This window comes from Thermobia domestica, chromosome 13 (assembly GCF_964235325.1).
Source record: "Thermobia domestica chromosome 13, izTheDome1.hap1.1, whole genome shotgun sequence".
NCBI lineage: Eukaryota > Metazoa > Arthropoda > Insecta > Zygentoma > Lepismatidae > Thermobia > Thermobia domestica.
In genome coordinates, this window is record NC_137466.1 from 205415456 (window position 1) to 205703813 (window position 288358).

At 36.1% G+C, this 288358-nt stretch overlaps 5 protein-coding genes and 1 pseudogene across 8 annotated transcripts; 4 read left to right on the top strand and 2 right to left on the bottom strand.

The window, feature by feature from the left end:
- Positions 1-24237: 24237 nt before the first annotated feature.
- LOC145668967 (venom serine carboxypeptidase-like) lies at positions 24238-211705 on the bottom strand. Of its 3 annotated transcripts, none has more exons than XM_081737264.1 (10): positions 211415-211705; positions 65001-65199; positions 64232-64375; positions 63638-63712; positions 56729-56895; positions 37420-37618; positions 37112-37255; positions 35605-35679; positions 34947-35113; positions 24238-24864 (listed from the first exon to the last, which is right to left on the bottom strand). In XM_081737264.1, exons 2-10 carry the CDS (start codon positions 65029-65031, stop codon positions 24337-24339), a joined length of 1530 nt encoding a protein of 509 aa, XP_081593390.1. In that variant the 5' UTR covers positions 65032-65199; positions 211415-211705; the 3' UTR covers positions 24238-24336. The 3 variants fall into 3 exon arrangements, with proteins under 3 accessions (XP_081593390.1, XP_081593391.1, XP_081593389.1); XM_081737265.1 differs by lacking the exon at positions 211415-211705 and adding an exon at positions 155850-155987; XM_081737263.1 differs by lacking the exons at positions 24238-24864; positions 211415-211705 and adding exons at positions 29005-30520; positions 74437-74769.
- Positions 79728-92188, top strand: LOC145667945 (venom serine carboxypeptidase-like). The gene is made up of 4 exons (XM_081735371.1): positions 79728-80042; positions 81504-81687; positions 91276-91419; positions 91866-92188. Exons 1-4 carry the CDS (start codon positions 79728-79730, stop codon positions 92186-92188), a joined length of 966 nt encoding a protein of 321 aa, XP_081591497.1.
- Positions 102104-117743, top strand: LOC145667946 (venom serine carboxypeptidase pseudogene; annotated as a pseudogene). The gene is made up of 3 exons (XR_014127928.1): positions 102104-102251; positions 114693-114859; positions 117171-117743. The product of XR_014127928.1 is annotated as a venom serine carboxypeptidase pseudogene (transcript).
- LOC145668969 (venom serine carboxypeptidase-like) lies at positions 146827-168546 on the top strand. The gene is made up of 6 exons (XM_081737266.1): positions 146827-147201; positions 155897-156080; positions 160581-160724; positions 161999-162073; positions 165538-165704; positions 167922-168546. Exons 1-6 carry the CDS (start codon positions 146887-146889, stop codon positions 168489-168491), a joined length of 1455 nt encoding a protein of 484 aa, XP_081593392.1. The 5' UTR covers positions 146827-146886; the 3' UTR covers positions 168492-168546.
- Positions 211706-213502: 1797 nt separating the features above from the next.
- On the bottom strand, positions 213503-214879 carry LOC145667948 (uncharacterized). The gene has a single exon (XM_081735372.1). It carries the CDS (start codon positions 214877-214879, stop codon positions 213503-213505), a length of 1377 nt encoding a protein of 458 aa, XP_081591498.1.
- Positions 214880-231364: 16485 nt separating this feature from the next.
- LOC145667949 (uncharacterized) lies at positions 231365-231943 on the top strand. The gene has a single exon (XM_081735373.1). The coding sequence runs from the start codon at positions 231365-231367 to the stop codon at positions 231941-231943; it is 579 nt and encodes a 192-aa protein (XP_081591499.1).
- Positions 231944-288358: the final 56415 nt, after the last annotated feature.

The window sequence follows — 288358 nt, forward strand, 5'->3', positions numbered from 1 at the left end:
GTGAGGCTATACTAAATCATGCAACCAAAGCCGCCTTCGATATATTTCAGCTCCACATGGCAGCTACATATTCCGGCCTCTCAACCTACTTCCATTTTCATACAGACACCCATCATGAATAGTACAGGTCAGAGAAGGACGACTATTACATTACTATTCTGCAATATTCGTTCGCTACCTACCAACCGAGTTCTCCTAGAAACTTTAGCAACTCAGCACAATGCAGATAGCATCCTTCTTAATGAAACCTTTCTAAAACGATCTGACCGCTTCTATCTTCCACGTTATCATCTCATACGCTCTGATCTGCCACAAAACATCGCACGTGGTGGTGCAGCAATAGCCGTTAAGCATTCTATTCCACGGCGCCATATCATACCACCTTCTCCCGGGCAATATCCCGAACACGTCATACAGACGCTCTATTTTCCAGCTACTACTATTACCATCGCCACCACCTATGTTCGATCTACACAGCCACTTCCGTATCGTTTTCTGACATACTTAGATCTCAACTTTAAAACATACATCTTCTTAGCAGACATCAACTACCATTCTCGTACAGCAGCTCAGAAACAACGCTTTCATGATTTCCTCCAAACTACCCATAGTTCTTTACTGCAGCTGCCGCATCCTACTCGTCCGGAAAGCGACACTAGTCCCGACGTGGCAATCATTTCCAATAATCTGTTACCACTTACTACTATAGATGTCCTTGGTTCCATAGGTAGTGATCATCTCCCAATACTTCTCTCTATAACTCCACGTCTGACATCCACTGCATCTGCATCACCACGCACACCCAGATATAACTTTAGCAAAGCTCGGTGGGATCAGTACAGCACTTATATTACCGAAAATCTGCCGGCTACTGCACCTACTCTCACAACAGTTGCATCTATTGAAACACTCTCACATACTCTGACTGACATAGTCTCTCACGCTACGGATTACGCAGTTCCTAAATGTACCACCAAATCATCTAGACCTCGTTTACCAGCACGCGCCCTCGATCTGCTCCGGCGCTCACACGAGTATTTAACAGAGTTTCGTCGCACACATGACCGCCGATTTCTTCTTCTCCATCGTCAATTCCAACGAACGGTCCAGAGCTACATAGTAGCCCGCAAACGACTAGACTGGCATGCCTCCTGTAATGCTTTGCGCCAAGAAACAAATCCTACTAAATTCTGGAATACCTTTAAACGTCTAACATTTCAGAAACAGGGCCCACAATACCCCATCATATGTGCTGACCAAGTACCAACGACGGATGAAGAAAAGGCAACTGCTTTCGCTACATATCTTGAGGGAGTCTTCACTCCACACACTACACCGTTGTTCACTTGTCCTACAGATACCCATATCTCACACGCTGGTTCTCTAGTGCAGCCATCATTTCACCCTGATTTCAACTACCACCTTGATCCCACAAATCAGCTCACTGCTCCAATAACATCAGATGATATTACAGCAGTTCTTAAATGCCGTCGCAACACAGCTCCGGGGGCAGACTCAATTACGTATCGTCAACTGCTTAAGGCACCTGTGGCGTTTCTAGTCTTACTTGCTTCTTTGTATACAACTATTTTATCTACAGGCTATTTTACAACTACATGGAAACTTGCTAAAATTGTGGTCTTTCTAAAACCTCGCAAAGATCCAACTGCTGTGTCATCTTACAGACCCATTAGCCTTACTAACGTGTTTAGCAAGACCCTAGAACGTCTTCTGGTAAAACGGCTACATCACTATCTACAAATCACGAACAAACTACCAACTATTCAAGCTGGTTTCCGTCCACTCTATAGCACTGCTGATCAATTATTCAAACTTTCTACACTACTTGTCAACCATTTTAATAAGCGTTTACCATCTGTTTTGATCTCCTTTGATATTGAAAGAGCGTTTGATACTGTTTGGCATGAGGGGTTAATTTACAAACTCAAACGTCTGCTTCCTCACAGCTATGTCCGATTAATAGCCAATTTTCTACATCAGCGCCAGGCTTTCGTTCAGATCAACAGTGCAAAGTCACGCATCTTTCAACTCCGCGCCGGTGTGCCCCAAGGATCTGTTTTATCTCCTCTATTATATATTCTTTATGTAGCCGACATGCCTCAACCTCAGCCCCCACTATATGCCTTGCAATTTGCTGATGATACCGCTTATGTCGCATTGGGATCTTCAGTGGATCGCATTAATCAACTCCTACAACCAGCTTTGGACAAACTAGTTACATGGTGCCTGAAATGGAAGCTAAAGCTGAATTCCACTAAGACTCAAATGACTCTCTTTGGGCTCAAACGCAATAAATACTGTAACAGTCGCAATCCGGAACGTCTACATTTAACCCTTTTTGACTCTCCAATCCCACTTCAAAACAGTCTCAAATATCTGGGAGTAATATTTGACAAACATCTTACTTGGAAGCCTCATCTAAAACAATTGGAAGCTAATATCCGGCGCCGTTTGAACCTTTTACGAAACCTTAAAGGCACCACGTGGGGTCTTAATACAAAACTTCTACTGCTAACATATAAAGTCTTCGTACGCCCAGCTCTCACGTATGGACATCTTGCCTGGTTATCAGCAGCGCCAACTTACTATGAACGTCTGAAAGTTCTCGAAAGACATGCCTTACGTCTGGCCTACTCTCTCGCTTTCGATACTCCCACTGCTGAAATATATCGTCGTGCGCAATTTCCAACTATTTTGCCACACCTCTACCATCTACGCCAACGCTACATAGCGACACGAATCCAATTGGCACATCCCATTGTCCATGAGCTGTTAGACCAAGTTCCTGCTGTACCACGCTATGCCTACCCACCACTGGATCATCTGTTAGCAATATACGAATACACCGAAGCCATAGATCAGTATAATCCTGACCGCCGTATCTACCAACGAAATCCACATATATATTGCTCATAACCTCTGCACATGTACCCAAGAAACGTTTTTACACAATAGCCACCTCTTACAGATCCTCGTCAACTTGATTTGCTATTAGTTCCTTACTTCAATCCACATTATTCTATAGCCTGAAATCATTCTCCATGTCATCTACTTCAAAAAGTTCAAAATATCTCTGGCCACAGAGAAGGTGTTGCCTTCTACGGCCCGCCCATCCATTGGATGGGAATGAAACTCTTGTTAAAAAAAAAATCATAGCGACAAAATCACATCTCGTTTTTATAATTTCCCATTGAATAAATATAATTTTATTTAATTTCTTAATATTAAAAGATGTTAATTAGTAATATGGTATATCTTTATTTATCTACACCGACAGGGTTGTCAATATAGATCATATTGTGTGTAAGATGCCAGGAGTAGTTGTTAGGCGTAAGGGCTACTTCTTTGTCATTGTTGATGAAGGATGTTCTGAAAGGTCCATTTTCCGTGAACAATCCGTGAAAAGAGACGAAGATCCTGGACCTCCTTGCAGACAGATAACAACAGGGGCATCTTCAGGATCTGTCTGAAATTACAACATTTACTCCAATAGTAACATGTTACCTACCATAGGAAATAATGCTGTGAAGATATGTGTATTTGGACACATAATGAAGCATTTTATTTCGGACTTTGGGACATTTTATTTTAAAATTCTATGCAGTAAAACGCATTTAGATTTTTCTAAGTTAATTTACTTTTCTTACAACGAAGTTTTCTTGCTGTTTGTTAATTCCTTCAACACATGTAATTTCTTAATCAATACAAGCGACAGATTGTTTCCCTGTCAGCATTCCTATCATCACCTCACCTTTCGTTAATCTATGAGCATGCACTTTTCATCGAGACTGAAGAAATAGTCAACGACCCAGGATATTAACCCGGAAGGGACATCGAACAAAACCATTGAGAGACTTTTGGGAAGCGGTAGTCCGGATCATATCAGAGACGAATCAACATGTAGGAGCACGAGCTACGATTCCTAGTTTACGAGAAGTTTACCTTGCTCTAGTCTAGAAAGCACTTTGGATTAGCTAACGTTATAGCTATCAGCTACGATGGATAATTCGATAAAGAGCAATTTCGATTTTGATTAAATTTGCTGTCTTCGCAACGTTGGCTTTCCTGCCCGGGTTTCGTAGACCTTTAATTCATGACCATCTGGACGCCCAACTGACCAGAGAGAAGGATGGACGGACATCAATCCACAGGAAGAATCGTAGAGGAGGAAACACCGAGATTTGCAAGTAAGTGCAAGTAGATTAACCAGTCCCAAAATTTATTTCCTTCTCACACTTTTCAACCCCATCGACATCACAATCTGTTCCACTTATATATATATATACTTGATTTTGTTTGCACGCAACCCAGGTCAGATCCTGTATTTTATGCTTTACCAAATTCAATGTTTACAAAAGCTTGAGCGCAACTTGTCAGTTCTGACATCCCCAATTACACCATTAATTAGCGCCTTATCTGAGCTTTCAGATTGAAAAGGGGCGACTGCATAATGCTATCTTTAACTAAACTATACTACAACAGTTTTTCGTACGTGGGCACATGCAGAAAGGAGTACTTTTAAAGCAACTGGGCCGCACGGAGGTACTATTCTTAACAAATTGTAAATGCAAATGTTTCCAAGTTGCAACCATTGTAATTTTTCGCCTCACTAACCAGGCAACAATAGAACATTGTGTATCAATAACAGAAGTTATGTTTTGCAATCATTTTACATATTGAGTATTGATACAAAAATCGCCCTGGGAGGTTCGGAAATTTTTGTCGCAGACTCATCAATAAATAAAAAAAAAAAGTCTTAATAAACGTTTCGAGTTGCATTGCGTTGCAAATTTGAGAAGATAGGGGAGACCAGAGCTATTTGAGGATAGTAAAAAAAATTATCAATTTTTCTGGAAATTGTTGGATTCAGGCAATTAAACTTACGTATTACGTCAAAGCATTAACATATTATCATAGTATAATATGTCAAAGAATTAATTTCCTACTATAAAATCCATAATCAGAAAAAAATAAAGTGAAAAAGGCGGGAAATAAATAATGCCCAAAAGACGCTGCTATTTATGTGTTTGAACAGGCTATTTCTGTCATTACTTTAATGTACTTTTATTTTATACATTAAAAAAAAAAGCTGCGCATCTACGAGTCTCATTTTAGGTGCTACAGGGTGATCCGGAAGTGGGCGTACTCCTCCTTTAATTTCAACAGTATAGTGCTAGTTGTGGTAGAATCTCTGTACACAGTTACCTTGAAGTCTTAAAAGTCTTCAGAGTCATAAACCCATCGGTATGATCACCATCCATGTCGTAACACAGCTAAATTCTGCGCCAGGCTCTCGCAGATGTTTTGCGGACATACTTCGGAGTCACGAGGGTGAAGGCGTCCTCCACAGCTGCTCGTAATTCCTGCGTTATGTGATATCAAATGGTTTCGTACTTGTTGCTTTATGAAATCCCAGAGAGCATTGTCTAGTGTTGTCAGATCGGGACTTCTTGGAGGCCAGGCAAAGGGATCTGGTGAAGATACAGAACCACTAACAATCCAGTGACCAACTTCACTTCAAATAACTGTTACCAAACAGAAAACAGCAGAAACAGAGAGAGAGAAAAAAAAAATCAGATATGCATACATCTTAAAGTATTCTTCATTTAATTTGAGATAAAATGGTATATTTTAAGCGTAGGCTTGGTAAAGTTTAGATTCTTCAGGAATTTGTTTTACCAAACACTAAACCAAATTCTTTCACGTGGTATACATTTCATCCTGGGAACTTTTATTTATTTCATTCACATACTACCAAGCTAAAGGATATAATATCCTTATTAAGATTTGGACCTCAAACTCAGCACATCAAAGACTAACGTGTTAAAACTATGCATATTTCAAAGCCAAAAATGTTATTTATACAGAGTGTTTCAAAACAACACCGACAACGTTTGGAAGGTGACTAATGACACCAAGATAAGACAAAAAGTATAGACCAACTTAGGTGCACAAATGCTTCCTTTCGGAGTTACAGGTTGCCGAAAACATGAAGAAATGAACTTTAAAGGTCATAGCTCCAATACTATGGGAACTAACGTAGTCGTTTCAAGACTTCACTTTGGAACTAGTATGTGCCCTATCCAAATATCCAAGTTTCAGAATCGTAAGATACTTCCGCAACAATTTTTATAGAAGTAGTGAGTACTTCAAATTATATGCCCGTAGTCAAATTCCCTCTATAAAAATTGTTGCGTGAGTACCACAGGATTCTGAAACTTAAATTTTCGGATACCTCACAGATTAGTTCCTTAGTGAAGTCTTGACCCGATTACGGTAGGTCCTATAGTTTTGGAGCTAAGGACCTTTAAAGTTTATTTTTTCATGTTTTCGGCAGCCTATAACACCGAAAGAAAGCATTTATGCACCCAGGTTGGTCTATATTTTTGTCTTATCTTAGTGTCAGGACTAACTTCTCAAACGTTGTCGGTGTTTTTGGAAACGCCCTGTATATTACTTTACTTTATCATATGCCTCCAGAATCTAACATTTATTTTCTTAATTAATTAACAAGCCTCTACATATTCCTGTCGACAGGAATCCATATTGCAACCAGTAACAGACAGTAATTGCACAACAATCTCAAAACAAATCAACAAGGTTCTATATTTAAAGGCCAAACTTCAGTCAGAATGACCACCCATAAGATTCAAACTTGCCATGATGTCAGAAAGAAAACTAGCAAACAAGTTAACCAAATGTTGTTTCCATAAACTTACCTTGGCTGGGAAGTACCAGAAAAAAAAGTTTCCGTTATGTTCAGGATTAACGGTGAAAAATCCTGAATAACTGGGAATTCCTTCAATTCCGATGACACCAACCAGAGATAAATTCTGAGCTTCGTCAATGTTTCCTGCTTCAATCAGTGGCGTTAGAACAAGGGGGTCACCAACATCTTCCTCCAGAAGCAGAGACTTCACGAATTTTGCATGAATATTGTCTTGCTGCTTCCAGTGAAATTCCTGATTCCAGAACCGAGCACTTTGTGTGCTTACAATTAAGCACGAAATAGCAAAGAGTTTCAGAAGAATTGCCATGTTAGATTTTTAATTTCTAGTAGACAATAACGACTTGTAGATTATCAATTTATAAGAATTATAGCTGTTATCTATCTAAATCTCAAGATGTAAAGATTCTAGAAACACCAAATACATCCATGTGTTCAGTTATCTTAGTGAAATGCTTTTATTTGGTTATATTTAGATTACAAATTGAATCCTTCTGACGAATCAAGTACTTTTCTTTACGTAATACATTCTGAAGATTAGAAGAAGAAAACAATCTTTATACTTATAAGTAGTGGCGTATTTACGATTTTGTTTAGGGAGGAGCTTTACTAACTTTCGGGGGGAGGGCTTTGCCTGAAAATGTGAAAATTCTGCAAGATATTTTATATACTTTACTACAGTAAGCAAGGGCGTCCATCAAGGGGGCAAGATGGGGCGCTTGCCCGCCCCCCTTAGAGGAAATTGTACTTCTGAACCCAATAGCATTTTTACATTAGTTACAGCAAAATTTGAAACTATATTTAAAACGTCGCTTATACTTGCCCCCCTTGGAAACCACAACATGGGCGGCCTTGATAGTAAGATTTCGGGGGGCTTAAGCCCGGAATCCTCCCTAAATACGCCACTGCTTTTAAGTTATTTATGTTCTGGTAAGATTTATAATTTCTATGAGGATTAATGGAGATATTGTTAAGTGCTTTATTTTTCAATTTGAATACTTCTAAGGCTATGAATCTACTTTGATCTTCTAATAGATATAATGAATTTGTGACGCTCTTATCGTCGTCATTTTTTACAAATTGTTCATGTCCACAATCACAGAGTATTACTCATCTAATTGGAATAAGGTAAAGTCCGTAAACTTGATGTTTGCTTGTTCCTTGAATTTTTGTGTTCCTTTTTCACCTTCGAGATTATAGTACGAGGATTGATCAGAAAGTAAGGTTACAAAGCCTGCAGTGAAACGTGAATATATTATTTCATACAACCTATACAGCCAACAGATAATACATACATTAGGTTATTTTTCGACATAATCTCCATATCGGTTGACCAAAGTAAATCACTTAATAAATAGGAGGATTGATCAGAAAGTAAGGTTACAAAGCCTGCAGTGAAACATGTATATATTATTTCATACAACCAATACAGCCAACAGATAGTACATACATTAGGTTATTTTTCGACATAATCTCCATATCGGTTGACCAAAGTAAATCACTTAATAAATAGGAGGATTGATCAGAAAGTAAGGTTACAAAGCCTGCAGTGAAACATGTATATATTATTTCATACAACCAATACAGCCAACAGATAGTACATACATTAGGTTATTTTTCGACATAATCTCCATATCGGTTGACCAAAGTAAATCACTTAATAAATACGAGGATTGATCAGAAAGTAAGGTTACAAAGCCTGCAGTGAAACATGTATATATTATTTCATACAACCAATACAGCCAACAGATAGTACATACATTAGGTTATTTTTCTACATAATCTCCATATCGGTTGACCAAAGTAAATCACTTAATAAATAGGAGGATTGATCAGAAAGTAAGGTTACAAAGCCTGCAGTGAAACATGTATATATTATTTCATACAACCTATACAGCCAACAGATAATACATACATTAGGTTATTTTTCGACATAATCTCCATATCGGTTGACCAAAGTAAATCACTTAATAAATAGGAGGATTGATCAGAAAGTAAGGTTACAAAGCCTGCAGTGAAACATGTATATATTATTTCATACAACCAATACAGCCAACAGATAGTACATACATTAGGTTATTTTTCTACATAATCTCCATATCGGTTGACCAAAGTAAATCACTTAATAAATAGGAGGATTGATCAGAAAGTAAGGTTACAAAGCCTGCAGTGAAACATGTATATATTATTTCATACAATTAATACAGCCAACAGATAGTACATACATTAGGTTATTTTTCGACATAATCTCCATATCGGTTGAGCAAAGTAAATCACTTAATAAATAGGAGGATTGATCAGAAAGTAAGGTTACAAAGCCTGCAGTGAAACATGTATATATTATTTCATACAACCAATACAGCCAACAGATAGTACATACATTAGGTTATTTTTCGACATAATCTCCATATCGGTTGACCAAAGTAAATCACTTAATAAATAGGAGGATTGATCAGAAAGTAAGGTTACAAAGCCTGCAGTGAAACATGTATATATAATTTCATACAACCTATACAGCCAACAGATAATACATACATTAGGTTATTTTTGACATAATCTCCATATCGGTTGACCAAAGTAAATCACTTAATAAATAGGAGGATTGATCAGAAAGTAAGGTTACAAAGCCTGCAGTGAAACGTGAATATATTATTTCATACAACCTATACAGCCAACAGATACATTAGGTTATTATTTTCGACATAGTCTCCATATTGGTTGAGGCACTTGTTGCATCGTGGGATGAGTTTGAAGGCTCCCTCCTGGTAAAAATCCTGTTCTTGCATATTCAGCCACTAAGTGTTTCACCTCCTCGTCTGAAACAAAGCGACGACCTCCTAAATTCTCTTTCAAGTGCGGAAACAGGTGAAACTCGCTTGAAGCGAGGTCCAGGCTGTAAGGAAGGTGGTCGATGTGTTCAAATTTGTTGATGCCGTACTGGATCAGCCACTGCGCTCCTCCGCGGTGTCCTTTTCTCTACCAGTCGCAAAACTTTCGACACCATTCTGCGACATGCTGACGAGACATTACTGTAATCCTCTGTAATCCTCTACCAGCTGCCGGGGAATTTCAGCCGCGGTTACATGTTTCGCACACACAAATCGAATAACTCAACGGACTTCTTCAAGAGATCAGTTTTCCAAACGAGTCACTTCACTTCACTACTGTTGCGTCAAATATGACGCAGATATGTTCCCACCGTCTTGAATAAGACCAATCGGCAATTTACAGAAGTAACAACAAAAAAGTATGATAGGTCAAATAGGGTAGAGAATAAACTCTTTGAAATTCAAGAGATAAGCAACTGACCAAAGAGAGCACTATGAACTACAGGGAAACATGAGATTTGTAGAGAGATAAAAGAGAAAAAAATTGAGAAGAGAAATCGGCGCCGTGAATAGAATAGAATCCAAGTCGAAAGGTCCCAAACCAAAAGTTGCATATAAGAGAGAGTAGAACTGGGAACGATAGAGAGAGTAAAGAGGACATGAAAAGACCAAATGATTACCTGTACCAAGGTCCACTCCACAGTCACAGTGGGGAGAGGGACGTTGACGGAGGCGATAGAGGCGAACGGGAGTAGGTGCGACATGAAGACGGAGTTGGAGTAAGATACGAATTTGAAAGGTGGAGAGGGAGGTGGAAAGAAACCAAGAAGGGAGGGGAGAGGGGAAGGGTTTCCAAACGAGTCGCCATTTGTGTTTACCAAGGATCTTATAAAATAGAGGATCTGCCCTTACAACAAAATCCTGAAGCCATACGTCACAGTTTCGCCACCCTTCTCTGCCCACTCCGCCCAATAGGATCGCAATGTTTTGAGCCAACAATCATGGCGGAAACGAAAGTAGCCAATCAGACGATGGTAGAAACGAGAGTAGCCAATCAGACGTGCCGATGCTCGGTTGCTTTTTGGCTTCACCGATTTAATTGGATGAAGATGCATATGGGCAGATCCTCTATTTATAACATCCTTGGTGTTTACCTACAACTAGCACCATAGGTAGTGGCTCACTGAAACTCTACACAGTTGCCAATTCCTTCTATTAAAATTACCGCATACTCCTCATTTCTCTATTACAGACAAAACTCCAGAAATATCGGCCTTATTACCTTTGTTTCCAATCCTCTCTTGTAAGAAGATACATGTTGATACTTGACGTGGTCACCATACAGGAACAACTTATATGGTATTCTAGGTTATCTTTATCCGTAACGACATAATGCGCGTACAGCAAATAAGCATACAACTAGACTACAGAATTATTTATCCTCGGCATGTAACAAAAACCAGAAATTCGTAATAGATTATTTGTAAATGCTCGAATCCTACAATAGCATAAAAATATATCCTATCATGTTTCGTAATAAATATCACATTGGTAAAATCTTAAAACGCGTCATAAACATCCAACTAGTTTTCAACTATTTTCTACTCACCATATTTGACAGTTTTGCTTGTCTGTTTCTCTCCTTTTCCTAGGAATATATCTGTAGGATTTCATGCTTCATAAATATGTTTTTCATCGCTCTATCCCCTACTTGTTTGTTGATATTTCTCGTCAGGAGTATTTCGCTTTCTTGAAACTTCTTCACCGGAGCTATTCTGGATATGATATTTTGTTTGCATCTATTATGGACTTTATTTTACACCCTAAGAAGCAGAATTCTTACATCTGTTCCATCAGGGTATCACGTATTTTGATCTACATTTCTATTGTTTTTTAATGAATCTCATAACTTTTAATTTTTTATGTTAATTTCATGTTAAATTTTTTGTTAGGTATTCTTCTATTCCACTTAGATCGCTATTTTTCCTATTTCGCGAACAGCAAAATATTATACGCAAATCTAAATATTGTATTTTTGTGCAGAAATTTATTTCTATGCCCTAGGTAGCCTTGATTTCTATTATTGTCCCTTCAAGTAGAGTTTAAACAGTGAACACTGTTACTTGACCCTTTTGTGACTTGTTTCTGTTCTCTCTATTTCTACTTCACTTAGGGCCTTTTCTTCTACAAGTTATATGTTCTTCTTCACTGTTTATAGTGTTTTCCTGATTCTTTCAGAATTTTCAACATTTTGTTCCATCCCATCCATCATTATCAAACGCTTTCTTCAAATCCATAAATGCTACTTAAGTTTAATTTTCCAGGTCGAATTCTTTCATCTATCAATTATCTTCAGTTCAGTACTCAAGTGTTTCTCATGTCTTGTCTCGTTGTAGAAGATGGTGGACGTAATTATGATACGGAACTGCAAGGGACGAAGTTCATGTGGAACAATATGACCAATGTTTAGAGAAGCTCGTCAAGTTGTGGCATTCTGTATAATTCCCTCTGACGATTCAGCCTTCTCACAGATCCTATGTGTGTGTGCAGTGATTGCCAGATGTATCTATAGAACTTGGTTGCGTGCTGTTGTTATAGATCCTTGAGCAACGTTAGTTCCAAATCTTTGCGGATCTGTGCGATGGATGTGTCCTGTGAATTGTATGTGGTTCCATGTGGTGCTATAATATTTTCTGTTTGGTGTATCATCAGTAGAGCATGACTGTGTACTGAAAACCTGAGTAGCATACATCAGAATTGATCTGATGCACATCTGATATAGTTGACGGAGTATTTTCATGTTCGAATTTTGCACTCAGCGGAATGGGTAAACCTGATAGTCGTTTCGTGATGGTGTCTGCTGTATGCAATGCAAAAGTTAATCGTGTCCAGCAGCACACCTAAGTACGTATCTTGGGATTGCAGTTGGAAGATGAAGCCGTGAGGAATAATTTTGAGGACTACTTTGTTCTACTCAGTGAAATCCAACAAAATTATCTTGATTGCGTTGATTTTAATGATGCAAACTTAAGTCCATTATTCCACCATGATGATATGTGAGCACAAGTACAGTGTTACATATCGGTGAGTGCAGTGATTTTTAAAAATCGCCTTATCACTACACCTACCGCGAAGAATTACATTGATAATATTGTGCGTTGTTATAAAATCACATGTATACGACATAAGGTAGAAATAAGGGAGGCTCTATGCGTGCATAACTTCTGCTGGATATACCTGGTTTTTTTTAGAACGATGATGGGCAAACCACGGTCCACGGACTACATGTGAACACCTGAAAGGATCTATCTAGCCGTCGACATGATTCCTAGTCTGACAAATAAAGACAACGAAATTTGCTTGGAAAGAGTTGTGTTAGAAACTGACAAATGAAAATTTAACTTCAGTTCTGAGAATCAGTTCATCCCAGTCAGAACAAGATAATTAGAAACATCAGTCATTAATTGAGCATAGTATTACAGAATTTTCTAAAAGTACCATTGCTGTTTTTAATAAGTAATATTGGCCCTACTAAACTTTTTTCTCTGTTCCTTTCAAAATAGATTGTCTTGACTGTGTTAGGGTATTAGCGTGGTAAGCTTCAAATGTTCTATTGGCCAGCTACGGGAAGATGGACTGTACTTAGTATTGAGCGAAGTTCGCTCTTATCATCTTATGTAGAAGATAAACGTGTTGAACATTGTCAAATATTTTTAGCAACATCTAGGAACATTTTCAATGTGGTGTTCACCTGTTTTAAACTGATAAGGGATTAGTCCCATCACTATTAGTTGAAGTGTTGTCATGTGTTCCTTGGAATCTAGACTTATGTGTAAGGAGGATCTTGATATCTCGTAGATGTTGAAGGATACAGTGCTGAAGGAAGTGTTCTATGGCAATAATAAGGTAAGTGATCAGGCTGATCGACCAATAGTTGGAGGCTCGGTGCCCACAGAATAATGATTATATGACCTTCCTTTAAGCCGATGGGAAATGTTTCTGGAGAAGCATCCCAATTATTAGACAACACAGAACAACAATCTTCCAAGCAATGATTTAACAGTTCTAAAGAAAGGAGACGTTCTGAAACTGCTGCTCGATGCTATGAAAGTTAATCGACACTTCCCCGCATAACATTGTAAGAGCTTATTGTTTCTGAAACAGACAAAAAATGTAGATAAATTTGCTAGGTGGCTCAGCTTTATTGAGCAATATAACTTTACTTTGACACATGTATCCGGGTTGTCTTCTAACGATATCTTTGTATTTTCAGTATAATTCTAAATATCTTTTATTATACTTCTGGGCAATATGTAATTTTAAATATGCACTAACTAGTTAGAAGAAGAACAAGAAAATACGAAAAGAGAAATAGAATCAAAATTGATTCTAATATGTTAATTTGATGAGTTTTTGTCTGTAAGTTGTCATAGCAACGTTATATAAATAAATGAAATAATAGTTCACGAAGCATTATATAAAGTATGTATGTATAATTAAACGGTATATTTTATTTCAATAATTGTGTGTCACTATAAAAATAAGAAGTTTAAATGCAACATAAACTGTTTTGAGGGAATTTAGTGATATAATATAGCCAAAAATATAACTGAAGACCTGTATATAACAAGTTATGCTGCTATAGTCTAACGTAGAGGCTGATGCTTTTTCACGTCTTTGTCATGTCCCCAGGGACATTTCTGACGAGCAACAGAATGAGGAAGATCCTCGAGTATTTTCTTCCACTGATATTGAGTGTAATTATATGTTAAGTGACGAGCCTTCTCTTAGAGATGAACAAATGAAGGATCCGTTTTATAAGGATATTTTTGATTGGTTAGAAAACAAGGAAAAGAAAAACCCGAAATTAGAAAGACAAGCTTTTTATTTCACGGTTAAAGAACTAATTTTGTATAGAAAACAAAATACATCTAGTGGTATGAAATTTTTAGTTGCTGTACCTGTTTCATTGCGCTATAAAGTTTTTGATGAGGCTCATACTTCTGCCTTTGATTCAAGGCACGAAGGTTTTTCTAAGACCTTTTAGTGAAATCTGTGTATTTCCCTAATATGAAACAATACAGCTATCAGATATGCAAGGAATGTTTAATTTGTCAGACAAGCAAAAACATATTATGGTACATTGCAAACGTATCCTCAAGTGCCGCCCTTCTATCGCCTTTTCATAGATATCGGAGGGGTATATTCCCCGAGTAATATTTTGAGACACAAATATTTGATTGTCGTTGTTGATGCTGCTACCCGTTATACTATTTGTGGTTCACTAGTATAACCAGATACCAGATATAACAGCGTCTTCTGTAAGTAGTTTTATTTATGAAATTGTAATTTTGAAATACGGTATTTTTAGAGAAATGTCACAGACAAAGGTCCATGCTTTACTAGTAACTTATTCAAGGAGTTGTGTGCAATAATTGAAGCTAATATTCAATTTGTACAGAATAAGCTTATTCCTTCGTACATTGTTAAGGGATGTAGGGAAGTTCTGAAGATACCTCTATGTCACATCTATAATCTCATATTAAAAACTTCTCTGTATCCTGATGTTTGGAAAATTAGCAAACTCCGTCCTATATTAAAGAAGGGAAATCCTACAACAATAGAAAATTATAGACTAACCTCATTAATTTCTACAATAGCTAAAGCTTTTGAACACATCCTTTATAATATAATAAGATTTTTAATCATGTTAAACCATATATATCAATTTATCAACATGGTTTTTATCCCAGGAGATCAACAGTTACAAATCTTGTTACTTTCGTTCAGTATATATCAGATTCCCTCAATAATAATAATTCAGCTGATACAATTTATACAGATTTTTCAAAAGCTTTCGACAAATTGGATCACGATATATTAATTATGAAGTTATCTAGTTTTGGATTTTCAGAACAATTACTTCTATTGATTTCATCTTACCTAAAAGACAGAAAACAATATGTGGTGTTCAATAATCAAAGATCTACTTTATTTGATGTTTACTCTGTTCTCAAAAATTCAAATTGCTTATTGTACGCCGATGATATGAAACTGTATAGACAAATAAGAGAACCTAATGATCTTTGGAAGCCTCAAGATGATTTAAATAGCTGTTACAACTGGAGTCTTAAAAATAAACTGCCATTTCAATATCAATAAATGTACTGCAATAACCTTTCCAAGAAAAAATAATTCCACTTATTTTGATTATAAGATTAATAACTTAAATATCAAAAGATGCCAAGAGGTAAATGATTTGGGGATTATCATCAATAATAGGATGTATTTTAATGTACACTCATGTCCAAAATTATTGTCGCATATCTATAATTGTTTTCTTGTAAGAATATAATTTGATGATGATTTTGCAGGGTACTTTTAATACTGATACTATGTGTATAATCAGGAAATGTATATGTGTGGTAAATTTCATAGGAAAAGAATTATAAATACGAAAATTAGAATGAGTAAAAGAAAATGTTGCTAAATGGACAAGAAAGTTTTATTTTCGTTTTATTGTTCTTATATACTGCTCTTTTGACATGAAATTTGCCACATACACGTCCTTGCCGATTATACACATACTAACATTATAAGAAATACCGAGCGAATTCGTTATCAAATTATATTCCTACCATAACATATTTATAGACATGCGACAATAATTTTGGACATGAGTGTACATATTGAGAAAGTGTAATGAGACCTTTAAAGCTTTTAGGATTTGTAATGAGGAACACCAGACACTTCCACAATGTTCATGCTTTAATAACTGAATTTAATACCCTTGTTAGAGGTAGACTTGATTATGCTTCTATAGTCTGGGCTCCTTATTATAAAAACTATATTAACAAGGTTGAACGTATCCAAAATAAATTTTTGAGATATCCGTATTATGAGATTTTTAATATTAATTCTTATGAAGCAAAGGTATCGTACAAAACTCTTCAGAGTACTTTTGGTTCTAGTGCATTGGCAACTAGACACGAGCGCTCTCAGCTAATTTTCCTCCACAAATTAGTGAACAGAATTGTCGATAGTTCAGAGTGTCTAAAGTTATTGAATTTTAATATAAAATCCAAAAAATTAAGAAATCGATTACCTTTTATCTGCAACAGGTCTCAAACTATGGCACATTTAAACTCACCTATTACGAGAGTTTGTTGATTATACAACAAGCTTGTACAGGAGAATGTCGACTTAGATTTTGCTATGCCTTATTCAGTCTATGTAAAAGCTCTTAAATATAGTTTTTGATTATAAGAGACTTTCAATTCGAACCTGACATTGATTATTGTATTTTGAAATTAAAAGGGTATTTCTATTAAATGAAAACATTTCTGCTTTTTGACAGAAATTTTATTTCAACATTTATATTTTGGATATTTATATTTTTGTTATGTTCTATTTGTTTTTCTTTAATTTTTTTCACGAAGGGTTTGGTTTGTAGCCTTTACTAGGTTCTGTTTGTATATTTGCATTTCTTATTGGAGGAATTAATACAAATATATCTCTTACTTGTGTTTTCTCATATTCGTGTTGTTAATTGCATGTTTATTTTATTTTTTTCTTTTTGTTGTGTGTTTCAATATTTATAAAGCTTGTAATTATGTAAGCCTATTGTAAATGGAAATATTCTTTTCCTGTAATAGGTGTCCAATAAATAAATAAATATCTCTTGGCGTGCAGAGATCATCTTCAGGGAAGAAAGCTTCCCAACGTAGAGTTTATAAGTATCAGTGCATTGCTGCCTGCATATTCACGGCTAGAGGTGTCCTTTTCTCGAACGATTTATCATAGATGGTCCCTGAAGAAGTTAACGTTTGCACATTGTTCCAGTGATGTTGAATATTTTAGTTTCCCTTCTTGTTTCGGATCTGTGGTTGCATCTTTCCTTAGTCTGTAGAAGTCTTGACATGGCGCTTCCGGCTGAGAATGAATTTCACAAAACATTTTGCCGTCTCTTATGGGACCATCATTTGATGCGAATGAGGGCTATGGTACGGGAAAATTATAGATATGTTAGCTAGTGTTGTGAAAGTGCTTGAGATGTTGTCAAATTTAGTGTCATTTCTATGGATTCAAATATGAATCTAGAGCAGTGTCTATTTCATTTAATGCTCCACTGATAGTAGTGGTTCAACTAGGACTTCCAGTGTCTGACGATAGGCATTCCAGGCCATGTAATGGTGTCAGATCACATGCTTTGTTAGGACATGGTGATATAGTCGTAGAGCCAGAGTGAAGGTGATGGAATATGATCCGACTGCAAGGCGCGTGGAGGCATTCAAACAATGAATGTGTTCCTAAGGATTGATTTACTACTCGTTGCATGTATGTGAGTCTTTAAAAACTAAACTCTACTGAAAAACCCTGGGGAACCATATCTTACACATATTCAATGAGTGATATCTCAAGCGACAGTGCAGGCAATGAAAGTAGCTGTATTCCTCGTTCCTCGAAGAATTCTCAATTCTGAGATGCATATGTGGATGAAATATGGGTCCTTCGTTGTCTGAAAAAAGGGACATTAGTCGCTAGTGCATAATGCGTAATTGCCGAAAATGGATGTTATACCAAATGATCACGTTTGATAATATATGCTAGATAAGACGATTAGGCTCATGAAGGTGGAGTTCAATGCATATGTGATCATCATTATATGATAGGTTTAAGCAAAACTTCTTTGAAAATCCTTCTGTTCCCCGTTCGGTGGACGCTGTTGTTCTTTTGTGGTGTTGTAAATTTTCGCAAATATTTCATAGAAAGGTATATCCAAAAGGGTATGACTCTGGTGTAAAACACTATTTACCCGTGCATGAAATGTAGTGTCATCTAGGGAGGACAATATATCAGTTTCAACTGTCTAGCTGCGTCCGTTCGTTGGGGTCAATCATTAGAATCTGTCGCCTTGTGTTAAGTTCCTGCATGACAATTCTTCAATTCACACTGCTGTTGTTACCAAAGATAGAATGAAAGACAATTCATCCGAGGAGTTTCAGGATCCAAACTACAGCCAAATTTTAGCACTGAAGTCTTGTGTACCTTAGAACATTGTAAAGCAGTATGCGATCTAAATGAACAGCGACTTGTACAAAGGAACGAACTGATGCTAGAGATTTAAAACTGATGCATTATTTCTTCCGTATATGGTACTATATGTCATTAATGCTTTATTATATCTGGCATGATACATTACTGTGAAGCCGGAAACATTTTAAAATTCCCTCGTAGGTTGTATATTATATTCGACAGACCAACTACCTCGGCCTGATTCTCTCTCGTGGTTCGGAGTCCACATTAACAATAAGGACTACTGTGCATAAGTTCGATGTTGCATTACGACGCAGAATAAATATTCAGTTTTAACCCTTTAAATCATTTTTAAACATTTGGATACATAGTTTTCGTAGGCTTCTATTATTTTAACAAAACATTTGATTGACGTTCTCGCACATTGTGTCGATCAAACATCAGCAGGAAATGTGTCCAAATGGACACGATGTGCAAGAACGTCAATCAAATGTTTCGTTAAAGTATTAGAAGCCTACGAAAATTAAGTATCCAAATGGTTACAAATGATTTAAAGGGTTAAATATTGTCAAATTTCTTGGGTAGAGCAATAAAATGTACTCGGGATTTGGACTTTCCCTTCACTTTTTTATTATAAAAAGTCTTCTTATATACACAAATTATAAAGTAATTCCTCTAATATCTACTTAGGTAAGATTAAGATAGGAGCCCGGTGACCAAGCGTCGTGGGCTTTGAGGTGAGGTATTCTCGGTGACCAAGCGTCGTGAGAGGGGTGTAGATTAGGTATCTCTCTCTCGGTGACCAGGCGTCGTGAGAAAGAGGAAAGGAACCCGGTGACCAAGCGTCGTGGGTATAAGGATGGGTACCTTTCGGTGACCAAGCGTCGTGAGAGGGGTTTTAGGTGTTTCGATCAATCTGGGAAGATTAATGTTGGTCGAGGCGTGCAGTTCCCTTTTATCCTGTAGTGTCGGCTTCCTTCGGTGATCCTCATCCTTCCGACTGTTGGCGATGGTGAGCGACTCCTCTTCGGGACCGTCGTCTGTTTATTTTTATTTACTATTAACACATGTAGTTCACACGTGGTTATTGCATGACGTGTAGACATACGGAACCTTACAATATTAAATATCTTAGTTTTGCATAATTTTGTTAATATTTCTAATGCTATTGTTTGATTGTCTTAGATTCTTGTTTTTCTTTAAGTCATTCATTATTAGGGCAACCCAAAAGCATAAAAAGTATAATAGCAATTGAGACATATGGTTGGTACCTTGAACATAGTTGTGGTTGTCTAAGGGTCCAGAAGAAACTAATTTTAAAAGCATAATAAAGCTTAATATTAGAAAATAAAGTATAATTTAAAATATGTAGCACAATCTTTGGAAAATTCTGTTTAACTACAAGTTTAACATACTGTATTAATATTTTTTAAAACCAATATTCACAATGCAAAATCATCGTTGAGAACATAACAATGCAACAATGGAAAGCTTATTTTTATTTTTGTAAACATTTCGATGCAATACTTTGATGTGGAGAAAAGAAAAAGGAAAAAGAAGAAGAAAACTTTCCGCCAATAATGAATAGTATACTAGAACTCCACACTATATTGTTATGTTTACCTCTTGAACTTTTCTGTACTTTTTGGTGGCATCTTTTACTTTCTCTTTCTGTATATATGCACCTCTAAGGTACACACAAGTGATATTGAAAACTAACTCGAGTAAAGTATATCTCTCTACAGTGCATTAAGTAGAAACTTCATTAAATGTGAAAGAAACTGGTTGCATAAAATATTAATAACTAGTTCAAAATATTTAGAATATTTAATGTATAGTAAATATTATGCATTATACACGATTAATGGAAAACAATGATTGAAATTAACAATAAAGCATAATTTAGAAAAAATAAAGCATAATTGCACAAAAAAATAAAGCATAATGTGGTTTGCTCTATTCATTATGAAGTAGCTATTACTCGGGTCTCCTTTCCGAACTTCTATTTCATTAAGACCTTTCAACAACCTCGTGGAATATAATTGACTAGATATATTATGTAAAATATCGATTTATTTTATTTTATTGAAATAGATGAAGAAAATAGCTGGATACTGAAGTATTATTTTACGCGGTACATTGTAAGTGAAAAAATGTGAAATGAAAAAAAAACCTGAAAGCTTGAGTGTTGACAAACCTAACCCCAGTTTCCCGCATTTTAGAAAGTCTTCCGTCAATGTTTTAAGAAATGCTTAAGTGATGAGATGGATATTGAAAATTCTTTTGTTAACATTTTTAATTAAATATACTGGATAAAGAAGGCAACTGTGAGTAAGCAGAGATCGAAATTTTCGTTCTAACCATTCCAGCATCCAGAGTTTTTTCTTGGTGGATCACTCTTTTGCACTACAGAAGCGCAAAATAATAATTCAAATTTTGAATTAATTTACGGCATCATATTTTTTATTTCTGAGAATGAATATATATATATATATATATATATATATATATATATTCATTCTCATTACATGGAAGAGAGTTAGAAAATATGATGCTGCAAGTAACTAAGTGATAGAGAAATCACCGTCAAAGGATATACCCCAGTTCAATTCTCTGCCAGTTGGAAGACAAGATTTTTGTTTGTAACACATTTATATTTTCCAACAACAAATCTGTAAATTTTCTTACTCTTATTAAAGAACTACAATCAGAAGTATTTCCAGGTAGAAACGATTATCGAACTCTAAAATATGAGTTTTCTTTTTTGTATATTTTATTCTTAAACTGAACTAAGTTATTAAATACGTCCTTTAAAAAATTTACATAATATTTTAATATCAACATACAATTAATACGAGGGGTGTCCAAATAGTAACGGCCTTTTTGAAATAAAAAAAAATACAGAATGAATAAACGAAATTGTATTATATACATTTGAAACGTATACTCTTAAGCTATTTTTCCACATAATCGTCATGCAAATTAAGGCACTTATCATACCGTGGCACAAGGTTTTCAATACCGTTGAGGGTAGAAATACGCTGCCTGCGATTTCAACCACTGGCTCAAACCTGCATGCAGTTCGGCGTCAGTATCAAAGTGTTGTGTAGCGAGTCATGTCTTCATCGCTGGGAAAAGATGGTAGTCGCTCGACACCAAATCCGGGCTGTAATGTGGGTGAATCGAACAACTGCCATCCAAGAGCTCTCGGGTACGCTTGGTCGAGTGTGGGCGTGCGTTGTCCTGAAAAACAACTCCTTGTGGCTAAGTTTTCCCCAGCGTTTTTTTCTAAACCGTGCACCTTAATTTTCTAAGTATTTCACAATACATCTCTGATCACAGAACGCACCTCAGAAGAGACGGGATTTTCTATTGGAGTGCACATTGTAACACGTCACAGAAAGCACAGTAGAGCGTCATAGTCCTCACGCTACCATAGCTGGATGCGTACTGAGTGTGGCAACGTTCTGACACCAAGATGGCGACTATAGCCACGCCCACTGCCGCGACAGGCCAAAACGTCTGGTACTTTCTGGACGGTCCTAGTAATAATAATAAAATTCTACTTTAAAGTTATAGTCTGCTCTGTGCGGTTGAATAACTCTTGATATTAATATTGGCTGATACATTAACGAAAAATTTATTACTCACTTCCGATTACTATCAGAAAATTAAAACGATTTTAAATAGTATTTATTTGGACATTGTTATTTATCCTCAATTAGTACATAAAAGTGTCTCCGTCAATTTCCTGTGCACAATTTGTTGCGCCGGTACCGGAGGGTTGTGAAACATGAATATTTAGGAAGAGTGCATATTAGTTCCTGTGCACTTCCTCGAACTCCTTACAATAGGTCTCGTACTTCTAAAGTTTATTTTTTTAACTTTGTAATTCTGAAAAGAGACGTTTTTCGACTTATTTTTATTAAAACGTGTTTTCTTTCATTTGATATCAGTAACTACTTCTCAGAAGTTTATAGCTTACCCCAACTGCAAAATATCTGGAGAAATAAACATCGGGCGAAACAATCTTCGAAATTAAAATATTGTTTTGGAGGGAGAAATTCACCTGTGAAAAAATTAGCCCCTCTCGCCTCCCCACGGATTGGGTGGGGACAGATTTTGAATACTTAAATTTCAATCCCCCACTTTCAACGAACTTCAAAAGTTAGTGACTGAATTACCTATGTTTGTCTGTCTCTCTGTCTCTCTCTCTCTCTCTCTCTCTCTCTCTGTGTGTGTGTGTGTGTGTCTTTTATTTGCATTTTTTTTTAATTTTGACCCCTCCATTTGATAGAGCATCAAAAACTATCGAGATATTGGCCAAAAAAGTTCCGATTTCAGGAGATTGAAGGAACCATATCTCGGGAACGGTAAGTCAGAGAGATGCTAAAAGGATGGTGAATATTTTGGTACCAAATAGTAACCGGTGGCCATAACCAACTGGCCACTGTTCCTCAGATATTAAAAAAGTTCGGATTTCGCGAGATTTAAGGACCTATATGATGGAAACCGTAACCTCTAGAAGCTAATAAGAAAAAATAATTCTTTTCAAGTTTGTTCTAGAAATTCTCTTGGAGCATTCTCAGCTGCTTTATTGTAGACTGAGATTCTACGGAGAAAATAACTATATCTTACTCAAAAACTTTTTTTTCCATTAGCGATAGATGGCAATGTAATTAGCGAAAAAATAGATTCACTAAGGTTTTTCTTCAATTATGAGCTCCCATGTTTCATTCCGGAATAATTCTGCGATAAACAATACAAATCTTTTGTATTAAAAGTTTTCTTGACTCTTGCAAGATGAGATGAAAGATGTTTACATTCAGCGTGAATTCAGACCATTCAAACCTGGCAATATAACAGTTGCTTCATGTCAGATTTTACCATGGAGGATAACACTATTCACTGACAAAATATTTGCATTTTTTGTTAGTGTGGAACGATACTAGAAAATGCGTCGAAATGACTCTGTATCACAGCTAATAGTAACTGGACTTCTTATTGAAATTCAGTAGTTTATGCAGTATAGCTACACCCAACAATGCCAACACTTTTTGGGGTTTTCTGAACACGGAGTTTGGTGATCTAGGAATTTCCAATCGCTATCCTCACTGACACAATACAGGATATATATATTTTGTCATTTGTGAGTCCTGATCTAAATCCCTTTGTGTGAGCTATTTAAAGCATATATTTTACTGGTTAAATTCCCAAAATGTTTTGCAAATTCGGGCTCGAATAGTACAGTTATGTGGAGAGGTACATGAATCCATGTGTCGCAGAGTTGTAAAAAATATGTGCAGCCGCCTTTGAAAGGTTATTCAGTGTTAAGGTGCTCACATTGAACAAGAGATACATTGAGGCAATTTTCCAGGAATATAGTAACCAGTAAGTCCGAATGTAATCATTTTTATTCCATTAACAAAGGTACCATTTAAAATTTAAATATATCAACTACTAGTGCGCCACCCAGTAATAGACGTACCACATTTTAATTATCTGAATTCACTTCAAGTACAGAGCAATCTTTCACGCCACCTTTTACGAGTCAATAATCTTTTTTATAGTTTAAGCAAAATACTTGTAAAGGAGTAATTCTATAAAATAAAACAAATATTTGATAATCTCAAAATTATGTATTAATGAACTATGTAAATTACAATAGAACATTTTATTCCATAAAATTCAAACTTGTTAATACATACTTCTTGTTACTTAATTTTATTTGGAACCAAGAGGTTCGTTTCTCGTGAATTTTGTGATAAGATCCAAGGCCCAAGCTGGTTGATCCTTCGGAACCATGTGACCAGAAGCACGGACCAAAACCTCCGTAAAATTCCCTGCTGTTTTCACGTATCCAGCCAAATCATCACCGACATACCAAATTGATCGTTTGGCGTTTTTGTATTCCTCAGCAGCGCTGAAGTTCAAAGATTGAAAGAATATTTCGGAAAATGGGTAAGCAACCCTAATGTCCAGTTGACCAGTATAATACATAACACGGTAATTGTCTGCTAGTTCTTCTACCCACGGTTTTACAGATTTCATTATGTCCTCTTGAAGATAATAACCACCATACCCACCACCGTAAGTTAGGTTGCCAACATGAATCGCTTTGCGAACTTGGGGTAGGTAAAGAAATGCAGAGTACATATAAATTGCTGGGTCTTCCTTGCTTCCTACATAATTGTAAATATCAATTTGGTCACCTGCCGCAGAGGCAACTTCACCCATAGCTTCATTATTTGCCTGTAATGAAAGAATAATAAATTCAGAAACAGATTGAGGGTTGTTGTTTTTACTTGAAATGAAATAAAATGAAATTTTGAGTTTTACGTCCCACAGTTATGCCGGTTAGGCTAAAGGAGACGGTGATTATGAGTAAGGAATGAAATGGTGGAATGAAGAAAGTGGGAGGAAACGGGAGAGCCCCGAGGAAACCCACGCACACGGTGTTTGTCCACCACAAAGTTCACTTTTGTTTTTACTTATGAGCTCTAGGTACCCACCATTTAAAGCTTAGTTTTCAGTAGGATATTTTAGTGTAATGGAATATAAATCGAGTTACACTTTCTTACTCAATATTTACTAACGAGTAGGAATGGGCACGAGTCGAGTCAAAGATAATTTTCTCTAGTCGAGTTCCGAGCCGAGTTACTGTTGTTGAGGTCGAATTTCGAATCGAGTCGAGTTAGTTAACAAATTTAAACTTTCTGTTTGTTACATGAGAAAAATCACCTGATCTTAAAGGAACTTTTTGCGCTGAATTCGAATATGCACTCGGTTTCTCTCCATCACGTACAGTTTTCCCGTAACAGAGGGATTTTCGGGAAATTCCCTCAAAAATTTCCCTTTTTCAGATATTTTATTCCCCTAGCTCATGTCCCCTTACATATAGTAACATAGAAATTATACCTAAGTATACCTTGATTTATATTTAATAAACCCTAAAAGTTTCGTAAAAATCGCTTTGTTCTTTCTAGAGAAATAAATATATTTGTATGTATACTGTGTGCACTGTTTATTGCACCTGATAGTAATGCTTTCAGATCTCCTGAGTTGGGGTAAAAACGATTTGCTTTATTACTACAAACACAGACATAAAAATGAATATTTACAATAGTCAACAACACCCTTGTATTGCTCTCTGTAAATTAGAAACGTGTATAAAAATAGAATGTACTTCCAACGTATATTTTTTTAAACGTACAGTATATGTATATCTTAATACATATATATACAATTCTCCAAGTTTTTTCGTTTTGTTCATGAAATGGTTATCAATATTTGTTATCAAATGTAACAGAATGCAAAAGAACTTCCACTTCCCGAGCCCCCTACCAACTGGGAAGAGATATGGCCAAAAGACTCTGATGATGATCATGACCTTGATAAACCATCGACATCAACATGTACATCCAAGGATCCAACGTTCATCCCTGACTGTGTTCGCGAGCCACATTTCATCCGGCAATGTGAACTTAATGACCTAGTCCGTGATTTGCACCTGACAAAACAAGAGGCGGAACTTCTGGGATCAAGGCTCCAGCAGTGGAACTTATTGGACGCAGAAACGAACATATCAGTGTACAGGAAAAGGCATGTTCAATTTTCAAGCTATTTCTCAATGCAAGATAATGTGTGCGTATGTACGGATATAAATGGGTTGATGGCGGAGCTAGGAATTCCTTACGTTTCAGAAGAATGGAGGTTGTTTATCGAAGCGTCAAAGGTCAGCCTTAAAGCTGTCCTTTTACATAATGGAAATAAAAAACCTTCTATACCACTTGCGCACTCAGTGAAGATTAAGGAATCCTATGACACCATGTCAACTTTGTTAAATCTTATAAATTACAAGGACCATTGTTGGCAAATATGTTGTGATCTCAAGGTAGTTGGTATTTTATTAGGACTGCAGTGCGGTTACACGAAGTACCAATGTTTTTTATGTTTATGGGATAGCCGAGCTGATGACAAACATTATGAAGTGAAGGAATGGGAACCTAGAGTGAATTACGTACCTGGAGAATGCAACGTCAAATACGCTCCTTTGGTAGATCCTAATAAGATATTACTACCGCCACTTCATATCAAGTTAGGACTTATGAAAAACTTTGTTAAAGCCATGAACACATCTGGTGAAGGTTTCAAGTATTTGCGAGATAAGTTCCCTAACCTGAGTGATGCTAAGATTTCAGCGGGAGTGTTTATTGGTCCCCAAATTAGGAAATTAATGCTTGATGATAGCTTTGACAGCAAGTTAAACAGTGCTGAGCTAGCTACCTGGACAGCATTTAAGTGTGTTGTGCGCAACTTTCTGGGCAATAACAAAGCTGAGAGTTACACAGAAATCGTACAGGACATGATACAGAAATACAAAGAGTTGGGTTGTAGGATGTCTTTAAAAATCCACTTTTTGCACTCCCACCTCAGCTTCTTTCCTGCTAACCTAGGTGCTCTCAGCGACGAACAGGGGGAAAGATTCCACCAAGATATAATGGCAATGGAGAAAAGGTACCAGGGACGATGGGATCCTTCAATGATTGGGGTCTTGTTAGAGAATGCAACATTTCTTACAAAAGAAGGAAGTAGTGTACGTTTTTGTAACCCAATGGAAGTTTCATATATTGTGATAGTTTTGATTGTCTTTTCATGACCTTTTGGTACATTTGTATTATTTTTTATTGTAAATTGTCACACTTGTAAATTATATTGTATTATATTTTATATATGTGTTTGTGGTAATAAAGCAAAACGTTTTACCTCAACTTAAGAGATCTGAAAGCATTACTATAAGGTGCAATAAACAGTACACACAGTATACATACAAACATATTTATTTCTCTAGAAAGAATAAAGCGATTATTACGAAACTTGGAGGGTTTGTTAAATATGAATCGAAGTATACTTAGGTATAATTTCTATGTTAGTATATGCAAGGGGACAAGATCTTGGGGTGTAAAATAAACGAAAAGGGAAATTTTTGAGGGATTTTCCCGAAAATCCCTCTGTTGCGGGAAAATCGTACGTGATGGAGAAAAACCGAGTGCATATTCGAATTCAGCGCAAAAAGTTCCTTTAAGAACAGGTATTTCCTTTTATGTAACAAAACCTTTGTTAACTATGACTCGCTCGTTCAGCTCGTTCTAATTCGTTTTGAAATCAAGGCCTGATTAGGCTGGAAAGCGATAGCCTTGAAAAATGTAAGCAATAATGTGGAATACTTTTAGTATTGCTCACGAGAGGGAACACTGCTCACATCTCGTCTAGTCTCGATAACGAAACAACAATAATTTTTTATAACATGACAGTCTCAAATGTCGTGAGTACCAGTACAAGTATATACTGCAGTTCTTACCGTCAAGGCTGAGACCCGTACGGTCGATTTTTTTTAGCACAACCCGGGTAGTGGTGCCAACAGCCTCTCCTCGGTACAACTGAACGATCAGTTTAAGCCGGCTCGGTTGTGACGAGCTACCGACTCGGTTCAGGGAGCCATGGGTTCGAGCCGGCTCGTTGTAATCAGTCCATCGGCTCAATTCGGCTCGGCTTAACTGAGTGAATGGCTCTTGCCGGATCGATTGGGGTGAGTCATCAGCTTGGTTCAGTTCGGGTCAGGTGAACCGTCGGCTCCAGCCGGTTCAGTTCGGTAGACTGTTGGCTTGGCTCACTTCTCGGTTCGGCTCCATAGAAAATGAGTTGGGAGCCAAAACTCTCGAGCTGTTGATAACCCTACACCCGGAACGTGCAGTTTTGAACAGTTTTGATAATAATTACATTGCCTTTGTAGGATAGTTGAAGGGAGTACTTGAAACTACAAAGGATTTGGCTTGTTTCGGCTCAACTCGATTCGAAACTCGACCAATTCGATTCGAGTTTCGAGTCGAGTTGGAGAGTTCTCGAGTCGAGCTCAAAGATGTCTGTTTCAAGTCGAGTCGAGTTTTAAAGAAAACTCGCTCGAATTCCCTCGTGCCCATACCCTGTAGTGGATACTCGTAACACTTTCAATTCCCGATTTTCACTCTCGTTATTTACCAAAAGAATTATAATCTAATCATCACCAGTGACAAGGTAAATATAAAGAAAAGCAATTGTTTAAGAACATTGGCATTGTTTAAGTTCTGATATGCAGTAAAACTTGTTAACATAGTGTGTAGTCTATATTCTTCTGGATCACTCAGAATCATAAATGATATGCATTAGCTACGATTATAGGACATACACAGATTCTATGTGCTCTTTCTTTTAGGATCTCATCTCTTAAAAACAACTTAATCGTTAATTGTAACTATTCCTATAATCCTAAAGCTAAACTTACTTCCATGTAATAGATTTATAACATTAGATATTGGCTCTATTCGATGAACATCATTCAATCGCGCAGAATGTTTCACTTCATAACACTGAAAGAACAGCCAAAAGTCGTAATATGCAGTTGCTTTAACTCATTTTAACCATACTGTAATTAGCGATAATATAGATATTCATAAATTATACAGGATTGTACATCAATGGCCGACATCAAGTTATAGTAGACACAAGCAGGTGATATTAGACATGAATTAAAGCAAAAAATGTCTGATGAGCACAGGTCGAAAGAAGCAACCTTTTACCAATAGCAACGTTTACAAAGTGGCGAAGGTGCTGATATAATAGCAAATATCTCACGGACGTGGAAGATATCAGAAAGGAGCTACACCCCACACCACCAACACTTTCTTGGACTTCCTGAACACAGAGTTCGGTGATCTAGGAATTTCCAATCGCTATCCTCACCGACTCAATACAAGTTACTTTTTGCCATTTGTGAGTTCTGATCTAAATCCGTGTGACTCTTTTGTGTGAGCTATTTAAAGGATATACTTTACTGGTTAAGTTGCCAAAATGTTTTGGAAATTGGAGCTCGCATAGTGCAGCTATGTAGTGAGATACATAAAGGCATGTGTCGCAGAGTTGCAAGAAATATGTGAAAGGTTATTCGGTGTGACGATGCTCACATTGAAGATGTGCTGCATTGATGCAATATTGCAGGAATGTAGTAACCAGTAAGTACTACTGTAATCTTTTTATTCCATTAACAAAGATACCATTTAAAATTTAAATATATCAACTATTCTTGCGCCACCAAGTAATTAAAGTACCACGTTTTAATTATCTGAATTCATTTCAAGTACAGAGCAATCTTTCACGCAACCTTTCACGAGTCAATAATCTTGTTTACAATTTAAGCAAAATAATTGTAAAGGAGTAATTCTATAAAATGAAACAGGTGTTTAATAATCTCGAAATTCAGTATTAATAAACTGAGTAAATTACAATAGAGCATTTTATTCCATAAAATTAAAAATCCATAATATATATTTCCTATTCCATGATTTTATTTGGAAGCAAGCGGTTCATTCCTCGTGAATCTTGTGATAAGATCCAAAGCCCAAGCTGGTTGATCCATTGGAACCATGTGACCAGAAGCACGGACCAAAACCTCCGTGAAATTCCCTGCTGTTTTCACGTATCCAGCCAAATCATCACCGACATACCAAATTGATCGTTTGGCGTTTTTGTATTCCTCAGCAGCACTGAAGTTCAAAGATTGAAAAAATATTTCTGAATATGGGTATGCAACCATAATGTCCAATTGACCAGTATAGTACATAACACGGTAATTGTCTGCTAGTTCTTCAACCCAAGGTTTCACAGATTGCATCATGTCCTCTTGAAGATAGTAACCAGCATATCCACCGCCGTAAGTTAGGTTGCCAACATGAATCGCTTTGCGAACTTGGGGTAGCTCAAGAAACTCAGAGTACATATAAATTGCTTCGTCCTCCTTACTTCCTACATAATTGTAGAAATCAATTTGGTTGCCTGCCGCAGAAGCAACCTCACCTAAAACTGCATCATTTGCCTGTAATGAAAGAATACAGACTGAGTGCAGACAGATTGCAAGTTGAGAACAGGTTGAGTGTTTGTTTTTTTTTTAATTAAATTGTAGTCAACGTTACTATCGATACCCCCCATTTAAAGCAAGGGTGTTATAAAATAGAGAATCTGTCCATGTCTATATCTTTATGCTATGAACTCAGTGAAGCCCAAAAAACAACCGAGCATTGGAACGTCTGATTGGCTACTCTCGTTTCCGCCATGAATGTTTGCTCAAAACATTGCGATCTTACTAGGTTGAGTGGACATGACGAAATTGTGACGTATGGCTTTACGATTTTGTTGTATAGAAAGATCCTCTATTTTATAACATTCTTGATTTAAAGCTAGTTTTCAGTAGAACATTTTAGTATAATGAAATATAAATCGAGTTATATTTTCTTACTCCATAGTTACGAATGAGCGTAGTGGATACTCGTAATACTTTCAATGTCCGATTTTCTCTCTCGTTATTTCAATGCCCGATTCTCTCTTCCCATATTCTTTCACCGGTGATAAGGTAAATATAAAGAAAGGCAATTGTTTAGAAGCAGATGCATTGTTTAAGTCCTGATATGCAAAATTTGTTAACTTGGCGAGTAGTCTGTATCTTTCTGGAATCTTCAGATCCATAGAAGATATACATTGGTTATGATTGTAGGACATACCCAGATTTTATGTGTTCATCGTTTTTGAATTTCATTTTTTATAGACAACTTACGAGCCTGCCATACTTAAAATAATACAAAATTTACCATTTTGTTTTGCATGTTTATTCATAAGTGAAAGCAGATAATAAAATTAAACTTACCTCCATTATAGATAATGTTATTCTACAACAAAAAATATGAACCTGAAGAATTTTCAGTGTTGCCATCCATAGAATTTACAGTGTTGTGAGGATAACACTTCCCCCCAAAATCTAAGACAAGGCAGCGACTAGAGGAACGAACTCAACTGCATTTGATAACGTATCATTTTGTTTTGGTAGTGTGAACTACTTTTTAAATAACATTATTATTTAATTTTAATAACTGTGTGTTTAAACTATTTTGTTTATTACAAACTAAATACAACTATTAGTTAAAAAAGTAGTTTATAGGATACCAAAACAACATGATACGTAATCAAATGCTGTTGAGTTCGTTCGTCTAATCGTTGCCTTAACTTAGATTTTAGTTATTGCCAATACTGTTATTTCTCTGGATGGCAACACTGAAAATTCTTGAGATTCATATTCTAGGTTGTAGAGTAACATTATATATTATTGTGATAAGTTGCATTTCATTATCTCCTTTCACTTATGAATAAGCATGCAAAAGAAAAATGGTAAGTTTTATATTATTTCTAACACCAGTATGTCAAGCTCTTAATTGTAACTATTTCCATAATCTTAATGCTAAACTAATTCCGTGTATTACATTGTAGATTTATAACATTGGATTTGGATCTGTATTAGAGAAACAACATTCAATCGCACAGAGTTTTTCAGTTCATAACACTGAAACAACAGCCAAAATTCGTAATCTGCAGTTGTCTTAATTCATTTTAGGCACAAGACATACTGTAATTATCGGTAGTACGCAGATTCATAAATTATACAGGGTGGTACATTAATGACCGACACAAGAAGATGATATAGATATACCACACTGACTTGACACCTGGTCTTCCGTACCAAACACTGCTATCGGCTGAACGAATTCCAATCTCTTTGGCTAAGACTTTCTTGCTTAGCAACAGCAGAACCCTTATTGGCTCAACGCGTGGTGTGTCGAGGGTGTGGGCTATAGTTTGCATTTTTGCCACGGCTCAAGACATTTTGGCAGCACTATAGTAAGTTAAGTGAAGCAAGAAATGTCTGATAAACTAGGATTGAAAGCAGCACCGTTTTACCGTTCGTAGCATTTACAAAGTGGCGAAGGTGTTGATGTAACAGCGAATATATCACGGACGCGGAAGATATGGATGTCGGGTAAAGAGATCATACAGAAAGTCGCTGTTCAATAAGGGTTCTTACAGACAGATGGAGAATCCATACATGCATTTCTCATCTGTAGAGATTTCAGTATCTCAGCGAGCGGTCCGCTTGCATCTGTATGTCATTCCGTTTATTGGATTCGACTTTCTGTGTAATCTTTTGACGAGATAGTGATAGGCCTGTATCACGTTCGTGAGTTACTCGGTATTATGTCACTGCATTCCCAGCTTTTTGTCGCATCCGGTTTTAGTAGAGAGATTTGAGTAGAGATGGAATATATTGTTTGGACATTCGTTACAAAAAAATAAAAATAATAAAAAAAAAAACCTTTTCGATATTTATTACAATTTCCATTCTATGGCGATCAACGTTAAAGCTGAAAGTGGTTGATCTCTGTCGCTTCTGGCAGGCCCGAAACCAGCCATGGAATTTGAGGGGGTTATGAATAAGTTAGGAGGGGCCAAGTCATCAATAATTCTCTTACAAATATCCAAATTGTGTTTTTTTTTGTAATGAAGTCTGGAGGGGCCACGAAAAGTTTAGGGGGGCTAGGACCCCCTAACTACCTTCTAGTTGCGGGTCTGGCTTCTGGTTTGAATACGGAGCTAAGAAAGAAGATGGCACCTATTCTTAGAATGCTAAATCAATTGCAAAAAGCGTCTGTTCGCTGTCATTTCTGTTCTATGTAAATTAATATTAAAACCGGAAGTAACACTTGATTTCTACCAGTTCCTGTTTAATAGAGAGTTGAGGATGGGGATAAAATGTCTTTTGGGGGCTTTTAAAACTTTTTACTCCTTTGGCGTTATTCTGACGTAATATATATTAGCATCGTTTCATAGTCTACAATTGTTGTGCATTTCATTCAAACTTTTTTTCTACTCTGCTGTGTAGAACGATAACGGAGATAAGCGTCAAGTTGGCCGGGACACTTTCAAAATTTCACAATCTGATTATGTGGATAGTTCCTGCTGAAAACTGCTAGAATTTGAATATTATTGCTAGGTAAATAACGCCGTTATTAACGTTTCAAATGTCCCGGCCAACTTGACGTCAAGTTGGCCGGGACATAATCTTAAACTTTTGAAATTTCATAATCTGGCTACGTCAATCGTTCCCGCTACGTTCCTGCTGAAAAATACCCGAACATGAACGTTACTGCTAAAGTATAACGCCATTATTAACCTTTCAAACGTACCGAGCAACTTGACGTCAAATTGGCTAGAACATAAATTTGAACTTTTAAAATTTCATAATCTGACTACGCGAATCCTTTCTGTTACGTTCCTGCTAAAAACTCTTCTAATTTGAACAATACTACTAGGTAAATAACGATGTTATTAACGTTTTAAATGTCCCGGGCAAGTTGACGTCAAGTTGGCCGGGACATTTGAAACCTTAATAACGTCGTTATTTACCTAAGAGTATTGTTGAAATTTGAGCAGTTTTCAGCAGAAACGTAGCAGGAACGATTGACGTAGTCAGTTTATGAAATTTCAAAAGTTTAAGATTATGTCCCGGCCAACTTGATGTCATTTAAAACGTTAATAACAGTGTTATTTAGTTAGCAGTAATATTCAAATTTGAGCAGTTTTCAGCAGGAACGTAGCTGGAACGATTCACGTAGTGAGATTGTGAAATTCTGAAAGTGTCCCGGTCAACTTGACGCTTATATAATGGAGGAAAGAAAATGAGTCATAATTCAGCTTGTAGCGGCGCCGTCCAAGCAATGACGTCAAGCTTAAAAGCCAAACGATTTTAAAAGGGATCAAAGTGTTTGTACTACAAACTGTTATTGTTCAGAACTCTTTACGATAAAAAGGGAAATGGAAGGGGGAGAGGATTGTGCCAAGGGCTCACAAATACAAACTCAGAGCCAGAAAGAATGAACATTTTAGCCCTAATTCCCACCACTCTCACCCCGTTTTATGAATTTTGTAAATTTTCGTGGGGAGAATTTTTTTTTTTCTACACAGTGATAAAGAGGCCATTCTTAGTGAATGGTGATTTTGTGCTTGCCTAGAGAGTGTTTGTTGGTAGAATAGAGATTTGTCTGACAAAGGAAGTAACTTTTAGTTCTTTGATTGCAGAAAACCGTTTGTCACTTTCTTCCGTTGTTTTTACTATATGATGATCAACATTAAAACCGGAAGTAGTTCATTGTTGCCACTTCCGTTCTTAGTAGAGATGGAATATTATTGGGATTTGTAATTGGTTACGGAAAACTACATTCCGGCTTCTAATATGATTTTTATTCTGTGGTAATCAACGTTCCAGTGGAGCTGAAAATTGTTACGCTCTGTTAAATTAATTCATCAGCAAACAAATTATAGTTTTGTACTACTATCATCTTATTTTAAGTTTTAAAAAAATCTAATTTAATATTCCAAAATATTTGAATGGTAATAAAATATCATAATTTTGAACTTACCGCTAGAGCATCAAACCATTTTTCGTTTGCAATTGCATCCCTTCCTTGCTGTTCGTAAGTCTGAATTACATCTCTGGTTTTTGCATCTACTAATCCCAGTTGATACACATATTCACCAACGTTGAAAATTGTAACAGGATCACTTAGTGGATTGCCAATCGCTAAACCTGGAAACAAGAAAACAACAGAGATTAGCCGAAGTTCTCTCTGCGAGTTTGGAGAGCAATCTAGGCCTCCTTTCTCGTATGAAATAAAGCGTACTCTTTAGCGAAACGGGATTGTCTAGTATACAGGAGTAAATTTTCAGAACAACAAAATTTCAGATTATATTTTTAAGATTTTTAAAACGGAAGAATCGGCGGAAAGCTATCCATAATTTGTGAAAATCTTATAAGGGTTCTTAGTTATTGTATCCAGAATGGTTCAACAGTAGTAACTCAGTAAGATAAGTTCAATTCTTGTTGCACTGAGAGACTTTAATTTATGATAATGTGAACGAATTTAATAAGAACTGAACAAGCGTAGGTTAGTTTTTAGCGTTCTTTATTCGCAACTTAAAATATTTGGGGATTGAATTCGATGTCAGGTTAATATCCTCAATACACATCGTTACAGTATGTTGCAAGTGTAGTCTATTAAAAGAAAAAAAAAAACTTACCTTGAAAGTTTATTTTTAAATCTGCTGTTGGATTATTTTGGTGAATTGTGTAGGAAATAGCTGGGGCATATTTCCCTGGAAAATAAAAAAAAATTAAGTCTTAATTTTAAGCCATTAACAAGTTTCCGTGTATTTATTTTTCATTCAACTGTTACAGCCTTTAAATTAATTCAGTTTCTTAATTTTTAAATATGCGTTTAGAGCCTAGTAAAGAAAACAAATAATTAAAATCTTTCTTGATTTTCACAACGCGCGAAAGGAGAAAGATAATAAATCGAATAGGATGTTTAAAGAAGAATTAGTGGGATAAGAAACTCGTAGAGGTCCAGGAAAAATTACAATTTTTAGTTTAAGAACAAATTATTATATTCCAAATGTGAGGGAGACAGACTTGATGATAATGAAGATATGATGGAATGAAATACTATGACTAAACGATAAAATCCAAAGAAAAAATTACGAACATGGTGTTTGTCCCGCACTGCTTACTTAGCATGAACTGCGATCGAACCGTGGACTTCAGGCACCAGCATTAAGCGCTCTAAAACTTGGCAACCACTGCCTCATAGGCACCAATCCCACTAAAAATAATTTGATTTATAATCAGGGAATCTTCCACCAGAATCGGGTACTCTAAATCCCACAGTATCCTAAATACCGCGGTGATTTTAAAGAACTACTATATGAGAATGTACGAAGGAACGCGGAAATAGGATCGGTGTTCTTTCGATATATAGTCCTATTCTGAGCTATTAGTAGCACCCAGGTCGCACGGTGTATGCAACCAATTCAGGCACTCATATTGATAACTATTATTCGTCAGTCACCAGCTAAACATTTCTATTTCCTAAGAAAAATTATTTACTAAAGGGTATTACAATACTCAAAATCTTGTGCATCAAGCAGATGCATTGATACTGTGATATTTTTGCGTGTACATTACCTCATAGCTATGTGACAAGCGTCTATGTAACTGAAATTAAGTGCTTGTTTTTATTTTTAGTTGTGAGAAAAACTTTGCGTGTTATGTTTGAGATTTGTGCCAAGTAAAGAGCAACGTATTACATTTTCCGTAATTTTTCACAAATAGCTTTGTACGCGTATGAATTTTCCGTTAAAATTTATAATTACCTTCTCTTTTTATGTCCTTACAGTCGTGCTTGGGGTATTTAAACCCATAAGTATATTTGAAAGGGGTTTACCTATGGTGATTCAGTGCTAGAGCGTTCACTTCTGGTGCATGAGGTCTGGTTCGATCCCAGCTCGCACCAAGTGGACTTTGTGCTTGACAAATACAGGGTGCGTGTGTTTTCCCGGGGTTCTCCCGTTTCCTTCCACTTTCTTCATTCCACCATTTCACTCATCTCTCATCATCACCGTCTCCTTTAGCCTAACCGGCATAACCGTGGGACGTAAAACTTAAAGATTTCATTTCATTTTACTACGAGTATTGAATTTTACAAGAAAACACAGAACTAATGAAATTATCTTATGAATTATGACTGACCTGCGTATGATTCTCCACTTACGAAGAAGTCGTTGTCCTGAAGCTCTGGAAACAGCGTGAAGAATTGAAGTAGGCCAGCGTATAAGTCTCTACCCACTTCTACTTCATTTGTCACATAACCACCATCATCAGTGAAACTGAAACCTACAAAAGAAATTCCACTAGTGTTATTCATTTAATTGATAGTCAATCATAGCGACAAAAATCACATGTCTTTTTTTTATCATTTCCCATTGAATAAATATAATTTTATTTAATTTCTTAATATTAAAAGATGTTAATAATGTAATAACTTAATCTTTATTTACCTACACCGACAGGGTTGTCAATATAGATCATATTGTGTGTAAGATGCCAGGAGTAGTTATTAGGTGTAAGGGCTACTTCGCCGTCGTTGTTGATAAAAGAGGTTCTGAATGGTCCATTTTCTGTGAACAGTCCATACAGGGACGATGATCCTGGGCCTCCTTGCAACCACAGAACAACAGGGGCATCCTCAGGATTCGTCTGAAATTACAAAATATACTGTAAGAATAATATCGTTACGTTCCATAGGAAGCAGTGAACTATTTAAGTATACTAAATAATGGTACAGCTCTTTGTACACACTTGACTGAGATATTTTTTTTTCCTGCTTCTAACCGAAGTAAATTCAGAAAGTAGGGAATAGCTTTTAATGTGCAAATTAATAAAAGGCTTGTGCTGTCCTCTACTCTACCTCTGAGCAGGGCCGTGCCGTGGGGGGAGGGCGAGCGGGGCGTCGGCCCCGGGCGCCGAAGTAAGGGGGCGAAAATTCGGGAGAAAAAAGGAAAAAAGATAGGAAAAATTGCTTGGAATATATGTATGGGGGCGCCGTCGTATACTCTCGCCCCGGGCGCTGATTTTCCACGGCAAGGCCCTGCCTCTGAGCCACCGTATGAATCAGTTGAAATGATGATCTAAATAGCATCTTTCAGTGGTTCAGTGAAAATAGCTTGAAAACAAACCCAAACGACGTGAAAACGATTATTATTGGTTCGCGATCAGAACTAAGTAGCATTAATGAAGCGTTATTATCAATTTTAGTCTTAGATGGCACCGTAATTAAATTCTGTAAGATGGTTTGCAATATGGGAATTGTTGTTAACAAAAACCTTAGCTGATCAGATTATATAAGAAAAATATACAGAAAGATTTATTCGACATTACATTCGTTACAGAGGCATGTCCATGAACCTGGCCCCACCCACACCCGCACTAATTTTTAAACATGTGCCAAAAATTACTGCCGAAGATGTACAATGTTAAAAAAAAATGTGCTGCTACACAAACGTCAAAAAAACATTCTGGGTGAGACTCGCTTCACGCTGCCTCATCTACTAAACCGATTGAGATGAAAGCCATACATAAAGTTAGTGCTGACGATACCGCATAAAAATTGTGATTAGAGAATATTTTTTGAATATATTGTGGCCTCCTGTTAATAGCACTAATTTCCTTTCTATGTGATTTCGTCAGCAGTATTTTAACACTAACTTTTTGATGGGTTTCATCTCAATTGGTTGAGTGGGTGGGGCTAACGTGAACTTAGCTCTTCCCAGAATCTTTTTTGTTTTTTGACGTTTTAGTAACAGCACTTTTTTTTTTTTTTTTTTGACATAGTAGGTCGTCGGCACTAATTGAGCACGAACTTTTAGCATATGTAAAATTAATGCGGATGTAGGTGGGATTAGATTCACAGACATTACACAGGCTTAGAAAACGTTCTTTTTTAATATATAAAAATTACACAAATCCAGTCACTAGTGTTGTGTCATCTTTACTACTAGGATACTGTGCATCAATATCTAACCGAAAAACTTTCCACTCAGTTTCAGAGAATACAAAACTGCTTGACAAGATTCATATTTAACTTCAAGCCATATAATCCTCATATAATTCCTTATGGAAAATAATTACAGTGACTAAAACTGGCAATTTTTCGTTTCTATTGTAGTTTACTTTTGTTATACAAAGTTCTGAAGTTTGGTCAACTTGAGCACTTGTATAGTCAATTTCAATTCAAGAAACTTTTCATTAAACACAGAATACTCCCGTGAGTCTTTAACTTTAACCAGTTGAGAATGCTCTAAGAGCGTTGGCAGAACAAACTGAAAAAGAATGGAGAGATTAACCTGGAAGGATAACTGTTATTGTTCCTACATGTAAAAGTAAATCTCTTTATCCACACCTTCTTCTCTTTCTCGCAAAACTACATAAAATATCATGTCTCTATGACTTTTAGATCCTGAGATATGGCTCCTTAAATCTCCTGAAATTCCAACTTTTTTTTGGCCAATATCTGAGGAACGGTGGTCAGTTGGCCAGTGGCCACTAGTTACTATCTCGTACCATAATGTCCAGCATCCTCTTAGGTATTGATCAACACCAATATCATCTTTCTATAACTTACTGTTGGCGAGATATGGTTCCTTATATCTCGGGAAATCGGCCATTTTGTGGCCAATATCTCGAGAACGGTAAGAGTGACTCTAAAACTTCCATCACTTTGCCAGATAGTTTTTGATGCTTTATCGAATGGAGGACCCAAAATTGAAAAAAAAATGCAAATAACAGAGAGACAAACAGGCAGACACACACACACACACACAGAGAGAGAGAGAGAGAGAGACAGAGAGAGAATTCAATAACGAACTTTTTAAGTTCGTTGAAAATTTCACCTCATAAAACAATTTTTACTTCGAAATCTTTTACAGTAGTCACTATACGTCTATTGAATTCAATCCCTGATACAATTAAAAATTCACCAACTATTTTTCTATTTAAAATAAATTAAAACAGTATTTTCTTGAGACAGATTACCAGTAATCTGTACTACTTAAGTTACTCCCCTGCATATTCCTTCTCCATTTTTAAGATATATCTTTATTTTATTTTCTTTATTTGGGCTATAATGCTATTTCTATGTATTTTGTATATGTTAATATATATTTACTTTTCTCTCATGAATTATTACTAGAGACCGGATGTTTAGGCACTAAAAACCTAGAAAATAGGCAGGCAAATAGGCACTAAAAATTTAAAAAATAGGCAGTAAAATAGGCACTAAAATGTAGCTCGAAATAATGAAGATAAATACTCAATACCATTAAAAAATAGATTCAAGTCATAAATAATGCTCAAAGAATATAGAAACATACTTCTTTGTCAATATCTTCTTTTATTGCATATATAAAAACGAAGCTTGCTATGCATTCCATATATACTGGGTGAGCCTGGAAGATGTGCACATACTCCGGGAGGTGATTCCTGATATCAAAAGAATACAAAATCCTCTTGCATGTTGTGGAATTCCGCGTCGTATACGAGTGACAGGGGGGCCAACTTGAAATCGAAAATCGAATCCTGACAATTGGAGCGAGACATAAAAGTGTGTACATACTTTGGGAGGTGATTCGTGACATTCAAGAGGACTTTTTGTCTTCGTTTCATGTCACGAATCACCTCCTAACGTATGTGCACATCTATCTGTTCCAGTCCAATTGTCAATATTCGATTTTCGATTCCAAGTTGGCATCATTATCACTCGCACACGACACGGAATTCGACAAACTACAAGAGAACTTTTTGTCTTCTTTTGATATCATTCATCAGCTCGGAAGTATGTGCACATCTTTGAAGTTCACCCTTTGTATACATTGTAACGTACCACGTGCTTGTGTTTACAAACACCTAATATACGTATATATGTATGTATTATTTATGTTATATAAATTATATATTTTTCCAATGAAGGCTTATTTTGAAGAAAATGCATAGAATAGGCAACATTAGGCACTAAAGCAATTATTTAGGCAGTATAGGTCGAAATAGGCAAAATAGGCAAAATAAAATTGGCTTAAATCGAAACTATAACCCCCTATATAAACTTTAAAACGTTATTTTTGATCATATCTTTAATATTAAAGAATAGGCATTTTGCCTAACATCCGGTCTCTAATTATTACATTGTTATATGTAAGACAAGGCAAAGGGCCTTAACCCTCGCACTACCAACGGGAGAGGGTACTTTGTGCCCATCACAATGTTTTTTTTTTTTTTTTTTTTTTTTTTTTTTTTTTTTTTTTTTGTAATTACTCTTTGAATCGTTTCTTTAAAATTGTAAAAACTATATCTTCTTGCTCAACATGTTTAACTAAACCATATACCTTACAGTGGTGCAAAGTGAACGATAATGTGTCTCAAAAAATTTGCTATTTCGAGTTGGTGAGCACAAAGTATACCCCCCTTCCGGTTGGTAGGAAATGTGACTAACATTTAGAAGTATCACTCCTAGATGGCACTATAATAAAGAGCTGTAGGTCTTATTTCGTGGACTGTTCACTTTAGTCACTGTTTCTAATTTGTTTATTTTGGTAGATATATTTAATCTTAACAGGTGGGCACAAAAGGACCCCTTCTTGATAGTACAAGGGGTAACTTTGACATTGAAAATGAGAGTTGATAAATAATAATAATAAAAAATAACACAACAATTTGAATGGATGTCAGTCAGGGATATATTTGAAAGTATTGTGCCAATATTTGCCTGGTGAAAATAAGAGAGAAAATAATCCGGCAAAATTTCAGAGAGAATCGCTTACAAGATTCGGACACGGTATGGTCTGGAAAACAAATTTACGAAACAAGCTCGCCAAATTTCCTTACCTTGGCTGGAAAGTACCAGAAAAATAAGTTTCCATTATGTTCAGGATTAACGGTGAAAAATCCTGAATAACTGGGAATTCCTTCAATTCCTATGTCACCAACCAAAGACAAATTCTGAGCTTCTTCAATGTTTCCGGATTCAATCAGTAGCGTTAGGATAAGGGGGTCACCAACATCTTCCTCCACAAGCAGTGATTTCACGAAATTTGCATGGATATTTTCTGGCCGCCTCTGATGAAATTGTTGATCCCAGAACCGAGCACTCTGTGTGCTTGCAATTAAACATGAAACAGCAAACAACTTCAGAAGAATTGCCATATTAGACATTTCTTTTCTACTAGGGAATAACGGTTAATAGTCTGTCCATTTATAAGATATTCAGCCATTATCTTTACGCTTTCAAAGAATTCAAGGCTATAGAGAGAACAATACGTCCATCTCTTCAGTTATCTGAGTGAAATACATTTTTTATTATTATTTATCAGTTATAAATTGAAAACCTTCTCAAAAAGAAAAACAAAAAAATCTTCATATTTCGTCAAGTTCAAAGGTCCTTTTTAAACATGAGAGTAATTTATACTGTAAAGATTTATTATTTCTGTGAGTATTAATAAAGTTATGCTTGACTGATTTCTTTATCATTTCGAATACTTTGAAAGCGATGAATGTAGTTACTTTGATTTCTTAACAGTTTTACTAACATTAATGATCCTAGCAAATCACAATCAAAGAGTGTTTCTTCCCGCCCCCCCCCCCCGGCAAACCAGTATTTCTTCCAGACATGTTTTTTTGGGGGAAGAAAAACAGGAAAGAAGAGCTTGGTGTGGTGAGAGTAGGGGCGCCGAATTCTACTTCGCTCCGGGCTCCGAAATCTCTAGCTACGGCTCTGTATATATATATATATATATATATATTCCACTCCCCCTCCCTTTTGTTGTGCCGACAAAGTGAAATTATAAAAGACATTCTAGGCTGGAACCTCATCTATGTTAAAAATTTGATTGAGATCGGTAGGATGGCTCAAGAGGTATAATGTAACAAACATAGTCATTTAAATTTTATATATATAGATCTCCAAAGCATGCATTAGAATTTTTCTTGTCATTATTTTAATGTAATTATGTGTTATTGCTAAATATATACATATAGTAATATATAGAACATTCTACATTGAAGAAATCGTCGTCAAAAGGTTTTATCCTGACGACATTTCTTCCCAGGCGACACCAAGTCTCGCTTAATTTAGACTAGGCGTGATTCTTTGTCGCGAGATCATTACAATGAAGTTTTGGTCAGGCGAGATTTTTGTATGGCGATATTTTGGGGCGCGAGGTTTTGGAAGACGAGGTTTTGGTAAGGCGAGGTTTTGCCCGGCGAGATTTTGGCCCGCGAGGTTTTGGGAGGCGAGGTTTTGGTCTGCGAGGTTGTCGCCGCGACGTTCTGGCCGCGAGGTTTTGTACCCAAACCACTAGGTGGCACTACGTGATGGAAATAGAAAGTAAGAATAGAAAGGTTGTCAGCGCGAGGAATGAAGTGTTATTAAGATGGAGGGAATACGTTGAGGACGTATATGAAAGTATGGACAGTAGAAAGTGTAGTACGAGAGAATGATTAAGAACTTCGGTATGAGTTTGAAATAACTAATTACGAGATGAGGAACGAAAAGGCAACTGGAATAGATAGAAGCAATCAAATTCATTAAGAACATAAAAGAACATGAGCAAGAAATCTATAATGAAATATATTTAAATTGGACAAGTATCCAAAAGATTGTAACGCTGTCGTTGGCTAAGAAATCGAACCCAGAAAAAATGAGGACTACAGAAATGTTAGAGTCATATCGTATGCAACAAAAATTGTGCTTCTAATACTGAACAGAAAGTTGTGTAAAAGAACAAGTGAAGAAATGAAGAAGGAAGGATTCAGGATTAGGACGGGCAAGGGCACAACGGATTCTAGAATATCAAGAATAATCTGAGAAGTTTATATAAGGGGATTAGGTGTATGTTATGTTCGTTGATCTAGAAAAGGCTTTTGACAAGGCAAAATAGGAAAAGTAGATGGAAGAATGAGTTGGAATAGAAGGATCGTAGTCTCACACACTTATATATGAATGAAGAAGTAAGCATTATAATATGTAGCAATACCTGGAAATCGATCCCCGAAAAAAAACAGTCAGAGGGAAAAACAAAAGAACAAGAAAAGAAATTAAAAAATCACTTAAGGTTTAATTTGTAAATATGTTACCTGAGTAGACAAAGAAAATACGTAGAGCTCATCAGTTTTTTTGTACTAAATGTGCTTTCCTTGGAACCTTAGTCTGCATTCGTACAGATCGAAGTAACGAAAGTGTTACAAAAGTTAAAATCCAAATTACTAACAAAACTCTTGCGCCGTTTGGTTATTCATTCAGAAACTCACGTCTCGATCAACTAGCTACTCCTAGTATTCAATCCAACTCGCCGTTCTCTTCTCTTTGTCCAAAGCAGTCTGTGTGACGTAACATACTCTTTCCATTCAGACGTAGAAAACAGGAAGCATGTTTACAAGCTTTATTGCTCTAAAAACGTCTCTTTGACCCGTTCTTTTTTCTGAAATGCCTTTTTAGAGCCTGAGTTTAAAAAATGTCATAAAATGTTCCCGTAGCTTCATAAATGCCCTTATTTGCATTTTTTCCTTCTTCAAAGACTGCATATCACATCAAGCTAGGTAGATGCTCTTTGTGAAAACTATGGAAATTGTCAATCACAGCAGTAGGTTTGGTGCTTCCCAATTAGTCTGTAATGCATAGCTCTAAAAACTATTGACAGAAATGAGTGTTATTCAATGATTAATTTCATTTTGTTTCCCAGTAATGGTAAGCAAATGTTTCAGGGGCGTCTTTTGGACAGGACAGGAGGGTGTAATTCCCCCCTTCGTTGAATTTCAAAAACATATACTGTTTGATCAAATGTATAGTAATACATTGATATAAAAAGTGAAACTCTTATGTCGGCGGAGAATCATCCCCTGGAAAAAAATAAAATAACGCTGCTTTTAGCAACAAACCTATAAAGTTACGATAGCACATTACTATAGTGGCCGCGACAACTCGTGAAGCCTGGGCTCTAAACAAATCACAGAACTGCTTTCTGTCACGTGTGGTGCATCGGATAAGTTCGGTACGATTCGTAGAGCTGCCTTCCGAACGCACGCTTGAAAAAAAGTGAAGCAACAGAAGCATATCAACAACGTTGCCAAACTTAAGAGGACATGGGAAAGGAGCAAAAGAAACAGCACTTTTAAAAACTATAAAACGAACATTAATAACATTACTCGAATTAAACGGAATAATAATAATAGCAAAAATGTAAAATTAATAGCAAAAATAACAACAACAAAACGAAACTTAGCAGCAGTCCGACAATACTGCACCGTCAGGAGATGCTCTCCGTACAGCACGAAAGATGACACTGGCAAAATTTCATGGGTGGGTTTCACAACCGGGACACACCCTCGTGTTCTATTGGGTGGTGAAATTGGTAAATCTAGGTCAAGCATCACGAGTTCTCGCGAGTACTATAGAGCACTTACATTTGGGTTCTAAAGTCAAAGATTTGATCCCAAGTCATACAAAAAAAAAAAAAAGAAAAAAAAAGAAAAAAAAAAGAAAAAAGAAAAGAAAAGAAAAGAAAGAAAGCAAGCAAAAGGAAGAAACAACTCATCTTAATAGCTCAACAATCGTTTGTACCTGGAAATATTTGAGATTGTAGTTCCTTAACAAGAATAAGAAAATTTACAGATTTGTCGTTAGAAAATACAAATGTGTTACAAACAAAACTCTTGACGTTGAACTGGTAAAGAATTGAACCAAGGTCACTCCTTTGACACTGATTTCTCTATCACTTAGATACTTGCAGCATCATATTTTCTAACTCTGTTCCATTTCATGAGGATGAATGTATATTCATTCCCAGAGTTAGAAAATATGATGCCACAAGTTAATTCGAAATATGATGACGATTATAATTTGTAGTATTATTTTCCACTTCTGGAGCGCAAAAGAGTGACCCAACAAGAAAACTCCATAGATACTGGAATGGTTTGGACGAGAATTTCGATCTCCAAAAATTTTAATTTAAAATGTTCTCAAAATAGTTTTAAGAATCCATCTCGTCACTTAACTTTTGATTGAAAAATTAATGAAAGACTCTCTAAAATTCGGGAGACTGAGATTAGGTTTCTCAACACTCAAGCTTTTAGTTTTATTCCGTTCCACATTGTCGAACGTGCAGTAAAATGAGTAAAACGGTACTTCAGTATTCAGGTATTTTCTCAATCTACACAGTATGTCGGAAAAGTAACGGATTTTTTTTTCTTTACAGATAACTACTAGCTCCATCTATTGAAACAACATATCATCGAAAAGCTTGATATTTGCTCAACAAAACGAGGGCACAATCACGAGAACTGATTAATGGAGTATCAAGTTATTGAAAGAAAAGTGAATGTACCTGGTTTCACCTCGTCGCAAAAACAGGATGGAGCAAAGAGTTAATATTAAATTTTTTGTCAAGCTAGGTAAAACATTTACACAAACATTGGAAATAATGAAACAAGTGTATGCTGATGAGTGCTTATCTGGAACATGTGTGTTTGGTTGGTATACACGATTCCGGGACGGTCATGAGTCCTTGGAAAACGACCCAAAGCGAGGCAGACCGAAAAAAAATAGCTTTGAGTTGGTGGAACAAGCGCGTGAAATGATCGGCTGCGATGCGAATTCGACTGTGAGATAGATGCTGGAGGAATTAAATACGACGAAAGAATTAAATTCGCGAAATTTCGACAAAGAAGTTAAACAAACGGAAAGTCTGTGCTTGATTTGTTCCGCACACCTTGCTGATTACCAAAAACTTACTCACGTTGAACATTGTAAGAGTCTGATTAAAACAGGCAAACGGAACAGAATATTCGTAGGTCGATTGTAACTGATGACAAGACTTAGTGCTTGAAGTACGAACCCCCCCTCCCCCCCGCAAAAAAAACGTCAAAATGCTACGTAGAAGTCCTCAGGTTCTCGGAAAGCGAAAAGATTTCGTTTTTAAAAGTCAGGTCAGAAGACAATGTTGATTTGCTTTTACGATTCGACAAGCATTATACATCAGAAATTCGTTCCACAGGGTGAAACTGTTAATGGTGAATATTATCTGGATGTTATGTAGCGTTTGTGGAAGCGAATCATTTGCGTAAGGCCCGAGTATCGGTCGCCAGGCAGTTGGTCATTATTGCATAACAATGCACCATGTCACAGAACCGTCGCAGTTCGTGAGTTTTTCGTTTAAAAAAAAAAAAAACGTTGCATGTGCTTCCACATCCTCCGTATTCACCTGATTTATCGCAGTATGACTATTTCCTATTCCCAAAATTAAAATTGGCCATGAGAAAAACATTTTATGACAATGTTACACACGTCCACTCTGCCGCGACGAGGGTCATTGAAGCGATTCCGGACATTAAACACTCCGTGCTCGCATTACAGGGCGGCAATTTGAAGCGATCGCAACGCGTTTTTATTGCTCATGCGTACGCTTGGAATAAGCTGACCATGTATTTAAATGTGGATGGCTAATCACAAACGCGAAAGCAATAAAAAACGCGGAGAAAACGTCAGCTCAAGCGTATGTGGTGCGTTTCGGCAGCAGACCCCCTGCTGTTTAAAAGATGTCAAAAGGAAGGAAAAAAAGCAAAAACGTTTTGCCAGGCAAGGGGTGTGCAGAGTACTGGAACTCTGCTATTACAGACCTGGACTTGGCAAGAAAGACCTGGAAACCCTGGCTGGTTCACAGTATAACTCTGGCAAAAGTAAAGTTACCAAATAGCCAGCTTGGTCGCGTTCGCTCTAGGGGATAACGCTTCGAAAACGCATTCTCAAATAGCCACAGACTTAGTTGAACGTGCCTAATGGTGTGTTGATGCGGAAGGGATTATTTTGAATAAAAAGAACTTCAGTTGGTAAAACGCCTAATTCGTTTTGTTTAATTTACAAAGTTCCGTTATTTTTCCGACATATTGTGTATTTAAATAAAATAATTTGAATTTTTACGTAATATATATCTAGTCAATTATATTCCATGAGGTTACTGAAAGGTGTTAATGAAATGGATGTTCTAACCGTAGGTATCGAGCAAGAGTACAACTTCCTGGTAAATGAGTTAAACGAAGAACGGAAGAATGTAAAAAAAAATCAATCAATAATATTATAAATGATAAAATTATCCAAAACTTAGAAATTTAGTATTTAAAATTGAGTTTTGTTCTGTTTCCTCATGCAACGTCGTGCTTATGAAGGGTGATACTTATCCTTATCATGGACTCCGAACCACGAGAAAGGCTTCACTTTGGGCGTACTTGGTGGATGCACAAACCATCATGGAAATATCAATTCTCACAATATAGTCCATTTTTCTCAACACACTATCTTGTCCCCGAATTACAGGGCCACGCTACCCTTCCCAGATACATTCAGTATTGTCTCATAGTCTCGCCAGTAACTCTTATTTTAAGAAGTAAAGTGATAACTAACTAAATGTAAACGTTATTATTATTATTATTATTATTATTATTATTATTATTATTATTATTATTATTATTATTATTATTATTATTATTATTATTATTATTATTATTATTATTATTTGCTAAACATTTCTCACTGATTCTTTATTATTAACAAGTTGAATAGCTCTGTATTGGTTTGAAAAAGGAATATGAAGTAGTAAGAATGTTAAGTCTATAAGTCATTATCATAGGTATTCTGCATTTATTGGCAGGTCACTTGCTAAAACTGAGAAATTTCCATACTCGACAGCAGGCCTGTAGCCAGCCCAAAAATGTACGGGGATCCGACCCAACCATATTATAGTTCATTTGCAAGCCTACCGCGAAAATTTTAGGGGGCCAGTGAAAATTTACGTGGGGGAGCAGGCCCACCCTAGCCACCCCGTGGATACGGGCTTGCTTGACGGTTTTCCGCTAACCTCTTCGTCACCATGTATGATTTTTCTGTTTTGATATCGTCTATTAATTGTGGTCTCCTTCGCCTTCCCCTCTATTTCCTGTCACCATACCTTCTAGTACGTCCCTCATGATATAGTTCCTTCTTAGCCAATGTCCCAACCAGTTTCTCTTCTTCTTTTTAATAATATTTAAAATTGTTCTTTTCTCCCCCACCATTTCTAACACTCTCTCATACTCTCTCATACCAGTTGGACCCAACTAATTCTCACCATTCTTCTCCACACCCACATTTCGAAATCTTCCAGTCGTTTCGCATCATTTTTGCGTAATGTCCATGTTTCTGACCTATATAGAACAATACTTCACACGAACCACTTTATGAATCTTTTTCTCAACTCTTTGTTCAAGGTCCCACAAAATAGAGAGCCTATTAACCCCGATGACCATATAAGAACAACTCTTCTATGTTTTCTAATACACGTCTACAAATAAAGAAATAAATATATAAATACATAAATACATAAAATAAAAGTGGAGGGCAAAGCCGCCAACTAAGCAGGCTGTTCCCTTGCTCCTAATCATATCAACTATACAGCATTATTGGTAAACGGATCGGAGGTGTTGGTTCCCTCACATAACAATGTGCACGTCCCTCCTTTTAAACTTTTGCGTAACTTTGCATTCCGTTCGAAAACCCTATTGAACTGGAAACGTCGCTTCTTTCATTCATTATTGGGCGCCTTACCAATGGGAAGTCCAAGTTGCTGAAACCAGTATAGATTGAAAATTACTTATTTGCAAAACAACTTTCCTCTCTTACCACTTTCGTACGAGGGCAATTCGAAAAAAAAAATCCTCCGTTTGCGCATGTTTGAGAGATGTCCAGGAAGAGCGACTTCTGTCCTCGTGTAGTAGTTCAGTAGACAGTCAGCAGTGGAAGTAGACGTCCACTCGTCTGCTATATCAATTGAAAATGAATGTTCCAATTGAAAAATACGTCAAATGTGAAGTGCTTGTGGTAATACAATTCCTAAGTGCGAAGAAACTTTCGGCAGCTGCGATTTATCGCGAACTGTGTGGAGTTTACGGACACAACGTAATGAGTGAAGGTGTCGGACATGAATGGTGTCGCATGTTTAAAGATGGACAAACTAACGTGCACGATGCGGCAAGAATTCCCACTAGGATGTTTTTGATCATCCTTCCTATATCCCAGATATTTCGCCAAGTGACTACCACTTCTTCAGGCACTGTGAAATAGTGGCTTGCGTCGCATTGTTTCGACAATGACAATGTGCTTCACAATGTTGTTAGGGGGTGCCTTCATTCCCAGACGGGAATTTTTTTACAGAAAGAATTTCAAACCTTGTAAAACTTTACGACAAGTGCCTCAATTGCAATGGCGATTTTGTTGAAAAGTAATGAAACGTTGTACTTTTCTACTGTGTATGATAAAAGTTTTACCTCTGCGAGTGTATGCCATTACTAACCAAACCGCTTTTTTTTTCGGAATTGCTCTGGTATCTAAACTCATAACAGTTAAGCTATGTAAATATGTTCAATGGAAAATTAAAATATGTATACCATATTTTATTTCTTTATTTTATTTTGTTATTTTACAATTTATTATTCTGTCAGTATTGTAATTAACAAGCTTGGTTAATGTGGAACTTAGATTGCCTATTATTTTATTACTTTTATGTTAACATTTATCACAGGCACTAAAACATTCCACAAAATGTTAAGGTACATATTGTCTTAACTTGGTAAATAATGCAATCTTATAACTCTGAAAGAAGGTGTTTTTCGACCTGTTTATTAGAATATTTTTTTCTTTCATTTGATATAAGGAATCACTTTCCAGAGTTTGGTCATAGAATTTTCTCCTACAAGATGAATATTTTAATTTGAGAATGCAAAATATCTGGAGAACAAACATCGGACGAATAAATGTTCGAAATTTAAAAAAAAAATCTTTTTGAGCTCGCTTCCAAGTGGATCGGGGGAAGCATATTATGAAAATTTAAATTAGGATCCATATTCGCATTCTACGGGGAACAAATAAGTAAATTTTATTCAAAATACTTTTTTAAAACTCGTGATACATTGCGCTGTAATCAGTAAAACGTAGTTTCACTAAGGTCCTTTTTTTTTTTTTTTTTTTTTCAATTGTGAGCTCCCATGTTTCATTTCAGAATAAGTCTGCGATAAACAGGACCAGTACAAATCTTTTGTGTTTCCTCGACTCTTCGAGGGTGAAGTGCAATATGACTCTGCTTTCGGAGTGAATTCATATCATTCAAATGTAGCATTACAACAGTAGCGTCATTTAAATTTTACCAAGGGAGGGAAACGCTGTCCGCCAACGTAACATATTTGGGGTTTTTATTATATTAGTATCTTTATATTTAAATGTTAAGTATATAAGTTTGTGGTCAAGAAAAGTTAATATGTTTATGGCCAATCCTTTCGACAGTGAGTTCTCAGGAACCATAGGCTCTAGAAAGATGATGTTTTGAATGATCGATTGCAAATTTTGTGTAGATTGTTCAGTTCTAATTGGATATTAAAAAAAAACATGGGCGTTATTTCTTTTTACGTTTTATGGGGTACACTGGAAGTATTGAATTTTTTAAAAAATCAAACCATCGTATCCTACGAGTTATACATTCCAACATAACATATTTGTATACAGGGGTTGTGTATCTCTCAGGATTTGTTTCATGATCAAATGATAACGAAATACGAAGGATAACCAGCTATCCACTTTAAGATGAATCTTTATTGTTTTGAGTATTTTGTCTAACGAACACCACATATATCTGACATTATAATTAATTGTGTGTGTAATGTATTTGCTTATTACATACTGCATGCAAGAAGAAAGAAAACAGTGATCATACATGAATTAGAAACTCCAACCGGAAGAAGGATCAAATCATGCAAATGGTGCGAGGTATTGAAAAAATAATCGAAAAAATCTCCCCTTTATGGTACTCATTGCCGATATTTATCAAGACGTCTTCCACTTGTGTCTGTAAAGGGACATGTATAGATGTGAGGAGTAGCAAGGAGATTCATGGTCATATGTGAATGATGAGCAGTGTAGAGAGCGCACGCAGGTTCAGCTAGTACAATTTATTAAAATGCATGTTTTTCTCAAACTCGAGAGGGTGACGGAATTCCCTCTCTATCTGCCTTTCTCATATTACGCCCTTCACTACAATCGCATTCAGTTTGTGGTCGTAATTGCAGTTGGATACCAAGCATTTTTATCGGCTGCATCGTAACAAATGAATACAGTTTAAACTAATGAAGCAATTAAATAAATGTACTAAAAATATTCAATTGAATGTAGTATCAGTAGTGCATGGCAGATCCAGAACGGACTTCTGGGGGGGCGGTGGGTTGTAATACTGCTACTTAGAGCTGCTTTTAAGAGCTCCAAACTCTGGAATGGGTTTTATTATATTAAAATATAAGAAAGTTTCCTCTTCTGTGGAGCGGGCTGAATCCGCCCCTGAAGTAGTGTCTAGAATGAGAAATAAAATACAAAATACAGAAAACAAACGAACAAAACTAACAAACTTGATTAACAATTAGACAGGTATCTTCCTCAATTATGAATTTGAATATCAAATATTTAAAAAAAATGGATAGCCTATACGATACGGTATGCGTGGACCAAGGAGAGATGCAGTCGTTAAAAGTTTGCTAGCCAAGTACGATTCCCACCACACATGGTACCTAATTGTATGGACACATTTGAATTTTCTGAATTCACACCGAATGCAGACCAATCTTCTACATTACGTACTAGGAGATCAAAATCTTGTTTATACTTCAAGCAAGATAGTTTTAAAATCAGTAAATCCATAAAATAAAACAAACGTTTTATAGTCTCGAAATTAGGTGTTAATGAACTGTGTAAATTACAATAGAACATTTTATACCATAAAATTCAAACTTGTTAATACATACTTCTTGTTACTTAATTTTATTTGGAACCAAGAGGTTCGTTTCTAGTGAATTTTGTGATAAGATCCAAAGCCCAAACTGGCTGATCCTTTGGAACCATGTGACCAGCAGCACGGACCAAAACCTCCGTGAAATTCCCTGCTGTTTTCACGTATCCAGCCAAATCATCACCTACTCTCAAAATAGATCGTTTAGCGTTTTTGTATTCCTCAGCAGCGCTGAAGTTCAAAGATTGAAAAAATATTTCGGAAAATGGGTAAGCAACCTTAATGTCCAGTTGACCAGTATAATACATAACACGGTAATTGTCTGCTAGTTCTTCAACCCAAGGTTTTACAGATTTCATTATGTCCTCTTGAAGATGATCAAAAACTGGGCGACTGGTGTCGTTGTAAGTCACGTTGCCTACATGAATCGCTTTGCGAACTTGGGGTAATTCAAGAAATTTCCAGTACATACCAAGTGCTAGGTCGTCTTCACTTCCTACATAATTGTAAAAATCAATTAAGTAGCCTGTCGCAAAACCAGCCGCTCCCAGAATTGCATAATTTGCCTGTAATGAAAGAATATTAAATTCAGAAACGGATTCAGGATGGTTTTTGATTAAAGGCCAGTCAACATAATGTGATTTTACCTTGCACTTCATCACTAGTTCTTTTTTCCTTATAAAAGCAATATAGTTCTATCATGTTTCCTGATAATACAAGTAGCAATACTTAACAATTAAGATGCGAAAAAGTATATGTAAAGGAAGGAAAGTGAACTAGATCAGATAGTTAGTGTAACACTGACAGTACATCTCAGGAAATCAAGCAAGTGGAAACACATTGTATGGCACAGTGTGTAGAAATACAAGAAACAATACGTATACAGAGAAAAAATGATACGACTGTTGCAAAATGATACGACCACTGTACTTAAAACCCTATGTATGAACCATTGTTCACTGCTAGTTGAAACACACGGTGAAATATGGTATTCACTAGGTTCTGTAACGTCGAAATGTCAAGTGCATCTCATGCAGCAATAATAGCATCTTTCAAAGACTCGGTACTATCGTATTGTCGGCCTCCAACGTACACTTGCCAACACAACACGCCCCAAACATTTTCCGTTGGATTCAAGTTCGGGGAAATTGCAGGCCAATCCATTACGCGCACCTTTTTGTAGTCAAGCCATTCTTTTGTGGAATTGGCCACATGTCTAAGGGCATTACCATGTTTGAAGGCCCATGAAGGTTCACCAATCACACTAGCGAAGGGAAGCAGATTATCTTCGATCACAGTTTGATAATCAGTGGCCTTCATACAGCAAGAAAGGAAAGCGAGATTGGTTTTACCAGAAGCATCAAACCCACCCCATACCATTATAGACTTGCCATCTTCCTACCGATTGGAAAAAATCTGTTCTTTCCTCAAAACATGTTAATAATATGCTCACCCATCTGGTCCGTCTAAATTAAATTTATTTTCCCACTTCCATTCTTCTGTCCAGTGCACATGCTCTTTTGCCCATCGTAATCTTTTGCGCTTCTGATCGGCGGTAAGTCGAGGTTGAATATTCTTTTTCTTGTATTGCAACACATTGCCCTGTTCCACAGCGCGACACAAGGTTGATTTGTGAACGTTTATGGTAGGATCACTGGATAGGTTGCCTAGACTTGTATTGCCACCACTAAGCTTACGCAATAAATTTCTTATTTGTCTCGGTGTTATTTTCCGTGGTATTCCGGTCGGCTTCTTTACACTATACTTTGCTCCGAGTTTCAAATAATTATTCTCCATACACGTAGTGCGCCCAATTTTCCTACCTATAGCTCTGAAAGACATTCCTTCAGCTTTATAAGCGGCTTTGACCCTTTTCACACTCAGAGAGAGCGCTCCTTCGGTCCATTTTCCTACTCTTCCGTCATACACATTACGAGTTCGTTCCAAACACGATACTGTGTCTTCTTCAATCACATGAAATCCAGTTTCCTGCTTGAAAACACTTCGAGCGCCAACAATCTTCACCAATCTACAGTAACGCCCTCTATCACATAGTGATCGTATTATTTTTTGCAACAGCTGATATCCATTTTTTGGTTTGTTTGTTTCCAGGCTGCTCGTTATCAGAACAAACACCTGAGTTCTCTTATGTCTTTTTCTAGTGCATATTAACAGCTATTACTCTACGTTCTGTTTGGTTGCATTTTCTCTTGAGTCTTGAGTTATGTTGAATAGATCTGGTGGTCATATCATTTTGCAACGCACCTTACTTATCGTCTTTAAGGGTGTAGAAAAACATAACAGGTAGAGTGTGTTGTGGTGGCGTTGTGTATTGTGGACCGCCCAAACTTTGGACCACTCCCAACAATAATTTATGTGTGCAAGCTTCATATGTTACATATTGTTAAAATGCTTAATCCACTCCCGAAAGCTGCTTCTCGCTACCCGCGATATTATTTCTGTTCTGTATAAGTCAACCGGAAGTTGGTTTCTATTTCTTCCGTTTTTAAAAGAGTGAAGACTAGAGATGAAATACATTTCGGGACGCTTAATTGATATCCGGAAACTGATCTTTGCTTTTTCTCACCAGTTTTTCATTTATGACGATGAACGTGATTTCAACGAGGTGTAATGGATTTCTGCTGCTTACGGTTTTGATAGAGTGTTAACGATGAACTGTTGCAGACAAACTTAGAGATATCTTGCCCCAACCACTACTTATTCCCCCCCCCACACACACACACACAACTTTCGGCTAATCTTAGCCAGCACGTCCGCTGTCCTTCTCTTCAATGTTACCGTTCAAGCGAAAATGCACAGTGAAGTTTCAGTTTGCTCCCTGAAACTGAACAAAATTCAGTATTTTTTAAAGAAGCAACGAATGGAAGGTAAAAGAAAGGAAGAACGGAAGGATATGGAACCGTTCATTTTTAGGTGCCGGTAACAGGAGTCATAAATCTCTAACAAATGTCGCCAAGAAGAGCAGAGAGAGTTTTGAGGACTTTCCAGATTCCGCGAAAAACAAAGTATCTCTACCCATCTCTGCTAGTATAGATCAAATGTATTCATGGTACGCTTTATCGGTAGCAGGAACATGCCCGCTTGCTGCTTCTGCTTTTTTTTTATCTGTTCTTCTCAGGTGATCAATATAAAAACCGGAAATGGCTGATATCAAACACTTCCGGTTTCAACGAACTTGGTTTCTAACTTTGAGGCTGTATATCCTAACCTAATAATTTGGTGGTGTTCATCAAGTAATTCCTAAGATTTTTTTTATTGCAGACTGACAGATAGGGTAAACATAACTAACTAACTCTATGGGCTACGAAATCCGGAGGATGAAAGTCACATTCACAAAAGCTCTCCATTAACTTCTGTCCTTAGCCAACTGAATACAGTTTCGATTTTGTATTCCTATTTCTGCGAGATTTATCTTAATATTTATCCTCCCATCTGTGGCTTGATCTTCCTAATGGACGCTTTCCGATTGGATTTCCAGTCAAAACGTTGAAAGCGTTTCCACTTTCGTCCATTCTAGCTACATGACTTTCCCACGTGATCACTCTAGACTTGATAACCCTAATAATATTTGAAAAATCGCATAAATTATGCAGTTCCAGGCCATTTTCCATTCCCGTTCCTCTTTGGTCCGAATATTCGTCTCAAGATCTCGTTCTCACATGCTTTCGTTCTGCATTCTTCCCTAAGGGTAAATATTTAAAGGAGGTAAACCCATCTACTTAGAAAGACCCTATTAATAGCAGATTCTATCGATTGCTTTCATCTTCTTCTAACAGCGACACCCTAATAGTTATTACGAACGCCTCTGAAATATCACTACATTATCTCGCTCGTATAATATAACAAGTAGAAGAAAGGGTAGTTTTTATTCTATATTTTATTCTCATTAAAAAAAACAAATTTAAACGAACATGAATATTTCAAAAATATATAATTTTCTACTTACGTGGAGAGCATCCATCCATTTTTCGTTTGCAATTGCTTCTTTTCCTTGTTGTTCGTAAACTTGAAGTTCAGCTCTGGTTTTAGCATCCACTAATCCTATTTGATACATATATTCACCTACGTTGAACGTTGTAACAGGATCACTTAGTGGATTGCCAATCGCTAAGCCTGAAAAGAATAAACCAACAAATATTAGCCGTACTTCCCTCATTGAGTTCGAGGGCCAAGCTAGACATCCTTTTGTTGTATGAAATAAGGTGCACTCTTTAGCAAAATTGCATTGTCTAGCATAAACACAGGGATTAATTTTCAGAACACATAGTAAAATTTCAGATTATTTTAAAGTTTTTTGAAACAAAAAATTCAACCGAAAAGTGTCAATAAAATGATGTGAACAGATTTTGAAGAAGATGGCTGAAATTCAGCTCAATTGTAGAAGAGACAAAATAAATTCTATATTCCAAAAGTAAATTGTTCTAAAATAGATGGAACATAGTCAAAAAGCATGAAAGGTTAACATGACTCAATGGAAAATCAATGAAAGACAAATAATTCCTCCATTTATCTCAAAAACCAAACGAGGGAGATGATTGAAATTCAGATATGTCAATGGAAAATCAATGAAAGACAAGTATTTCCTCCACTTATCTCAAAAACCAAAGGAGAGAGATGGTTGAAATTCAGATATGTCATTGGAAAATCAATGAAAGACAAGTATTTCCTCCATTTATCTCAAAAACCAAAGGAGGGGATGGTTGAAATTCAGATATGTTATTAGAAAATCAATGAAAGACAAATATTTCCTCCACTTATCTCAAAAACCAAAGGAGGGGATGGTTGAAATTTAGATATGTTATTGGAAAATCAATGAAAGACAAATAATTCCTCCACTTATCTCAAAAACCAAACGAGGGAGATGATTGAAATTCAGATATGTCAATGGAAAATCGATGAAAGACAAGTATTTCCTCCACTTATCTCAAAAACCAAAGGAGAGAGATGGTTGAAATTCAGATATGTTATTGGAAAATCAATGAAAGACAAATATTTCCTCCACTTATCTCAAAAACCAAAGGAGGGAGATGGTTGAAATTCAGATATGTCAATGGAAAATCAATGAAAGACAAGTATTTCCTCCACTTATTTCAAAAACCAAAGGAAGGACAAGGTTGAAATTCAGATATGTCAATGGAAAATCAATGAAAGACAAATATTTCCTCCACTTATCTCAAAAACCAAAGGAGGGGATGGTTGAAATTTAGATATGTTATTGGAAAATCAATGAAAGACAAATAATTCCTCCACTTATCTCAAAAACCAAACGAGGGAGATGATTGAAATTCAGATATGTCAATGGAAAATCGATGAAAGACAAGTATTTCCTCCACTTATCTCAAAAACCAAAGGAGAGAGATGGTTGAAATTCAGATATGTCATTGGAAAATCAATGAAAGACAAGTATTTCCTCCACTTATCTCAAAAACCAAAGGAGGGAGATGGTTGAAATTCAGATATGTTATTGGAAAATCAATGAAAGACAAATATTTCCTCCACTTATCTCAAAAACCAAAGGAGGGAGATGGTTGAAATTCAGATATGTCAATGGAAAATCAATGAAAGACAAATATTTCCTCCACTTATCTCAAAAACCAAAGGAGGGACATGGTTAATTGAAAGCTTATTGCAAGGACATAATGAAAAGCTTAAAAACGATATGCAGAACGTAAGGTAAATATCAATAGAACATTGTCAAAAGTCAAGTTGTTTGAGTAAAATCAATAATAATGACAAAAAGTATATGCATCGTCTGCGAATTTCGCAGGGCGCCCCACGCGAAGGTTACGTGCTTGAAATATCTCAGATCTTGATTTGGAATCTCCAATTTTTTTTAGCACGCAACTTGACTTTTGACCTAATCACGTGACACAGTCTGGTCCTCTTTGCAAAGCGGATGGCTGCTTAGAAAACGAACACAATAAGGGCTATTAATTATTGTAGAATAAACCAACAGCAGTAACAGAGAAAGATAAATTCAATATACTACAGCAGCGTTTCCCAACCGGTGTGCCGCGGCACAGTAGTGTGCCGCGAATGGGTCGCTGGTGTGCCGCAAGGAAATCGAAGCAAAATTATTAATTATATAGCAATCAAATTGCAAGACATAGAGAAAAAGAAATATTTGTATTTCACATTACTACTATGAATCTAAAATTTAAAGTTTCATACTGTGTTACTTTTCTGTAGAACATTTTTCTGTGCATTTCTAATTTTGAAAAAAAAAATTGTTATATTTGTTATTGTTATGACCATTATTACTTCTTTATTGTTGCAGACTATTTCGTAACTTGAAATTTTAAAATATTATTCAATCCTTCCGGCAAAGTAAACATGCATACGAATTACCTACATTTGTGATTTAAAAGTAAAAGAGATTTGTTTGTTCGTTCGTTGTTTAGTGATCCTCCTTCTTAATGAAAGGTTGGATACAGTTTTCGAAAAAGAAAGTGTATTTTAACAACTTGAGTCCTATATCTGATTGAAATTGTTTTCTATTTTTAAATTAAAATGAAAAATAAGCATAATGATTTACCACGGGGAAAAAACAGTGATGGAGCTTTCTTCTCTGTGAGAAGGATGTCAGTAAGCAGAAAAAAAATACTACAGTATTTTATATTTTCAAATAATAATAATAATAATAATAATAATAATAATAATAATAATATTTGGTCTAGGAATTAATTCGTGCGGGTGGACAAGAGATGGCGCAACGAACGGAGCGTCCCACAGTTCCGTGTATCCACACATGTTTTGCAAACCCCTGTCATCGCGTATCGTTCGTAGTATAGGGCAGTGGATTAAAGCGTCAACACCAGTTTGTAGTTAAGTGAACATGGCGCAATTTGTGCCTGATAAAGTGTTTTTGCGGGGTGTCCTGCTGCATTACTTTAACATGCAGAAAAGTGCGACTGAAAGTCATCGTATTTTGGTGGAAGTGTATGGTGACCATGCTCTAGCTGAGCGAACGTGTCAGAAGTGGTTTGCACGGTTTAGAAGTGGTGATTTCGGCTTGGCAGACCAAGAGCGAGCTGGACAGCCAAAAGGGGCGCGGTGGCTCAGTGGTAGAGCGTTCACCTCTGGTGCTTGGGGTCCCGGGTTCGATCCCAGCCCCCGCCAAGTGAACTTTGTGGTGGACAAACACCGTGCTCGTGGGTTTTCTCGGGGTTCTCCCGTTTCCTCCCACTTTCTTCATTCCACCATTTCACTCATCTCTCATTATCACCGTCTCCTTTAGCCTAACCGGCATAACCGTGGGACGTAAAACTTAAAGATTTCATTTCATTTCATTTTTTGGACAGCCAAAAAAATTTCAAGACGAAGAATTGACAGCATTGCTCGAGCAGGATTCGTGTCAAACGCAGGAACAACTTGCAGCAGCATTAGGCGTTGATCAAACAACAGTCTCCAAACGCTTGAAAGCCATGGGAATGATTCAAAAGATGTCACATTGGGTTCCACATGAATTGAAAGACAGAGACGTTGAAAGCCGAAAAACCATTTGCGAATTGCTGCTTCAACGACAGAGCAGAAAGGGGTTTCTGCATCGAATTATTACGGGTGATGAGAAGTGGATCCAAATCGAGAACCCTAAACGAAAAAAGGCCTGGGTGAAACCAGGTGAACCAGGTCCATCACAACCAAAACGAGATATTCACTGTGCAAAGGTTATGCTGTGCATATGGTGGGATATGAAAGGTGTGGTGTACTATGAGCTGCTGCAACCGGGTGAAACTATGAATGGAGAACGTTATCGACGACAATTAATGCGTTTGAAGCAAGCTCTGGCCAGAACACGACCAGAATGGGAGAACAGACATGATAAACTTATTGTTCAACATGATAACGCTCGCCCACATGTCGCAAAACCGGTCAAAACCTATTTAGAAAATGTCGGATGGGAAGTTTTACCCCACCCGCCGTATTCACCAGACGTTGCTCCTTCGGACTACTACTTGTTCGATTGCATGAACAACGATTTGATTGGACAGCGGTTTACTTCTTCAGAAGATATCGAAACATGGGTCTCTGACTGGATCGCTTCCAAGGATGAGGACTTCTTTCGCCACGGAATCCGTACATTGCCTGACAGATGGGCGAAAGTGGTGGCTAGCGATGAACAATATTTTTCTTAAGGTATTTATGTATTTTGTGTTTGTACTACAGCTTCAATGTGTGCGTACCAACCGCACGAATTAATTCCTAGACCAAATAATAATAATAATAATAATAATAATAATAGTAATCATAATAATAATAATAATAATAATAATAATAATAATAATAATAATAATAATAATAATAATAATAATAATAATAGGTGTGCCGCGAGAATTCAAGTTACCCTGTAGTGTGCCGCAAGTTGAAAAAGGTTGGGAAACGCTGTACTACACTGAGAAAAAATGTAGGTGGCGTACTTAAAAAGATAGGTTGCATGCGCAATACCTGTAGTTTTTTTAACAACGTACAGCAGACGTATAACTGAAAACGCATGTTTTATAATACTTTCTGTATAAGTGTTCCATCTATACATACTTTCCGTATGAAACAATGTAGGCGGTCAGGATCTTACATACAAATAGACGTATATAACATATAGCTGACGAAGGTAACATAAGTATATGCATGTGATATACGGAAAACTGTTAGATGTCAGACATCCTGCAACGGCATGATGTAACATCTAAAGGCAGTGCCTATGTAGCATACGGATAACGTATGCTCCTTACTGATTTCTATAGTAAGCAAGAGGATACCGTATACTTGTACAATATACCGCTGTCCGGAGAACGGATTTTTCTCTATGTATTTGTTATACTGAAACGATGATTTCGCAGGATTTTTAACAGGACTGGACAAACGTAGGCTAGTGGATAGCGTTTCTGCTATTATATAAATTCTAGATCCTAGGTCACTAACCCGATGTTCCTTAGTAACCCCATGCTACTTCTATAATTATCTGATTTTCCCATAGAATTCTTTACTAGGTAGGTCTCACCTGATTCATCTGCTCTTTCTCCTGTGGTCCATTTGAAGTTGATTCGTCTTTATAACCCAACGTGTCAGGCCGAGTTGCATCGAATATGGCCATTTGAGTTTCGGTCTCCTTAAAGAACGATTTGGATTCTTTAACTTCATCTGCTTCTGCATTCCTTCTTTTCTGACCTTTAACCTCATTTTCCCTTCTAGAATATTAATTAAGGTTTCGCTACCGTACTATACAAATTTTTGCATTTAAAATTGGATTTTCTACTCCCAAGGGCGCCGATCCGGGGGGGTCGAGGGGCCCCGGGCCCCCACAAAGCTCATGTGGTCCCCCTATTCTATTTATGAGTATACAATATTTGGCATAATTTGAGTGCAATTTGTCTTAAAATCTTCATATATATACCTTCTGCATCTGAATAGCCCCGCTTCAAATTTACAGAGAAATCGGCGCCCTTGCCTACTCCCAGTAACTTCGGTCCTCAAATTTTATAAACGTTAACAACCACAAAACATGTAACAACGCACTTTCTTCTCTGTATATTCTAACTCTTTAAACTATAGTGAAGTTGTTCGATGTTTAAAGTGATGGTTTAATGATAGTTTCACAAACTAATGGTGATGGTTTCACAAACTTTTTTCCTTTTGATTACACCAAAGTACGTTTCAAACTTTTGCGACATCGATGCATGTGATTGTTTCCGTAGATGAAAAAAAAACGTACAATACATTTTTTTTATTATGGAACGACTATGAAATACATATCTCACAAGCGAGCTCCTCCGTGGCTAAGCGGTTAGCGTACGCGCCTTTCGCTTGGGAGACCCGGGTTCGATTCCCGGCGGGAGCTCATGTGGTTCGGATTCCACGTTAATCAGTAGGTCCACGTCTTATATAGCCTCGCTGCTTAAAGGGACGCTAAACTCAAATCAACTCAACTCAAATCTCACAAGCAAAATCTTCACCAAAAAGTCCATTTTTTTGCGGCGGACGACATTCTTTGATCCTTCATTAGAGCTGCAGTCAAACTTTTAAATAAGCGCAATAATTAAATTAAGAACGATCGTATAAATTTGCAAATTAATCTATTTTTAAAGATTCAGAATTACGCAAAAAACGTGCTGTTTGCGGGCGTGTTAATTGTTTAAAATTTGTATAATTCTTGTGAATTTAATCGGGAAGAATATACCAAGAATCGTGTTATCGAAATTACTTTTCTGTGTTCAGTGTCTTTCCAAAGAAAAATGAACCACGTTAAAAGTAAACTTTCCAGCTTTTAACTTGGAAGACAAGTGTGAAATCAAGTCGATTGGGGACAAATTTTTATTGTCTTCTGAGGATAATTTCTTTGCGGAAGATCTTAAAAGACATTAAAAACTCGCGACACACCTGAAATATATTCGCGATACAGCGATTGAGAAACGCTGCATTAGCCTACAAAACGTTTTTTCATACCGTACTATAACTAGCTTACAGAATCAAATAATTCAACAGCAAAGCAAAATGTTGACATAAATATAAGTGTACCATGTTTCAGTCACCTACCACTCGCTCTGAGTATTACACTGAAAAAACAAGTGATCTATCATTTGTTTTAATTTTTTTACGTAAGTTTGCCAAATATAGTTTAGTTTCGCAGTTGAAGAGACGAAAATTGAAGTTGCATCCCAGTTTTAAAAAAGAAAATTTTGAAGTCCACTGCCTCACTGTCTTCCCTCCCAAACATCTTTGCTTTCTTTCACATGTGATTGTATCTTTCTGAATTCCTCAATAAAACAGGTTAGTAACATAATTATAGTACTTATCTTTTTGTACACTTATGCACGTTTTTAATACCTGACGCAAAACTGTTGACGCTTAATCAACTTACCTTTCAAGTTAATCTTCAAATCTGCTGCTGGATTATTTTGATGAATTGTGTAGCCAATTGCTGGCGCATATTTCCCTGGAAAATAGAAATTAAATCTTATTTCCACTTCACTAAGAAATTCGCTGTGTATTTATTCTTCATTGAATTATTAGAGCCTACACACTTTACATTAATCCAGTTTTTTTTTTTTTTTTTTAAGTTTAGAGTCTAGAGTCTAGACACATAAGTCTAGAGGAGTGGTCACCAAATCGTCGATCGCGAGCTACTAGTAGCTGGAGGGAGACATTTTCGGTAGATTGCGTTAACGCTCCGTTTGGCTAACCTTGATTCCTCCACTGAGCTACGCTACCGACAGGGGGCGCTGACGACAACAGAAACACAAAGTCATTTTGTTCAACTAAAACGGCCGTGTTTTACTGTGTAGTAAAACAGTGACAAGATCCTACGCATAGGATATTATTTTGTCTTGAGATTTTTGAGATATCCATATATAGTTAAAAACAACATGGCAATTTTAACTAATACTTTGTTACCAGTATTGAATTTTACAAGAAAGTACAGAAGTACTGAAATCATTGAGATAAACTGACTGACCTGCGTATGATTCTCCACTTACGAAGAAGTCGTTGTCCTGAAGTTCTGGGAACATTCTGAAGAATTGAAGTAGGCCAGCGTATAAATCTCTTCCAACTTCTACTTCATTATTCACGTAACCACCATCATCAGTGAAACTGAAACCTACGAAAGAAATCCCACTAGTGTTATAATTTAATTATAACTATTCATTGCGACAAAAAACACGTCTCTTTATTATCATTTCCCATTGAATAAATAAAGTTTAGTTAAATTGTTTATATTAATTAGTTGTGAGTACATAAACCGGCTTTTCGGTTCCCGGTTTTGTAGAAAAACCAAAGCTTGTTTTTAATTTTTTTTAAAAAAAATCGGTTCGGTTCGGTTTTTCACCGGATTCGGTTCGATTTTCTTCAAAACCGGTTCCGGTTTTCTCCAAAACCGATTTAAGTTTCTCGAAAACTCATTGTATTTCTTACCAGAATAGTGCTTCGTTGTTCTCCGCAAACCGATTCTGTTTGCATAGAAATAGTGTTTTCCAAAACAGTTTTCATCGAAACCAGCTTCGGTGAAAACACGAACCGGTTTTGGAGAAAATCCAAACAGGTTTTGGTGAAAACCCGAATAAGTGTTTGGAGAAAACTGATTCCGGTTTCGGTGAATAAACCGAACCGGTTTTGGAGAACCGAAATGTCGGTTTTTCCGGACTTCGGTTTTTCTAGAAACCGGTTTTTGTTTTTCATAAAAACCGGTTTTGCTCATCCCTAATGTTAATACAGCTTTTAATTACCTGCACCGACAGGGTTGTCAATATAAATCATATTGTGTGTAAGGTGCCAGGAAAAGTTTCTAGGCGTAAGGCCTACTTCGTTGTCATCATTGATGAAGGACGTTTTGAAAGGCCCATTTTCCGTAAACAGTCCGTAAACAGATGATGATCCTGGTCCCCCTTGCAACCAGAGAACAACAGGGGCGTCCTCAGAATTCGTCTGAAATTACAGAATATACTGTTAGAATAAAATCTTTACGTTCCATAAGAAACACTGTAATTTTTAACTATATTAAATGATGCTACAGCTCTTCGTACACACATACTTGACAGAGATTTTTTTTCTGCTAGAAATACAACAAAGTTAAAACTGACCGAAATAAATTTGTAAAGTACAGAAATTAATATAAAGTAACGCTTTACGTCTGTTACCGAGATTTCTAATCACAATACTGGAAGTATTTTAATGCAATATCATAATTAATTGGATGAATTGAATGAACTAAGGTGGATCACTAGGTGTTCTCGGTCCTATGCTAAACGCTGCTTAAATAGTGCGGCATTGCCAGTTAGTGTCGAGTGTTTACTGATACCAGATAATAAAGGGAGTAATCATGGAATTCTGCATAGATACTTACTGGAGAAATTATTTTTCTACCCTTAGCGCGATTCCTCTTCTCGAACTGCAACGCTAGAATCCAGGAATTTTCTTATTGTGACTACTACAGTAAACGTATAAATTTGGCAACAACGCATTATGGCGTTCTACGCAAGTTTCGTCTCAAAATCTATTTCCTTAAATGTAAATTAATATTTAAATAAAATATGAAACATAACACGAAAAACGGTCAAACAATATATCTATTTCGTGATAAGATTGTTACTTTAAAATACTTTACACATACTAATAAACATTTCATAAAACGGAGCACTTCTAGTAAGATCTAACAGCAAATGCCATCTTGTGTGCTCATTGTAAAACGAATCTAATATTTTCTTTTATTTGTTACATTTTTCGATATCAGGAGATACAATCAAATGAATCAGTATCTGTAGCTGAAACAGTATCTTATAGTACACTATTTATAATGAGTAACGTTTCATTGCGCAGTAGTTAAGGGAATCAGATAAAATATGTACTGACTTCCGGGTGGTGATCCACCTTAATAAGTTCCAAATCTTGTTTGCTCTTTTTCAAGCATTCTATTTAGTTTTAAATGGTTTTGGTAATAGTACAAATAGTACTTAATTTTTGTATTTTTTCGTAGATTAAACAATATATGAAGCTCTGCAATATACGAAGTGAATCTTTAATATCAGTAAAATAGTATTTGAAGAAATTAACTTTGCTCTCTTGTATAAAAAATATAGTATTATCATAAGTCGTGTTTTACTGTAGATAGGTAACTTGATTATGTAACTTGTACTCACGCGTTAACTGAATTTAATAATTAATAAAGTTTACTGTTCTTAAATTTCATTTTAACAGCTAATAATTTCGTGTGAAAGTAGAAATTGATACAAATATTTTACATATCTGTCCGTTTTACCATTCCGAATTCATGCATTTGTCGATACATTTGACGAAAGTTCTGGTAATAATTGTAGCTATTTGAAAAGAAACCATTCATTTACAATAAGCCACTACTCTGCATAATGCACTGTTAAAAATGGGCATCTAAATCCAATGCAATGTGTCTGTTCACCAGACACTTGACTAGTTCTGCTTCAACTTCAGAGCAAAAGTGTCAAAATGGTAGTCGGGAAATTAACTACCTGACATGATGAGGAGCCATTTTAGTAAATAATTCGTATTATTTTGTATACAGTTACCAAACTACTACTTTTACAAAAATATTTTCTTTCTTACTAAACGGGGCATGACTAATATGAGGGGTGATACAGTGCGGCATAAATTATCGCTTACGATGAACAGAATGTAGTCGGCGACGAAAAGGAACATACTGAATAAACAAACAACAGATGGCAGGACTTTCACTCCTGTAAATGAAGTCAGAAAATGCATACGCTCACAAAACTATTTTTAGGAAAGAGTACAGAAAACATAATACGTTGTTCGTTACTTGATACATATATATATATATATATATATATATATATATATATATATATATATAGTGTTGTGACCTCATTCTGTTCAGTTACCAGATAGATATGATACATTTGAAAATCAATGTATACGCTTAAAGTTACAGTATAAGTGTATGTATGCATTGCAGAGAAATATGAGACAGCTGTGGTACCTTTCCTAACATATTGTTCTTAACAAATGAAAGATTTCGCTGACCACTAATGAATGATACAGTTTAATATTAGTATCCAATGATGCCAAGTTGAAAAATAAAATCCCGTCTGTAGAAGCAAAAAGTCTCATTTTGTTTTTGAATTTCCCACGTTATACTACATGTAATAATAATAATAATAATAATAATAATAATAATAATAATAATAATAATAATAATAATAATAATAATAATAATAATAATATGTGAAATTAAACTATTTAATATTCCACGTACGTAGCTTGTGATTAAGTATTCCTTAATCCAAAATAAGTATTTTTTGCAGTCAGAAATGCAGTGTAAACATCACGACTTTGTGCTATCACCTCATGTTGAGACTAATGATATTACAAAATCTTCGTTTTGAAGCATAATGAAAAAAAAAAAGTCAAACGAGATTGTGATTATCAGAGTTGGAAACATTGAACATTGCTATGAATAGTTAATGTGCTGCCATCTATAAACTTACGTTTGATAAATTGACCTATCGAACCTTGTAGTTTTGCAAGGTAATGTGTATCGTCAACATGTTATAATTTTGAGAGTGAAATTGTTTCGAAATTGTGTCGGGAAGATGAGAAGTTAAAAGTGTATAGTGCATTGTGGTTTGTATAAGGAAACGGGAGCATTGCGAGTGTGTGGTTAATATTCCCTGATTCTAAATTTATAATCTTTTTTTTTTTTATTTTCCATTTTCGATCAAACGACCAGGTGAGTATTGGTCACCCACTTAGGAATGGCCCCGATTCCTATTAGATCATCTGTGTATGTACTTATTAATAATGGTTTGGTAATTGATTTCTACTTTCGATTTTGAGACTAAATGAAAACTTCAAATTTAAATCAAATTATTATAAATTAAATGAGTTGTGGAAGAATAGCTAAATTTTCGCCTTCCGACATTAAGCCGTGATTGCGAGGCAATTTCACCCCGGAATCGGTTTGTTCGTTGTTATTATATTTATATGTTTTTCTTTAAATTATTTGTTATAATAAATTATGTCTCAATTGAAACTGATTCCTTCTAATTTAAAAACTGTTTAATAACCCTTTCACCAAGTCTTGTTTTCCGTAACCACTCGGAAAATGCAGTGTACCTGTCGTTTCTTTGACTTGATTGCTGCATAAGTAATTTAGTTACCTTGCAAAACTACCGGAAATATTAAGACTTTGGTTAGAAAGAAAGGGATTTATATTATTTTGGAATTGAACCTGAGTACGAAAATTACGAATGAAAGACCAGACATTAATTGAAAGTGTAATAATAAGTGAAAATAGCGAGAAGGAATTTAGGCGTAATATTAGAAATTATAGTTTTAGGATTTAAACCTGGGAAAAAAAAATGTCACAGAACCTTCTTGAGTGTTTTTCAACGGGTGAGAATGGCCAGGGGAATTCTCTCCTAGTTGACCTTGGCGAGGGGGAAAGAGCGAATGCCTGCGGACACGAGCGAGTAAACGATGACGATTCCTCGCTTGATTTCGCAGGTGTGGTTCTTCCTCCACATCGCGTGTTAAAGCCAGCTGTTAGACCAGCTATAAGATGTAATTTTAATAAGCTTTTGGGTGATAACATGTATAAAGCTATAGAAAAGCAGGTTAGTCAGTTACCTGAAATAGATGGAAGTAATGGCTTTGAAGTATGTAAATTTCTATTAAAATTTGACTTGTTACAAGCCCAACTTGAAAATTGTGTAGAAGCTTTGTTAGTGGCTTCTCTGAGTAAATGTACAGGCCCAGCATTCGAGGAAATGCAAAGGTTATTGAATATCACCACTGACTGGGAAAGAATTATAACAGCATTTTTAGAAAGATTTGTTACTCCGCTAGTAAAAATGGAATTCTTGAAAATAACGTTGTATAGAATAATGCAAGTAGAGGAATCTCTGGTAGATTTTATTAAGGAAAAATTAAGTGTATTATTCATTTTTGATATGAAAATGTCGGAGGATGAATTAACTAAAACTATTGCTAACCTTGTACCTCCTGAAATAAGAGATTTAATGATAATTACTCAAGTTCCCCATACTGAGAAGGAATTAGTTGCATTTGCAGAAAGTTACGAAATGAATCGGCGTTACCGGTTGGATTATCTACTAGTGGAAACTGCTAGTGGGACTTGATTTCCTACAAAAATATAACGTTAATATAAACATTCGAAATCGTGAGTTGAACTTTACGGAACTAAATTTAACGGTAAAATTAACTGAATGGAATCAAACTCGTTGTGAATCCAGTGATCTGTGCCCACAAATTTCTCGTTTTAGGTCTGGTCCTGAGAACTCTGTGTCGCCGTACGACCTTGACGCAGGGGGAGCGGGGAAACCCAGACCTAGTCAGCGAACGATACAGCCGTCAACCACTTGTCAACCTCGATCAGCTGATTCCAGGAACAGCGGCCAGACAGCCCAGCAGTGTTTCCATACACAACGCAAATGAGCCAAGCGGAATTTTTGTAGGGAGGAGTCCAGAGTTCGGCAACCGAAACCAGGGACCAGCCAGCGATCTTCCACAGTACTTCAGGATCATGATGTTAGGGGAGGTGAACAATATCAAGATATTCCAGCTGGAGTACCAATTTCCAATCCTACCATCCATGATATTTATCCGGAGGAAGAAAATACAGGTACAGTAAACCTTCATGAAAATATTTTTTCTGACGATTTAATACCATATGTTGAGAACGTTTTAGACAAATATAAGGACGTTATAAATGAAGAATTAGGAACAGTTAAAGATTTTGTTTATGAAATTAAAATGAATGATTTAAGTCCGAGTATAGCTCAACCATATCCTATGCCACGTCATAAGTTGCGTGAATTAGATGAATACTTGGATGAATTAATTAAGAAAAGGGTTATTGAAGAAGTTTCCAGTTCTGCCTACATTTCTCCGTGCTTCCTAGTTAATAATCGCGATGGAACCAAGCGGCTAGTGGTAAATTATTTTAATATTAATTCAAAAGTGCTTGTAACTGGATTTCCAGCTCCTAATGCTGAAGCTACTATTGCTAATATAGGTAAACATAAGATTTACAGCGTTCTTGACGCCAAGGGAGCTTTCCACCAATTACTGTTAGATGAAAACTCGAGGCAATATACTACTTTTGCTACTCCAACTAGGTTGTTAAGATATTTGAAAATGCCGATGGGTTTCATAAACTCACCATTTATTCTCTCTAGTATCATGAATAAAATCTTTAGGGATCTCTTAGGAGATTATTTAGATATATTTTGTGACGATATTATTATTCATACTGATACTATTGAAAAGCATAAAGAAATATTAGAGCTAGTTTTACAGAGATTACGAAAATGGGGTATTACTATTTCTAAAAGAAAAACTAAACTATGTAAAAATAAAATAAAATTTTTAGGTTATATATTTTCAGGTGGATATATGATGATCGATGATGACCGAGTCCAGGTAATAAAAAATCTACCTCGTCCTAAGAATCGTAGAGCGTTGAGTAAGATGATTGGTTTCTTGTCATATTATTTAAAATTTGTGAAAGATTATGGTGAACTAATGGGTCCTTTACATGCTTTAAAATCAAATAAAATACCATTTCGTTGGGGAAAAGAAGAAGATGAGATACTAGATCAAATAAAAGAGGCCATTATAAATCATATTGTATTGAAAGTCCCGGACTTCTCTAGTCCTTTTGTAATCCACATAGATAGTAGTAGTAGGGCTTATAGCGCGATCTTAAGTCAATATGGTGATGAAGGACGTCTTCGTCCTGTATATTTCTTTTCGAAAATGATTCCATCTAGTGATTGGTCTAAAAGTATATTCGATCTTGAAATGAAAAGTTTAGTCTATGCTTTAGATAAGTTCGATATTTACTTGCAAAAGAAATTTACTATTTATACTGACAATGCTAGTTTATCTTGGATATTAAGAAATCATAAAAGGCAAAAGAAGTATGGTTCTTTAATAGAGAAAATAAGTAAGTACTCTTTCGATATAATTCACCTGCGCTCTTTCAAAAACCATCTCGCAGATTACATCAGTCGTATGTATAATTATGTAGACTTTACTCCACCCAACAGTGATATAGAAGAGATTAATACTATTAATGAACAGAAGGTCCATCTTTCTTTTGTAAATTTCTGGAGTCATTCCATCTTTAATAAACCACTGGCTGAACATCAAAGAGAAGATCCTCAGTTGAAAGAGATAATTTTAGCTTTAGAGAGAAAGGAAAATAAGGATCCGTACATATTGAAAGAAGGTGTGCTATTAAAAAGAACTAATGGTAGAAAATATGGTGGTTTACGTGCAGTAATTCCCCATTCTTTGGGCTATTCTGTTATAAAGTATTGGCACGAAGAATTAGTGGGGGGATGTCATGGTGGGATCCAGAAAACTATCTCTAAGGTTGCATCTAGGTTTACTTGGGATAAAATGTATGCTGAAATTAGTGATTTCGTGAGACGATGTAAAATTTGTCAAGAGAGCCAAGAACTTAATAGGAAACCGTATGGTACTTATTATTCTAAGGAGCCTCGATACCCAAATAATGTCCTACACTTAGATTGTATGGGAGCTTTGCCTACTAGTAATGGATTTAAATACATTATGGTTTTGACAGATAGTTATAGTCGTTTTGTTATAATAGAACCTTTAAGATCTTTGAATTCTAAATTAATTTGTTCTAAATTAACTAAGATCTTTCTAACTTACGGGTATCCATTTTCTATTTTGCATGATAATGCGTCATACCTCAGTAGTGAGTACTTCAAACAGTATTTGTTTAGCCTAGGAATTAAAAACATCTGTACTTCACCTTATTCTATGTCCTCGAACAGAACAGAGCGTATGAATAAAACGATTAAAGGGATACTCAGATCTTATATTAATAAGAATCATACCAAATGGGCTAACTATCTTTATCAAATCCAATATACTTTGAATATAACTGAAAATTGTGAAACTCAGAAAAGTCCAAGTGAGTTGTATCTTGGGCGTAAAATGTTCAATCCATTAGATGTTAACTGGATTTTAGATTTGGGTATAATAGAGAAATCACAAAATAAAGAAGAGATTAATGATATTATAGTTGATAACATCGAGAAAGCTTGGAAAAGGAGACAACAAGCTTATAATAAAAAACATGTACCTAGTAATTTGTCTGTAGGAGAATTAGTACTTGTAAAGAAAATGTTAAAATCATCCTTGGATAAGAAATATTATGCCAAGTTTGATACTAAATATTCCGGTCCATTCAAACTTTTGAATTATGTAACACCCAATACTGTGTGGGTTGAGTTAATTAGTAATCCTGATGTAAAGTTAAAACGTCATGTTCAATTTATAAAGAAGTACTTGCCACCAAGAAATATAAACAGTGTTGCACATATTAATAATAATAATGACTAAACTAAGAAAAAAAAAGAAATTGTTCATTTCCAAGATAATGTAAATTATATATATATATATATATATATATATATATATATATATATATATATATATATATATATATATATATATATATATATATATATATATATTTGTGTGTAGTTTATGCAATGTTTCTGTAAGAAATGTACTGTTGTGTATTTTTACAATTCTGCAGGTTCAGAATTATGTGAATCCACTATGTTTGTGTTTGCGTCTGAGACAACTGATTACCTTGAATCTACTGCTTGGTCGAGGAAAGGCGATTTTGTCAACCCGAAGGCTAGATATGTTTCCCACTCTTTTCATCTCATTGGTGCTTCCAGTCAATCTGTGGTAGATAAGGAGGAAGATCTCATCTTGTTGTGAACATCTACTTCTGGGACTTAAGATAGGACGTCCGGACATTGGTAATCGTGTAATATCTGGAAGTTGTTGGACTACTCTTGGTGAGTCGAACTATCCTTATTTCTGCATGCAGTGATTTGACTTCAACAGTGAATTATATTTTTTTTCTTTTTCATTTCGATAACCATTGTAAAGAAGCAAAACTTCCCAGAGGGGAGGAACTTAATATGAAGCATAATGAAAAAAAAAAGTCAAACGAGATTGTGATTATCAGAGTTGGAAACATTGAACATTGCTATGAATAGTTAATGTGCTGCCATCTATAAACTTACGTTTGATAAATTGACCTATCGAACCTTGTAGTTTTGCAAGGTAATGTGTATCGTCAACATGTTATAATTTTGAGAGTGAAATTGTTTCGAAATTGTGTCGGGAAGATGAGAAGTTAAAAGTGTATAGTGCATTGTGGTTTGTATAAGGAAACGGGAGCATTGCGAGTGTGTGGTTAATATTCCCTGATTCTAAATTTATAATCTTTTTTTTTTTTTATTTTCCATTTTCGATCAAACGACCAGGTGAGTATTGGTCACCCACTTAGGAATGGCCCCGATTCCTATTAGATCATCTGTGTATGTACTTATTAATAATGGTTTGGTAATTGATTTCTACTTTCGATTTTGAGACTAAATGAAAACTTCAAATTTAAATCAAATTATTATAAATTAAATGAGTTGTGGAAGAATAGCTAAATTTTCGCCTTCCGACATTAAGCCGTGATTGCGAGGCAATTTCACCCCGGAATCGGTTTGTTCGTTGTTATTATATTTATATGTTTTTCTTTAAATTATTTGTTATAATAAATTATGTCTCAATTGAAACTGATTCCTTCTAATTTAAAAACTGTTTAATAACCCTTTCACCAAGTCTTGTTTTCCGTAACCACTCGGAAAATGCAGTGTACCTGTCGTTTCTTTGACTTGATTGCTGCAGTTTCCCACACAAAATGAGTAAAAAATTTTGGAAATTGATTGTTTCTTGTTTCATATTTTATTTTATTTTTCATCGATTTCTCGATTAATATTTCTTTCATTCTTTCTTTCGTTCACTATTTTATTCAACCAGTGCACAGTTTTCGTTTTTTTTGAAGGTTGATTTTTGTCCATCACACATTCCATAAACTAGTTCCTCGGGAGCATAAACTTTCGAGATACAAAAGGTTCTGGTTAAAATTTCAGAATTAACACTAATGTTACATTCCATACCAGTATTTGCATGGTGAAAGAGAAAAAATAATCTGGCAAAATTTCACGACAATGGCCTGCCACGAGATTCGAAATAAGGCTTGATATCGAAAAGAAGTCTGCAAAATAAGCTCGCCAAATTTTCTTTCCGTAAACTTACCTTGGCTGGAAAGTACCAGAAAAATAAGTTTCCATTGTGTTCAGGATTAACGGTGAAAAATCCTGAGTAACTAGGTATTCCTTCAATTCCTATGTCACCAACCAAAGACAAATTCTGAGCTTCTTCAATGTTTCCGGATTCAATCAGTGGCGTTAGGATAAGGGGGTCACCAACATCTTCCTCCGCAAGCAGTGACTTCACGAAATTTACATGGATATTTTCTGGCTGCTTTCGATGAAAGTGTTGATCCCAGAACCGAGCACTCTGTGTGCTTGAAATCAAACACGAAATAGCAAATAACTTCAGAAGAATTGCCATATTAGGTATTACTTTTCTACTAGGAAATAACGGTTAATAGTCTGTCCATTTATACGAAGTACAGCCACTATTTTTACGCTTTAAAAAAATTCAAGGATATAACTTAGAGAGAATAATAACTCTATCTCTTCAGTTATCTAAATGAAATATCTTTTTTTAATATTAATTATCAATTATAAATTGAAAACCTTTCCAGAAAGAAAAATCTTAATATTTTGTCAAGTGTGAAGGTCTTTTTTTTTTAAACCTATGAGTCTTATGTTGTAAAGATTTATTATTTCTGCGAGTATTCATAAAGATATCGTTGACAGATTTATTTTTCAATTCGAATACCTCTAAAGCTATGAAAGTTTCTTTATGGTTTTACTGACATTAATGATCCTACCAATCAAAGTCAAAGAATATTGCTCACCTAACTGGTATAATGTAGTACCCATGATCTTGACGTCAATTAATTGTCACCTAAAAATGTCTTTCTTAAAATACGAGGGGAAGTCAAATGAAAACCATAATTATTTTTTAAACTATTCTTTATTGGTCACAGGGTACAGAAGTAAATCACTTTTCAACATAGTTTCCTCCTCGTTCAATGCAAGTCCGCCAGCGCTTCGGAAGAGCCTGAATACCTGCAGAAAAAAAGTCTTTTGGGCGATGGCGCAACCACTCGTGCACCGCGTTATGATGTGCCGATCCATGACTCATGTGTACACATGCTGCAATTTCGTCTATTGTCACACGGCGGTTTTCCAAAATGATGGCTTCAACGGCTGCAATGGTCTCTGGAGTCACTACGCGCCGAGCCTGGCCGGGGCGTGGAGCATCGGCCACAGACGAAACACCATTTGCAAATTTCCGGCACCATTCATAGATTTGTGGCTGTGACAAACACGCATCTCCATACTGAACCATCATTCGCCTAAAAATGTCAATCGGTTTCACACCTTCACTTCGCAAAAACCGAATCACAGAACGCTGCTCCTCGCTGGTGCATGTGGCTAGTGGGGCTGCCATTTTGGAACTGTTGTTGCGCCGGTGTTTGAGCATCTGCCGGCTGCTGCCACCTAGGAGACATCCGGCATACTATCGTAAACAGGCATGCCAACTTACAGATCACTGGCGCCATATGCGGATTTTTATTTCTACTTTTATGGTTTTCAGTTGACTTCCTCGTAGATTACTTCCTTGAGAAGGGTGCATGATTCAGCAAATAGTACGTCAATGCAACCTTCTCTTCTTTTGTTTCATCCATCTGGACAAAATTGTCTGAAAGAAAGCCGCCTTCCGGCTCTAATAGAGGGATAAGGGCGAAGATGGTACCTATTGTTAAGATACTAAACCCATGTTTTAAAATTCTCTGCTACTTACTGTTCCTGGTTTATGAGCAACGATATTGACATCTAAAATATAACATTTGTACCACTTTCGGTTTGAATAGAGGGTTATAGATGAAAATCTAATCAATTCCTGGAACGTTAAATTTATATCAAATTATCGTTTCGCATTGCCTGTTACCGTTTCTGCTCTGTAGCGATCAATATGAAAACGAAGAGTTTTGTATTTGTTCCATTTCAGATTTGAATGCAAAGATAGGACAGGAGATGCTGAAAGTATTTGAGAATAGAATCCTGATTAAGAGACGAATATTCGAACCCAAGAAGAACGGGAATGAGGAACATCAGAAACTTCATAATGAGAAACTGCATAATTTACACCATTTCCCAGATATTGTTAAGATCATCAAGTCTAAGAGCCTCAGGTAGGCAGGTCATGTAGCCAGAATGAAAGAAAGTAGGAACGCTTTCAAAGTTTTAACTGGAAATCCAAATGTTTAACTGGAAGACCTAGGCGCAGATGGGAGGACAATATTAAGATGGATCTCATAGAAATAGGAATACAAAGTAGAAACTGGGTCCAAGTGGTTAAGGACAGAGGTCAATGTTGAGTTTTTGTGTACGCGGCAACGAACCTTTAGGTTCCATAGGCCGTAGAATAAATATGTAAGTTAGTTAGTTAGTTATATAGAATACATTATTAAGACGCTTAATGCATCTCAAAAACCGTTTCTCACTTTCTCAGGATATTTTTGCTATACGAAATTCCAACACTGAGTCCGGAAATAATTAAGTGGACTACTTGTACAGGAGGGCCTGTTTGGCTACCTAGAGTCGTAGAGTCACTTTCCTTTTATATGGGAAGTTTAGTCAGTTTTCCTTAACCAACTTTTTTTTCTACTTATTGTAATTGTAATTTTGCTGTTAATACTGCATACATATAGATATGTAGAAACTAATATTTCTTCGATTCGTGTTAAGAATGATATAATATGTAACCAATTCAAAATGATTTTTAATGATTTATTAAAATCAATAGCTCTTCGCAACTTATTTTAATAGATTCTGTTATCAATAATAACGTTATATTAGTGACCGGTGAGATTGGTAACCGAATTACTTTGTTATTGTTCTTTTGTTTGACTTTTGCTACCTAGAGAAGATATGATGCCTGTCTTAATTATCAGTTTAAAAATTGTAACAGGATACTCGAAATATATTCTTTCTTTTATTGAGTACCGATAAAGGGACTTGATATTATGAATAACGTTATAGCCTTCTAACGAAAATTTGTTGTACCTCGCAGCCAGTGTTTCTTCCACTTGCAATTTCCTGGGGCCTTTGCCCTTCCTGCACACTTCCTGGATAAGAAAATTAAATTGTTATTACTAATATGCTCAAGTAATGTTCCAGTGCAATCCCTTTGTATTTTTATTTTATTTACCAGGCCAAATTTTCTTAGAGAAAGCCTGCTGGCAATTGCTATCGAAATAAATTAACAAATCTCGTTACAAGAAGAAACTATATTTTTGTTTTCGTTATGTTAAACTATCAACATCAATACCTTGAGACGAATAATCGGACTCAAGAGCAACGGAAATGGGGAGTGATGTAAATTTCATAACAAATAATTACATAATTTATATCGTTTACCAAACATTTTGTTAGAGTAATCAACTCTAGGAGGCTCAAATGGGCAGGTCATGTAGCCAGAATGCAAGAAAGTAGGAAGACTTTCCAAGTTTAAATTGGAGGTCTAATCAGAAAACGATCATCAGGAAAACCTAGGCGCAGATGGAAGAACAATATTAACATGATTCTCGCAGAAATAGGAATACAAAGTAAAAGCTGGATCCAGTTGGCGAAGGATAGAAGTCAAGGAGGGATAGAAGGATAGGAGAGCTTTCGTGAACGTGGCATTGAACCTCCAAAGTTCCATATGCCACAGAGTTAGTTAGTTAATTTTGTTATGTTAAGCTACGACACCTGGATATATCCTGAGCTCCTTTACAAAATCCGTTGTGCAGGTACCATAGAACTCTGAAACCTTGATCTCATACTAATTCCTCAGGAAGGTCATTTTCTGGTAGATCACCAAGTTTCGAATGTCTGTAGCTTTAAAACTTATTTTCCTTTATATTAACAGCGACGTAACTAAGAGGGAGCAAACGGGGCTTATGCCTCAGGACGCCGGATTGGGGACGCAAATGTTTACTTTCACTATAAGGCAAGGGTAAAAGTTTTAGCAATCTAAAGATCATAAAAAAAATTATCTGAGAAACTTAAGAGAACAACAATGACTCATCAACCTTAGGATCATATCTATAGAGCATAAGCTAGCTTCAAAGCTGTGTTTTAAGGACGTTATAAAAACCTTTGCATCCAAAAGAGCCCACAAAGTTAGATTTTAGTTCCAGCATTTTGTGATTTAATTTAATTTACACCGATTTAAGAGATCTGCAAAATGTCCGAGGTATAATACTCGAGACAACAACTTGACTGTTTGTCACAATCAAATATTCTATTCTAAAGCAACAGACCGTTCGAAACAGACCGAACGATTCGTTCTACACATGTGCATATTTCGACATAATTCCAAAAAACATTGTGACTTGCAGTTATTATGATAAAGACTATAAGAATATGTCAAGCGTGCTATTATCATATTTGGTAATCAAATACTAATTAGTTTGGTGTTTTATCTTGTACTAAAAATTAAATTATGTACTGCAATTTTGAAATCAAACTTTACCACTTGAAGACAAAATGGAATAGGAGAATTACTTTGTGATACCAATATCAAGTCTAATTGGGGGATTTGTCTGGAGCATATGTTACGCACTTCTCTGTGAAGGCCCTCTGAGTCAAGGCATAACTGCTGGTATTAACGTACCCTTGTAACAATGAATATACGCTGTCGCAACGTATATTCAGCAGCTGCTCAGAAACTATAACAAAGCAAAAACAATTTATGAGAATTCCGATAAGGTAGCGTAACTTTTTGAACACGTTGTCGTTACAGACCATAAATGAGAAAATTGAAGTTGATATACATTTTCGTGGAAAATTTTGCTAATTGAAGCATGAAGCAAGCATCGGAGGAAAATACATGCAATATATGTATTAATTGTTACTTCCAGATTAAAACAATATGTACTTCTAATAAATTGATTGCACATTGCAAGTATTCGATTGCAGAAATTTCCTACAAAAGAAACATACTATGAATGAATAACTTATAAATTCTTAAGACCGATTTATATGGAAAAAAACAAACAACAGTATGGACTGAACTATTAAGAATATGTATATTAACTTTAATATTGTAAATACCAGGAGGAAGATTGGGATAAGTATCTTGATACAAATCTTCAAATGTAAAAAAATAAAATAAAAAAATATTCTATTCAGCTTTTGAAAGAAATTTACGACTTTTTAAAATCTCAATACTCAATACTTGTCACAATAACATCACAAATGACAGATAAGGTCGTACAAGTGCGGTAAAATTGTCATCCTTAAGGTTTTCTTTTTTTTAAAAAAATGGGTAAATAATAGAAATGCAGTAAGTTGCAACAAACATATATAAATAGTAGAAATTCAAGATGCTTGTAGTAGTAACAAAAAGGCATATGCAACATCATGTTGACCAAGACCTTAGTTTTTTTGTTCCTTGTGTTTGCCAGTTCTAAATGTGCCACCCAACACAGCAAACATTTCAATCGAAGACCATTGAGAGATGTTTATCCAAGATGGGAACCGAAACCAGTACAAGGGGATGTAGGCGAAGCCCTCATCCTGACACCACTGATCGAAGCCGGAAATCTTGAAGAGGCCCGCAACTTGTCCGTAGTCGGTGATCTGGGCATCGAAGGAATTCCCAGTTACTCAGGGTATCTGACTGTGAATCCTAAAACTAACGGAAACTTATTTTTCTGGTATTTTCCCGCGCAGGAGGTAAGCAAATATACAATATGTGTTATTACTTATTAGGTTGAAAACACAAATAATTTTTCAACATAAAACATTGATCGTCAATAATACGCTATCACTTTTATCATTTATAGAGCCTCAGAAAATAAAATAATCATCCCAGCTTGAGAGATTTAATAACTAATGTAATTATTAATAAGTACAGCAAACTAGACTCATTTCACACTGAAATAACAACACTTTTAACAAATAAAATTAATTAAGAGCCATAAATTAAATAAAAAATTTAAATAATAATGAAAAAGGCAAAATGGCTCCAGTAATTTTACAATGTTTTGGAAACCACGATGCCTTATACTCAAAATACGAAATTCAAAGATATAAAATAATAAAAACTTAAAAAAGAAAATGCAAATATCTTGGCGCAATGTGAAAACGGCTTTTGACGAAAATAAATTTGAGTATTGAATATGACTTTTCTGAAATCGTAGAGATTTCTTAGTGAAACTACTATTTCAGCAAAAATATATATTAACATTCATACGTACTATTTTAGAATCCATACAAGCCACTTATAGCAATTGTTTTGTAATATCTGGTTTTCTGCTATTGCATCTCTTCAAACTGTACAAATCTCTCTACAAAGTACTAATAAATTCATTTGCAAATAATAGTCAATGAATCATACCACCAACAATAAAAGGAAAAATCTTTTGGAGTATGTTACTGTATGGATATAACCACATATCAAAATGGAGGCTTTACAGATTTTTGACATCGAAAATAATTCATTTTTATTTTGGAAACAGGACAATTTGAAACTAGATATCTTTGATAATAGTAAAGAAACTTTGAGCTAGTTGAATTCTTTTATCCAACTAAAGTTCATTCAACGAACCTTCTGATCCTGATGTAAACATTGCAGAATTGTATTACTCCGCCAGTCATCGGATGATTGGCTATCGGTCAGCGCTCCTGTCGATGTTTTACTTATTTCCCGCATGTGACGATATTGTTAACTGTGATTCGCGCTAAAGTTGGGTCAAAACCAATTTCAATGCACGCGTATTCTCTTTTATTGCATTAATTCAATTTAGTTCTTAGATAAAGTGTTGTTTCTGTTGTCTACTTCTAAGGAATTCTGGTAATGAGCCTTATAAGCAAGGACTATTTTCTTCTGGCGTATGGGTGTTCTAAGGCTCTCTAACCAATAAAATCAAACAACCACCACGTGTATTTGTTTACATGAGGTACCGAACGTTCCTTGAATAAACTTTAGACAATTGATTGTTGAAAACTACACCTTCACCCGTATAAAGACTTAAGAATCGAAGTTCATATCGTCTTAAGAGTAAAGTTGGAGAAATAACTAAAAATGTATACCAACATTGAGTTTCTTGATCTTACTCTTTTAGTAAAATTTACCTATTCAATTTGAAAATCGTTTATTCGTCGCTTTGGTCGTATATTTTATCGTCTTCGCAGGTAAACCCTGAAGACGCTCCAGTTCTTTTGTGGCTTCAAGGAGGTCCTGGTTCATCTTCGCTGTATGCCTTGTTTTGGGAGAATGGCCCTTTCAAAATTACTGCTGACATGACTCTTGTGCCCAACAACTATTCTTGGCATCTTCAACATAATATGATATACATCGACAACCCGGTGGGAACAGGTAAATGTTTAAAACTTATGAAGAAATTAATAATATTCTTTAATTATAAAAAAATGCAGTTGAAGGTGTTGACACGAGTAAGACTTTTGATATGAATATGTGGTTCGTGTCACATTGAAACTTTGTTAGACATGTAGCTACATTTAACGTTTTCGAAAATGAAGTTAAACTTGAATTAACAAAGAAAAAGCACAGAACAAATTTAGTTTTCAAAGTATATTTATTTTTTGTCTGTAAGATTGATAATTCAAGGGTGTTAAAGTCAGATAAGTTTGATAGAAGAATATACGCACTTTGTGAGCTGGAAAAATAATTGAACAACAGCTATCAAGAGTATTTGCTTGTAGCAAATAAGTCATGTTCGACTTCTTGGTAAGACTATTACGTACTTAAATAGATTTTTTTCTTTTGAGTATATTTATCGTTGTATTAATTATATTATTTCATCAATATACATTTGTATACTTATGTTACAATTTGCCTTTGGAACAGGGGGCCTAGGAAGATATCGTTTTATTCAAAACGTGTTAATTTTTTTCCATACTTAACTTTAAAACGAAATTAAAATGTTTCACGTTGTGCAAAGCTGGTAATGAAGATAAAGCCAGGAAAGAAGGTTTATGATTAGAGCATTTGCTTGTAACCTTTCCAGCGACGGTGAAGTTCTGACTAGGAACAAGAGTTTCAAATTTTGGTAGTAGAAAAATTTTCAAAGAGTATTACTAACACTAGTTAAATAACTTACTTAACACTACGAAAATTTTAACGGTTACGGTGAAATCGCAATTAAGATTACCAATGGCGAGTTATTTAAAACTTATGTTTTAATAACGTAGGTTTAACTTTTAATCGCAGTGGGCCTTATACAGAGTCGTTTTGACATATGATTAGCGTCATACTAAAGGCCTGACTACTGCAGGATACATTAGTCGAAAGTCTTTAGTATTTCATTAATCACACGTCAGAACGACTCTGCATAAGGCCCAGTAAGATCAATCAAGTTGTTTTGAACCCTGATCCTGGGTTAAAAAGTTCCTTCACCATAGCGACAAAAAAAAAAAAAGTCTGGTGCTTAGTTACTTTACAGTGCAAACATGTAGAACTTTGCATCAAACTAGATTTCTATTATTAAGGCGCATGGCTTTCAGAACTGATACGTAAGTGAAAGGAAAACTTTTCGAGTACTACCAGAGCTACTACAACCAATTTTTTTCGCCCTGTATGTAAGACAAAAAGCAATTTCGTTGGATATTTCATAAAATCATCTTGGTTATAATTCTTTTAGTTTGGTTTGAGAAACCAATATTCAAAATCTCCTCAGAACGAACATTCAAGTTGAGAACAACGCTTTATTCATTCGTTCAGCTAACCCAATGTTATTTATAATCATTAGCATCAGTTATCGGTGCAGCTGTGCTTTAGACATACAGGCAACGTATCTAGATACAGTAATTTCATCTAACTAAATTTATTTCAATGCAAGATTTCGTATGTTACGCCTAGATGATATTTATTAGTTTTTTTTCATTAATTCAGTTTGCAACCAAACTTTTCTTGTGGAAACTTAGCTGCGATCAAAGTCTCAAGAACCAGTTCTTTATAATATGTAGAGTGCACTTTGCATCCTAAAGTTATCGAGCTAACTACACATGGGAAAGAATAAAATTTATTCTACTTTAAGAATACCATAGAAATTAGCGCCGGAAACGTCTATGTTTTATTGCACAGAGTAATACACTTTGACACTCGTAACACGTAGCACCATTTTAATAATCAGCAACGATCTCTGGATCAGTAACTATAAATGTCTACTAATAGTTTAATTAGTGTTCATATTTTTAAGTGATTCTTTTCTTAAGTAATAACATGCAGGAATAAACAAAAGAGGACCACTGCAATACCCTGTAGAAAAGTACAAATAACAGTTCATTCAAACTAACACTTCCCTCATATTGGAGAAGAGCATTGTGAGAAATCGTGATATACGCAGAGGGGCTTTTATTCCTTTATAGTCTACAGAAAGTGATATAGTCAATATTCCATTTAGAGTATTTAAATAGTTACTAAATAAATTGTTGTTGTGTATGTTTATCGCATATTTTGTTTACTGTGATAAAAGAGTAATAATAAATATACCAACCAAACCAAACTAGCCTAATTTGCGTAACGGCCCATTTGTGAGCCTAAGCCTGCTCCAGCGCCATCCACTAGAGACCAGTTGATCTACGTCAAACCTAACGGAGAGCACATTGTCAGTGCGTTGCAACATTCTGTCCCTAACAGGTGCTTTCTAGATCTAGTAGCCGTTACGTCTTGTTTTCACTTGACTCCCCCGTTTGCGTCATGACGCTGAGTGGATGCCGAAAATTGGAATGTACCAGCGGGGAATCGAACCCGGGACCATACGGACATAAGTCCAACGTTCTAATAACAAGATTACGGTGTTCCCCAATAAATATACGTACCAACACTCAGGAATTCTCTTATTGAAGTAAAATGGTAGATGTTATTACAAATACTGGCATGTTACCTACATCTGTGCAGGGCCGACATTTTACTAAATATCCTCTCACCTGTGCAAAGAGAATCATAGAACAAACCTGTTCTTGAGATATTAGATATACATTTTTTCATGAATTATATCTAATTTCTAACGATCCTTCACGTTAAAGAGTTATTATTGGCTTCCTAACATAATTAATCTAGTATTGCATTGTGCCGCAAGGATTGAACCACATAAGTCAAAACTGCAACAGAAGGGCACCCATGAAGCCAATTTCTAGCAAATAATCCTGCTGGATCCAGACACTCAGGTACCAGCAATGAACTGTTGACACTCTCGAGCAGTGTACCTCTGTAGTCTATTAGAGTGCTCACAAAGAGACTTATGGAAGTGTCACTCACCGATCTGAATGAAACTCGTAGAACATCAAAAAATAATCGACACTTTTTTTTTTTTTTTTTTTTTGCAATGGTGAGGATTTAAGGATTGAAACCACCCTTTGAATGTTAGGAGTGTTCTCCAAGCATAGACAAAAAACGATCATTTAATATAGAAGAAAACATACTGCCAAGGGGGTTTTAGACAGCTCATTCAGAACCTGACATAAAAAAATTACAAAACTCAAAATGGTGGATCCAATATAATGATTACAATTACAAAATGTCTTCTGGTTTCATATTCTCTGTAGTTAGCCAAGAACAATTATAGTTGGCAGATATTACTGCGAGGAGGTTGCAGACCAATTTGAAATCCCTTTTCTGTACTTATTTTAATGCGATGCTTGATTAAAGTGAGTCTCTGCACCTCTCACTACAGCGTTTACAGGGACATAAACAGTAGAAAGTGTGGCACAGCCAATAAATCTATGACTCATAGCTACACCATACAGCCTTTAATGTCTGAAAATAGTGTTGTTATCACCATTGTTAATTATTTTTTTAGGAAAAGAATGAAACATTTGACATTATGGTTCAAAACAACCTCTTATAATCCGAAAATGTCCTTGTGAAAGCATCAAATTCGGGAAAATTAACATCAGGTCTTGTGAGATCATGGTTTCAAGAGGCTTTTCTGACAATGCCTAATGTGAAGTCCATTATGTTATTAGATTAGTGGAGTGGTCACAATTCATCCTATTTTCAACCTATTTTACGAACAGAAAAGTACCTCAAGATAGAAACCATTCTGCTCTAACAACTGGTAGGATTCAGTATTTTGATATGTTCGTCTTTAGGCCGTGGAAAAATTTCTTGAGACATTTTACTGATATTGTCCTCTATAACTAACATAAATTTACATCTCCGTAATAATATAATTTAGATTCAAATTACTGACTCATAGTCAGTTTTCTTCTCCCAGATTTGCAAATCTTATTAGATATGCGTGATACAAAAACAGTTATTTGGAAGAAGATTGTGCTGCATTTTGCGATTTGTCACAGTTATTGTTGTAAGAAGGTGAGTACAATGTTTATGCATCACACACCTTTTTACGAAATCTCATTACTGTGAAGCGTTTTCTCAATAAATTCATAATTATAACAATTGAGGATATATGAAGTTCTGACATAGTGAGAGGCGAGGGGACTCATTATACATAAGCACCCCGAAAGAGAGAGGTCCAAAGGAATTTCAAATCGGTCTGCAACCTTCTCGTAGTAACCCCTGCCAACTATAATTGTTCTTGGCTAACTCCAGAGAATTTCTAACTAGAAGATATTTTGTAATTGTAATCAATATATTAGATCCGCCATTTTGAATTTTGAGATTTTGACGTCAGATTCTGAATCAGCTGTTCTGAAACTCCCTGGCAGTATCTTTTCTTTTATATTAAATGATTGTTTTCTGTCTATGCTTAGAGACCACACCTAACGTTTAAAGGGTGGTTTCTACCCTTAAATCTTCACCAATGCCGAAACAAAAAAAATAAGTGTCGATTATATTTTGATGTTCTACAAGTGTGCAAAGTTTAATTCAGATCGGTGAGAGACTTCCGTAAGTCTCCTTGTCAGTTGAATAAGTACCAAATTTCACAATAGTAAATCCCCACGTTAAGCGGGTTTGCATATCCAGGCTCCTAACTATGAAAGCATTTACGATCACTCCAACTCCAATCATTTCACAGATTCAACCTGTTGCATATAAGTTATTAGGACGTAAAATTGAATGTAGTTTATACGAAAAAGACCTGTATGCATTGCAAGACCTGTAACCCCCAAATATTCACCACAAACTAATAGCGGTATCGCCATAAACAAAAAAAAAAAAAAAAAAAAAAAAGTGTAGAGCAGGAAACTACTTTACACAAAAGTCTAAAGAAAATCAATGAAGACGTACGAATTGATCGAGCGGTTTGGGTCAATAGTCTATCAATCATAAGTTTATGTGTTCAAACCCTGTAGGAAGTATTGGTTTCGTTTTTTTCTTAAAAGTGTGTTCCTTATTTTCATCAGAGGACTGAAAACATTTCTTTGAATAAATCTTTGGCAACTACTTTTCTCTCAAATTCGATTAGAAAGGAACATTATATGAATTGCAAATCTAAAATCCAAAACTAAAAAAAAAAATATTAAGTATGTTCAATATTCCATTATTATCCTTTGATTTGTAATGAAAAACTAATTATAAGCATTGATGATTTCAGAAGATTATCCCGGGTAATGGTCAATATATGCATGAGAGGAAATTGATAGATCATTATTAGCCCACTTTGAGCATGATCGAAGATATGGTCACGAATTTATGTCGACAGGGTCTCAAATTCTCACACAGGTCATGCCCTGAAATCATCACTGTTTCAAAGGTTTCCTTAACAAATACCTAGGTAGAATATTACATTTATTTCTCGTTCTACGTTTCGAAATGACAAAATCTAAATTTTAAAGATAATTATAATACGATAAGCATAAAGGTTTATAAAGCTAATGAAGTAAATAGTATTGTATAAGTTTCTAATCGGATTAAAACTAGAATATTCGCTTGCATCGCACTTTAAAGTAAATCCTCTCTATATATAATTTTTACTGGAAAGCATGTTTAACTCCAATTATTTAATCAATATTTTTAATAATATATTTTTATTGTAATATTTTTACTATTCAATGTCGTATACACTTCATTTCTCAAAGCAAAACCTCGCAAATGTATAGTGGGCTAGCGAATATTATTGAATAAATTATCATTTAGTTTACGTAAATACTGCATCGCCTGATTTGAAACTTCGTACTTTAACTAATAATAATAATAATAATAATAATAATAATAATAATAATAATAATGTCTGGTATTGATATTTATTCAAAGCAAGTCTTTAGCATACCCTCCTAGTACAGTATTATTTTTTAAACGGTCATTATAAAATTGTCAAGCTAAATTTTAAAGAGTCATTATAAGTGGTGCTTTATTTATTTATTTCACAAATCATTTCTGCCAGTAGTTTTCGCCCCCTTACTCCCTCTTCATGCTTAACCAGGAGGAAGCTGCACGTCCTTAGGTTGGGAAGCACTGCTTCCGTTTGACAGCCTGTAGAAATTTGCATTGTGATTCGTATTAGCAATGACAGTGAGGTGGATTTTTCTGTTTCTACTGTGCATCATCGGCATCATTATATCAGAAGTATTCCGCCAGTACCAGTGGGTCACTCACCGCGACTGAGAAACTGCCATGCTCCACGATCTTCTATTAACCTTCCCATCTTCACATACGATTTTTCTGTTTTGATATCGCCAATAGCCTAATTAGTCTAATTAATCCCCTCCCTCTCTTTCCTGCCATCATACCCTCTAGTACATCCCTCATGATACAGTTCCTTCTTAACCAATATCCCAACCAATTTTTCTTCCTCTTCTTAATAATATTTTTTTCCTTCCATTTATATCACGCTCTCATTCGTTTCCCCCTCGAACCAGCTATTTCTCTCCATTCTTTTCCACGCACATATTTCGAGAGTCTTCAATTGTTTCTCATCATTTTTGCATAATGTCCATGATTCTGCCTTATAAATACAGTAAAATACAGTACACGAAGCATTTTTTGAGTATTTTTAAAACTCTATTCAAGGTCCCACAAAATAACATTTTCTTCATCCTAAAGGCTTCTTTCGCCATTTCTATCCTTGCTTTTATTTCACGTTCGCATATCATATCATCACTAATAATACTACTCAGATATCGAAAACTAGTTATTTGTTCTTTTCTCCCGCTCCTACTTCTATATATGACACCGATCCCTTCGTTTCAATCACCATGGATTTTGTCTTTATAACATTTATTTTCATCCCATATTCTTCAGAAGCCTTTCTCAAGTTTACTACATCTTATTAATTTTCTTTTTAGATTCTGCAACAACAACTATATCAACCCCAAACCGTATACACCTCATCATTTCATCTCCTACCGAAATTCCATCTTCATTAGGTAGACTCGTTTTTGCTATCTCTTCGATATTACTATTAAATAATGTCAGAGAAATACATAATCTCTGTTGAACTCACCTTCCAATTACACTGTCCGTCTACTGTGCATGCACGAGCGAATTTCCATGAAAGATCATGAATAATTCTGATAATTTATATAGTATTTATGGACGAATACGTTATAGAACCTATATAAATAACATATATCGTTCCTCAAAGTAACGATACGGCAAACATAAAAACATCAATAGACATATTACATCAGGGCGAAATAGGCATAAATTTCAGACACTTCAAAACAGATTTCGTTCGTTCTTACCGCTAGTCCAGTGGCTAGTACGTGTGCCTTTGGTGCACGGGGTCTCCGGGTAGATTCCCGGTGGGGGAATTTTAATTGACTAAATGTTTTTGCATTCATGTTCCTGTCGTTCAAGCTTAAAGGAAATGATTGTAAAACGTGTATAACCAAGTAGAACATAAAGACAACTTATTCAGATACGTTCTGTGAATCAGTTAACTTAATGACAAGAAACCAAGTGTCTAAGGCATTTGTAACTTGAAAGGAACTCTTAAAGGTTAGTTCCAGTCCCACCAAAGTAACATTTTTCTTTTACCTGTTCTCGAAGTTTCTCTTTGTATTTCTATCGGATTCGAATAAATAGAACTTCGAATAGAGACCACGTTGAATTCATTTATTTAATAATCCTGAAATTCTTATATGGCTATGGCTATGATTTTTATTATTATTATTATTATTATTATTATTATTATTATTATTATTATTATTATTATTATTATTATTATTTAAAGTACGAAGTTTCAAATCAGGTGATGCAGTATTTACGTAAACTAAATGATAATTTATTTGATAATATTGACTAGCCCACTATACATTTGCGAGGTTTTGCTTTGAGAAATGAAGTGTATACGACATTGGATAGTAAAAATATTACAATAAAAATATATTATTAAAAGTATTGATTAAGTAATTGGAGTTAAACATGCTTTCCAGTAAAAATTATATAGAGAGAGGATTTACTTTAAAGTGCGATGCAAGCGAATATTCTAGTTTTAATCCGATTAGAAACTTATACAATACTATTTACTTCATTAGTTCTATAAACCTTTATGATATCGTATTATAATTATCTTTAAAATTTAGATTTTGTCATTTCGAAACGTAGAACGAGAAATAAATGTAATATTCTACCTAGGTATTTGTTAAGGAAACCTTTGAAACAGTGATGATTTCAGGGCATGACCTGTGTGAGAATTTGAGACCCTGTCGACATAAATTCGTGACCATATCTTCGATCATGCTCAAAGTGGGCTAATAATGATCTATCAATTTCCTCTCATTCATATATTGACCATTACCCGGGATAATCTTCTGAAATCATCAATGCTTATAATTAGTTTTTCATTACAAATCAAAGGATAATAATGGAATATTGAACATTATATATATATATATATATATATATATTTAGTTTTGAATTTTAGATTTGCAATTCATATAATGTTCCTTTCTAACCGAATTTGAGAGAAAGTAGTTGCCAAAGATTTATTCAAAGAAATGTTTTCAGTCCTCTGATGAAAATAAGGAACACACTTTTAAGAAATAAACGAAACCAATACTTCCTACAGGGTTTGAACACATAAACTTATGATTGATAGACTATTGACCCAAACCGCTCGATCAATTCGTACGTCTTCATTGATTTTCTTTAGACTTTTGTGTAAAGTAGTTTCCTGCTCTACACTTTTTTTTTTTTATTGCGATACCGCTATTAGTTTGTGGTGAATATTTGGGGGTTACAGATCTTGCAATGCATACAGGTCTTTTTCGTATAAACTACATTCAATTTTACGTCTTAATAACTTATATGCAACAGGTTGAATCTGTGAAATGATTGGAGTTGAAGTGATCGTAAATGTTTTCATAGTTAGTAGCCTGGATATGCAAACCCGCTTAACGTGGGGATTTACTATTGTGAAATTTGGTACCTGTACAAATGAATCAGTAATTTTGAAAAAGTCATGAGTTAGAAAAGTGAGTTATGATAAAATAAAACAAAAAAATGTTTAGTTGTTGAAAATCCTGCTAGACATGAAATGATCGATCTTTGAAAAAGTAGCGTTTTCTTGTCATTATACGAAATGAACAACTTGTGTAGAGCAATTGGCAGCAACAAAACGTGTACTCATGGCTTGCTATCTTCTGACGCATGACCTTTCAAAAATGACTGATTCAAATGTAAATTGTCTCTTGAGGAAGAAGAATATTTGTATTAATCAAGCAGAAATGTTATACTGTTTTCTACTTGTGTAATAATCTTCAATGTTTAAATATCAAAAAACGTACGCAGCTGAGGTACCGGTATGTTGAAACTTGTATTTATAAAGTTTATAGCAATATTTAATTTAATTTAACTAAATTATGTGAACTAATTAGCTTGTGAGTTAATTACTTTGTTGCTATATAAATCCAAAACATTATGTAAAGTTTTATGACGGGAAGTAACGTACTACTCAAACGTCAGTCACTTCAACATATTGTATTCATAAGCTACTTTCAAAAATGATTCCATGCAGTCAAAATCAACTGTAATCAACTTAAAGTAAAATTCAAACTTTAAGTTCATGTTGTAAATACTTTTTTTGGTTTACAGGATTCAGTTTTACCGATCCAGATGGTTATGTGACCAATCAAGTGGAGGTTGGAAGAGATTTGTATGCTGCTCTTATCCAATTCTTTACGCTATTCCCTGAACTTCAGGATAACGATTTCTTTGTCACCGGAGAATCATTTGCAGGTATACGTGACAAAATTAATAGTGTTCTTATTTTAAACATGGTTCTCCTAAAGGTGTCTTGTTTGTAAATTATCAATAAACACCATAGTGCTCTAAAAAATGCAATATGAAGCATAGATAAGTATAGTAGTATATTTGTATCTCCGAGAAAGTCCACAAGGTAACTAATAATTTCTGTGAGTAAATGTTCAATTCTAAATATAAGAATATTTCATAACTAAAAGATTTAACTTAACAATGAAAAGTGCCAATATTAGTACAACTTAATTTGACAGCTAACATCTTGATACAAGATTGAAGAGTTGAAGAGTTGAAATGAATATTGCTATATAAATATAAATTTATAATTATTAGTTGGAATATAATAAGATCTCTGCTGCCGATGCTAAGCGTCTCAAAGAAAAGCATCCCTTCCTCTCTTTCTGTCTTTTTTTTTTCACTTTCAGCTATTCTTGTAAATCTGTGGCAACCCAGACGTCCGGCGTTTTCACCCAAACAGATCTTGTTCCCGATCAAGGTCCAGAAATTCAGACCCCAGTCGCATCGACTGACGAATGCCCTCAAAACCCCACGTGTTTCTGTTAGTGGTGCCGAAACTGACCTTGTTTCCGACAAAAGTTCAGAAATTCAGATCCCAGTTTCATCTACTAGCGAACCCCCAAAACCCACGTGTTTCTTTCAGTTGTGGTTTTCGGCGAACCTCAGCTCATCGCCACTTATCTTATATGGCCGGCCTATAATTTATCCAGCATATACGCCAGCTCAATGATACTGTTCTTGCCCCGAAAAAAGCATAATCCCCACATGTTCCTAAGTCACCTGCAGTTACTTTGAAATCTGATGGGTAGTGAGTGGAGGGTAGTCGGACCACGTGGAAAGGTTCGCCTTAACGGTTATTTCTGCCTTTTTATTGTTTGTTTCTTTATTGTTAAATATTTTCTCTCTTGTTACTATTAACTAACTAACTAACTAACTCTATGGCCTATGGAACCCGGAGGTTCAATGCCGCGTTCACAAAAGCTCTCCACTGACTTCTATCCTTAGCTAATTGGATCCAGTTTCTACTTTGTATTCCCATCTCTGCGAGATCCATCTTTATATTGTCCTCCCATCTGCGACTAGGTCTTCCTAATAGTCGTTTTCCGATTGGTCTTCCAGTCAAGACTTTGAAAGCGTTTCTACTTTCTTCCATTCTGGCTACGTGATCTGCCCACCTGCGTCTTCTAGACTTGACCCTAAATATGGTTGGAAAACGGTAGATATTGTGCACTTCTTCGTTATGAAGTTTTCGCCATTCCACATTCCGGTTCCTCTTGGGTCCGAATATTCTTCTCAGGATCTTCTTCTCAAGTACTTTCAGACTTCAAATACTTTCCCAAATACTTTCTTCCCTCAGAGTAAGCGACCATGTTTCGCAACCATACAGAACAACAGGCATGATTATAGTTTTATATATTTTAAGCTTCAAATTCTTCGACAGAATTCGCGACGGCTAGAAATTTTGAACCGAATAGTAACACGAATTCCCTGCTTTTAGTCGACATTTAATTTCTTCTTATGAATATGATTTTCATCTGTTAATATTGATCCTAAATATTTGAAAGCAGTGTGCGAATTAGATAACTTATATTGGAGGGGATAAAATTAGGCCAACGGGACGTAGAATCTGAAGGTATAATAATTCAAAATGAGACAATATTGCCTTACACATAAATATGATATGACATCTGTAAAAAATAAGGGATTTATTAATTCAATAACAATAACTATGTATACGCATATTTTTGACATGCACACATCACACATAACCTTTCTGAATGTGTACTCACTTTTGTGCTCGTAGCTCTCTAAGGTTTCTTTACTTAACAATTCGGCAGATTGATAGCCCTGGTCAGAAACATATGTTAATTTTTCCGCTCGTATTGAAATCTTCCACTTTGCGTTATTACACACAGCCTTGAGAAAGAAAACCTATAGAGTGAGACATAAGTCGGTTAACACCCTTGTAGCACACGAATGGCTTGATGTTCACCTTGGTTCATGGTATATGTTGTTCGGGTGGGTAATGGACCATACCCACGGTTGTCATGGACATGGTTGCCATGGCGGACATCTTGGAAGCCGCCATCATGGATCCAACTTGGGATTTTTAAATGTGAAGGGGTATGTAGGGTATCATTTGACACGAGCTCGATCTCAGGCAGCTATGTACTGTCCTTCTTGAAGAAGACACACTGCATGGCGCCTCTGCCGATCCGCATGGACTCGCAACAGCATGTCAGGGTCGACGGTTTCAAAACATTGCAGAATTCGTTGCATGAGATGGTGGATATCACAGATGGGTTCTTGATAAAACAGGTTCTTCAGATGGCCCCAGAGGAAGAAGTCGAGCGGCGGAAAATCTGGGATTGTGGTGGCCACTCTATTGGTCCCCATCGCCTTTCCCAATGTCCCGGAAATTGTCTATCGAGCCATTGGCGTGAACATAACGCATAATGAGGTGGAGCCCCGCCTTCCTGGAAAAGGGATGGGAAATTACCGTCCTCATTCAAAAGAGCAGGTAACACATCATCCTCGACCAGATCAGGATATATCTCACCAGTGAGGGTGCCGTGGATGAAGTACGGTCCAATAATGCGCGTCCCCCAGATACCACACCACACTATCACATTTTCCCAACCCACCTCTTTGCTTACTTGGCGCCAACCTGGGTTTGTGTCACTCCAGTATATGCGATTTTGTTTATTGGCCTCTCCGTGGACGAAAAATAATGCCTTGTCACTAAAGTGAACACGTGGGAACATGGGGTGCTCCTCACACCTTTCTGTGGCCCATTCATCAAACTGCACTCTCCTGTCTGGATCATCCTCTGTTAACCGCTGCTGGAGTTGCAGCTTGTATTTGTGCCACTTGTTCACATGCAGCACCTGTACCACTGATAACTGACTGATTCCTGTTATGGATGCCACAAGACGAGAACTGCGTTTAGGGCTTTTCACAACAGTAACCAACACTTCTGTAGCCTTGTCATCGGCAGTAGCGGTCCGTGAGCGTCCAGATCAATCGTTGTCCTCCACCAAGCCCATCTCGTGAAACTTCTTCAACAACTTACACATTCAACGTGTGAGTGTTTCTCTCTCTCTCTCTCTCTCTCTGGGTGGGATGCATTATACTCAGCCGCAATCACCCTGGTAGATCGTCCACCACTTTTCACCACGATCTCGATTCGTTCTGGGATTGTTAGCGACATCTTACATCACGTAGAACAGAGAAAACATGCTGTAGTGCCAAATTTTCACCCTTTGTGACGCAATAACTTCTTAGCGGCAGGTGTTAATGAACTGCACCGCTATTTTTCTGAGATTGAGCTCGTCTCAAATGATACCTCACATATCCCTTCACATTTAAAAACCCAAAGTTGGATCTAAGATGGCCGCCATGGCAACCGCTCGTCAATGTGGTCCATTACCCACCCGAACAACATATACCATGAACCGAATGTGAATGCCAAGCCGTTCATGTGCACAGGGGGGTTAACAGACTTAAGCCTCACCCTGTATTTTAGTATTATGAAAACCACTAAAATTATCAGTTAAACTGGACTTACTTTTCTAAAAAATCTACGAGAAATGGATTGTTGCTGGTTCCAATTTCTGACATCAAAGTCAAATCGAAGGCCAAATATTTTAAAACTCTAAATTCAAATTTCGAGTTCATACTTCTACTCCTCCCCAATGCTGCACACTCCACGATTTCTTTTTCAAATATCGATTCCGTGACGGAACTCAGGAAGTCAACACTTACAATTACTTTACTGTTTGACTACAGCTGAGTTGATTCACTATGTGCTACGTTATCAAGCGAAGTATAAACATTACACTGAAGTTCTCCAGACAGCATTATTGGCGTGGACAGCAAACTGTACAGCGAAAAGAAGGATGGTAAACTGAAGGGTTAACTTTAAAAGCTCGCTCCACTTGAAGTGTTTATACAGAGACGGACAATAAGTCGTATTAGTAAATGCTGAAACAAATCTTCAATTATGCGCTTACCTTCACAAACGTGTCTGCTCACTACGGACGCATTCCCAGCATGTATGTTAACATTAGCCAAAAGATAATATATAACTCAGATTTTGAGTGCAGTTTCCAAAGTTCATTTCTGTAAACTGAAAAAGACAGTGATGTCCAGGCAATAATAGTTCGCTTAAGTTCTATTAAGTCTGCTTGTTCTATTTATTGAATATTATGAGTATTTTGCAAACTTGCAAACTAAAATGAAATATAACAAAAATTAAAACAAGATTATAATCGATACAAATGTGGAGGATGAATATGACACGCCTGACCTTCGCAAAGTATGATGGAAAAACCTACTTGTTTAGTTTTTCTTCGCCAACCACTAAGAGCATTTATAATCCATATGTGATTTTATTGTGCGCAATTAGAACATTAAAATTCACGAACAACGACGAACTCAACGATACGAGGATACGGTTGCAAGTAACAACTGTAGTCATAATAATATAATTCAACTAAGCAATGGCGAAAATAATGGAGAAATTAGAAATGACCAAAACTGAATGGCTTATATGGCTCATTTCGAAATACGCCTAGCAGATTAAACTTACAAGAAATGACAAAAATCAGTGAACTTTGGCATTGTACTAAGCATGGTTTGGGGGGGAAAGCGAGCATCCCCGATGGGGATACTTCAGTTGATTACTTTGGGGGAAACAAAATGTGATTGAGGGGGGAAATGCCCCTCATCCCACCCGGTAATTCGCACCCTGTTGGAAAGTATCCACTTTATCAAAAGTATTATTTAATATTTTAACGCAACCACAATTTGCCGTATTACATTCCCGACACACTTCCATGTATTTAGTTTTCTCTGCATTTACTTCAAAACCCATGTCCCTGCAAGCCTTTAATAAGATCTCTGCATTTCTTTCTATTGTTCTCCTATCATCCCCTATTAAATTTACATCATCAGCATATGCCATAACCTGATGAATACCGCTCAACTATAGGCCCTGGTTGCTATGTTTGATTTTCCTTATGGCGTATTCCAGCACAAAGTTAAATAATAATGGCGACAACGCATCTCCTTGTTTCAGGCCATTTTCGACGTGAAAACTCGTGGACAAAAATTTTCCTACCCGGACTTTACTTTGGGATTCATTTACACATATCTTAATTAATCTAATTAGCTTTCTCGGTATTCCAAGTTCTGTAAGAACGTTGTATGTTTCTCTCCTAACCGAGTCGTACGCTTTTCTAAAATCAATAAATAATTGATGTACCGGGATATTATATTCCCACTTTTTTTCGAGTATTTGGCGAATGGTAAATATTTGGTCGATAGTTGATCGATATCGTCTAAATCCGCACTGATAATCTCCAATAATTTCATGTGCGTATGAGGTCAATCTTGCTAATAGAATATTTGAAAGGAGTTATAGGATGTTGACAGAAGAGAAATGACTCGATAATTATTACAGTCAGTTTTGACGCCTTTCTTGTGAATTGGAACAATGATTGATTCTTTCCACTCTTGTGGCAATTCTTCCTTGTTCCATATAAGGAGAGTGAGATTGTGTATCTGATTCCACAATTTTTCGCCTCCAGCTAAAATTAACTCAGCCGGAATTTCATTTACACCCGGAGATTTGTGTTTCTTTAATTTCGTTATATCGGTTTCTACTTCTATTCGGTTGGGTTCTGGAATATATGGTTCTGTGGTGTGTATCTCCTTTTCTCCACGCACATTAGTTTTTAGCTGCGTGTTCAGCAAATCGTCAAAGAAATCTTTCCATCCATTTAAGAGGCTATCCGTGTCAGTGAGAACTGGTCCGTCAGCTTTCTTTAATATATAAACACGAGGTTGATAGCCTTTCTTAAATTCGCTGATCCCAGTATACATGCCCCGAATATTGTTTTACTATTATCTTCGAGTTCCTTAATTTTAGCTTTCAAAAAATCGCGTTTCTTTGTTCTAAAAGTTTTGGAAGTTTCCCGCCTGATATCTGCGAAATTTTGTGTAGTTATTTCATTCGGATTTTGTAGCCAGCGTAATTTTGCCTGTTTTCTTTTCTCTGCTAGATTAAGGCATTCCTGGTCGAGACATGGTTTGTTCCTACGTATTTCCGTGTCCCAATTTATCTATTGCTGAACTTTTAATGCTATCTCTAATTTCAATCCAAGTATCCTCAACACTAGTGCACTCCGAGTCTTCTAAAACCAAGAACCTATTCGAAACTTCAATCTGATATTCCTCTCTTACCTGGCTCTCTTCTAATTTCTTTAAATTAAATCTCTCCGTTTTCGGACATTGAATATTACCTTTATTGAACGAATCTGTCTCGTATTATCGCTACTACCAGGTAGTGATCAGTATCGCAATCAGCCCCTCTAAACAACCGGACATCAATTATGTTAGATTGTCTTCTTCTATCTACTAAAACGTGATCAATTTGATTATGTGTTTTCCCGTCTGGTGATGTCCAAGTGTATTTATGAACGTCGTGATTTGGGAATTTTGTACGCTTCACGATAAGGTTTTTGGATGTTACAAAGTTCACGAGTCTAACACCGTTGTCATTACTTTCCTTATGCAGACTTTCGTTCCCTATAATCGGTTTGAAAATATCCTCTCGTCCTACCTTCGCATTGAAATCCCCTAAGAGAATCTCCATATGGTATTGCGGGAGTTGGTCTAAATATCCGTTTCACATCTTTTATATCATCTCCCTTATCTTCAGTTGGAGCATGTACATTTAAAACAATAATATTGTAACATAGCTTGTTTGTTACAGACAAGTTATAATAGGCTCAATGTAAATTTTGATTTATATTCTTCATATTGTTTATTATTATTATTGTACTGCGACAGTTCAATTCAAAGTTTTTCTATGGCTACTACTCTTTCGCAACCATTGCGTTTGCGTTCCTATTGATTTTAATTATGTCATCAAGAGATAAACATAATATGTCATTCTTGTCCGTTTCGAGGATTCATATCATAATGCATTACACTTGGAACCAAAAAAGAATAAATCGATTAGAATTGTCTTTAGTAAGTTTTCCTTGTGGATGCTACGTTTTGGACTGTCTTTGCCTCTCAAATTTCTTCTTATTATTATTATTTCTTCTTCTCTTTGAGTTGGACAGAGTAGGAGAATATACAGGCATAAGGGAAGTACGGAATGAGGACAGTCTCTAACGTTGAATTAGATTTCAAATCAATGTTGTAGTATTATTTCTTTTTCTATATTTTATTCATTAATGTTCTGTATTCCTTATCAAATATCTTCATTTCATTCGACCAAGCGCTAGTAAAGATTGCACCGAAATTTCCGTCAGAGAGAATGAGAGAGAAGCGACACGGTGAGATGACTGTTTTTATATATACTGTGTACTTCACCTACACCGGATTGAACTTGTTGCTTGTGCGTTTCTTTTCCCAGTGAAAGGAAATTAGTTATTTTGAAGTATTAAGACTTATTCTGCCATTCTGTTATATTGACGTTGATCCTTGAAAGAATCATGTTCTTGAAATTAATGTAATTAGCCCATTGTTATTGGTGGGAAGTGGATAATACTAACATTAATTAAGTGAGACCAGCTGACTACATGGTAATCTCTTTGTACTTCGGATTCATGCAGCGATAATGGCAATATTTTCTCTTGTAGCTGCATTCCAGGTAATGTGATAAACTTTAAGTTTATCTACTGTGATTGATCTTCACCGGAAAACATCGAAGTGAAGTGAATTTAAATTCCTTTATTGGAAATATAGAATCTTGAAGCCAGAACTCGTGGGAAGTTAACCGACGTATTTAGTTCAGCCAAATTATTGAGGAACAAGTTTGTGTTGAATGAAACCGTTTATTCCGTCGTGATAAGTATAGTGGTTTAGCAGAGTTGAGATAAATAGAAATATAGTATTCTTGTTCTCCGTATGTATGTATATGTATTTTTTGAGTTCTAAAATGTATAATTTACAACCGTATTCTATACATTGCACGATGTCCGAGTAAAGAGTTCCTATGGGAAGAACCTTCTCCCAGGGTGCCTAGCCTGTGCACGGCCCCGAACAGTTCTAGTTAGTCCTCTCATTATGTAAGTCACATGTTGCGTTGATCTCTCTCTCTCTCTCTGCTGTGATGCATATTCAGTCTGGTGTTGAACCGAGCTATCAGTTTATTAGTTTAATTATGTGCTGTTAAAAGCTCCAGGTTAAAATTTTCGTATTTTATAGATTGATGGTATTTACCAATGCTCATCGCTGTTTGTAATATATTCATATGGTTAGATTAGTAAGGTTGCCAAGTTATGAATGTTTTGAATAGAGTATGCACGTTACCCGGAAGTTTTGTCCGCCTTTGGGTTAGTTTGCATTAAGAGTAAATAGGGTTAACGTAATTTCTCTCATTGAGTTTAAAGACATTACATATATATCATCGTGTCTATTGTCTACCAAGTTCAGATTGTCCACCCACTATCTACTGTCTATACTGTCCGTCCAACTTGTCCGCCCGGAAGAGGACATTATTATCAAATTTTCAAGTCACTAGTTGCTGTGTCAGCCCGTTTGAATATTCGGCTGTACACGTTATCATCTAAGCTTTTACGGCGTAGCGAACTGTGTGAAGTGTGTGAACAGGAGTTCGATCATGCTGAAGTGGTGATCGAGATTTCAGGTGTATAATATTTGACTTCGTTATAATTATGACATTAAAGTTAATAGTAATAATGTGCGCCCATGATTGGAGCTGCTAAGCGGAGACGTTCAGTAAATATTTCCTCCATTCCTTCGTTTGTGGTGGATTTCGGCACCTGAACTGAGCCAGGAAGCGGTAGCACTTCTTTCAGCTGGCGCTCGCTCAGGCGAAAACTACTCTGTTCTAATTATTGCGCTGTACATATGATGTTATAATGTGAAGTTCTTAATGTTTACTCAACTAGTATGTGACTAAATTACAAGTGTTCCTCTTAAGTGACGCGACGAAGTTTCAAGTACTGTTTTAAACATTTAAGGTATGATCTATTCCAAACTATTGATTGGAGGACAGTCCTGTTATGAAAAATGGACGACGGAAATCTGATAATGGTCTGTATTGTAAGACGGAATTGATGTGAAACTAACAGACAGAATCTTAGTTGTGTTCTTTTGATTTTTTTTCTGCTTTCCATATGTTATCTTATATGTCAAGGCACCTTACCTTGGTTGTAGTATTTGGGTTTAACTAGAGTGATGGAGTAGTAAAGAAATTGTTAATAAATTATATCTAGAAAATAATTCTTTCTTTTCGAAGTACTGAAGATGATTCAAATTAAATATATATATATATATATATATATATATATATATATATATATACCTTTAAAGTAAAGTTTTATAGAAGGGGTTAAGTAACTGGAGCTATTACTCTTTTCTCTAAGCTGCATCCGCCGGAGGTAAGTTTCTGGTTCTTCATTTTCTTTTTCCGTTGCGCAAAGAATTCCCTTCTTGGTTCCTTTCGAGGTTGCCAGGACGTCGAATCAGGGATCAAGAAGGTGAGTTCAAGGGAGGTGGTCGTTACGTATTGGCAAAATAGCTGAGCCTGCCTTGGACTAGGTCATAGATTGTAGTAGTGGTTACAATATCACACCACCGTCCCTTAAGAGTAATAAAAGAAAGTATGTCAGTAACAAATTCAACCCGTTTAATTGCTGGTAATATTCGTTTGTGATCGAAAAACCCTGTTCCTAACTGGTGATTTTTGTTTCCTTCCCCGTAAAAGAACGTAAAATTTCCGGAATTCACAGATCCATTTCCTTCCCACCTAACTTCCTGAACTCCTACTAGGTCCATCCTGTATTTCTCTAACTCCCTCGTTACGGATTTTAACGCGCCTGCCCTATAAAGACTTCTAATATTCCATGTTCCATTTTCTTTTGCTGAGGTCGTGCCAAGTTATCAGTCCTTGTCGGAGGCTTTTGTGAATATTTCTGAACAAGTGATTTTTTTTTACAGGATGAGGTTGTTAGCCTTATCCAAACCCCCAACCTGAAGGACCACTCCTAGTCGTCTGTCTGCGACTGCTTATTCAGTATATTCGCAGCTAACCTCTATATCTAGAGGCCTTCTCCTCGATCCGCAACCTGAGGACGCGCCATGGTGTGGTGACAGGAACCCACGTTACACGGCTCTTGTTACTATTATAAATATTTATTCTTATTATCATATATTTACTATTTATTGTTGTTATTATTTATTTGCTGTTCTCATATATTTATTATTTTCTCTTTTTTGGTTAATATATATATACATTGTAGCTGTGTTTTATATTTGAATATACTCGTTTAAAAATTTTATTTAGGGTAGTCCGTGTTTTTAAACAGTTGTGTTGACCGTGATGGGGACACATAGTCCCGACGCTGACGTCCCCATTAAAAGTCAACCAATTAATCAAGTCATCCCTCATACGTGACAGGCTGAAGGCCATAGATAACGCTAATAAGCAGAAATATGTATAAATAAATAAATAAAGATGAGAACTATAATTCTCGAAGGCTTTTTCTTGCACTTATATAGTACATAATTAAAGAGAAGCTGTAGCTGATTAAATAAGTCTCCAGATATGTTGAATCCAAAATCATGGGGTAGTACTGCTTTAGGTATTATTTCCTGTAAAAAAAAAATTATCATTCGGATGTAAATATTGTTTAATAAATGTAAATGTTATTAATTATTTTAAAATTTGTTTACAGGAAAATATATACCTGCCATTGGATACACTATTCACCAAAATAATCCAACTGCTGACTTGAAAATCAACCTTAAAGGTAAATTCTTAGATATACATTGTAGCGTGTATAGTCAATTAACTTAATTCAGAACAATTATTAATTCAAATATATATTTGCAGATCCTAAGACAAATACGTAAAAGAGCACTCCACTTCTGGTTGAGATTTGCATGTATCTCACATATAGGTCTTGTAATGGTCCTAATGCAACGAGCACGTTCGGGGAAATCCATGTTAAGTGGCCCAATCACCTTACTCGATATATTTCTAAAGTGTATTATTTTCTGCGCAGGTACTTTACCACGATGTTAATTCAACACAATCATTAGTTTAATTGTAGTAACTGTTCGTTTCGAGTGGCAGCCATATTTCTTTTCGAAGATGTACCATTTTGTAGTATTGGAAGGGGTTAAAGAATCTAAAGGTTATCAGGATTTAATTATCCGATCGATGTGGAATAAAAGACAAAATGTTCAGAAAATTATAAACTACAAGACTGTATCTTAGCCATTGTCATTGCAAAAACAAGAAATTGTAAAAGTAAGGTTTGAAAAAGCAAGTCATTGACGACTGTTTTAGCAAATGATTTTGGCAAGAAGGAAATGGTTAGGCAGCTGAGATTTTTTAAATTAACTTCTCTGACACAGATGTGCTTATGCAAGGCCGGATTTATGGGGTGCACCGGTGCACGTGCACCCTCCTTCGTTGTAGATATACACTATCTAAAATGAGAAGCTAGCAAAACTTTGATACGATACAATTATCCATCATTTTCCAAGTGTACACGATTAAATAAATTCCTGATTTAGAGCAGCAAGCTAACTATATACTGAACATTATACCCAGTGGTGTATTTACAATTTTGTTTCGGGAGGGGCTTTGCTAACTTTCGGGGGGGCCTTTGCCTGAAAATGTTAAAATTCTGCAAGATATTTAATATACTTCACTATAGTAAGTAAGAATTCGGGGGGGCTTAAGCCCGGAAGCCCCCCTAAATACGCCACTGATTATACCGATACAAAGTGGCCAGGATTCAGTTGGTAAACCATTGGCTTTGCATTCGAAAAGTCACGGGTTCCACTTCCGAGACCAGGCACCATTTCCAGGCATTTCCTCATTCATACTAGAGATGAGTAAAGGAATTTTTAAAACATAAATTTAATTCAAATGTACTGGTAGTTATTGCTGCTCTCCATCAAAAAATTCTGGGCCTATGCCCTGTGCTTTTGCATTAAGTTGTAGCCATTTTACTTATCTTCTTTGTTTTGTGGAATTTTGTGAAAATTCAAGAAAAATAAAATAAAATAAAAACCTCATATTTCGCATGTAAATATTTCTGGTGGGGGGACCTGATAAAAATGTATAATTCATCGTCATAACAGCTCTGTATGAAAATGGTAAGTTCTGGAAACTATGAGTTACAGGATTTACTATAAATGCGGGGTGGCGCACGAAAAACCGGCCCGGCACCCCACGAGCATATACAAAAATACCTACAAAGCGCAAAGGTTTGGTTAGTGAAATGCACTGACTTTACTTACTGTATTTACTGAAGTGATCTTGTCTTGTCTTTTACAGTAGATGGTGAAAATGACCGCCTTGTGTTTCAATGCATTATTGTGCGCGCAGTAACATGTTAGACCCTATTATACACTTTGCGCAACTCTGCCGCATCAATTGCTAAAATCTCATTACGCATGTTGTCCTTCAAGTTTTCTAATGTTTTTGGATTATTTGCGTACACTTTTTCCCTTTAGATTACCCCACGTATAAAAGTAACAAGTGGTCAGGTCCAGTGAAAGCGGCGACCACAATCCTTTGCTGATACTTCTTTCTTCTGTGAATCTTTCATGAATTCGTGATAGTGACTCACGTGAACTGTGACAGGTCGCCCCATCCTATTGAAAGAAGGTATAAGAACGTTCATGGAGCGTCAACTGCACGTAAAATTCCTGAAATATTCGCATATTCACATCACTGTTTACTGTTGTTTCAAAAAATATGGGATCCTAAATCCATATTGCTGACACAGCACCAGACTCCTATTTTCTGACCGTTAAGAGATTCCTCATGAAACTTATGGGGATTGGTTGTTGACTAGTATCTGCTGTTTTGGATGTTTACATATCTTGTCAGATGGGACCAGGCTTCATCACTCATAAAGTACAGCATTGGATGCAACATTCCATTATGAACAATTTCAAGTAACCACGTGCACTAATTCACATGTTTTTGCTTATCTACCTCCTTAGGTTCTTGGACATATGTCACTTTGTACGTCTTCATTCATAAATCTCTTAAGACACATTGAGAAGACCTACGCGAAATATTCACTTGCTGCGACAATTTCCGTGTCTACTTCTTTAAACTCTGGATCATTTGTGCTTGAATATTCACGATTATAGCAGGTGTACGAACAGACAGAGCTCAATTCTTTTTTGGTTCCACACTGCATCTGTAGTACCCCACGTCTTCACCAAATCCTGTATATTGCTCTTTGCCAGTGCGGAAACACCAGGAAACATCCTTGCAAAAATGTTCTCCGCTTTCTTAAATGAACAGCTAGACACGTACACCTCCAGTGTTGCCTACACCTTCTTTCTTGTAGAGAATACATCTCGCTGAGATTTACTTCATCCGTTTTTACAAAGTCTTCATGGCTTTCGTACTGAAAACTGACAACATACTACACAAATGGTCTGTGGCGAACCGGTTTTTCGTGCAGCACCCGGTACTTTTATTATGATCACATAATTACATTGTACAGTTAATACGTGCGGAAGTATGGTTAAACCAAATGTTACTGTATATACTTTAGAAATCAATTAACAATAGGTGAATGATTCTCAAAATAATAAATAAATAAATATGAACACGATTTATCCTTTCTATATTCTACAAAATTCCCACGAAGATGCTTTAATATAATAACACTCTTGATACTCCATCCATGTTAACGGCACTTTTTAATCAATGACCTGCTACTTCAAACTTCACTTTTACCATTTGTTATTTTTTGGATGACAATGGGCTAAAGTACAGTCTTTCTGAACATTTTGGTTTTTATTTCACATTGATCGGATAATTAGAGCCTAAGAAACTTTAGGTTCAGTAACTCTTTCTAATACCACAAAATGGCACATCTTCGAAAACAAATATGTCTGCCACTTGAAACCTACAACTACTACAATTAAACTAAGGGCGGATTTTCATCGCGTTGCGTTCGCTGCTTGCGATTTGGTTCTGTTAGATGTAGAAAACTTTCTCAATTGGCTATTCAGCAACATCGCAAGCAGAGAACACAACAGACGCTTGCATGAAAATCTGCATTAAGGGCCTTCACTACAGCGAAATTAAACTACCGCTAATTTTAGTGTGTTTCTGTAATATCTTCAAAACAAATAAAAAAAATACTCGAAAAAACAGAAACGTAGTGAACTAGATAATACGATTTTGCATGTGATACCGTTATCACAATTCATGTATCTGCTTTCGATTTGCAACTGTAGAAAGATTTAGCTTTTTTTTTTTTTTTTTTTTTTTTTTTTTTTTTTTTTTTTTTGCGGTTTCTCTAAATAGCGGGATACCAAAAGCGGATAGGTGAATTGTGGTAAAGGTATCACATGCAACATCGTATTGTCTAGTTCACAACGTTTCTGATTTTCGAATATTTTTATTTGTTTTGAAGATATTACAGAAAAACTCTAAAATTACCGGTAGTTTAATTTCGCTGTAATGAAGATCCTTAGTGATTGATTGAAGTGCTAACTCGGTAAGGTATCTGCACATTTAAAAAATAAAATTGTCGAGCAATGTGGTTGGAGCACTTGATATGGATTTATGAGTTCTATTTCTTCCCTTCCACAGATCAAGTAAGATTTGCTTCTCTAATAAAATGAAAAAAGTACTTTCATGAGTTACTAAAAATATAATAATTTTACAAAAATGATAAAGTAAACTGACTTACGTTTCACACGAGAACATATGGAAATAGTAACACAGTGATCCAGCGGTCACCTCTGATGTGAGGGATTCCCAGGGTGGTTTGAGGTGTCTGCGGTGCTTCGATCTCAGACAACCTGATGATGTTGCGGACAACATTGTGTCTGTGGGTTTTCCCCGTTTCCTCCTATATTTTCATTCCACCAATCTTTTCACTATCTTTCACTTTCATTAATACGTACGCTCCTTTAAACTAAAAAGCACAGTAGGCTAAAACAACCAAGGAATTTACGAATGTTAACTCTTTGAAAACGCTTTACTATTCTTACGGAAGATCCAAACTTGAATATGGCTCACTTATTTGGAACACTTCCGTGAAAACCCGTAGTCAAAAACTTGAGCAGATACAAAGCAAATTCATACGTTTTCTCATATACAAAAGGATAGGATTTTATCCAAAATATGAATCATATGATAATCTACGTGGAAACTTTACACTTCAGACACTTTAACAAAGACGGACGTTGAACGACCTCATTTTCTTCCACAGACTTTTGCACAAGAAAATAGACTGTACAGATATAATTACAAACATAATGATACAGGTTCCAACTCTCAAAACACGCAAGGGAAATAGTGGCCTCTTCTGCTGCAGGAAGGCACGTACAAATGCACTGCATATGTCAAATACATGGAGAATTTGTGCTACATACAATAAAATCAGAAAGGATTATAAAGATGTAGATATATCTAATAGTTCTGAAAAGTTGTACAAAAGAGTAATACTGCTTTTTTTTGTAAAAAAAATAAATAAATAAAATAAAATAAAATAAAAAATAAATAAATAAATAAATAAAAATCAATTAAACTGTATTATTTTAATTCAAGATTTTGTGTTAAATTATGTAATTATGTATTAATCAACTTTAATTGTATCAATTTTAAAATTATGTATTATAGGTAGACACTGTACTTGGGCAGTAATGCCTGTTGTGTCGATAAATAAATAAATTAATTAATTAATTAAAGATTTCATTCCATTTCTCTGCACGTGAAAATTGAATGTCTTCATGTAAACAAACAGAAATAAATTTTGCATAACAAAATCCATAATGTAAGAAAGGAATTGTCTGATAGAAAAGGGTTCAAAGCTACACCTCCCAGATAGCACGAATACAGTGAAACCTGTCAACTTGGCCACCTCTCTAAGTTGGCCACCTGCTTATCTTGGCCTAGTTTGTCTTGAACCTGCATTTTCCCATAAGACATTCGTTACTTACTACTCTATAAGTTGGCCACCTGTCTATCTTGGAAGTTGGCCACACTGCAGCAATGTTTACCCTATGATGATAATGATAACTTTACCTGCGTATCTTGGCCACGAAAAATACAGTTTTGTTATTTTTCTTAACTCTTTCGAATTCCCATATGAGAGGCAGATGTTCTGTATTTGTGACTAGACACAGAGAAGCATAGATTCGCACGATTTGTTCTTGGAGGTCAATGGCCAGAACACTACCCTCATAAAAGGGTGGTGAAGGAAGATGTGAATAAGAAAAAGCACGTACAGGAATTCAGGAAATGGTTGTACGTATTTGTTTACTCTGTCTGTTTTGGTAAAACCATTAGCTATATCGGCTCCTTTCATCAGTGGGAAGCTTTAGTAATTCCGGAAAATTCTCAAGGTTAAACTCAATTGTCATTTATTGGCACCTGACTGCATGTCAAAAGGTAGCGGAGGTTTTGAGATATGAATTCCATCAAGATTTTCTCAAAACATCTTTTGCTCCAAGGGAAACAAGAGGTAGTTAACTACAATATTAGAATGTGCATATCTGCCAAAAAGAATAAAGCAAATATGTCTAGAATGAACCACCATTCAGTAACAACTGAAAAGAAGTCATAAATTGCATATGAATTTCTCAATTTATAACTTAGCTTTTCTTGTTTTCAATCTCAATCACTCAGTGTGCTATAATATCAATTTCAATAAACTGCGTACATACACTTCTATTTCATGGTTGTTTGTGTAATTGTGTTTTTAATCCGAATAATCCAATGCACTAGACTAGATTTCAGGAAGAGAAAGGTATGTATATATATTAAACATACTATCAAGAGCGTCGATCCTGGGGGGACCAAGGGGGCCCGGGCCCCCGAAAGCTCATGTGGCCCCTACTTTATTTATGAGTATACAATATTTGGTATAATTTGAGTGCAATTTGTCTTAAAATCTTCATATATATATATACCTTCTGCATCTGAATGGGCCCCCCAAATTTACAGAGAAATCGGCGCTCTTGCATACTATAGTAATATTTTCTAGTACTGTATATTTTTATGATTACTCTATATACATTATTTATAAGTAGCTGTCGTGCCACTACTTATTAAAACTTTACAATCAAGTAATACTAGAAATCCTACACAAATCACACTTATTTTCTGTAAGTTGGCCACCTGTCTAAGTTGGCCACTTTTCGATGGAACCGATGGTGGCCAACATAGACAGGTTTCACTGTACTTGCGGCAAATTTTTGCTTCGTTTAGTGGAGCAAACAATCTGAAAGTTTGCGAAGGCAAAATTTCTTAATATTTATTTAAAGCTTTCAATATGATCTGCAAATTTTCGCTGATTTGTAAAAATAAATTCACCACTGCAATTAACTTGCATCTTTTTTGAAAATATATCGTTGAAAGTCTGCCGTCGCAAACAGTTTGCAACTCTGTAAAAAAAAAAAAAAAAAAAAAACTTGTTTCGAAAACCTTGTTGAAAGCAAATATGTGATGATATTACCGAGTGCGCGCGCATTGTACCCAGAATTCACTGCGCTACATCAACTGTGACAAAAGCGGGAAATGAGAATCGAGAAAAACCAATACACCAGAGGACTCCAGAATAAACTCACTGGTCTCTTATCAGATGTTTTTATTGACCCAGGCAGCCTGACGTTATTTTGTGAATGTGTATGAGAGTAAGTACAGGGATATGATCGTTGAGTAAGTAGATAAATTGCGATATCCTTTGTCTGTGCGTTTATCGTTCATACGTTTCTTATCTTTGGCAAGTAGCTAAAGATGTTTAATGCTTGCCACTAAGAAAAGACGGATCCACATTATAAAAATTTTGATGTTTCATAAAGTTAGGTTTCACTTTATAAATTTGCAGCAAATATTACCTTATACATTTGCAGCAAACATTACCTGATACATTTGCAGCAAACATGATCTTGGGATCGTGAAAACACTTTCTGCAATGTTGATGCAAACCTTTTAATATTTTCACCAAATTTATCAGCTCATTTTCGGAAATTTTGTCAAAGAAAATTTGCACAAAATATTTGCAGCAAAGTCCTGGCAAACTTTCTTGCTGTGCAGTCGCAAACATTTCGTTTGTATTGGCAGATGTTTTCATTTTCTGAGGCAACTTTGCTGCAAACTCAGCCTGCGTCAACTTCGTTATTTGCATTGAACTTTCGGCAAATTTTCTCATTTGAAAAGGCAAGTTTTTTGCAAACTCTTCAGTTTGCCTTTGCAAATTTTTAAACATTTGTAAAAAATTTTCTGTGGTATCTGGGCTTAATCGTGCATTCCGTTATACTTCATTAGAGTATTTTATTATGATAATGCTAGTGGGTCTTATAACATTGTGATAGGGGTCTATTATTACAATCATGATAGTGGGCTTTACAAGATTATAATGTTATTAGGATTACGCTAGTGGGCCTTATACGATTGTAGTGTTATTAGGATTACCCTAGTAGACTATATAAGATTTTAATGATATTCATATCACACTAGTGGGCCTTATAAGATTGTAACGTTATTAGGATAACGCTAGTCAGCCTTATAAGATTGTAACATTATTAGAATCATGCTAGTGGGCTTTACAGGATTATAATGTTATTAGGATTACGCTAGTGGGCCTTATACGATTGTAGTGTTATTAGGATCACCCTAGTAGACTATATAAGATTTTAATGATATTCATATCACACTAGTGGGCCTTATTGTAACTAAGATTGTAACGTTATTAGGATAACGGTAGTTAGCCTTATAAGATTGTAATGTTATTAGAATCACGCTAGTAGGCTTTATAAGATTGTAATGTTATTATGATAACGCTGATAAGCCTTATAAAATTGTAATGTTATTAGAGTCACACTAGTGGGCTTTATAAGATTGCAACGTTAGCACGTCCGTTACTCCATACAATAACTCTTGTACGAAAACGATTTTGTTTTACTTCGGTTGTTCTCCAACAGATAACTACAACAATTATTTCAGGTGAGTTTGTTAACATCTTCATGGGCATCGGTGACATTAAAGGAGGCTATCCATATCCCGTTTCTTCCTATTGAAACAAAGATGTAATATCTAATTGTATAAGTTACATATCGTGTCATTAGATGGCAGAAAACATCTTTCAACGTATGACATCTACCGGACAAAATTGAAACTTTCAGCCATGATCTTTTCTATTCTCTTTAGCAGATTTTATTTAATCATAGTTTATTTCTCAGAGATTTTAACATATTTCTGTTGCATTCTTCCCAGAATAAGGTTCTACTCTTATACCATTGTGCTCTGAGGCTCTGGAATGACATGATTACTGTATAAGCATTTAGGAAACAAAGAAACGTTTGAAAAGAGGTCTTTGAAAATTCTCCTCTCTTCCAAGATTTTAGAATAACATGTAAAGTAGCTTCATGGTTGTTTGATACTAAGAACGTCCTATGAAATAAAATAACCACATTCTTCTGAGACATTGTTCATTGTCGTGTTGAATGAAGGCTTGACTGATATGAGTGCATGAGAACTTTGATGACGATTAGAAATCTGTGGTTTATCCTGCCATCAAGTTTCTAAGATTTTGGTTAATTTATTGACATTTGGTTGGGTTTGCAGCTTTCCAGCAGCAAATCTATATCAGACTCGCACCAACAATTTGGTGTAAAATCCGAACAGTGTTGGGAAGTAACGTAACGCAAGTAACGCGTTACTTTTTAAGTAACGTTTCCTAGTAACGCGTTACATTTTTTCCAAAGTAACTGTAACAGTAACGCGTTACAAATTTTTAAGTAACGTACCTAGTTTGCGTTACTTTTTTCGCGTTACATTTCGGATGAATAACTACAATATATGTATATTATTTTGCGGAAACAAACGTTCCTTTCCTGTAAGTGAATTTCTCGGAATGGAGCAATGGATCATGAACGATGTCACTGACCAACAGTCAGTCACCGGCACTCAAAGAATCAGATAAGATCATAGTACCACTTGCTGTTTTTGGAAGATGAGGACAACCTCAGGGAAATCACGTGTACTGATTGCAAGCACCTGAAAAGTTTTGTCATAGATTTTGACAGCTCCAATCCATTCAGTGAATGAACTACGAGTGCAATTGTACCGATAGTCTATTTTACTTTGATTGGTGTTGTTTTTATAAAGATGGAGAACGAAAATATTTTACCGTTCGAACATTTGAAAGATATTTCTTCTTAAAAGCTCGAGATGATGGTGGACAGAATTTAAAAGTAAAGTGGTGCCCCGGCAGGAAATTTTGTCAACAACTAGGGTGCCATGATTTAACGATATAGAGTAAGGGGTTAATATGAATAAACTGTGTTCTGATGAGCAGGCTTACTTTATTACTAGAAAATAGTTTGTTGATGGTTTGTAATATTGGAGTTCTTTCAGATCAGTTTGCAGATCCTAGAGTCCCGTGGATTATAGAGTTTGGAACAACTAGCTTTAAAAAGCATTATCGATTTTAGAATTACTGGCAAGTTTTGATTCACCTTCAGTTAATGTGTTTTCATTTTATTAGTTGTAGTGTAATGTTTCTCAATATTCTGTATTTTCAACATTACATAACAACATTGTTATTATTATATAATTAGTTTAGCAAAAGAATAATAAGCAATCATTTTTTCTAACGCATATTGATGGGCAAGAGTCGAGCTAAAACTCGACTCAGATTCAAGTCCAATTTTGAGTTGAGTCGAAGGTAATATTGTCTAGTCTAGTTCCGAGCCGACTCACCGTTTTTGGCGTCTAGTTTCGAGTCGAGTTGAGTTTGATAAATGGTTCGCTCGTTTTAACTCGTTTTGAAATCATGGCCTGATTACACTGGAAAGCGAAAGCCATGAGAAATGTAAGCTAAGCAGTAATGTGGAATACTTTTAGTGTTGCTCACGAGGGGGGGGACACTGCTCGCATCTCTTCTCGTCTCAATATCAAGACTACAAGAAATTATTTTACAACAAGCTCAGCTTGGCTCGGCTCGGATGGCTCGAGCCGGCTTGCTTCTGGTGAACCATCGGCTCGAGCTGGCTTGGTTGGGATGAGTCATTTACTGGTTCGGCTCATCCTGACCGAAGGCTCTAGCCGACTCGGTTGGGTGAGCTGTTGACTCGGCTCACTTCTCGGTTCGGGTCGATAGTGAATGAGCTGTGAACCGAGCTGCTCACGTCGTTGACAATTCTAAACCTGGGCCGAGCACTTTTGAAGATATTTGGCCAGTGCCCTATAACTTTTAACAATGTTTGGCTTGAGTCCGAATACTCAATTTAGATCCTCAAACCAAATTCAGAAGCTCGTGAACAATGTCCTTGACTCCTAGACTTCACGACTACCGAGGTTGGCAATCAAATAGCTTTTTAGTATTCAAATACAAACCGCCTACCTTTCATGTTTAAACACAGTGTTGTTATAATTAATAATAATAATAATAATAATAATAATAATAATAATAATAATAAAAGTTGTAGTAGTAGTAGTATCATTGATAACTATATTGTCTATGCAAGATACTTGAAGAGAGTACTCGAAACTACACACCAGATTTGGCTCGATTCCACTTGAAACTCGACCCGAATTCGAGTCGAGTTGGAGGAAATTCTTCGAGACGAGTTCTCGAGTCGAGCTCAAAGGTGTCTGTTTCTACTCGAATCGAGTTTCAAAGAAAACTCGCCCATCCTAGAGTGACCAGATTCTAACAAACGAAAAGTAGAACACAAGTATAATAGTATATGCTAGTTTACTGCGTCGGCAATACGCATATCCTTATTTCATTTAATGTTAACCTTAAGTTAATCAACATTTTATTAAAAAGAAGAAGCACTGAACTAAAGTATTCCAGGAATTCAACACAACTCTACATGCTTTGACGAATGACAAAATGGTTTATTTTTATGAACATACAGTGAAACTTCGTGTTGGGCTTTTAAAAAAATCGAAGTGTGGTATTATTTTAAGAAATGAGAGAAAATTTAGACCGGCACAAGGGAACTTCTACAGGTACTTAACTTGATCATCACTAACATAAGTTGAAAAGTAAACGTTTCCTACCTTACCGATATCTCAACAAGCCCTTCTCAGTAAAAGCAATGTATTGTTAAAAAAAATGGTTTGTTGATTGTTCACCATCCCTAGTCTTTTGAGGAGTGTTAAAAATCACAGCGGTTCATCATTCAGGAAAAGAGTGCATTTGATTCAAAATGTTGTGAATAAAGAATGAAACATTAAGATATTGCAAATAAATTAACTTTGGACATTTTGCAGAACATTTAAAAGAATAATATTTCTCGATTTTCTGGGCGTCTTCGCAACACGCAGGACAGCTCTTTGAAAAACAGTACTGTACTGCGAAAATCAGTACGTCTGATCACCGTAGCCCATCCCTATGAGTAACGCAGTATGGCATTTTAGTCAATGTTACATTGTATGAAAATATTCATATAGCTGTCAAGTAAAAATTTACATAAAGCAATTCAGAACGTGCAATAATAATAATAATAATAATAATAATAATAATAATAATAATAATAATAATAATAATAATAAATAGCGGTAGTAATAGTAGTACGGAAAATTGAAGTAATAAGATTTTTTCACATATTCAAAGTTTCGGACCTAAAAGTAACGCGTTACTTTCGAAGTAAAGTAACAGTTACTTTTTTGGGGCAAGTAACGCGTTACTAACGCGTTACATTTTATGGGAAAGTAAAGTAACTTGTAACGCGGTACATTTTTACAAGTAACTTACGCAACACTGAATCCGAACCATCCTAATGTGTTCAAATTTCTAGAATCATCTCCAGAAATCTCAAGTTTCTTACAGACCAAATCAGTGATGATTTCCGATTTCCTCTGGCAAGAAATTTCAACGCACAGGAAGTAAAAGTAATGCTGCGAATTTATTGGTAATTATTGAACAATGACCAGAAAAATATTTCCCTGGGCCACCCCTGTATTAATTACTACGCAGTCTAAGACTTTTTCTGGGCGTGGGACTGAAAACGTCTGTCACGGATTGGTTCTTATCATTATGAATTATTTTATTTTAATTATTTAGTTAAGACATACAAATATATTGGATTCCACCATATTGATACGTTAGTAGGACGTTAGTTATTTTATGGGATGTTAGTTATTTTTATGGGTGTGAACAATGTCTGTTCAGGAATAGGAAAGACAAATTTTAAGTGATTTTTTTTTATCATTTACTAATTGGGTGTTCTGTCGTTTCCAGGTTTGGCACTTGGGAATGCAATAAGTGATCCTGTTCACATTCTTAACTACAGTGAATTTCTGTACCAAATAGGCCTTGTGGATTCTAATACAAGGGACAGAATGAAAGAGATTGAACAAGGCGGACGAGATGCCATAGCTAGAGAAGATTGGTATAATGCCTGGGTGGTGAGTTACATACTTGTTACTATATAACCGTCATCAGGTTATATAAATACTTTTTGTGGGTGCTCTGTATATTTTGGAAAGACAAAAATCATTTTTCAATTTATACTTTATATTTGCGACGCAAATAATTTCTTTCTTTGATGAGAGCTGCGCATAACTGATTTCTTTCCCAAAAATAGAATAGGTATGAGGGGAGATCGTGTACTAGTATACAAACTTTTCCCCACACCCATTCCTTCTATCATTACAAAACTTGGTATACATATTTCTTATCCCCTAATACTATTTTTTGAGATACACTTGGATTGTATGCTTTTACCCGGGGCCACTTCAGAGGGATCCAAAATTCATTTGAGGGATTTCTGGAGGGAATTTTCCCAACATTCTCCCAGTTTTCCTGTTCAAGTAAAAAAAAATTAGGGGCCCCAATACATAGCATCTCTGGAAAGCTTGTTTCATGCTGAAGAGAATGAACTATAAACAATGAGTTTACAATGATCAGTGTTGATGCAATAGCTATTTCACTGCGAGTCTACAATTTTCTTTATACTAGCGGGGTTAATGGGCCCCAAGGACTTACACCGTTGTCCATGATACCTAATTTTTGTACATGAACATATCTTTGTTATGTTCATCGAATGGACTAGGTTTGATTAGGAAGTCCCATTAACAGGTTTATGTCTTTTCCTTGTGAGTATTTATTTTTTTTAAAAAAATGTTATAATCATTGTACAAACGCTGGATAAAAAAGTAATGACAACAGTGTTACAGGTTTTATTTTACCTGGCTTTATGTGGAGAACATCTGTTATATTCCTTCAATGTAATCGGCTTTCATATCTATTATCTTCTGCCACACCCGTGGAAGGCATCGTAAAATGCCAGCGCGTCAAGTTTTGTCGATGTTCCGCAGAGACCACTCGTATGGCTTGGATGATGTCTACTCTTGTATCGTAGTCCTTCTCAAAAAGTTTTACTTCACTTTGGCGAATAGGTCATCACGAAGTCCCTGGAAACTTTGTTGTGCACTGCGCCTACGTACCACTTTAATCTTGATCCATGCATGTTGTTCGTCTTTCTAAAATATATTACAATATTCCCTCATATTAACAAAAACACCATGTGCTTCGGTATACGCACCAGCAAGTAACCGACGGATGTCTTCTCCGAGGGAACACGAACAGATACGAAGAGAAATCCTTCAACCCTTCCACATGCTCCGCCTTTAACACTGGCTACAAAATCGGACACCTTGAGGCAGAAGACATTATTTATTAACTGGTTATCCCCTACCTGTCTTTCCAAGCTGCAAGGGGCGGGAGAGACTCATCTACCCCTCCAAAGACTCTATATCCTAAGACTAGTCATATAAACGGACGCCTCGAGGCAGAAGACATCAGTTATCAACTGGTCATATCCTACCCTATCTCTGCAAGCTGAACTGGGTGGGAGAGACTCCTCTACGCTTATCTCTGTGCTGCATTGGGCAAGAGTTATCCTCATCTATCTCTGCGCTGCATCAGACAGCAGATATTACCCTACCTCTGAGATGCAATGAATAGGTAATAGGTTCGTTCAGACCCAGCTGCATCGGGCAGGGTCGTTCCTAATCAACAAAGCATAAGCTTCAAAGCTGCTATGGATAGGAGGCTATGAAGGAAAGAACTATTCAAAAATTACTTATTTGTAATCTAGTGCATAAACTGTATAGAAACTTTTATAATAAAAATGGTGAGGGTAAACCCGTGTAGCATTATTCTACCGAATATTACAATAGTGTTAAGCAGCTTCCATTTTTCTCGTCTGCTTTTAACTGAATAGTATACAGTCACTACTATCCGCCACACTTCATCGCGTTACATTCCCTTATCAGCTACGGAATTCTTTTAGTGCTGAGACACACCCCTTACTTAAGAGGATTGTTTTCATTACTGTTTATCCAATCTATGTATAAGTGTTGAGACGGTATCTTTCAATCTAGGCCTTAGTCAAATTCTTCTAAAACTTCTTCGTTACAATATCAACTGTTTAAATGAGCAACTATAAACATACCACATTGACTTGACACCCAGTCTTCCGTTCCAGGCGATGCTGTCGGCTGAAGGAATTCCACTCTCTTTCGCTAAGGCTCTCTCGCTTAGCAGCTACTGAACCCTTATTGGCTCAACGCGTGGGTGTGTCGGGGTGTGAGCTTTAGTTCACATTTTTGCCACGGTTCAAGACATTTTGGCAACACAATAGGTAATTAACACAGGCATATGAATCTTGAATAATAAATTAATAAATAACATTTTGTATTCATTTTATTATAGGCATGGAATTTTGACTTACGTGTGTTTCAAGCGACTTCCGGCTTCAGTAACGATTACAACTTCCTGTACTTCAAGCGTCCACCAGAAGAAGATAATTACGTACACTTTGTTCAACAAGAAAACGTCCGACGAGCGATCCACGTTGGTGATCAAACTTACTCTGATGGTGGTGGCAAGGTCTACCAGTATTTAATAATTGACTTCATGCAGTCAGTGAAACCCTGGGTGGAAGAATTAGTAGAAAACTACCGTGTAATGTATTACAATGGACAACTGGACATTATTGTTGCCTACCCACTGTCAGAGGTTTACTATCAAACGTTGAACTTCAGCGTCGCTGACGAATACAAGAATGCTGATCGTAAGATTTGGAAAGTGGGAGATGATTTGGCTGGATACGTGAAATCAGCTGGAAATTTCACTGAGGTTTTGATCCGTAATGGTGGTCACATGGTTCCTGCAGATCAACCTGTCTGGACGCTGGAGCTTATCACTAAATTCGTCGCCAATGAACCTCTTGTATCTAAAAATGCCCCAAAAGTAACATCAAAAGATTTTTATAGATTATTTTAAATACCGTACCATACACATTATAAATAGTATTAGACAAATAAACTGAACTTTAATTAAAGTATTTTTAACGTTTAATTGCTTTCTCTTTACTACCTATTCAGCGTCTAAACTAATCTATGCATACGTGTATTGGTAATATCAACACACGTAGATTAATGAGTGGAAGAACAGTACAAGTCCAAAATATGCCACTATTGTGAACGTCCAAAATGATTATTAAATACATAGAACAAGACATTCATATAGATTGGTATAATAATTTCCAAGTTATTAGTTATTATAAAAATAAACTTGTTGTGTAGTACAACATAGTATAATTTTCTTATTGAAATACTCAGGAGGAGTGGTTTTGGACTTATGCTGTTCTTTTACTTGCCGTTTCAATTACATTGTCAAGTGCTGTAATCCTGTAAATTGATTATAGAAGACGACTGTACCGGAGCGTACGAGATATTTGGTCTTTGCAGGGTATCTTGCATGATAGTGCGTGGACATGCAATCTCCAGCATATTGCACGGTTGGATCAACTCTTTTCCATAATCTTGCACGTCTACAGGGTGTTTCAAAACAACATCGACAACGTTTAAGAGATTATTCCAGACAGCAAGATAAGACAAAAAGTATTGACCAACCTGGGTACACAAATGCTTCATTTCGAAGTTATATACTGCCGAGAACATGAAAAAATGAACTTTAAAGGTCCATAGCTCAAAACTATGGGGCCTACCGTAGTCGGGTCAAGAATTCACTTAGGAACTAGTATGCGCCCAATTCAAATATCCATGTTTCAGAATCCTGCGGTACTTCCGCAACAATTTTTATACAGGTAGTTGGTGAGTAATTCAAATTATATGCCCGTAGCCAAACTCCCTCTATAAAAATTCTTGCGTGAGTACCTTAGAATTCTGAAACATGAATTTTTGGATAGGGCACATATTAGTTCCTAAGTGATGTCTTCACCTGACTACGGTAGGTCCCATAGTTTTGCATGTATGGACCTTTAAAGTTCAATTTTTTATGTTTTTGGCAGCCTAAGAAGTAAATACATAATTTATACATTTTACCAAACATTGTTGGAGTCATCAAATCTAGGAGCCTCAGATGTACAGGTCGTGTAGGAAGTATGGAAGAAAGGTTAACATTTTCAAAGTTTTTACTGGACATTCAATCACAAAACGTCTATTAGGAAGACATGGGCGCAGATGAGATGACAATATTAAGATGAATCTCGCAGAAATAGGAATACTAAGTACAAGCTGGATCCAGTTAGCGAAGGCTAGAAGTCAATGGAGACCTTTTGAACTTGGCATTGAACCTCCGGGTTCCATAGGCTGTGGAGTTAATTATGTTAAGCTATCTATACTTGACTACATCCTAACTTCCTTTACAGAATTCGTTATGCAGCTACCACAGAATTATGAATCCTTGATCTCATACTAATTCCTAGGAAATTCTCTGACTAGCTTCTGGTAGATCACAAAGTCTTGAACGTCTGTAACTTTAAAACTTATTTTCCGTTATGTTAACCAGCTTAAAATTTCGACATGACATTTTCTGTCCTACGTTAATTACACAACCCTGCAAGATGCCTATCTTTGCGGTTCCTATCTATCGTATTCAATGATTGGTACTACAAAGTAATCAGATTAAGTAGGTCAGGAACATCTGTTTTAGAAGAACTTGTTCAAATGGATTAACTCTTTATGAACTGTATTGATGAAATTTTTTGTTTGAATGCAGATATTGGTATGAACTAGGTGTCCCTGAAGATACACTGTTACACTTAGCAGCTTTAAGTGTTATATATTCACCTATTAACTAATAAAACATTTGCTAAGAATTAAATTGGATTAACCGAAGTTTCATAACAAATGCCTAAATTTTCGATTAGCATTAGGATTAAAAATTGTTTTTATGGGCTTTCGGCATCTATGGCCATGTTAGCCCGTCACTAGGATTAGGATTAAGAATTATATTTGAAGGCTTTCGGCATCTATGGCCATGTTAGCCCGACACTAGGATTAGGATTAGGAATTAGATTTCTGGGCTTTTGGCATCTATGGCCATGTTAGCCCGTCACTAGGATTAGGATTAGGAATTAGATTTCTGGGCTTTTGGCATCTATGGCCATGTTAGCCCGTCACTAGGATTAGGATTAGGAATTAGATTTCTGGGCTTTTGGCATCTATGGCCATGTTAGCCCGTCACTAGGATTAGGATTAGGAATTAGATTTCTGGGCTTTTGGCATCTATGGCCATGTTAGCCCGTCACCTATGAGGGATGGCGTCCCTCGGCGATCTCACTATCCGAGGAAAGGGAAGGAAGGAAGCAGCCTGGGACATATGTGTTAGGTACCATCACGGCATTTGCATAATGTAAATGAAGAAAACCTCATTCAGGATGGCTGACCTGGAAAAGCTTTTTACCCTTTTTCGACCGAGAGTTCCAATCGGAAATCAAACCCTCGGCCGTTCGCACCAAAGACCAGAGCTTTAGCAACTATAGACTAGAGCCACGTGTGAAAGTTTCGAAAATGCATGTGTTCTCTTACTTTTATTTGGTCTAGGAATTAATTCGTGCGGTTGGTACGCACACATTGAAGCTGTAGTACAAACACAAAATACATAAATACCTTAAGAAAAATATTGTCCATCGCTAGCCATCACTTTCGCCCATCTGTCAGGCAATGTACGGATTCCGTGGCGAAAGAAGTCCTCATCCTTGGAAGCGATCCAGTCAGAGACCCATGTTTCGATATCTTCTGAAGAAGTAAACCGCTGTCCAATCAAATCGTTGTTCATGCAATCGAACAAGTAGTAGTCCGAAGGAGCAACGTCTGGTGAATACGGCGGGTGGGGTAAAACTTCCCATCCGACATTTTCTAAATAGGTTTTGACCGGTTTTGCGACATGTGGGCGAGCGTTATCATGTTGAACAATAAGTTTATCATGTCTGTTCTCCCATTCTGGTCGTGTTCTGGCCAGAGCTTGCTTCAAACGCATTAATTGTCGTCGATAACGTTCTCCATTTATAGTTTCACCCGGTTGCAGCAGCTCATAGTACACCACACCTTTCATATCCCACCATATGCACAGCATAACCTTTGCACAGTGAATATCACGTTTTGGTTGTGATGGACCTGGTTCACCTGGTTTCACCCCGGCCTTTTTTCGTTTAGGGTTCTCGTAATGGATCCACTTCTCATCACCCGTAATAATTCGATGCAGAAACCCCTTTCTGCTTTGTCGTTGAAGCAGCAATTCGCAAATGGTTTTTCGTCTTTCAACGTCTCTGTCTTTCAATTCATGTGGAACCCAATGTGACATCTTTTGAATCATTCCCATGGCTTTCAAGCGTTTGGAGACTGTTGTTTGATCAATGCCTAACGCTGCTGCAAGTTGTTCCTGCGTTTGACACGAATCCTGCTCGAGCAATGCTGTCAATTCTTCGTCTTGAAATTTTTTTGGCTGTCCAGCTCCCTCTTGGACTGCCAAGCCGAAATCACCACTTCTAAACCGTGCAAACCACTTCTGACACGTTCGCTCAGCTAGAGCATGGTCACCATACACTTCCACCAAAGTACGATGACTTTCAGTCGCACTTTTCTGCATGTTAAAGTAATGCAGCAGGACACCCCGCAAAAACACTTTATCAGGCACAAATTGCGCCATGTTCACTTAACTACAAACTGGTGTTGTTGACGCTTTAATCCACTGCCCTATACTACGAACGATACGCGATGACAGGGGTTTGCAACACATGTGTGGATACACGGAACTGTGGGACGCTCCGTTCGTTGCGCCATCTCTTGTCCAACCGCACGAATTAATTCCTAGACCAAATAATTACGAGTTTATATAACAAATGTGACACCTCCAACTTAAGTGATTTCCTACATAAGCATTTTCTGAATATATTCTGGGAAATCTTACTATTATGGAAATTGCTTCCTTATAGAAGTGGAAATTTCGTCGACTATAATATGTATTCGTTTATTTTATTTAAGAGTTTATATACCGATATTCATAACTTCAACTTAAACGAATACTGGCATTGAGCTCTTTCACAGTAAAGGAAATGAAACTTGAATATTATAGAAATAGCCCCCTTTTCTAGCTTAAAAACGGGATTTTTGAAAACTGAGGCACATACCTCATTATATTTCGCTCAAAACTTTATATACCACTTTTTACATCTTTATCTTACGCCAATTCTCACATTCGGCACATTGTGAATAAATAAAGGGAAGTTTCAATATTATAGAAATTACCCCCTTTGCCCCCTTATAAGCACGGAATTTTCGGACACGCTGATATACGTGTTCCCTTATTTTTCCGTAAGGGTTTATATACCGAATTTCACACCTCGAACTTCAGCAAACCCCTTGATTTGACCTACGAAACTTTCTGAATACATAACTACACAAATAAAAATTTCAATATTATAAAACTTGTCCTGTTTTCCCTTTTTGGAGCGGAGTTTTGAAAACACCCGTTTCATTTTCTTGTTCTTAGAAGTCTATGTACCGAATTTTAGATCTACAGCAAATTCACACATTCGGAATTTTTTGAATGTTAAACAAAAGGAAATTTTAATATTTTAGAAAGTTCCTTTTTTATTCCCTTAGTGAGTGAAATTTTTGGAAACGCTTAAACAGGTTTCCCCGTATTTTTTTATGAAGAGTTTATGTATGGAATTTTAGCTCTCGAACTTCAGGGATTTGTGAAATACCCTATTCTTGGCAAAAATTTACATATTACGCATTTACTAATCATGTTTTTTAACAAATAAATGCACTGCACTGAATCAGGGACGTATCCAGCGTGAGGGCCTGAGGGCTGTACCCCCCCCCCCGAAACTCAGGCACTTTTTAATGAACTTGCTTTTACCCTTTTGAGGTTCTTTTATATCAGTTTATTTGGAGTCAGTGTCCAAACTTTGGGCAATGTGCTGTTGTCTTGTTATAATTCTAAGAACATACCATAATGCCATTGATACCAGGTGGAATTAAAGAACAGTTTTAAATAGGATTAACATTTCGTTTCCCTTCTGTTTTTAACTTTAATATATTAGAACGATACACTCAATGTCTTCTTGCTATTTTTGAAACCAAGAACAGTTTTAAATAGGATTAACATTTCGTTTCCGTTCTGTTTTTAACTTTAATATATTAGAATAATACACTCAATGTCTTCTTGCTATTTTTGTTATGTGATATACGTAGCAGACAATTTTCTTTAGTTACATTTCTCTCGAAAATATGTTTCATTTTGTTTGTGCTACAATGCAGTTTCCAAAGTAAATCGGTTTATAAATGAAAAGTAGGAAAACGTTTAAGAGAAATACAGAAATGTTGCATTATTATTATTATTATTATTATTATTATTATTATTATTATTATTATTATTATTATTTATACTTTTAAAACATTAGAATTACGTGCTTACGAGGATTCGAGTTGCGCTCACTCCGAATAGAAAACCTGGATATGTGTCTGCACTGAATGATAGATATATGAGTCAAGGTGTAGACGGCCGCGCTAGGCGATAGACTCCAGAGCATGAAAAATAGATAAAGACCACAACTTGCAGTTCTTCTTGCCGGTTGGTGCTATCTGCAATGATATGTCGGATCATACGGTATGTGGAAAAAAGGAAGGCCCGATAAGCAGACCATGGTGTATTGGTGTTTCACGCACGTAAACCTGTAAAATGTTTGTATAAACAACTATCGTTCACTCCCTAGCTAAATTTGTGGGTATGATGACACACCTTGTCTTATAAAGTGTTGTCTTATAAAGAAAACATATTTTTTTTAGCTAAAAACTAAAGAGAAGCCAACTTCAATAATTTACTTTTTTTAATAATGGCAAACTAGTCCATTTCGTCACGATAAATCACGTTTGGTACTAAGATGTATTTTTCTGTGCGCATATATCATTCACACTGTTGGAGACAAAATTGTTCTTTTCCCAAGGAAACAGGATGAGAGAAGCTATACAAAAGCATGAATTGAAAACAATAGCTATTATAAATAGTACTCTAATACTGGATAAATACGTCATTACAGCAAAATATCAATAAGTTATGTCATTATATTGCTTCGGTTCTTATTAACATGAAAAGTATAATGTTTGTAAAAAAAGAATGAGATGGGATGGGATTCGATCTAGTGTCAAAATAGTGTAAGAACTACTAATCCAACACGCTACCCACCTAACCACAGAAACTAATTTTTGATTGTTCCCTTTTTCTTAACAAATAAATGCTAATATTCATAGCGCATGCCACTTCCAACCTCAAGATACGAGATTTCCTCTTTGTTTCTATATTTCCGTACGACATCTTCGTTACAGAAGCTAATTTGTATTTGGCAGACAATCTACACACTAGGTTTTAACCAATAAATGCAACATTTTACTGCACTATCCAGTTCCTTGATCCAACTCCTCGACTCCTCTACTGAATTCCCTCCGCAATCGTGCTCTGCTACTGAAAAAATCTCTGGAAATCATGATTGCCAGTATACACAAAACCGAGCATAATTTTGTTTTTTGTTTATATTTTTATTATTTTATATTTTTTGGAAATATCTCCTTAGATGGATTGCTTTCTATTATATCCATATACTAATAACTGAATTTTGCCCATAAACATAAGGAAAATAGAATAAATGCGAAAAATCGTGAGTTACAGTATACGCGCAATTTTTTTGAGCATGGGAGTACAGGGGTGCGTTCTCTTTCATAGGAGATGGTTACTCTTACATTTTCGGATTCGGAAACTTGTGAATTGTTAAAAAGCAATAATTGCTAAATGTTCTCTAGGAACCTTATATATACCACTGCCAGTTTGGGTGATCCATCTCGTTCCTTTCGTGTACGAAATTGCCAACGTTCAGAGCTCTTTGACCTAATTTATCCCTTTTATTATCTTGCGTATTATAATTCTTTATACCTTTATTATAATTCTTCCAGAGAACACCTCTCTGGTTTAACGTAGTTTTTCGTTATAAATTAGTGAACATATTTTCAATTAGAAACAATTATATCTTTCTGGTATGAATTTAAAGGAAAGGAATTGCTAAAAAGTTATTCAAAGAAATGTCCTTCAAAATGTCAAATAACTCTTGGTTCAGTGTTTCGATTTTCACAAGACTAAATATTTTTAAAAAGAAAATTACTTAAACCAAGAAATACAGTAATTCTAAATTTAACTATAGTTTATAAAATGTATAAAATTCATTAATAAATATTAGCTTTATTAATGTGAAAAGATTGTTTTACCCATAAGGGTAGAAACAAACAAGGTTGTTAGGATTCGTAATCACATCCTTCAGTTCACTCTAGTGCGTCCACTTCGAGTACAAACAATTTTATCTATACCTTAATTCAAGGGCAAAACGGGTAACGTAAAAATAATCGAAAACAATATATCAAATCTGAAGGTATCGGAGTCTGCTAATTAGTGTGAGTTCGGTGGAATACACAACAGAGAAAAAACATGAGTGTGTGGGTCGGAGGTGTCAGTCATAGTGTCATATGAAGACAGGCTTATATGTCATTATTGAGACAGCTTCGTTACCTAGCAACGAGGTTATTGCTTAATAATCCGTTAACAAACGGACGAGCAGATTAATTGCTAGGGAACAAAATTGTTAAACAATAACACTTAGTGTAACCACCGAAATTATTAAACAATAAAACTGGTTGCTAACCAACGAAACCGTCTCAATAATGACACATAACATATAACAGTGTGACTGACACGTCCGACCCACACACACTCATGCTTTTCCTCTGTCCTATACTGGAACTTACACGTCGAACACCCGAGTTGCGGTTTCGTATGCGTGTTCCCCTTAACTGGCCTATAAAAATTAATCTTTATTTAGTCGGACATATATGAGTCATATATATTAGATATATATTCCACCGAACTGACACTAATTAGAAGACTCCGATAACTTCGGACTTGACATAATTGTTTTCGATTATTTCTACGTTACCCGTTTTCCACTTGAATTCGGGTATAGATAAGATTGTTTGTGCTCGATTTTGACGCACTAGAGTGAATTGAAGAATGTGATTACGAGTTCTAAAGATCTTCTAGTTTGTTTCTACTCTTTATGTGTAAAACAATCTTGTCACATTAATAAAGCTAATATTTATTAATGAATTTTATACATTTTATAAACTATAGGTAAATTTAGAATTAAAGTAATTCTTGGTTTCAGTAGAAGTTTAAGGTAACCCTCCGAAAATTTAAGAGTAACCATGTTCTATGAAAGGGAACGGACTCTTGCACAGTCACAAACATTAATAAATGGAGGCTGAAGCAATTATTTCTTATGGCTCCAACCTCCATTTATTAATGTTCGTGACTGTACATACCCATATAAACCCTAAAAGGTATTTGACTTATCAAAGTGAATAAAATAGGTCAAGAAAATCCGAAATTTGAATTTTTGTTAATTTTTTACTCATGAAAGGGAACGAGATGAACTCTCCAAAACTCACAAATGTACTCCCATGTGCAAAAAATATTGCGCGTATAATGTAACTCACGATTTTTAGCAATTATTTTATTTTCCAAATGTTTATGGGTAAACTTCAGTTATTAGTAAGTGGAGATAATAGAAAGCAATCCATTTAAGGAGATATTTCCAAAAATAGAATAAAATAATAAAAAATATAAGCAAAAAACAAATTATGTTCGGTTTTGTGTATACTGGCAATAATGTTTTCGAGGGATTTTTTTGCAGTAGCACAGCACGATTGCAGAGGGAATAACAGGATTGGTAGGGGGAGAGTTGAATCAAGGAACTGGAAAATGGTGTAAAATATTGCATTTATTGGCTTAAATCTAAGGTGTAAATTGTCTGCCAAATATAAATTAGCTTTTGTAACCAAGATGTGGTACGGAAATATAGAAACAGAGAAAAACTGTTGTCTTAAGTTTGGAAGTGACATGCTCTATAGCCATGAGCATTTATTTGTTAAGAAAAAGACAAGCAATCAAAGACAGTCTGTGTGTTCAAGTGTGTAGAATGGCGGACTAATAATTCTTATACTGTTTTGACCCCAGATCGAATCTCATCCGATTCCGTTGAATTTTTTTTTTTACAAAACATTATAGAAGGTATAATTTTTATGTTAATAAGAATTGAAACAATATAATAAGGAAATAACTTTTTGTTTCCTCTGATGACGTATTTATTTAGAATTAGTGTACTATTAGTAATAGCGATTGTTTTCAGTTTATGCTGTTGTATAGCTTCTTTTATCATCCTCTTTTCTTAAAAAAATCAAATTTGTCTCCAATAAAGTATGAAAAATATATATAGACAGAAACAGACATCTTAGTATCAAACGTGATTTATCGTGATGAAATAAACAAGTTTCCCGTTATTAAAAAAGAAAACTAGAAAATTATTGAATTTGGTCTTTAGATTTTTAGCATGCTATATATATTCTTTATAAGACTATACTTTATAAGGCAAGATTTGCGATCATACCCACAAATTTAGCTAGTGAGTAAAAGATGTTTTCGGCACAAATATTTTACAGGTTTAGGTGCATGAAACACCAATACGCCATGGTCTCGACCTTCGTTTATTCCACATTATTATCCGACATATCATAGCAGGTAAGCAGCAGCATCAATCGGCAAGAAGAACTGCAAGTTGTGGTCTTAGTCTGTTTTTGATGCTCCGGACTCGATCGCCTAACACGCCCGTCTATACCTTGACTCATACGTTTATCATTCAGTGCAGGCACGTATCCAGCTTTTCTTTTCGGAGGGGGCCCAACACGAATCCTCGTAAGCACGTAATTCTAATGTTTCAAAAATATAAATAATAATAATAATAATAGTAATAGTAATAATAATAATAATAGTAATAATAATAATAATAATAATAATAATAATAATAATAATAATAATAATAATAATAATAATAATAATAATAATAATGCAACAGTTCTGTATTTCTCTTAAATTTTCCTTACTTTTCATTTATGAACCGGTCAAACTGCATTCTAGCACAAACGAAATCAAAAAATATTTTCTAGACACATGTAAGGAAAACTTCTGCTACGTATATCACATAACAAAAATAACAAATGGCAATGAGTGTCTCGTTCTAATACATTAATGCTATAACAGAACGGAAACGAAATTGTAATCCCATTAAAAGTGTTCTTTAATTCCACCTGGTATCAAGTGCATTACGGTATATTCTTACAAGTAACACTTCCCAAGTGTAACACTCCGATTTTGATAAAATTTGACAGGTAGATACTACACATAAAATAAACAAATAAGTTTTTATTTTCTGCGGTAAACCGGTTTTAGGGGGCAAAAGCCCTCACCCAAAATTTTGAAAGTTGACGCCCGAAAGGCAAAAACAAGTGCACCAAAGTGAACGAAATTGTGCACAGATATGACAGATGTAAAATGAAGGAATAATTGCTTTGTATTTTCCTGGAAAAAAACGGTTAGGTGAGGCACAGACCCCTCCAAACCTTTGATCATGAAATATCAAAAGTGCTAGTAACAATATGTCTGATGTGTGTAAAGGACGAAGAATTGCAATGACACTTTGTGTATGGACAATACGCAAAAAATAAACGAATACCTGTTGTTTATTTTCTGCGGAAAATTGTTTTAGGGGGCAGAATTCCCCATCCAAAATTTTGAAAGCACTTACTGGTATTTGTTTATTTTATCTGTAGTATCTACCTGCCAAATTTTATCAAAATCGGAGTGTAACACCTGGGAAGTGTTACTTGTTAGAATTATAACAACAACGCATTGTCCACAGTTTTGACACTGACTGAAAGTAATCTGATAAAAGAACCTCAAAAGGGAAAAAGTAAGTTTATTAAAAAGTGCTTGACGTTTGGTAAGGGACAGCTTCCAGGACCTCACGCTGAATACGTCCCTGAGTCAATGCATTACATTTGTTTCTTGCAAAACATGATTATTAGATGCGTAATCTGTAAAATTATACCATAGTTTAATAGGTCCTTCCTTAACACATCCATATTATCCGGCGTTCTGCCTGCCTGTTTTCTGCCGGATGAGCGAAACTCTACTGTATTTCCAAAGATAGCATGCATATACACAGGGGCTAGAGGTCTGCACGGGCCGGAATATTTAGAACGGACCCGGCCCGTCCCCTTTAATTTATAATCTATAGGCATTAGCGGATTAAGTGCGGAGACAATGGAGCCCAGGATTCGGGGCCCAAAGCTCAGGAGGCCCTTTAAAATCCCTCTGTTTAATACTAAAATATAATAATCAACTTATTATATTATAGGCTTCAGACCGATGCTATTTTTTTCCGCTCGTTACGCTCGCGGTATCGCTAGATTTAAGTCTTTCCATCAGCAGCATTTAACTGTTAATAATGAATGCAATTATTTAATTGTTAATAATGAATTTAACTAAACTAATTATTGTAAACTTGTAGCACATTCAAGTTCTCAGTAGTTCCATAAGCCTATAAGGCTGTGGAAGGCAGCAAAGAAAATTTATGCACTGGAACTATTCTTAACATAGGGCCCCCTTAAAATAGTCGGCTCTAAGTCCCTAAAAGCCTTAATCCGCACCTGTCTATAAGCAATATTTCACGAAAAGCTGGTATCTTTTAAGTTTTCATAAAGTAGTCCCTTTCTCATTTAAGTAATTTCAGAGCCCACGGTGTTTCAGTGGTAGAGCGTTCACCTCTGATGCATGGAGTCCTTGGTTCGATCTATGCTCCCGCCAAGTGAACCTTGTGCTGGACAAATACTGTGTGCGTGGGTTTTCTCGAGGTTCTCCCGTTTTATCCCACTTTCTTCATTCGACCATTTCAATCATTTCTTATTATCACTGTCTCCTTTAGCCTATCCAGCATATACGTGGGACGTAAAACTTAAAGATTTAATTTCAAATCATTTCAATCAAAAAACAGTTGCAGGAAGTATGTAATTTTGAATAAAACAAACTACTATATGCAATTCTGAGTATATTATTATTTTATGAAATTCTCGCGAACCTTATTTCTAAATCGAAGGGTGAGAAAACTAAATTCACTCTCTTATTATTATAGATCCATTTCAATGGAAAGAGTTGGAATAGTTGGAAAAAAATTAAAAAGCCATACCCTATATTCCAGTGTGCCACAATCGGTATAACACGGCACACTGGTGTGTCCAGCAAAGTGAAGAGTGTGACGGAAACTTTTTCCTATTATTTACAAAATATTTGTCGAGTTTCTGATATTTATTATTATTATTATTATTATTATTATTATTATTATTATTATTATTATTATTATTATTATTATTATTATCGACGATTCTACCATGGATCAGCTGTCTGTATACGGTTAAGCAACCACAAGTATAACATTGAGGGAATGAGTATAATTATTTACTTTAATAGTAATACAAAAGTCTATTTGCTTGTATTTTCTACCGAGAATAACTGCATCCGTCTAGAAAGCTAGGACTAACAACAAGGGGAACCGATGTTCTGACCACACACCGCCCCAAATCGTTAGTGCCACAAGTTCTCTTCTACGCCTTAGCACAATAAGGGCTGTTGCGTTCAGGGAGAGAGAGAAACAACTTAATTCCATTGCAATTATATGCTTATTAAATGTTAACTTATGTTTATAAATTATGTAAGTGATCATATCGTTTTCTGTTTAATAATAATAATAATAATAATAATAATAATAATAATAATAATAATAATAATAATAATAATAATAATTCTTACTATTATACATTTCTTAATACGTTGATTGCCATGTGTATGTAATTCCATACACACGGCTCTCCTGTGCAGCAGAGCGTGATGATTTTCCATACGCAAACAATGTAGATATTCCAAGTTTGTTGTGTTCGTTCTATAGGTGTGTATGTAATTAGATACATATGGCGTAGAAATCAAAATTTAATGTCCATGCCACGTATATGCAAAACCATATATAAAGAAATTTTTGAACAAAGACATTGAGTTTGAGTTTAATATCTCGTTCAGCAACGAAGTTATATGAGACGTCGGCCTACTGATTAACGTGGAATCCGAACCACATGAGCTCCCGCTGGACGAAAACAAAGAATTACTGACGGATTGCTGTCCGTAATGCACAGGTGATAACGGTCAACAGTTTTAAATTTAAACAAATATAGTTTTAATTAAGCACCAATTTAACTTACAGTGTACAGTGCGGAAGGCTCAGGAGTTCGCTAGGATCGTTACAATATCAAAACCCGTCAAATACACCACTGCAAATCTGTCAGCAAGTCCCTATCAATATTAAACAGATATTGTGTACTAATGTTCATTTTAATGCAAACCTATGTAAGCCTACGGACTTCAATATTTGCCCTCAAACGAAGGTGCAGACTATCCATGATTTGCAGTATTAAACTCTCTCTCACCCTCGGTATTCTCCTTACATGTCTCCCAGCGATTACATCATTTTTTGGTATCTCAATGACTTCTTATGTTAATAGGATAGCTTTATCTAAAGGCCACTGATTAACCTGGTATTGGATGTTTCACTTTCTTACCTTTGGAGTTGAAAGTCATCGGTTGGACATTTCACATGCAAATATCTAATATTAACAAAGTTTCTTCTATAATTTCGTAATATTGTATATTTCTTTGTATTATTCATTAGCTTGGTTAGGCTGGTTTAAACATTTTTCTCTTTGCACCTACTTATTACCTATAGCTTAACGTTGGATAAAAATACACTAGCTCTCACCGGGAATCAAATCCAGAACCAATGCACTTGAACCATTTGACCAAAACAAGGCACATTGAAAAGAAGTTTCGATTTTGTACGGAAAATTGTGATTAGGTGTAACATTTAAAAATATATTTAAGAAAGGGTACGGAGCAAACGCACTGTACTTTCTCGCTCGAATTTTTTACACTGACTTATGTTAGGCTGCAACTATTATTGAAACATTTATTTGGGAAATTGCGAATAAAATAATGTTTTGGAAAACTTTGCTAGAAGAAACTTTAGGCCCAAATGTAAAGTACCCATTGGTCATATTTCCGTTAGAAATAACTTGATCCATATATTAGAATTATTAAGGATATAATTGAATGTGAACTATAAGCAAAAGCGTCTGAGTAATTTCTGAGAAAATCATGAAAAAAGTCACCCCCATGAATAAATTATCCCTTGTGGATCTTTCCAGGACAAACGAGCTATGCTATATTGTTAGTGTTTTCATAAAACATTTATTTATGAAATACGAACACAATCGCCTGAGTCGTTCTTGAGAAAATCGCATTATAAAACTTACTGTCAAAAGTAATATACCACTTCTAGATTTTCCGGATGAGGGAATTATACCATATAGCTAGGTTATTTATGTAACATGTATTTATAAAATATGAACAACAAACGTCTCCTGAGTCGTTTTTAGGAAGGTCATCGGGAAAAGCTTACCCGCAAAGGTAAACTCTTCTATCTGTAATTTTGACAGTATATCGAGTAATTTTTAAGCAAATCGTCGGGAAAAATTTCACTGTCAAAGTAAACTCTCTCTTTTGGATTCTTCTTTCCGGAACAAGCGAGTTATACCATATTGTAAGATTATTACAGAAAATATTTTTACTGAAATTAGAACAAATTTGTCAGTTATTACTGAGAAAATTGTCAAAAAAAATTCAACCCTTGAGAAAACCACTTCTTCTGTGTGTTATCGGAATAAACGATTTATGCTGTATGTTAGTTTATTAATGAAACATTTCTTTACAAAATATGAACAAAATTGCCTGAGGCGTTAATGGAAAAACCATCGGGGGAATGCTCACCCTAAGAATAAACTACTCCTTCGAACGAGTTGTCATATTGTTAGGTTATTAATGATACCTTTATTTATGAAATGTGGTTGAGAAAATTGTGCAAAAAGAACGCATACCATACAGTAAATTACACCATATATATTTTTTCAGAAAAAAACATTCATATACGGTGGAGATTTGTTAATAAAATATATATTTATAAAAAGTAAACAAAATCGTCACAATTTTTTATCTTGAGAAAATTGAATTATTTTAAATTTTAATCCTTCAGTAAATTACCCTTACTTTTAGGTGTCGAAGGACATAAAATTCGAAAGATAATATGTTATTAAAACGTATGTCTAGAATTCGGTCTAGATACGTTGAACAGTATGGCCTCTATTTGAGTGCGTGTAAAAGCGTGACAAACCGAGAGACGAATAGGTGGACAGACATCGAAAAATCATTGTTTCGATATGTAGGAGCCATGTAACTTGAATTCATTGAAATCTGGTATTCGGTTTTTATAACTAGCACCACACTTTCTTCTTTCGTCGCTCGAATGTGAAGACGAATAGGCCTACACCGACACGTAATGTAATAATTTGTAATCCCAAAAATTTAATTTGTTATGTTTAATGTTGTCACCCTAGAAAAAAAGCTTATGCATGTCACATCATTTTATTATCAGTTTTTCACGCTACTGTATAATTCGGTATGATTATAGTTAATATCCATGGGCTCTTTTGGAAGCATTTGTGTTCCTCACAAATAGAGCTGTAAAATTTAGTTTTGTTTAAAGAAAGCATCCTTTATTTCTTACACAGACTTGCATTTGTTGCACTTGTGGATATGAAACAAAAGGAGAGAGAGAGAAAGTCAATACTCTAAAAAGAAACACACACAGAGAAACAATAGAACAGTAATTTAACATCAGCTTTTTTTCTTCGTGACAACGAGCTATCGCTGTGACTGTGTTCGTCACGCTGTGTAAGGCTGCAAGTCGCGCATGTTTTGTTTTTTACTGTTCCTGACTCGCAGTGAGTTGAAGTTACTTCTGCTGTGTAAAAACGGAAGGCAATGATTGAGTATACCATACCATAAACTGAAAACAATAGCTATTAGTAATAATAAGCTAATTCTGAATAAATACGTCATCATAAAAACAAAAAGTTATTTCATTATTATATTGTTTCGGTTCTTATTAATATAAAAATTATACACTTTCTGCAATGTTTTGTAAAGAAAAAAATTGAACGGGATCGGATGGGATTCGATCTGATGTAAAAACAGTATAAGAGTTACTAGTCCGCCACTCTACCCAATTGACCACACAGACAATCTTTTGTTGCCTGTCTTTTTCTTAAGAAATAAATCCTCATGGCTATAGAGCATGTCACTTCCAAACTTAAGACAACAGTTCTTCTTTATGTTTCTATATTTTCGTACAACATCTTGGTTACAGAAGCTAATTTATATTTGGCAGACAATTTACACCTTAGATTTAAGCCAATAAATGCAATATTTTACTTCACTTTCCAGTTCCTTGATTCAACTTCCCCCTACCAATCTCGTTATTCCCTCTGCAATCGTGCTGTGCTACTGCAAAAAATCCCTCGAAAACATTATTGCCAGTATACACAAAACCGAACATAATTTGTTTTTTGCTTATATTTTTATTATTTTATTATATTTTTTGGAAATATCTCCTTAGATGAATTGCTTTCTATTATCTCCACATACTAATAACTGAATTTTACCCATAAACATAAGGAAAATGGAATAATTGCTAAAAATCGTGAGTTACAGTATACGCGCAATATTTTTTACGCATGATGGTACAACGTATTGTTTACGATTATATTTTGGCAATTTTTTACCCAGAAAAGGGAACGAGGTGGACCACCCAAATTTGTAGTGATATATATATTAGGGTCCTATACTATAATACCAAATGTTTAAATTGGGCAATTTCCAAAATTTAAGGGGTGGGCCAAAATACCCCTCCCAAAAATTTAAAGGGGTGCATTAATATGCCCATGCCTTATGAAAGGGAATGGACCCCTGTATACGCTCATATAACTACATAGGGTAATTAAACCTAATCCAAGGGGATAAATTAGGTCAAAAAACCCCGAAATTTAACTTTTTGGCAATTTTTTCCCATGAAAAGGAACGATGTTTACCCCAATGCTGATAAGATACATACCATGGTTCTGAGCTACCACACCCAATTTTTAGATTTGGCAATTTCCAAAATTTAAGGGAGTGGTCCTAGGTACAACTGCCAAAATTTAGGGGGTGGGCCAAGGTATCCCTTCCAAAATCTAGAGGGAGTGGTCCTAAGTACCCCTAGGTCATTGACCCTCGGCCAACGGCATTGACCTTTGACCTATGACGTCACTAAAATTTTGTTGACTCGGCTCAATATACGGGGGGGGCCACTGCTACTTATATATATATATATATATATATATATATATATATATATATATATATATATATATATATATATATATATATATATATATAAACAATCTCCTCGCGTCGTGCCTATAGATTTCGGGTATGAATGCTTTGTGACGCAAAGAAGTTGCTTCTACCCATTATCTGAAATGAGTACGTTTGAGTAAATCTAGTTACTAGCGAGAGGATCATTCAGTAAATTAAAGAAACACTCCAATTCATCTAGAATTTCATGTATTTAAATCGATGAAAGGTGTAATCGTGTAATTGTGTTGTATTAGCGGATATGACTTAATGAATTTAGATCACAGTACTCAGATGTCTGGAGATTTGACCACAAGTAACACTTATAATTGAGGTACACATACCTTAAGATGTTCTGGCTGCTTGGTGCGACGAATGTTCCACTCCTGGATTCCTCTCTGGACTACGTTGGCAGATCTTGGGACAATCGAAGGTCTTTAGTCCTAAATGATGACCATGGAAGATATTGTTCTCACGTTGATCGAGTATGTAAGCTACTGAGACTTGAATTGGCAGCTCGGCTTTGTCACAACTAGCCGACTAGAAGCCAACCATCATAAGATGGTAGTTCGTAATACTCGTATCCGTTGAATCTTAAGACTGCAAGTTCTCGTAACAACTCTGATCTCTCCGAACCTTCTGATCTCCGACTTCTGATCCTGATCCAATCTAGATCTGTTTTTTTTTATTCTCTTCTCCAGACGATGGAATTCGTCGTTTCATGGCTCGACGTTGATTACCTAAACTATGGTCAAACTTTCGTTGCAGATCTTGTCACATCGTGACCGAATTCCGAGACTGTCAATCTCTGCGAATCTGAATATTATGCCATATCCAAATTGTGTCTGTGTTAACAAAAATGGTTTCATTCTGAAATTCAGGCTTACATTAACTTTTCTCAATTTCTATTTACACCATACTGCGAGCTAGCGTCTCGACAGTATTTCATGAACATCAAAACACAACCATGCATAACTGATTACATAAACAAACAATAACAAACAATAACAATAACACATGCCATTCCAAAATATCACAATTTCACATCTTTCTAGTTTCTTAACTCAGACTTGACTTTATTTAAATTATAATTATTCCAATCACCAATAAATAACCTATAATCATTTAATCTTATTTTTCATGTATCTACGATATATATATATATGTATATATATATATATATATATATATATATATATAAGTTTTCAGCGAATTGAAATGCCGATTATGGGAAAATATTGGTCAAACTCCAGGGAATATTTGAAGATATTCAGCGACAAAATAGGCCGAAATTTAAAAAAAAAATGATTAGTGGGAATGTAAGCTTAAAGCTGTGAAAAAGGTGGCTTTTATCTGAAGAAAACTGATGTTTGCATACATTGTCGCTGGCCGATTTTTTTTTTTTTTTTTTTTTTTTTTTTTTTTTTTTTTTTTTACGCATTTGTCCGATTATCGGAAAATATTTCCTGAAGTTTGGTTACTATTTTCCAAAAATCGCTACTAAAATCTGTTGACAAATTATTTTAAAAAATTGCTAGCGATGAGATATTGCAACACCGTCTTCCAAAGAGCCCGATTGAGTTCGGAGTCTCGTTCACGCTAGTTCCGCGGCCAATCGTTTCGGAGAAATGTCATTGTTCAGTTTGAAGGTGGCCACACACAAAAGTGCCATTTTAATGACAATACAGTCGAATAGGGGTGGCAAATACATTTTATCAGTCTATCGATCCAATCTGCCAAACAGAAGGCAATTTGCAAGTTGTAAAACACCATTTCCCTTCACCTCCTACATAATAAGTGTCCTTATCTCGCCAAATACGTACGTTTTAACCTCAGCACTGTGCTGCGCAACTAAGGAAACACCCCCGATACAAAAAATTAAGCAAATATCTCAAACAATAATTAGTTCAACCTTTTTGCAAAATCTGATCAATTTTGAAATTTAAATGTTCCTAATTCGAACACACTTCCGATCGAGGAATTCTCCGTTTGCGCAATTGTTATATATAAAAAAACGGATCGATTGAGCCTAGTATCAATATGAAGTCAGAGTAACACCTCGCGACCTTCCCTAGTTAGTAAAAATCCCATTCAAATACAAGAAATTTATAGGTATATTTAGTAGCGGTTTGTGGTTTAGTTTTCAATAACGGTATAAGAATTATACGATTTATCTACATTTTTTGAGTTGCGTTTATGTGCCTAAGAGCTTGCGAAGACAGGGACGGGATGTGTCCCTTAGTGACGTGTGATATGATTTGAGTTTAGCGTCCCTTTTAGCAGCGAGTCTATATGAGACGTGGAATTACAGCTTAACGCGAGATCAAACCACTTTAGTCCCTGCCGGAACTCCCACGCTAGAATGTGCCCCTTAGTGTTATTATTATTATTAAGATTATATAATCTAAATTGAAGGGGTTTTACAATTTAAGAACTTTATATAGAAATATATACACACCATGGGGTAGAACTTCGGAATTTGCTTTATAAATCTCTAGTAAAGCTTTTCACATCATTTTTTTTCTTTTGATTCATTCATGCTTGGAAGCATCAAAGAACACGTTTCATGGGCATTTTGAAGTCACAGATGCGATGCCTAGAGACAGTGACGTCAAAAACTTTGACTAAAGAAAAAAAGAGAGCAAATTTTAGTTTTATTCAAAAAATTCCTGACAGATACTTATTTATCCTAGGATCATGGTTCCACCCTCATTTTGTTTGGAATGAAGCAATGTTTCCAACTGTACTACTCACGTGTCTCTATTATGTACCTGAGCAGGGAAAACCTCGCCCAAAGTGTGGAAAAATGGATTATTTCAGGAAACTATTCACTTTTTCGGAAATTTCTCTCCTCAGGTACATGATAGGAACATACGAGTGCTACTGTTAGAAAGGATTCTTCATTCCAAAGAGAACGAGGTACGATTCATGGTCCTACGATGAATAGTCCTGATGCTAAAGCTGATTGAATAAAAATTGACACAAAATATATTATCCAAACATGGTTAGGGAAAAATTGGTAAATCGGGTAGAGCATCAGGACTATTGCTCCATTCTTCATATTTTATTCTCTTCACAATAAAGCAAACTTTTTTGGTGCAATTCGCATGTTTGTGTCATGTACCTGAAGAGGGAAATTCGCGACAAACTGGGATTTTATTTTTTAATTCCCATTTTCTCAATTGGGGCAGGAATTTCCCGCCTCCGGTACAGAATAGAGAGAACTGAGTTGTACAGTTGGAAACACTGCTTCATTCGGAACAAAATGACGGTCAAACTAAGATTTTAGAGTAAATAGCCTTGATAGAAAGCTGATTGAGTGAAAGTTTACAAATTACCTCAAAAAACCCATGTCCTAAAAGGGTTAAAGTTTCTTATAACGTAATTTGACAATTCAAACTGAGTTTATAATTAAAAAAAAAAAGTTAGAATTATTATACAAGGGCTTCATAAAAAGTAGTGACAACATAGTTATAATTCGTATCTGGTTTTATGCATAGAAGAACACCTGTTACATTCCTCCAATGTATTCGCCTCCTATCTCTATTACCAGTGGCGTAACTAAAGGTTTGGGGGCCTCCCCGCAGACAGCGTGGAGTGGAGCCCCTTCTCCACGTCCAACTTCAAGATTTGGGGCCCCCGATAGCTTGAAGCCATCCCCGCAATGCGGGGTCTGCGGGGCCCTTATTTACGCCCCTGTCTATTACCTTCTACCCCACGTGTAGAAGGCTTCGTACACCGTCAGTGCGTCAATCTTTGTTAATGTACTGAGGGGCCGTTCATATGGGTTGGATGATGCCTATTCTTGTGTAGCAGTGCTTCCCGCGAAGTAGTTCCTTCATTTAAGCGGAAAGATCGTGATGAAGTCCCTTTAAACATTGTTGGACACTGAATCTACATGCAACTTCAATCTTGATCCAAGAGATTTGTTCATCTTTCCTAAACATATTGTCATGGTTCTTGCATTTATCTCTTCTACTTTACGGCATTGCTACTTTTGGCTGAATAACACACAGTCGTTATCACTTGCCATACCTCATCGCGCCACATTCTCTTATCAGCTACGGAAATCTTGTAGTGCTGAAAGAGAGAGCAATGACATAAGAACAGTGTTGTCATTACTTTTTACGCAATTTATGTATAAGTGTTGAAATGGTATCTTTCAGTCTAGGCCTTAGTGGAATTTCTTCTAAAACTTCTTCCTTCGTTGCAATATCAACTGTTTCCAGCGTAAAATGATTTTGCACAGGCATATGGAACTTTAATAAATAATAAATAACTAACATTTTGTATTCATTTTATTATAGGAATGGGGTTATGGGTTAGATGTGTTTTAAACGGCTTCTGGCTTCAGTAACGTTTACAACTTCCCATACTTCAAGAGAAAACCAGAGGAAAATTATTACATAAACTTTGTTCAACAAGAAAACATCCGACGAGGGATCCACGTTGTTAAATCAAACTTTCGCCGATGGTACACCGTCTACGATAACTTAATAATTGACTTCATGGGTGGAAGAATCAACTGAAAACTACCGTGTAATGTATTACACTGAACAACTGGACATTATTGTTGCCTACCCTCTGTCAGAGGTTTACTACCAAACGTTGAACTTCAGCGCCGCTGACGAATACAAGAATCCTGATCGTAATCTTTGGATTGTGGGATATGATTTGGCTGGATACGTGAAATCAGCTGGAAATTTCCCTGAGGTTTTGATCCGTAATGGTGGTCACATGGTTCCTGCAGATCAACCTGTCTGGACGCTGGAGCTTATCACTAAATTCGTCGCCAATGAACCTATTCTATCTAAAAATGCCCCAAAAGTAACATCAAAATATTTTTATAGATTATTTTAAATGTCACACATATTTTGAACAGCATTAGACAAATAAACTGAACATTAATTAAAGAATGTAAAGTTTAATTGCTTCCTCTGTACTTCCTATATAGCGGCTAAATTAATGTATGCATATAAGTATTGGTAATATCTACACAGGTGGATTGGTGAGTGGAAGAACAGTACAAGTCCGAAGTAAGTCACTATTGTTAACGTCGAAAATGACTGTTGAATGTATAGAACAAAACATTCATATGGATTGGTATAATAGTTGTCAAGTTGTTAGTTACTTTAAAAATAAACTTGTTGTGTAGAACACCATAATATAATTTTCTTATTAAAATATTCTTATTAAAATATTCAGAAAGAGCGGTTTTGGACTTGTACTGGTTTTTCACTCACCGTTTCAATTACATTAAGTTCTGTAATTCTGTATAGAAGACTGGACTGCACCGGAACGTAGGAAATATTAAGTCTGTATAGGGTGTCTTGCATGGTAGTTCGTACACATGCAATCTCCACCATATTATATGTTTGGATCAACTGTTTTTCATAATCATGGACTTCTACAGGGTGTTTCAAAACAACACCGACAACGTTTGAGAGGTGATTCCTGATACCAAGATAAGACAGAAAATATAGACCAACCTGGGTGCACAAATGCTTCCTTTCGGAGTTAAGGCTGCCGAAAACATGAGCTTGCGTACTACGAATTTTTCCGCTAGCCTAGTGTCGAGAACTTGCTTTGAGTTCAGTACACGCAGCGGTATCGCCTGAAAAGATTCTCCCTTGTCACAGTAACTTTTTTCGTTAAAAAAAAAAAAAAGCAGTTTCGCTTGCACTTCGTTTTAGGTGGTCGATTTAAGAGAACAAAGTGCGGCTGTAAAAATTTGTTTCCTACACGGGAAAATTGCCGCAAAAACTGCTGTAATGTTGAACACAGCTTGCAATGACAGTGCTAGGGGAAAATTCAAGTGTATGTGTGGTTTTCTCGATTCAAAAAAAGAATCGAAATGGCGATTGATGACAAACCTCGTTCTGGACGTCCGATAACTCCTCGAACGGACGAAAATGTCGACAAAATCCTTGCGCTTGTGCTCAAAGACTGACAACGATCCATTGAAGAGTTGGAGAAGTTATGTGGCGTATCTTGAAGCTCAGTTAAGTGAATTTTAACGAAATATTTGGGAATGAGAAGGATCGCTACAAAGTTAGTGTTTCGTGTTCTGACTGAAAAACAAAAAGAGTGTCGAGTTTAAAGATGCTGTTCTTTGACAGGTCAGCTCCGAAGCGACCCAGACGTCTTCCTGTTTCCGCGAATGAAGAGATAGACCCTGCATGAAAGAACAGCGATTTCACGAGGTAGAAGAGGTGAAGAAATAAACAAGGAAAGTAAACTCAGCAATCAAAACAAATAAGTTTAGAAAGTTAATTTAAGGTTAAGCGTTAACCTGTTACAAATAAATTTGAAGTTAAACATTAGATAAGTGCTATGTACATACAAAGTGGTCCATAATTATTTATATTATGTTTCAAAGACTGCAGAAAAGAAACTAGGAACATAATTTGCACATAAACACGTTACTCTCATACCCTTCCTTACAAGAATTTTAATATTTATTTTCAATGGCATACTCCACCAATCCACCATCCAAATCGATACATGCCTGGAGACGAATAGCAACGTTGTCACAAGCTGCTTGTGACTTTGGTGTTCTGTGGAATTCTTCTGTGATAGCTTCTCATACCCTTCCTTACAAGAATTTTAATCTCTGTTCTCCATGGCATGATCCGTCAATGCACCATCCAAATCGATACATGCCTGGAGACGAATAGCAACGTTGTCACAAGCTGCTTGTGACTTTGGTATCCTGTGGAATTCTTCTGTGATAGCTTCTCATACCCTTTCTTACAAGAATTTTAATCTCGATTCTTCATGGCATGGTCCACCAATGCACTATCCAAATCGATACATGCCTGGAGACGATTAGCAACGTTGTCACAAGCTGCTTGTGACTTTGGTATCCTGTGAAATTCTTCTGTGATAGCTTTTCATACCCTTTCTTACAAGAATTTTAATCTCTATTCTTCATGGCATGGTCCACCAATGCACCATCCAAATCGATACATGCCTGAACACAAAGAGCAACGTTGTCACAGGCTGCTTGTGACACTGTTATCCTGTGGAATTCTTCTGTGATAGCTTCTCGTAGTTCGGCTAAATTGTCTACGTAATGTTGATACACTTTTTCTTTTAAAACATCCCATACGAAAAGGTGAAGTAGTTTAAAATCGGTAGGTCTAGTTGGCCACTCCATAGACCCACGTTGACCGATCCAGCGGTTTGGGAATGTTTCGTTCAGCCACTCTTGCACTGGTATCACATAGTGAGGCGATACTCCATTCAGTGACCATTATCTCCACTCTAAGGCAAAACAGTGTTGCCATATCGAAACTTTTTGTCCAGAATTACAAAAACTACAGTTAGTCAAACATCATATACAAAATTATGTACCACCCTGTATGTAATAAAGATTTGATAAAATCAGTGAAAGATGATTTTAGTTCTGCAACTGGGAAACTCACGACTAGTCATTCTTATATAGAACGAAAATAGTGAAAAGCGAACTCAAATGCATGCTTTGTAAATATTCAGATACTGAAGTGACTCTATGAAGGGGACATACTTTATTAATGGTGTCCACGAGACGAGAAGAGAAAAGAAATAAGGGTTTCTCGTCTCGTTCTCAAAGATTTTGTGTCGCGGTGGCTCAGTGGTAGAGCGTTCACCTCTGGTGTATGGGGTCCCGGGTTCAAACCCTGCTCCCGCCAAGGGAACTTTGTGGTGGACAAACACCGTGTGCGTGGGTTTTCTCGGGGTTTTCCCGTTTCCTCCCACTTTCTTCATTCCACCATTTCATTCATTTCTCATAATCACCGTCTCCTTTAGCCTAACCGGTATAATCGTGGGACGTAAAACTCAAAAATTTCATTTCATTTTTTTCAAAGATTTTGTAGAAAATCCAACTCGTCTCCGTTCTCAAAGAATTCTTTCTCGTCTCGTTTTATGAATTCATGGCTTAAACATTTATGACCTGATATTTTTAGCTTAACCCTGAAATGCATTTTGGGTGCCAATTGATTATGTTCATCAATAACAATAATAATGATATTCTTAAAATGTGTACATTAGCGAATAGCGCACGCCGATGCCATGTAGCACCAATGGAGTTAAGCTTTCTACCACAGTTTTCGTCTAGTGGCATAGGTCGGACAACGACTGTCAGAGAGCGTCAAAAGGATATACAAAGCACAAAATGTGCACGTTTGTTACTTGTAAGTTTTTTTACGTTTTCTAAACACTTAAAAAATCATTGTTTCACAATCTTCCATATCACAAGGTTACTGTTGATATTGACACTAAACTCTGTTTTTACTAATGTAATACAACCATGACATCTATCCTGTAACTTGAAACCCCAGAAGTAAAAACATTAAAAAAATAGGTTAATTGCTGTATCGCCGGACCAATTTTTCGAAATTTACCGGTTCAATTCGAGAATTTATTTAAGTTTATGAGGGAAAATAAGTGAAAGTCAGGTAAGAGAAATAGTAAAAGTTAAGAAAGTGATAGTATTTGTTGGTTGTTTTTGGTGTTGTAAGCGGCCCTATATGTGGAGGCGGATGGACTATTTCGCGGAGAGGTACACTTGTTTTACTATGCGGATGAATGTAGATTGTAAAAATGTACAGAAAAACTTGGGCAAGACTTTAATTTGCCCATTTCATGTCGAGAACAGAACCCAACTAATCCCTACAGGGCTTCTAACCCGTTCCTACTACTACTACTACTTACACGATGGATACGTATAGTAATACTGCACGTACTCTAATGTAACGTACTCTAACGTAAGTTAATGTAATCCAACCAAATATAACCAAATGCAGTACATTTTCGTACTTATTTTCGATTTTCAAATTGGTCCGGCGATACAGCACTAATACCTTAAAAATCATATTATTGGATATTATTTACATTTATTTACGTAATTCTTAAAGAAAGAAAGAAGAAAAATAATTTCAATACTAGCAAAAATTAATTCGCGCAATAAAGGGTTAATTTCATATAGAAGCTATCAGAATCCTTTCACGTCACAAGAAAACCACGAAGAGTGTTTTATAACAACATTTAAACCATATTTATCATTAGAGTATGTTGTGTAATGCGTTGCATATCTTTAAATATTGATAAATGTTTATCACTATGTTCGTACAATAACTTTAAAAATCGATAGCTTTAGTACTATGAATCATGTGACATTAAAACAGTGTCCAAGAGCTAAGACTTAGGTGATCTAGTAATGCACATAAGACTAGGAGAAATTTCTCGTCCCGTCTCAAAACTGAGACAAGAATTATCAAAGCTACTTATCGCCCAGTCTCTCGTCTCGTTTCTGTATTGTATTAACAGATAATAGCTTCTTTAAAAAGCCGATTTATATTAAAAGATCTAGAAATAGAATTGGCAAAGACTTTACTAAGAATTAAGATTAGGAATTAGATTTCTGGGCTTTCAGTATGTGACCATGTTAATCTGTCATTAAGATTAGGATTAGAAATTAGATTTCTGGGGTTTCGACATCTATGACCATGTTAGCCCGTCACTAAGATTAGGATTAGGAATTACATTTCTGGGCTTTCGGCACCTATGAGCATGTTAGCCCGTCACTAAGATTAGGATTAGGAATTAGATTTCTGGGCTTTCGGCACCTATGAGCATGTTAGCCCGTCACTAAGATTAGGATTAGGAATTAGATTTCTGGGCTTTCGGCACCTATGAGCATGTTAGCTCGTCACTAAGATTAGGATTAGGAATTACATTTCTGGGCTTTCGGCACCTATGAGCATGTTAGCCCGTCACTAAGATTAGGATTAGGAATTACATTTCTGGGCTTTCGGCACCTATGAGCATGTTAGCCCTCACTAAGATTAGGATTAGGAATTAGATTTCTGGGGTTTCGGCATCTATGACCATGTTAGCCCGTCACTAAGATTAGGATTAGGAATTACATTTCTGGGCTTTCGGCACCTATGAGCACGTTAGCCCTCACTAAGATTAGGATTAGGAATTAGATTTCTGGGGTTTCGACATCTATGACCATGTTAGCCCGTCACTAAGATTAGGATTAAGAATTAGATTTCTGGGCTTTCGGCATCTATGACCATGTTAGCCCGTCACTAAGATTAGGATTAGGAATTAGATTTCTGGGCCTTCGGCATCTATGGCCATGTTAGCCCTCACTAAGATTAGGATTAGGAATTACATTTCTGGGCTTTCGGCATCTATGGCCATGTTAGCCCGTCACTAAGATTAGGAATTAGATTTCTGGGGTTTCGGCGTCTATGGTCATGTTAGGCCGTCACTAAGATTAGAATTAGGAATTAGATTTCTGGGGTTTCGGCATCTATGACCATGTGAGCCCGTCACTAAGATTAGGATTAGGAATTAGATTTCTGGGCTTTCGGCATCTATGGCCATGTTAGCCCGTCACTAAGATTAGGATTAGGAATTAGATTTCTGGGCTTTCGGCATCTATGGCCATGTTAGCCCGTCACTAAGATTAGGATTAGGAATTAGATTTCTGGGCTTTCGGCATCTATGGCCATGTTAGCCCGTCACTAAGATTAGGATTAGGAATTACATTTCTGGGCTTTCGGCATCTATGGCCATGTTAGCCCGTCACTAAGATTAGGATTAGGAATTAGATTTCTGGGCTTTCGGCATCTATGGCCATGTTAGCCCGTCACTAAGATTAGGATTAGGAATTACATTTCTGGGCTTTCGGCATCTATGGCCATGTTAGCCCGTCACTAAGATTAGGATTAGGAATTAGATTTCTGGGCTTTCGGCATCTATGGCCATGTTAGCCCGTCACTAAGATTAGGAATTAGATTTCTGGGGTTTCGGCATCTATGACCATGTGAGCCCGTTACTAAAATTAGGATTAGGAATTAGATTTCTGGGCTTTCGGCATCTATGGCCATGTTAGCCCGTCACTAGGATTAGGATTAGGAATTAGATTTCTGGGGTTTCGGCATCTTTCGGCATGTTAGCCCGTCACTAAAATTAGGAATTGGGTTTTTGGGGTTTCGGCATCTATGGCCATGTTAATCTGTCACGTATGAAGGATGACGTCACTTGCCGATTACACTACCCAGGAAATTGAGGAGGAAACAAATAATGGGTAAAAAAAAGAAGTGAGGTCCCATCCCGGCATTTGCCTGGAGTGAATGAGGGAAACCTCATTCAGGATTGTTCGCTTGAAAAAGCTTTTATATTTTTTCGATGGAGTGTCCCCATCGGGAATCGAATCCGAGACCGCTCGTACTACACTTTATTAAGTTCACGTTTGTTGATTGATGATAGCTTTGCGTTCCTTACAGCAGTAAAGCTAAATGAAACGTGGACCCACGGCTTAACGCGAGATCCGAACCACATGAGCTCCTGCCAGAAGTCGAACGGAATCTCCCACACCGAGGACTTTGACACTAACCATATAAACAAAAGGAAACTTTTAAGAACATGTAGGTCTTTAGTACATTAGCTTTACTATTATAAATACCGAGAAAGAAATGATAGCAATCTCTCCAAGAACCTTCAAATGGGAAATAACGTAGACTTTTTTTTGCTATTCACTGTTTTTTAAAAAAAAGAAATTTCTGTTATCTTTTTCACTACTATTACTCAATAGCTGATTCAGTAGATTTGTTTCAATCATATCACTATTACAAAAGGATATTGTTTTGAGCGTCTACAATAAGATAACAAGTAACAGATAACGCCCGACAAGTGCGGGAAAATTGTCATCATTGAATGATTTACTATTTGAAGTAGGTAGATAACAGATGTCTGGTCAGTTGCAAGAGATATACGTATATAAATAGTAAGCAGAAAACAATACAATTTCAATTGCTCGTAGTAGAAACAAACAGGTAGATGTGACATTATGTTGACCAAGGCCTTGATTTTTCTGTTTGTTGCCCTTGTCAGCGCTGAATGTGGCAATCAACACAATAAAAGCTTTAAGCGCAGACCACTGAGGGACGTTTATCCAAGATGGGAACCAAAGCCCGTTCAAGGAGATGTAGGTGAACCTCTTATCTTGACGCCACTGATCGAGGCTGGAAACCTCGAAGAAGCTCGTAATGCGTCCAGAGTCGGTGATCTAGGCATCGAAGGAATTCCCAGTTATTCAGGATATCTTACTGTGAATCCTGAAACAAATGGAAACTTGTTTTTCTGGTATTTTCCTGCACAACAGGTAAGCAAATATACCATGTATGTTGAGTTCTTTATTATTTTAAAAACTCAAATAATGTTTCAATGGAAATCAATAGAAATGTGAACGTGAAATAGAAGCAAGGATAGGAGCAGCGAAAGAAATCTTTAGGAGGAAGAAAATACTATTTTATGGGACCTTGAATAAAGAGTTGAGAGGAAAAGACTCATAACATACTTCGTGTGCAGTATTGTATTGTATGGTTAAGAAACATGGACATTAGGCAAAAATGATGAAAAACGACAGGAAGCTTTTGAAATTTGAGTGTGGAGAAGAAATGAGAGACTTAGCTGAGTTGAGTGGAAAATGTATGAGAGGGTGTTTGAAATGATGAGGAAAAAGAACAATTTTAAATAGTATTTAAAAAAGGACGGGAAACTAGTTGGGATATTGTCTAAGAACGAACTGTATCATGAGGGACGTGCTAGAGCGTATGGTGGCAGGAAAGAGAGGGAGGGAGTGAAGAAGGCTACAACTAATGGACAATATCAAAACAGAAAGTTCGTACGTGAAGACGAAGAGATTAGTGGAAGACCGTGGAGCATGGAAGCTTCTCAGTTGCAGCAAGTGACACCTGTGATAATGAGAAAATCATGTAGATTGTCAATAATAAGCTTTCGATTTCAGGAGTTGGCGTGGGAGACCCGGGTTCGAATCCCGGAAAGAGGTCGTAAGGTTCGGATTTCCCATTAAATTATAGGGCCATGTCTCATGTCGTCTGCTGAAAAGGAAAGCTAAACTGAGATTCAAATCAAATGAAATCAATTTTAAGAGTAAAAGGGCGCACTAAGAATTTTTTATTGGGGAGTTCAAATTCGAAAATATAATATGTTTTAGGTCGAACTCTCGTGAGCAGAGGCTGCGTTAGGTTCGCTCGGAGCCTAGTGCCAATAATGACCCCAGAATACTGCTAAAAATCGCGATGTGCTTCGACGAACCATGGCCAGAACGCGGTGCTTCTGTAAGCGTGGGGCCTGGGGCGGTGGTCCTATTGGCCATCCCCAAACTCTGCTTCTGCTCGTGAGTAAATCTTTGACATAGGCAAAATACAAATAACTCAGTTTAGAAGAGTTGCAAAGTTTCTGGGAGGTCCGAACCCGGTGAACGGCCATGAGTGAGCTCTTAATCATCTCATGAAATAAATATATTATAATCTATGTTACCTGGTTGGGGGTCTGTGAACAACCCCCGCAAGTACTTAAGGGTTAATTATCAAGCAAGAAGCTTAAGGTACATCAATGCTGAGACATTTTATACTCAAAGAATAACACTAATTTAAGAAAATAATAATAAACAATTTCAACAAAATAAAGAAAGACATAGATCAGTGGCGTATGTAGGATTTTGTTTCGGGGAGGCTATGCACAACACGTGAATAACCCTTATATTTTACCTTTTGGGTGTCGACAAATTCTAATGAAGTTCATTTTCCTTCCTTCAATATTTGTATAATGACACTTCCACGTACGAGGAATAAGGACATTGAGTGAGAATGGGGAGGGGACAGAAATAACTGAAAGGTAAGATAATACCTAAATTATCAAAAAGGAAATGCACGGGTGAATGTATGAGATTAGGTGCCGGCACATTTTTTAAAAAATAAATAACCTATTGTTTAAATTACATACAGATCAAGCGATAAGGAAAAGAAAGTAAATCATTTAAAGGAAAAGGCAAAATTGAATGAAATAATCAAAGAATAAAACAGTTATGAACAACAGAAGGATAATATTATTACATTATATCTTATTAAACAACGTACAACATTTCTTCTTACATAATTTTTCATAACTAATTTAATAACTTTACATGTTTAAAAACAGCTCCTTGTGATAGTATTGTGATTAGGGCCTACATCAAGGGGACAGACTACTAAATATTTTTCAAAGGCTAACAATTTTTCTTTTGCCCATTTTTCGTAAATGAAGAGTGGTAATGAGATGTAACTTACCACAATAATAAATAATGTTATTCTACATCCGAAAATACGAATCGGAAGAATTTTTCAGTGTTGCCATCCATAGAAATTATAGTGTGACCAAAATTTGAATTACCCAAAAAATCTAGGTTAAGGCAGCAATTAGAAAAATGAATTCAACTGTAATTGATGACTTATCACGTTGTCTTGGTTCTTGTTTACTACTTTTTAAAAATTATTTATATTTATTTTGTAATAACTTATTTATTTTGTAATGACTTATTTATTTTGTAATGACTTATATAAGTTATTACAAAATAAATACAAATATTATTTAAAAAGTAGTAAACAAGGAACCAAGACATGATAAGTCATCAATTACAGTTGAATTCATTTTTCTAATCGCTGCCTTATCCTAGATTTTTTGGGTAATTCAAATTCTGGTCACACTATAATTTCTATGGATGGCAACACTGAAAATTCTTCCGATTCGTATTTTCGATGTAGAATAACATTATTTATTATTGTGGTAAGTTGCATCTCATTACCACTCTTCATTTACGAAAAATGGACAAAAGAAAAATTGTTAGCTTTTGAAAAATATTTAGTAGTCTGTCCCCGTAAAAACCATATTTTCTTAGTTTTGGTGTTACTGACGACGGCCGACTTGAATCACAACCAACAACGGTTGAAAATATGATAGGAGAAACGAAAGTAAGTAACAACTAAGAAAAAGAAACAGAAGAGTACAATGGACGAAATACCTCGTTAAAAAAATAAAATAAAAGAACACAGTTCTTACATGGAATGAAATTTAACAAATACAGTATTATTTTTGAACAAAGAGCATAAGAAAATGGAAAGTGAATGAAATTCTTAGATATGGTAACAAGGATTATTGTTGTACGTAGAATGAAAAAAACTAAGAAATTTATTTCGGGGCTGGGGGGCTTGAGACCACTGCCTTAAATAAATACGCCACTACCTACAACATACGTAACAGTTAAACTTACAAAAAGAATCTGCTGTTGAAATACTCTGATCTTAAGGCGTCAGTTCTATAATATTCATAGCGTTTTAAAGTGTGCAAAGATAAGAATTAAGAATTATACCAATTGATAGGTCTCATGTAGCTGAACCAAATGATATAATTGACTGTAAATCATCATGCGTAGTTTTTGAGAAAGTGGCGCAAAACGAACGTTTTTCATAATCTGTAAAGTGATTTTGTATGGGAACAACGAAAAAATATTAAGATAAATGTGATACTAAAATATACCTTCATCAAGATCTTCATTAGGACAATAGCAAACTGATAGTATACAGCATCACTAACAAGTAATAACCCAAAATTATGATTGATCCTTAAAATTTAAGGTTTGTTTAACTACAAGATGGACCATAAATAAAGATGGAGGATGAGTTGATTTTAACGTCTCGTTCAGCAGCGAGGCTATATGAGACATGGACCTACTGATTAACGTGGAATCCAAACCATATGAAGTCCCACCGGGAATTGAACCAGGGTCTCCCACGCCAAAGGCGCGTACGCTAACCGCTTAGCGACGAAGGAGCTCTAAAGATGGAGGATGAATTGTCGTTCGCAGTTTTCGAAAATATCGAGAAAATTTATTTTTTTAAAATACTATGTCGGTCGGTGCCCATAATAATTAATAGTATTTATTTATTTATTTATTTACGAATAAAATTCCAGATACGGCTGAACTCCAATTCACACTAGAATATGTAACAAATCTAAGAGATGAAACATAATATAATAATAATAATAATAATAATAATAATAATAATAATAATAATAATAATAATAATAATAATAATAATAATAATAATTACATGTAAATGATAATCAGAAAGGCTGACAGTTTATTCACTAAAATGACGTCGTAGTGCCGAGTTACATGCAGCTTCAGAATTAAATAAATCTATGGATGTATGTGATATTTCGTTGTATAGTTTAGGAAGCCTGTAGAACAGAGAACGTTGAACTATTGGAAGTCTAGGTTGTACTGTATGAAAAAGATGTGTTGCGTGTTTGTCTTACGGGGATTCGGAAATACAATTCTGAGAGTAGTGTTTCGGACCTGAGTTGACCATGTGTGAGTTTACACAGATATTTGAAGTCACTGATTTCATGACGAGTGTCAGGTAGTTGAATATTTAGTGTTTGTAACATTCATGTTTTGCCATCACACGTGTGTGAGGTACTCTTAAGTCTTACTATTGCAACGAAGAAGTTGAGAACTGAGCTTAGCCGGGATAGGTTTGTAGGAGCTGCCATTGTCTAGATAAGTGAACAATATTACAATTTAGGAGAAATTATTGTCTTGCAGAAAGTTGTTAAGAAAGAGATGTTCCGTATTTCTGTTCATCTGTACAGAAGTCCTAGAAGACCCATCAAGTGCTTCGTGTTACTATTTATAATTGAATGCATATTTAGAATGTAGGATTTGTAGATTGCATTCGTTGAACGGTTCGAGCCGTTAATACTAAGAGTTTCTTCCTGGGAATGTGCTACACGCCTTTGGTGCGAGAAACCCGATGGAATCTTATGTGGTTCGGATCCTACTTTAAGCTTTACGTCCAGGTCTCATAATAATGTACAGTATTTATTCTGCCTCGATGCTGGAAGGGACGATAAACTCCAAATCATTAGTACTAAGTGTCCTCCTAAGGTGGAAATAAAAGTCTTTTAGTTGCCAGGGCCGCTCCCCTTTGGTTGTAATAACTTCGGGGTCGGCGCAAAAATTGAGTTGAGTTGATTTTGAGTTTAACGTCCCGTTCAGCAACGAGGCTATATGAGACGTGGATCTACTAATTAACGTGGAATCAAAACCACATGAGCTCCCTCCGGGAATCGAATCCGAGTCTCCCGCGCCAAAGACGCGTACGCTAACCGCTTAGCCACGGAGGAGCTTCTGATCGGCGCAAAAGTATTGGAGCACTCTCTCTTATACGTAACATCCGAATTAGGAAGGTCTCACATACATTGCACTCCGTAAAGTACAATGGCCAGAATGAAGCTGAGTACAGATCCCATTTTATTAAATTTATCTAGAAAAGCTTTGTGCTAGAAGGGAACAGTAATAATAATATGGCCTATAGCACGGCCAACAGAGATGGTCTCTGACGTTTCTTACCACATGCGGTGGGACCTTGCAGCCCCTACTTTGATACCAGTGTTACCAACCACGATCACTCTGTCTTATACCATTAATTAAATTGCCACTACAGTTGCACGGGAAAAAACCTTGACACGCGAATAGTGGCAATGTCACTGCGAGCTGTCAGAGACGTTCTCTTACTGGACGCACTATAGGTGTGATTTATAAAATAAAATCAATACATTAAAACGTGGTGATACGAGTTACATGATTAAGATGTTTACCAAGGGATAGTTTAGCATTAATGAGGACATCTGGAACTTTACAAAATGAGGCCAACATAACTTCTAGTTCTTCAATACTAAAGTGACGTATTTAATGCGTTAGCTACATTAATAGAAAAAATAAAAAAGTACGATTACTAGAAAGAACGTCATTCTATTCAAGCTTGTTCAAAAATAACTAAGAAACTCTTGAAAGAAAATGATACATGCCTTAATAATGAAGAAAATAATCCTATTACTTGCAGTATTGTCCTTTGAAGTGGACTGCTGTCTAAGAACACCTGCCTGCTGCTGCTGTCAAAGAACACCTGACAACCTGTAGTGTGACTTGTTAATAAGTCTCAAAGTTTGTTCCACATAACTGCTCTTCTCAAAATCGAGTTGTATCCAAAAGCTATTTGGTGATAAATGTATAATGTGACGTTAGTGTGACATTTAATTCCTGTAAGTAAGAAACAGTATTGCATTTGCCTTTGTAGTCTGGCGTTCTTGTAGTGCAGCACTCAATTGCTTTATACGTATGATCGTTATCGTGTCATATGTTAACTGAATGTCTGTAGCATTGCTCTGTAATAATCAGCTGCTGTAGTGTTTGAGGAACAAAGTATTGACAGATCATATCTCTACAGTCAAAGAATGCAATCATAATTATTTCCCCAGTTGATTTTCATTGGCGAACCTTTTTTGACTTAGGTTATGAAAGTGATTTCCAAATCCTGTATATGATCCTTCCTACAAACAAAAAAAAAAAAAAAAAAGAAAGAAAGAAAAGAAAAAAGAAAAAAGAAAAAAAATTTCTTTTACAGATTTCTTAAATCGACACCTATCTATTTATTTCATAGCAATTTTTCCTGGAACCACAAACTCACAATAGTTGCAGAAGTACAGGAAACAACTCTCACTCAACTTTGCTTAATTTGGTGTGAGAGGTCCTGGCTTTGATTCCCGGTGGGGACACTCTGTTGAGAAAGTGTAAGAGCTTCTTCAGGTCAGCCATTCTGAGTGAAGTTTTTCTGGAATTTCCTAATTCCTACAAGGTACACTCATGTCCAAAATGATTTACGCATATCTGTAACTGTTTTCTTGTAAGAATATAATTTAATGATGATTTTGCAGGGTACTTTTAATACTGATACTATGTTGTATAATCGGGAAATGTATATTTGTGGTAAATTTCATAGGAAAAGAATTATAAATACGAAAATTAGAGTGAATAAAACAAAGTGTTGGAAAGTAGACAAGAAAGTTTTGTTTTCGTTTTGTTGTTCTGCTCATTTGACATGAAATTTTCCACATACACGTCTTTGCCGATTATACACATACTAACGTTATAAGAAATACCGGGCAAATTCGTTATCAAATTATGTTCTTACAACAACATATTTATAGACCTGCGACAATACTTTTGGACATGAGTGTACATACCGGTATGGTATCTAACATTATGGTCCCAGGCCACCATCTTCCTTTCCCCTTCCTTTCACCCAATTTCTCGGGTAGTATGATCGACGAGGGACTTCATCCCTCATAAGTGACTGACTAACGTGGATTTAGATGCCGAAAGAGCAGAAATCGATCTCCTAATCATCTTTGCCTAACAATCAGCACAGGTATGATGAACACCACCCTCTCTTGCTATCGCTACTAGAAATACCTGTTTACACATTACAAAACTCGGTAAGGTTATAATGCAATGTTGTCAAACGTAGATAACTTATAGTTTTTCGGAGTTATATTGGGACAACTTATGTAATATGCACATGATTTGATATTGCTTATTCCAAGCAACTTATGAATAATGTGTAGTTGAATGGTTAATGACATTATATTTGGCGATGGTCGAGTACTTGTATTTGACTCCATGTGAGGACATAATATTTTTAACGCTGACCTTTTGTTACGAATTAATCAGGGAGTCGCTTGAGTTTAGAGGGGTGGTGGCCCGCCGCGTAGCGTAGTCGCTAACGCTTTTGCCTTTGGTGCGAGCGGTCCGGGTTCTATTCCCGGTGACGTAGTCGCTCTGAATGAGGTTTTCCTGGGTTTTCCTCACATCATGAAAATGCCGGGGTGGCACCTAACTTATAGGTCCCAGGCCGCTTCCTTCCTTCCCTTTCCAAGGGTAGTGTGCTCGCCGAGGGACGTCATTCCTCAAACGTGACGTGCTAAATGGCCATAGATGCCGCAAGCCCAAAAGTCTAAATTCTAAATCCTAATCCTTGGGTTTAGAGGAGCGAACACCGCCCTGGAAAGCTAGAAATAATAACGATGGATGTCTATGTGTTGACAATGCAATATATCAAACAAATATGAAGCCTGAATCTTAATAGTAAAGCCCTCACCTTCGTGTGAGAGTCTCTAATTCTATCCCAGGCCACACGAGTTTAAGATTGACAATATTGTGTCAGAGAAACCATTTCAGGGTTCTCCCTTTTCTCTCACATTCTAATTCAACAATAGTTCCATTATCATTAGCTTTTATCCGTATACTCTACCCTAGGATATAATCTCCGGATATTAAACTGAAAGATTCCATTGTATGTCGTGTATTTCACCTCGTACTACAGTTTTGATTGGTGTATTGTTGTTGTGTTGATCGCCGAAAACTTATCATTAACAACAGAAGGTTCTGTGAGTTAAAATCGTACATAAACTTTAGGGCGTTTAATTGCACGTCTTCAAACAGACAATTCACTGGAAAACTACACTGTTATAAAGAATTGAAGCTCAACGCCTGCTCATTGACAACAAGCTCATTACGCCTGAAAAGCAGAATGGGAGATTGTAAATAACTAAGTATGTATGATCAGGGCTGGATTAACCTTTCTGGAGGCTCGGGGCTAGAAAAAATATGTAGCCCCTGCTGACTTCACCTAATACATTTCTGTGAAAGTACAGTAGGAAAATTAAGGAAATATGTTTCATATTTTGGTCATATTTTATTTTATGATGATGATTATATCTTCATGATTTTTTAAAGATAACCAGTTGATGATCAGAAATGAAAATGAAAATTAAATGAAATTTTAGAGTTTTACGTAACACGCTTATGCCGGTTAGGCTGAAGGAGACGGTGATGATGAGTAATGAATGAAGTGGTGGAATAAACAAAGTGGGAGGAAACGGGAGAACCCCGAGAAAACCTACGCACACGGTGTTAGATTTTGATCAGAGTCGAGGCCCGGGGCTATAGTCGCCCTAAGCCCCCCCTTAATCCGGCCCTGTGTATGATACTCGTAATTGATACCATTAAGATTTCTTTTCTTTTTCTTACTATATAAGAGAACTTCACCTATTGAGTTTACAAACCCTTTAGTTGCCACAATGATTGTAATGGCTTTCGTCCTTGTTTGCAGGTAAATCCTGAAGACGCTCCAGTTCTTCTGTGGCTTCAAGGAGGTCCTGGCTCCTCTTCGCTATATGCCTTGTTTTGGGAGAATGGTCCTTTCAAAGTTACTGCTGAAATGACACTTGTGCCCAACAACTATTCTTGGACCCTCCAACATAATGTTGTGTACATCGACAACCCTGTGGGAACGGGTAAATATGAATAGACTCTCTAAGCGCTATTTTATTATTTTCTGCATCTTAGTGCTATTTTTGAAGTTGGTTAATATTTTTAATTGTTTTATTTTCCACTTTTTCGTTACCCCAGTTGTTTAGCTGGGTACTTAAATTAAAGGTAGGACACTTGGTTTGTATAAAAGTGATCGGTCTACGACAGTGATCGCCAAACCCTCCATCGCGATCTACTAGTGGCACGCGGGGATATTTTCGGTAGATCGCGTTAACTCTCCGGTTGGCTAACCTTGATCAGTGTTGCCAATTCGGGGTAAAAGTCGCTAAATCTAGGGGATTCGATTTCCAGAATAGCCACAAAAAATAATATTTCCGATTACCAATATTTTTGGTGATTTGTAAATTACGATTTGGCTGCTTATTTACAAACCTAGCGACTTTTGTGTTGTGAACAATTCAAGCACTATTAGTTGGAAACACTTTTTATATACTCGCTTTTCTTTTCCTTATTTCAATTACCCCAAGTGTCAATGAATTCAGCAATATACAGCCTATGTTGAGTGTGAAATCTTCAGAATCCCGCTTTATTTTCTGATGGGCTAGGTCTTGCTCTATAACCGAGACAAATTTTTAACCTTCAACGTCATTGAGTTTTCAGAGTTTCCGCACAAACAATACAGCATTACCGATTATCTCTAAAAGCTCAAGTAAACGGTGAAGTGGGTTTAAGTTTTTTTTCTTTATGAACTTTTAGTTTAATGTGTCATTTCTAATATTTTTGTTTTCTTTGAAGTGAAATAGATCATGAAGTAAAACATATATGTCCTTCTAAAAGGAGATTATTATCAAGGTACCTGTATATATATATATATATATATATATATATATATATATATAAGATATAGAGAGAGATCAGAAATGTAAGTTTATAGGCAATAAACAAATGTAAGATTTTTTAAGTTGTTAGTTCTTTTGGTTGGTAGCTCACAGTAGGATTTAAAAACGGTACGGTAGCTCACAGTAGGATTTAGAAATGGTACGGTAGCTCACAGTAGGATTTAGAAATGGTACGGTAGCTCACAGTAGGATTTAGAAATGGTACGGTAGCTCACAATAGGATTTAGAAATGGTACGGTAGCTCACAGTAGGATTTACAAATGGTACGGTAGCTCACAGTAGGATTTACAAATGGTACGGTAGCTCACAGTAGGATTTACAAATGGTACAGTAGCTCACAGTAGGATTTACAAATGGTACAGTAGCTCACAGTAGGATTTAGAAATGGTACGGTAGCTCACAGTAGGATTTAGAAATGGTACGGTAGCTCACAATAGGATTTAGAAATGGTACGGTAGCTCACAGTAGGATTTACAAATGGTACGGTAGCTCACAGTAGGATTTACAAATGGTACAGTAGCTCACAGTAGGATTTAGAAATGGTACGGTAGCTCACAGTAGGATTTAGAAATGGTACGGTAGCTCACAATAGGATTTAGAAATGGTACGGTAGCTCACAGTAGGATTTACAAATGGTACGGTAGCTCACAGTAGGATTTACAAATGGTACAGTAGCTCACAGTAGGATTTAGAAATGGTACGGTAGCTCACAGTAGGATTTAGAAATGGTACGGTAGCTCACAATAGGATTTAGAAATGGTACGGTAGCTCACAGTAGGATTTACAAATGGTACGGTAGCTCACAGTAGGATTTACAAATGGTACAGTAGCTCACAGCAGGATTTTAAAACGGTACGGTACCTCAGAAGTTTCATAAGTTTGGCGACCACTGCTCTACGAAATATAAAAATATATTTTTTTTAATCGGTCTACTCGTTACAAAATTATACATGAATACACACTTATTGTTTTAGTACTGTCAGCCATTAAGGAGTTTCAATATCTAGTTCCGACAATTATGATCAGTTCCTGATTAAATTTACTTGAAATCACTACGGAAACATACTGTTTCAAATAAACAAATAATAATAATAATCTAAATTGATGCAACTATGTTAAAATTATACTTAAATCTATTCACAAATATATTTTTTCTGTATTGAAATGGAAAATCTACTTTTTATTTATTTATTTATTTATTTATTTATTGCCTATTTTCTACAGCAGCGAGGTTAGGGTTATAAGGCCCTCTCTTACGCCTAACTACTAACAAAAAATTGGAAAATATTTGATGCAAACAAAAAACACGATACATTGATTCACATTACACATATACATACATAAATACGAAACACACACACACATGCTCCCGCGTTTACTAAGAAAACAATATCAGAATAATTAATACAATACAAAACTATATAAATAACTATATAGTATAAAACAGATATACACTCTTTGAACTCAGTTAGAAAACATTAACTTTAATACATCTAGACCTCATGGTTTTCTTCACTACAGAATTTCAGCACTTTATGCATACGAATCGAGTTACTTTGGAAGAACTGCAAACCAATATTTAACAAACTGTGGACAACATTTCATTTGCAATGCTCCAGAGTGCGTTCAGGAACATTATCAGAACGGTTCATATGTGTGAAGCAGTAAACGATGGCTATTTTTGTTATCTTTTGTAGTACATTCTGTGAGTTACGTGACATTCTGATCACCTTGATATTCGTGAAAGTTATGATCGAAAAAATGAAATGAAATCTTTAAGATTTGCGTCCGACGGTTATGCCGGTTAGGCTAAAGGAGACGGTGAAGATGTGAAATTAATGAAATGATGGAAGGAAACGGGAGAACCCTGAGAAAACCCACGAGCACGGTGTTCGTCCACCACAAAGTCCACACGGCGCGAGCTGGGATCGAACCAGGGACCTCAAGCACCGGAGGTAAAGGATCTACCTCTGAATAACCGCGCCCGAAAAAAAATTATGATCGAGAACGTATCTATCAATATCTATCAAGAGTATATACTTGCAGCATTAAGCCATATTTGACTAGTTGGCAAAATCATGTTGTATGTAGAAGGAAGATCTTATTTCGTCTGACTTCATTTTATGCATAAATGTTATTTCATAATTATGTATTCGTATATTTAGACCTTTGAAACAGGTACTTGAGGTACAAGTCACAAATGCAATAGATATTCCGCCTTATGCAGAGTCGTTTTGAAGTATGATTAACGTCATACTAAAGGTCTGACTACTACACGAACCTTATGTTAGTCGAACTCTTTAGTATGGCAATAATCACGCGTCAAAATGACTTTGCATACGGCCCACTAAATCTAAAATAGAAACACTTTGCTCTATATGTAACAAAACAAAAAGAAATTTAAAACTTTGTGTGTAGTAGAGAATAATTGGTTATTAAAATATATTAAAAAAAACACTGGCGCATGGACAGAATAATTCCTTATAACCCTCTAGCAGTGACGTTCTGAATATATATGAATCATTTATAGTAAAATAGATTCAACTCCAGTTATTAAAGGTGTAAGAAAAGGAAACAAAATTCGTACACTCCGTTTAAATGTATGGAAAGGTAAACATTATACGAGCTATTTACAATATCTGGATGTATTTTTAAAAAACTGATAGAAGTTTTGGATAGAAATCTTAAATCTTAAATATGTCTAAAACGACCAAAAGTACTCTTGAATCTTTTGTGTACTGATTGTCACATATCTCAGGAACAAAAGTTCAAAATTTCAGCAGATAAAAAACTAACAGCAGGTCTTGCCAACATGTCTGCAAAATGTATTGTGCTGCCAAAATGTCTTGAGCCGTGGCGAAAATGCGAACTAACGCTCACACCCACGCGTTGAGCCAATAAGGGTGCAACTGTTGCTAAGCGAGAGAAAACGAGTGGAATTCCTTCAGCCGATACCAGCGCTTGCAATGGAAGACTAGGGATCAAGTCAATGTAGCATATCTATAGCTAAATAACTTTACAATAATGTTTACGTATATTTCACATTATGTTGTTTCTAATTGTGATTAGTGAAATATTAGCAAATAGGTTACATAACAATGAATGCCACTTTCCTAAGAACTTCCGTTTTAATAGCATGCTCTTATATATTAATTTTTAATCACATTTTGTTCATTTCAAACTCTCGAGTATTTTCTTGAATACTCACCTGTGTACAGTTACAGTATTAAGTGGTTGTTTTAGAAGAATACTATTGTAAACCTCCGTTTTAATAGCATGCTCTTATATATTAATTTTTAATCACATTTTGTTCATTTCAAGCTCTCGAGTACTTTCTTGAATACCCACCTGTGTACAGTTACAGTATTAAGTGGTTGTTTTAGAAGAATACTATTTGTAGACCTATAGTCTAATGCAAACATTATAACTTCAGCTACTGTAAGAAAAATTAATTCATTCTAAATCTATACTTATTGTTTTGAAGGTTGATTTCTAGTTTAAAATTCCTATTGTAGATTTACTACGTTGTAGTCAACAACCAAAATATGGCAAAATTAAGAAAGTACTTATATTTCATAACTTCATAACAGCATATTCCATATAACAGCAATATTTCTTTCACAGGATACAGTTTTACCGATCCAGATGGTTATGTGACCAATCAAGTGGAGGTTGGAAGAGATTTGTATGCTGCTCTTATCCAATTCTTTACGCTATTCCCTGAACTTCAGGATAACGATTTCTTTGTCACCGGTGAATCATATGGAGGTACGTGTGGCAAATTGCATTAATCCCTTTATTTCGATCATGAGATATGTATTCTTTATAATCTGTCAATATCAAGTTTATCGTAGTTTTAGAAACATACAAATACAATGTGTAGGATAGGTAGATGTAGTTGAATATTTGTAGCGCCAAAAAATGGCATCACAACGTATAATTTCGCGGAATTAACATACCTGCTGTAAGTTCAAGGAAATTGTACATCTAAAAGATTTATCTTTCAATGGAACATGTCAATGTTTATATAGCCTACATTGGCAGCAACATCTTGACATTAGATGTAAATCTAGAGTGGAGAAAATAGGACATACGCTCTAGACACCAGTGTCGGAATGACGCCGAATATCATTCTATGCCAAAATATCGTTACACATCAGTAGCTTCATGCTTACCAATGTGGTCGGAATCACCACTTCTTCAAATATCAGATTCTCCTGCAGTGTTACAATGATCACACTTAATTGACTTTGCCCCTTTTGTGACACAGCATTTTTAGGTAAGTAGCATATTCAAATTCGGCATCCATGGGTCAAGAGAATCCTCTGATCTTCATTCTGTGGAGTGTGAGTAGTGTATCGTACAATCGTTACGTCGGCAATCCTGTCCTCCGACATTATCATAACTTTGTGGCACCCTACCTTCAACCAGTATAATAAGCATCCCCCAAACCGCAAAACAATCCACCGTTCTCTACTGGGTATACGCTTTCTATCCTGTCCTGTTAGGTCCTGGATATCATTGGTTTGTAACTTACATATAAAAAGTGTTTACAATATTGGAGACAACACTGAACTTTGAGGAACTACTTGAACTTGAAAAATCGGATTAGTCAGTACATAGATTGCAAAAAAAAAAAAAAAATGAATTTGTTAATTATAACATTATGGCACATACTGTAGAAAATCTCACCGAAGTTGAACAGTGGGTCAGAACGTGGAAGTTCTTAAAACAAATTATTTCTAATTAAGGTACTTAAGCATATAAAATAATCTAGGAGATTATTTGAAGTTATGTTTATATTTGACGTAATAATTAGTGATCATAATTACTAAGATAGATATGAAGATGATGAATTTTAATACTTTCAAAGATTTTCTCCAGTGTTTGTATAGTGGTTTCAGTGGAAAGAAGAGTCCCTAAAAGTCTTTCACTCTAAAAGCTGAATGTAATGGGGAGAATCACTTGAGTAGTATTTCTTGTAATGTAGTATAAATTCATATTTAGATGTTAACAGCATTTTCTTAAAAATTTGTTTATAGGAAAATATGTTCCTGCCATTAGCTACACCATACACCAAAACAATCCAACTGCTGACTTGAAAATCAATCTTAAAGGTAAGTATTCATTATTATTTCGTGGTATGCACAGTGTCAGTTAATTTTAATTCACAGCAATTACTTTTTTTTACTTAAAAATATTTTTTTTTTACATTCCAAGATATGGTAGTGATCATACAAGCACCTTCAGAAAGCTAGAATTTCAAGTATCTTGCATGTGGGTCTTGTGAAGGATCACACACCACGCACATACAATTTCTTGTCCTCAGGGATGTAAGCGAATTGTAGTTCGTTTATGAAAGTAGGTTGAACACAACGAAGAAACATTTGTCCTTTATTGATTATAGCAAAACTTTATTTTCAGAACGTAATGCAACAAATTGACCGATCTACGTAGGCACTTTTTCATGTGTAAAATGTGCAACTACCGATTGTTAATATGAATTCACTTTGCACATTACATGCTTGATTTTATCCTAAAGATACTAAACAATAATAAGGCATTAGCCCGAAACAAAATAGTAGAGTATGACTTTGTTTCTTCGGCTCCAGCGCCTCTTTAACAAAACATTGATCTTTGTCATTGAAAACACCAAACGTATGGCTGACCAGAGTCATGTTTCTCAAACCTACTATAGTCTCTTAATATGATTTTTTATAAATCATAACATATCGTAAAGCAGAAGTACTAGAATAATAGTAAAAGTCATTTCTAAATACTAATGATAATACCTCTAATTTGTCATGAGTTTATGGTGTATGCAATTCTGAAATGTTTAATTTAGACCATTTTCACACTAGTATTACAAGACTAGTAGTTTGGAGGAGTAGGCCTAATATGGTTCAATGGTCATCACATGATCACTTCCAAGACCATTATTTATAGCTCTTTAGACGGGAATTCACTATACGTCAATTCAACTTGTTTTCAACGACCTCATGACGTTTCACCAAAAACAAATGTTTGCACTTCCACCGAGAATCGCAGCAGGATACTTTGCAGTAATTATTCTGGGGATACAATTAAAATATATCCCTTAAATATTATAGTTTTCAGATTATACGAAAAATGAAGAAACTTCATATTACCGTTTATTTGTTGTGATATATATATATACAGTGAAACCTCTCAATAGCGGACACCAATGGGACATGAAGTTTTGTCCGTTACTGAGAGGTGTCCTTTATAGAGAGGTTACAGAAATTTAATTTCTCATAAGGGTAATTGTATGCAGTAATATACAGTGAATACATTATGTATGGGCGTAAATACGTAAAATTCAATATGAAAATAGTCTTATTTAGTACACATTTGAATTACTGGGAAGGATGAAGGAGAAATTCATTTCTATTAAATCAGCCTATTATTGCCGGGCAATGTTTAACGAAAAAGGCATGCTTTTCCCTCTACAACGGTAATAAAACTCATTAGCAACTGTCCTCTAAAAATCCTCAGTACGATTGCAGAAGAAACATGTGTGAATGTGTGTTTATGTACTGGCGCTGGCTCTTCCTTGACAGAATGGATGAAAAGGCAAGCTATTGGGGGTGTATATATTTATTGACCCAGGCCCAATCACAAAGAATTTCCTTTAGGAAGAATGAAAAAAGAAGCCGTGAAAACTCCAACCCAGACTTGTTTCAGTACCATAAGTAAAAGAAAAATGTTTCTTTTCCAAAAAAGTAAGAGAGGTAACATTGCTCGTTGAAAATGTTATTGTAAAACAAACAATGTTTGTTTTGTTATCTATGAAATTGTCGGTAAAGATGCAAGGTCCAGACAACAAGGATTAAATTTGTTAGGGAAGGGAAGATCTTTCGCACAGAATTCCTAACCTTAGGACTAACCCTGCATGTGTGTTATTGCTTATTGAAAATTTTCTAGGATTTCCACAAGAAAGCAGTTTATTGCGGAAAAAAATTCAAGTTCAGCTGTTCTGTTTGATGGTTCACCAGGTCTGGACTCATGAGAGATACACTTATGGGGAAAAAACTTTTCTGTATACTGTAATATATTGTAGAAACGAGAAAAATTTCTGTCCGTTATGAAGAGGTTATACAAACGTTTGGGGGGGAAAGGACTGTCCGCGTCCGTATCTGAGAGTATCCGTAAAAGGGAGGGTTTTGTTCCGTAAGAGAACATATATTTTTGCCGGGACAAAAAAATCTGTCCGTATTATAGAGGTGTCCGTTATTGGGAGGTGTCCGTTAAGGAGGTTTCACTGTATATATATATATATATATATATATATATATCACAACAGCCGCGGATCCAGAAAGGGATCAAGGGAGGGTCCAAACTAGGGATGGCCACATTTTCCGGAAAAACGGAAACGGAAAGTTTTCGGGAAAACCAGAAGACGAAAAATTTTCCAGAAAAGCGGAAGACGGAAAATTTTCCGGAAAACGGAAGAAGGAAAACTTTCCGGAAAAACAGAAGACGGGAAATTTTCCGGAAAAACGGAAACGGAAAATTTTCCGGAGAAACAGAAGACGGAAAATTTTCCGGAAAAACGGAAACGGAAAATTTCCAGAAAATCGGAAGACGGAAAATTTTCTGGAAAAACGGAAAATGGAAAATGTGATTTCCGGGAACCGGAAAACTCTTTTTCCGGAAATGGCCATCCCTAGTCTAAACCATGGTTTGCAGCTTTATCTAATGTAAAAAAAAAGTAGAATTGAAGCTCATTTTATCCAGTACAAACCTGAGCGTCAAGGGAGGGCGCTATAGCTCTTATAGCCGTCCCCCGCGCCTATATATATATTATAAGAGATACTTTAGAATTTTGTAATCATGGAGTGTAAAACAGAGACTGCTCATACTACTTAGAGGTTACTGGTAGTATTCCCTTTTAGTATCAAGTTATTGGTCTTAATGATCTATGAACCGCAGTATGCTTTCTAAAGAATCTTATGGTTGAAATCTGGATTGGATTGGATTTTAAGTTTAGCCTCCCTTTCAGCAATTAGGCTATATGAGAAGTGGATCTACTAATTTACGTGGAATCCGAACCTCATGAGCTCTCGCCGGGAATTTAATCCCTGTCTACCACGCTAAAGGCGCGTACGCTAAGCGCTTGGCCACGAGGAAGCTCGGCTGAATCTGAATCAATATTTGACAATTGGTTTCTTTTCTGCACCCAAGGAAATACTGCAAATTTCCAGTCCTTTAAGTTACTGAAGAAGAACTACAGAGTAGATAAATCAGAGTTTTTCACTTAATTTTTTAGAACTGACAGTATTTTTTGCCTGAATAAAATGTTGTTACAAATCTGAAACCAGCTGTCATAGATTTATTCCTATCAAGACCGAATTACAGTTTACTTATTTGCTTTTAGTAAGGGATATGTTCGTTAAAAGATCAATCTGGCAAATACTTCAATAAACACACGATTTTTCTCTTTTTGGGAGTGAACAATATGTGCTTAGGAAGACGAAAAGCCCATTTTCAATTATTCTTATACGTTATCAGAAGAAAAGAACTTGTGTTTATTTGTTAATTTCGTGCTCTCCCTTTACAGGTTTAGCAATTGGAAATGCATTTAGTGATCCCGTCAACGTTCTTAACTACAGTGAATTTGTCTACCAAATTGGCCTTGTGGATGCTAATACAAGAGACACTATGAAAAGCATTGAACAAGACGGACGAGATGCCATAGCTAGCGAAGATTGGGTTGCCGCTTTTAGTGTAAGTTGCATACTTATTACTATCTATTGCTAAAATATGTCCAAAAGAAATCCAAGTATGAAATATGGCATTCAGTGCCTCTAAGTGTAATTCGTGCACTAAGGGAAACAATACAGTGTTACCCAGCTGTTACATTTCCCAAGATACCAAAGGAAAATGGTGCACATCAAGGGAAAGTGTAAATTGTAAGAAATGAAGTGTAACTCTAAAAATGCTGTACCGTCATGTTATACTAGACTCAGACTACAACTTATCTTTATTTCAGTCAAACGTTCAGATTAATACGTACTTTTCTTTCAATCAAACATTCGGATATAAAAAGTCAGAACTCAAGTGGAGTGGATCAGAAAGAATTGAAATTATGGATGCGCAAGAATTAGAATTCCCATTCGTTAATGCTAGGTCAGATTATACATAACATTGGATCATTAAGAGTTAAATTATCCTTACTCTACTGCACCAGTTCGTCATGTAAAATAAAATCGCTATGCCTTATGCTTACTCATAGTCGTTCAAAATATTATTTTTAGCAATAAGTGTCCCGAACTTACCTCGTCTCTTTAGGGACAAATTCTTGTAACTTGCTATCACAGAGAGTAAAATGATAAAATTAATTGTGAAACAAATAAATTCAACATACTTAATTCAGAAGGAATCATGAATCGTTATAAGGACGAAACCAAACTGTAGAACTAAAAGAAGATAATTGAAAATAAAAGAAGCTTACGTAGCTTAGTATTGAATACTCACAAAATACCTATAAAGGCTCTAACGACTAGAAGAACGTTTAATAGTTTATATATACCAAAACGAGGCAAAGTATTTCCAGTAAAGAAGGTATCAATAGCATAACTATTACGAACAAACCATATGTATAAGTAAAGAATAGTGTAATGATATTTGTAGAGATTGTCAGGAAAGAACTGAAAAGTCCAATTTTTCACACGTACTCAACATTCACTTACTTGTTTTAGAGAGCATAATTATTGCTTAGTAGAAAGTAGAAAAGAACTGAAAAGAAAATAATTTACGTCCTGCTGTGAAATATGTGAATCGTAAGTGTGGGAATGCAGGCATATATTAAGTTATTTATACAAATAACTGAAACTATGAAACAGAACATCAGCCAATTTGAGACATGCTGCAGTAAAATTGGACATCTGAAAAGATCATTCAGTATTGTTTGGATAAACGCCCTCAGTACAGGGGATGCAACGTACTCCAGTGATAAGTGTATATTTGTTCAAAAGTGGTCGAAATTACTCCGTATCTATTTCATTTAAGTACTAATGTAATGAGTACTAGAGAAATTTGTGATTTTGATCAAAGAAACAAAAGCACTCCGTGAACAAAGAAAGAGAAAACAACTATTATCCCAGCAACAGTCCAAATTGTCCCATTCCTCATTTCTAGAATTGTCTAAAGAATTCTAAAAGACTCCAACGCATATCTAATAGTCATGAATAACTGAGAAAATATTTAATGTGGTGTATGTTGGGCTGAAAATATAATGTACATAATGAGCAATGTATGAGTTTCATTTTGAGAAAAATTGTTAAGGTGGATCACATTTTTTTTTAGTAATTAGTGATCAAGAAAATCGTCTCTTTATGGTAAAAAAAATGAAATATTTAAGTTTTACGGCCCACGGTTATGCCGGTGAGGCTAAAGGAGACGGTGATTATGAGAAATGAATGAAATGGTGGAATGAAGAAAGTGGGAGGAAACGGGAGAACCCAGAGAAAACCCACGCACACGATGTCTCTTTATGGTAGTTAATAAAACATGAAGCTATTACAATTATGCTTAGATAGTAGAGAAAGTGTTATACAAATTTATACGAAAGAAGTCATTTAGCTGATGCTTTTACAAGGGTCTGCAAAATGGAAAACAACATAAATTCATATACTGTACTCGTAGTTATCTAAAATAGTAATCGTACTTTGTTCCACTTAAAAAATTAGTGTTTTTATTCAAAGATGTTCTCCTTTTTCCCTTTCCCGAAAGTTCTGAAAAGTTGCGACATTTTCATTAAAATGCAACACAATAAAATGACCGCATATAACCGACAATGTAACTTTGATGAGCACATATAACCGAAATTTGAGACTTCTTTGTTTGTTACAGTATTAACAATATCCAGCGTAAAATATTTTCACAGTTTTATGTTCAAATTCGTAATATATAAACAGCATCTGTAAATTCTTTTGTTTTCAGGCATGGAATAATGACTTAGGTGAATTCCAATACGCCTCTGGTTTCAGTAACTTGTACAACTTCCTGTACGTGAGAGAGCCACCAGAAGGAGATTATTACATTGAATACGTTCAACAAGAGAACGTCCGACAAGCTATCCACGTTGGTGATCAAACCTATTCTTCAGGTGGGGAAGTCTACGATAACCTAATAATTGATTTCATGCAGTCTGTGAAACCTTGGGTGGAAGAATTAATTGAAAACTACCGTGTAATGTATTACAGTGGACAACTGGACATTATTGTTGCCTACCCATTGTCGGAGGCTTATTATCAAACACTGAACTTTAGCGCTGCTGATCAATACAAGAATGCTGATCGTAATATCTGGTTTGTGGGAAGTGACTTAGCTGGTTACGTGAAATCAGCTGGAAATTTCACCGAAGTTTTGATCCGTAATGGTGGGCATATGATTCCAGCAGATCAGCCTGTCTGGTCGTTGGACCTTATTACGAAATTCGTCGCCAACGAACCTCTTGTGACTAAAAATGCTCCCAAAATCACGTCAAAAGATTTTTATAGATTGTTTTAAGTGTCCATGTAGTTTTTGAATAGTTTTAGACAAATAAACAACTTTAATTCACAAATTCTAATTTTATTTATTTTCCTCCTTACTTCCCTATATAGCTAGTGAACCAATTCATACACATATAAATGTATGGAATTACCAATAGAATTACACTGTCAGATGCTGTATTTGCATAAATATATATTTAAAAACTTGCTAGAAGCTAGCAAAGTTTCATTCCGCATTAGATATCTTATATTATTGTGCGTCATTGAAATTTGCACCAGATTCAATGGTTTAAACAAATGTTTTCATAACATTGGTATTGTTTTAGGACGCACCATTGCAAAGATATTCTAATTATTAGCAAAATCTCGATAACAACATACTTTTTAGGCTTCACAGGACCATCAGAAGCAAATCCTCCTCCTGTGCTTCTTTTACAGAGGAATGATAGAGTTATATCTCACCGATTTCAAAGTTTTTTACCTTATAAGCCATGCCACCTTCACTGATTCTGTTCTATTAGATCGCAAATGAATACGTTAGACATTCTTTTTAATGGTAATTGTAAATTTTATCATAATGTTAATGAATTACGACCATCAAATTCACTGATTCGTCTGATTCTGTTGCAAAAGACAAAGTGATATTTCAAGCGAAACTAACATCAGTAGTTCGAATACAGGTGATAGTGATACAGAAGAAAGTTTCCCAACTAGAAGACAATAGTTGAAGAAATTAAAGGAAAATGAATGGTTTAGTTATTCTTAATAAAATATTAGAGTGTTCCGTTTGTAAGAATGTCGAGTCTTCAAGTGTACATAAATTTCAAGGTCTGAACAATGGACACAGTTTAACATATCTTGTTTGGCTGACAGTGATGACAAATGACACAAGTCTATAGGAAACAATTTACGATCACAGAAGTAGTATAACTCATCAACTGTACGTGAAGATACGTAAACTGGAAGCGATGATGAACTGCAAAAATCAACTTCAATGTAGGGAAACAAGTATTATGATTAGACATGTTGCATTTTCAGAACTGTGTATACATTAGGGAAGCTCAACCGACCATTCTTCGATTTAACAGCTTCTAGACTTACAGCCTTTCAGTGGTTTGATTATTAAAAGTTTTGCAGTCCAATCATTCATGTGCAGACAATTGAAAAATGAAATGTAATTTAATTGACTTAATTCTCAAATGAATCGCTGATTTGAGAAACGTCATGTGAGCCATATGCCGAAAAGGAGTTCATATGCGGCTTTAATTCTTGGAGGATAGCTACACCGTTGGGTTGTGATATGTCACAAGTCACGCTAATAATTCGTATAATATCGAGCTGCAACTAGTGTCCCTGAGTTGAGAAACATCACAAATTCTTCCTTTACGACATTATTCATATTATTGACTTATAACGTTTCTTAAATCAGCGATTCAAATATAAATTAAAAATAGACTTAATCGATGCTACAGCGAGTCGATCTCGACTCTCTGATAATAAAACAAAAATTAATTCGCCTGCATTAGAAGTTGTCTGGAAGCACTGTGCTGGAGCTAATTAAGATTGACTTGTTCAAAGAAAGTGAAACCTTTTCTTTAAAAAAAAATGTTGGAATAATAACTTGGACTTGCATCAGAAAATGATGTACTTAATATTCTTGTAAAATTAATTCTTTAAACATTCATTGGAGTAGGGTATTAGAGGTGATTTGAGAAAGTAGTTGGCCAGGACTTATGATCAAGGTACCATCTCCGTACTTACATCATTTGGGTGAGGATAAATCATGAAAAACCCCAGTCGAGATGACTAGCCTCAGATTCGATTGCAAGACTTCTCGAATGACAAAACCAACGCTCTATTACATATAATTATTATTATACGAGCGAAAACAATGGCTTGTCTTTTTTAATACTAAACTTCAATATTTTAATGGACGGTATAGTTGAATATTGAAATACAAAAAAATATGGCACTTCTCATTTGCCAGTTTGACCACTGGTAAATAATGACAAACAATAACCTTAAAGATCAACGCTTTTATATTTAAAAAAATGCAATGTAATGGGAATTTTCTTTCTGGTCTAAACTGAAGAGAATAGAGTAAGACAAAAAGCAATGGAGGCTCTTCCTACAATGGAGGGTTGCAAGATTGAGGGCTAAAATTTATGTTCATATTAGGGATGAAGGTCGATAACAGAAATGCCATATAAACATTAAATCGTGCTCAATGCTTTTAGTGCTAATATTATTTCTAAATTTTATCCGAACAAAAAATCTGTTTTTATTATTGCATTTTATAGAATCGTTGTTATTATATTGTTCAAAATCTTTTGTCGTCGCGAATTCTTTCGAGAAATTTGAAGCTTAAAATATACAAAACGATAATCATGCCTGTTGTTCTGTATGGTTGCGAAACATGATCGCTTACTCTGAGGGAAGAACATAGACTGAAAGTATTTGAGAACAATATTCTGAGACGAATATTCGGAACCAAGGGGAACAAGAATGAGGAATGGCGGAAACTTCATAACGAGGAACTACATAAGTTATATGGTTTACCCAACATTGTTAGGGTCGTCAAGTGTAGGAGGCTTAGGTGGGCGGGTCATGTAGCTAGAATGGAAGAAAGTAGAAACGCTTTCAGAGTCTTGACTGGAAGACCAATCGGAAAACGACTATTACGAATACCTAGGCGCAGATGGGAGGACAATATTAAGATGGATATCGCAGAGATAGGAATACAAAGTAGAAATTGGATGCAGTTAGCTAAAGATAGAAGTCAGTGGAGAGCTTTTGTGAAGGCGGCATTGAACCTCCGTTTTCCATAGGCCATAGAGTTAGTTAGTTAGTTACAATCATTGTTTCTAAACGATTTCTTACGGTTATTTATTTTTCTAGTCTAAAAGAACACTAGTGATAAACAATGGTTTATAACTTTCACGTTAAATATGTCATAAAGTTCTAAAATCAGCACTAAACCACTCACCGTTTAATGAAGTAATAATTAATTGATATGGCCTACTTAGTGTTGTAAAGGGTCGAAAAACTAGATCTTTTTTTTTAAAAAAAAGGAAGTTTTATCATCGTTTTTTTCTTCAAGGCTAGGTAAGGAATGGAAAATTTTGTGGAAAGAACTAAATATCTTTGTTTTTAAATTTTTAGGAGTTTTCTTTGACAGTGTAGTTTTCCATCAACGTTCTTCAATTCCGGCTAGCAGCTACCGATAAATGAAGTGCTACATACATACACACATACAGACATACACATTCACACATACACCTGGAGTGTAACAATAAGCTTGCATTTGGTACGCCAGGATAGGAGGTATTACGATAAATCTCGTTGTGAGCAGTTTCCAAATGCCTAACACGTCAGCAACCCGCACATCATAGTGGTCGTGCGGAATTGTATAACCTCAAGGCATTATGTCGTCACCTGGAAGAAAGCACAATGTTAATTTTATGGGTTCAAAACGATTCATAAATTTGGATATAAAAGCATGGACTTTTTTTTTTTCGAAAATTTGGCTGAGAACTGTCAAATCTACACAAAATTTGAAATCGACCAGCGGAAACAGCACGTTTCTAGAGCTTGTGATTTCCATGACGTCATTGTCGAAAGAATTTTGTAAACATAGAAACGGAATCATCCGCAAACATAGAAACGTATAATGTTTGACGGCTAGCTCTCCCTACACTGTTGGAACGATTTTCATGATTTTTGGTACATGAGTGAACTCTGGCTCAACTTAGTTTTTTTTATTACATTAGTTTATATATATATATATATATATATATATATATATATATATATATATAAGAAAAAGGCTTATCCTAAGGTGGAATACGAGTTCAAAACTTTTTGCCAGTAATGCAGTTTTTAACGAGCGATTCAGGTTAGGAAGATAAAACTTAGTGAATAAAAACTTCCTTACTAGAAATAAAGGAACACAGCAGCGGGCATTATATACAGAGTATCTCAAAAATCCCCTCACATAGGGTAACTCTGTTATTATCAGAGTTACAACAAAATGTGAGAGGGGAAACTGTCTAAATAAATATGATGTTTTGAATTTAAAGTGAAATATTTTTTTAATCGGATGAGCCGTTTGGGCTGTACACTCTTTATGCGTCCAATGTTAAACGAAAATGCAAAGTTGCCATTTATCTGAATCCGCATCATAATTGAATGAAAGTACTGTTTGAAATGGGGGTTGCCATATACACGTTACCGTAAAAGACAGTAAATTCATTCACTTATATTATGGATCCAGGTAAGTGGCAACTTTGCATTTTCATTTAACATTGGGCTCATAAATAGTGTACAACCCAAACCGCTCATCCGATTTTAAAAATTCTTTCACTTTAGATAGCAAACATTATATTTGGAGACGGTTTCCCCTCTTACATTTTGTTGTAACTCTGATAATAACAGAGTTACCCTATGTGAGAGAACTTTTGAGACACCATGTATATAAATAATAATGAATGTATTGATACTTGGCGGCCAACTTCTCCTAGGCATATATACTGAATTTGATTATTTTTTGTCATGGTCTAACTTAAGCTTTAACTTGGGGGGGGGGGGGTGAGAAAAGTTAAAGAGCTACGTGGAAGATGGTGAAACACAAAAATAATCGGAAATGACGGATATTAGTATTTAATCCATAATTTTGGGTTTACCGCTATGAATATTAACCTTCTCGATGCAAATTATGTCCAAATCCATCCTTCATTCGCGTCAGGATCAGGTGGAATAGAGTGACATATAAAATAATTGTAAAAAGGGCCGAAATGAGTTTTAGGGATTAGGATTATTAATCCAATCAATGAGCTTTAGGGATTAGGATTATTCCATAGATTATTGGATCCGTGCAAAATTCCTATTCCAGCGTTCGAATCCTCGCCCTCCTTCGTTTTTATTTCTTTTTTTTTTTTTCATTGATCAGGTAGGACTCCAGTAAAAAGAAACATATGGTTACCGTTAAAGATGTGATTCGATATTCTGCAAGTATTCATTTATATATTTATTGTCAAGCGAACAAGATGATGTAGGATCTTATAGCGTAAAAATGTTCTAGATGTTATTATTAATAAAAATTATGAATAAGTTTACAGCTGAAAAATAAATTGAATTCTCATCAATTGTAGTCCATAATTAGATATGATCAAGATGAATATCAGTTGCTTTGTATGTGGTCAGCAGATTGCCTTCCATCATCTTTATTTCTGGAACTAAATATAACTAATTTTATTTTTCGTTTACATATAAAATACTCACCTTTAGTTCTTAACGAAACAGAGAGCATAGCGCAAAATGTTACTATGGGATTAGATTCGGTTATATAAAGAAGTGAAAAAAATTAATACATTTATACTTGAAAATTTCGAAGATAACATGATAAGCATTATGAATCATTCTATAATAAAATTAAGCAGTGGTTTATAATAAAAAATAAACTGCAATGAAATGCAGGCTATTTGAAGTTAGCAAAAATATTAGTCCTTATATGCTGAAACACAAGTTTCTTGGATAGATAGGCACACTTCACCTTGAAGTATACACCTTGAATTTGATTATCCATCGAATTTGAAATATGAAGAACTTTAAACCTTGAAAAACGTAACACAAGTTAAACGTCCCATGGTTATAATATTGTCGCCACAAACTGACTAAACTAGCAATAAATCCAAACAATGGCTCATCGAACCTGCTCCTGTTTCCCGACTTTTTATGTAAATCAACGTATCTAACCACGGATTTTTGGCCAATAGATACTTTTCTTATGAATATATTTCCTTTGATACCGGAAAACAAGTAACGGTCAACATTTCATTAACAAATGTAGCAACTTATCAAATTAAATAATGCAAAAAATAGCCTACTTCGCTTAATAGAACCTATTTTTGGTGGAAATTCCTACATCAAATCTTTATTTATTTATTTATTTTTAGATGTTTCAATATTTCGAAAGGTTTTACAGAATGTTTATTATAAATATATGCTTGTCCTATTTGATACGAAAAAAATGTTTACTAAAAAGAAAATGGTCTGCAGAGCTCTTTCTAGAGAGTTAGTTGTAGTAGTTGATTTGATTTAATGTCGCGTTCAGCAGCGTGGCCATATGAGACATGTACTTACGGCTTAACGTGGGATTCCAACCACATGAGTTCCCGCCGAGAATCGAAATCCGTTTTGGAGAAAAAAGTATCTGACCACAGTCAGTTCTTTCCCGTTGGAGTTGGAACAAACCCTATTATTATACTTGGTATTGGGAAGCAGTGGTGAAACTGATTAAGAATTTCGTGACCTGGAAGCAGTCAGACTCGTGTCCTGGAGTGACCGGAACAGGCCTGAAGACAACGAAACGTCGTCATGCACACGGAGAATTTGTATGATACTGTTATGTTCTTTTTCTCAGCACAGCAAAACGGATGAAGAATTATGAGACTGTTAGTATGACTCGTTTCATTCTTCGGGGCGTGGTAGCTCAGTGAAAGAGCGTTCACCTCCGGTGCTTGGAATCGTTGATTCGATCCCATCTCGCGCCGTGTGGACTTCGTGGTGGACAAAAACCCTGCTCGTGGATTTTCTCGAGGTTCTCCCGTTTTCTCCCACTTTCTTCACTCTACTATTTCATTCATTTCTCATCATCACCGTCTCCTTTAGCTTAACCGGCATAATCGTGGGACGTAAAACTTAAAGATTTCATTTCATTTCGTTTCGTTTCATTCTTGCTGGACTAGTGGGTAGCGTGTGCGTTTTTGGTTCTTGTAGTCTCGGGTTTGATTTCCGTTAAGGGCCTATTAAAACTTTAACTAGAATTTATTTTCATTAATCACTCGTCTTCTTTCCCTAAAGAACTTAAATGTTGAGAAAACTATATGCGAAAAAATGTTAAATACTATACATACAATAGTGTGGTGCCAGTGTTTTGTAAGCTATTGAAAAAATAATGGAAAAACAGGAAAGGAAATCTCTTGAGAACTGAAACTGAAGAATGTTTTAGCATTCATGCTTAATTTGATACTAGCGTGACACATTATATTCAGTGTAATATAAATGTAACAAAATCGTTATTTATATATAAAATTCGTATTTAAAACATATGGGCACGTGTCCGATTGTGCTTAGAAATTTTGGTATTAAGTGGAGGAGGGTCATTTTTTAAATAATTTTTGCTCAATATTTAAGAATGTTGGCATCGAGATTGTCTTTTGTCATCACAGCAAAACGGATGAAGAACTATGAGACTATTAGTATAACTCGTATCATTCTTGCTAGTCTAGTGGCTAGCGCGTGCGTTTTTGGTTCTTGTAGTCTCGAGTTCGATTTCCGTTAAGGGTCCATTAAAACTTTAACTAGAATTTATTTTCATTAATCACCTGTCTTCTTTATTCTAAAGAACGTAAATGTTGACACAAGTATATGGGAAAAAATGTTAAAGACTATACATACAAAAGTCTGGTGCCAGTGTTTTGTAAGCTATTGAAAAAATAATGGAAAAACAGGAAAGGAAATCTCTTGAGAACTGAAACTGAAGAATGTTTTAGTATTCATGCTTAATTTGATACTAGCGTGACACATTAAATTCAATGTAATATAAATATTACACACAAAATTCGCTAGTTGACAGTTGATAACATGAAAATGCTAGATATTGCCACACATTAAACATAACATTTCATTTTTTGCATCAATGAATAACTTACGCACCAACAAATAACTTAAATAAGGAAATAACAAGATAGTAGCAATATTATTAATCTGTATCTACATAGTATATAAATTAGAAAGACGTTGTCTATCATAACGAAAAATGGCTGAACTATTTGAAACGAATTTCATTAACAGCTGCCTCGAACTGGGTAGTTTTCACGCCATTTTTATTAAAATGCCTATCCTAACAGAGGTGAAGGGGTTAAAAACTTATGCCAAAATAGAATATCTGACATTTGTGAGATGAAACTTTGGTCTTTACAGGAAACGGAGCAGGTGCAACACCGCCCCATAATGACAAAATAACAATAAAAAGTATGGAGATATGAATCCCAATTGTTGTATGTGAATCAAATTACGAAAATAAGTTAAATCTAAATATTTATAAAGAACCTAAAATCATGTTTTCATTTCACATTTACCAATGTGCACAAAAGAATGTAGAAGGTTCTTTCTTTGAATTTGATGTAACAATTTAATTCCAGACAATTTAATATGCCTGATTTTGTAGTTGTAACTTTTCAAACTGATAGAAGTAGTAAGCAGACTGCAGATTCTAGTAAATTTGATAGTTGCAAAGTTTAAAAATATATCTTAAGAATGTTAGAAATGAATTGTTTCCGAAAGAAAATAGAAATTTAGATATTGCAGGAAAAGATTATTTTAAGATGTGTGAAGATTACACTGCGTTTAAGAGAATAACATGTGGAAATACAGAAATGTTCTTTGATCCAGATGAGTTCATTAACAATAGACTGATGTAATTAACTGTAGTAAGAGGAAGAATGTATCTAAAAAGGAAAGAACTAATATAAAAATTGTAGTAGATTTTGTAGAAGCAGTAGCTAATAATTGTTGTGCGATCTCAAGGGACTTCTATCTTAGGACATTTGATGATAATGATGATAATCGATTAATGGTATTATTTGCCTGTTTTGATCATTGGCAGCTGTTCAGATTTTGGGACTCCAGCAAAAGATTTTGTGCAGTCTTGCCAGGAAAGTAATTTCAGGAAATTGAAGGGGAAGCAATGAAAGGAGGTCTAGAGGTCCCACACATCCACGGGGTTCCAAGGAACAGAGATTGCGGTTGGGGGTCTAATCCCCCAAAAACTGTAGATTTACTAGAGTATCACACATTTGACAAGAAGGTGCTTTAAACCTCATTCTGCATACTAGGGACTCATGACACAGAATTCTAAAGTAGAGCCCCGGAAATTTGGGAAAAGCCCCGGCTACTCTTCAGGGCCTCGCAATCAGGTGTTGATTTACTTCATACAGCTGTATTCACTATACCTAATAAATATGACGTTACGGCAGTTCTGCCCTTTGGGATTCACTCTTTTAAAAATAGGCCATTAAACTTCGTCTATCAAAATGAAGTCCTGTTGTTATTGGTGCACATCTTTTTAGAAGAACGTAGCCAGGAACTCGGTAAAATAAATTACAAGGATCAATGTGGCCGTGACTGTACGCAAGGGGGCCCTATCATATATATCTGTTCGCATGAAATTAGTTCTACTTCAGTGGTAGTATGTAAAAATTATTATTATTGACTCAAAGGGCCTAGGCAGGAATCCCCGCCTTCCCGCCCGGGTCAGTCCGCCCCTGGCAGCGAGCACTTCATTTTGGCCGAACTCCGATTTGTCGAGAAGAATCCCAGAGGGACCAACCCGAACTATCGCCAGTCATGTGCATGCGGTTATTGTTATATGTTACCTCCGTGGCGACGTCGTAAGAACACGCGCCTACGGATTGTAAGGTTGGTGGTTCGCACCCGCCCCAGGGGTATTATTTTAGTGTTTTTAAAACTCACTTTAGTGTAAACAAATCGTGCGTATAGGCGATTTCACATTTCTCCTTCCCATTAGACCTCCTAAAAAATAAAAATGTTCACTTTTGGTACTTTTTTCGCTCGGTCATTTCCGAAAATGAACAAACATGCCAAATTTGAAGTTTCCATGTTAACCAGAAGTATGTGTTATTTTCTGTCAGTTCATAAATTTTATATATTATACTACCCTTTGGCTACTTGGGGGCTCCACCCCCAGATCCCGGAGTCTGCTCGGCCTATGGCCTCGTATTTCTTATCTATCAGCCTTTGCATCAACAGTGAATTTCGTGCACTTGCTCTTCATATTTCCTGAATATGCTCATTCGGGTGCTTCGCCCCCAAACACTGTCTTTGCTCGGCCTACGGCCTCGCACCTCTTGAACCCACAATACTCTTGTTTCTTTTCCTATTTCAACTACGTAAAAGATAAGATTTTGTATCGTAAGAAAACACCCATTTAAATAGCATGGGAATTTCTTCATCCCCCTTTAGACCCCTATTTTTTTTTTTTTTTTTTTTTTTTAATATTCACTTTTGGTAATTTTCCCGTCGGTTAGTCCTGGAAGGCTACAATCGTGACAAATTTCATCATTCTAATCCTGCCGGAAGTACCTAAACATTTTGGGTGTAGAAGACGTCCCATATACATAACACGAGAAAGAGTATTCAGTTCCCCATAAAACCACTCTATGATTGGAAATATTTATTTTTGATGATTCACTTAGGTAACGCTAACGAAAACGTACAAGCATGCCGAATTTCAAGTTTTTATTCCAATTCTAAGTAACTAGAACATGAGTTTATAAATAAAAAAAAAGTCCATTTAAATAGCATAGGAAAATTCTTCATCCCCTCTTTAGACCCCCTAAAAATTAAGAATATTCACTTTTGGCAATTTTCCTGTGGGTTTGTCCCGAAAAGCTACAATCGTGCCAAATTTAATCATTTTACCTCTACAGGAAGTGCTCAATAATTTATATCAGCTCATGTAGTTTTATATATAGTTAAGATATTTATACAATTTTATGGCGTTAGCGCCATCAACAGCCTTAAAGCCGTCACGTTTGAGAAATGACGTCTCTCGGCGAGCATAGATCCGGGAAAAGAAAGGGAAGAAAGGAATGAGGAGGGGAAGGAAGCGGCGTGGAGCCTATATGTGAGGTACCATCCCGGCATTTGTCTGGTGTGAATGAGGAAAAACCTCCCTCGGGATGGCTGGCTTGAAAAAATCTGTACACCTTTTCGACCTAATGGTTCTACTGGGAATGAACCCGACACCGCTCTTGCCTTCGGCGCGAGCGTTAGCGACTAAGCCACAGGGGCCACAAATTGGAATTTAAAAAATACGTAATTAAAATTTGGTATTGTAGGGTCTGGATAGGGTTGTCTATGAAAATTACAATAAATAAATAAAATAACAGTTTAAAACTTTAGTTGTGTTTTATGGGGAACTGAAAATCATTCCATGATATTTCAATTTAAAGTACCCCAAGGTATTTATGGAACATTTTCTACACCCAAAAATGATTAGGCGCTTCCAGTAGAACTACAACGATTAAATTTGGCAAAGTTTGTAGCCTCCTGGTACTATATAGAAAATTTCCAAAAGTGAATATTTTCAATTTTTAGCAGCTTTAAAGAGACAAAATAAACTGTAATTTAAATAGACTTTTTGGATGTATAAAATCTCATATTTTAGGTACCGTAATTGAAATCGGAATAAAAACTAGGAAGTTTGGTATCTTAGTAGGTTTATGAGGCGCGAGACCGTAGGATGAGGAAACTTTGTATCTGGCGACGAATTCCCACCTACTTAAAACTAGATTAATTATATAAACATTCAACTGTGCCAATTGCCAAGTTCATAAAGAAATTGAAAATCACAGCAACTGGGTAAGTAAGAAAATGCTAATCCAAATGCCAATTGAAAGTAACGGCAGTCTTTTAAGTAAATATTGGCAACAACGCATTTTAATTTTCCAACTTGGTCAGAAGTTAGCAGGGTTGGAAAAATACAGCTTTAAAAAAAAAGAAAAAGAAAGAAAAGAAAGAACAAAACACGTGTTTAAAACATGAAAAAGGCGTTTAAAATGTTTTAAAGATGTTTTAAACACACACGAAAAAATACATGTTTTAAACATTTTGAACAGTTTAAAACATGATTTTAAACCTATTTCAAAATCGTGTAATTACGTATTTATTAAAACTTTTTTGCTCTTGCAACCGATCTTTTCATTTATTTTATTCTCTTTAAGACTACACTGTGTTGGGTACAGAATATTTCAGTATAGATTAGTAATTCTCAACTTATTTCATATAACGACCCCTTTTATTACACACTCTTGCCAGTGACTCTCATAAGTATTTTCTTGGATACAGTAAGCTTTTAAGGTAGATTTTAAAATTTACCTATTATAAAGGTTTCACACAATCTATCAGGATACATGGCAAAACAAAAGTCCTCACCATTCTTGTGCGTTGAGAACGGGTTGAGAGAGAATGATAAAACTTGGAAGTGGTCTGACACATCAGATGGTGCTATCAAGCATCATGGCGAACATTTTTGCTTGGTATTCGAAATTTCAAATACAAATGGTGCCATGTTACATGAAGGCTAGAATTTTACCAGAAATGCTGTTGTGCGGTTATTTTAACCAAGAGATGCAAGGGCTCGGAAAAAAACGGCTTTTTTGAAGAAAACTCGGTTTTTTCTGCTTCGCTTTTTTGCTTGGGAAATTTTGGGCTTTTTTTTGAAAATTTTGCTTTAAACTGATAAAGCATATTTTATTTCGCTTCTCTACAACAAAAAAACTCATTTAATTAGTGGTTGATGCAGATAATAATATGAAACCTCGAAAATAAACTATGAATTTCAAAAAAGATTTTTTAAAATTCTTAACATATTTAAATTATAAATTCCAAAGGATTAACCAACATATGTAAGAATATTTTAACCTCTTATATACAATAAGTACTTTAAAAAAATTATACACAAATAACTAGAAAAATTGTATGTGGTATTTTTACTTCAAAATATCACACACCCTCGCTTTGAAGCAAAATAAAGAAAAACATTAGAGAAATCTATACATCAAGAGCTTCGTTTCGGGTGGTTCTGTACATTTTTGAAATTTCTCAGTTAAGTTTTAACTTTCATATACATTGTATGAATATTTCGAACAAATTTTTCACTGATTGATCACATACGTAATAATCTGTTACCACCTATCAGGTGTTTCGAATCTGTAAAATCGGTAAAGCTCCAAATTCTGTAATGCACTGACTATTCCTTAAGCTTGTTCAGAATCGGGAAAGTATCGAATTTTTTGTATATGGATGATATAAGTAATAGACGGTTCATCTGAGCGTATGGTTTCCTAGGCTGTAGAATATATAACCACCATCACGGTTTACCCAGTCCTGAAGGTTTTTGAATTTAATAAGAAAATTCGACATATCGTCACGAAACTTTTTTTTTTTTACAAAAAAGAAAAACTATGGAATACATTTAAAAAGGGTGGAAGAATCAATCACTGTTCCAATCCAATTCACAACAAAGATGACAAAATTGGTTGTAATAATTACCGAGGCATTTCTCTTAACATCCTATTAATGATTGACCCCATACGTAGATGAAATTATTGCAGATTATCAGTGTGGATTTAGTCGAAATCGACCATATATTTATCATTCGACAAATACTCGAAAAGAAATGGGAATATATTACCCAGTACATCAACTGTTTATTGATTTTAGAAAGGCTTACAACTCGGTTAGGAGGGAAACATTGTACAACATTCTTACAGAATCTGGAATGCCGAAAAAGCTAGATTTATTAAGTGTTTAAATGAATCCCAGAGTAAAGTCCGAGTAGAAAAATGCGAGCTTTCACGTCGAGATTGGCCTGAAACAAGGATATGCGTTATCGCCGTTATTATCCAGCTTTGTTCCGGAGTACGCTATAAGAAAAATTAAAGATAGGAACCAGGGCCTAGAGTTGAATGGTATTCACCAGGTTATGGTGTATGCTGATGATGTAAATCTGATAGAAGAACAATCAAAAGAAATGCAGAGGCCTTATTAAATGCTTACAGGGACATGAGTAAATGCAGTGAAATCTAAATACAAGGAAGTTCACAAGGATCGTAATACGGCAAATTATGAATGCGTTAAAGTATCAATTAATACTTTCGACAAAGTGGATACTTTCAAATATCTTGGATCAGTATTACCAGACCAAAATCATACCCACAAAGAAATTAAATGTTGACTTAAATCAGGAAATTCTTGTTATTATTCAGTTTAAATTATTTTGTCGTCGCGAATTCTGTCGAGGAATTTAAAGCTTAAAATATATAAAATGATAATCATGCATGTTATGCTTTATGGTTGTGAAACATTGTCGCTTACGCTGAGGGAAGAACGCAGACTGAAATTATTTGAGAATAAAATTCTGAGACAAATATTTGGACCCAAGAGGAACGGGAATGGCGGAAATTTCATAAGGAGGAACTACATAATTTATACGGTTTACCAAACATCGTTAGAGTCATCAAGTTTAGGAGGCTCAGGTGGGCAGGTCATGTAGCCAGAATGGAAGAAAGTAGGAACGCTTTCAAAGCTTTAACTCGAAATTAAATCGGGAAACGTCAATTAGGAAAACCTAGGCCGAGATGGGAGGACAATATTAAGATGAATCTAGCAGAAATAGGGATACAGATTAGAAACTGGATTGAATTGGGTAAGGACAGAAGTCAGTAGAGAGCTTTTGTGGCCATAGAGAAAGAGAGAGTTAAGCACTACTGCACAACAAACATGAGTGAGTGGTTAGCTTTCGGGCTTCTATCGTGAAGTCCGGGATTTAACCCCGCATTCGACCATTTTGACAAAAGTTTTTCTTAATTCCATCTGTGAATGTAGAGATAGTGCCTATACTGTGAGTCTTGGCCGACTTCCTTTCTAATCGTTTTTAAACCTTTGTAATTTCTAATTACCAGCAGTGATGGATTTGCGAAGGGGGTTAGGGTGGGGATGTCTTTCGGATTGAAGCCTCTACCCCGAAATTACGGAATTTCTAAAACAAACTAAATATTAGTTTTGCCTTTACTCATAAACTTCAAGCTGTCCTCAAATAAAAAAAATAGGAATTTTTAGAAAAAATAAGCATTAATAAGAAAAGCCCCTCCCAAAATACTTTTCTAAATCCGCCACTGATTATCAGTATAAAATGGTCTTCAATGTTGTATCTGAAAGATTATAGCTGAATATACAAACGAAACGAAATATTTGTTATGCCTGTACTCATAAACTTAAGCTCTTCTTAAATAAAAGTTAGGAATTTTTAGAAAAATCAAACATTATTCAGAAAAAATCCTCCCAAACATTTTCCTAAATCCGATATTGATTATTTCTATCAAATGGTATTCCGGTTGTGTCCGGAAGATTATTGTTAAATCATTGCACTGTTACAGTAACGGAAATGTGGAAGTACGCTCTGACAGTTATACTGAAAAACGTACGCTCTGATGAATATATTGAAAAACATAAGTTTAATTATGTGCTAGAAGCAAGAGTACTAAGCTCTAAGAAGTGAAACACGGATGACTAAAAAGAAATGATCTAGAGAAGAAAAAAATGTCGATAATTCAGAAGTTAAAGTTAAATAGCTTCTAAAATTGCCCTCAAATACTACGTACTTTATGTTTACTTTAATTCATAAACAATGTGCTCCATCCATCATGATGGTGAATTCCAGAGCGAAATATGGCATTTAGGTCATGGAATCTTATTTAACTTTAGAGTATACTATAAGAAACCTATTTAAACAGAAAAATCATGAAAATAAAAAAAAATCCAAAATTCCCGGTTTTTTTTAAAAAAAAAGCCGGCTTTTTATGTGCAAAAAACCATCGATTCAAAAAAGCCGGCTTTTTTTGCATCTCTATTTTAACCCTAAAGAAAATCATTTCGAGTTACCGCTTCTGAAAGTTTTGTAGTTATGCCTTTAGGGGCTAAGCTAACATTTCGTGGAGGCGGGTGAGATTTTTGTTGCAAAATTTGATTACTATTTCATAACACTGATGCTAATAAAATTATTTTATAATAATAGAGCTACGTTTTCGAAAAGTAATGTTTGAAGCACACTTCGTGTTGTGTTAACTTTATATTTTCTGCAAGTCTATGTAATTGGTTGTTTTTTGAGTCAAGAATTTATTGACGAAAGGTAATATTTGGGGCGTTCAGAGCACAATAGATCCAAATACATTTTCAATAAATTCAGTTTTCCTCAGTAAATGAATTATATTTCAAAACATAATACTTCGCAGTCAAGAATCCAAAACAAATGTAACTAAAACTATGCGAAAAGGCGTATGGGATAGTTTCATATGATAGCCGCTAATAGGGGCGTCAGTGGAACAGGAGGGCAACCGCCCCCATCCGCACGCTGCATTTCAGATTTTGGGGACAGACAGTAAGACAGTTTTAGAAATCTTTTGATAAGCAAAGTCCAACAGAATAAGCTTGAGGTCCTTACACCGAATAAATACGAAGAACATACAGATGATTAAAACTGGGAAGTTGCTTAGGTCCAATTTCCTGAATTTTAAGCAGGCCCGAAACTCGAAAGTAGAGCCACCTTTGAAATCCTTGGGTAAAATATATATATATATATATATATACAAGAGAGCAATATAGGCCTATAGCTCCTTACGACCAATGGAAATGGATTATAACTGATCAAAATCCGTATTTATCTAGTGTAAGGACTCAATTTTTAAATGTTGGACTTCGCTAAGCAAAATGTTTCTAAATCTGCATTACTGCCCCAAAAATCTCAAATTCAGGAAAGAAGACGGATGACTTCTAAACGAACGCCCCTGTCTAGCGGCAATCATACAAAATTCTAGATTCCTTTTTTTTATGTAGTTTTTCTTCCTTTCATCTCGGATTCGTGGTTGTGAAAATATGATATTTTACATCGGTGTATTCTTTTGGACACATTCTGCTATTATTTAACGTAATTATGCATCATTGACTATGACATTCGGAGCTTGACTTGTTAATCATTCCCACGCTGCAGAATACACAATACAAGTATAATGTTAATATCTTAAATTTATGAGCAAGGAGGAGGGAAAATAGCCCTCCTCCCCATTCCGTCAACGCCTTTGTCTAGCGGTTGTCCTATGAAACTCTAGTCCACACGCTTTCACGTGGTTTTTGTTTCATTTATTTCATACCCTATGCTACGAAGATATTACGTTTACTGAGCAAAAGTGAACCTTTCTGAAAATGGACTTGGATCCCTTGTGCTCTAAATGTTGAGTTGGAGCCAAATTTATCCTGCAACCCAAGTTTGTTCGAAACACATAAAATTAGTTTGTTTAGTTTGATTGATTACATCTTGCATCAGTAGCAAGGCTATATGAGACAGGGCATTTTATTTAAAGTGGGATCCGAAACACTAATTTTGAAATTTTACTGATGGGATCGCAGTCAAAATCTATACAGCAAATTCCGACGTCTCGTGTCTCTATCCTCAAAATTTAATCTTAAAAGACTGAATATTGCACCCTGTAGCGTGGTACATACGTACATACAGACGAACAAATTGAGATCAAATTGTCCCAGACCTTGGCGTTCAGCACTAACGTTATAAGTATCACACTTTAATGGTTAGTTACACGAGCGACTGCCATACCTTGCGTTTCTCGCCTGGCCTCTTCATGCAAGCTATGCCAAGTTGTAAAGTCTCAAAGAAAATTTAGAACTGTGGTGGAGAAGAGGTACGAAATAAAATTTTCATAATATAAGGAAAAAGATATTGTTGATACAAAATTAATTGTTACCGGAAGTTTTCAGTTGCATTTCAGCCACACCACTGACGTTAGATTTATCAGAAGCAATTTTCGGATCAATATTTTTACCATTTGTTTGGGTTTCCTTTTTTTTTTTTTTTTTTTTTTTTTTTTTTTTTTTTACCAAGCATTGCATTTTTCATATTGATTTTCGTTCTTTGAACTAAATCATCCAATTCTTTCTTACACGTTTTGCAACAAGCTCGTATGATCGTTTACTTATCTGATGGAGTTTGAGTTACTCTAATAAATTTGGACCAAATCATGTCCTTTATTTCTTCCCGTATAACTCATGTTAAACGATTCCATGTTGTACGGAGACTGAGAACCAACATATACTGTACAAACGAATGCCTGCGATATTTTAATTTCAGAAGCTCAACTTAGCAAATAATCTGTTGTTTGTTTTCTGAATACAACACAAAAATTTGTTTCCGTGATAATTATTTTATTTATTTTTTAATATCAGTTCTACAAGTAGTCCAACCTTCGACTACGACACTTTATAGCAAGTTAACTGAGAAGCATTTAAATAATACAATATACGTTAAAAATAAGGCGGAAAAGAGACAAAATAAATTGTAGATCACCACATTGACCTGCTGTAGCCAGGAGAAATCAAAACATTCACATGGAAAGAAAATAGTCTTCTAATTGGGGAGCACTTTTGGACAGTTCTCTTGCTCTGGAAGATTTTTTTACAAAAAATAAAAATAAAAAATAAAATGAAATGTAAATAGACATATGTTTAAGACAAGTCTTCAAAATACTCGTGTTTAAAACAAAATGTTTAAAACGTAAACAAAATTTGTTTTAAACAAAATCAATTGTTTAAAACAAGTTTTAATCATTAGTTTTAAATATTTTGTTTTAAACAAAACAATCCTGGAAGTTAGTAAATTTGGGACGAAGTCCAAACTAGCAAAAACTTCAACTAATTACATGAACCTTCAATTGTACCACCTGCAAAGTCTATAAAAGAAGTGACAATTCACAGCAACTATGTAACTAAGAAAATGCTAAGCTAAGTCAATTGAAAGTAACGACAATCTTCTGAACAAGGCATTTGCCAATTTGATCAGAAGTTGGGGACTTTGGGGGAGGCTTCTCCTTTCTCCCCCTTTCTCTCTGCTGAGACAAGACTTAGCTCTTTCGGCCCTCCTGAATAAGTCATAGTCCCCCAAGAAAAACTTCCTGGGTACACCCCTGTATGGTTATTTAATTATATTTGTCACTATTTTATTTGTCAGTTTCGTTTCTATGCAGTTTGGATCGTACGCAGTTTGGATCCTACGCAGTTTTGTTCCTACGCAGTTTCGATCGTATACAGTTTTGATCCTACTCCGGTTTTCCCCTATATAACTTCAAAAAAATATTATTACTTAATATTCTGTGATTATAAAATATTTTTTTTTCTTTTTTACTGTTCGATCATATGACCTTACCTGTTTTGGATCCTACTCCGGTTTCAGCTTGGATCGTACGCAGTTTGGATTCTACGCAGTGTGGATCCTACGCAGTGTGGATGCTACGCAGTGTGGATCCTACGCATGTAACCCTTTAGTTCTTCGTCGTTCGTGAACTTGAATACAGTAGGAAGTCGAAAATCCCAACTAATTGGGACCACAGGTATTTAGGATTTTCAAATTGTTCGGATTTTCAAAAATGACGAATAAAATGCCATTTATGCTTAAATATACAGCACGGTCTGCTCTTTTATCGATACAGTGGTTATACAGTACATACAGTAATTACAATACCATACGTAGGGCAACTTACATTTAATGTTTCTATTTATGGAAATATCACGGTTAATGTTTTTGAAGAACCTGCTCGTTCACTAAATTACATTGTTCTTGTAACTCACACTTAAAACTTAACTTTATAAGCCTAAAGGAACATAATAAAAATATGTATGACATATGAATGAGCTTTTGTAAAAACACTGACTTCACACAACGTCGACGGACAACCCAATTGTTTGTTTATCGTTAGCGCTAAGAGAAAATGTAAAAAGCTTCTAGGGACCGAGTTCGGATTTTTGACCTTTCGAATTTTTGACGTTCGGATTATCGACGTCCTACTATACTAATTGCGCATAACAAAGTCACATATGGATTTATAAATGCTCTTAGCGATTGACGAAGAAGAAGTAAACAAATAACTTCTTCCACCATACTTGGCGAAGGTCGGACATATCATATTCATCCTCTAAATTTGGGTATCGATTATCATCTCTATTTTATTTTTGTCGTATTTCATTTTCCAGCATATTCTTTGTTAGCGCATGGTCCTCATTCCCTAGTAGTTTGCGTGTATGCAACTCAAAAGTTGAGTTTAATTTGTGGTAATTAGCATAATAGTCACTGCCTTTTACAATTTAAGGAAATTAACTTTTGAAACTGTACTCGAAATCTGAGATATACGTATATTCTCTCGTAGCAAATATGTTAACGTACACGCTGGGAATGCGCCCCTTGTGAGCAGACATGTTACTGAAGGTGAGTAGACACATAATTGAATATTTGCTTCAGCATTTGCTAATACGACTGGCTCTCCGTGTCATTGTCTGCCTGTGTCTGTATAAGCAATTCAACTGGAGCGGGCTTTTTAAAAGTTAACCTTTCATTTTTCCATCTTTCTTTTCGCTGCCCAGTTTGCTGTCCACGTAAATAATGTTGTCTTGGAAATTACAATGCAATGTTTATACTTTATTTGAATAACGTTGCACCATAGTAAATCAAGTCATCTGTAACCTAACAGTAAAGTAATTGTAAGTGTTGACTTCCTGAGCTCCGTCACGGAACCAATATTTGAAAACAAAAAACAAAAAAAAAAGCATGAAGATCGCAGCTTTAGCGGGAGCAGAAGCGCAAGCTTGAAATTTGAATCGAGATTTTTTTTTCAAATATTTGGCCTTCGTTCTGACCTTGATGCCAGAAATCGGGACGAGCAACAATCCATTTTTCGTATAATAGGCTAATACGTAGATTTTTTAAAGTCCGGTTAAACTGTACTGATAATTTTAGTGGTATTCATAATGCTGAAGAAGGTTTTCTTTTGCAAGCTATGTGTAATAATGCGAAGTGGAAGCTTTCAATATGAGTGGAAAAATTAACATCTGCTTCTCATTATGGCTATCGCTAGGGCCGAATTATTAAGAAAATAAACCTTAGAGAGGTACTGGCACAGGAGTCAACAACATTTAAACACGTTCAGAAAGGTTAGGTGTGGTGTGTGCATGTCAGACAATATATACGTACATACAGGTAGTTATTGTCTAGATTTATTGAATTAATAAATCTCTTATTTATTAAAGATGTCATATTTATATGTGGGGGTAGGTATTATTGTCTCTTTTTTTTTTAATTATTGCATCTTCAGACTTTACATCCTGTTGGCCTAATTCCCCCCTCCCCCAATATAGATTATCTAATTCCCACACTGTATAAAAGCACCATATACTTTTGAAGCCATAGAATATTACATGAAACTTTTGGCAGCATATCTGCTACGAGAAATGCTAAGATAAATGATTCCGTTTAAAACTAGCCTTTACGAAATGAAGCATATAGTTCACTTTCTTTACTTGTTATGGCCTCATTCTGTAAATATATTCGCAAATATTGCGAAGCATAACGCAGCGCAAAAGTTGCAAAAAAAATATTTATTATTTCTGTCTATTATCGCAAACTAAAACGGAATTTTTTGTTTCATTAGTGCAATCCGCTACGAGATGAAGCCCTAAGTAATGGGCAATTTAAAAAAGATTCGGCAAGACTTTGTGTCTCGCCTCACACACACACACCCATACAAACACACCCTGGAGTGAGTGAAACTGGAGTGAGTGAAAAAGGTCCGTAAGTGATGGCCTTCGAGTCCATATCTTATTCCCGTGGTGGTGATGTAGTGAAGAAGAAGGGAGTCAAGTGGGAATTTCTTCACAAATACACTTCTCTTCTATGTATTTTCTTTGTATATTTACTCATTCTTAGATTAATTTCTTTTCTTTACACACTCTCTTTTTTTTCATCATACATTTCCTCATTTATATAAACCTATTCTTCTGGGTTTTCGGTCCTCTTCCATGTCTGAATTTCTCCCGATTTTGACGTTTTCACTTCCTCATCGTGATACTTATTTTTCACGTCCAACTACCTTATCATAATAATTAATTTGTATGTTTTCTCTTACTGTTCCTATAATTATTACTTTTAACTCTTTTTACTACTCAAATTTTTATATTGTACACTTTTAATTACATAGGCTACCGTCGTAATTTGCAGACAAACCTTGTTCAAAATAGTGGCTTGGTTCTCACATCATAGAAGAAGAAAAAGAGGTGGATGAAAGAAGATAGCTGACACACGACCCGCTCGGGAGAGTAATACTCCCGGAAGTACGTTTTTCCGCGCGCTACTCTAGACAGCAGTTTTACGCGCTATCCTAGCCAGTTGTTTTAAGTTGGTAACAAAATTTATATCATGAAGTACAAGGGGAACAAAACGACCCTATATCATGGAGTACAAGGGCATAAGTGCAACTACTTATCTGCATAAAAATATATAAATCACTGACACTGGCACAGGAGTTCGGCAGTGGCTGTTGTAGTGGGTGCCTTGTGTCTGGCGATGCTCCGTGAGAAAGAGGGTTAAGTGGGCCTTGCTATACACCTACCCTACCCTTACACTTGCTGTTCCATTTACATGTACATGCATTCCCTTCTTTTTTATACGCTTTCTTTCTTTCATCTTATACTTCCCCACTTACCCTTACTTTTTTTGCCCTGTTCATCTTGGCTTTTCGCCCTCTTTCCCTGCCTGAACTTCCTTCCTGATTTTGACTATTTTCCTGACTTGTGTCATTTCTTCCCGATTATGTCCTGTATTTATTCTATTTTGCTTTTGAATCATAAATCCTCTGTATGAGGTATACATTTGACCATTTAGCAGTTATAGCACACATGACTAGTGGGCTGGTGCAACGACATATTTGACTGATAATAGTCATAAGACAAGACAAAACACTGTCACTCTGGCAGAGGATTTTGAATCTAGAATTAAAATGAATGTTGAACACAACGTAAGTGAAGACGAAACATTGCAAATGAAAATCGAAGTGAGTGATTTAGAATGGTCTTTCAATAATACAGAGTCTCTACTTAGTGACAGTGAAAATGAAGTTCTGTCTGGAATAAACAGTGAACCACAAGTTCAAGAAGATATAAGTACATGTGACGATTGTAAATACACTTTGTTTGATATGTTGGCCCTAGTTGAAAACCCAGCTAGTCTTATTAAATTTCTGCAGATGCATAATGTACTTCTTAAGGAGTTTCGATGTCGTACTTGTGGAAAATTGAGCATTTTCTATCTTAAAGGGAAAGCTTTTCGATGTCAGAAAATCTACAAGAGGCAGAGAAGGAAGTTTAAATGCCGTGTTTCTCGCAGTATTTTTAAAGGTACGTGGTTTGACAGTTGTTCGTTATCCCCAGAGACAGTCTGCAAATTGTGTGTATATTCATTAGTGTTGCCCCCGCAAAGAGGTCCTGTTTTAAAAGAGGAGCTACGTCCAATTTCAAAGCGTTCATTGGTCTTGTGGATGGATTATGTTCGCGCTGTATTTTTGGCATGGGCAATGAGAGAACAGTGTGCAGTGTTAGGTGGTATTGGTAAATTAGTCGAAATAGACCAAGCAAAACCAAATAAGAAGGATATCACAGACGGAAGGCTGCAAGGAGAGTGGGTTTATACTGCTTACGAAACAGAAACTGGAAAGTTTTTCCTCGTTGATGTTGAAAAAAGGGATCGGGACACGCTATTGAATATAATTAAAACAAGAATTCTTCCTGGGTCGGCTATTATGACTGATTGCTGGGATTTAAGCGGGTTGACTAAGGAAGAAGCCATTGTGGAACTAAATCATGAGTATGAGTTTTCAGATGTTAGTTTATGGGACACTATGCATGAACAACTAGCAATCTGGAGAGAAGCACGTGGCATAGTACCTAGATACTGTGCAGAGTATGAACACTGTGTCAGCCACATAGTTGAATTTTTTTGGAAACGCTTATATCCAGATTTTAAAGCGAGGTTTCACAGTTTCTTTTTACTACTAGGGAGCCTTTTCAATCCAGAAGAAGTGTTGCGAATAGAAATAGAAAATGGACTTCACAGAAGAAGGCCCAAACGCAGAAAGAAGTGTTAGTTTCCTGTCACGGGTACTCAAAAATTCTAAGTAAAATAAGACACGGTTGTTAATAATGTGGTTTGCAGTATTGATATATTTTCTAATTGTGAACGTTTACTGTTAATTTATAATCTGTAAAGTAAAATAGGTCCGTTTGATTATATCGTTATTGATTATAAACCACCTATGCTATAGCAAGCAACTAGATGAAGTATTAGGGTGAATTAACCGACTTTTATAGTTCCAAATTTGACTATAAGCGAGTACAGTTTACACCAAAGGCTTGTTATCAAAGCTATATAGTTCCAAATTTGACTATAAGCGAGACAGTTTACACCAAGGACCTGTCTTCCAAAACTACTTGTCTTGTAATGTGTTTTTTTACAGGTCGCAAAATATTATAAAGCACAAGCAGTGGAAGAAAAGTCGGCAAATTTTTACTTTGACTCCAACTGTGACTTCTGTTAAGAATTATACTATAAGTACAAGGGCCACAATGTTACTATACGATGTTAAGAATTATACTATAAGTACAAGGGCCACAATGTTACTAAACCTATAAGAACCGATTAAAGTCACAGTTGGAGTCAAAGTAAAGACTTGCCGAAAAGTCATTTCAGTTGAACTTCCTCGCTCCAGTTGGTATCCTTCCGCAGACACGAGAAATTACACTCGATCATATTTAACAAAATAGGTCCAGACTTACCTAATCCGACCCTACCCTATGTAGCTATGTATTGGTTTAGTTTTTACGCATTACTCTAAAGAATTGTTGAAAAATTATAATTCTTTCACTAATTTCCTTCTTATTGTCCCCTAAAAGATTTCCACTGGGCGACATGAAAATATTGCATTTGGCATAGATAAAACTTAAGGAGGCCACCAGAAGTAATTGTAGGAAATTTACAATTCCTGTACGGTTTGCGTGTAGGTACGGCTTCCAGATGTGTGGCATACAAAACAAAGGGAAGAGACACTAACTTGTGCTAGGTAGTCACTCGTGCTATCTAACCGAGTCAGGGCAGGATGAAATCGGTGAGCTCGCACATGGTCGTCCGAAGGGAGCAGGTGCGTTAGCAAGGGCAGTGGAAAGGAACATGTCTTGTTAATGATACGAGTTTCAGTAGCATTTACCATGCTTTCATACACTAAATGCAGATTCTGTCCACTGTGCACAAATATTTCGCCAGTAGAAAATAACATCTAATAGTCACCTTTCATATTCTTTCACTTATTATATCCGTCGTGAAGTATCTGTGATTTTACACTAGTGATCCTAAAATATAGCTATACTTTGTATTTTTCTGTCGCCTCCACAAATTTGTTCCTTATAAGCATATCTTTTTATGCAGAGTATTGAATTATACCTGTAAATCTTTCAGTGTAGTGCGCTATTATTTTATCAGCTCCCTTTGCTATACCGTTTGAAAGCGGTCCTAGTAATCAATGCTCAGCTGGAGTGTGTATTGTAAAGTTTACCCGTAATTTCTAAATAATAATGCTGATACCTCTAATTTGTCGTATTTTGGGAACTTCCATACTAGTATTACAAGACTAGTAGTTTTGAGAAATAAGCCGCAAGAGGAAGAGACCTAATTTCATATTGTACTAGTATTCTTACGGCTTATTACAATTTTTGGTAAGCAAATTATTCCAATTCACTGTTTCAATTATAAGTGATTTAATCATGTCAAATATCACGTAAACAAATCCTAATAAACAACGGTAAACAGAATCAACGTACCGGTAAACCAATAATGGCCTTTATTTCTATGCATTTTATCCATACCTAATCTATTTGGATATAAAATTCATACCTGAATAACCGTTAAAAATTGAGATGATGTTAAGTCAGTCCACGTTGTCTGATGTCTTCATTGGTAACATATAACTAGCTACATCAGGCTTCTTGAAAAATCTTTCTTGTCTTTTTGTATTTCAAGTGTGCCTCCGCTGGAACTGCTGTTATGTGTGTTTTCCTGTCCCTTCTTTGAAAGAGAATGAACAAGTTGCTGAGACAAAGATTTTTCAATAAGTGGATGCTGACAGGGTTGCCACATTGAATCATTTCACTGGCTACGCTGTGCGCTGTCTTGTTAGCCATTATAAGTAGCCTACGATTTTCACTCGCCAAAAGCAAATGGCAACACAGCTGAGGTCATTTACTTTTTTCCCCAAAGCAGAGAGAAGGTTTCCTTTGTAAGAGAGAGGCAGAGGTGGGGCTAAAGTATGTTTCAGATATTTTCCGAGGTCGTACTTGAAAGGATCTAGTGCGAATATTCTAGATTAGTTAAAGGACGTGAATTACCGGAAAATAATTATAGTTGAAGTATGCACAAAATTAATAAATAAAACACTTAATGATCCGTTTTAGCACTTAAGCGCTTCTGCTATTTCGTTGAATTCCCTCGCAGCTAAGCGGTTAGTGTACGTACCTATGGCGTGGAAGACCGGAGCTCAATTCCCGGTGGGAGCTCATGTGGTTTGCATCTCACGTTAAGTTGTAAGTCCATGTCTCATATAGTCGCTGCTATACGGGACACTAAACTTAAATCAAATCTTCTATTTCTTAGACGATTCGTCCGCAACTGAATATTACTAAATTGAGGATTGTGAAGTGTCAGTTTATTATGTATAAATAGTACTTTATATGAGATACCGGTACTGAGAAAGAATGTGGTTGACATTCCATTTGACTGAGAATTCATTAGTATTCGTTGTCACCAGGGTTGGCAAAAATCATGTTTTTTATTGAAAAAACAAAAAACCCGTTTTTTGAAAATAATTTGCTCTATGTATTTTTATCACATATGGACAGAAATAAATTCGTTTCGCCTTGGTGTTATTATGCAACAACCATGTTATGCTAGGAAGGGTCGCATAAGCTTAAAGCGGAATCCAAACCGCTTTCCGGCTTACATCCGAAAGAAATTATCTTCCATTTCAACTAGAAACCCGGACTAATTGGCCACAAATGCGATAACGTCTCCCGGCTCACTCACGAAAGACTCCTGATAAAAAGTACGTTGGGGGGCCGCGGTGGCTCAGTGGTAGAGCGTTCACCTCTGGTGCTTGGGGTCCCGGGTTCGATCCCAGCCCCCGCCATGTGAACTTTGTGGTGGACAAACAGCGTGTGCGTGGGGTTTCTCGGGGTTCTCCCGTTTCCTCCCACTTTCTTCATTCCACCATTTCATTCATCACTGTCTCCTTTAGCCTAATCGGCATATGCGTGGGACGTAGAACTCAAAGATTTCATTTCAAAAAGTACGTTGTACTGATCTTTACATACTTGTTAATATAATTGTACAGAGTCATTTCAGAAAGACAAAAAGATAAACAATTGTACAAGTGAAACCATTATACAGAATTACATATGAACAATTTCAAAATACTACAGAGTAGAGAAGAGCTAAGTTAGTCCTAGTTTTACGACTTTTATTAGTCCAAGTTAAAGAAATACAACGACTTATTTTGCATATCAGTAACAAAAGTGAATAAAGATACGAATTATTTAAGTCCACATTGGCTCTGACCCATTTATACATAAATAGATGCCAAAGGTACTTTCGATTTCAATAAATGCCTGTTGTGGGGTTTCTATGACCCCTCCCCCTTAAAAAGTATGGCATTTTGATGTATTTTTTATCAGTAGTAAACATTATTAAAAGGAAACAATATTTAGAACTTTCCTCTGATTGCTTTGCATAAAAATAAACTATAAAAGATCACAAAAGAAACATTCATAAACTTATATATATATATATATATATATATATATATATATATATATATATATATATATATATATATATATATAAAGAAAAGTTGCTTTGTGTAATCTTTTTTAGTAATGAAAAAATTGAAATCTTTGAGATTTACGTCCCACGCTAATGGCGGTTAGGCTAAAGGAGACGGTGATGATGAGTAATGAATGAAATGGTGGTATGAAAAAGTGGGAGGAAACGGGAGAACCCCGAGAAAACCCACGCACACGCTGTTTGTCCACCACAAAGTTTACTTGGCGGGGGCTGGGATCGAACCCGAGACCCCAAGCACCAGAGGTGAACGCTCTACCACTGAGCCACCGCGGCCTTTTTTAGTAATGAATGGGGAATTTAGTTCTGAGTATAACACGAATAGTATACGGGAGTGAAACATGATAAACTACAAATGTGTGTTCATCAAGATTTTACGAATATTTTTCGTTTTTGGTTTAAACTTTTTTTTTTTTAACTTTTAAACCAACCAACCCTGGTTGTCACTGTGATATGTTTTGGTTCAAACAGTCCTAACTTTACCCTAAGAACGCGGTTAAATTTTCAATCAACCATTATATCTCGTAACGCCATCTGTTTTGCTATTTGCAGCTATCTATTGCTATTAACAGAAAAGCAGTTGGCGGTACGAACTACTATTATGGTTTATTAATCATTTAACCATATTATTAATGTAAATATTAAGACCTTATCAAACGAAGTATTTTAAATTTATTACGAAAAGATTATCAGCTTAGAGCAGGGCCGTGCCCCGGGCGCCGAAGTAACGGGGGCGAAAAATTCGGGAGAAAAAAGATAGGAAAAATTACTTGGAATATATGTATGGGGGCGTCGTCGTATACTCTCGCCCCGGGCGCTGATTTTCCACGGCACGGCCCTGGCTTAGAGCATAGGTGTTCTCTTCAAGAAGAGAAACTTTTGGAGAAATGTGACTTCTCGTTATTGGAACTCGGCCATATTCTTACTAATTGGACGTTGTATGTTACATGCGTATTGTTAACGTTAAGAACTCAGCTTGTAGCATTGTTTTGTCCTCTTTCTTCAGAGTGTAACGTTTCTTAATATTTTGGCTATAGCTGCAATCATTCACAAGAGCAGTTTTAAATGCAAGCTGGGTATAATCGAAACAGGACAGTGGTACAAGAAGTCAGCTACGTACATTCTTCTACAGTATCCTGTATAAAGTACTACTTACACATAGTGTGCAAATTGAATATTTTCTCTGAGAGGGGGTGAATTTCATCCATATATGCACAATCATCACACACATACGATCATATGCTTTACTATAAGAAACAAAAGTGTGTGATTCTAGCGAATTTCGAAAAAAATCTTAGCAGGAAAGAAAAGTTGCCCCTGACAAGGGTGAAAATTTTCTTCTGCAACGGGAATAAATACCGGTACGCAAGATCTTTGCTCTCTTTAAGTCACACATTTAACAAGTTGATGTTTCACAATTCTCAAGTTTAGTCATGTTCATGTGCAAACAAATCGCCCAGGATATGGCAAGAAGTGCTTATGTATCAAAAGGGATTGTTCACCCAATATCTTAGAGCGGATATAGTCACCATGATCATGCGCATTCGATTCAGAATGATTGGACGAAAGAAAGCTATTGTATGATAATCTTAATATTTCTTTTCTAAGCATTTGAATCAGTGAACAAACAAAGTAAAATATATCCAGTGTACAATATATTACAATTTTGCAAACTTCAAAAGATTTGCACTGCGGTACACAGCGAGTATATAGCCTTTTAGAAGTGTTTTGTTTGAATACTTTGTAATAACTTTCTAATCATCAATATCAGTATCTCTTGGTTTAATAATTTGAGTGTTGGGCTCTGAAGTGCAGGCTTTTCCACGAATGCTAGGCTTTTTGCAGCCATTTAAAAAATTATATCTCAAAATCTAGAAAAGGTAAAATAATACAACATGCACTGTTTGAAAGTTTAGAGCTTCCTCTTTATTCGTATATATAATATTCTGTATTCCAATCATAAAACCATTACAAATAACATTTACACGTAATGCAATGAAAATGAATGCGAATATGAGAATTATTATCTCAAGATTACTTACCTGACATATCAGATATTTCTCATGTTACATAGAGTGGATCATTCTCACAATCGTCCAATAACTCTTCTTCAAACAAATCACCATCATTGTCGCTCAATTATGCTTCTAAACTGAAGCGTATTGAATCGTCCAACAGGTTCTTTCTTACCATTTCGACAGGCAATCAATAAGCATATGATTTTTGAAACCTGGCGGTAACAAGGTATTAATTAGGATCTTCAACCCATTTATTGACGAAATTTCGAATTACGAAATCCAAAGGAATATTTTGAAACTGCTAACTCCGTATAATAAGTGAGCAAAGCCATTGAAATACATTTTGAACCATATCACGTATAAATACGGAATCCGCGTCTGCAAAGATCAGCTACTTCGTAAAAATACGGAGTTGGCACTCAAAGTGATAAATACGTAAAATTATTCAAAAGTGGATATGTCAAGAATGGCTAGAAATACTGCACTTTATTTGTTCTAAGCCAAATAAATTTAAGTGACTGATTTTTGTTTTTAGTCATCTGTTTAAATTAATCAACTCCGATACAGATTTAGAGTAAACAAGTCAGGAAGTAATTTTCTTTATACAGGGTTATTCGAAAAGAATGGTCCAAAACTAAACTGTCTACTGAAATTACATTAAAAAGCAAAATTGGTTAGGAAGAGGAAAAGAAAGTTAGTTTTATAGTAGCAGACGCACACTAAGTGAAAAAAGTGCTCAACTGGACCGAGACTCGAACCCGGGATCTTCGGCATACCGTGTCAATACCCAATACGCTATCCAGTAAGCTCTCTGAACAGTTGTACACTCCCTCACTCTTGAAGTCAGTGTTCATTTACTTAGACCACATGATTTGTATAACAACTGTTCTGCTTCGACAACCCAAGTGCCCACGTTTAGAACACATCTGATTGTTTTACTTTATACATTATATTGATAAATAAAAGAACACACCAAATTCTATATGGGCGCAAATTCAATGAAATGTGAAAGAATGAACAAATGTACGACTGGACTGGAACACGGACCCCGATCTTCAGTGTACCGTGCCGGTGTTGAGGGAGCAGACTAGATAGCGTAATGGTTGAATTTTAATATTAAAAAAATAACAATCCAAAGATTTGATAAAACAATTTGGGTCGAGCAATGCTTTACAAACACTTGGGGTCCCTGGTTCGATCCCCGCTCATGCCAACTGAACTTTGTGATGGACAAACACCGTGTGCGGGGCTTTCTCGGGCTTCTCCCGTTTCCCTCCACTTTCTTCATTCCACCATTTCATTCATTTCTCCTCATCACCGTCTTCTTTAGCCTAGCCGGCATAACCGTTGGACGTAAACCTTAAGCATGCCAAGTATGTCTTTCTTCTAAAATCACAAAAGTACTCCGGTGGACTTGGAAAGATTTAATTTAATTTGCTTTAGAAACTCTCAACCGATATTTTTACGGTGAAGATTTATCAAAAGTACATAAAAAAAGAAGAAACGCACTGATAATTGCAAAATTTAACGCTGAAACGTCTGCGATTAAATTGTTACTCGGATAGTCAGGTGAGTGTTGATCTTCGTTATGGTTGTTTGATATGCATCCTATTGTTTATTAAATAATTTAATAAATAAGTTTTTTACGTAATGCTTTATGGTGTGCAGTATCGAATATTCTACAAACTGTTTCGGCAGCTCCTTGTGCCTTCTTCAATAGACGTGGATAACTAACTGAAAAAAAAACTCAGAATTTTAACTTGCACTTAGTCATGTGCGTACTTAAATAGGTTCCAATTCTTTAACTCATGCAAAAATAACTTGATTTGAACTACATCGGAGTTCAAGGAAAGGAGCCACATGTCAAGTTTACCAGAGGAATCAGCTATGTATTGCGAGAGTTGTCCAAGTCAAAATAAATAAAATTTTTGACCTCCTTATTCTTCACCTGTGCACGAGACCAAGTGCAAAATGATATTCTGAGAAGTGAAATAATTTACCAGTTAGTTACATTTATTTCGTTCTTGGTTGGTTTTGAGTTTAACGTCCTTTCAACAATAAAGCTTTATGACACGTGGATCTGTAGGATGCGAACAACATGAGCTCCCACCGGGTATCGAACCACCTTCTACATCAAAGGCGCATCAGCTAAGGAGCGCTTATCTCGTTAAGAGTTCTTCATAATTTGCATAGATGCATAAAAAGGATTGGTTGCTCTTACTGTACTATTAATTCGCTTAATTATTATTAACTTAAATTCAGGAATGTGTTTAAACGTTTATTAATATCGACATTTTCAATGGGAATCCCCACCTACTTTTTTTTCCTTCGAAGACTGGTGTAAATCAAGAAACTTACTTTTTCTAGGTCGACACTTCCTAGTTGAGACGATCACCATTAGCGTTCAGTTGTCTAGATATTGACACAGCTACGAGGGCCATCAAGACACAAAAACATTGAGAAGTGACTGCTGTTATCAAAAGTGGGGTCCCGGGTTCGATCCAGCCTCCGCCAAGTGAACTTTGTGGTGGACAAACACCGTGTGCGTGGGTTTTCTCGGGGTTCTCCCGTTTCCTCCCACTTTCTTCATTACTCACCATCACCGTCTCCTTTAGCCTAACCGGCATAAACGTGGGACGTAAAACTCAAAGATTTCATTTTTTATCAAAAGCAAACTATCAAGGTGACGCGTGCGAGACTGTTAGGAAGTACTGAGTGGGCAAAAGTAAAGGGAAGTCACTACCAAATTTTATTGTGAATACACGAGCTTCCTTATTACAACAAACAATAAGTAATTATTTAGCAGATGTTGGATTTTTATGTAATCACAGCAGCAACGAGTGAATGAAAGATGTTAAGAGCCGGTGAAAGTGTTGAACTCACACAGCAATAGATATTCAGCTTACAATGAATGAATGACGAGTTCTCACTTCCAATAAAGAATACAGTCCTTGGTTTGACTCTCGCAATAGTAGTGTCAATTTGCCGTCACCATTTTGGTGCTTCTGTAAGAAGTATCAATATTTACGAGTATTTATTAAATCACAATTTCTTGTAAGCATGTATAACTTTTTAATCTTCAATGAATTTCAGTGCTTTGGTAAACTTGATGCAAGCTAACTTTGTACTTTCACTTCATGTGGGGGATAAAATCCCTCTTTATATTGTAACGAACCAAAGAGATTATTCCATAGAATCATTTAATTAGCTCTTAATTATTATTTCTCTTCCATGTTTTATTTTCCCAATTCTCGACCTTTTTGAAGGATTCAAGATGGTCGACAACTGGGTTAGTTTGTTTAGCTAAAGTACGCTACTTCCTTTGTTAGTCTATGGCCCGCATCCAGTGGACTTTCTAAATTTACCACGAGATGGCGTCTGTGGTCTTAACCTGGAAATTTGTATTTTATTCAGATTGAGAAATTGTTTGTGGGTATATTTAATATATAGTGATTTAAATTAATTTTATTTTGGTTTCATTATATTTAGGTCTATGTTAAAATCTTAGTTTAGTTTTTCGGTATGCTGCGCAATTAAGAGCAGCCAATCAGAGAGCGAGCGGGATCTCTGAGCGTATTTTTCTTTGTTCTACCCCCCTGTACTGAAAAATAATGGCAGCCGTCGGTAGCTCGTAACGTATCTTCTACATGAATCCGGAATAAACTAGGAATACTGAACAATTATGTAAGCGGTCAGTGTTGAGTGATTCAATATAGGAAAGGCGGTGTGTAGTAGTGAAAATGAAAGAGCAACCAAAACTTGTGTAATTAATAAGCTACTTTGGTGATTGGCTGGCCGATGATTTTACCAACCTGGTTTAACTAAGTGCATGGTGATTTTCAAGTAGACATTCTCCAGAATTACGTCAGGAACTGTCTTTCCTGTTATCATTTGGTCTTGCTCGCTGCTTTTCCTTGGATTATTCGTCTGTGACATCGTCAGAGCAGGTATTTCTCCATACCGTCCTCCTGTTCCAGTTCTGGTCTGGCCCTGCTGCATTTCCTTGGATTATTCGTCTGTGGTCGTCGGTGTAGATTTCCTACAGTGAAGCTAATCTGTGCTTCCAGTTCGTTGTTCACTCCTTCTGGATGGTTGTCATCGATGGAATCCCATGTTCTGGCTTGAAGTCCATTATCATGTCGAGGTCGAGTGGCCTGGAGACAGACTGAAGGAGATTGGTCGTCATCCATGGTGCTGCTGAAGTTGTGCCCCTGAAATTGGCCTGTTGTGCAAATCTTGCTCCACCAGTGGGATATCGTGAGAAGAATCAAGTTGACTTTGATCACCGCCTCCAGGTAAATAAACTCTTATATTATTATTTTCGACACGGTTTGTTGAAGAAGAGAATATCATTTTGGAACTGTTAAAAATCTCTTCATTAATTCAATTAATTAACAAAATTAATACTGTCTCAGTTCGTAATTTGTCAGTTAAGTATTAGCAATATTGTGTATTTACTCAATTTTCGTTCTACGATGTCTAAAATTTTGTCTATTACCATACGTTTTGTATGTAATATGACTGAGTAAACCGAAGTGAGTTCTCCATCCAGTAAGTTAATCCATACGCCGACGGGGTAGTCCAATGTCAGTACCATTTCTTTCTTGCATTAAGCGAAATTAGTTCCTGAAGTCGAGCAGATGTATAATATACCATTTACTTTGCAGCTAGCTCATGTTAGTCACGTTAGTGGACACTCCGTATTGTTCATTCTATAGTTGTCATGTTTGGTAAAGTTAAAGGTTTATTTAGCGACAGCTAGCTCATGTTCGTCTTGTTAGTGGGCACTCCGTATTGTGTACTATAACTCATAGTTCATAATTTGTAATTTGAAGTTCCCACGCAAGGAAAAGATTCGCGTTAATCCTCGAAGTATTTTCCATGTCCCGTCTTTAGTTAAAGCTACTTTTAAATCGTTTGGGCGGACGCGTCGAAGACGGTGGGCATCGCTATTAGATTCACGCCTAGATGTGATGGTATCAGGGGTGGAGTTTAGATTGCTGACTGGTCTAGTACCTCTTGTAAATGTTTTCTGCTATATGTATTATTACTGCCGCTGTTTAATTGTAAGCCAGGTCGAGGAGTGGCGCCCTCTTAATACAGTTGGTTGCTGAAGAGTAGTGGAAGCATTATGTTCTTGGGAAGGAGGATTGGTCGACTCAGCCGTATACTTACTCCCTCTGTAGTGAGATGTCTTGTAAGCAGTAATGTACTTTGTATTTTCTTTCACGTATTATAATGTAGCTTACTAAAGTTATTGTTCCGACTGTATATTCGAGAAATGTGAACCACTGTCTAACGTAATATCAAATTAACATTTAAACACTGTTGTTACTGGCTATTCCATTGCGTTGGTGTAAGAAGTTTCTAAAATCTGAGAGACTGAAGTGCATATGTGAAATGACGTTTTTTTCGAACTATGGTTATTGAGTCTAGCTGAACTTTATAATCGCCAAAATTGATATAATTCCTGCAACTATCTGCTGTTCGCTAAAAAGGTTAAATAAATATAATATTCAAATTATGTGATGTTATTTTGAAAATTGATTTTTTTTCTTTCCTTTCATGGTACCGATGACACCATTAGTGTGCAAGAGTTGGAAATAAACAGCGTTGTGCTTACTGGTCCATAAATCGGAGCATAAGGAAGATAGTTTCGGCGACCCAAATTTTTTTCTTCTTTTTTTTCCTTTCTTTCTTTCCCAGGATTCGAACTTGTAGGTCTCAAGTTGGCACTCCAGCCACACAATCGTTATAAGGTCGTTACAAGTTGACGTACCCAGAACTGTTCGATTTAATTTAGTGTAAATTGGAATAGAACGTCTCAAGTTTGGCTTTCGCAGCCAGGATTTAAAAGGTAAAATTTATGACGTTTCAATATGTTCCCGGCAATAACGCCTTTCAACAAGGTTTGTAATAAATGTATTCAGGTAAAGAGATAATTAGTACACAGGTAAATGGTAGAAAGAGTAACAGGTAATAGTAATGACAAAGTAAAAAAGGGATTATCGTATAACGGTAATAAATAAGTGTCACAATCGGGAAGAGAAAGTCAATATCGGGAAAGTAAAGGTCAAAATCGGGAAATGAGTTCAGACAGTGAAAGAGGGCTGAAAACCAATTTGAACAGGGCAAAAGTTAGAGGAAAGTGGGAAGTGTAAAATGAAGAAAGAACAAGGTGTATAAAAAGGAGGGGATGTATGTACGTGTAAATGTAAAAGAAAATGGAAGTGTAGTGTAGTTGTATAGGATGTCCCATCCCACTCTCTTCCTCATACAAAAAAAGAGAAGAGAGAGTTAGAGGTCTGCGCGGATATAAAATATCGCATCCGCAGATAATGAGGTAGCAAATATATACAACTTACATATTCTATAATACACGTAGTTTTCTGAATCAAACGAAACAATATATATCAGTTTCCTCGTGATCAAATACCAACTACGATAAATGCAATATAAACCGTGCAGATACAAATTAGAAATTAATGAACGATTTATGTACTTACCCAAGATCTTAAAATGCAGATATCGGACCAAAATAATGCCACCTATGGTAATATCTCCCCAATCGGCTAATTTTAGAGCACGTCACTAAGTTTTTAAACTTCATCATTACTCATAAAAAAAAGGGAGCATTTGTTCTAAACACAAAGGCGAAATAGAAATAGTCGTTATTAAGAAATAAAAATTAATCACAGGACCGCAAACATATCCACATATCCCGAACTGACACTAGCACCAGTAATTGCACTAAATTAAAAAGAATAATAAGTGAGGAAACTAACAACGCAATAATATGCATGCTTTCACGACCAAGCTCCTTCGTGGCTAAGCTGTTAGTGTACGCGCCTTTGGCGTGGAAGACTCTGGTTCAATTACCGGCGGGAGCTCATGTGGTTCGGATTCCACGTTAATCAGTAGATCCACGTCTCATATAACCTCGCTGCTGAACGGGATGTTAAACTCAAAATCAACTCAAGCTTGCACGACCACGCTTTTACTGAAACTAGAAGTGAAAATAACTTCGAATACAAATAAGAAGTCTTTACCGTTAATTTCGGGAAGAGGCAATAGAGGAAGTTTAGAATTTACTGCTTTTCTTTGCAGCCCCCACTCATTGTTGTACACATTTAGGGTAGGAGAAACAACGCATTGGTTGTTCTTTCTTTCTTTACCAGTCCATACACATACACACAAGAAAGCGCGAGAGAGAAACAATTGCTGTTATAAAACTCCAATCCCTCTGAATGTTCATTGAGGTCATTGGCACCTCTCCGAAGAGAGAAAATTGTGGGGTCGTATATGTACATTCAGTATATGCTGTACTTCAAAGGAAACAGTGAAGAATATTATTTTTAAAAGAGAGGGAGAGAGAAAGATGAGCGTATGATGTGATTTGTTTACTATTTCGGTGACCTACGCGCCTCTCCAGTTTGTCACAAAAGACAAAGATAATTCTGCTGACCAGCTTTCAGTTTATGGAAGGGGATCGGTGTTTTAAATTAGGGTTTTTGTTTCTGACCTCTAAGGCTAGAAAAAGTTTATTTGAAGACATTTCTTCCTCTTCAAGGCGAATGGTCTGAAAATTTTCACTTTATCAGAGGGGCTTTGGCGGCAATTATTTTTCTTTTTTACAGCAAATAGCGGTACTTGAGGAGTAGTGCTCGGGGCTATCGTTTCTTTCTGTTTAGGTCAGAGATGTCATTCACCTACTAAACGGCTGCTAAAAATATTGAAAACAGAAAAAAAAAACACCTCGTGTCATTTTTTGTCCTTTTGCTGTCACTGAGTCACAAGCTTCAAACACACTTGTATTTTGATCTTAGTATTTTTCAACTGATATTTTTCAAAACTTTTAATTCAAAACGAACGTTTCTAGTGCTCTTTCCACCATTATCAGAAAATTCACAGCATTTTTTAGGTAGAAAAAAATGTAGGAAACATTACCCGCAACTTTATCCGCAAAGAAAAGAGATATACGCCGGTGTATATCCGCAAATACCAATTTTGATGCGGATATCCGCATCCGTGCAGACCTCAAGAGATAGTTAAACATTACGCATGCGCAAGAGGTGTTGCCAACCACTATTATTCAAACTTGTTATTTATGTACGCCTGCCGATGAAAGAACATACTTCATGAGTTTCAGTTCACCTTCCGAAATTCGTGTCGGTGATCCCATGTTTGTTGCGAATAGGCGAGATGCACGGTTCATTTCGTTCTTCTCGAGAGTAAGAGAGGGGGAAAAGGAAGAGTACTTCTTAACTATAAATGTGCTAATAGAATATGTATTAAACTTAGTTTTTATTATTATTATTATGTAACAGACCCGGAGCTTGGAGGTGGCCAAGAGAGCTCAGTGTCCCTTGAAACTTCCAGTTCTTTGTTTAGAAAATTATGTTCCAAAAGTAAGTCAAAAATTTAGGATGAACTAAAGTTAGCGCTCCCAAATTCTCTCGTTTACCCTCCCCTGTCGTAGTCTTCTGACTACTACCAGCGTGCGGAGGACATTGGGAATGTGGGTGCCAGATCTGAAGTACCAGCATATGGAATGTCGTCATCCCCCCACTTCCCCTAAGAAAATATAGCGTCATTGCACCCGACGCTGCATCGGCGACGCACGGCACACATGCAGACGGAAATAATTTACACGTCTCTTCTCAGTTTGTAATAGTTCTACGTAAAAAAGTTTGTCTAATTGGGGTGCCAAGCAGGCCCGTGCTGGCCCACAGGGACACCGGGACGTGTCCCGGTGCGCCCTCTGAAATATCACAGTATAAATAAAGGTACAAGTTTTTAGTAATAAATTCTTGCAGTTTTATTGCTAACGAACTCGTGAAAGGTGCAATGCGCCCTTTACATTAGGCGCCCTTCCGAGACCACATCAAAGATAAACGATTTTATTTACTCTTCTGTATAGCACAGTTCTGTACAATAAATACACACAGTTACTATTGGCGAAGAACTTGTGAAAGGTACAGTGCGCCCTCTACATAAGGCGCCCTACGAAACATCACATTATAGATAAGTGGTTTTGGTTATCCTGTATACCAGCTTTGTATAATAAATTCAAATACTGACTGGTAGTACAGAACCTGTGAAGAATACAAGGCGCCCTTTACATAAGATGCCCTGCGAATATCACTTTTTTTTTTTTTTTTTTTTTTTTTTTTTTTTTTTTTTACAATTCTATTCCTCTGTATTTCAGTTTTGTATTATGAATTCATACAGTTGCTATTGGCCGAGAACAGGTAATGAGTATAATCACTTACAAAAATATTATAAAGTTATATATCTATAAAACGAAACATTGTGATACATCAAGAATTGTTCGGATAGTCAAACGTACGATGCATTTATGTATTAGTACACTAACACTAGTCTCTAATTTACGATTTTTACGAAGCTTTCACAGTCTTAATATGCATCCATATATCCGAGCATATTGATTGTTATTGTGTGTTTTAAAGCAGTGTTCGGATAATGAGTACCTGTTGTATTTCTGAAACAAAGCTGTATTAATTTCCGTAAAATGTGGTCTTCATGTCACCACGGCACGGCACGTCCTCAGGTTGTTGATCAAGGAGGGAGGCGTCTGGGATATAGAGGTTAGCTGCGAATATACTGAGTACGTAGTCGCGGACAGACAAGGGGTGATAATCCAGCTTGAGAATTTGGTGTGAGGCTAACAACCTCATCCTGTAAAAAAAAAAAAAAAAAAAAATGTTCAGATAAGTTCGCAGAATCCTCGGATCAGAACTGATTACTTGGCACGAACTCAGCAAAGTAAAATCGACATGAGATTTTGAACATGGAATATAAGAAGTCTCTATAGGACAGGCTCGTTAAAATTTGTAAAAAATGAGTTTAGAAATAGAGGTAGGACCTAGTGGGATATCAGGAAGTTAGATGAGAAGAAATGGGGGAGTCAAGTCGGGAAATTTTACGTTCTTTTACGGGGAACAAATTAAAAATTATCAACTGGAAACAGGGCTTTCCGTTCACAAACGAATACATAATATCAGCAGTTACATAGGTTGAATTTGTTAATGATAGATTTTCTTTTACTTCTCTTAAGGGTCGGTGGTGTAATATTATTGTCTTAAATGCACATGCCTCAACAGAAAATAAGGATGGCGATTAAAAAAATACAGTTTTACGAAAGAATAGAACAGGTATTTGATCATCTCCTGCAATACCATATTAAAATTCTGTTAGGCGGTTTCAATACGAAGGTAGGACGAGAGGGTATTTTCAAACCGATTATAGGGAATAAATGTTTGCATAAGGAAGGTTGTGACAACGGCGTTACACTCGTGAACTGTGCAATATCCAGAAACCTTATCGTGAAGATTACAAAATTCCAACATCGCGAAATTCATAAATATACTTGGACTTCATCAGATGGAAAAACACATATTCAAACTGATCATGTTTTAGTAGACAAAAAAGAGTCTCGCACAACTGATGTTCGGTCGTTCAGAGAAGTTGATTGTGATAGTAAGAGAGAGACTATCATTGAATAAAGGAAATATTTAATATCTGAAAACGGAGTGGTTTATTATTATTATTATTATTATTATTATTATTTTAAGTAGAGGAGAGTCAGGTGAGAGGGGAGCCAGATTGAAGTGTAGAATAGATTTCGGTTTTAGAAAGTTCGGAATGCACTAGTGTTCAAGATACTTGATTGATATTAGAGATAACATTAAAATTTCAGCAAAAGAAATATTCGGGCACGCAGAAATACGTAGGAACAAACCATGGTTCAACCAGGAATGTACTAAAGTAGCAGAGAAGAGAAAACAGAAGAAACAGCGTTGGCTACAAAATCCGAACGAAATAACTAGTAAAATTTCATTACCATCTCGCAGAAAATTTCTAAAACTTTTAGAACAAAGAAACGCGACTTTTGAAAGTTAAAATTAATTAACTTGAAGATAATACTGAAAACAAAAACATTCGGGACATGTATAAATGCATCAACGAATTTAAGAAAGGCTACCAACTTCGTGCTTATATATTAAAGAAACCTAAAGGAACAGTTCTTACTGATACAGATAGCATCTTAAATAGATGGACAGATTTCCTTGATTTGCTTAACACATAACCAAAAACTAATGCGCGTGGAGAAAGTGAAATGCATGCAGCATAACCGTATATTCCAGAACCTAACCAGACAGAAACAGAAATCGCTATTTTTAAAAAATTAAACACATATCTTCGTGTGTAGAAGAAATTCTGGTTGACTTAATTTTAGCTAGAGAGGAAATATTGTATAGCAAGATACACAAACTCATTCTCCTTACCTGGAACAAGGAGAAATTACCACAAGAGTGGAAAGAATCAATCATTGTTTTACTTGACAAGAAAAGCAACAAAATTGATTGTAAAAATTATCATGGTATTTCTCTTCTATCAACATCCTATAAAATCCTATCAAACATTCTATTAGCAAGATTGACTCCATACGCAGATGAAATTATTGGAGATTATCAGAACGAATTTAGGTAAAATCGACCAGATATTTACCATTCGACTAATGCTTGAAAAGAAATGAGAGAATACAATATCCTGGCAAATCAATTATTGACTTTAGACTCTGGTAGCAGGGAAACATTGTACAATATCCTTATATAATTTGCAATACCGAAGAAGGTAGATTAATTAAGATATGTTTAAATGAATCCTAAAGTAAGGTTCGAGTAGAGAAATTCTTGTTCACGAGCTTTCACGTTGAGAATGACCTGAAACAATGAGATGCGTTGTTGTCATTATTATTTAACTTTGTTCTGGAGAACACTATAAGGAAAATCAAAGACAGTAATCAGGTCCTAGGGCTGAATTGTATTTGCCAGATTATGGCGTATGCTGATGATGTAAATTTAAAAGGGAATGATAGAATAATAGAAAGAATGCAGAAATCTTAATTAACGCTTGCAGGGATATAAGCTTAAAAGTAAATGCAGAGAAAACTAAATAAATGGAAGTTTGTCGGGATCGTAATAGTGCATTTTATGGATGCGTTAAAATACCAAATAATATTTTGTTTCGACAAAGTGGATACTTTCAAATATCTAAGATCATTATTGACAGACCAAAACCATAATCACTAAAAAAAAAAATTGTTGTCAACTAAAAGCAGGGATTTCGTGCTATTATTCAGTTAAAAATCTTTTGTTGTCGCTAATTCTGTTGAGGAATTTGTAGATCAAAATATAAAACGATAATCATCCCTGTTGTGCTGTATGGTTGCGAAACATGGTCACTGACTCTGAGGGAAAATCGCAGATTGAAAGTATTTGAAAGATTCTTAAACCAATATTCGAACTCCAAAAGGAACGGGAATGGGGAAAGGGGGAAACTTCATAAGGAGGAACTGCATAATATACCGGTTACCAAACATTGCTAGGGTCATCAAGTCTAGGAGGCTCAAATGGTCAGGTTATGTAGCCAGAATGGAAGAAATTAGAAATGCTTTTGAAGTTGTAATTGGAAATCCAAATAGGAAAATGGCCGTTAGGAAGACCGAGGCGCAGATGGGAGGACAATATTAAAATGGTTCTCGCAGAGATTGAAATATAAAGTAGAAACTGGGTCCAGCTGGCTAAGGACAGAAATCAATGAAGAGCTTTTGTAAACGCGGCAATGAACCTCCTGCGTCCATAGGCGTGCTATATTAAGTTGTTGATACATTTAGCTTTTTGTTTGTCAGAAATGTCATTACAGGAACTAAAAAGCTTTCTGTAGTAAAGAGGATTTCGCTTCAAGGTTAGCTATTTACGTTAATACTAAAACAAATTTGGTGGTGATTTTGATAAAATTGCACCCATACTTTCTTTCATAGTCTCTCTCTCTCTCTCTCTCATATATATATATATATATATATATATATATATATATATATATATATATATATATATATATATATATATATATATATATATATATATATATATACCCGTTTGTATGGGCGCCCTTTTAGTAGACTTGTCCATCGCCCTCCTTAGTATCCCAGCACGGCCCTGGTGCCAAGGCACCCACGTTGCACACCGCTGTGCTGACTACGTGTGTCATGTGAACATACAGTGTGTTGCAAAATAAGATGCAAAAGAGCCCATTATTAAAAACTTAAGAAAAAATAACCATGACGAATACTTAACCTGAACCATAGAACCGAATCCTCGTGCTCTTTCCCATCGTCGTCATTGCTACTGCCACTGTCTCCTAATGGAATAATTAATTCGTTGAGGCAGTTTTCTATATAAAATAAATACAATAAAAAATCCACAGTTCAGGTCTTTTCAAAGATGTAGGCAAAGTTTTCTTTTTTATGTATACATACACATAGATGGAACATAGTGGGTATTTCATTTTTATCTGTGGTATATAAGATATATTATTAGTGCTCTACATATACATAGATGAAAAGAAACAACATACGAACTATGAAGTCATGACGAATATTTATTTAGGTTGGCAGCGCTGAGAAGTTCACTTCCCTACCTGTCAAATCTTCGTCAGGCGGTAGCCAAATCGTCACCTAAGTGCATAGTTGTAGTGCGCTTTGTTGATCCTTATATAGTGCGACACAGATGACGTTATGTCTGAACACCAATTTCTACGTGGCGCTAGGGTCAGTTACGCACTCTGTATACTCCCCACTTTCTCTCTGACAAGGCGGTGTTGCCATGTTCTCACCCTACCCTCCCTTTCCAACCTTCGCTCTTCCTTTTACCCAAACGCCAAAAATTGGAAGGGCGAAAGATTCTGTTCACTCAGGATCATTTGATATTGTGTTTGTAGTGGATACAAAATTTAATTTCAGTTTGTTTTGTAAAACTGCAAATTACATGTGTCTGTTAGTATTTAGGATCTGTATGAGTTTTTTTTGCACGTTAAGGATATATACCGGCACATTTAGGTATACATTCTGCTATTCTTTTATTATAATAATGAATTTAAATTCTCATGCACTTTGATTCCTTAACACAATAATCACTAAAGATAAAATACTACGAAAGACTTACTAACGATACAATAAACTGGGCTTTCTCATCTCATTTTATATCACGACCCCTTTTATCACATCCTCTTGCCTGTAATCCCCATAATTAATTTCCGGTTTCCAATAAGTTTTTCATTATTGCTGCCAATCGCTTACAGTTGTAAGTTGTATATTTTTGCTTCTGGTGTTTCAATTTGCAGTTTCTCACCAGTTTCTCCTTTTATTCCAATTGTTTTTTTTTCTTAACTAATCTTTATTTGTTTAATATTCTTTGCTGTATTTGGTAACAAAGTATAGAAATAAAAATATGTCTATCAAAATAAGAAGTTTAACATATATATTTTTTAAAATACATATTTTTCTGCTACTAGGTCCTAATTACAAGTATCGTTTTCATTTCCCTTCGCGATCCCAAGTTGAGAAACCCCCTAAGGGACAAAGTGGACAATTTATTGCGAAAAAAAGGATGAGTTTTTTAGTTTAACGTCCCACACCTATGCCCTTTAGGCTAAAAGAAACAGATGATTGATTAAAATAAATATTTGACAAATTAATTTTTTGCTGTCCCACCGGAAATGGAACCAGGGGCTACGTGCACCAAAGCCATAAGCGCTAACCACTAGACCAGCGGGAAAGGCTAATTTATGATATAAAGAAAAATGAATTATGTTTGCAAAATAACTTTCAAAAGGCATAGCCCTATTTGTTTAGTTTGTGTAGTGGTGATAAAGAATCGATCTGAGGAAAGAATGGTGAAATGGTTACTTTAGGGCAACACAATATGGATGTCGATTTGCTTCATATAATATAATATCATCGCACGCCTTGATTTTTATTAATATTAACGTGTTACAAGAAAAATGCAGTCGACCATTTTTTTTGAAAAAAAAAAGTTTTGTTTTCAATAAAGTAGTAGTAGTAGTTACACACGGAAAACAAATGTTATAATATTACTCCCCCACGAAAACAACAAATATTACGAAAACACTTCTAACTTTTCTAACCTCAATTTACACACTGGTCTGTCTAGATCAAAATGCAAGGGGGGAACTCCTGAGGAATTTTCTCTGTGGAAGCAAAGTTCTGAACTAAATTTTGAACACTGGAATTAATAATACGGAAGAAATAATACATACATACATGAAATACCTTATCTTGCTCTAGGAAAAATGTTTCAATGATTTTATCATTGGTTTTAGACATAATTCGGTCCTTATTATGTGGGACCAGTGACGTACACAGAATTTCATTAACGACGTCCAAACTTAAATAGTTTCAACTTTCAAAATACGCGCGTTTTTGTATGCCTAAGTACATATCTTGATATGGTATATATTTTTTCATATGATCTAGTTGAGGTTGGGTTTAAAATTGGAGAATCACCTTAAGCCACTGTATGCGACTGAGCAAGAACATTGAAAATGACTCGTATGATCGATCTGTGTTTCAAATCAGAGTTTTGTTACGAGGATGGAATATGAATAGTGCGATCCTTTGTCCTCCCGAATCATAGAAATTCACTTTATTGCTACAAAGATATGAAAATATGAACATGAAATCTAAATCATGCCTTACCTTGGTTGATATTATTCCGTCGGTAAAGGGCTGATACCTGACATGTCACATCCTGATTCATCTTCATCATCTTCTGTGGAACTCGCACTCACTTCGGAATCAGCACCAAGTTCAATTACAAAATTTTCGACGGCTTCTTCAACTAGTCCATCTCGTTCCCAGTATTCGTCTTCAAGTTTCCTCACGTGGCTGCATTGTTTTCTCCACTCATCTGGTGTAATGGACTTAAACACACCTTTCGTTATATCTTTAATATTTGCACCCGATTGTTCAACGTTTCTTTCCGTCACTCGTCTTTTCACCAAACTCCAAATTAATTCGATTGGTGACAAGTCACAGTGGTACGGTGGCAATCGAAGAACAGTATGTCCGTGTTCTTTCAAGACATTGTCAATCACATATTCTGGTTCCCGGCGGTAACACTTCACTAAATTCAATAGTTCACTTTTTCGAAAATCACTTTCAAAGGTAATGTTATTTGCCCTTAACCAATTTTGAATATCAGCTTTAAGAGCAGATGATGTTGGAGGTTTGTTTGTTTGCACTGAATGGTATGACGCATTGTCAAACCAGACTATACTGTGAGGCGGTAAGTCTGGAATCAACTGCTCACGAACCCATCTAAGAAAATTCTGTCCATTCATTTCGTCGTGGTAATCGCCGGATTTAGTTCTTGCTTTGAATATGCAGAGAGCACCCGGCACAAATCCGCTTTCTCCTCCAGCATGTATAATGACCCACCTTTGGCCAACACGTTCAGTGGTGTAAATGCCATTTACATCATCTGATTGCCAGCATTTCTTAACTGTGTAGTTTGGATGAATGTATGTCTCATCCAAGTACACAACTGGCTTTCCGATTGCTCTATTAGCTCTCATTTGCCTAAAAAAGTGTGCTTTTTTGGCAACTATGTCCTCCCTTTCTATAAGCAAGTGCCTGTTCTTTTTGCACTTAGCGAAGCGAAATCCTATCTCTTTGAGAAGTCTTCGTAGAGTTTCTTTGCTTCCAGTAAACCCAATAGCTTCTCGAACAACAGAAAGCAATGATCGTAAGGTCGGTACAGTTTTACGGAAAACATAAAACTCGTGCACTTTTCTCCTTATGATGCATTTGTCCATATCATCTAATTGGATTTTTTCAGGCTTACCTCTGCTTGGTTTTCCCGGAGTTGATAACTTTTCACCGCTTACTTCGGCTTTTCGTCCTTCCGCTCTTATTCTTTGAATTGTTCCTTCGGATTTTCCAGTCGCTGCTGCAGCACGTTTCGTAGCCTGATTTATTGGGAAAAGCCAGTTACCCGCTTTTTTCTCCTCGTCACAAAATTTAATTACGTTATTAATTATTTGTCTTCCTTCGGAATGAATTACAGGTTTTTTCTTACTTGCCATTACATATAGTAAACGCACGCACACACACACACACACAAAAAAAAAACAGCACTTAGCACTTACACAAAATAAACTGCTTCAACATCAGTTGTTAAAATACTGTACTAAAGCCGGCCAAAGAGCAAACACCGGAAATGTTTCCAGAGGTCATGAGCCACGCCTCTGTTTTAAGCGAATGGAATGTCCAGAAACAGCAGGGGTTGTCGAAATGCCCGATATGTTCTCTGGACCAAGAGATGTGGTGGAGGTTACCAAAACGTCAAAAATTTGAAGGGGGAAAGAATCATAGGAGAGGACATAGGGTACGCAAATAGGGAAAAATAGGAACATAAACTTTAGAAAGCAGAAATGTCCCGATGATGTAGATAAATACGCGGCATGCTTTGTTCACCTCATGTATTTAGGTTTCTTAGACAAATGATAAATAAAGATCGATCAGGATTTTGTATTTTGTTAATTTCATCGAGAAGTTATTAGAACCCTTCTGCGTTACAAGAGGTCAACAAAGAGTGTGATATAACAACATTTTTTATTTTAATATAATGATTTGTATATATTTGAACGTTGGTAAATGTTCTTCACTATATTCGCACAGTAGCTTTAAAAATGTATAGTTTTTGTACTATAAATCATGCATCACAAACAATTTTTGCGATCTAAGCCTTGGGTGAACTAGTTTCCCCATTAGATTTGAAAGATCTTGATAACGATACAAGGATCATTACTTGTATGTGTCTCGTCTCCTCTCTAATTTGAAAATGCACTCGTCTTGTGCGCAACACAGGCCCCCAACAAGCCTCAGAGGTTTGGAGGGGGGCATGAATATGTTAGGGGGCCAAGTCATTAAAAAATCTGTTACACATAGCTAAATTGTTTTTTTTTTGTATTAATAATAGCATTTGGTGTTAAGGTCTAGGGGGGCCACCAAAAGTTTGGGGGGAAATTTCCTTAGCCCCCTCTAGTTGTGGGCCTGGCGCAACACTACTTACAGTCCTACTTAAAACTGCCATATCGATGCAATTGATATGATAAGGTTACATTTAAAGAGTTATGTAACACGAAAGAACACTAATTTTGCACTAAAGAATGTCGAAAAACTTTGTTATGATGCAATAGACAAAGTTGACAATTTATTCTGGAATAATGTAATGAAACATGAATGGGACTTAATACAAAAGGCTTGGACAACGCGAGGAATTTTTAAAAATTGTCAACAAACGTGTCACACTGTTAGGACAGTGACAGCAGCAATGATGATGATGATGATTATATCAATATTAGCTCTCCATGATGGAAAAGACGATGATGATTAATATGTACTGTACATCAAGTGAGTTTGTCGCCACGGCATTTTATTTTTCATTTCTCAATAATAAAAAAATGTCGTTTGTTAAAATTGCATGTTCATTTGTATATCATTTTAAGGCACTATGTTCAAATGATGATAGTAAAAAGTTTAAATTAATATTCTTGGCGAAAGCGTATTTATGGTTACGGAGTACTCCGCCTCTCTGCCCATTTTTTTCCCTCTCTTTTCTTTTCATCTGTTGAGAAGAGCGCGAGGTAAATCAGCCCGCGCGAATCTTAAGAAATGAAGCAGAGTGGAGTCGAAGGCAGATGTGTAAACATGGCAACTCAGCTCTCTTGGCAGTCGCTCTGGGGGTGTGTAATGTGTTTACAACCCCTATTGGTTGAAACTTTCTTGTCGTCTTGAAGAAGAGCGTTGCAATAACTGAGAACATTTCACTACTCTGATATAGAGTGATACTGACAAAGCTACAAATTTACGATGAATCTCATAGTACATTTAAACACTGACCAGTATTTTAACAAAACTTCTTATTTACACATATAATCTTTATCAAATCGAAAAAGGACTATTATTTTCAATATAGGCCTATTTTAATTTCAAACAAGTTTTGTACTTGTAAATGTGTTTCGGGTAGTAAGGGCAAACAACATTGGGTCTGCTTTTTTATTTACTAAAAATGAAATGAAATAAAATCTTTGAGTTTAACGTCCCACGATTATGCCTGTTAGGCTAAGGGAGACTATGATTAAAGGAAATGAATAATGGGAGAATTGGTTGAATGAGAAAGTAGGAGGAAACGGGAGTATCCCGAGAAACCCCAAGAGCACGATGTTGTTCACCACAAGCTTACTTGCCCGAGCATCGAACCAGGGACCTCACACACTATAGGTAAGCGCTCTGCCACTGAGCCACCGTGCCCTCTTATTTACTAAAAGAATTAATAAAAACAGAACTTAAACAATACTATTAGCTATTTGGCGCGGTAGATCAGGATTCGATTCTCGTGGAAGCTCATGTAATATTGATCCTATGCTAAATTGTAGGTTCACGTTTCACTTAACTTTGGTGCTGAAAAGGACGCTAAACTCAAATCACCACCAATAATAATAACTAATTGATAGCTGAACATTTTGTTGAATATGCTCTTATGAAGACATTTTAAAATGCGCTTTCACCAAAGTAAATTTTTGTTGAGTTGACCATAACACCTCATATCTTTTTGCATATATTGAGCTTATATCGAACACTAATGTTTATTTATATACTTAATCAAGTTCCTGATACATTCTGAGACGGTCATTTATACTGGAAAAAAGCAACAATCAACAGCATAAAACGATGTGGAAGAAAGTTGGTCACTACTTACTGAAACGTTTCATTTGTCTAATGAAGCTTGAAGAAAACATCTTGAAAAACCTCAGACACGATAAACGGACTTGAACATGGGATCATCAGATAAAGAACCAAGAATGCTAATATATATAGGAAACGGTGGTTTAGGCAAGTGAATAACGATAGAAGAATTGGTGGAATGAGAATCTGGGAGGAAACGGGAGTACTCCGACTAAACCTACGGACACGATGTTGTCCACCACAAACTTACTTGGCCGGGAATTGGAAAAGGGACCCCATGATTCAGAGGTAAACGCTCTACCACTGATCCACCGTGCCCCTCCTGACATAAGGCTGAAAATATAATATTACTCTACTCAGAAAAAAATCATTATAATAAACAGGTTATTTTATATCTATTTAGCTGCATCAATTTTTTTTTATTTTTTAGTTTAACGTTCCACGGTTATGGTCCGAGACTAAGGAAGACATTTATAAAAATTTTAAAAATGATCAAATAAAGAAAGCGAGAGGAAGCAGAAGAACCATGAGAAAACCCCGCATATGGTGTTTTGTGTGCGTCCTACACAAAACAGACTTGGTGCGAGTTGGAATCGAACTAGGAACTCCACATACGAGAGATGCGGTAACTGAAATAATTCTTTCAGAGAAGTAACATACTCCATCATGGTGATATGGTTCTGTCTTCTTACATTTTTTATGAGGCCTGGGTTCGATTTCCAATGGGAGCTTATGTTTTCTACTTCTAAGTTAAACTGCCTTACGTCGCCAACGCTCGCTCAGTTCCCTCTCTAGCAACTGAGTTACGAATCAAATCTTGTTCAAACATACTAAGCGAAATTAAAAAAAAAAAAAAGTGATTAATAGATCAAGAGATTTTAAATAGACAAGGAATTAATTTTATTCATAACTCGCTCTATTTATACTCTTTATATGACATATGGGCCTGCAGATCGTTCAACCGAAAAGTAAAAGGATATATTTCTCGAGTACGACTCGACAATGAAGCGGAAGGGAATAACATGAACAACAAAACTGAACATTTTTTTTTCTTTCTGCATTAATAGCACCATATAGTTCTTATAACAACAGTAACTACTGGAGTTCATAAATTTGCAACACTGTTTTTAGTTCGCATATTTTCCGTCACATTTGTCATCTGTGTCGCACTATATAATGTAACTAGGTTGGTCTGTCCAAATTACAATGAAGGAAATGCATTCATTTGCAATACTCTGAGAATCAAAAATATTCGCCAGGTATTACTATCCCCCTCTCCTGCATAATGAAAGCCCTGACGAAAACGCACTATTTAGCCCGGATATTAGTTTCAACTAGCCAAGTGGTGCGACTTTTCACTCCGTTTAAATCGTGTTTTCCGGTAGGAAAAATAAACTTTTGTGAAAAAAAAACTTCTACCAGCATAAATAATACGCGAATCATTTGGAAACTCTCGTTAAGTGCACTATCCTGTGATAGTGTAGTGGAGTGCATGGGCGGCGATTAGGGAGGGCAAGAGGGAGCAGTTGCCCCCATTCTTTTGAAGTTACGCCTTAATTTATATAGTTTCATTTGGAAATGTAAACAGGGTGTCCACACAATTTGGAGAAAAAATCTGACGAAAGTTCCACATTACCCTGATCCCTCATTAACTTAAAAATATATTAAAAAAAAGAAAGAAACCTCAGGCCCCACACTCTCCATAGTTAGCCTTGTTCTCTTCCGCTTCTGTTTCTTTCTTTTTTCAATTTCCTTTCCAAAGGAATGTAAGTTTACAAACATGTGCATTAGGCCTACATTTTACACAAAATGTAAAGTTACAAATGAAAGTGTGCAGTATACAGAGTACTTAAAATATGAAAAAATACACATTATATGCTTACACATTATAATACCAATTACACAGCATTGTAATATTGCATATAGTAATAAACAGTTCATACATAATTTTACTGATTATTAAAAAAACAACACAGACACACACACACGCGCATTATGTAACATAAACTTTTGATGGTGCAGTTGTTAAATGCAACCCAATTACAACTTTGTTTTTATCCTTTCTCGCATAGTTTTCTTCTCATTGATCTGAATATCCTTCTTGTTATCTCCGCAGTTTAATTTTCTTCTCTTCTTCCTCAGCTCCTTTCGTTGTTGTTGAATCTCCCATTTCTCCCTCTTCTCATCTCCAGCATTTATATCTCTTTTCTTTTCAAAATGCACCTGATATTGTCTCATTGAACTTCTCACTGAATTTATTATACCTCTTGCAATCAGTAATCCTGATGATCCACCTATTCTCATCACAGAATCATATATGATTCGTTGAGCCACCAGAGATTCTTCTTGTAAGTTCTCAACAATGAGAATTTTATTTATTGTGAAACCACTTTCAAAAATGCGTTTCCGTGTAAGAAGATAAAACACAATTTCATTACTGATCATAAGTCAACGAAGTTCTTCCCATTTCCTAAGATTGAGTAAAAAACTCATCAAGTCCAATACCATCTCTGTCATTGGCTATGAATTCATTTAAGTCTTCCTTAAATTCTTCAGTCTGAGATTTCACTCTGAGCTGGAGATACTATTTCTTCCCGTTCTCAGCCACTTGTCCAGATATCCTCTTGGCACCATGCAATTCTTTTAGAACAGGGTCTACCCTTTTAAGCAAATATGCCAGGATGCAGTTAGATGTGTTTCTCGCAGAAAATTAGTTTCAACAAATATATAAGAGAACATTGACTCCCTCAATATCATCATTGACAACACCACATTTTGCATCCAGAAGCAGTAAAGAAATCAACCCTATTTCATAAATTCAGTAATTGAACAATGAACCTAAATCGATTTTTCCTTGACTTTCCCTGAACAATCTGCCATTTCGCTGACTTCACCTGATACATTTTACTTCCTTGACCTTTCCCTGACTTTCACTTTTTTTCCAGAATGTGGACACCCTGGTAAAGGCTTGGTATGCATTACTGATTAATAGGGGAAAAAATGGTGGCATATATTTGTCGTTGCGTAAGTACGCATTGATTATTTGTCTTCCCGTGGAGTTAAGAAAGCTACAGGAATTGGGTTTTAATTGCAATTCAAAGCAATTAATATTGTAATTGCATATTTCTTTAAATTTCATACTAGCATATGCTTGCAGTACTTACTGTATTTCATTTTCTAAGAATAAAAACAATTATTTAATGGCACCAGGAAATCTAACATTGATATACGATTGTTCAGATCATGTCTTGCCACCCCCTCCTACTTTTACCGTCCAACCGCCGCCATTGGTGGAGTGCATAGTAGGTATTCAGTAGGTAGTGTGTGCATGCTGCATGCACCAAACAACGAACAAATCACTTCCCCCACGCACTGACGCTCAAAACGTAGTGATCAAAGAGCGTAGACGAAAAGGAAAGCGCCTTCACCTGATTGGCTGAGCCAGCTCTAGTCCTCTCATTCTCATACACAAGCAGATTCCACCGTACAGTCGCTGCCACGGCCGCGCCTCCATTGCTTCCGAATGCGAATGCGAATTCTCGTGCATCTACTACATCCGAATGCGAATTAAGTTGGAATGTCTCTTTCAAAGCTTCAATGTGAAATATTTTTGTTTGAAAATTCATATCTTAAGGTTTTCAGAATAATAATAATAATATCTATTAATTTCCTTTCTGTGCAAAGTAGAGCAGTAGCGTAGCCAGGATGTGTGTTTGGGGGGGGGGCAAGTGCTGTTATAGGTACATATAGAAAAAATACAAACAAAAATATATATATATACATAAAAATATATAAAAAATTACAAACGTCAAAGTACCAAAGTACATTGTCGGACCCCTTTGGGGGGGCCCGGCCCCTCCGGCCCCCCCTTCCCTACGCCACTGAAGTAGAGTGAATGTCGCTCCTGATATTATTATGATTCTGTGGTAACGGCTATTTTCACTTTAAAATAAATTAATTAAATAAAATTAGAGATTGCAAAATCAACCACGTTTCTAAGAAATGTGTAAAAAAAAACATTTTTGTTATTTCAAACATATTAGTCAATAATTACATGTATTCGTAAAATTATTATTTGAGGAACAAAGAGGAAATATAAATTGAATAAAAAGCTGCGGGTCGTGTATTAATTAAATATTCGTATTTTAAAGAGAAAACAAAGCAAATTATACATATCTTCCACTCGAAGTTCTTTACTTGGGACGCGGACAAGGTTGGACGACGACAAGACTGGACACTTAATTATGGTCGCTCCCGACAAGGTTGGACGACGACAAGCTTGGACACTTCTCAATTTATCCTCTTGCGCCAGAATCGAATGAATTCCTGAGGTGTCCAAGCTTGTCGCGGTAGATCCCGACAAGCCTGGACAAATCTCATTTTGGGTCGCTGACGACAAGGTTGGCCAACGACAAGCCTGGACACATTCCTGAAGGTGTCCAGGCTTGTCGGGATCGACCCCGAGATGCTTTGACATATCTCATTTTGGGTCGCTGACGACAAGGTTGGCCAACGACAAACCTGGACACAAAAAGTGTCCAGGCTTGTCGTCGTCCAACCTTGGCGCGATCCCCTTTACTTACATTGCCCATAATTTGTTCACGACGTGTCGTTTGTGGTAATCTGAATGAGCTTGGATCTACAATGGAACTTTATCAAATACACAATTTATTCAAGCATCAATATTTATTTCATTTTTATTTTTATCTCCGCACCTCGCAACGTCTGCTTTCACGCAAAACAAACTTTCTTCTCTCACGTAGCGCTCAATTTCTCTGCAGACGACTCTCCATTCGTACAAATTCGGGCGAACAATCCCAGCATGTTGGGATCGTTCGCATTCGCATCTTTTCGTCGGTTTTCGCAATTCGCAGGCCGGAACTAGTCGAGGGACTCCTATTTATTTACACGAGCTGGGACATTCGCATTCGGAAGCAATGGAGGTGCGGCCTTAAGAAACAGGATGAAATAGCCGTAGCAGCGATATTTGCTCGGTTGTCGACACAAAATCCGCCCTCTTTCCCCCCTCGAAAAAAACGAGAGGCAGAGAGAAAGAGTAAAGAGGAGCTGCTTGATCAGGGAGTGAATTCTTCGCCGCAATATTGCACAGGAAAGCGCCGTATTTTCAGTGGTGAATAATGGATTATTTGCAGAAAATCCTCCTTCCTACAAATAAATAAATAAAAATCTACAGAATGGACTATTCGGAATTCCACACGCTATTCAAATTAGTAACTCCCAAAATTCGGCAGCAAGATACGAACATGAGGGAATCTGTATCAGCTGAAAAAAGGTTTGTATATCCTTGGATCCACCAGATTGTAGAACTGAAAATCAAATGGCTTGTCCAAATATGTAAACGAGGGCAGTTATCAGGCGTGGAAAGCTAAAATTAAGAAACAGCAATTTTCTAGTATAGGCACTGAGTGTATCCGCTCAGCTCATTACCTACATAGCCCATAAGTAAACTTATACCGCGCCGGGAGCTCCACTCATGCATTACATCCGTTTTTTTGGTATTGTTCCAGCATTGTAGAACTGTTCCCTAAAATCGCACGAAGGCTACACAATACTGATGACAATTAACTCTCATTAGTTATGTTCCTGGTTGTAGTTTACTTTTGGCACTCCAGATTTGAATTTTATGTTTGTAAGTGTAGAATTAATAGTGTAAAATTATTACAAGTGCTTTACGACGGATAAATTAAGTGAGCTCATATGGAAGATGCCTGTATAGAAACTATTTTCCACCAGCGTGAATTTGTGCACTAGTATACAGAAGTTGTATTTTGTTTACAAGTGGAACGCTACTAGTATGAAATCATGACAAATGCTATTCAAACTCGTATCATTGCTAAACCCCATTCGTTTTCACTACCCTCGCTTATGCGGATGTCCACATTAGCCGACGCACCCCCTCGCTAACACTCGGGCCCTACAGCTTCGGTTAGATTGCATTCGTACTTTTTAGTGGCGACCTAGCGCAGGTTGTTTTGTGTTTTTTGGCTGTAGTTTTTATGCATGCATCCGCCCGCTGTATTTATACGCAAGTAGTAAAAGAATTATAATTTTTCAACTATTGCTTATGATTCCCACCGTGAATTTTAACTATGCCATGTGGATATTTTCATGTCGCTCAGCACAAATTATTTAGGGCCATATGCATAGTTATTCTGCGGGCTACTTAGGGGCTACGTACGGGACACGTGATAATTTGCGTTGCAGAGTTCTCCCGCAGGGTCAAACAAGCCCGCAACCTCCCCGTAAGTCAAGGGAAAGGCTAGGGGTGCTTCAACGCACCCTTTGCTAGCCCGTAGCAGTTTCTGTTGCTGTATAAAATGCATATGCTCCGTGCTGACAAAATATTTGAGTATGTTAATGAGTTTACCGAATTCGTTGAGTTGATTAAGCTATAATAAATGACATATTTTGATGCCAACCAGTTTAAAAATATATACCAATTCCTGAAAGAAGATTACAGGATATTTTGCTTTCGCTCGTACAAATATTGAATACAAGGTCATAGAATGGACTAACAACTTCTACCTGAAATAAAATAAACGAGAGATACTTGTTGTTACAGTATTGGTACTGAAGTAAATTTTAGATTCGATTGTAGAATAGCTTCAGAATTGATTCTAGGGGTCCAGTGGTGATTTCAAGGATCGGCCGGGGGAGGGAAGAAATTTCTCCCCGAGAACCATGACATTCCCTCAGGACCACATAGCCTATCGTGCTCAATGTGAATTCTCAGTATTTTCGTTACTAATACATTTCATCTGCAGTATATTGAAATCGCCACAAAAAAAAAAAAAAAAAAAAAGGAATCATCACTGATGGGAAAAATTGACTCAATAGTTACACATATTTCATCGTGAAAATGTTATTCTAATGTGTTTTACATCCTTCTCCCTGTTGGTGTTTTCCTACATTTCTCAGTTAGCATAGGTAAACTTGAGGAGCGCTAACTTCCCTTTTTTTTCACTAATGATCTAACGTCTTCTGCATTCTTGGTTTCTTACCTGACCACCAGCTGCGTACATATTTATAATATGCTTGCAAACATATATTATAAATAAATAAGTGCGAAAAACCATGCCCAGCACAGGATAAGTTTGCATTTATTCCGATTCCAAGCTGGGCACAATTTGAGGGATCACGCATGATTTTGTCCGCGGAAGCAGGCACATTAGTGTTGGTGATATGCGTATAAGGAAAGACAAATGGAAATCATCGAACTCCTGTTTATCAACGCGCTGTAATTGCTCAAAGTATGCATCGGTTCACGTGATTATGGAAACAGTGTTAAGAAGTATGGCTCATAATTATGCAATTATAATGGAAAACTAGGTTCTAGTGACCACCTACTACAGATAGATGCATATTTTCTATACTAATTTGATCATTATTCGATTAAACAGTTCTATCAAATTTTGACACATTTCTTACATTTTCAGGTTAGGTTAGAGCTTTGTATTTCTTTTAGCTAAGTATGTCTATATGAAGAGCTCCATTACTACTTGCAGATTAACTTCAGGAGGGCTCAGTATAAATACAGTGTGGGCGTATAACATAAAAACTACAGTACATAAGATACGAATCAATCTGTGCTATGTGGCTAAAAGCACGAATGCTACCTAACTGAGTTATGGTAGGAGCGCATCAGGCGACTCCGAGTGATAGTGAGCGGGTGCGTCCATAGGGAGCAGGCGCGTCAGCGATGGGGGTACACGTATATACGAGGATAGTGGAAGAGCACACTTACACATACAATACTTTCATTATCACTTAAATCATTTCAATATGCTGCCATTGTTGGTAATTATTTATATTTACTCTTTCATTCCTTTACGAAAAATGTAGGGCTTCACATCGTATTTTACCTATAAATTTTCTATTTCGTAAAAGTATCTGCTCGAGTGAACCCCTAATTCGTTTACATACCATCGCAAACGCCCGTTCCCTACGGACGGACCTCGACTGTAGCTCTCCAGCTTCACCTTGGCATTAAACCGTAGTAGATGTAAAAATTGCTTGTAATAAGCAGCTTGCAAAGTTTGGTGTGTGGTTTTGAGACGTCTGGCTTTCACTATATGTATGTATGTCTTATACAATAGTACGCAATTAGATGATAACACTCTAGGAATAAGTAGATAAGAAGTTTTACGCTATTTGCATGGAATATCCCCCAAAAATACTGTATTTAGAGACATAACTTTTATGCTCTCCTAAGGTTAACTTTTACTGGCAAATTGTTTACAAAATACATTCACAAAAATATTATGGGTTGATTTTGTTCAAAAAAATTACATTGTATATGTAATTTATTTCTAGTGGGATCTCTATTGTAAAGCTACAGCCTCACACGTTTTCTAGCTACATATCCATATTTCTTTTTGCGAGTTAACAGACTTTACCTGAAAATTAAAAAAGAAATGTATTGCTAATCAACACCGATATTTTTCCGCTTTTCTATATCACTTTATAACTATTTTCAAGTTAACAGACTTTGTATGAAAATTTAAAAAAAAAGAAAGAACTGTATTCCTAATCTACACCATTATTTTTCCGCCTTGGCAAGAACAAAGTTCAGAACATTTAGTATTTCATTTTTTTGATATAGCATACGTTGTATCCATGCAGTTGCTGCTTCGATGTTAATTCTTTATCATAGTAGAATTGAGTTTCGGAGTTCTACCTTCAACTTTTTTTTGACAAAATTTTAGCCTCGCTCGAGGTGTACTAGACCAATCAGCTCTCAGTGTTAACCGTACCTGAGGGATGACTTTGGAAGCTTTATGCATTGCACAGTCAAGGGGAAGGTTGAGGAAGCCCACAGGTACGGTTCGTCTAGGGGACCCTTACGTGGTCGACTATGCATATGGCCCTTAGAAAACAATAAGAAGGAAATTACTGAAGGAATTCTAAATTTAGAACAATTATTTCGAGTGGTGCGCCAAAACTAAAACTGCACGCTTTTTAAAAAACATGTTACTTTTTTTTGTATACAAAAAGTTTTAAGGTTTCTGTAAAAAGAGAAGGAAGCTCTCAGGACAAACGGGAGAAAAAGCTAAGGCAACTTGTCCAGTGAGGTAAGGTTTCTAACAATAGAATATTACCGTAAAACATAATTATTATTATAACTTCCGTTCTCGATCATTATTCTATGTAGTAAACAGGGGTGTAGCCAAGTGGGGTACACCTGGTTTCCTGCCCCCCCAAATGACCTGCTTTTAAAACATCATAGTAAAATTATCTCCATTCATTTAAAAGTAACAAAGTTTATTGACAATTAATAATTTAAGGTAAAATAGTATGAAGAAATATTGTTTTTCCATACCGATCAAAAAATAATATAGTATCTCTTCCTTATACCGATCGAAAAATAGGATACTTTTTGTGACAGCAGATTACACAACTTATTGCGATTTATATTTGACAGTTTAAAGACAAACGTTTTAACAAGGTACTACAAATACAGCGATAAAACAAAGGTACTAAACTGATTTCTAAGTACAGTATATTTTTATATTTTTTAACAAGTGTTTTAAAAGCCATAGAGGATGGAAAATTTGGTGAGAAATAATGTTTTTATTCAATTTGGATTTCATTCGCTGTCTTTTATTTCTACTCAGTGTAATAAAATAATTATTTTTTTTAGTCACGAATAATAAATAAATATTTTTGTTAGGAAACTGTATAGAAATTAAGTGAAATTTCATAGAAAATCAATCTTGTGTAGTGTGAGCGTGCGTCCTCCCTCACTCCCATTCCATTTGTTTAAATTCCCTAGTCAGCTCTATCTGAAGTGGAATAAGGCTCTTTGCACAATACGTTGACGCAAACCCTAGATTGTGGTGCTGTCTCTTTCAACGTGTTGGCAACGCTTTGCCGTGGTGACTTGCATTACGTGCTCAAGAAACAACGGGACGTGAAGTGGCTATGATTCTTAAAAAAAAAAACTAGTTCAGTAATACTAGACGTTATCGACGTTCATTTCTATTGTTTTTGGTACTTTGATTGCGTTATTTTAATGGCAAACGAATATAAAACTTAGGCCCTATTAGTGTGTATATTACCTATAAAAGGATATTTTCCCTTAATATTTTGGTGTTGCTCTTTGTCAGTACTAGGCGTAGGAAGACGGACGCTTTGTGCAGAAAGCGCGAAGATTAGCATTCTGGCGGCCCCATGATGAAAATTAGCATACGTTTTGTACGATACTGAAGAAAATCTGTGAAAAGATTGGTAATCCTGGACGTTGTAGTGAAAAATATTACATAAATTGTTTCTTGAGTTAGTATAGTTTCATGAAATTAATATTTTAGTGAAAGCAAACGTACATATGTGAAATAATACAATATAGTTTAAAACCGCGAGAACGCTCATTATGAATATCAATCGTAGTGGCAGCGTAGAATGAACGATTTAGCTTAACTCTTAACAGGAAATATGTGTTTGTCAGACACCTACGGTTTTTCTTTGTGTTGCCACTGATTCGCCAAATGTATCTCTTTTCTCAGTATCTTCCCATTATTTAGTTGTGCGTGTGACGCAGTAGTTCATTGTTGGCGTTGATGTCTGAGTGAACATTTATCGATGATTTTAGAAAACCTACGATGTCTGAGAGGGACACATTTCCGTTATCGTATATATTTTTGCGTATTTATTGGACACACATTTCCTGAAGAGACAGTTTTTCCTTTTAAATAGTTTCTGTGGGTGATTTTTTTTACCATGAAGTAGAGGCTACAGAAGCTTTTTAAACATACTATTTTGTTTGTGTGCGATTTTATATATTTGCAACACGAATAGACCTAGTACTTCAGGTAAGAAAAGTAAGATACAAACTGTAAATAAATGCAAAAATGATGAAAGAAGAGGAGAATAAAGGAAAAGAGGACTTTATGTTAGTATCTTCAGAAGATTTTGATTTAGATCTCTCACTCTTTCCTAAAAGTGAAGAATTACCTATTGACAGCGAGGGTGATACTAGTTCTGATACAGTGTAAGGTGTGACTTCAAGTACTAACAGAAGTGTCAATATAAACAGCCCTACTGAAGTTTCATGTGATAACGAAGGTCTTAGATACAGAGGTAGAAAAAGGTTTGTTTGGAATTCAAATAAAAGACCAAGAAACCGAAGGGTTTTTCATCAAAACATAGAGTGATGCCCGGTTTAACCACTTTCGTAAGAAATCTGGGAGATCCTAGCAAAGTTGATATTTGGTCTACCTTATGTGATGATGATATAATTCAAGAGATTACAACATGAAGTTGGAAGAAGGTAGAAACAAATTTGAAGTAGAACAAAACTCACTCTACAGATGTATTGACATTAAAGCCATTTTGCTCTTCTAATGTTGTCTTCTATTTGTAAATCAGGACACGAAGACATGTTGTCACTATTTTCAACACTGGGACAACCTCTATTTAGAGCTACCATGACCGTCAAACATTTCCAAGCCCTTTTGGACAAATAGCACATTTGGACAAGGTAGCTACACGTGGACAAATAGCACATTAGCATAGAATATGTAGGATTATACTAAAAAATTTTCACTTTTTTAAATTTATGTAATATTTTTATTTAGATTCTGTAATATTTTCCGAATTTATATTCCAATATAACCGAAATAATGTATGTAATTTTTGTTTATCATATTTTGCTCAAAGTACAAAATATAAAGTTTCATTATTCTTCATTATGAGTACTTTTTTAAGAAAAAGATATTGCTTATATATGTCCGTGTCCCACAGACACACATTTCCTGTAAGCGAAAAAAAAATAACGTTTCCTGTTAAGGGATAAAAATCGAATGTAAACAATATATGTAATTAAACGAAGAATCCTGCAAGGAGTGGTGAAATAATGTCATAAATATTTCTTATAGAAAATGCAGTTCGCAATGTAATTGTTCTAGTGAAAATTAGACAAAGTAAAACGGCCAATTAACGTAACTAATCTTTCTAGTTAATCGCACCAATAATAATGAAAGTATAGTAAAACATTCGTACAAATACGAATTTAATGGTGTTAGTCTGAATTTATCGCATTTCAAGTAATTACACATTAAATTCTGCAAGGAGGAGGTCCAAGGTAAAGGAATACAGATGGAGGCTTAAGTTCATCACCTTCGGAATGAGAAGACAGAGCAGCAAGGAATTACTCTAAGTCTTCCCCCCCCCATATGAATCCCCTGTAATTGAAGTGTAATGGAGTGATGTGTTCAATGAACCAAAGTGTGCTAAGTGGTCATGTAACACGAATCTATAAATAAGCCGGCAACAATATATCAATATCATTTTGAATTAATCCTTCGTCAGTTTTTTTAATTTTTTTTACAATATATTGATATGGGCTAAGAGGTTTTGAAAATATATCAAAACAAGTTTATCTATAGGAATATATTAAAAAGAGGTGCACGTAGGTAAATACGAGATGTGAATTACCTTTTCATCAAATAAGACCTTTTTCGATTATCTTGTCTGCGTCTCTTGCATGAATCACTACAGGGATTGTTAGTATTATGTACAGGTATTTGCGTACACTTTACGCGAGTTCACGGTGTATCTGAATTGCCACAACCAGGTAGTATGTTGGATATATTCACACCAGTAACTGACGTTCGCCTTATCTACACTCGCATTCAACTCACGGTGTGAGGTCCAATTGAACACAGACCTCCACGAAAAGGGACAGAACTTTCTTGGTTACCTTTATAGTTATGCACAAAAGTATAGCGTTTGGTCCCGGGCAGTAGTTCTTGATTAAGCATAGTAAAAAATATCTTGAATATAATTTATGGATAATAATAATAATAATAATAGTAATAATAATATTAAGCTAAAATAGTGTTTTTAGTTTTCCAGAGAGAAACCAAAATTTTTCTTTCTTTCAGGCCTCAAAAACACCAGCAGTAACACATTTTTTGCTTTGTACATTGTAGCTGGTCCCCCTCAAAAACGACGGGCCCCTCCTACACAAACCTGCTGGCTACAACCCTGGTAGTAAATTACACACACTTAAGTTTGATTTTGCATGCAAGCAAAAAAAAGGATTTTACAAAAAAAAAGCTCATGCATTTAGACGTGAACAGTGTAAACAATATGCGCAGTAGAATTGGAAGAGTCTATCACAGAGGGATAAGAAAGAAAGGGGTGTGTTGGTCAGTCGGTTATAAGCATTGAAACGGTGCGTATCGTGCGGTGTCGCGTGTAGATCGGTTTTGCCAGGTGTTGCCAACCGTACAGTGATGGCACCAGTACAAAGTAAACTCAAGGGTAAAGTACTGCACAGCCAAACGCGGGAGGTGGTTGCGAACGTGTATAAGTTCATGAAAACGGAAGCTGGGCGGGGAGCTCTTGCTATTAAATTAAGTTCTGTTTTAGAGAGAGTTTCCACAGCAACTGGCGTGTCCCTAAGTTCAGTACGTCGGATAAAAAATGAATTGGCAAGTATCGAGTCGGGTGCATCTGCGTCATTCACAACACCGCATAAAGAAAGGCCCAGAAGATCAAGGAAGGCGGAACTAGATGACTTCAATGAATCTGTTGTGCGTCGAACAGTAAATGATTTTTATATAACAGAAAAGCAAAGGCCAACTCTTAAAAAAGTCCACTCTAAATTAACCCAGTCCATAAATTTCGATGGCAGCCTCAACACACTTAGGAAGATACTCCTTACTCTTGGATTTAAATGGAAAAAAAATTGAAACAATAGACGAGTTTTAATTGAACAAAGCAATATCCGGACACAAAGAATTTCCTTTTTGCGAAGCATAAGGAAATACAGAAATGATTCTCGCCCTATTATATACATGGATGAGACTTACGTACATGCGTCGCACACGTCACCTTATGGCTGGAGCGATGAATCATTACATGGATTATTCTCCCCGATTTCGAAGGGGAAGAGAATAATAATCATTCACGCCGGTAGCGAAGAAGGTTTTGTGCCAAACGCGTATGTAAGATTCAAATCTGGCCAGAAAACTGGGGATTACCATCATGATATGGATTATCAAAATTATGAAAAGTGGTTGAAAGAAAAATTAATTCCCAATTTACCACCTCGAAGTGTAGTCGTCATTGATAACGCTCCATACCATAATAAACAAGTCAATCCTCCTCCTAATTCCAATTCAACTCGAAAGACAATGGTATCCTGGCTTACTGAAAAAGGTATTCCTTTCAGTGAAGACATGTTGAAACCACAGTTGTACACAATAATCAAAGCAAATAAACCAGTCCATCGCACCTACAAAATAGATACTATTCTATCTGAACATGGCCACACAGTTCTCCGTTTACCGCCTTATCATCCAGAATTAAACCCAATAGAATTGATCTGGGCAGATGCAAAAAAACTGGATTGCAAACAAGAACACAACTTTTAAATTAGATGATGTGATGAAGCTGGCAGATGAAAAATTTGCGTCAATTTCAAAGGAAGAGTGGAAACGAAAGTGTGACCATGTTAAGGCTATTGAGGAAGCATATTTTAGAAGAGAGGGTTTGTTGGATCAAGGGATGGAAGAAATAATCGTTAATGTTGGAGAAGACACTGATTCGGATATGAGTGACAGCGATAATAGTTTGACTGACAGTGGAGATGAGGGTGGTGATGGGGGGGAAACTTCCGGTGTGACAATGTCGGGTACTCATCCCATAGACGTAGACAGCGATAGTGAGTGAATAGTTCCACTGTGGTATTTACAATTGTTATAACTGTGATGCGAGTTTTCTTCCTTGTGATTGTTTCACTTTAGTAACTGTGTGTGCGTGTGTTATTTATCTTTTCATATTTTGGAATACAAAACAATTAGGCCTATATTTCTTTTGTTATCCAATAAAACCACAGCGAGTTGTCAGAAGAGAAAAATGTATGGAGGAAACAGCACTTTCTTAACAAGGTAAGTTTAATTGATATTAACCCTTATCTTTGTCATAGGCCTACGATAGTTTGCTGAAGTGTGGTTTTATTCAATTGAGATCAATTTATTTATGTTATTGAGGCAACTTTGGCTGAAGCCGGTGTGGTTGAATAGCACTTGCATAACTCAACCTTACTGCAGTTTCTTAACTTCTTTAAAGGTCAACACATTTTGGACACCCTCTATTGAAGTGTGTCAATACTTCTGGGAGTCCTACCTAGCCGCGGTAGTCCAGGTGATATTGTCGCAGACTTCGGAGCGGCAATGGGGAGGTGCGTGGATTCCAATCCCGCTGCCGACCATCCTGAATGAAGGTTTTCCCTAGTCCCGCTAGGCAAATGCCGAGACTGTATCTTCATAATAGGATCTGCCCCACAACCTTCCCAAGCTCTGTCCCTTCCTGAGCCATAATTGTCTAAAGATAATAAAATAAATTTAAATTCTGGGAGATGTAAGCTGTAACTTACTTTTTTATTTGGTTACTTCCTGCGAATAAAATAGGAGAGGACAAAAGTACTCTTCTACAGTACATTTTTAACTTCGTCTTTTTAAATTCACAACATAGCATCTGTTCTTGACCTACTGCTGAACACCGAAGACTATTTCTAACAGCCTTTTTTCTTTCTTCTGTATTCAAGCATTAATTTTAGTTACGGAAGTTTTAGAGTTGTTATATGATGGAATTATCGGGGTGGAAGGAGAGGGAGATAGCCAAAATAGCCTCACGCGGTGCTGTTCCTGTCACAGCTTATCAACTTGGACAAAAAATATGACGTAGTTGTCAGAACAAATGGCACCTTTGTATTTATGAAACACGTGTTCACGGATCAATTCCTTGAGTCATATTTTCTCTTCCGTCTTCCTATACAAGTAAACATTTCAAGTCTTTTTTTTTTTGTTCATACTTTGATTGTCGTTTGTTATTTCAGAGCACAATTTTTTTGACAAATTCTGCCTTAACAGAGCTGGTATCACTGCAGCCTTCCTTCTTGAAACAATCTTATTGCTCTCGCTACGTGGTCTTTCCCTTCGAACGTGCCCCACACCACTATACTGTTCGCTCCTCCTACGTTCCCTTCTCGCGCAGCTTACTGTTCACGTCTATTTGCATGAGCTGTACTATGTAACGTTAATTCAGTATGGGGCTTCTCACGCGAAGACCCTCTTCCTAATTCTTAAGTGGGAAAAAAACAGGCGACAATTTTTTTGCGCGCTTCACGGGTCTATAAGTGACGTCATTCCGGGACAGCCTATGACCGTGCAGCATGGTTAAGAGGCAACCTGTTCTCTAGTAACCTTGACCTATAATATCCTTTAATTCTCATTTGTATTTACCGTGCTCCGCCCCCAGCAGACAAAAGTTCTGCTCCGCAGAGGCAATTCCTGACTCCGCCCATGCTAGCCCGTAGCTCTAACACGCTCGGCTATGAGAACCGACAACAGTAAATGTTTGATTTCTATGTATGTTACGTGGTAAGACACGGACAACGCCAACCAATCAGAACCGCGTTCTTAGTTCCTATTTCCGGGAGTATTACTCTTACGAGCTAGTTCTAAAAGGGTGTCTTCCCACTTGCGACAGTCCTATTAGCGACAGGAACTGTTAACTGTCCTATGAGCGACCGATTCGATCTGTTAATTGTCCTGTGAGTCACCGATTCGTTCATATTAAGATAATGGAAGTTGATAAGGATCTCTCGTCTTTAACTTGTTTTATACTAATGTGATTTAGAACCTAACAAAATGTACTATGAAAACTTTCGCTCTACCTGAATTAAATACGTGAGAATGCTCTCATTACATTAACAATATTTTATACGTTCTTCCTAATATTATATGTTTGAATTAATTTCTATGAATACATTGACTCTATCAAGGGGAAACCTAATTAAATATTTAGACTAGCTCCGCCTTTGTCTATGATTCTAATATAATTAAAAATTGCATTTTAAAATTATACGGAGCATAAGTTTAGATTGAAAGAAATCAGAAAGATGTAGGGGCATCCGAAGGAAATTTTCTAGGGAGGGGCATCTCCATGGTTGCTGTATCACGTCTGGTATATCTGGTATTTAATATATGTGGCTTCTATATTACGTATACATTTTTGTGAGCCATGGGGCGACGGTGTACTCTGTATTCAAGGAATCTAAAAACGCAGTGTATTCGAAGAAATTATTACACAAGTTACAAATCTCTCGCAGGACTTGACTCTTCGTCTAGTTATAAGGGATTATTTCAGATTGCACACGACAAGCTTTTATGTATGTCAAAACAAGTGAGGAAGGCAAATTAAGCAATTAGTTTATGTTTTAGTAGCTTACAATAGGGGGGAAGCTAGTTTAAAGAGTTTCTTTACCTTTTGGATTGTTTAAAGTGAACTACATTGTAATTGGTGGGATTGGTTGAGAATAGCCAATCAGATGTAAGAGATCTCAAAAGCTGTCTTTTATCATTGATTTTTTTTTTCATTTTATTCATAGAGTCTTAGGAAGTCTAAAAAGTAGATAGTTGGTGAAACTGTTACACGTTTAAGTTTCCAAAATAAAATATATTACTGTGCTTAGTGAGTAATTAGATTTGAATCAAATTAAGTACAAAAAACAGAGCTTTTCAAGAAAGGGGATATTACAACTGGATTTTCAATAATTACATAAGAATATACTTTTCATGGAAATATCCCTGTTGTCTCGTTAAGTTATTTGATATGTTTTATGTCAAATCTAACTCAAAATTAAAATAAGTTTTATTTGCACTCACAGTAGAGTAAAAATATATTTGACCAACAGTATCACTGGCACGTACATATTTCATACCAAGGTTGTTCGACCGCTAATAACGCCAGAGGCAAACATATTTTACGAGATGGAATCATATCATCTTCCATCATCTCAATGTAAACGAATCGGTCGCTCATAGGACAGATAACAGTTCCTGTCGCTTCTGGGACTAATTCTCTAAAAGAGTTTGTCAGTGCTCACCTTCGGGTGCATATCCTATTCCGGTGGTGGTGTAAAGAAGAGAATCAAATGGGAGTTTTTTCACAGATACACTACTCTTCCATATTTTTTCTTTGTATATTTACTCATTCTTACACCCATTTCTTTTCTTTACACTTTCTGTTTTTCATCATACATTTCCTCATTTATAAAAACATCCATCTGGGTCTTCAGTCATCTTTCGTTGTCTGCACTCCAGATTTTGACGTTATCTTTTGCTGGTTGTGACCAATGCCGAATTTACGTATGAGCTAAAGAAGCTCTCCCCATCAGGATCCTGCCGCCTACAGTGGACAATTTGTCCATGCCTACCAGATACCGCGGTCTTCTGGCGTCTTTCCGTGCTATTTTCGACCGCAACGAATAGTTCCCTTGCCGAGCAATCGGCAAGAAGCCGGAAAAGAGCGTTAAATGCGTCGGCGCTGCCGCCGAAAAGAAGCCGGCAGAGGGTCGGAAAGAGGCCTTTCCGACTCTGACGGTCGGCTTAAGGCATTTTATTTTACGATTTTCGACTGCTTACACTGCTTAGCAAAAGGTCGGCAACTTTGAACAAGTAGATCGTCGTGCCGCCTGCCCCCGGCGGACTGCCACCGTCGCGGGCGGCAATCCCTCTTCCGACCGCGACTTCCTTATGGGGATACCTGAAGGACCACTCTCTCCAGGGGCCCCCAAAAAATTAAATAAAAACACTGGATGTATATTTCCAAAATATAAGATAAACAATGACTAAAATAAAATGTGTATATATAGCAACAGTGTATAGTGTTGTGTAGGTTTCTACGATGCAAGTAATGGGTCCCCTTCTGCTAGCCTGCTTCCTAAAATATTACTGTCTTCAGAGAGCAATGGTGCTATTCAGCCGGTTTGCATTTTCAGTTCGCAGATCCGTTTTTTATACGCAGACATGACAGTAAATTTTACCCAGTTATAACCAGGAATACTAAATTATAGTTCAACGATTACAGCTACACAGCTACAAGGTTAAACATTGATCTCTCAGAACAAGTAGGCACTATAATATTTATTTTCTAATTTTAAATGCTCAGATTCAAGAATGCGAACTACGATCAAATGAGTGTAGTGGTAATGGCTATTTATATTTGAAACGCGTATATATCATTATCAACCATTGTTGATCAATTCCTGAATTAAGATCTTATCAATATTTTAAAATAAGTTCTTTCCAAGATATTCTCAGTCTACCTAATTTCGTCACACCACCTTGTATTCGGATGCTGTGTAGGTCTCTAATTGTCACTTGTGATATTCAGTAAACAAAAAAAAAAAAAAAATGCTTTTCTCTACCTTCTATGTTTTATTCCTAAATTCCTAAGCAAGTTATATCCATCTGCCTACCTATCAATCTACTCTCCTTCTTTTTTCTTTCTTCCTCTCTCTCTCAATATATATATATATATATATATATATATATATATATATATATATATATATATATATATATATATATATATATATAGAGAGAGAGAACCAGTTGTTAAAAATTTAGAATAGTACCACTGACATAGGGTGAGTAAGTTCACATAAAGGGCCCCATTATCTTCAATACCTTAGAGCCCCATCAAACCTTAATCCGACTCTGACACGTGCTACTCCCTTATTTCTAATTACTACCTTATCACAATTATTTTCCCTTACTTTTACTATACTTAATACTGTTTACCTTTTAAGCTAATCAAACTAGCCCCAGACCCCCACGTTTGCTCGGCCAACGGCCTCGCATCTCTCATGTATCAGCCTTTGCTTCAACAGTGAATTTTGTGATTTTGCTTTTCATATTTCCTAAATTTGACAAGCTGGTGGCTTCGCCACCACATCCCCAGATTTGCTCGGTTTACAGCCTCGCATCTCTTGAACTCACAATTCTACCGAATTTCAAGTTTTTTTTCCCTATATCAACTATCTAAAAGATAGGATTTTGTATCCCAAGAAAACGCCTATTTGAATAAAAGGAATTTCTTCGTCCCCATTTCAGGGGCGTCATTTAGGGAGGGCAGGGAGGGGCATTTGCCCCCCCCCCTGAGTTTGAGATTTATATAGATTTTATCAATAGAGTAGTTGTAAATGAGTGAAAAACGCGAAATTTTACTTATATCGAGGGGTTTTGCCCCCCCCAAAGCAAAATCTGAAATGACGCTCCTGCCCCACTTAGACCCCTTAAAAATTTAAAATATCCACTTTTGGCAATTTTTCTGTCGGTTAATTCCGGAAGGCTAAAATCAAGCCTAATTTCAACTTTCCACATTAACCGGAATTACCCCTTTAATTTATATCATTTCATATAGTTTTATATATTCTTACGTTAGTATTTTCAAATTTTACACGTTCGTTTAATTTCATCTTGGTAAATTGCAGACATCTAGTTCAAGTCAGTGGTATAGATATCTATTAATTGCAATTTACGAAGAAGAAGAAGAAGAAGAAGAAGAACTATCTTTTATGATGCAGCGTTCCCAGAGCTACAGATTTTTCAGGAGATCTGTTTTTTCCACATTCTACTGCTCTACTGTGAAAGAAAATAAAAAATGAACAATCTCATGCTTTCTCCTTACTTCGAGAAGTTAAAGAAATATGATTATTTTTATTATGAATAATAATTTTGAATTTGAATTTTCTCCTTACATAAGAAGAAGCAATTTCTCTGTATGCTTAACACAAAGCTCTGTAGAGCATTTAGTTATAGAGCATTACTGATAAGATATGAATACAAGGACACAACTGAACGTCATCTTCTATGTTCATGATGGTTGGCGACCTTTATGACCTACTGTAAGATTTGCGAGTACGTGTTGTTTAGATTGCTACTTGGATTGGAAACAGGGGTAAAAGTGAGGTGTGATGCGGAGAGACGTCGTTACCCCACTCCCGAAAAATATGTATATTTTCCCCCTTATTATCTAAAAATTACAATATTCAAAGATAGGTAAGAGGGGCGGTGTGACGTTATGCGTCACCCTACCTTTTCACAAACACTTTTACCCCTGATTGGAAGAAGAGCTTAGATCACCTCTCCAAAAATCATCTTATTTTACGATTATGTGTGACTGTATCATACAGCTATACTTTCGCTAGGTGCATGATAATATATTTTCCCATCCCACTTTCTTCTTTCACTACATCTTACTCCACACACGTATGTATCAAACATTATTAATATTAAGGGGGCATGTGGGTCTCTCTGTCTCCAAAACATTACCTAATCATCGAAAAATATTTTTTTCTGAAACTTATTTGGAAGTAATTAAAATTCAAGTTTATGTTTTGAATATATTGTTTTATTTTGAAATTAAAGTATTAATGAATTTTGAGCCGCTTGTTTTGACCACTGTTCCCTTAATAATGGCAAAACTTTTGCTCTACCTGGATTTGCACTCAAATGCCGCCACTTTGTGTCCACTGCTTTCTCCTGCTTTTTATCTTCGAGTCTTCTGCTTTTCCAACCGGATAGGTCTGGCAACACTGGAAAGATTACAGCTGACACTGACAGCCATGAGCAAATTAGAAGGAGCGGATTTCGAATCTAGAATTAAAATGAATGATGAACACAACATAAGTGAAGATGAAACATTGCAAATTAAAATCGAAGTGAGTGATTCAGAATGGTCTTTCAATAATACAGAATCTCTACTTAGTGACAGTGAAAATGAAGTTGTGTCTGGAATAAACAGTGATCCGCAGCTTCAAGCGCCCGAAGTAATAAGTACATGTGAAGATTGTAAATACAGTCTGTTTGATATGTTGGCTTTAGTTGAAAATCCAGCTAATCTTATTAAATTTCTGCAGATGCATAATGTTCTACTTAAAGAGTTTCGATGTCATACTTGTGGCAAATTGTGCAACTTCTCTGTTAAGAGAAAAGTATTTCAGTGTCGAAAAGTGTACAAGAGGCAGAGAAGGAAGTTCAGATGCTATGTTCATCGCAGTATTTTAAGAGGTACGTGGCTAGAGAATTGTTCGTTATCCCTAGGGACAGTCTGCAAATTCTGTGTATATTCATTAGTGTTGCCCCCGCAAAGAGGTGTTATATTAAAAGAGGAGCTACGTCCAATTTCAAAGCGTTCATTGTTCTTGTGGATGGATTATGTTCGCGCTGTATTTTTGGCGTGGGCAATGAGAGAACAGTGTGCAGTGTTAGGTGGTATTGGTAAATTAGTCGAAATAGACCAAGCAAAACCAAATAAGAAGGATATCAGAGACGGAAGGCTGCAAGGAGAGTGGGTTTATACTGCTTACGAAACAGAAACTGGGAAGTTTTTCCTCGTTGATGTTGAAAAAAAGGATCAGAACACACTATTGAATATAATTAAAACAAGAATTCTTCCTGGGTCGGCTATTATGACTGATTGCTGGGATTCAAGCGGGTTGACTAAGGAAGAAGCCATAGCTGAACTAAATCATGGATATGAGTTTTCAGATATTAGTTTATGGGACACTATGCATGAACAACTAGTAATCTGGAGAGAAGCACGTGGCACAGTGCCTAGATACTGTGCAGAGTATGAGCATTGTGTCAGCCACATAGTTGAATTTTTTTGGAAACGCTTGTACCCAGATTTTAATACAAGGTTTCACAATTTCTTTTTACTAATAGGGAGCCTATTCAATCCAGAAGAAGCGTTGCGAATAGAAATAGAAAATGGACTTTACAGAAGAAGGCGCAAACGGAAAAAGAAGTGTTAGTTTGCTGTCATGGGTACTGAAAAATTCTAAGTAAAATAAGACATGGTTGTTAATAATGTGGTGTGCAGTGTGTATTTACTTTCTAATTGTGAACGTTTACTGTTATTACCTGTAAAGTAAAAAGTGTCCGTTTGATTATATTGTTGTTGATTGTAAACCGCCTATGCTATAGCGGTGAATTAACTGACACGTATAGTTCCAAATTTAACTATAAGCGAGCACAATATACATCAAGGGCCTGTCTATCAAAGCTACTTGTCTTTTTTCTTAATTTATTTATTTACAGGTCGCAAAATATAAAGAAGAAACAGTAGAAGAAAAGTGATTTCGGTTGAACTTGCTCGCTCCAATTGGTATCCTTCCGTAGCCACGAGAAATTATAGTCGATCAATTTTAACAAAATAGGTCCAAACTTACCTAATCTGACCCTCCCATACTTAATTATGTATTGGTTTAGTTTTCACGCATTACTAGAAAGAATTGTTGAAAAATTATAGTGCTTTCACTAATTTCCTTCTTATTGTCCCCTAAAAGGTTTCCGCTGGACGACATGAAAATACCACATTTGGCATACATAAAACTCAGGGAGGCCACCAGGAGTAATTGTTGATAGATTGCAATTCTTGTACGGTTTGCGTGTAAGTACGGCTTCCAGATGTGTGGCATAAAAACCAGGGGAAGATACTAACTTGTGCTAGGTGGTCACTCATACTATCTAACCGAGTCAGGACAGGATGAAGTCGGTGAGCTCGCGCAAGGTCGTCCGAAGGGAGCAGGTGCGTTAGCGATGATGAGCTTGTGCGTAAGCGATGGCAGTGAAAAGGAACATGTCTTGGGAATGGTACGACTTTCAGAACCGCTCATCATGATTTCATACACTAAATGCAGATTCTGTCCAGTGTGCACAAATATTTTGCCAGTAGAAAGTAGCATCTAATAGTCATCTTTCATATGCTTTCACTTATCATATCCGTTGTTAGTATTTGTTATAATTTTACACTTCTGATCCTAAAATATAGCTATATTACTCTGTATTTTTCTGCCGCCTGCAGAAATTTGTTTCTGCCTTATAAACATGTCTTTTCATACAGAGTATTATTATTATACCTGTGAATCTTCCAGTGTGGTGCGCCATTACTGCAACAGTTTCCTTTACTATACTGTTTTAAAGCGGTCCTAGTTATCAATGATCAGCTGAAGTGTGTATTCTAAAGTTTACGCGTCATTTCTAAATATTAATGCTGATACCTCTAATTTGTCGTATTTTAGGAACTTCCACACTAGTATTACAAGACTAGTAGTTTTGAGAATAAGCCGCAAGAGGAAGAGACTTAATTCCATATTGTACTAGTATTCTTACGGCCTATTACAATTTTTGGTAAGAAAATTATTCCAATTGACTGTTCCAATTATAAGTTTTAATGATGTCAGATATCACGTAAATAAGTCCTAATAAACAGAACGGTGAACAGAATCAACATACCGGTAAACCAATAATGGGCTTTATTTCTATGTATTTTATCCATATCTAATATATTTTGATATAAAATTCATACTTGAATAACCGTTAAAAATTGAGATGATGTTTAATCAGTCCACACTGTCTGATGTCTTTATTGGTAACATATAACTAGCTACATCAGACTACTACTTGAAAAATCTTTCTGGTGTTTTTGTATTTCAAGTGTGCCTCCGCTAGCGCTGCTGTCGATCTGTGTTTTGTGAAGGAATAAGTTGCTGTTACCGAAATTTTTCAATAGTTGGATGCTGACAGGGTTGCCACATTGAAACATCTCACTGGCTGCGCTGTGCGCTGTCTTGTTAGCCATTATAAGTAGCCTACGATTTTCACATGCCAAAAGCAAATGACAAATTGGCAACACAGCTGAGGTCATTCACTTCTTTTCCCGAGGCAAAGGGAAGGTTTCCTCCGTAAGAGAGGGGGAAGTGGAGCTGAAGTATGTTTCAGATGTTTTTCGAGGGCATACTTGAAAGGATTTAGTGCGAATATCCTAGAGTAGTTAACGAAATGTGGATTATCGGAAAATAATTATAGTTGAAGTATGCACAAAATTAATAAATAAAACACTTAATGATCCCTTTTAGCACTTAAGCGCTTCTGCTATTTCGTTCAACTCTCTCGTAGCTAAGCGGTTAGTGTACGCACCTTTGGCGTGGAAGACCGGAGTTCAATTCCCGGTGGGAGCTCATGTGGTTTGGATCTCACATTAAGCTGTAGTCCATGTCTCATATAGCCTCGCTGCTGAACGGGACACTAAAATTAAATCAAATCTTCTATTTCTTAGACTATTTGTCCTCAACTGAATATTACTAAATTGGAGATTGTGAAGTGTCAGCTTATTATATATAAATAGTACTTTATATGAGATGCCGGTACTGAGAAAGAATGAGATACCGGTACTTACACATAGTGTGCAAATTGAATATTTTCTCTGAGAGGGGATGAATTTCATCCATATATGTACAGCCATCACACACATACGATCATATGCTCTACTACAAGAAACGAAAATGTAACATGCACTGTATGATATTCGAAAAAAATCTTGGCAGGAGAGAAAAGTTGTCCCTGACAAAGATGAAAATTTTCTTCAGCAACGGGAATGTATACCGGTACGCAAAATCCTTCCTCCCGTCAAGTCGCACATTTAATAAGCTGACGCTTTACATTCTTATGGCAAGAAGTGCTTAAGTATCAAAAGTGATCGTTCGCCCAACATCTTAGAGCGGATGAAGTCACCATGATCATCCGCATTCGATTCAGAATGATTGGACGAAAGAAAGCTATTGTATGATAATCTTAATATTTGTTTTTTAAGCATTTGAATCAGTAAACAAACAAAGTAAAATATATCCAGTGTACAATATATTACAATTTTGCAAACTGCAAAAGATTTGCACTGCGGTACACAGCGATTATATAGCCTTTTAAAAGTGTTTTGTTTGAATACTTTGTAATAACTTTCTAATCATCAATATCAGTATCTCTTGGTTTACTAATCTGAGTGCTGGGCTCTGAAGTGCCGCCTTTCCCACGAATGCTAGGCTTTTTGCAACCTTTTAAAAAATTATATCTCAAAATCTAGAAAAGGTAAAATAATACAACATGCACTGTAATAAAGGAGCAAAGCCATTGGAAAGCATTTTGAACCATATGACGTATAAATACGGAATTCATAGTCTATAAAAGATAAATTACGGAGTTAGCACTCAAAGTGATAAAAATGTAAAATTATTCAAGATAAGTGGATGTGTCAAGAATGGCTAGAAATACTGCATTTTATTTGTTCTAAGCCAAATAAATTTAAGTGATTGATTTTTTTTTTTTTTTTTTTAATCGTCTGTTTAAATCAATCAACTCCGGTACAGATTTAGAGTAAACAAGTCAGGAAGTAATTTTCTTAATACAGGGTTATTCAAAAAGAATGGTCAAAAACTAAACTGTATAATGAAATTACATTAAAAAGCAAAATTGGTCAGGAAGAGGAAAAGAAAGTTATTAGTTTTGTAGTAGCAGATACACATTAAGTGAAAAAAGTTCGACTGGACCGAGACTCGAACCAAGGATCTTCGGCATACCGTGTCAACACTTACCCACTACGCTATCCAGTCCGCTCTCTGAACAGCTGTACATTCCTTCACTCTTGAAGTCAGTGTTCATTTACTTAGACCACATGATTTGTATAACAACTGTTGTGCTTGGACAACCCAAGTGTCCATGTTTAGAACACATCTGATTGTTTTATTTTATACATTATATTGGTAAATAAAAGAACAACAGATTTTTAACACACCAAATCCTCTATAGGCGCAAATTCAATGATACAGAAAGAATGAGCAAATGTACGACCGGACTGAGACTCGGACCCGGATCTTCGGTGTACCGTGCCGGTGTTCAGGGATCAGACTAGGTAGATTAATGGTTGCACTTTAAAAAATAACAAGCCAATGGTTTGATAAAACAATTTGGGTCGATCAATGCTTTACAAACACTTGGGGTCCCTGGTTCGATCCTCGCTCATGCCAACTGAGCTTTGTGATGCACAAACACTGAGTGTGGGTCTTTCTCGGGCTTTTCCCGTTTCCTCCCACTTTCTTCATTCCACCATTTCCTCTCATCATCACCGTCTTCTTTAGCCTTGCCGGCATAACCGTTGGACGTGAACTTTAAAGATTTAATTTAATTTGCTTTAGAAACTCTCAGCCGATATTTTTATGGTGAAGGTTTATCAAAAGTGTAGATCTTTGAGCAGCGTAGGTTTAAGTACATAAAAAAAAGAAAAGAAAAACAAACGCACTGATAATTGCAAAAATTTAACGCTGAAACGTCTGCGATTGACTTGTTGCTCGGATGGTCAGGTGAGTGTTGATCTTCCTTATGGTTGTTTGATATGCATCCTATTGTTTATTAAATAATTTAATAAATAAGTTTTTTACGTAATGCTTTATGGTGTGCAGTATCGAATATTCTACAAACTGTTTCGGCAGCTCCTTGTACCTTCTTCTATAGACGTGGATAACTATTAATAACTGAAAAAAAAAAAAAAAACCTCAGAATTTTAACTTGCACTTAGTCATGTGCGTACTTAAATAGGTTCCAATTCTTAAACTCATGCAAAAATAACTTGATTTGAACTACATCGGAGTTCTTCAAGGAAAGGAGCCACATGTCAAGTTTACCAGAGGAATCAGCTATTTATTGCGAGAGTTGTCCAAGTCAAAATAAATAAAATTTTTTGACCTCCTTATTCTTCACCTGTGCACGAGACCAAGTGCAAAATGATATTCTGAGAAGTGAAATGATTTACCAGTTAGTTACATTTATTTCTTGGTTGGTTTTGAGTTTAGCGTCCTTTCAACAATAAAGCTTTATGACACGTGGATCTACAGCTTACTGTAGGATGCGAACAACATGAGCTCCCACCGGGTATCGAACCACCTTCTACATCAAAGGCGCATCAGCTAAGGAGTGCTTATCTCTAAGAGTTCTTCGTAATTTGCATAGATGCATAAAAAGGATTGGTTCCTCTTACTGTACTATTAATTCGCTTAATTATTATTAACTTAAATTCAGGAATGTGTTTAAACGTTTATTAATACCGACATTTTCAAAGGGAATCCTCGCCTACTTTTTTTTCCCTTCGAAAGCTCGTGTAAATCAGGAAACTTACTTTTTCTAGATCGACACTTCCTAGTTGAGACCATCACCGTTAGGTGGATCGACGCAGCGTTCAATTGCCTAGATATTGACACAATTAAGAGGGCCAGCAAGGCACAAAACATTGAGAAGTGACCGCTGTTATCAAAAACAAACCATCAAGGTGACGCGTGCGGGACTGTTGGGAAGTATTTAGTGGGCAAAAGTAAAGGGAAGTCACTACTTTTTTTTTTTTTTTTTTTTTTTTTTTGTGAATTGTTGACAAATACAAGAGCTTTTTTACTGCAACAAACAATAAGTTGTTATTTAGCACAGCAGAAACGAGTGAATAAACGATATTAACAGCCAGTGAAGGTGATGGGAACTCTCACAGCAATAGATATTCAGCTTACAATGAATGAATGACAAGTTCTCACTTCCAATAAAGAATACAGTCCTTGATTCGACTCTCGCAATAGTAGCGTCAATTTGAGTCACCATGTGGGTGCTTCAGAAGTATCAATTCTTATATATTAAATCACAATTCCCAAAATGTACTTTATTACAATAATACAGTAATAGTAAAAATATTAAGTACATAATAATTCTACGGTACAAATACAACACATAATACACTTTGTTGTGCATGAAAAATATGCTTTATCATCCGATTGATAAAACAGTTTTTCTTTATTTATTATGTTTATTAGAAGTTGGGTGTGACAGACAAGACTCTTACAATGCTTCGTGTGGAATGTTGTACTGTATGGCGCGGAAACGTGGACGTTACGTAAAAGTGGTGAAAAACGACTGGAAGCAGCCGAAATGTGGGTGTGGGGAAGGATGGAAAGAATTAGTTGGGTCGAGCGGAAAACGAATGAGTGGGTGTAGAGAAAAGGTGGGGGAGAAAAGAACACTTTTAGATATTGTTAAGAAGAGGAAGAGAAACTGGTTGGGACATAAGAAGAAACTGTATCATGAGGGACATCATAGAGGGTATGTATGGTGGCGGTAAAGAGAGGCAGAGGGCGAAGGAGACTACAATTAATGGATGATATAAAAACAGAAAGATCATACGTGAAGACGAAGAGGTTAGCGGAGGACCGTGGAGCATGGAAGCTTCTCAGCTGCTGCAAGTGACCTGCCAATAAGGGCAGAATACCTATGATGATTATTATTATTATGTAACAGACCCGCAGCTAGGAGGTGGCCAAGAGAGCTCAGTGTCCCCTGAAACTTCCAGTTCTTTGTTTAGAAAAATATGTTAAAAAAGAAGTAAAAAATTTAGGATGAACTAAAGTTAGCCGTTCCAAATTCTCTCGCTTCCCCCCACCCCGCCTGTCGTAGTGTTCTGACTACGGGTCTGTCATGTGAACATACAAAATCTTGCAAAATAAGATGCAAAGGAACACATTATTAAAAACTAAAGAAAAAATAACCATGACGAAAACTTAACCTGATCTATAGAACAGAATCCTCACGCTCTTTTCCATCGTCGTCATTGCTACTGCCACTGTTTCCTAATGGAATAATGAGTTCGTTAAGCCAGTTTTCTATATAAAAAACAAACAAACTCCACAGTTCAGGACTTTTCAAAGGTATAGGCAAAGCTTTTTTTTTATGTATGCATACACATAGATGGAAAATAGTGGATATTTAATTTTTATCTGTGATATATAAAATCTATTATTTGTGCTCTAGATATACAGATGGTGATCAAATGGAAACACCTGTAGTTGGCAACGTGTCAGATGTATGGGTTGGCGCGCAGCGCCGGACCGCTGGTGGTGGTATTTTAGGTCGGTCTCCACACTACGTCAGGCGCAGTGGAACAGCAGTGTCCAGTGGCTGCAGCAGACGGAGGTAGTGTAAAATGGGAGACCTCTCAGATTTTCAAAGAGGGCAAATTGTTGGTGCGCGGTTATGTGGAGTGAGTGTGACGGCAGTGGCTACTGTGTTAGGTGTGTCGCGTGGGACAGTGTCGAAGGTGATGACGGCCTACACAACACACGGGAAAATCACATTGGGGAAGCGGAGCAGTGGGCGGAAGAAAATCATGAGTGACAGGTCACGCAAGGTATTAAAGTGCATTGTCACCCAGATCCGTCGTGCCACTGCGGAGCAAGTGACGAAGGAACTCAATCAGCACCTCCCCCACCCTGTTTCGACAATCAAGGTCCGCCGCGAATTACATGACATGAACTTACGGGGTCGTGTTTGCACGGGCCAAACCGCTCATCAGGGACCATAACGCTTTCGCACGCCGCAAATGGTGCCGCGACCATGCAACTTGGACCGTTCAGGACTGGAAACGTGTGATATGGTCGGATGAGTCATCCTTCACCCTATTCCCAACCACGGGCCGTGTTTATGTGTGGAGAACGCCCAAAGAGACTTATGATCGGCAGTATCTCCACCCACCTGTGAAACATGGCGGCGGCTCGGTGATGCTGTGGGTCGCAATATCATGGTTTTCATTGGGTCCTGTAGTCATACTTAGCGGACGAATCACTGCCAACGATTATGTTGCAATTTTGGAAGACCACTTGCATCCTATGGTCCGGATGTTGTTCCCAGACAATGACACCATCTTCCAGGATTTATTTATATATATATATATATATATTTTTTTTTTTCTTTTCTTTTGCTCAGGCCCGTCTTTCAGAACCGGTATCTGAAAATTAAAACCGGCACGGGTTATCATCAATGCCTTTTATTTCTTTAATTTATTTTGTTTTGCATTTTGGAATAGGTGAAAGAGGATTTGGATGAACGGAGAAAAAGAAAACCACAAACAAGAAACAAGAGACAAAAAACAAAACATAAAATGAACTATGCAAAACTCAACTATTGACTGTTGCAATTTCCAAAGTGCTATAACCGTTGAGCTTGACCTAACATATTCTAATATTAAACTATGCAATACTCAATTATCTACTAATACGATTTCTAGGGTATTTGACCATTGATCTTGACACTAACATGTTCTGATACTAAATTGTTTGCTAATCAAATCAAAATTATCTAAACTCTTTCTGATCTGCGTTGTCATTTCCTATCTCTGTTTTGTATTTTTATTTATTTAATTCTGATCTTTTAGTATTTAGTTAGTTACTTCTAACTGTTTAGCTACTTCTATTTTTGGTATATTTATGTCTATACGTAATATTAGTATTATTATTATTACCATTTTTCTTATTATTATTATTGGAGTTATTTAAACTTTGTTTCTTTACTTAGCTTGGTTGAGTCCATATTTATTAACTATGATTATTATATTTTAATTTTAAAAAATATGCTTTATTTATTTATTCTATTTCTTTTTTATTTAATTTATTTTTTAATTTAATGTTTATTTAGTGTTTATTTTTACTATATTATTTCATTTATTTTGATGGACTTCTTCTATCTTCAGGTTTTCCCTGTATGAGCTTGGTTTTCACCTGCTATTTCAAGTTTCTCCCCTGTGATTATATTTAATTCTTTCACTAATTATACACTGATTTTTCCCTGTATATTTTGCCCGTTTCACACACTAAAAGCACTAAGAACACTAAGTTGACACATAAACCGCATTCACCAAAACACACTAAGCCACCCTAGTCTTAACTAATCCATACCGCATTCCTCTTAATAGTCCCTTGAGCCTTCGCTTCTTGAATGTTCTCGTGGTTGCAATAGATTTCCTCCCAATTTCACAGGTTTGAGGTCCAGGGCCCACTCAGAGTACTTAATGTGGACCCTGGTCCGAGGTATCCTTCCACCTGTGCCGATATAAGGATCAATCTCTATTAACATACCGTTATTGAGTTATTCACAAAGTAAACTTGTCTCCTATGGAGACATAGTCACAGCCAACACGCACACAGACACACAGAAGGACCCGCCACCCGAAAGAAAGACACTTCCAAAAACACACTCTAGTGCGTCCGGAGTTCCGTTCCAAGTCACCTATGCCTGGAGACGCACTAGCACAACCACACTCGTCCTCCCCGGGAGATACGGAATTCCAGTATCTTCCACGAGACATTCTGAGGTCTCCGGTCCTGAGGAGAAACTGGATTCCATTCGTCCTTCCACATTCATTCTACTCTTGTTTTTCTTATGTGTTTTTCTCTGTAGAATTGTTCTTTTTTTTTTTAGTTTCGAGTAAAGGTCTGTTATTTTCTTCAGGATATTGTACTCTTTCTCGCTTCTCATTATATCAGCTATCGTCTTCTGTCTTATGTCCACTCTTTCCTTAAATAAATCTTCGAGAAAGGGGCACCAGAGTATATGATGCTCTGGTGTCCCCGTTTCACCACATTCACAAATTGAATTGTCTTTGGTCTGTATTTTTTGTAGGTAGGTTTCATATGGACCATGTCCCGTTAGAAAATGAATGAGTCCTGGGGCTGGGTCAAGAAACTGTATTTGTTCTCTGATTTCTACCGTTGGTATAATATTTCTAAGTCTTTGTGACTTAGCAGAGTGCGTCCATTCAATATTCCACATTTTTTGATTCTTTCTTCAATCTCTTGGGCGCTTTCAAGAACATCACCCAACAGTGCCCTTACCTCTTCTCTATTATTCCTTTTCATCCAATAATTTGCCGCTCTCTGTACTGCTATTAAGTTCAAAGGCTTGACATCAAGTAACAAACACAGGGCATTGTTGGGGTGGTGCTATATGCACCACTTAATCTCATCAGAAGGTTTCTTTGTGGTCTGATAAAGTTTTCTTTCATTCTCTTGTTTTGAAGCAGTCTGTGCACCCATATGCTAGATCCGTAAGTCATTGTAGCACATAGCAGGGTTTCGTGATACAATTTTAATATTTTGTTAGGCAATTTATATTTATTTTTACCTAGGGTTATCAATTTATTTGTCACCTTATTTCCTCTCGTAACGGTTTCTTGAATGTGTTTACCATAGTTCAGGTTTTCATCGATTCTTACCCCTAGGTATCTAAATTCTTTAACTCTGTCTATTTTATGATTGCCTAGTTTTATTTGTGGGCCTCTATTCAATTTTCTACCGAAAAGCATGTATTTTGTTTTTTTGACTGATAATTTTAGTTTATTTTCTTGACACCAATTGTTTAGGTCTTCAACTATTGCATTTGTTTTCATTTCTATTTCTCTTCTTGAATTGGCTGATGATATTACGCAATATCATCTGCAAAGGCTATTATTTTGTCTATTAGATTGTTAGCATTTAATATTTCTAGGCAGGGTTGTATCAAAATGTCCCACATTAAGGGTCCTAATATTGAGCCCTGTGGGCAGCTTTTCTCATTACGAATTTGCAACTCCTCTTGCTCCATTTGTACTGAGATCCTTCTGTTCCGAAAGTAGTGTTTAATGATATTTATCAAGTAGGTTGGCATTTCTAGTTTAACTAATTTATCGACCAATGATGGGACCCATAGGTTGTCAAATGCTCCCTCTATGTCTACGTAGAGCGACAGGACATATTTACTTTCTGAATTACTCATTCGATTTTGTTCTATGTACTCATTCAGTGCGTCTTCTGTTGATCTGCCCGCTCTGAAGCCAAACTGTAGTGTATATTCACTCATATTCTTATGTTTGTTAATCCTATTTGCTATAATCTTTTCGTATATTTTACTTATGTTTTTTAGCAAGCAAATTGGGCGATATGAACTTACATCAGTTGGGGCTCTGTCTTCGTTTTTCAGCAGGATTATTAATTTTGAAATTTTCCATGAGTCCGGAAATTCTTGCCGTTGTAGTAGTACATTGCAAAGTCTTGTCAGGTACGAGGTCCATATTTCTCTATTTTTCGTGAAGACTTCGTTTGGTATTTCATCCAATCCTGGTGATTTTCCTGTTTTTAGTTTCCTAATGATGTTTTCGATTTCTTCATTTGTTCCATGTCTTCCTTATTTACCTGTTCTACTTGTGTCGGCTCTTCGAATTTTCTTCTTATTCGTTTCTGATCTTCTCTTTCATCTTCCATTATATCCTTCGGGAAAAACTTTTGTGTTAAATTTTCAATGGTTTCCTTTCTAGTTACTGTATAAGATCCGTCATTTTTTCTTAACGTGCAAAGTGTTAAGGGGTTTATTTTCTTCATTATTAATTTGTATGGAAATCCCCACTGATCAAGCTGTATGTTTTTGGTTAGGAATAGTTCCCGGCTTCTTTTCTTTGCTTCTATGATTTCTGTTTCATACTCTTCTTTGGCATTCCTATAAGCTAAGAGTCTTCTTTCTTTTAAATTTGGAATTGCTGTGGCTTAGTAACTTTTTTTTTTTTTTTTTTTTTTTTTTGCTCGCACGATTTTTCTTAATCTTTCCAGTTTAGGTGACCAAAAATCGCCATATCCTACTCTCTGCGTGGTTTTAGGAGTGGATGCCTCTATTGCCAATTTAGTAGCCTGTTCAATTTTTTGTACTAATTCGTCACTGCTTTTATCTATGTCGAATTGTGGTAAGGTAAGCTTCTTTTTAAAATTTTCCCAATTTATCTTTTTAATGTTTAACCTTTCTTTATTCTTGTGGTGTATTTAATTCCATGTTAAATGTTATTATTTCGTGATCGCTTGTTGTTTCTCGATCCCATGTATGCCAATCTGTAATGTTATCAACTAAATTTGGTGTACAGAGTGTTATATCAATATAAGATTCTCCACGGGCGCCCACAAACGTTGGTTTGTTTCCAGTATTTACGATTACGAATCCATTCTGGGCTATGAAATCTTCCATAATTTCTCCTCTTGTATCTGTAGAGGGTGATCCCCAAGCAGTACTCTTAGCATTCGAGTCTAAAACAAACAATATTTTCTTTTCAGGATTCTGCCAAATGATTTGTTGAAGTTTACCTATAAATATTTCAATGTCTTTGCTATACTGGAAATATGAATTGACTATCCAAAAGGTGTCTGTTCCTTTCGTTATTTCTATACAGATTATCCAATTGTCACAATATTGTGAAAGTTTTAAAGCTTCAATGTTCTTGTTCATTATTACTGTGGCTGCTTGGGGTTCTTCACCTCCGTATATGATTTTACTTGTTACAGGGAAAGTTGTTAACTTGTTGTTATGCAGATATGGCTCCTGTATGGCTAAGATATCTATGTTGTTTGTTTCTGTAAATCTTCGTAATTCCATTGTTGCTATTTTCGATTTGTGCGAATTGTTTTCTACTATTCTAATTGTTGTTAACGTGTTATGCATATTTGGTATAAACGTAGGCATCCATCCCCGTTTTACTGTAGTCGAAACAAATCCTACCATGCGCATTTACCAGTTGTTTATAGACATTCTCTAGATCCCAGTGGATGCCTCTTCTTTCGTATACCTCATCTATTAGATCTAACAGCTCCCATCCATTAGCTGGCAGATCAAACGTTCTTAATTCCAATCTATCTATTTCTTCTAGGACCGGATATGTAATCGTTCTTCCTTTTTCGTGGATGTCTCTTACTAGTTGTCTAAATGCTACGTTCAGTATGTTTTTATCTTCAAGCTTGGCTAATCTCTATAGATGATTCATATTGGGGTACAACATTTTGGGCTCATTAAATATTGTTTTCTCTTCTTCTTCAGTAGAGGTTATCGAGTTGTCTTGTATCCTTTCCTCTTTTGGTGGAAACAGGTATTTCTGTTCTCCCTGTGTGAATGAGATTAATGTTTTCTTCTTTGTATCTCCTTTCTCAGTTGGTGAGATGTCTGTATTCTTTCTTCTATTTTCAGGTTCCATTTCGGTGTTAGTCATCCTAATTGACTCTTTTAATTCTTTTTCTTCTTTTATGTCAGTTTGAATATATTTGTCCTTGGTTGAAGTAGTTTGTTTTCTATTTCTGTTTAAAAAATCTTCTAATCTTCGTTTATCCCTTTTTTTCTTACTGGGCGGTTTGTTGCGTTTCTTATTTTTTAGTTGTGCTCTTTTATCCATAATTTATCTTGTAATTATCCGTTCTCGTGCCATCCTGTACGATACACATTCTTCTGTGTTGGGTGTTTTACATTCCTTATGTCTCAACCTGCACGGTACGCATATGTTTTTATTCTTATCTTCACACTCGTCACTATTATGTCTTTTTGAGCCACAGTATCTGCACACTTTTCTATCCTTAGCATCTTCCAGGATGATAATGCACCCATTCACACAGCTGGCGTTGTTGCAGCGTGATTTGAGGAACATCGGGATGAAGTTCAACACCTCCCCTGGCCCGCCCAATCCCCAGATCTCAACATAATTGAACATCTGTGGTCCGTCTTGGAAACACGACTCCGGCGACGATTTCCACCTCCATCCTCTCTCACAGAACTGGCCGATGCCCTGCACGAGGAATGGTGTAAAATTCCACTTGCTACCATTCACGACCTCTATGCCTCCATCCCACGTCGCATCAAGGCTGTTCTGAAGGCGAAAGGTGGCCCGACACCATATTAATCTGGTAAGTTGCAATTTCGTTCAGGTGTTTCCATTTTTCTGATCACCGTCTGTACATAGATGAAAAGAAACAACATACAAACTATGAACTATGACGTCATGGCGAACATTTATTTAAGTTGGCAGCACTGAGAAGTTCACTTCCCTACCTGTCAAATCTTCGTCAGGTGGTAGCCAAATCGTCGCCCAAGTGCATAGTTGCAATGCGCTATGTCTACTTACCATTTAAAAATCATAACACAAAACTCCTTTTCTTTCGTGCATATTGAAACTGGTACCGAAATCTTTATATTACTGCTCCGTCCTTACAACTTCTCTGTTGCAACTTGAACCCGTCACCTGTCGGTCACTTTTTAACCCGTTTGTAAATAGCGAACTTTGATAGTTTTTATTTACATCTTCCCCGTATATATACACAATTCACATAAAAAGAAAAAAAATCACACCACTTTTTTTATCTAAGTTGTATGACAAATATTTTATAAATACCTATACGACTATATTCCAAGCCTATTGAAGTTTCGAAAGTATACAAATTGATTTCAATATACTTTTTTAAGTGACGTAAATAAATAAATAATAAAAAAACACGTTCACAAACTTAATCCACAACGAAATAAATGGCATGAAGGCATTCTAATTCCTCATACCATGCTAATCATGATCAGAAATATTTTTTTTTTTTTTTTTTACGGATTTTATATCTGATGGGGAAACTACTCTCCGTAGCGCAACCAATGGATGGATCGAGGTCACATGTGTAACGTCACATACTCATACGTGTTCAGAAAACAAGCTAAGATACCCAAATAGTCAACTGGCCATGTTGTGAGGAGAGATGATGATTATGTCGGCAAGATAGTGGAGAAGGTGGAAGTAGAAGGTAAAAAAAGGAGAGGAAGACCAAAAAGGAGATTTACGTAGATTGTGTGACTACGAACTTTAAGTAAAAGGAAGTAATAGAGCATGATGTTTGGGACCAAACAAGATGGAAGCTAATCATTAAAAATGTCGATCCCGCGTGAGTACAGACTGTAGAACATTATTATTAAAATGTGGAATCAGTTAATATCCTTAATATCAATAGTTATGGCCCCTACTATCTTACCTTACCACTCAATTCGCTCATACAGTATTCTACAATAGATGTTATGGTCTCAATCATCACAATAAGTTCTTCCATAGATTTCAACAACTCAGCAGATGTTCTTATTTTGAGCAAACGTAGTTTGCAACCTTTCTGTACACAAACGAGAGGAACAGCCACTTATATAGATAACTCCTATACATACTTTGTAACAGGATGAGTGGAACAGTTGCAGCTTGTTTTCCAGATGATTACTACGTTCTTCATGATAAGGTCGAAGCGAATTAACAGTTTCTTGAATTTGCTTCGTGAAATAACTGAGTTGCTCGTTGTCACTGTCCATTGACATAAATTTCAAGACGTTAGCAATTTGTTCACTCCACAGTTGCAATGTATGATAGAACTCCTTTGAATCAGAAGCCGATAAAGTCACATTTGTTGAGTTTCTTCGTCCGATATTCAAGAGCGTGATATGGTGACACCAAGAGTCAATGGAGCGCGCAAGACAGACGATTGTTTCTTCAAAAGCTTCAGAATTAATCCCCAGCTTTTTTTTGTTCAACACATCAACAAAAGTCTCACTTAAGTTGTCGATTATCTAAAAATTAAAACGAAAATAGATTATGTACATAGCAGAAATACATTTGCCAATTTCATATAAGTGAATAGTATTGTGGACATGGGGGTTCCGCAAGATTTATCGCTGGAGGGTGTCTTTATTATTATTATTATTATTATTATTATTATTTTTTTTTTTTTTTTATGGCATTTTGGTATATAAGACTCAATATCAGATAGAGGAAGGCAACGAATCTGCAAAGTTCCCCAGGGGTTAATTTGTATGTTACCATCCCAGTACTCGCGGCATAGTTTTCAGCAAAAAGACAAATGCTTTTGTATTTTGTTGAAAGCCTAACAGCATGCAACTGATATTTTTATAACAGAAGTTGGAGACGAAAATACTAAAGAATTATATATAGAAAATATTGTTTGTTCCTGAAAACTTAATTTAAGTAACCTAATTGATTCAATTGAATTCCAGGAAAGAGCCATGTTCTCCTCTTTCCTCCCTTTCCCCTTGTAGACGTCCATAATTGTAGACTACTGGAATTCTGGACCAGCTCACTGGAATTCACAGGACAATTTTACAAAATAAAAATCTGACTAAAGCAAATCACTTTTAATAAATAATCTCTCTTACAGTTTCAGTAATGTATCATTGCCTTCATCAGACACAGTATGAAATAAAATCTAAATGCTACACCTTATATATATCTCAGAAAATGACATAGTGATTTTTATTATGAAGTAATCCTTGAGAACATTCATTTTATTTTATACAATGGACTTAAACAAGTGCATTTTCTTTCTTTTTACATTACAATGTGCTCTTTGTTCACATTTAATTCTCACTCATGGGAAAAGAGATGATAACATGTTCTCACAGACTGCTAATACGTCATGATAAGGCTCAGCCAATAAATGTACATGTGCAGACGAAATGAATAAAAATGTGTATGTACTGAGGGTTCCGAGAGTATATTTTACGCCTGGGTTCTAGACCTGTGGGTGGGGCTTCGTGACAGAAGCAGGAAGAGCGATACTTTATTCTTCAAGATGGACACGAAATAGTGAGACCTGCATATCTTTGTGCTCAAGTATCTATGGAGGATTCGGACTTGTATTACGCTTTATATATTAATTACTACTCGAGAACATTTTCTTTTTTAATTTTGTTAACCGAAACCAAACAACGTAAGTATGTAGCTATTATAAACTTGTCAAATATACTCAAACTGAATTGCGAATGTGTTGGATCCATTGATTATAGGTTACCTTGTCGCCGCTTATTATAGTTTACCTTGTATTATGTTCTTTCCAGCGAGTGTATGTTGCTGAAGTTGCTACTTATTTTTTAACTTCTAATACAGCGGTTTATTGCGCTTGTTTGTGATGTGGTTGGAACAAAACTTCGTTTTGCTTTGCCTTTGAATCGCATTACAATTAGCAGAGAAACAGCATTTGTGGGTAGATAGCTTTGTATATATTCAGGTCGATATTAACGGAGCTATCAATGCATGGGTGCTGATTCGAGTTTGGTTATCACGTTGGTTTGTTTTGCCATCCGCAGAAATCATTATAATGAGAGGAACTATTTCTAAAAACCAATGAGATCCATCGTTCATTTTAACAACTTTCAGTTGCATACAGATCTCAACTTTTAATAATAAAACTTTCACTTTTTAAAAAATTTGAACTTTTAATTGCCCATCTGTGTTATTTTTTTCTTTCTTCTCTGCTTTATCCAAAATCTTTTTCCACAAATCATGGATATTCAGTCCACTATTCCAATTCATCAGTTTCTCTCTCTCTTCTCTTCGTATCCATTTCCATTTTCTTATAATGCTTCTTTCCCTTTCCAGTCATTCCACATCTTCCCAATCTACTTCGTGTTCTGCTTTTTCCACGTGCTTATACGCTGCGTTATTGCCCCTCTTCAATATAATGTCGCCCTTGTGTTGTTTAATCCTTTCTTCTAACTTCTTCCCTGTTTCTCCCATATAACTTATTTCCTTCTTCTGTACTTAGATCTATATACCACCTCTTCGTCATTTTTTTGAATTTTCGTTACTCTTCTTTTCAATACATCTAATTCCTTTCCTGGGTGTTCTTACTCTTTTCTTCAATAGCTTCTTCAGTACTTGTGTTTTTCTCTTTTGCTTTCTATTCTTTTCTTTTTTTCTTCTCTTCTCCTTTCCTTTTCTCTTTCCGATTTCACTTTACTGTATCCATTCTACATCAATAAAACATGGAACTTCTCTGTCTTCCTCTTTCTCCCCTTCTTCACTTTCTATCTGTCACGTACCCGCGGGAAGGACAAACAAAAATCTTTTTCTTTGTTATCTCTAAGTATTAAAAACAGTTCAAGATATGGAAATGACTGAAAACGATGGAAACCAGTATGCAACCGAATAGAACCTGACCCCGCATGCTGACACCCAACCTTCAGATAAATGACTATTAAAGTGTTTTAGTAACTAGATAAAACGAAGAAACAAAGATAAAATTCCAAATAAAAAAGTGTGTGGGAGCAGCGGGGGCATCTCATTCTCACTCTCATCGCCGCTCTTCGCAGCTAATCTCTCCAATACAAAGTATTTGAAGATCTGGCCTTCCTGGAGTATGGGACTGAAACCTGCAGCGTAAGTCATTTTCTCTCCTCTCTCTGATTTATGAGCTGTGGATTTGGGTAGCAAAGTCGGTATCCCGTGAGGGGATAAGACATCTAACTGTAATCCACTATACTACAACAGTCAATAAACCAGTTTGTGTTCAAAATTAAATAATTTCTTTCAATAGACAAAATTGGCAACTAAGTAGTTTCTCTAATTGTCTCTTTAGAGTATCGAAACAGATAATTTAAAGGATCGAAACATGGCTCCCGCTTACAGCTGCAACATCGGATTTCTGATTCTTGCCCTTTCTTTTTTTTCTTTCTTTTTTTTTCAGCTTCTATACGACGTTCGTCTTCCTTACACAAGGCATCTGCCCCGTAGTGGCCTTACAATACAGCGACCTAGTACTCATCGTCTTTACACCGTTAACCATGTTACTTCTTTTACTCGCCTTTGGGTTCTGCTGTAAATTGTATTCCACCCGCCGTTTCTATTCCCTGCTGCTCACCACCAACTCTCGTCTTCCGACTCCACGAGAACCCCCCACGCACCTTACTTCTTTATCGGCCCCGCTTTCATTTCCTCTGGCAGATCCGCTTTTTGAAAATATTGTATAACCCTCTTGCGCGCTGTCTGATTGGCATATTACGTAACATTAGCCTCCTTTATTTCAATTTCTTTCGACCATCCTCTTTATACCTGTTTTTCCTTTATTCCTGCTACGGTCAACTTCCTCCCGTTCCCCTCTCCAAAAACACAAGAGCAACGAGAGAAAAGAGAAGCATGCAATATACTAGACTATGATTTTTTTTTCTCTCTCTTCTGAGCAACAATTATTTAAAACTTTTTTTCTATTATGATATTGCGTTTAATCGTGTTTCCTTCCTAACCCTTGCCCGCAACGACCCTTCAGTTCCCAAGGCATACTCCAGTGAAGCCACAACGGCGCATGTTCCTGATCCGACATCTGGCGATCCACAACGGCGCATGTTCCTGATCTGACATCGGGCGATCCACAACGGCACAGTCTTCTTCGCTCCGGACCCAGATTCCAACTGTTCCTGCCCCGTCATCTAGTGATCCAGAAGATTTCCCGCTGACCAATGGACTACAGCTCCACCAAACCGCAATCCATCGCATTCGACTGTAAGGGGCCTCCAACCTCTACTTCTCTCCAAGCGTTTCTTTTCTGGAACTCTGGACCATACCACGCCGTCAACAACGCTCTGCTCCATCCCCTCCCTTGATATCCATTTTGCTACCGCCCACGCTCATAGACGTCCCTTCAGTGATTCAGTGTGTTAGTGATCTCAGTGTTTTTTTTTTTTTTTTTTTTGTGTGTGTGTGTGTGTGTGTGTGTGTGTGTGTGTGTCAGTATATATACAGTGGTATTTTCCTTGTATCCAGGAAGGAAAAACAACAACAAAAAAAAAAAAAAAACTGTGAAATAAAATGTCACGATGACCACGTTGACTGTTGGTGCGATCCTGGTGGGGGACTGTCACGTACCCGCCAGGAAGGACAAACAAAAATCTTTTTCTTTGTTATCTCTAAGTATTAAAAACAGTTCAAGATATGGAAATGACTGAAAACGATGGAAACCAGTATGCAACCGAATAGAACCTGACCCCGCATGCTAACACCCAACCTTCAGATAAATGACTATTAAAGTGTTTTAGTAACTAGATAAAACGAAGAAACAAAGATAAAATTCCAAATAAAAAAGTGTGTGGGAGCAGCGGGGGCATCTCACTTTCACTCTCATCGCCGCTCTTCGCAGCTAATCTCTCCAATACAAAATATTTGAAGATCTGGCCTTCCTGGAATATGGGACTGAAACCTGCAGCGTAAGTCATTTTCTCTCCTCTCTCTGATTTATGAGCTGTGGATTTGGGTAGCAAAGTCGGTATCCCGTGAGGGGATAAGACATCTAACTGTAATCCACTATACTACAACAGTCAATAAACCAGTTTGTGTTCAAAATTAAATAATTTCTTTCAATAGACAAAATTGGCAACTAAGTAGTTTCTCTAATTGTCTCTTTAGAGTATCGAAACAGATAATTTCAAGGATCAAAACATATCATTTCTATCCTTTTTCCCACATTTCTAATAAATTTACTTTTAGTCCCTTCATCTACTGTGACAATACACACCTCATGTATACTAGCATTCTTTCCTGTACCACGTTGTTTTGAATCTCCCTTCTACCTTTTTATTGCCATATTCTTTTCTCTCACATTCTCATTCCACCAATTCTTTCACAATTGATCACTTTCATTAATCATCTACCTCCTTTAGGTTATATGGTATAAACATGGGACGTAAAAATAAAAATTTCATTATTTGAAGTTCCTCAACAGCGAAATACTGTGTATTAATATAATTAATAACGGTAAATATGTTTACGTAAAATATTGCAATGACTTTCCCATAAATTTTAGGCTGTGTCATGTTTCCTTGTATACTGGATTCACAGCGCTATTGTATAAGCTTACAGGGATTTACTCATTTGGCCATACAATGCATTTTAAATTCAGGCTTACATTGTTCATTGTAAAATGTTTAGAAATTCAAAGAGTTAAAGGATATTTAATACCGTCACTAATTTCGTTAAAAACTATTTTTTTTTTCTTAGTCAATTAAAACTCACATCCTTACCACTATTTCTTCACGTAGTAAGACGATATACAGATAAATTTACAACAAACTTCTTCGAATTTTAACTATGTGAAACACATACTTGTATGCAAAAAATAGAAAATGAAATTAAACTGCGTTTGTCCTGTTCAAATTCTTTTCCTCATACATGTGTGTGAGCAGCTGTCATCAAAATACTTAATTGAAGGTTTACCGTAATTATATTTTCAATTGAAGCAAGATATTTACAGTTGGTGTTTTGGAAGGAAGAAAAGAATGTGCTCAATCCGCATTCAAGTGAAAAAGTTTTTTTTTTTTTTTTTCAGCAGGTTAGTGACTATAACTCTTCGTTGAAATAAAGATAGTCATCGTAAGTACCACTATATACAGGATTAGCATAAATGATTCATTCTTTTTGAACTGAAAAGACCATATTTTCAAAAGTCCTACACGTACACACATGAAAGATATATGAAAAGAACCACAAACTCACCAAGTTTGTCTTGTGTATTCCAGGTGGCAGCACGAGTCAATCATCGTTCCGATCTGGTAACAGTGTGCCAGTACGAGGTTAGTACGTGTCGAAAATGGAGGGAAAGAAACAAAAAAAAGATGTCGTGTGTCGTGTCATCAAAGGGGCACATATTAAACATTTGTAGAGTGTGTATAAACTTGGTGGTTCTTTTCATATATCTTTCATGTGTGTACATGTAATATTTTTGAAAATATAGCCTTTTCAAAATGAACGAATCATTTGTGTTAACCCTGTTCAATAGATAGAGGAAATGACCTAGTTTATATCACGTCAGTTTCTATATAGTGGCGAAGAGAAATCATTTTGTACAAGGATTCGCTAACCGAGGAAGGTGAGAGACGTCACTGAAACGGTTTTGTCTCAATAAATAACACATCGAATGAAGTAAGCATACTTTTTCTTAATTATTTTCAGGAGATCTATTTTGTTTAAGATGCGTGCTATCCTCACTTATTAAACCGCTTGTAGTACATCAGGGGATACAGCAGCTCAGTGGTGGTGCCCGTCGCTGATGCGAGGGGCTCCTGGTTTTCTCGGAGTTCTCTCGTTTTCTCCAATATTCCACTAATTATTTCATAATGCTTCATTTTCCATCTCCTTTAGGCTAAAGAACATAATCATGGGACATAAAACTACAAAGTTAATCTTATTTGTAGTGCCTAAAATTTTCTAACTCATCCATAGTTAAGAGAATATTAGAAGGCTATCAAAAACTTTACAGCTCCAACTATAACACTGAATATTACAAGGAGAGTTTAATTTCATTTTAGATTAAATAAGTTGCTGTAATAGCAGTGTAAAATTTCAATGTTTGTTTTTCTTGTTTACTATATAGTACTAAGAGGGGATACCCAACAGAAACCGAACTTTTCTTAAAGCCTATTTATTCACATTTTAAGCACAAACCTTCAATCCTTATCAAAGTGCTCTCCACTTGTACTAATACACTTGTTTAATCTATCATTCCATTTTTCAAAACTGTTTAAATTCATCTCTTGTGATGCTTGACAGCGCCTCCGTCGTCTTTTTCTTCACTTCAGCAACATCAGCATAACGCTTTCCTTTCATCTCTCTTCTTCTTCCAAGTTTTGTCACCTGTGATAATTAAAAAAAAAAGTTTGGATCATTTCGGGACTCTCCTTTCGGAGCACAGCATGCTTCCACGCGCCCTTGTTTTTGTTCCAGCAGAGAGCATACCTTCATTCCCAAATCTTCTGTCAAAATTCGCTGCACTGAACTCCAACTCACTCCCGACAGCTCTACAATTTCTTCAATGGTACGTCGTCAATCTTCGTTGATGATTATACGATTTTTTCAACATTTTCATGTGTTCGGAACGTGGAAGAACAACCAGAACGAGGTTTGTCATCAATTGACATTTCACCATTTCTGAAACGGGAAAACCACTCAAACTCTTGAGTTTTCCTCATAGCATCATCCTTGTACGCCATTTCTAACATTTCAAGATTTTCTGTTCCACTTTTTTTCGAGCAAATAGCATAAGTGCACTGCCGCACGCTGTTTACGAAAATCAGTCGTCACTATAAACCCTGCCGAAACTAGTCATGACCTTCTTCAGCGACGGCGCTCGACTTATTGACTCAGCATCTAGCGGCAAAACGCGGTACTACAAAAGCTCTGCCAACCAAAACATAAGTTCGGTTTCTTTTGGGTACCCCCACGTACAAGCAACTGCTGTGTTTCATCTGAGCTAGCGAAACTTTTCAATGTGTCAGTAACAGATATCTTAAAGCTCTCTATAGAATCATGCAATTCCTTTACGTGTTCCTTGGATTGAAGAGGCACGTGGAATATTCCTTGCTTTCTAAATGTATCTAATTAATTACAAAGAGACACTCATTATAGCATTAATTTAACTACATACAGTCTAATTACTAATTGATACGATAGGATGCATGTCTATTAACAACAAATAAAATTCCTCACACGTTAAAAGGTTCAAAAGCACAAAATGCGAACGTGTGAAAATTTTATTCACTGTTAACATACAGTCTAGTTCAAAAACGTCTGACTACTCAACTTTCTTTGGAAAGCCTTGTTTTAATTATATCAGGTAGTCTAAGAAATATTGAGCCTTTTGTGCACGAGATGACATTAGTATTCCAAATCTTAGGGTATATGAGTCGCAGCGGGTTAGGCCTAACGTCTTTTTACAATTGAAGCTAGTATATGTGCAAAATATTGGAACTCTTATGATCAGTTGAATTGAACTGAAAAAAGCTTTATTCAAGCGGGAGAGGTTCAGCATATTGCTGTTCTACCACCTAACCCTTGTCAAGGAAATACATTCAGTTATACAAAATGATACAATCAATTGAGCACAAAAGATAGGGTGATATACAACAAAAAATACAAGATACATTAAGATGATAAAAAAAAGAGGAAAAAGTGATACTTTTAACAAAACACACACAAATGCTATAACTGAAGAAAGAATACAAATACAAACATGAAAACGAATACAAACCGATGAATGACAGACAAAATAAGGTATGCTTGCCATTGACAATGCGAGGGGGAGGTGATGAAATATTTCTACAATGCATGATTAATTAATGAAAAAAAAAAGTGTAGCAAATCAAGTCTGATTTCATTTACGTGGTCGAAGTGAAAGAATACAAATCATAGACACCTGAACTTAAATTTTGTTGGCTCAGTAAATAAATTTTTAACAGTTGTAAGGTATTAAGCCGTAAAGGTAGGTGAACTGTCCGCAAAACTGCGCTAGCTACATTTTTACAATTTTATAATAATAAAGACACAGATGTTGTGAAGAACCGTGAAGAAATTTGTCCTGTTTATGAGTAAGATACGTTATTAAAAACAACAGCCAAAAACTGGTTTAGTTGATTTCGTTCTGAAATTTTCAATGTCCAAGATGCTCCTCGCGGTAGGTGACCAACTACAACGAAGTGGATGGGATTCTGGCAAAAGAGTTAGGAAGAGCAGCATGTAAGTAATTATCGCCAATAATCTGAACATCCATTACGGGCGTCAATCCCACCGGGTCCGTGTCCCCTCCAATATTTGTAAAACGATTTTCGTTCCCCCCATCCCATCTTAGGTCAACTATGATCCAAAAGAGGCTCAACTATGTAGCAGTTTGCTGCGTTCAGAAAACAATGTTAGACAAAGTGGATATGAAAAAGGTAGCACGAAAGTTTGTTTCCAATTGTGGGAAAAGGCAGTCACTTTTCGGCCCTTTAAAAATGAAGGTGAAAATTGACTATAAACTTACAAACTGTTTCTGTTTCGATAGCGAACACCAAAGCAAGTTTAGTTTAGCTAAAATGAACTAATTTTTAAAGCACACACTATTGATACTCATTTACATTAGTTGAAGGCTTATAGGCCTATAACCTCTTTTCAAAACTTTATTGTAAAACAACGTTGAATTTTATTGTTTGAATAAACAAACTGTAAAAAAAGTATGTGTTTTTTAGTACCACATTTAAAAAAGCACTAGACTATCCAAGGTAAAAATAAAACAAAAATTTTAAAGTTTTTGTTGGTTTTTTATGTCAAAAATGCTTTAAAATGCAATGTACGAAGACTATTATTTTAATTTTCGGGACCCCCGCTTTCCTGGGGACATTCCATACACTCTAGTCTCGTTGGTAGTCTGTCCTCCCCAAAATGTATGTGCTGCTGACGCCAATGACATCCATTACCAAACAGTGTTAATCATTTGGAGAAAGCTGGATACAAATAAAAAACATTAAAAAGTCGAAGTTTGGGTGACACATGATCTGACTCGAAAACATTTACTGGATGGGATTTCTATCTGCCAATCTCTACTGAAATATAAAGAACTCAAGCTGTTTCTGAAGCTCTTGATCACGAGTGATAAAATGTGGATAACCTATGACAACAATAGGCGATAAAGATCGCGTTCGAAGCGAGAAGCTCCACAGTCTGTGAAAGAACACACTGGTGCCCAAGAAGGTTATGCTGTACGTTTAGTGGGATTGGAAGAGCTGCTGCTGTCGGGCAGAACGATGGACTCGGACCTAAACTATTGACAATAGGTCGAATGCACCTTGTAATTCAAAAGAAACAGCCAAAACTGCTCAATAGAAAGGGTGTCGTAAACTACACTGAGAACGCTAGACTGCATATATTTTTAAACTTTCGCTCAAAAATTGAGAGAACTTGAGAGGTTTTAATGAATCCACCGTATAGCCAAGACCTGACACCGCCAACTATCATTTGTTTTGATCTCTGCACAACTTAACTTTATATTTAGCAAATGGATAAATGGGTGTTGTAACTACTATGTTCAAAAATTTAACTTTCTACGAATCATGACAACGGTATGTTCACAAGAAGTCATACTTGAACACTGAGTCAAATAGGATCCAGGTAAATAACTAGGTAAGTCATTACAGTAAATAAATAATTTTTGCTAGTACATAAGTTATTAGACAGTGGCACTACATAGCAGGGCATTTTTTAAGCTACCTTTTTGTATCCAAATGGATACCTAGGCCCAGCACTTGGATACCCAGGCCCAGGAGTTTGGATACCCAGTGAACTTCATAAATCTTTAAATTACTGGAAGAGTACTTAACAATAAATTACTTGAATTACTGTAAATTTAAAGTTACTTCAATATACTTTGGTTTTGTGACTATATGCATTAGCTTGTGGATAGGTATACAATTTGAGAGCTTCCTTCTTGAAATTTCTCTTTCCTTCGTTTTGCGTAGTCATTTGTCTATCTCGAGATGCTAGCACTTTCATTCTATTCTAATACAGAGGAAGTTAATAGACCGATTAAAGAGGTAGAAAGGTTGAAGCCAAACTCTCACATAAATATCGGTTCAAATGACGTTTGGAATATCTTGCGATTAGTCTCTGAGAGAAAATAACTTTGCTATTTGGATATTTAATTTTTGTGAAATGGAATTTTTACTTAGCTTGCAATACTGTTTTGCTTTGTTACAATTAAGGCTCACTATTTCTGACAAAATATTGAGAAAATAACCTATACAAAACTTTTGGGGAACACTTTGCGTTGCGACGATAGCCACTTCCATTTAAAAAAATAGCGATATGTAGAGTAAGAAGGAGCTGCTGATTCAGAGAATCGGCGTCGATGGTTTTTAGTGAAAATCTCTGATGCCGAATGATTAATGTAGCCAGTGAAGTCAAAGCCAGGATTGTCGTCTGTCGTCTATAAGGTAGGATCGCGTATTAGAACATATTTGAGGCTAAGCTAACCTGTCTATTAAATAGGTTATTTTAAATAGGAAGGATCTAGAGCGACAGAATTAGTTAGGCTTGCCATGTTTGTTTTGTTTTGCTGCTTGTGTTTTCTGGCGGCAATTTAATATCGAGTTTCCTAGAGTCCATTTCCGTTTTATTGAGAAGAAGCGATCACGGACGACTTTTCCTATAAAGTCATGTTGTATTTTATTCTTTACCATAACGTGATTTTTTCATATATCCTACCATCACACCGACCTACTATGCACTATATTGTTGATATTCATTTGATGTGACACATATTAAGTTATAAACTTTGATAAAACTACTTTTGATTTTTTGCATAGGTTGGGTTATATTGAGTGCATTGACTACACATACATAATTTTGAAGTTGTTATTTTAGAGGTTTGTTGAGACTTGCTTTCAGCTATTATTGAGCTACGCTTGTGCATTCGTAATATGGTTCGTTTTCCAGAGATTCCCAATTCTCATTATCGCCCAATTCCAGTCTGCTCAAAGATTGTTCAGCAGACCTAACCTGTTTCATTTTAACATTTCCTGGCAATGGCAACCAAACATTTCATGTCTGTTACGGACAATATCGGTAACTGAGATTTGTTCAGGCAAATTTTATGACAATTAATAGTGGCACAAACTTGTAAGAAAGTGGGATTGTCCATTAAGTATAAAGCGCTATTTTTAACAATTTTTGAACCAATTTGGTACACAGCTTCTGTGGCGGATTTACGCCGGCGGGGAAGGGGCTGACCTCCTCCAAAATTTTAGGATTTCTATAGAAAACGAATCAATTGTTACTTATTACCTTCAAATACCTCTCTTAAAATTTTGGGACTTCTAAACACAAAGTATTCCTAAGAGAAGCCCCTACTAAAATATTTTTCTAAATTTGTCGCTGGTTATCTTTGTGCACCTCCCTTTTTTCCGTTATTTCCAGATATTAGAACCTCTAATACTCAGATTATAATCACTGGGTATTTTTTTTTTCTTTCGTTTTTTTGTTTAGAGCGAGTTATCGTAAACATTGCCAGAAATGTTTCTTTTCCTTTGATAATTTTACGATCAGTGAGATGTTACAAAATGGCGACAGTTAATTGTTAAAAAAATCCCTTATGCCACAAAGCATAACAAATAGTAAACCTTTTTAATGGTCTGTAGCGTTACATAATTAATGGACAGTCCTAATAGTATTTAATGCCGAAATCTCTAATACACCGCATGCATTCTATTTTCATAGGAAAAGTAGGGCTACATGCAATGCTCCTGTATTGATGGCGATGTGTTGAATTGGAAATGAAACGGTTACCAGAAGTCTGATGAATACGTTATTTTATATGTCATTATTTCAAACGTGTATATTATACAAAAATGTACTTTAAAAACTCTGTGCGGTTGAATTTTGTTATTATTGTCAAGGGCCCTTTTGTGCCTAGATACCCAGTGGCGATTTCTTAAAAAATGCACTGCTACATAGTGTCTTCAATCTTTTAAACAAACGATATCAAAGAAGCTATTCCTGCGTTCTGTTACAGCTGTCTGTTGAATTTTGTTACGTTAGTTTGTTTATTATTATTATTATTACTTCACTGCAATAAAATAAAACGTAGTAAAATTTTACAAGCTTTTAGTACTTGTGGAATGCTACTCTACAACTGAAAATATCAGCATTTTCAAAATATAAAATTCTTCCCCAATATTATTGATAAAAACAACAAAACTCTCGTTAGAACAGCAATACTAGATGTCCGGTTATAATATCTGAGGCTAGTTTACGCTGGAATCAATAATAACTGACAAACAGTAACAATAGAGAGTAAAGTCGGGGCTGTATTTAAAGATACACAATTCCGATATTTGCCTGATAGAACTCAAAAAAAAAAATCGATAAAAATTTAGTCGGGGTGCCGAAAAAACAGATTCAAACTTTGGGTCTCCAGATTGCGAAGCGATATGCCAATCCCTACTATACGTTCACTCGGTACCCGGATTTATATAGCCAAGATTTGATTCAGAGTTCAGCAGCGGGGCTATATGCGAAATGGACCTACAACTTAAAATGACATCCGAATTACATGAGCAACCGCCGCGAATCGACCCGGGTCTCTACACGAAAGGCGCGTACCCTAACCGCTTAGTCATAAGGAAACTCTGATCCCCAAAGTAATCAGGTGGAAAAAGAGGAAACAAGTGATAAATAAGAAACGGAAAACTTTCTTTAATAACACTATTACGTATTGTTTTGTAGTATTTAGATGTATCAAAAGAGATCGAGAGGTGATGGTTTTCCGACCTTTTCCTGAAACTGAGGACTTCTCGATCTGAAAAGGATAATGGACAATATTTTGAAGAACCTCCGCTCTGTTATGTAGTACATTACTAAAGCAAATGACGCCATAATTATATTAACACTCAGCAGAAAAGAAAAAAAATGAAATGAAATCTTTGAGTTTTACGTCCCACGGTTATGCCGGTTAGGCTAAAGGAGACGGTGATGATGAGTAATGAATGAAATTGTGGAATGAAGAAAGTGGGAGGAAACGGGAGAACCCCGAGAAAACCCACGCACACGTTGTTTGTCCACCACAAAGTTCACTTGGCGGGGGCTGGGATCGAACCCGGAACCCCAAGCACCAGAGGTGAACGCTCTACCACTGAGCCACCGCGGCCCCCCAGCAGAAAAGAACTCGAAAATTTAACATTTCAGATTATAACGTTTTGTATAACCACACTGAACCTGTCTTTCTTCATTACTACCAGAGAATGGTAAAAATATCACCTAATGCTACAAAAATTAAATTCTTTCGCTAAATGTTTCATCAGATAGACAGAAAGAGAGAGACGAAGGGAGGGGGGTATAAAAACAGAAAACTAGATAGTTGTGAACCGTTCAAGTAGAAGTTACATTATTGTGTCACCATACGAGATAGAGATCTCATTGATTCTTGGTAAATAATTTTCAGACTGATAAATATTTTTGTTCAGAGAATTGAGAAATTTAGTGAATATGTTTGTGTTTTATATCGCTAACTGTTGTACACATTAGAATTGTTTAAATGTATAATTTAATGATTTTGTACTTCATGCCTGAATGGAAATTGTACAATCCGCGGCAAAAAACCTGCAACATGAGCACATAAGTTTATTGTGAAATGACGAAGTCTTTTGCTCCAAAATAAGTGTGCACGGGAGGAGGCCGAGGTTTATCCTGGCGTGATCCGTTCCACTTACAGGTTATGTTCATTCCTTGTGCTGTTAGGCGTAGTTTCACAATAAACTTACATCTTCATGTTGCAAGTTTTTTGCCGCGGATTGTACCACATAGCTGAACAGTGTGTGCTCTCAGCAGATTACCGTACGTTAGGCAGTTTCAGATAACAATCTATCCTCAAATCAAATATAAAATACCCAAAGAACTTTGGCAGAAAAAGAAAGAGAAGTCAGCAATGACAGAAGTTTGTGTGCAGTTGGGAGAGGTGAATACGCAAAAAGGTGTAAGTTGTTAGTATCGTACCTATGTTTATCTTCACCTCATCATGGTAAGTCAATGTAACATTTCGCAGGAGGACATTCTACTAGACTAATTCTGAATTCAAATTCTAGAAATAATAAAAGCTGAAGCAAAGAGAGAAGCCTGTAAAGAAGCCCTCTGGTCCTGGATTCGATGTCTGCCAATATAGCCCCTTTTAACCGAACGTAAGATCAGAGAGTAGCATTTGAAATGCATTACCCATATAAGGGTCCCCAGCCCCACACACTGGAGGAAAAAGTGTACATTTTTCGATAGAGGATTTCTGAATTCGATCGAAAAATTGCCTACACACATTCAGAATCCGGGGAGGAATAACTGTGCAGTTAATCCTCTCCGGCTTTCCTGAACGTGTGTGGGCAATAATTGCACAGTTTATTCTCCTCTAATTGGACTGTTCAGGCCGATTTGGTCAAAGCGAAACTCAATTCTAAATAACTTGAGTTATTCCTCTTCGGATTTCTGGAACGTGTATGGCGAGCTGCTGAAGAGAAAATCCTCACAACACCCCAGCCAGGCCTGTACAGTTAAAACTGCACAGTTATTCAGAATCGAATTTCCTTCAATCAAACGGCCTGAGCAGTCCAACTAGAAGAGAAAAAAGTGCACAGTTTTAACCCACACATGGAAAGTGTGTGGCGACCTTAAGAAGAAATCGAAGAAAAGGACAACGCAAAAAATATCAACGTAACATTAAAATCACTTTCCCAGGAAAGGTCTATGGCACGAAACTTTAAGCCCAGTATAATAACAATGGTATATCAAGCACACAGTAAGTATAAAAACAGTGCTACTATCAGATGTATACACACCCACCAGTTTCATCGTAATTTGTAAATATAAACGTTTGCTATGAACGTGTCGAACTACATTTCGCAGTTTTATTACCGAGATATTTACTCCTCAGTTTTTTCTGTACAAGCAGTATCATGTCACTATTAGAAAACGCACAACAATGGACAATCTGTTATTTAGTAACAGTTTTTTCTTTATATATATATATATATATATATATATATATATATATATATATATATATATATATATATATATATATATATATATAGGGTGTTCATTTTATCATCACCCTAGTGAAATCGTCTCACCTAAACAATAAAAAAAAAAAAAAAAAAAGTCCATACGAACATAGGGCGAAAATCACGTTGTTTCAAAGTTACGAGATACCGAAATCAAGAAAATTGTAACTTTGAGGCTGCCTAGCTCGAAAACTGAGAGATAGCAAAGGCAGTTAAAGAAATATTAGAGGAACTAGTACTCTCTCTATCTAAATAACTATGCTTCAGAGTTGGGACGTATTGGCGCACATGATTTGACAAAGAGAGAGGTGGAAGAGCGGAGCCTATACCACAGCTCTGTCTATAAAATACGTTGCACCCATACGTCCCAACTCTGAAACTTCACCAGTGTATTTTGGCTGCATAATAAATGAACACCCTGTGTATATATATATATATATATATATATATATATATAAAGTGAGCGAGAGAAAGGAAAGAAGAAGAAACAAGAACAAAAATTGGTTTAATGGTTTGGTATAGAAAGTGTAGGCGAAGAAACAGCGAAAATAAAGCGGATACTTCGGAAAGCCGAAATTAGGATGTACAGGGGGGGAAGCAGAATAATTGAAGTAAATCAAAAAACACAAGAGAAAAGCAATAGTGGACAAAGATCAAAAGGGGTTAGTATATGCAGTGGGATGCGTGGAGTGTAATAAAATGTACACAGAAGAAACAAAAAGATGATGAAAGAAGGCATAAAGGAGCACAAAGATGACGTAAGATTGAAAAGGGACAACAAGGTTGTATATAAGCATTAAAAAGAGACAACCCAATGATAAGGTGGGTAGGGTCATAGAAGCATAGAACAGGACATTGGTGAGAAAATAGAAACTAGCCAGGGAAATCATAAAGGCAGGAGACAAGGTGATGAATTGGAATGGAGGATTTGGGATAAATAAACAACGGAAGAGGACTTTATTTAAAGAAGAAGAAAGACAACAACTGAGTAAGGGAACCTAAACAAGGAAAATTAAAGGACAACAATGTAACTAACAAAAAGGTATATTTTTAATTAGAGAAGAGTGCAGCTGAACAGGTGAAAGTGGAATAACGCAAGTGGTACTTTTTAATTAAGGTGCGGAGCGTAATTAGAAGTTTATCTCTGGAAGGCATATAAGAGGTGATCAACTCCCAAGTAGCCAGAAGGAGTGGAAGTCTGACGAAGACACAGTTAGTGAGTCGAAACTGTTGTGGTGTTTGTGGTTTTATATATGTTTATCACATATCCTTGCTAAGTGTGTTGTGTTTCTTTTATTTATTAATTTATTTAACAGTCACCACATACACCTCAAGGGCCATTTTATATTGGATATCTAACAACAATAACAATAAAAAGGATTGGGAAGGTATCGGCCAGGGCCTGTTTAGTAGGTACCATCCCGGTATTTGCCTGATAGGACTAAGGAAATCCTCAGTCAGGATGATCGCCAGTGGAAATCGAACCCACGACCTCCCTCCCAAATGCGAAGCCAACGGTCTACCACTTGAGCTACTTCACTCGGTTTAGTTTACAATATGGAAACAAGCCCTGATAGAATGGTTATTAGGGATGGGCAATTCCGGAAATGAAAATTTCACTTTCCGGATTTCGGAAAGAATCCGAAATTTTTGCGAAATCCGGATTTTTTCTGAATTCTGGAATTTTTCCGGAATCCGCACGTCTTCTCAATTTCGGAACTTTTACGAAACCCGGATTTTTCCCGATTTTACTTTCCAGATTCCGGAAAATAAAAATACCGTAATTGACCATCTCTTGTATATATTTAGAGAGAGAGAGATAACATATGTAATAGCAAAATAAAAACTACTCATTATTATTTGCAACGAATGACATACCTTTTAGCTCCATAACAATTCGATTTTCTGAAAAACTACGCATGAGAATCTACTCTCAAGCTTGTCGTTTTGCCCAGCTCGATGTAATGTTATCAATTAAATATACGAGGGGCAGTCAAAGTGTTCCGGAACTCTTAATTTGGGCTTTTTTCATTCAATCACAATGAATCTTGTACAGTTCAGTCCTTAGGCTACCTAATTATGAATATGATAAGTGTGAACAGGTGATAACAGTCAGTTTACGAGTAGTGTAGTTAAGCAGAGGAGTATATAGTAATCAATTGTTGCATTGTCACAGTTCGAGTAACGCGCAAACATCTAGTTTTTATACAAATTGGGGAAACTGCTTCAGATACCTACTTTGATAACCTTAAAGTCAGTTTACAATGACAAATGCTTTAAGAAAAGTAGCGTTGGTTTCCGTTTCGTCACCGTAGTAAGACTTCACAACCAACATGACGACTGAACTTTGGAAAATACCAAAACAGGATTTTCGTCGCAGTTTCCAGCAATGGCAGGAGCGGTGTAGGAAGTGTGTGTGTTCCAAAGGTATCTACTTCAAAGGTGATTAAGTAAATATGTAATTATATTGTGGTAATAAAGAGCTACAATAAAATTCCCGGAACTTTTCTTTTTGAGTGCTCCTTGTAACCATATGGTCCATCTAATCGAATATTAATGAAGAAAATTTTAATTTTTAAATAAACCTCGTATAAAAGCACTCGTAGAAAAAGGAGACGCCCAAAAGATAAAGGATCGAATCCCGAACTTTTGTAAATGCCAAAGCCCTCCTAGGAAACTGCAGGACACGAACCACATACACTTATACCCTCGTATGTCTCGTTTTTGCTATAGTCCAGGGTTTCTCAACCTGGCGGTCCTGACTCCTAGGTGGGTCGCGAGAGGGTTTCATGGGGTTGGAATCTTAAGCGGAAGAGCTAAATCTACTTAGAATCTAATGCAGGAAAATGTTTTTAAATATTATTTTGAATTTTGTTCTCATAGCCATATTTTTATTTTTATACATTTTCAACTGGTGGAGAGCTGTTTAAATATCAATTTGAATGAAAGAGATACGATATGAAACTAATGAGAACTGCATATTGAAATTCCAGAAAAGTACAAATGAAACAAAACCTGCATATTGGAATACAATTAAAATTGAAAGCTAATGAGATATCTGAGCATAGTGTGATTTCACTAGTGTGGCAATGTCCGGTTCAATCTTCGTGATGCATATTATAAAGTCGTGTACAATACTCAATAATTCTTTTAATCAACTTTCCAAGCTTTTTTAAAAAATGAAAATTAAAAATCACTTTATTTCTTTATCATATCACCCAAACTTAAGAGCGTTATGAAGTTTTAAAATTTTCAAACGGCCTTCACTTTGAAGCAATATGATTAATCGGATTCGGTATTTGTAATATGAATAAACTGACAAAGTTTGGTTTTAATCCATTCGCTTTTAACGAAGTCTGTATCCACTATATAAAAGAAATGGATTCTATTATACAAATAGATGGAAAATGAAATCTTTGAGTTTTACGTCCCACAGTTATGCCGATTAGGCTAAAGGAGACGGTGATGATGAAACAATGAATGAAATGCTGGAATGAAGAAAGTGGGAGGAAACGGGGGAACCCCGAGAAAACCCACGCACACGGTGTTTGTTCACCACAAAGTTCACTTGGCGCGAGCTAGGATCGTACCAGGGACCCTAAGCACCAGAGGTGAACGCTCTACCACTCAGCCACCGTGGCCCGTAGAAATAGATGGATATCATGAGATCTCCGCAATAGGTATATTAAAAATCTCTCACAAGCAGGGCCGCCCATAGGGGGGATGTATGGCGCAAGCTGCGCCATTGAGAAAAATTTTGGGGGGGATTTTACTCTACTTTCGAACTAGCAATTTTACTGTCGGAATAGCATTAAAACACGATTTTGAGAAGCTAATTTTCAAAAATTTTGCGGGGTGAACCCCCGTACCCCCTGCTTCGATACTCCATGAATGAAGTACCGCGCAAGTAACCGTATGAAAGGAAAGGTTGGTTCGTTTTAAGAGAGAAGGGCCGCCCACAGGAGGGATGAATGGCGCAAGTTGTGCCATCGAGAAAAAAATTGGGAAAGAATTTTACTCTAATGTCGAATAAGTAATTTTGCTGTCGTCAGAATAACATTGGAACACGATGCGATTTTTTTTTTTTTTTTTTTTAATCTCGAGAATGAATCCCCCTACCCCCTGCTTAGAAACTCTATGAATGAAGTACCGCGCAAGTTGCTATATGAAAGGATGGCGTCAAGTTCTGGTGAACAACAGTTACAAACACTCAAGGAATCACTTTTAAATTTACATTTGAAACTTGCCTATGTTGTCTGTTGAAAATTATAAAGTAGTTTGACATAATTGTGAGCTACTGTAACCATACAGACAACAGCCAAGTTTCAAATCTAAATTTGAAGTGAGCCAGTAAGTGTTTGTAACTGTTGTCCACCAGAACTTGGCGCCTATTTTTGTGATTTCAATTCTTTTTAAGGCCACTCGTACTTGGTTCTTTTACAGGAATTTTTTTGTTGGATATCACTTCTTTTTGTAGGCTAATTTCGAGGATAACATTTTCTTTTGGTATCAAACTCAATAACTTGTAACTTGCGTCTTACTTTTCATGTACAAGGGAATTATATCAATATTTTTAAAGAAAAAAATAATACTACTAATTGTAAAAAAAAGAATACCTGTGCCATACACAGTGTGTAGAAGTTTTTATACCCTTCAATATCCTTATAGAACATATTTAGTATTGTACACTACCAAGACTTAGAGATGCAAGGGTTCGGAAAAAAACCGGCCTTTTTGGAAAAAAAAAACTCGGTTTTTTCTGCTTCGCTTTTTTGCTTGGGAAATTTTGGGCTTTTTTGAAAATTCTGCTTTAAATTGATAAACCAGATTTTGTTTCGCTTCTCTACAACACAAAAAGTCATTTAATTAGTGGTTGATGCCGATAATAATATAAAACCTTGAAAATAAATCATGAATTTCGAAAAGATATTTCAAACAGTTTTACTTCTCAACATATTTACATTATGAATTCCAAAGGATTAACCAATGTATATAATAAGACTTTTTTTAACCTCCTACATACAAAAGTAAGCAGGGTTGGCAAGAACCATGGTTGTTTTTGAAAATGCCAAAAATCAGTTTTTTGGGGGGAGTTTAAGCTAGGCTTGTTTGGTTTAAACCAGGTTTTTTGGGTTTAGATATTTTGCTTTATGTATTTATATTACATATAGACAGAAATAATTTGTTTTGCCTTGGTGTTATTATGCAACAACGGGGTTATGTTGGAAGAAGTTACATAAGCTTAAAGAAGTCTGGTCAGTAAATTTCTTAAATTGAGTAACTCCCGCCCTAGCCATCGGGCAAATCCAATCATTACTCTAAATGTAAAACAATAAGGGAAAAATCCTGTTATTGCTTTGCATGTAAAATTTAAAGGTCAACGTATCATAATCAGTACGCTAAAACTGAGGTATTAAATTACAAATTTAGTACGTACATATCATTGAAAGTACAATCCAAGCTAATGTTGGAAGCAACGTAGGCAATCGATAAATTTTGTCAATTTATATCAGCATATTTAAGCAACCTTGGCTTCTTTATAAAACAACAGGCATTCAGGCATACAGAAATATACAATTTAGTTTCGTTTCGTATGTTCAGGCTTAACATCCTTACGTAATACCGAGGTTATCAAGAAGACTTTCGCTTAAAGTTACATCCGAACCGCTACTTTGTTTACGCATGAAAGAAGGGTTGTGGTTCGACCGAGAATTGAACATGGGACACTTAAAAGGTGAAAAGGAAATAAAACTAATGCAGATGGTTTGATGTATGGAAATGGCACCATGAAGTTCACACGATTCTCATTTTTCGTTTTGTTAATTCTTTTTCGGTTTAAACCAGTTGTTTATTTAAAAAAAGAAAAAAACAGCTGGTGTAAACCAGCCAACCCTAAAAGTCAATACTTCTTTTAAAAAAAAAATACTCGAATAAGAGCCAAAATTCTATGTAGTATTATTACTTCAAAATATTCCATACCCTCTTTTTGGAACAAAATAAAATTAAAATAAAACATAAGAAAAATACTTAGATTTATATGATACACGTAAAAGCTGCATATCTAGAGCTTTTGGTTTTGTATATTCTTGAAATTCTACAGTTTTATATAAGCACCATCATGGTTTACTCAGTACTCAAGAGAGATTCGACATGTGAAGGGTGTGAGGTAAGAACATGGTAACCCACAATTTTACTATTTTAAGAAATTAGAAATGTTCTGCTGCACAATCCATTTTGAAAGTCTTAAAGCTGATTTTTCACATAAGACTATATACATGAGGGATTAAACGAAGCTGTATGCGTTGCTGTCTATCTGGTGCTGCATAACTCAGCAATTGAACATTTGTTAGTTATCATGTTCTTGGCTCACACCATTATGGAACTCTCCCCACCCCACCAACACACACACACACACCAAAAAAAAAAAAAGACTACAGAATATATTTAAGTTAAGATAAATACAACTGCACAACAAACATGACTGAGTGGAGCTTTTGCGCTTCTATCGGGAAGTCCGGGATTCAAATCAGCATTCGACCATTCTGACGAAACTTTTCTTCATTCCATCTATGAAGTAGAAATAGTGCGTGTACTGTGAGTTGGCCGACTTCATTTCTTATTGTTTTTAAATCGTTATCATTACTAATTACCAGCAGTGACGGTTTTGCGAAGGTTAGGGGCGGTCTTTCGGACTGAAGCCTGTTCCCAAAAATTACGGAATGTCTAAAACAAACGAAATACCTATTAGTTATGCCTTTACTCATAAACTTTAAGCTGCCGACAAATAAAAATTATGAATATTTAGAAAAACTAAACATTAGTAAGAAGAAAACCCTCCCAAAATACTTTTCAAAATCCGCCACTGATTTTCAGTATAAAATGATCTTCAAGGTTGTATCCGGAAAATTATGGCTAAATATATAAACGAAACGAAATACAGTATTAGTTATGCATGTACTCATAAACTTCAGGCTCCTCCCAAATAAAATTAGGACATTTTAAAAAATGAAACAATCAGAGAAACCCGTCCCAAAGTACGTTTCTAAATCCGCTACTGATTATTTGTATAAATTAGTATTCAAGGTTGTGTCCGGAAAATTATTGCTAAATCGTTGCACAGCTACAGTATAACAGAAATGTGGAAGTACGGTTAGACGGATATATTGAAAAACGTGCGCTTTGACGGATATATAGAAAAACGTAAGTTTAACTTTTGTGCTAGAAGCTAGAGTACTAAGTTCTTAGAAATGAAACACGGATAACAAATTGAAATGATCTAGAGAAGAAAAATATGTCGATAACTCAAAATAAAGTTAAACAGCTTCTAAAATTGCCCTCAAATACTACATTCTTCATCTTACCTTTAATTCGTAAAACATGTGCTCCATCCATTTTGATGGTGAATTTTAGAGCGAAATATGGCATTTAGGTCATGGAATTCTTATCTAACTATAGAATATACTATAAGAAAGCTATTTAGATAGAAAAATCATGAAATTGAAAAAAGCCAAAATTTCCAAAATTCTCGTTTTTTCCCAAAAAAGCCGGCTTTTTATGTGAAAAAAACTATCGATTCAAAAAATCCGGCTTTTTTGCATCTCTACCAAGACTACTAATAAAAATAATGCCATTTTTATAATTATTACTGCCCCTACTACTACTACAAGCATTCTATAATACTACTACAGGAAATAAAAACAACAACAAAAATAACAATTACTAGTACTATAAAAACTACTGCTACACTGGGCAATTGTTTTTAGAAGACTTGAGTTTTGAGGAGGGAAGAGATTATTAGTTTTGGGGGGGAGTGGGCCATCAGCTTTGGGGGGGATGAGCACCCCTGCTCACAAGCTTATTACAAACCAAAAATTATAAAGAGCTCGTTGGCAAGAGGATGTGGTAAAGTAGGGATCGTGATAGGATTTAGGTTGAGAACCACTGCTATAGTCAATATTAAAGTTAAACAAAAATTAAAGAGTAACTCCTAATTTGGACTATATTTCATTAACCATGCTTTGTACAGTGGTCTTGTTAGCGTCATAATAGGTGGTGTATTTATCATACAGCATCAATTTTCAAATTTACATTCTTTTTTTTTTCGAAAATGTCACATGAGGATTTTCACTCAGCCATATCATTTTGTTCAGCTCAATAGGATCTATCTATTTGTATATGTTGCATCATTGGATATTTTTAAAGTAATACATTAATTATATCCTATAAATTTTAATTTATATATATTAATATACTAGCAGAATACCCGTTCTTCGCACGGATAGAATACATTTCATTTTGGACAAAAAAAGGGCTGAAATTGGCTTTAAACGGTATCAGAAGTGTCAGTGTTCGTCTCAGCGACCCCGAAAACTATGAATTCGACACTACTATAAAATGGGTCATTTTCGATCATTTTAAATATCTCCCCCTCTCCTAAATTACATCGTCAAAGTAAAACGATAAAAGACATGTCAGGCCCGAACCTATGTTGAAAATTTGTTCGAGATCGGTCGTGTGGTTCAAGAGTTATTAAGTCACAAACGTAGTCACTTTCATTTATATATATATATATATATATATATATATATATATATATATCGCCCCCTCCTCCTCTCCTGCCCCTAAGTTGCACCGTGAAAGAGAATGATAAAAACTATTCCATGCCCGAACATCATCTATGTTGCAAATTTGATCGAGATCGGTCGCGTGATTGGAGAGTTATTAAGTTTTGTTGATTTTTATATTATCTTTCCCCCTCCACTAAGTTGTATCGTCAAAGTGAAATGATAAAAAGAGAGAGAGAGAGAGAGAGAGAGATCCCAGGCCCATGTTGAAAATTTGTTTGAGATCGGTCAGGTGGTTCAAGAAGTACGAAGCCACAAATATGGTGACGTCACTTTCATTTATATATACGTATTATAAAACTCTTGCGTTAAAAGAAAACACACACTTAAATGTTCATTCTACCTGGATAATGTGTGCTGCAGTTGTTCTAATATCTTCCCATCTACTTCGTTCATATTTGTATAATCTTCCGCCATGTATTCACCTGTTAGGATATTCACAAGGTAAATTAAGTTCTTCTGTATGTTTTCCATTGCATTTTTAAGTTGTTTCTTATCTTTACTGCAAATATTAAAACAAAGAAATGTATTCTGTAGATACGTATTCCCTTTGCTTAAAGCAACTGAATGAATGAATGATGAAAAAAGTGGGGGGGGGGACTGAAGCTGACCAATTTACTACGACTCGTTACTTAGATAAAGAATAAAGGATATGTCGAATGAATTTCCACGTTATATCAGATGAAGTAAAACTATAAATATGAGTTAACTGCTGAAAAGATAAACCATGCTACAGTCAGAGGTAAATTACGAGATCTGATCAAAAAATACGATAATTTTGTTAGAAACACAGAGATAAAGTACGAGACGTGATCAAAAAATACTATAATTTTATTAGAAACACAGAGGTAAAGTACGAGATGTGATCAAAAAATTCGTTAATTTTATTAGAAACACAGAGGTAAAGTACGAGATGTGATCAAAAAATTCGTTAATTTTATTAGAAACACAGAGGTAAAGTACGAGATCTGATCAAAAAATTCGTTAATTTTATTAGAAACACAGAGGTAAAGTACGAGATGTGATCAAAAAATTCGTTAATTTTATTAGAAACACAGAGGTAAAGTACGAGATCTGATCAAAAAATTCGTTAATTTTATTAGAAACACAGAGGTGAAGTACGGGATGTGTCAAAAAATACGATAATTTTATTAGAAACAAAGTAATAAGTTTACCTACAATTTGATTTAATCCTCTTCAAAGTACTGTCCCTGGCTAGTAATGTACTTATCCCAACGTTAAATCCATGACTGGAAGCATTTCTGGAAGGCTTCTTTCGGAAGAGCATTCATCTGCTCTGTCGTAGCCCTCTAAATGTCAGGAATGGTGTCAAAACGTTTTCCTTTAAGCATGATTTTAATTTTTGGAAAGAGCCAGAAGTCGCATGGTGCTATATTTGAAGAATGTACACAGTCAGAAATATTATTTTCGGGGGAAAACTCGCGGATCAAAAGCAAGGTATGGTACGTGCGTTTTCGTGAAGAAGGAAGTCTTTAATCGGTGGTTAAAATGCTTTTCAATGCTCCATACGAGATGTTTAGTTTTTTGGAAAGCTCTCGAATAATCATTCACGTGTTTGAAAAAATCATTTATGCCAAGGTTTGCACATTTCCATCTGTTTTTGACATCGAAGGACGTCTCGATCGTTGCTCGTTTTCAACCGACTCCTTGCTGCTTTTGAATCGTTCATACCACTTGTAAACAGTCTTCAATGCCACCGCTTTATCACCATACACTGATTTTGACATTTCGTGATCTTCTCTGGCACTTTTTTGTAGCTTAGAACAAACGTTAATGTTGTCAAGCGACAGACACTCTTAACACGTCCTCACTCTTCTGCCTCTGGAAGCCAACTAACATGTCACAACTTGTTCAAACTCGATACCGACTGTACCAAAGGTTTAGGTTACCGGGCGTATTAGTTGAAATGGATACAACATCGATAGATGGCACTGTGCAACTACATTCACCTTACTTTTTGATCACACCTTGTATTCACATGAACTGATTAATTGATTGGAAAATTTTTGTTTTACGTCCCACGGTGCCATGTAGGCTAAAGAAGACAGTGGTGAGAATGAATGAAAAGGTGGAAAGGAGAAAGTGGGAGAAACCCAAAAAAATACGCAAACAGCGTTTGTCTACCAAAAGCTTATGTGTGTGTGAGTTTTCCAGGTTCTCCCGTTTTCATTCATTTCTGCCATTCCAGCATTATCATATATCTCATCCTCATTGTCTGCCTTAGCTTCGGTGCATAACGTGGGATTATAAACTATATTTTTTTAAAAAAAAAATTAAAAAACTATTCTTAAGCGATGATCGTTGAGAAAGTTTCACTGCACATTTAAACAACTATATGCTTAAATAATATATAACTTAAGTTTACCTGATTTCGTCATAGAAAGAGTCAAGTTTATCTAAAACAGTGACACCCATTTCTAACAAAGTTTGTATATTTGATGAACTGATGTATTTAGCTGTAGAAAGATGAGATGCTATAGATTCCCATTCTTTGGTAATAGTCACAAATAACTTTTTCAAGGTTGAAGCTTTCCGTTCAGATGACAAATTATAGGCGAGATTTATAGCCAGTAACTGCCAATCACTACATTCACCTTGTAAATACTCTATCAAAAACACATAGGAAAAAATTCCTCAAAAGCCGAATATGCCTTTCATATGTGTAATCTCAAGTCTGAATCACTGCTGTCAGCTTAAAGGCCTTTCCTCTAAATTTGAGGGAGAGGGGGGGGGAGAAAATAAAATAATCGTTAAGTTTTATGTCCCACGGATATGCCAGCTAGGCTAAAGGAGATGGTGATGATGAGAAATGGATGAAATGGCGGAATGAAAAAAGTGGGAGGAAATGGGAGAACCCTGAGAAAACCCACGCACCCGATATTTGTCCACCATAAAGCTCACTTCTTGGCGCGAGCTAGGATCGACCTCATGCACCAGAGGTGAACACTCTACCACTGAGCCACCACGGTCCCTATTCTCAGAAACCGAATAATAATATTTTGCCTTTCGCATATGTAATCTCAAGTTTGAATCAGTGTTGTCAGCTTGAAGGCTTTTCCTCTAAATTTGAAGGAAAGGGGTGGAAAGTATGCCTCAGAGGAATATTTGGGTGTATAAATTTTAAGAGAAAATTTATAAGGAAAAATGTCTATCTTCTTTTTCTGTATCAATTTATTTCTAACCTCCCTCACATTCTTGAGAACATGGGGTCACTTTGCCCAGTTCTCATTTACTTCATTCCAAGTTTCTTTCACATTTAATCTGCTTTTTTTATAACACTTAAGTTTATTATAATCTTATTTTTAAAACAGAATTAGGGTTGAAACATCATTCTTAAAATTTAGAGATTTGAATGATATTTAGAGATATTTTGTGATACAATCTACGGGAAACTCCTTCGGGATTGCTATTACTAACAGAATTCATTCATTCATTCTTTCTTTTATTCATCCATGTCGTACATTATTGGTCAGAAATCAGTACATAGGACTTGTCAAATAATAAGAAGACATTTCAATATAATTGATATTACATTATTTTACAAACTATCACCCAAGTATTCATTAACATCATAATACATTTTGTTACACAGAAAATTAAATAATTCATTTTTGAAATTCCGTATGTTTTTGATATCCTTTAAATAACTTGGGAGCTTATTAAACAACTTAGCGGACATAGGAAGAACACTTCTTTTCGTGCACGCATAGTTTTGGTATGCTGTGAATGTGTTATTCTTTTGTCGTGTGTTGTATGAATGTACATCGTTAACATGAAGAAAACTACTTTCATTTCTCTTTACATATATAATACTTTTGTATATGTACAGACAAGGCACAGTTAAAATTTTATTTGACTGAAAGACCCTTTTGCATGAGGACCTTGGTGACAGATTAAAAATATATCTTACTGCCTTTTTCTGTAGACGAAAAGTAATAACACTGAAATAGGAGGCTCCCCAGAAAATTATTCCGTAATTTAACAAGGATTGAAACTTACCATAGTACAATAACAGCAAAGTTTCTTTTGACACTGAACCACGTGGTCTATAAATGGCAAAACAGATACGGCTTAATTTGCTGTTTAGCTCAGTAATATGTGCATCTCATGTAAGCCTATTGCTTATTGTTACACCTAAAAATTTAGTGGATTTTGAATAGTCTACATCAGTTGAATTTATCACAATGGGAGGTACTCTTCGAGGTGTACATGAGTAATGAAAATTTAGTGCTTTTGTTTTCTTTGCATTTATCAGCAGTTGATTCTGAGATGTTCATTTTATCAAACGCTCCACAGTTTGTTTTAATTTACTTTCTAGCTCAACTGTATTGTCCGCTGTTAAAAGGACATTTACATCATCAGCATATAGTACAATATGTTGGGGATACATATATTGAACAAGATCATTTATGTAAAATAAAAAAAGAATTGAGCCTTGAGGAACACCAGCAGAGATAGTAGCAGTTTTGGATGAAAATATGACTTGCTTATTGTTAATTATTTTTTTGTATTTTTACTACTTGTTTTCTGTTTGTCAGGTACGGGCGAAACCATTCATGTACTACATAATACCCCTAATACCATATTTCTGGAGTTAAATAGTTATAGAGTTAAACAGTTAAGCAGCTTATTACTTTGCGAGACTGCTAGTGTTAAGCAGTCTAGTCTTAGCACTTTTCAAAGAAAACAATAATATCAAAAGTCACATTTTTTTAACTATTCATAATCACCTAAACACACTACCTCAAAACTTGGAGAAATCAGTTATCTATCTATCTATCTATCTATCTATATATATATATATATATATATATATATATATATATATATATAAATGAAAGTGTCTATGTTTGTAACTTCGCATCTCTTCAACCACTCAAACGATCTCGATCAAATTCTCACACACAGATCGTTTTGATAATACTACAGACCTGAGATGTTTTTTATCATTTGATTTTGATGGCGCAACGTAGGGGGGGGGGGTGCCGGTCTGGAGCAATCATGAGCCCTCGGCTAAAGTTGGTTGTGGGCCCCCTGATCGAGAAAAAAAAAGTTTCTGAAGTATTTTAAATCTATCTATGTTACGATAAATGACAAGGTAAAACATACTTAAGCAATATAACGTAGATATAATCATGAAGGTTTCGACGTCAGTTCAGCAATGTACTATATGATGTAATGAGGCTATGAGGGAAATAAAGACAAATGTGTTGATATGGCAAAATTATGCGAAATTCGTATAGTTATAAATATTTTTTTTATTCTATGAGAACTAATGACAGATATTTAACGTGTATTACAACATTTATATGACCACATAACTGTAAAAAGACAACAATATTGGTATACACTAACAAAGTGAAGCTTATTCTAGATTTATATTAATACAAACAGGCAAATTATTGATTACTCTAATAAATGATTACAATATCATAAAGCACATAATTGTAAAATTGAAAATGACTCAGACACACACAGGAATTACGAAGTATCAGGAACATATCAATACATTAATTTTCTTTTCAAAACTTAGCTTGTCACCGCAATTTCATCAATGACTTTATTTTTGTCCAAATTTATAAACAAGTCTCTCTCAACATTCATCAACATTAAAGGAGATAGTAAGTTCTCGCTTAAAGAATATCTGTCTTTTTTTTTTTTTTTTTACAATTTTCGATTTCGAAAAATTCGTTCATAAGTCACCTGAGTGGATGGAATGGTCATTATATATTTAAACACAGTATATGAATTATTAAATAATCCAGATTGTGACGATAGTTCATAGAGAATGGGAAATGCACATGAGAGACATCTGAAACATTTCCTTTTAGTACCACATTGATTTTCAGACTTTTTTTTTATCTTCAGATTCTTCTTTAGATGTCACACTTTCATCTGAATCACCATCACCATCATTACTTGTAATTCTCACAAATGTACACACTTCTTTCTCTTCTGGTTCTTCAGACTTGCCACTAAAATCTGCACTCAAATTACGATACTGGCTTGCAAACTGTTTCAGTTCTAACAACAACTCACTTCTATTCACGTTTGCTAATTGAGAAAGTTTGCAAGCAATCATCTGGAAAATCTTCTACCTTCATTGCAACTATATCCTCGTACCTTTTTGGGTCTAACCAGGAACAATCAAGCAATAGAGTCTTGTTGGGTACAAACCGTTCTTCTATACTTTTACTCCTGGTCATGTGACAAATTTCTAGCCTCGTCAGAAACTTGTTCACAAGGCATTTTCTTCACCTTGGAAATTCCTTTTTCTGGAAAATCACCTTCTTTATTAATTTTCTCATTCCTAAAATAAGCTTTGATGGCTTTAACCAGGGATTTACATTTGTCATGCAATCTTTTAAAATTCTTGTCACTTCTTTTTCTTCTAATTTCGCCTAATAATGCATCTACTGACTGCCAGGCCTTTGCATAGTATAAAGACTTGCTTTGGAGAAAGATGGGCACAGGAGAAGTAACTGAAAACATGCCTAACATGACTACAGCTAGAAACAAATTTTCGAATTTGCACTACTGTCCTAGAAAGGAACGCACTGTAAATTTTGTTTTGCAATCGAAATTGCCTTTTGACATATCTAACAATACTGACAAAAATGGAGCGAATTTAGAAGATTCAACATTATCATGATGTAAATCTATTATGGATGATAAAGCTTTGTGTTTGCTCCACTATCTAGTTTACAATTATTGTTACTTTTGCTCACCTGTACTTGAAAAATAGTCAAAACTTTTCTGTTGTTCACTCTCAGCAGAACGACGAAAATATCAATGAATTAGGGTGGCGAGCACCAAACTAGTGTAAATTACTCCTGTAGTAACTCTTACTTCTTTAGTCTGAACTACTTTAGTAAATTACTTCCGTAGTAATATACTCTTTTAGTAACTGTTGGAGAACTCAATTTCTATTTACTTCTTTAGTTGTAACTAAAGTAGTAACGCCTATTTACTAAAGAAGTAAGCCATTTCTGCCCTCTGCTGGCACGTGCATTTCGTTTCCTATTGGGAGCTGAAGCTTATCAGAAGTGCCCATGAAAAAAGGCAAAGAACATGCGGTTGTAGTGAAGAACAGCAAGTTGTTGGAAAAAGCAGACGAGCTTCATTCGTTAAAAATGCGTTTAATACGAGAGGAATATAATACAAAAATGTTGTTAATTGAGACAAAGAGAAATCGTGGAAGACCACAACCTTAAAATGGAAGTTATGAATAAGAACGAATTCAAGAACGAAATGGAACAGACTTCAGGTTCCTGTTCTTCAGGCAATGTGCTCCAGAAATTTGTTTTTATAAATGAATGTGAATATATTTTATATGTATGAAACATATTCTTTTTGCTTGATATATTTTCCAATGGATAATATGTTGTTGTTTTTCACATGACATAATATTTGTGTTTAAGCAACAGTACATTTAATTTTTCTAATTACCACATTCTAATATTTATTTGTATCAGCGAAGTTATAAAAGTAGACATCTTATTTTTCTTAGAAATAATCAAAACATCTTTATTTTATAACTCTGTGTACTGAAGAAAGAAATAAAATGAAAATCTTAATTCCCTAATTGCAAAATAAAGAAAGAAATAAAGAAAGAAACATAACTAAAATTATACATAAATAAAATGGGTGACATTTCACTGCAGTAGTGACGATCCAGTGCCTTATTTATTCATTTAAGAAGGAAAAGTATTTATACTAATTTATTATTTGCCTAGCAAATTAGGTATAATTTTTCTGACAGCTTGTCCTGCAGCATCTGCTTCTGGCTGAAATGCATATTGGTTCATGCCATTCACATCCACAACACCAGTGTTTCTTCTATATATGTTTTCTTTTGGGGGGGTGATTGCCCCTCGGAAGCTCTAAGAGTTTCTCCGGGAGGAGACGAAAATAATACTTCTATAATATAATAATAAATAGAATAGTACCATGTAAAAATATTATGATCCCCTTCGAATAGTAAGTGTTCTCTCCGGGACATTTTTTCTGAAAGAAACACTGCACAGCATCAGGGTGAAACACACCTACTTCTGTTCCAAAGTTGTGCAGAACTAAAGTATCCTCAATAACATTCCCACACATGTTTTGTTTATATCTCATTGTTTTAGTGAGAATTTGGAAACGGTTCTTCCAAACACCGAATGTACGTTCTATTATACATCTTGTAACAACATGGGCTTTATTGTAGCGCCCTACGCCTCCTGTCTGAGGTCGAAACATAGGAGTCATAAGGTGTTTGGAGAGAGCATATTCACTATCTCCAACAAGCAACCCATTATATTGTTCGTTTTCCAATTCTGGAGGAATTCTACTATTGTCTCAAATGCGTGCCTCATGTGTGGAACTCAGCCAATGGCTTACCAGTTCAAAATCTTCATATTGGCATCAGAAATGATTTGTGTATTCATAAAAAAGAAATTCTTGTAATTTCTGTATATTCTGCTTGTGCTCCAGAAGGACAAAGTATGGGTATAGAGGCCGTTTTATCCAATGTAAAGCAGGATTGAAGCCCATTTTATCTAGTGTAAACCTGAGCGTAAAGGGGGGCTATAGCCCCTATAGCTCCCCCTTGGATCCGCCACTATATATATATATATATATATATATATATATATATATATATATATATATATATATATATATATATATATATATATATTAATTGTTCTGTGGCGTGGACACACACACAGTGGCTTTAAGGCAATTG

What these genes read in the sequence shown, in the direction of transcription:
- LOC145667945 (XM_081735371.1), top strand. Translation starts at nt 79,728, where the DNA reads ATGTTGACCAAGACCTTAGTTTTTTTGTTCCTTGTGTTTGCCAGTTCT. An exon ending in GGTATTTTCCCGCGCAGGAG is followed by an intron (nt 80,043 to 81,503) that starts GTAAGCAAATAT and finishes TCGTCTTCGCAG; the next exon opens with GTAAACCCTGAAGACGCTCC. An exon ending in CACCGGAGAATCATTTGCAG is followed by an intron (nt 91,420 to 91,865) that starts GTATACGTGACA and finishes TTTCACTTTCAG; the next exon opens with CTATTCTTGTAAATCTGTGG.
- LOC145667948 (XM_081735372.1), bottom strand. Translation starts at nt 214,879, where the DNA reads ATGGCAAGTAAGAAAAAACCTGTAATTCATTCCGAAGGAAGACAAATA.
- LOC145668967 (XM_081737263.1), bottom strand. Translation starts at nt 74,754, where the DNA reads ATGGCAATTCTTCTGAAGTTATTTGCTATTTCGTGTTTGATTTCAAGC. An exon ending in TGACAACCCTGTCGGTGCAG is followed by an intron (nt 64,376 to 65,000) that starts GTAATTAAAAGC and finishes TTTCTTTCGTAG; the next exon opens with GTTTCAGTTTCACTGATGAT. An exon ending in TTTGAAGATTAACTTGAAAG is followed by an intron (nt 56,896 to 63,637) that starts GTAAGTTGATTA and finishes TATTCTTTTCAG; the next exon opens with GCTTAGCGATTGGCAATCCA.
- LOC145667949 (XM_081735373.1), top strand. Translation starts at nt 231,365, where the DNA reads ATGGATGAGACTTACGTACATGCGTCGCACACGTCACCTTATGGCTGG.
- LOC145668969 (XM_081737266.1), top strand. Translation starts at nt 146,887, where the DNA reads ATGTTGACCAAGGCCTTGATTTTTCTGTTTGTTGCCCTTGTCAGCGCT. An exon ending in CACCGGTGAATCATATGGAG is followed by an intron (nt 160,725 to 161,998) that starts GTACGTGTGGCA and finishes ATTTGTTTATAG; the next exon opens with GAAAATATGTTCCTGCCATT. An exon ending in CTTGAAAATCAATCTTAAAG is followed by an intron (nt 162,074 to 165,537) that starts GTAAGTATTCAT and finishes CTCCCTTTACAG; the next exon opens with GTTTAGCAATTGGAAATGCA.